Consider the following 220,201-nt stretch of genomic DNA (forward strand, 5'->3'; position numbering starts at 1 on the left):
TATGACCTTTTGTTCTTTTGTCAAAGGTCAGTGGCCTCTTGATGTCACTGCATTTTGGGCCTCTCTCTTCACCCATTCTCTTGCCAATATAAATATTTTTTTCATTACTGTGATTTTACAGTATGTCTTTAGGTCGGGCCATGCCTGCCCTCCTTCAATGTTGCATTGGCCATTGTTGGAATTTTGCCTTTTCATATAAACTCTAAGAGCTGTTTGTTGATACATAAAGTAACTTGCTAAGATATTGATTAGGATTGCACCAAATTGCTAGAGTCAATTGCAAAAAAAAAAAAAATAAAAGACCCATCAAATTCATATCTTGACAATACTGAATCTTCTATCCACGAATGTATGATATCTTACCATTTCTTTTCTTGTTTTCTTTCATCCGTTTTGTAGTTTCCCTCAAATAGACCTTATACATTTCATGTTAGACTTACCTAAGCTTTTCGTTTGGGGTGGGGCAGGATGGATCAATGTGAATATTGTTTTTAACTTCAAATTCTCTCTTGATTATTGCTTGTATGTGCATATATATGAAGCAACCAGCTCCTCTGTATTGACCTTGGATCAGGCAGCCTGACCTTTCTTTCCGGGTTGATAATGGAAGCACTGGGCTTACCTACCCTGCGTCTATCCGCTTGAGTTCCTGCCCAGCATCACAGTGCCCTCTGTTCTGGCTATTCCCCCTCTTGTTCTAGAAAAATCAGCATAGAGTGGAACCTGATTGCACTTAGGAATATTTTAAATGTTATATATTTGAAAGGTGGAGAGGGAGAAACATCTTCCATTCATTGGTTTGCTCCTTTTCAAAAGGCTGCAAGTGCCAGGCTTGGGGCAGACTGGGGCCAGGGCAAATGCGTGGCAAGAGCCAAGTGCTTGGGCCTGCACTGCCTTCCCCGGTGCATCAGTAGGGACCCAGATCCAAAACAGAGTGCCCGGGGCTCCAGCCAGCACTCCAATGAGATGACAACACTGCAGGTGGCAGTTAGACTCAGAACACTACAACACGGGCCCTGGGAGGCATTGTCTGTCCCATGGGGGGTCACTTTCCTTGGCCAGGCCAAAAGGGGTGTAAATGAGATGGGAAAAAAAAAAGTGACTAGAAAATCACTATTATAGAACCATTTCCTTTTGCCCCTCCTCCCAGTGAAAGAAACAATAGGCTGAGAAGCAGAGAAAACAAATTCTTTATTCGAATGATGTGGAAAAATATCCTATATGGGAACCTCTCTTTCCTGAGAAACCAAGGTTTGATCAAAAGAAGGATCTCCTTTGTCTGCAAATCCTGTGGGCGTGTTTGTTTGTTTGCTGCCATGGAAACGCAGTTGACTGCAGCAGATAATCCACGGTAGGGAAGAGACTGGGCAGTGTCCCCACGAGCCACAGGAAAAGAATTGTGATTGGTGCTGGCTATGGAAAACACTGAAATCTTTATACACTTATTCCTACTTTCCCCAAGAGAAGGGAGTTCATAGGTTTTAAGTTACTCCTTATTAACGGACAGACCAGGTCTTTTTTTTTTTTCAGGCATTATTTATTTTGAAAGTGAAAGCCGGGCCCGGCGCGGTGGCGCAAGTGGTTAAGGTCCTTGCCTAGCACGCCCAGGATCCCATACGGGCGCCAGTTCTATCCCGGCAGCCCCGCTTCCCTTCCAGCTCCCTGCTGTGGCCTGGGAAAGCAGTCGAGGACGGCCCAAAGCTTTGGGAACCTGCACCCACGTGGGAGACCCGGAAGAGGCTCCTGGCTTCGAATCGGCATAGTATCGACCGTTGCGCTCACTTGGGGAGTGAATCATCGGACGGAAGATCCTCTCTGTCTCTCCTCTCTGTATATCCGCCTTTCCAATAAAAACATAATAAAAATAAATCTTTAAAAGAAAAAAAGAAAGTGAGAGCCACAGAGAGAGGGCCAGGAGACAAAGAGAGCATGGGGTATCTTCCACCTGATCTCCTGTCTCCCCTCCCACACCCCCAACAGGTGCAATGGTCATGAGTCCCAGCCAGGTCACTGCACATGCGCAGCAGAGGCCCAGGCACCTGGGCCATCCTCTGCCTTCCCTCCCAGGTCGCTAGCAAGCAGCTGGATCTGAAGCACAGCAGACAGGACGTGAAGCAGTACCCATGTAGGATGCCGATACTGCAGGTGGCAGCCGAGCCCACTAAGTCACAACACCAGCCAGTAGGAACAAGGGTATGAGTATCCTCATGTATAAAACATGAACTCCCATGCACAAAGCCCCAGAACCCGTCAAATCTCCCAAAGACAGTCCAGTGGTTTTCAAAGCTAGGCCTTATGGAACTGATAGCAAGCAGCTGGTAAGCCTGGGGTTTCCATTTGATAGGAAACAGCGCGTATTATTAAAAAAAAAAGCCTCCCTATTTCAGAACTTGATTTTTTGAATAATTGTGTCTAAATCAGTTTCATAACAAGATCATCCTTCGACTCACAGAGACTCAGAGAAAAGAGGCCGTGTTCCGGGTAGATCATAGAAGTTCACTCCTGTGTCCGACAGAAGCACACGCGGCCCCATGATGATTCACAAACAGGAAATGATGTGTTTCGTGACTGAATGTAGCAGCTGGTTAACGCACAGAATACAGTGCCCCTACCCAGTGACTCAGCAACAACAGAATGATCCACAGCAGAACGGATGGGCTCCTTCCAGAGGCCACAGGTGCCTGCTAGGCCATCACTGCGGTGCTGTTTGCGGCTTGACTTCAAATGAGTTGAGGACATGCGTAGTGGGTTACTCTGCCACCTGCAGTGTTGGCGTCCCACTCAGGTGTTGGTTTCAGTTCCAACTATCCCACTTTTTAAAAAAGATTTATTTATTTTTATTGGAAAGACAGATATCTGAGAGAAGGAGAGTCAGAAACCAAGATCTTCCGTCTGCTGGTTCACTCCCCAAGCAGCCACAACACCCTGAGCTGCACCGATCCGAAGCCAGGAGCCAGAAGCTCCTTCCGGGTCTCCCACGCAGATGCAGGATCCCAAGGCTGCACGCCATCTTCTACTGCAGCTAGGATATGAACCAGCACCCACATGGGATCCCGGCGTGTGCAAGGTGACGAATTTAGCCACCAGGCTACTGCGCCAGGCTCTAACTATTCCACTTCTAACCCAGCTTCTGCTCATGCACTTGGGATAGCAGCAGAGGGTCGCCCAAGCACCCACCCATGAGGGAGACTCGGAGGGAGATCCTGGCTCCTGGCTGCAGCCTGGCCCAGCTTTGGCTGTTGTGGCCATTTGGGGAGTGAGCCAGTGGCTGGAACACCTTACTCTCCCACTCTTGCTTTAAAATTTTTTTTTTTTTTTTACATTATAAAAATCAAAGTGAGTTGAAGCAGAACCAAGGGAAGGACCCCAATTTCAGAGAATATTTATAAAACATTTCTTGATCTATGCAAGTGATATTTCTCATGCTGTCACGAATCAAAAGATGACAAGAACAAAATCTGCTAAATGAGAAGTCTTGATCCTATAAGTTGGAGATTCTTTTCTAAAGTTCCAGTTAAATAAATCCACTAGTAACACAAAACCATGATACAAAACTGTATAATATCATACAATATCTCTTCCTGGGGTTATATATGAATTACAGTTTTGTCAGGGTTTTGTGTTACTGGGAAGATTAAATATACATTTTTGTGTCGGTTTAGTAACAATTTTCACTGCTGTGGTATAAATGGTTGAACTGCTGCTGTAAATGCCAGCATCCCATAGGGGTACCAGTTTGAATTCTGGCTGCTGAACTTCCAGTCCAGCTCTGCTAATACTCCTGGGAAAGCAGCAGAAGATGGCTCAAGTTCCGGCCTTCTGCATTCAAGGCAGAGACTCAGATGAAGTTTGTGGCTCCTGCCTGCCCAGCCCTGGCTGTTGCGCCCATTTGCAGGAGTGAACCAATGCAACTATGCCTTTCAGATAAAGAAATTAAAAAAAAAAAAAAAAGCAATGGCAGAGGGTATTGGAGAGCCATTTTAGGCAGCAAGTCAGAGCCTGCTCTGGATGCTGGCAAACCATATTGGGGTGCTGGGGTTGGAGCCCCAGCCCCACTCTTTGAGTTTAGCTTCCTGTTACTGGGCACCTGCGAGGCAACAGTGACAGCTCACGGAGTTGTGTCTCTACTCCCCGTGTGGAAGACCTGGACTGAATTCTGGGCTCTTGGCTTCCACGCGGCCCAGCCCTGGCTAGCAAGGGCATTTGAGGATCTCTTTCAAATGAAAAGAAAAATGTGTTTAATGCAATGGTGGCAAGAAAAAAGTTCGATGATGCATTTTTAATAATTCTAGGAAGCATACGTAACACCCAATGACTTCATCTCTTTATTGCATATTGCTATTTAAAAAAAATGTACAGTCTCATAACACATAGAACATATTTTTTTTTTCTTGGTACTATAACAACCATCCTGCACCTATAGACTAGTGGTTCCAACTACTAATAATAAGATACAAGACATACAGGTAAGTTTACAAATTATAATGCTCTTTCTTTTTGGCATTAATTTAGAAAAAAAAAAATCTTTAAAATACACACCCAAGAGAGAAAAGTGGCTACTTATACCAGCACCAATCTAAAAAGTAGTGTTGTTTTTTTTTTCTTTTCCAACAATGGCACATAAATTACCTGCACACAATTTTTGGGGAAAGGAAACTAAAGGTGGGAAATAGCCAAGACGACATCCCAGGATGGCCGCGTGAGAATAAGAATGTTTAAAATGGGAAGAGGGACACGGACACAGAGCTGTTCCTTTAGGCAACTCTCCCTCCCCCTGTCTGCTCCTTAAACCTCAAGACCAAGCCCTCTTCAGAACAGACTTGCAAAGTTGAGCCAGATCAAACTTCTCTTGATAGAAACAGGAAAGAATATACATAGAGGCACTTAAGGGACAGCCGGAGCCATCGTCCTGTCCCGTTCCCTCTCGTCTCCAAGCCTTCGGAGTCACGGTTCCTCTCGCGCATCTATTCAGGTGCACCTGCAGACACCGGTCAGCCGGGGAGCAGGAGAGGGCACCTCTGCTTTGCGCTTGCGACTTTTTATTTGCAAGAGTCGTTTACTCTCATATATGCAGACAGTTGGGAAGTTTGCAATGAGGAAAAAAAAAATCATTTAAAACGACAGCTTTTGACAACTCTGAGAGCACTCTTTCACAGCTTTCACACAGCACAGGTGCCAGCTGCACTGAGCATTAGACTTTCTACAAATTATTTTGAATATAGGATTCCTGTACAGTGTGCACATTGCTATTCCATTCTTTCCCTAGCATCCCCGTCAGAAGACACGTCCCCTGGGGACAACCTTCTCTTCGCCGCAGCCCTGCTATGCCTGGTACACAGCAGGTGCTTAATACAGACTTACGAATGGACTGGAAAACTCCATGTTTACCAAGTCACTAATATTCTAGTGCAACCGGACAAACGACTCCTTCCACAGGAAACTAAACCACAATGGGATTGATGGAAAGAAGAGCGGGCCCCCTCCCCCACTACAAATAAATAAAGCAGAACAGAAAAAGAAAGAAAACAAAACCCCAAAGTATCAAAAAAAAAAAAAAGTAACAGTCCTCTTTCTATGGCATATAATTTAAGGATAGTAAGAGTTGGAAGCTTAACGGTAAAAGCACTGACATCGTATTTTCTGATGCTCATTGTTTTTTGATTTTTTTTTTTTCTCCCTGAGAGCTTTATTTTTTTGGACTGGAATTTTTTTACAGGTAGCTTTATTGACACACACAACTTAAAAGGACAACATGTAAACAAGAAACCACTTCAAACATACTTAGAGATAAATAGAGCTGGGCATCTCTGCCGATGCTGTGCATCCGAGAGGTGTCGCTTAGTTCACGTCTGTATTTACAGGAGCTGTGGTTGGTACTAAAAACAGAAGCTAGAAAATACCCAAAAAAAGGCACCCCTTAAAAATGTGATAATCTTATTACCTTCAGAGAATTCCTCCAAGTCTTGGGTGGGAAATTGCTTTTAGGATGAACTGATGTATCTCTTTTGTTATAATAAGCACATTCTGTCACCCTTGTTCCAAGGGTATGGATTGCATTGTGATAAATAATTTTATTCTTTTTTTTTGTTGTTAAAAAGCAATTTAAAGAATTCATCAAGAGCACTTGGCAGAAAACTCAATGAAGTTGGGGTGGGGGGAAATGAATGTTCAACTTCAAATACATAAAATAATTCTGATATTCTACATAATTGGAATTGTGTGCAAGGCGTCCTTGATAGGCATTGTCACAACCACTATCAGAAACGCTAATGTCATCCGTCTCACTGCCACTAACACACTGTTAACTACCGAAAAGGTTTTAAGTCATATTTTTCCAACTCCAGTACCATCCATGAAAATAATTTGAAACTATACCAAGCCTGAAAACCATGAGATACTCTGTAAGCCTTTTTTTTTTCTTTTCTTTTCTTTTCTTTTCTTTTCTTTTCTTTTCTTTTCTTTTCTTCTTCCTTGTTTTTGTGAAATACCAGGGAATGTCTGTCATCTCATTTAGGAGACAGTATTGTGCTTCTGAAAAGTTATGGTGGTCAAGGCAAGGAGGTCAGCCACTCGACACAAAGGCATCATCACAAAGGGCTCCGAACACATACACGAACAAGGACAGGTCCCCAGACGGCACTCTGGCTTCTATGTACATTTTAAATACACATATGTACACAGGTTTACATACATACACATCCACTCACAGATGAAGAAATTGCCATTGTTCGGACAGCAAGGCCGTGTGATGAAACGTCCTCGCCATTTCCAAGGGCCGCCAACGAGCATTCTAAAACAAAAAAAAAAGTGTTCAAAGGAAACTCAGAAGTTCAGTTTCGTGACCGGTCTTTCTCGGCTGCCGTCAGTCATCTGGCTGGTGAAGCGCTTGCGATTCCGTTTCAGTTTGGAGAGGTCTTTGTCGAACACTTCTCCCGAGCGCAGGGCCGAGACCAGGTCATCAAACTCCCCGCCCTCTTCGCTGTTTTCTTTTGCTTTCCTCATTTTCCGTTCTCGTTCACGTTGTTCTTTGAGCTGTAAAGAGAAGGAAACCTCTTTTGTTCGTTTTTCATTGGAGATGAAGTGTGTAAGGTGGAGAGGAGCTTCGCTCAGCTCCTGCATGGCTGTGGACCCAGCAGGAAAGCGGGCGACAACCCAAAGTGAGCACTTCTCTGTGGCTCGACCCTTCCCAACCAGCTTCACATCCTGGACACGGGAAAAATGGAGGCAACAGGTGTGTCCTCACCGGAAGGAGCGTTATCATGATTAAACAGATGTTAAAGATTGGTTGTATTGATGGCACAGAGATATTAAAGCACGTGGCTGCCAGAATTCTTTCCTTACATAAAACCTTGGCCTGTGCACGCCCGAACGTCTCCGTAACCCCAGATAACACACATCCATCAGAGGAAATGGAGGTGATTCAGGTAAACCAAAATGGGGGCAAAGACAGAATCATCAGAGTTTATTCCATCATGAACACTTTCTATATTAATACCTGCTTTACAAATCAAAGATAAAGCAGATTTCCCACACAGGGTACCAGCTCATGCACCAGGTGCCCCACTGCTGACCCAGCTCCCTGCTAACGTGCCCGGGTGATCAGTGGAGGATGGTTCAGGAGCTTGGCTCCGACTTGGCGTTAGCTTGGCTCAGCTCTGGCTGTCACGGCCACCTGGGCAGTGGACCATTCTCCGTCTCTCTAACTTTCTCTCTCTCCCCCTTTAGCCCTACCTTTCAAAAAAGTAAATACATTTCTAGAAATACATAAATTAAAAATTTTAAAGGATCTACATGTGTTAAGTTTTTCTGAATCATTTGTCTTTTTTAGAAAAAATTTTACTTCTTCTGATTTTATGATACAGTTCCATAGGCCCTGGGATTTCCCTCACCCCCTGTCCAAGCCCCCCCAAGACGAAATCAATGAACAACGCACTGCTAAAATGACAGGACCAAATTATCACTCATTCATATTAGCCCCGGATGTAAATAGCTTAAACTCCTCAATCAAACATCATAGATTAGTAGACTGGATTCAAATAACAAAACCCATCTATCTGTTGCCACCAGGAGGCATATCTCACCAACAAAGATCAGCGGATACTATACCTCATGGCTTTTGAATCATCAGTGTTTAAAGATGTCTTTTAAAACCTCATCAACTCTCTATTCTGTAGCTATTACACCATGTAGAACATATCATGACATTTAGGTTGTTCCCACTAGGAGCACGTAAGAGTGGTTGCTCTCCCTCGTGTAAATGTATGACAATTTAGAATGATTCCTAAGAAATGGAACTTCCAAATCCAAAGATGTGGTTATATTTTGTTAAGGCTTTTTAAACCTTCGTTATCAAATCATCCAAAAGACAGCTGAGACCAACGTCATCCGCAGCGACATTCTGGACAGTGCCGTGATGACACCGTTCTTGCTAGGACATAAAACAAACCTAGAGCAGGCACTTCGCACAGCGGTGACGCCACCAACGAGCACGTGTGAGCTGTGGATGAGGGTGGCTCTGCTCCCACACCCAGCTTCCTGTGAACCCACGCCCAGGGAAGGGCTGGGACCAGGCTCAGGCAAGTTGGGTTCCTACAACCTCAAAAGAGCCCTAGACTGCCTCTCCTCGCTTTAGCCTCAGATCCCACCCAGCTGTCAAGGACTCAGTGAGTTGGAACATCTCTCCGTGTCTGTCATCTCTCTGCTTCACAAAAAATCAACAGCAACAGCAAGACCCCAAACGAATGGAAAAGGAGAACCCAAACCGGACGAACTCTTACCTGAGCTTCTAAGCGAGCCCGGCGTTCTTCCTCCTCTTTCTTCCTTCTCATGTTTTCATTTTCTTGTTTGGCTTCTGACACAGCTTGAAGAAACTGATCGAAAATGCCAAAGAACTCATCTGGCTGTATTTTGCCAGCCTCTTCCCCAAAGTGCTTCACCGCTTTGGTGAACTGGAAAAGAACGTTTAAGGACTTGAGCGTTCTATTCAAATTGAATCAAATATAAGTTGATAGAGTCTCATGAGCCTATGCTTATCTCCAATCATGCTGAACGCAACTATTAATTATTTCTACAGTCAAAATATTTTAGGACTTCTCAACTGTGAGCCATTTATTCCTGTACACCTTATTTCAGTTGCACACCTATGATTACCTCCTATAATTCTTATGAACTATACAACAGTAAAAGTAAGAAAGCAAAATATTGTCGGCTGAACATCTAAGACACAAAAGTAATAGCCAATGCAGTATGGGTAGGGAACACTGCATTTTTAACTCTTAAGTCCTTTAATATCATTTATTGGCACCATATGGTTAATAATGACAGCAAATGACCCAGGACTTCTTAGCTGCTTTTGCTAATGGTAAATATTGTTCTACTGTTAGGTTATTTCCTGGGTCTCAACGAAAAAGCATTAACTGGTTATGGATTCATTAAGGAAATCCGTATTTCTGACCAATACAACTTTTACTTCAAACCCTGTTGTCAAACTCTTCCTAAAGCTGTTCATCTGTTTAAAATAGACAAAAAATAAAATATCAAGGAAAAAATTTAAAAGATTAAATGAATAAGGGTATATCCAGTGATTTTCATCAATACTAGAGATACTAGATGGAGTATGCTTTATTTATTTATTTTTAAAAGATTTATTTATTTTCATTGCCAAGTCAGATATACAGAGAGGAGGAGAGATAGAGAGGAAGATCTTCCATCCGATGATCCACTCCCCAAGTGACTGCGATGGCCGCTATGTGCTGATCGGAGCCAGGAACTCTTCCAGGTATCCCACGTGGGTGCAGGGTCCCAAGGCTTTGGGCCGTCCTCGACTGCTTTCCCAGGCCACAAGCAGGGAGCTGGATGGGAAGTGGGGCTGCTGGGATTTGAATTAGTGCCCATATGGGATCCCAGCGCATTCAAGGCGAGGACTTTAGCCACTAGGCCACGGCACTGGGCCTGAGATAGTATGCTTTGACTAGTTTTATCAGTAATATTATACACATGCAAATGATGTCACTCTAACGCTTAAGCTACCAAAGTGCGTTCCCATCAAATTCCTTTCCTAGTCCCAACCAATTGCGTAATGTTTTCCATTTTTTTAATCTTTATTTTTAGACCGTGAAGGGCTTATGCAGAACCTCCAAGCCCACCAGTTTCTAATTAATTTTTCTTTTTCATCTGCTATTGGCTATAATGCTAAGTTTCTGTGATAGTTTGATAATACTGTGTACCACAGTGAAACCGTTCCATATTTACTTTGTAATAAAACATAGCAGGGTACTTCAAAAAAACGGAAAATGGAATTAAAAGACAAGTTTATGTTGGTGGACAAATCGTTCTGAAATCCATCTATACTTTTTTCCTTATAATGTGCCTTCCCACGAACTTTTGGAAGAACTCTCAGCCGCATGGGTTTGCAAAAGAATGCTGTAGCAAGACATATTCTCTTTCGGAAGAACTGCCTTATGTGTGTGCATATTCCTACTTGTATCTGTGCAGGATGACCAACATTACATGCCTACACAGGCCATGAAGGCTCTGTCTACCTGCTCTCTTTCCGGAAGGGGTGTCAACGTTCTACTGACTTATAACCATTCTGAGAATACAGAGCTCTTTAGGGCAAAAATGCAGCTTCTTCCCTCACCACAGATACTGCTTCAGCTTCTTGCTTCATGGGTTTAAAAGTCAATTTCTAAAAAATCCTGCCACGAACAAAATACCGATAAACACTCTGGAGCTGGTTTCTCAAGCGTTTAAGTCAGTGCACGTCAAGTCATCCTGAATGGGCTTTTTATCTAGGAATTCCAGTGGTGATGAAGTCATGTATATTTTAGTCTAGGACAGCTGAAAAAAAAAAAAAACCCAACTAGGCATGGAATAAAGTTCCCACACTGAAAAAAAAAAAGTAGGCTGTTTGCATGTTGGAGTGAAAATTAAGCACCCGGTGAATTTTTGTAACAAAAATATCTGAGTTCCTTGGTGAAGCAGATGGTAAGTCGGGATGCTGGGTTAGACGGCTGTTTGGTTTAAACGATGCCCGCTCCTGGGAGGGGACCAAACGTTAACGGCACAGGTGTGCGACCAGGCTGTCAGTGCAGCCGAGCCATCGTGACGGGATCTCAGAAGTTAGCTGGGCCTCTGCTGCCGGTCATTTGTCCTGATGTAATAAGGCTGGAGAGTTTGATCAACACTGACATTAGGAGGCTTCTGTTAATACAGTGCATTTCTGAAATTTAGCTGGTGTATATATTCATTTGTGTAACTCAACAGTGATTACCAAACCGACACCAAATACAATTGTTTCACAGGAAAGATTTGAGCAAAAGAAGAATGTGCTGGCAACCGAGAGGCTGTGTGGGAGAACCCACAGGGACAGAAGGGCCTGAAGACCATCTACAAAAATGAGAGGGAGAGAAAAGAATGCAGGTACGTGTGCGTACATGAATGCAAATACATTTTGGAGAGGTGTAGAAAGGGGCCCGGCGCGGTGGCGCAAGTGGTTAAGGTCCTCGCCTTGCACGCCCAGGATCCCATATGGGCGCCGCTTCTATCCCGGCAGCCCCGTTTCCCTTCCAGCTCCCTGCCTGTGGCCTGGGAAGGCAGTCGAGGACTTTGGGACCCTGCACCCGCGTAGGAGACCCAGAAGAGGCTCCTGGCTTCGGATCGGCATAGTATCGGCCGTTGCACTCCCTTCGGGAGTGAATCATCAGACGGAAGATCTTCCTCTCTGCCTCTCCTCTCTGTATATCCGCCTTTCCAATAAAAAGAAATAATAAAAATAAATCTTTAAAAAAATAATAAAAAAAAGAAGTGTAGAAAGAAAGAGATAAGAAAAAGAGAGAAAGGGATGAGGGTGACGGAAGGGAGAGAGAGGTACACATCTTAGTTCTTAATAAGTGAAAACCTTTCCTCAATGAAAAAAAAAATTTGAAATCACAGGAATCATTCACAAAAACTCTTACTTTAAAATACAACCTCTTGCAATGAGGCTGTGACTAAAAGGCATTGGGAAGTTCTGCAGGTCCTCGTAGGGCTCCCGTCAGATGCGCACTGTGACCGAGGGCTTTCAACTACCTGCCCCTGTTATCTTCATTAACTTTTCTCTGACGCCAAGAAAAATACCAGAGCAGCTCACAGAGGACTGCTGAAGAACTTACAGGCTTCATACCATCTCAGGCTGGCAAAGCCTTCCTAACTCACAGCAGGCCAGTTACCAACAAGGGCATGTTTCAGTACTCCCAGGCTTGGAAAGAAATACACACACAGCTCTACATGGGCAATGCACGCACACACAGGCTCTCCATGGACACTGTGCGTGCGCGCGCGTGCACACACACACACACACACACACACACACACACACAGCTCTACATGACACTGCACACACACACAGGCTCTACATGGACAATGCACACACAGGCTCTGCATGGACAATGCACGCACACACACAGGCTCTACTTGGACACTGCACACACACACAGGCTCTACATGGACACTGCACACACACACACACACAGGCTCTACATGGACACTGCACACACACACAGGCTCTACATGGACACTGCACACACACTCTACATGGACACTACGCACACACACACACAGGCTCTACATGGACACTGCACACATACATACATGCATGCATTCCTGCCGGTTCCTAAATGGCATAATATCTGAAAGTATCAACAAAAGCCCACCGCTATGAAACACCGCTCAGGGGGAAATTTACCAGGTCTTTAGCTTCTGCCAGAAGGTCTTCAACATCCGAGAAGCTGAAGCTGGCGACTGTGATGAACTGGCTGACCACAGAGACAAACTTATCTCCAGGCTGCGGGGGCTGAGACTTCTGGTACTCCAGCTCCTGCAACACAGGCAACGAGAAGACGCACCTTGACTCACAGACACCTCTCAGCAGTCATCTAAAACCACTGGGCACCTCTCACCGCTCTGCCCTTGCCCTGTGCCTGAGCCGTGCCTAGAGGCCCGCACACACCTCTGCAAACATGATTGAACCAACTGAGAGAGCCCTTCGTCACTGTGGTTTGGGAAAGTACATTCATACATTAGCATTTGGTCAAAATGAATGGAGGTCAAGCAAGCAATGGGGGCCAAGTGGACTCCAAGAGTTGTTGAGAGGAAGTCTGATGGTGGAGTCTGTGCTCTTCATCCTGGGGCTTTGACTTCTTTCTTTTCTTTAAATCAAGATGCTTTATGTCCTAAGCCTTGGTATTTGGGGCAGCAGAATTTTAACTCTGGCATTTGGAATACTACTCATCCACCATCTTTCTTCTTGTCTGCCTGGGTTTTGTGAACAGGAAGGGAGGAGCATTCATCTCCTGATAATTTCATAAATTCATCAGGTCCACAAAGGAACATGCAGATGATTCAAATGAAATTTTAATAATGAATTCCAACTACGCCCAGGTGCACTTTCTGAATGCCCATAGCACGCATGCCCACGAGGGAGGCAGCAGTACTCCCCAGCCCCTGTACAGACACAAAATTAAGTTGTAGAGGCATTACGTATGTTCCTCAAAGCAGCAGATCAGTATTGGAGCCAGAATTTGAACTCAGACCTGGCTGCGTCTAGGGTCTCGAGGACAACTCTGCTTGGGGTGGATTTTCTCTGGAACCTGCAGAGCTGCTAACAGGCAGCAAAGCAGGAGTCACGGGCTACAGTTTCTGACTCAGCTCTGCAATGGATTGGGTTTTCACCTACGGCAAGAGGCTGTAGGCCTCAGTGTTTCACGTTTAAAATGGGGGTCAGAGGTGGCACTGCAGTACTTTCCTACAATGTTGCATCTTGGCATTTACACTGCTTCGAGTACGCGGCAATAGGCAGATCCTAGGGCATAGATTTTTCTCAACAAACCAAAACTCAAAAGGCATGCTTGGACCTCTTCCCTCACCTGCTCTCAGAGGCTTACACGAATCCACTGTTACCAGTCTCAGGAAAGCCTCCAGGGGCAGCCTCTTTGATGGAATCATTGGGGTGGGGGGGGGGGAGGGGTTTCAGGTGAGAAAGGGAAAGGAGGGGAGGATCTTCATAGCTTTATTGGTAAATGACTTGAGAGATATTTAACAGCAGGGCACCTTTCCAAGCTGCTTGCCTACCTGTGCAGAACCATGCTTATACCTCTGAGTTACGCCAACCATGATCCTGGCTGGTCCTTGTCTCTGGGCCCTTGTCACTGATGGCAGCTATGGTGTATTACCCCACATGGCATGCACTAACAGCCTATTTCATCCCACCCTAGCTTCTCTGTCTCTAGGGGCCTGACTTGCTCCTCTTCCCCTGGGGCTTGTGTTTAGGCTGGCTTGAGACAACCTCCCTCCCAGGCTCCTAAGTACACCCGCCCCTCTTTCTAGGCCATAGCTCCAAGTTCAACTCTTCCAAATACAGGCCATTGTTTCACAGACCTCCAGCTCAGTGTCTAGCAAGCCTATTTTCTCACAGCACCCTTAGGCCAAGTGGAGAAGACGGACTTTCCTTCACCATTTCGCATGTATGGGGTGAGCATTTTGAATCATAATGGCCCAGGCTTTCCGCACACGCTATAAACACAAGCATCTGCTCAGTAAACATTCCCCAAAGACCACAGAGCCGGTCTAGTGCTTTGAGAATGAAAGCAATCTCTTCAAAGGCCTTGGAGACTGAGATGACATGGAGAACAAGGCTGGTCCACTTCTCCTAAGTCCTCCGTCCCACGTACACTGGCAGCACTCTAGGACCAGGGTCCAGTGACACCTGCAACACCCTGCATTGCCCAGTGACTCCTTCATTACCCTGCATTGCCCAGTGACACCCTCATCGCCCAGTGACACCTGCATCCAGTGGCACCTGCATCGCCCTGCTGCTGCCATCGAGTTGCCAGGCTCACCACTGCCAGCTTCTGCTTCCTTGTACTTTTCTAATCCATAAAGGTCTTTCGAGGGCATACTACAGGCCAAGGCAAGGAGTGAGTGTTGCGTCCGTCACCAATCCTTGAGATAGGAAAGACTAGGAGTTGGAACAAGAAAGAAATACTCACTGTCTCCACTGCCTTCAGGCCACTTCTCAGAGTACTTATTTCCTTGTCCAGCTCAGTCATGCTGTGGTAAATAATAATACTTTAGTAATCAAACAATAGCACTTTAGTAATCAACATGCGGCTTTACATGTATTCACTATAGAATATATCTTTTGTACTTTGGAAGTCCATAATAGTTTATTTCAAATATTTAAGATTTCCTTCATAGGGTAGATATTACAGGACTCAAGCACTGAATCATTTTTTGTTTTCCATGGCCAGAAGGTACGTTTTATGGCATTAAAAATAACAGAAATTTCTCCCATTAGTACAAACATACTTCTATAATCTCACAAAAATATTTCTTTGTCAAGTTGTTATGCAAGGGGTAATTAAAAAAATTAATGGAAAATGAAATGAAAAGACATGTGGTTATTTTGGTGTAAAATTTTTTGAAGTCCATTCAGATTTTTCATAATATTTTCCATAATAATTTTGAAAACCTTCCTATGAATGGATTTAAATTTTTTTGCACTAAGAATTTTTTTCCACAAATGTTTTAAAGTACCATAGTTATGTGGAAATAATTTTTTTTTTCATATTTGGGATTCTCTGAGAAAAACAAAGAAACTGGCTTTTCTATAATCTCACACTGCATTCTTTATAATTAGTATGAAGGTTTTGAATCCAGCATTTGGTAATATGAATATTACAAGCAACGGACTAACACTCAAGGCATAAATTACAAAAATATTAGCGTCGTACTAACAAGCTTTCGTTTTTATTGCCTTGATAAATGATTTCTGGACTTCTCCCTTATGCTTTGTATTTTGAAGGTTTTAAACATTAGAAAATAAAAACAATTTCTGCAGTTCATTCACACATATATAAAGAAACCCACCTAAACCTCTTTTACTTTAATACTTTACTTTCATGCTTTGCGCAGTATATTTTGATCAAATTCTACAGAGGGGAAAACAACAGCCAGCTAACCACACTTTTCAAATGCACTGCAAAAAGCAGGCAGCTTAGACAGACATTTAAACAGAGAGAGTCAAACGGGGAGGGAGATCCAGCAGGGAAAATGGTCTGTTATCCAGTCTCTGAAATGTGGTTTGTAGTTTGTATTAGAAATTTGGCAACTTTCCATTTTATTTTTAGTTGCTTTATTTGCAGTAAAGACTGCTTCCCACGAAAGGGCTGCTTTGGCTTCAGGAGTGTGTGCAATTGTGAAACTAGAAACACTAGTCCAGGTAAGTCAACTTTTGACTTTACCCTCAGGTACCTAGCCTCATGTAACCCAGGGTCTCCTACCTGGACTCAATGTAATTGCCTGTTAAGAACACCAGTGAAACCTGTGCTTTTCCTCTTTTCTCAGTAACTCAGAAAATCAGATTTAATCCAAGTTCAAAACCACATGCAACGGTCTTGCAGAGGAACTAAAATAAACATGTCCTTAAGAACTTGTAACAGATTTGAGTGATTTGGACATGATTCAAACACAGGCAAGCGTATGAGTGTCTGAGGACGGATGTGTGTGGAGGGAAGGGGCAGGGCATTTCCCAGCCAACTTCAAGTTCTATTTCAGGGAACACTCAGAGGAGAACAGAAGGACCCACTTGAAGCGAGACTAACCACCTCCCGTACGCCGGCCAAGGTTGACCAAAGCAAGGCACTCACTGTGCGTACTTACTTTACTTTGGCTGCTTGAGGGATGTCCCGCAATTCTTCATTTAGACTGAGCACCTTGGGATATTTGCTTTCCACAATAGTTATGAGATAGTGCAGAAGGGTAATGTTCCTACGATGAAACACAACGACAGAACACAGTTAATCGCTGCATACAACACAGATGGTCACGTGGCAGAATCCACATTTCTTCTTTCACTTAAAAATGTGGAGGTTTTGGTGAGCCCGGCATTCTTCAGAGCAGGGATCATGAACGAGCTTACATGGGCTTAGAAAACAAAGTCAAAAGGAAGGACACATTTGAAGGAGTGGTAGGGGAGAGGGATTACACCTTGGGTCCATAAAGAATCTCCTTCTCAATCTGGCCAATGTGACGAATGATGCGTAACACTGAGCCATGTCAATGAACACAAGCTCAAGTTCACCTTCGCAAATCTATGTCCCACTTGGGTGTGCACTGCAAATTCATACCGAGGAGAACCAGGTTGAGGGTGGTGGTGGGGGAAGCGAGCGATGTTGAACTCCACTGAATAAGGCAGCTACTGTCAAGTACAGAAGTATCTGAAGTATGCGTCTGATCTCAAAGCAACTTACTGTGACAATCATATTAAAGTTTCATCCAAAGTGAAGCCAGAAAGTGAGAACGTCTCCTGTCCGGGTTGTGTGTGCAAGCAGTCCAAAGAGATGCTATCACATACAGGGCATCTCTGTAGTTCTCAGTGCACCTGCTAATTTTAACCGCACTTCAGCTCCTCACTACAGAACCCTTAGTACTTACAAGGGTTGATGGTGCCAGGTCTCTCTCTGGTGGTGACAGGGCTGAACCCTGACTGACCTGGACTGAAAGGGCATGTCTGATAACTTAGGTCTTATGCAAAGCTGTGTTCAGTGGGTCCCAGTTGTCACTCACTGGTCCGACCTGAGTCATGCATCTGGAATGATATAGGGTCACTATGCTTATTTTTTACCACCCCCCCCCCTCCAGCCCCTGGTGATTTTAACAGGATCATGAACAGCGGTCTGTATAAGTTACCATAAGCAGGATGACACAAATGCCTTTTTGAAACTATCTCCATAATTCAGGCAGCTTGTTAATTCACAATGCTAAGTCATATCAGTCCCAGGTCAACCCTAATTAAAATGAATCCAAGTTGTCCAGCAGTTTTCTTTTCCCTAACAATGAACATCATTTCTGGTTATTCTGGCACCTTCATAGAGAAATACAACTTGATGCCTAAGTCAATTGACTCACATCTTACTATTTTTTGGGGGGAGGGGATATTTATTTATTTGAAAGAATGATGAGAGAGGACAAACACACACACAATGAATCTTCCATTCACCAGTTCACTTCTCAAATGACCCTAGCAGTCAGGCCTGAACCAGGCTGTGGCCAGGAACTCCACCTGGGTCTCCCATGAGGGTGGCAGGAGCCCAGGGGGACCGAAGTTGTGTAGCTGTGACCCGGATGAACACTTCACTGTGGAATGCCACCTTCACAAGCAACCGTTTAACCTACTGAGCCACAATGCTGAGCCTAGAGGCAGAGCCACGGAGTTCCTGGCTGCCGGGTTACTGTCCCATGGCCTCCATGGCTGAGGGCATTCCTGCCTCATGACAGAACACCGAACCAGCAAAGAGACACAGCGGCTAACACTGCAAGCAGCTCATTTCCCCAGCGCTCATCGAGTCCTCCTGTGTGTGCTGTGCCCTTCTCCTAAGCCACCTGTGTGCCCACGTACCTCCGACTTCCATGACAGAGAAGGAACACAACGCCAGCTGCTGTCACAAGAGTAATGCTATTTTCTTAGAGAGCTAGAGAAATTTCAATGAAGCTAATTTAAACGCATATGCCTTTCTTACTGTAAAAGGTTTGAAGCCAAGTCAGATATTTCCATATTTGTTTGGTAACCAAGTAACACTTCATTTGACTAGACACAGATTCTTGAGGAACGAACAGCACAACGCAACCACACATGTGACTGGCCCCTGGTTGCTGTCCGTAGCTCGGGCTGTCGGTGCTGAAGGGACTCTTCCTTCTATTAAGGGTTCCTCCATTACAGTGTGCAGTTTAAGCAAAGTTGACCAAACCCCAACTGCTTATTTACTAGCGTGGTACTCTGTTAGGCACTTGGGGACCAAATATTCATAAGCAAAAAAACCTCCCCAAAACAAAAAAACAAACCAGGAAAATGAAAGAGATGAGCAACAGCTTTCATTTATTCTTCTGAAAAGACCTGTGGATGAGGTGATTCTGTCATCCCGACAAACACACAGTCCTGCTAAGTGCCAGGGGCGAGTGACCTGCTTTCAGGGCTGTCTGTGCACTGCCGAAGAGAATGATCTTTCTGACAAAGGTGGCTAAAGGTGGCTGCTCTCTTTGCGTAAGTAACATGAGGCCATCCACTACAACCTCCAAGTAAGGCTCACCTGTAGATAAGAGGAGAGCTGTGGGCATGCACGTGGCACAGGTGCCAGCTCACCGGATGGTGCGACTTCAGGCCAGTCAGTGAGGCATTCAACCCGGACTCAACTTAGTTTCGCTCCCCTCCTCTCCTTTACTTATTATTATTATTTTTAATTTCTTTTTTTTTCAGATTTACTTCTTTGAAAGGCAGAGTGACAGAGTTAGAAGGAGAAAGCCAGAGCTTGCTTTGTTCTCCTCTGGTGATTCATTTCCCGAATGCCTGCAATAGCTGGAGCTGGGCTAGGCTGAAGCCAGGAGCCAGGGACTCTGGTGGGACTCCACCTGAATGGCAGACCTTGAAGTATGTGAACTGTTATCTGCTGCCTCCTGGGCACTCAGCGGGAAGCTAGAAGGAAGTGGAGCAGCCAGGGTTTCAATTTGGAATGTGGGGGACTCTGAGCAGTGGCTTCACTTCCTGCACCCCCACGCCTGCCTCTCTGACAACATGTGATAACAGCACTTGGTTTCTGCACTTTGCAGGCCGCTGTGAAAGTTGCATGAATGCGTTCTGAAAGACATCAAGTCTGCAGAGGAGGAGGAGTTGTAACAAGGCTGTGGCTCTGCATTTTTCTATCTTTATGAGATGCAAAAATAACAACACACTTGTCTTGCCTATTTCTTCTAGGACAGAATCAGGGCTGCATGCCACTAAGCTTCACTAACCTTCTAGAAAACACAGGGTAAAAAGCCTCATTAGTGAAGAACAGCCCTATTTTTAATGCGAATCTGGCACAAAGAAGCTTACTTTAGAAACAACCATGCAAGTTCTTTTGAAGTACTGAGAACCTCCAAGGTCAAAGCTTTCGGGGCAACTGAAGCTCATATGCCTAATCACCCTACTTGTTAATGACATGAGGGCATTTTCCCATTTTGGTGTTTTCCTAACGAGAATCTGTTCACCTAAAACCCCGGTGTGGTAAACTTTTTAGAAAACATTGTCATGAGTTTTGGGAGAAGCAGCTGCATGCCAACAGCCAAATTTTATCCCAGAAGTTTCTCCCCTCACTGGTTTTAGCTCCAAAGAAAGAAGGAAGAGGTAACTGAACATCCCATCGGGGTTCACGTGTTAGCATCAGCTGCCGGTTTCATGTTTTCTTATGGAACACAGTGGAGTGGCTGTGGCTAACAGGAGTCACGAAGAAAATTCTAGAATACTGGTTTTCTCCATGCACGTTAGTTATGGGGGGGGGGCGTTCAAAAATGTAACAGTTCATCAAGCAGTACATCTATGATTAATGACCTCTTTTTGGATATTGTACAAGAGCTGACAAGTTTATGTAAGAGAAAGGCAGGACCAAGGAGAACACTTGGACGGATGACATTCTTGTAGTCTGAAAGTGGTGCCGGCCCAGGGGGGCTGCCGGGATGCCATGGGTATCAGGGAGCCCAGAAACGAGTAAGTATCCAGGAAGGAAAGGGAATCATAAGAAAGAGTTCAAACAAGATTATTCCTGAGTCACAGCGACTATGGAAGACAAATTCAAACCCTGACCTACGCATCAGAGTCTCCAAATATTCAAAGATGCCGCACTTACTTGTCAATACTGGACTTGGTGTCAGCAATCTTGTTCAGGCTGGATATTTTGAAGCCATAGGCATTGCCTCTTTGCCCCTTATTCATATAATTTCCAAATGCCAAAACCACTTCTAACAATTGCTTGAGGGCACCACTCCTAAACACCTCCTCGGAGCCAGAACGGATAGCTGCGAAAGAAAATACATAAAGACACAAGCATGATAACCAAGACTTCACTCTTAGCCATGCTGCATTCACATACCCTCACACATATCAAAGTTGCCAAGCTTCAGAGTACCAGCCAGCATCTTCAGTCCACGCACCCCGGAGGGCAAGAACGAGGGACCAGGGCGCACCAGATACAGCTCTTAGTGCAATCACTCCTGGCTGCAAATTCTGCTTCCTTAGCTGGCTTAGCAACTGTAAGCATTTAAAGGATACATAGCATAGCTTCTCAAGTTCAACATTCATTTGCAAGCACTTTCTTGCCTGGTGCTACAAGAACAAGATTAGTGAGCAGTTCCAAAAGACGTCACAGTTGCTACCTGTTACAGCTTGCAGGTGTTTTAATGGGAACCTTGGCTCAACCAGTTTCCCAATTCCCCCCCGTCATTCTGCAGTTGTGCTCCTTAATGGTCTTGCTCACATTTCAATTTTTTAAAAAATATTTATTTTTATTGAAAAGGTAGATATACAGAGAGGAAGAGAGACAAAGATGATTCACTCCCCAAGCGGCTGCAATGGCCGGAGCTGCGCTGATCTAAAGCCACGAGCCAGGAGCTTCTTCTGGGTCTCCCACGCAGGTGCAGGGTTCCAAGCCTTTGGGCCGTCCTCAACTGCTTTCCCAGGCCACAAGCAGGGAGCTGGATGGGAAGCAGGGCTGCTGGGATTAGAACCAGCGCCCGTATGGGACTGGGAGCATTAAGGTGAAGACTTTAGCTGCTACACTATTGCACTGGGCCCTCACATTTCAAATTTTATGTATTTAGTAGCTTCAAATACAATCAGAAGAAATCTTAGACCCTATTGCAAGAAAGCTAATTACAGGGTAAGCAGTGGTTACCCACAGGGTCAAAAGCCCAAACCTGTGAGAGCCCAGGAGGTGTGCCTGCTACTGACCCTAAACAGTGATCCATCATGATTTCAAAAGATTTTGAACAACAACAACAAAATATTATTACCAAAGTGTACTAGACCCACATGGAAGAAATAGGAATTTCAGATAGGTAGCACTTCTGATTGGGGGCGGGGGGCTTGACTGTACCTTCCACTTTAGGTTTCACTTCTGCCACACGCTCTGCAAACTTCTTTTTGAAGTACAGTGACTGCAACCTTTGCTGATAATGATTAATCCTGTAAGAGCAGGCATGGAATTGTTAGCATTCTCATCATATGTCTATGTTCACATAGTGGACATGGAGGCACAAATAGCTCAGAAGGCCACCCCGCTCACACCCGCACACAAGCCCGGGACATGAGGCCAATTGTGCCTGAAGAATCTGTTCCTGTGTGACCTAAGTGAGGTACCTGGGAAACTGCAGCAGAATTGTTAGTTCCGGTCAAATTAGGCAACTGTTAAGGGACAGAAAGAGCCCGCTGGTGTTAACTGATGCCGAGTCTTGGAGTGCCAGGTGCCCTTCTGAACTTAGAAGAGGTAAAGGATTGAAGACGGACCGTCTCCATCCTATTGCAAAATAAGGTTCCTCCAAGGTTTCTTCACTTTTCACAAAGTTTTGCCTTTGGCAAAAGTATAAAGAGTTGTCTTAAGCACCTTCTCTCCCTTAGAAGTTAATTCCCTGCCTTCTCTCAGGGCGTGCGTGCAAGCTCTGCTTCCCAAGAGAGCCAGCAGAGGTGAGGGAAGTGCACTGATCCCCAAGATAAGCGGCTCTGGCTTCCGCCTGTCCTAATCTCCTTACAGTGGAAAAGATCATCCCCTCCTCCAAACCTTAAAATCACAAAGACCTAGATAACCCAGATCCACCTTCTAATAGGAACCTTCCACAAGTGCTCCAGTTTATCTTTCCAGGGAGGTGGAGAGCACAGTCCTGCCCTGGAAGTCCCCTAGGCTGTGCTGACAGAATTCAGTGGGAAGATGTGTACAAAGAACCAGGTGCTTGCTAAGTGGCATTGATTCAAGTAAGGACCGCTGGGCGCTTCTGTTAAAATCTCCAAGTCCTCCTCTGTCGCAGAGTAGCGTAAAAAAAAAATGGCAAGGTGACATGGGACAACGAAGCAAGTCTGCGTAAGACAGAAATGCAGAGAGCACAAGGCATGCTTACCGCGGCTGCACCTGCAGGCTTGCTGGGAGGAACTCTCCTTGCCTCACCTCTCCTCTCCCCTTCTCTTGTCCCTTCCCTTCTCTCTCTCTCTCTCTCTCTTTCTCTCTATCTATCTCTCTCTCTCTTTAGAAATAGCGCACTCCTCTAGAGCTTCCAGTTATAAGAGCTGGACCAGGTCTTCAACATGGGCGACAGGAATCTAACCATGACAGTATGCATTGGCTGTAGTCAGTAGCTAGGGCAGGGGAATGAGCCGAGGTACCCTGATGTGAGATGTAAATATTTTTTTAAAAGGCTTATTTATTTGAAAGAATGACATAGAGTGGAGGGAGGGAGGCGGGCAGGGAAGAAAGGAAGGAAAAAGGGAGAGAGGAAGGACTGAGGAAAAAATAGAGCTCTTTCAATCTCAGCTGGTTTAATCCCCAGACACCTGCAACAGCCAGGGCAGGGCTGGGAGGAAACCTGGAGCCCTATCCAAGTCTCCCACATAGATGGCTAATGCCGTTACCTATTGCTTCCCATGCACATTAGCAGGGAGGTAGATCAGAAGCCAAGTTGATAGGACTTGGACCATTACTGTGATAAGGGTTGAAGACACCCTAAGTGATGGCTTCATGTGCCCTGTCACCATGGCAACCCTATGACGTAAGTGCTTAAACCAGTCTTCACCATTGAGCTACATGTCCACTCTGCATCTCCATTGCTTAGGTGACTTCAAACTCACCTGCTCATCTCAAAAAGGAACCTGTCAGCTTTGGCCATCCGATCCAACTCATGCTTATGTTCCTCCAACAGGTCAATATCACTTTTCTCAGGAACGAACTTCAAAAGCTAAAAAGTACACACAGAGATGACAATGAGGCTCCAAGTTTGAATCCCTGCAGTGAATTTTCACCCTTTCAGTTCATTTGTCCCAAGATGAAGTTTATTAACTTTGCTCACAGTTGCTTACTGAGATACAAGAGAAGCAATAACATCTTTTCACTTTTACCTGAAAACAGTTAAGATTCAAGACTGGCAACTTCTTCTCCTCTAATACCTTTTAAATCAGAATTGTAAAGATTCTTTTCCAGGACCCACTTTGTATAGGCTATTAATAAGACCTTGGCAATCTAACCATCTCATTAAAAAATTGGAGTTGGGGCTGCAGCTGGGGCTGGGGGCAAGCCATGCCAGATTGGACCACAGTACCTGCTGGAACTCATGACACTAGAGCTGTGGTTTGGCCTGGTGGGAGACCTTTGGGGATACCCCTGCTGGGCCATAGCATCTGTCAGCACATGCAAGAGTTAGGGCACAGGGCAGGCTGGGCTGAGCTAGGGTACAGGACCCACTAGTTTATATGAGAGCCTGAGCTGGAGGTGGGGGACTGACCAGACAGCCACATCCACTGGGTACATGCAATGCTAGTGCAGGGCTGACAGAGCCTACTAAGCCTGTACCAGTTGGCATACATGGGAGCAAGGCCTGAAGGCCTTCCAGGTAAGATTTCTTATTCGGCTCCCCAACTAGACCCCTACACCTGCAACTTCAGAGAAAAATCACATCACAGACATGCAATCTACATGTTGCGGGCCCAGGCCACCTCAGTTGCTGATCTTCATGCAAGAATGGAGAGCATACCCAAATAAACAGGAAGGACAAGACAGACAGCTCATCTAAGCCAACCCAAGACTTCAAGCACCTCACAAAAAGATGGAAAAAGGGACAGACCAGGCCGGGCTCTACAACAAGCACCTAGATTTGTGAGCACACTGAGGTGTGCAGGGACAGCCAACAGGCTTAGGAAGAATTCCTCACCTCCGGTGTAACACAGCCAACAGCCTTTCGGAACAATGAAGAGCACTCGAGTAACACCCTTGGAACATTCTTCCCCATAGTGGGACCTCAAATGACCGCCTCTGTCCCCGGGCACTGGTGTAGTGCGACAGCAAGGAGCAGCCCGCTTCGCCCCTTCCCTCTTTGCAGACACAGGAGAGAAGCCTGAAACATTTGCCTGGCCCACCTCTCCCTACCCCACCACCCTTCCAGCTAAATGGAATCTGAGGCCCACATGGGTCTGTAACCCCCTCACTTCAGTGGTAAATACTAAAACTGAAAACAAAAAGGTGATACCATGGAGGACCTGAGGAAATGAGTAGTCCAACCAGGATGACTTTGTGGCACCGTCACCAGGCCTGGATCCCTGTGACTCTCATCTGAGTGCTTTCCTTTACACTACACTGTAATGAACAGTTCCATGTGCTCGTTCCATTCGATTTGCTTCTTGTCTCGGTTCACCTAATTCCCTCTCAGTTTTTGTTCCATCTTTGATCCACAGAAACATAGATACCGATGCTTTGATTTCATATTAAGTTAAGAGGATGATATGGACACAGAATGTGTTATGGTATGTAAGATTGAAAACAGACATCTGTTGTGTCTGATTTCCTTTCAATGAACCTGTGTACACTGGGGGTCTGCATCTGTACATGGTTTTCTAGATCAATATATTTGGATCCTCTCCTTGATGCTACCATTGGGTGGCCCATTTAGGTTTCCAACATGTTTGCTGGATTTAACTGAGTGAGGGACCTGACAAAAAGCAGTTAATGTGGGTACCACTGGCAGAGAAAAGAGAATCAGAACCACAGGGAAGGATGCGTGAGCAGCTGTAGGGAAACGATGGCAGGTTGGACATGTTGTAGGCAGAGTCATTTGAGGTCCTGGGGTCTGAATGGACAACACAGATTTTATACAGGTGAGATGCTTTATGCGTAATGGGAGAGGACAAGCATAGGCACAGGCCTCGCAAGGATTCTAGTATTTAATGTGGGCGCACTAGATGATCCTTAAACATAGGAGAATGAATTTGCCTTGTAAAAGACCATTGTGCTTACAGAAGGTAGAAGGTATGACGTGGAACTATTAAGGGGCTGTGAGCACATAGTGGGTGCAGTATTCTCTGGGGGAGGATAGCATACCAGAGCTACTTAGTGAGCTGAATAGAACGGGCCTGACTTGCTGACAGATGGACAGTGGTCAATGGCGGAGGAAGACAGACAAGCCTCGGCTTCTGGCTTAGTCAGTAACCTACGAGAAGGACAGGAAGCCTAGCCAGAGGACAGAGGAAGGACACGAAGGAGAATGCAAGGTTTGAAATACTCCCAAAAGAACCCAAGAATGACCAAGTGGTGATTTCTAGCAGTCAGTCGGATGACACATGGGAATGACCCTGAAAAGAGCTCTTTGGAAGGCAAAACACTGGTGCAATAGGCATGCTGCTGAGGGCATGGGTAGAGGGGGAAATGTGTAACCAGAAGGGCAATCAAGATGGAACATAACCAGCCTTCATGGGACCAGGTTAACCAGACGAGCCTACCCAGAAGGTGATGGAGGTGCCACCAGTGAGGCCTCCTTAGCACCGCTGGACCAGGAAAAGCAAGTGGATACTGGGGTCACAAACCACTAAGAAATCAAGAAAGACCAGTTCTGCAAAACCTGCCCTGGCTTTACAACTGTGGATCACTGTGTTTCCTCGGCAAAGCTAGGTCTATGGAAGTTAGAGGACAGATTGTAAGGGCTTTGAGAGTGAACAGCCAGGTGAGCGTGGATAAGCTTTCAAGCAACAGCCACGTCAAAAAGAGAGCAGACAGCAATGATGGCGACGTGGAGAGCTAAGGGGCAGGTGTTCGTACGGCTGAGACTTAAGGAAGTTGAGAACAGCGAAGGGAAGACTGAAGATCTGTGAAGATAACTCGGCCCTTGATAATTAAGGACGGGACCAAAGCAAGGGGCAAAAGAGCCTCTTCGAGGAAGGAAGGGGTGGCTGCTGAGGGCACGGCAGGTGGCAGGGAATGCCAGGAGGGTCCAGGTCTGCAGCCTTGACGGCTCCCAGGCTTTCCTGATCCCGTATTCAAATGTGACATCGGTCAGGATGGGTATGTTCTTGTTTCTCTTCAGGGAAGCTGATAGGACTAGGAGAAGGGAGGAGAGGGAGAAAAAGCACTGTTTTCTCGTGGAGCTGGGATTTTTACCTGAGGTCAAGGTGGCTGATGTCAACCTGCACCTTGGCACTCCCACCCCTATCCAAGTTGAGGATAACACCATGATCATGTCTGTTTTTTTTTGTTACAGGAGCATAGCAAGAGGGACAGGCTAAAAGAGGCAATCCCCCTCAAAGGGAAGCTAAGCATGAGAGAGTGTGTGTACATAATTCTCAAAGAACAAAAAGGAGGCAAGCAGAGCCCAGGGTATCAGCAGAGAGATGGTCCTGAGTGCTGAGGGCTCCGGGCAGCTCGGGTGGAGGAAGGACTGGGGTCCAAACCAAGTCACAGAGAGAGCAGCCAGAGGCTGGCACCCTCAGCTGCTGCTGAGACTGCTGAATGACGGAAAAGGAAGCAGAGGAGGAATATGAAACATGGAAGAACAGAAAGAGCGTAGGAGATGACCAGAGAGCAACGTAAACACAATTATCAGGAAGGATCAGGTCAGAAACACCCTTCTTGGCCGGAGTCTGCGTCAGTGGACTGATTCTCTTGTATTTATTTGAAGTACATTCTATTTGTACTGCAAGTCTTTTTGGCAAGATTTTGAAATCCTGTCCCTCAAGGAAGAATTTTGCTGGATGCAATTTCACAGCACACAGATCTTGTGGAATTTTAAACATATAGCCTTGTCCATAGGGGATTAGACAGAGGGACTAAGGTGGCTCTCCGGAGTTCTTTATTCCAGGTTATAACTGGGAGGCAGGGTCACCGGGGAGCCGGGTGGAGGCAGATGGGAGCTGGCTTCAAACTTCTGGGGCAGCAGCTAACTGGACTGGTTTATGGAAGTGTTTGCAGAAGAGGCAAATACTGCAGAAGATGAACTTGAGGGTGAAGGAGTATTTTTAAACTACCCAGAGCACCCTAGGATACTTGAGCACAATGCCACTAACTATTTTGATAACAAAATCACTCCATCAAAGGACACCAGCAAAAGTATTTTTGTTCCTGTGTGAGAGTTTTCACCCAAGGCAAATCTGATGGCAGGAAAGGTCAACCCTATGGAGGTGTGAGACTACACACGTCACTATCCAGTGCAAAATACCCTTTTGCTCTGCTCTTGGATTTGAGTGTGTTCATATAATGAGTCAAGTTCAATCTAAAATTGTGTGGCTTAGAAGTAGACCTGGTGCCAACAATCACGGCCCTCATGACCAAAATCACTCAAAAGATGATTCTACCCCAACACAAATGGAACAAAAAGAGTCGGTAATCGTCAAACTTTCTGAGACTATTATCAACAAAGACCAAAACATTCAGGTTCAGAGCAAGGGGCAGACACCGTTGACAACTGCTTCAATATCTACTACTTGCACAACATTGTCCTTTAACACACGGTGCAGTCACACTGTCAGACAACACAGGCTTCGCCTCGAGGAATTTACAACCTATTTTGTGATACAAGCAAGTTTTTTAAATACAGATGGTAGACTGTGAGGGAAGTTGAACAGACTTTTGTAGTCATGGGAATGATGACCTAAGACCAGATACGAACTATACTAGGAATTCAGTAATGAATACAGTTACGTAGCATTGCCTGTGGTGATGCCAGTGAGATTATCAATAGTTCTGAGAAACTCAGACCTTTGAATAAAGCCAGTGTATTTATCTGACCCACTGGGACTTAATAAATGCAGCTTGAGGGACGAAATCTGGCACAGTCCATCCCAGGCACTGAGTAAATTTGTGAACGTCCTTCTTAGCCCCTGTTTCTCAAGAACAACGAAGGAATAAAGTGTCTTCCTAGAACAGGTGGAAACATGGTTCAGCTTCCTCAGTGCAGAGATGAGCGCATGGTTCGTTAGCCACGAGCCTGCTCTATGTTGGCAGTCAGGTGCCAGGTATGCCATGAGACGTCTGGTGCTTACCTGCTCCAACATGTCCTTGGGCAGATCTTCCTGTTCGTCCATTGTCAGGATTGCCCGCTTGATTTCATCGTTGGATAATTTCAACCTGGAGACAGGATAGGCCACTTGTTACCACTGTAATCTAACACAAGGCGATCCAGCTACACCAGATGCTGATTTTCTCGTACCATTTTTCACACACACAAAAAAAATTCTCTCTGTGAAAGCTCACTTTTTAACAGTACTGTACCTAAAAATAGGATTTTGAACATGCTTTCAATTCTTCTGTGGTGCTGTAATGCTCTGTTAACACACAGCACAAAGCAGCTATGTTCTGTGGTTTAGTTTCCCCAAGCAAGGGACAGGAAGATGCTAAATACCCCACACTGCTCTTCTCTTTGCAGCTTCTATGAATTGCAGGCAAAAGCGATAATAAACAGAATCCCTGGCCTGGTTTTATGTCAGGTGTGTTAAAGTTCTCTGGCGGGTTAATAGTCAACAACTTTATGCTATTAAAAACTTGACGAGGTAAAATAAAATGTGCTAGCCCTCTAGAGTTAAGGCATTTTCACACAGTTCATTTCATTCCCAAAATAACTGGGATCACTTGTTAAACAGATGAGAAGAACCACGTAACTTACCCAAATCCATAAAGTAACAGAGCTCATAGACCAAAGCTTTCTGGTGGCTAATCTCAAGTTCTGTATAAATAATGCTTATTCCAATACTACTGCACAGGCAAAGACTTATGAAAACGCAAAATCTGTTTTCTATCTACCATGAACTTAAATGGTTTGTGAATTTAATTAGGGATTTGTGTCACGGCCAGAATAACAGTGTTGCCCATATAATACATGTATCATGAAATAGAAACACACTTGCAAGGATTTTTTTTCCCCACAGCAACAGTCTTCAACATCATTAGCTGTGACAACAGAATCATTTTCTTATTCTAGTCATAAGCATTAGACTCCGGCTTGCTTCTAAAATCCTAATTTCCTACAATCTATCACTAATGTGGCAGAGCAACATCATTTGACTCATTCCTTTTGTCAGTGTTCTTTGAGAAAAATCGCAGATGGCAGTAGAGATAAAGATGTGAACACACAAAGTAGTGCTCGATGTCACTTCTGAAGCCGGGCCCTAGTTTTGGTTCTTTCATGCTAGTGTGACCTGAACGAAATTTTACCGAGTCTAGTTTCCTTATCTACAAAATCGGGATGATACCAAAAGGACAAATATCCTATGTTCTCTATGATACAAGGCAACATTCATGCATAATACAAGATCATAGATACATAGGTAAACATTCGTGGACATATAGTCATGTAGAGGAGCTGTATACTAGAAAATATCATATCATACCGAGAAGTAAAGACACACTGCGTATGCATCTCTACTTCTGAATAAAGACGGACCCCCAATGAAACGCTTCCCTGTATCTTGACAATAGGATGCTGGACTTTCTGCCATTGTCTAAACCTACAACGTCAGGATACACTTGAATAGCAGAATGATGTTCTTACAACCTTACTATTACAATAATACAGGGAAATCAGTGGAGGAAGGGGAATTGAAGTATGCATAGGAGGCACTTGAATTAGGTACTCCAATACAAGAGATGGCTCTCCCTAAATGAGAGCTAAATCAGCTGCACCTCAATGCCCTCCCCTCCACGAACTTTTTGAAGCACCCCTCATATGTGTGCACGATGAGGCAAGTTTTTCCATATCAGAAAAAAAAAACCCCCGGTAGCAGTACTTCTGTAACTTTAATATGGGTTTACAGCTAAGCATTAACCAGGGCTTAGCATAATTCCTGTGAATTCTTCCAAATCACTCAGACTCATTATTCCACACACTTCCACTCTGCGACACGCATTAGGTCCCAGGGCATTCTAAAGGAATGAGAAGATGTACTCCTTAGCTGAAAGGTGTTTTGATCCCTGGGCGAAGCAGAGGGTAATGTGGATGCACGGAGTGAGGCATGTCAAGCACACTGCCCTGTGAGTGTGGAATTAAAGCAAGAGTGAATTCAAAGGCCTCAGCACAGAACCCACGGGAAGCTGTGGAAGACATCACTCGTGGAAATATGGGTTTGCCCTTTCCCCTAGATGGCAAAATGATTTTGTTACAGTCCTTCACCCTATTTTTTTTTTCACTCCTATTTAAATGAAATGTTTCTTGTGCAAATAAGAAGAAAGGAAGGGAGAAGCAAATCTGGGAATTTGAAGGCATCAAACACCATTCTCTTCTGTCACATATTACCAAATTCAAATCCAACAACTAGGCAAAATGCCAACTTATCTATGCCAGGAAAAAGAAAACTTTCCATGACTGAATTGAGCTGTTGTGGACTGTGGGACTCATGCTTTGTCCAGCAAATCGAGTCCTGGCAAACCTCTCCAGGTTGTTACGGTCACTGTCTTATGAATATTTCCCTGGAGCATCTTGATGGAAAATCTCCATCCTTAAATGGAACAACTTAGCTAAGCTGGCACGGGCACGGGATACACAGAGCAGGGTTAAAAACGGTGGCATGTTTCATCAAGGTCCCAGTCGTACAGCCCCTGGATTGCCTGAGGTCAGGGATGCTAAAGGTTCTGGAGTTAAGGCAGTACAAATACCACGAAGTGGCCAGGCACAGCCATGAAACAGTGAAACAAGGAAAGATGGAAACTGCCACCGATCAAAGCGCTGGCTACGGAAGCATCCACAAGCAGGATGACAAGTGCTCTGCTTACGAGCAAAAAGAAACAAAATAATAATAATTAATTTTGTCCTTTTTACACCAAGTGGAAGAAAACATGTTATGGTGTGGTTCTGCTGAATCCCCCCTGTTCTGCATATAAAAGAAAAAGAGTTGAAAAAAATCATAGTGAGAACAATACTTGAAGTATCAAATTTGTATTTCGTGAGCTCTCCATACGGAGTGCAGAACTTCTGACTTTTGAAACTGTATATATTTATGCTCTTCAATCCCCAGAGGCTGTCTGGACTAAATACTAAATTCCTAAAAATTCTGGTTTTCCCGTGGCCTAAAAAGTGAATGGAGATTTTAACAGGTAGTACTTAAGAAAATCTCCCTGTTAACATAAGGCCATGCACGTGGCCTACTGCACGGAACAAAGCCCGTCTACTTTACAGGAAAGGAGAGATGCCCCGCCCTCCGGGAGAGCCCCATAGGCTGCAGAGTTCTTAGTGTCATCTGTCATCTACAGAGTGAGTTTCTAATCTCTGTAATTTAAGGAGCCTAGCAAGCCTAGCCGTTTAATTGCTTTTCAAGCTTGGCAGTGTTCTGGTGCGCTGGAGGGTGGCGGCTTTCAAGGCACTTGCTGCAACCTTCATTACAAGGCAGGAAACAAACCAGCCATCTGAAAACAGTATCTACCTCCACCTCACTTTACTCAAGCATTTCAAAAATTTGCCCAGAGTTATTGGAACAGCTAGGCATAATGAAAATGGGCTAAGGATGGGTGGCGACTCAACCTTAGCTCAGCCTCAGTGGGTCTAGGCCAAATCCCCCTGCTTTGAAGTGGCTTTTTGTGGTTTACTACATCCATTGTGCCATGTCCAGGGAGCATCTGGAGAGGAAGATTGGAGACATGTTTCTTACTTCTATATTCAATAGGGGTCAACTGTGCAACCTCACCCTGCTTCCTTTGTTACCTTGGAGGAAGAGGTCTGTTTTAAGCACTAAACTACATGGTTTTCTAAATTGCTACCCATCACTCTTGCACATTCATGGGGAAAAAAAAAAGCTGCTTCTCTCGTCCATAGCCTGAAGACTCAAGAAAACACTCATTTTAAGGGGCATTGTATCCACTCCACTCTTCCCACATGTATGAAACATATGACATGGTGCCCTGGCACTCACCATTCAAACTTGTATCGTGTAGGTGGTCCCCTCCAGCGAGCTCTGGGTGACACTGGCCATCCACACTGTAACATCCTCCTCACCCAGTCAGCCTGCACCTCTTTCCCTGTCTTGATCCCTTGCCAACTGCCTTCTGTCCCGCCTGTGGCAGGTGGTCTGACCAACGAGCCCACTAAGGAAGTGCTCCAGAGCATAACCCAACACTGTGAACACACACACTTAGGAACAAACAAGAAATGTGCATGACACACACACAAACTCTGTATGCATGTCAAAATGTTTTGCACCCAAATAAACGTATCTTTTAGTTCCATTTTCAAAACTATAACTTTTTGAAGTATCCTTGCACAGGCCACAGAATACATCATGTCTTCAGGATGGACTTTGGGGAAACAGCTGCCTTGCTGGGAAATCAGTCCTTTGCTGGCAAGGTAAGCAATGGATAGGCTCACTAGCCTGTCCCAGCTCCTCACATGTTAGTAGTGAGTTGCTGATGAAGAGCAGAGGATGCTAGTTAAATTGGTAACAGTTTTAAAAAGCTGAATGATGGGGCTGGTGTCATGTTATATCCAGAAAAGCCTCTGTGGTGTTGGCCTCCCATAGTGGCGCCGGTTCAAGTCCTAGTTGCTTAATTTCTGATCCAGTTCCCTGGTATTAGACTGGGAGAGCAGCGGGAGGTGTCCCAAGTCATGTATTTGAGACCCCTGGAAGCAGTTATTGGCTCTGTGCTTCAGACAGGCCCAGCTCTGGCAGTTGTACACAAATTGGGCATGAACCAGCAGATGGAAACTTTTTTTAAAATCTCCTCTTCTCCCTCTGTAATGCTAACAAAATAAATAATTTTTTTAAGTAAACGAAATAAATACACACTAACATTTAACATGGGGAGCATGCATTTAGCTCAACGTTCCAGACACCCGTTGCCCCACATTAGTCAGTTCAACTCTCAACTCGGTCTCCTTGTTCAAACGTCCTGCCAACGGGGACTCTGGGAGGCAGAGAGGGCTCACGTCACTGGGTTTCTGTTCCCTGTGTGTGTGAGATGTGCTTCAGCCTGGCCCAGTGCCGCTGCTACAAGCATTTGGCGGGGGAGGGGGGGGAGAGGGGGGGTCAACCAGCAGGAGGGACTCTGTCTCTGTCCCTCTCTCCTCGCCAGAGAGATTCTAAAACCTGATCGATACGAAAAGGCTCCAGAAATGCTCATGGGAAACGCACAGTAGAAAAAGCTGTGCACAAGTGTCAAAATTTTTCTGTAGAAAACTAAAGTTATCTTTCACTTGATTTTTCAGGAAGCGTTTCAAAGCACCCTATGTAACAGACAATGGGAGGGAGAGAAGGGGATGGGAGAGGGGGAGGAAGCCCTATGCTTGCAAAACTGTGAAACAGAAAATAAAAAAGGCTCTATATAACCTCATCAAGAAAAGGTCAGCTAGACTTAAAGTTTGTTGTCCGCAACATGATTTTTCATTATACTATGTATTCATTAAAGTGATTCTTAAAACATAACAGATATGAGGCAAACTGACTTGTAACTGTTGTCTAGATATCGTCTGAACAATTTCTCAGTTAATGTCGGCTCCTGACAGGTTTAAGGTCACAAGAGAATTACATACTACAAATGTGGAACAATTCCTCCAATGATGGTATGGGAAATCTGCCTGGAAGAGTTACGACCTTGTCTAGAGGGGGTAATGACCGTGGCTGGCACTCAGGACGGGGCAGATTCCGTCTTTGAGGAGCCAGCTCGGAGTTCTCACCCCAGAAACACTCCAGCAGCACGGAATTCAGACAGCCCCCCTTTTGTCAAGTTACTCTGAAATGTTCATCCGGTTGGAGAAAACACGCATTCTAGGGAAAATTTTAGATACTTAAAAATACCCATTTAATTTTCCAAGCAAGAAGAGTCCTTGCAAAAGGCATCAAAAGGCATTAAATACACTGCAGAAGAAAAATAAGCATGCCTTCAAATTCTGCTGAATGATGTTTTCCTAAGCAGATGGCGAAGTTACCTAACTTGAGCACAACTGAGGCAGAGAAAAGCCAGACTAAACCAAGAGCCTGGCCATTCACATCGCTTCCTACTCGAGACAGAAACGTACGCAAGCAGACTGGCTCATGTTCCCTTTCAAGCTGCATTAAAATTCACTAAGGTTCCATTTCTGTTTTTGCTAGAAGAAAACATTTGCTCCCTAAAGTAATATATATCTGGCTAACAATCAGGTTTCCACGCTGAAAACCAAGCAGGAGTTCTTTGTGTTAAAAGAAAACTCATCCAAGGCTATCTAAGTTACAGGACCACTTCTTTCCTTCTTCATTCTCCCAGAAGAGAAACACTTTGTTATGCTCGCCTCAATGCACATTCAGCACTCCTTTCACAGTCTCAATATTCAAGATTCTTATTTTCATTAAGTCATAAGAATTAGATGTCCTTGCCTCACATGAAGTCCCTTTTGGAAAAAAACAAAACCAACAAACCTAGATACAGAAAAGCGATTTGAAATGCCAAGAATGCCCTGATAACACTGCCTGAAGCAGCAATCAAATTCCAGCCTCTGAAATTTCCTCTGTCCATTCCTTTTCAAGTGCCAAGGCAGTGACGGTTAGGGGAAAGATTGCAAACAGGGCAGAACTGGACAAATGAACATTTCACTGAGGTCTGAGCTTTACGTATCTTTTAGCCCTTCATAAAAAGCATGTGCTCATGTAACCTTGAGATGTACAAGATGGTATTGGAAAGTCAAAGTGAAACAAACAGCCATGTCGGTCCCCATTTGGTCACGCACAACCCAAAGAGTCCCTAAGACCAACAAGGGTGAAGAAAAGTCGAATGCCTTTCACAGGTTTTTCAGAATGAAAACACTGACTTCTGCTGCTTTGCTTTTAAACTGAGATACCTGAGGACACAGGCATCCACACACACCGCCTTTCACCAGGAAAGTGGGCACCGGGAGTTCTCCCCACCTTGAACAGGAGGGAATTCAAAGACCTCCCTTTGGCAGAGCACTGTTAGAGCAAACCGCAAGCGCGTGGTTTTGATGGCCAAGACAGAAAAGTCGGTACTGGTAGAAATACTTGTTCAACACCATCAGTACCTTGAGAGGAGGATGTTGCAGTTCTGAGCCCTCCGACCATCAATCACTGACAGTTCTTTGACTTTCAGTTTGGAACTCAGCGAGTCATCCGTGGCATCTGCTTCTTTCTGTAAAGAGCAGGAAAGAAACACGTCAAAGCCCGACAGTGACATTCTCAGGAGACTTCACACACACGCGCACACACACACACACACACATGCACACACACACATGCATGCACTACACAGACACACACTACACTACACACACACACACCACACTACACAGACACACACACACTACACAGACACACACACACCACACAGACACACACACACTACACACACACACACACACGCACACTACACAGACACAAACGGGAAGAGCTGAGACGGTAAAACGTGATACAGGGAGAAGGCAAAATTGAGACAAAGGCCACAATCTAGCTGCAAAACAGAAATAACAACGGGGGCCGACCACCCACATTTAAGAAGCATTATTTGGGAAAACAAAGGGTTTCCAAGCTGAAGATGTGAAATGTGCACAAATCCTCAGGGAGTGACACCCTCCCTTTGTCCCCTAGAGCCCTCCGGACAGGAGACAGAAGAACTGTCACCATGAATCAAGCTGCACTGAGCTTTGCCATTGCTGCTGTGGCCATTTGAAGGGCCCATTCAGCCCCTAGCTGCATTTGAGCACTCAAAAACGCTGAACAATAAAACTTCCCAAACATCTTCATGTGCAGCGGGGAGCTCCCAAGGCCAGGTGGTAGCTCTCCTTGCCCTGGAGGCCGATGGACAACGGGGAGGAGGCGGGCAAGGCATTAGCTCAGTTAACCGACTTGGTAATAAGCCCTAGTTGTACATTCTGCTGCTGACCGGAGAGCTGTATGCAGTGGCGGCCAGTCATAAGAGACATGAAGCAGGTCTATACAAAACACTGAGTATAAATACCAGGGACCAGAGGCACTGACAGCAATAAAAAGATCAAGCTCAAAATGGCATTGTGATTTCATTTGCAGCCAGGACTGACTCAACAATGGATTACGGGGGCCAGCCTGGGGACATAAAATTGCTGCCTACAACCCCAGCATGCCATTTAGGCACTGAAATGTGCCTTAGCTGCTCTACTTCTAATCCAGCTCCCTGGACAGCCTGGGCAAAACAATGGATGATGGTCTGCCCATGGGCTAGCCCCAGGTGGAGCTCCTGGCCCTGGCTGTGGCTTGACCCAGCACTGGCTAGTGTAGTCACTGGGGGCATGAACCCCTGCACAGATGAGCTTGATCTAAATTTCTTTCTTTTTTTTTTTAGATTTATTTTTATTGCAAAGTCAGATCAACAGAGAGGAGGAGAGACAGACAGCAGAAATATTTCCATCCACTGATTCACTCCCCGAGGGGGCCACAACGGTGGGAGCTGAGCTGATCCAAAGCCAGGAGCCAGGAGCTTCTTCCGGGTCTCCTGTGCAGGCACAGGGTCCCAAGGCTTCAGGCCATCCTCAACTGCTTTCCCAGGCCACAAGCAGGGAGCTGGATGGGAACAAGGGCCACAGGGGTACAAACTAGTGTCCATATGGGATCCTGGCACATGCAAGGCGAGGACTTTAGCCACTAGGCAACTGCGCCAGGCCCTCAATCTCAATTTCTTTCTCTGTCTCTTTCCCTTTTTATCTTTCAAATCAATAAATAACTATAAAAATGTAACACAACATTTAAAACATATAAGAAAAAAAAGAGCTCTGGAACTGTGCAGTAGTTTAGGAAGCAAAGGCAAAAATGAATTTATTAAATGAAGCACCATGTGACCAAACATCAACTGTCTCTTGATATGCTGAGATTTCAGACGAGCTTCTAGCTATTTAATTGATATTTGAAATCCTGGGAACCACTCAAGCATTACACTATGTAAAAACAAAACAAAAAAAAAACCCAACAATAAGCAATGTCAGGCTCACTGTGAACCAATCACGGTGTAAGACGGCAGCTCACTTACCTGCTTGGAGTTACTGCTCACAAAGAAATCCTACAGCCATGGCAGAGGCATGGAAAAGGCAAACCAGACACATGCAGTTCATAAGTCACAGCCACAAACAGGCGAGGCAGAGGCAGTCAAGGGGAGCAGTGATGTAGGGGGACAGACGACCCATGCGCTGGACCACCAGTGAGAACCAGGAAGGGCAAGAGGCTGGCTGCAAACCACCAAGAGCCAAGCCCCAAATACTCAGGGGAGACAAAGACCATGGCACTGGCTGCTGATCACCTTCCACGGTGAGAGATGAAATTCAGAAAAGTAAAGCTTTAAAGCATCCCACACAGGCGCAAGCTGGGAAAGGAACGCCATCTTTGAAATGGCCACTGGACTACATATTTTTTTCAATATGATAACTTGAGGCATGAGAACATTAAACATGTTTCATCATTTGAGGCCTCTGATGGGCATGGACTATCAGAAAAATACGCATTTTGGTAGAAATAAACCTTTCTGTGTCACAAGGAAAGACTATGATAAATTGAACAAATGAAGCCAGTACTATTAACGTCCAGTTTGCCTGCAGTGTACTAACAATGCCTGCAGGTGCCGGAGATGGGTCTAAGGAAAAACAGAATGTGAAATGGTTCCTGTGGTTGTGCAGCCATTGGTGGCCCTGTGCACAGACTCTTCTTGAGATAGTTTTAAAAAAGACTTGAAGTGCAGAAGGGAAATAAGAGGTAGTTGACATGCTAATGGAAGAAAAAAAAAGTTTCTGTTGCTTAGTTTTATAATGCTGGAACAAATCCAGCTTTGGTGTGCAAAACACAGCTCAGGTTTGGGGCCAACAGTTTGCACAGGCCGCATTTGCTCAGCAGATTCCTTAAGGTTTCGTTGGTCTCGGCAGCCCCGCCAAAGCCAATTTTACACAGATGAGCTGCTGCACATAATTCTTGGAGTGGGAAACAGAATGTGCCGTCCTCTTGCTGTTCTATCCATAAAAGGAGGGACTGCCTTTCTAGAACGGCATTTAAGGAACAAACTGATAATCACACGGATCTTTTCTTCTGCTCTGATTGTTGCACTTTCCTTTTGTCCTCGCTACAACTGTCATTTCAGCTCGGGAGCTCCTGAGTACTATCCCAGTACAAGTAGTTTTTATTGGAATATGGTGAACCCCAGGGAGGTCATTTTAACCTGCCTCCCCCTCTCCAGCCCTCCGCCCGCCACCACTTAGAGAGAGAGAGTTGCTGGTTCAATCCAGATCTTGTCTTTGCAGTCTGACTTTGAAAAAAGCACCGTGAGGCTCCCTAGCAATTCGCTTTACATTTTGGTTTTCCAGTGCCTCGGATTTAAGGTTTCTCACGCATTGGATTGTGGGATAGACGGCTGTCACTAACTGGGTGTCTGAGTCGAAGCTCAGAAGGGCTGTCTTCAGCAAGGAGCAGGTGGAAAGATGAGACAAGCGCCCTCAGCAAGGAGCAGGCAGCAGGAAGACACGCCACTAACCTACTTCTGCTTCAGAACTGACTCTTTAGCAAACTGCTCGTTTTCCTGCTGCTCAGTTGCATGCATAGGAAGAAATAAATTTGTATTATCATTGAATGAAAATCTCCCATAAAAATGAGATGGATAGCCTTTAATTATTATGCAGTGCATACATTAAAGTACATCGCTATGAATGATCTAGAATCATGTATAATGTAGTTTCCATTAGAGGTCCTGAAATTTTAGAAAGTCAACAATTTCATGAACTTTTAGAATGTGGGTTACAGCTTCCTGTCACTAAGTTCCACGTCCTGTGGCTCCTAAGCTTCATACAATCAATTCAATACACCTTTGATATCGCCACTGGGGGGAAAGATTCTGAATTAGGAGTGACTCAGTTCCAAAAAAAAATCATAGTTAAAGAAAACCATCTATGAATTCTGACATTCATGAATAAGCAAAAGCATGGAGCAAAGAAAAAGTGAAACAGAGGATTACACTACATTATTGTCCCAACTGTTGGAACAATGAAAAAACACCAGGTCACATTTTATTCTTTGTAAAATAAGAACTATGTTCATTTCAGAGCCGAGGCTGAGTATCAGACAAGAACACAAGTGTATGTATTATGGGACTATGTGTGCCAGCTTCAGAACCAAAACAGAAAGGATATGAAATATGGATTATCATCTTTAAATCCATATTATGCTTATTTTTTCTTATATCTTCTTTGATACTGTCACTTATACTGTGGACAGAAGCTGAACACATCTGTGCTCCCTGGAGTATTTCATACACAAAGTGGATAATATAGGTAAATATCTGTTCTGACTTTAATAATATGAGGTTTCTCACATCAACTGAACAGATGCTCTGTGTGTGTAAGTGTGCAAGCACATGTACAGATGTGTGTCTCTACATGGGAACGGATTTAGGACAACGTATGCAGAATGGAATCCAAAGATGTTTGTTATTTTGGTGGAAAAATTGTTGAGATTCGTGCTTTCATAATAAATTTTCATAAACATCGTGACGGACCCCTCCTTACATACATATGTGTGTATGTCACACACGTAAGATTAAAGTGTCATTCCTCATTATTCATCTAAATTACACTAAACCCTTACTCCACAATAGGGGCCCCCCAATGGGTTTCTTGGAGAAGGTTATTTAGCCCACCAGTTGGTTGGAATCCACAGAATCTGACCAAGACATCGGAACTGTAGAGGGAGGAAAGTTGGACACAGCATAGAAACCATGCGTTCCCGATATTCGTTTCGGAGTAGAAAGGAGAGCAGTGTAAAATACAAGATTGCTAACACATGAGCCTTTGATGCTACGATTAGCCATTCAACAAAGGGACATTCAATGACAGTAAATTCCATTTTCTTTTTTCTGTCCAATATGTTCGAATTAAAATGTCTGCACCTTTTCAATTTTCTGTCTCCTAACATTAATAATATCTAACAGAATGGCTCAAATTATCCTTATCTGGAACATGTATTCCTCCCCACCCCCCCAAAAAATTATCATCTCAAATTCTTACACCCAAAACGAAAACACCCTTGAAATGCTCAGGCTGGGTAGCTGTATTGGAATCTTTTTTTCCAGAAAGTGTCACTGCAAATATTCTTTGATTTCCTCGTCTTCTTAGTGTTAAGTTCTACTGAATTGTTATGGTCTCTCCTGACTGGAATGACTACTGATTACGTAAACAGTGTTGGTTGCTAGGAGACAATTACCCAACTGCAAGGCTTTCTGTGATCCTGTTTCCCAAGGCTCTTGAGAACTGTCCACATATTTGTCCCAGAGCATTTTGGCAGCGTTCTTCTGTACCTTCTGCTGAAAGCCTGTTAATTATAAGTCTTAGAAACTTGGGCCTTTCAACCACCTGCCTTCACAGTAAATACAACCCACATGCTCAGACTTGAATTTCACCACTCGCAAAAGCTGCTGCTTTCCCTTCCGTAAGACACTGCTCTAAGTTCCCAAATCTTCGCTTTAGACAATCAGCATGGGCTAGCATTAGCAACTGATAACAGGAAACCAACAGGATACTTTACCATGTCAGATTTTGCTGCAATGTCCCATGAGCTCATGTCTAGGTTTGGGGAATAACTTCCAGCGACAGAAGAGGGAGAGGGGAGGTGGAGGGTGGGAGGAGAGAGAGAGAGAGAGAGAAAGAGAGAGAGAGAGGGAGGGAGAGAGAGAAGCAGCAGCAGCAGCAGCAAACTGGAGCCACAGCTGCAGCGCACCTGCCAAATGAAGATTCTAAACACACCCTTTGTCTTTTGAAAAAAGTAACTCGTTTTCTAGTGGACAATGCCTTCTCTTTCTCCTGGACTGGGCATGAGTAATACTGTACAGGTCTGTCTTCCTAATTTGGTGGGGGCCAAGCTGAGGGATGTTGTTGTTGTTGTTGTTGTTGTGTGTGTGTATTATTAAGCTAGCACAAAAAGCACTGCGCAGAAGCTTTCCCTCAGATGATTTGGTTCAATGCTATCATTCTCCCTCCTCCACTGCAAATGTACCAAAAGCCATACTGAAACCAACCAGAAAGTGCCCCCAAATCCTAGGTTCTGTGTGTCACAGCCCTCGTCCATCTTCTCTCTTGGCGCTGAGCACTTCATTTTCCTGGAAGATGCTTTCTGGGGACAAAGCCACGTAGGCTGACTCGTAAGTCTGGGCTTGTCTGAGGATGCTCTCCCCTGGGCTTGATGATGGGGACTCCGAGAAAGCCCAAGGATGCCCTGCGTAGCTGCTCAGGATGTACGACTCCTGTTCAAGACACACGGAGCACTCTTCATCACCTCTGCCTCTCTACCAACCCTGCTACTTTTTAGATTCAGTTTTCCTTTTCTTAGAGCTCTGGTGAACTGCTTGGGAGCCTACTCCATCTTTCCTGCTTCTCTGAAATTCTTTGGTTTGTTCTTAAGAGGCCCTACGGAGATGGCCTCCTGAGGAGGAGTGGTGGACTCTACAGCTGGGATCTGGACTTAACAGCGGGCAGATATACATAACCACCACACTGTGGTCAGCTGGCAAACCTTAAACCCTGTGTGCTTCCAGCATCACAAATCTCTGCGTACTTTCCAGTAGCTTCTCTGGTCCTGTGGTATGCTTGTTCCCTCTAAGCAATCCTAATGCCGAGTGCTGGTGACGGATGTTGAAAGTCTCTAGGTTACTCAATCCTAGTCATTTACCAGCCCTCACACTTCTACAGGTTCCATCAGTTTCAAAGGGCCTTCTGCTCAGAGTGTAACCACTTGGTTCACATTTACACCAAAATGGCTTCCGAAATGAATACTGTGAAGTGACAATATAAATCATAAATAATCTTCCTAAAAAATTTTTTTCTGCTGGCTACGTACCCAGTTTGGCTAGATTATGATAGTAACATAGAGAGCTCTTCGGAGGGAGGAACCCGGTCTGGAGTGCAGACCAGGGCTGTTCACACACATCACGACAGGCACAGGGACACACAGGCACAGGGACACACGGTGCTGCCCTGGGGGAACCACCAGGGTAGATCCCTTGTTGCATCATGGTGACAGCAGGTGGCACAGGGGATCACTCACAAGGAGACACACTTCACAGCATCTGCACAACATACGCCGTTTACCTGCTGTCTCTGGTAGGCAGAGAAAGTTCTTTCCAGGTCTTCAAGGTCTAGAATTTTGAAGACTTTCGTATCATCAATGTCAGTCCACACGGTTCCTTCCAGTTTGTTCTGTAAAAATCAAGTTTCCGGTTTATAGTCATAAAGAAAAAGAACAGGCATGATGTCTCAGCCAGGGGTTCACAGAGAGCTGGCTTGCAACAACGTGTCAGAAGCTTTACCGCTTACTTTCTGGGGCCACACTGGACAAGCACGTAAGAGCAGGGTTTTTTACAATGGGCTGCTCACGCTCTCCTTACAGGACAAAGGGATGGGCTCACTCACCTCAGGCAGCTTGGACCAGTTGAAGGACTTCAGGGCATTCGTGGGCTGAGGAATGTTTTTCTTCTTGAGTGCCAGGCCCACTGGTGCACCAGGGGGTGGCATGATTCCCCCCAGGGGAGGTGGCCCTGGAGGAGGAGGAGGGCCTCCTGGGGGAGGCGGAGGCGGAGGAGGAGGAAGCAGTCCACCAGGCAGAGGTGGAGGCGGTGGGGGAGGAAGGAAAGCCCCAGGTGAGGAGGAGGGGAAGGGTCCCCCAGGAGCTCCAGGGGAGGGTCCGCCGGGGATGGAGGCACAGGCCGCCCTCTGCAAAGACAAACACAGGAAAAGAAAGTCCATTCATTGGGTGATTTTGAGAATTCGGCTTTTTGTCTCCTTCACACTTCTGAGAAGGTGGGTTTAAAAGCGCAGCAAGCACATTGTAAGGTCTCTGAACTCCACTGGGTCACCCCCCGTGTCTGACAGCAAAGTGCCCATCTCCGGAGTGTTCATTTCTCTCCCATTTCTTGCACTAGTGTACACTTTGGGGTTCATGACATCAGCTCTTGTCTCAAGCAGTTAATGTGATCTCAGGGATCGTATGTAAAACTGCACACCCCCTGCACGCCTCCACTGCCTGCCTACGTGACGGCGGAGGTGGGGAGCCTCCCAGCTGGTGCAACCCATCACGACACACGTCGGTCAGAAGACCCGGCTGACAGCTCTCACCCTGCTGAGCTCGTGGAGCTGGGCTGTGAGATCTGCCACCTGCTGCTTCACTTGCTTATGCTCAGTAGTCTCCTTTTCAAGTTTCTCTTTCATTTTATTCAGGGTCTGCATCATCTCTTCCTTCTCCTGGGTCTTGGCGTCGCACTCTCTCTCTTTCTTCTCCAATTTCTGTTGCAGCTCATTGTGCTCTGCACAGGAAAACAATTGGACATGAGAACAGAAGGCTCTTCGGGGCTGAGACGGTTTTTCTACAAAGTAAGTTGAGGTTAAGGGCAGAGCCTGTGAGACTTTCCATGGAGCAAATATAATACCCCTTGCCCATCAAAGGGAGTGACTCAAGGGCCAAGTGATACTCATGCTTGGAAGGGCTTCTGATGAGGAAACCCATTAATTCCATTTGTAAAAGGCTGAAGAAGGAACCGACAGATCTAAACATCAAACAAGAGTGTGAGTGAGTACTTGTGGAGAAGGATGGGACCTAGCTGGCAGTGAACTCAGAATCCTGCCATAGACATGGCCTTTTAGCAACATTAGCATAAATGAATATTCAAAGGCTTCTTTCAAAGCTTAGAAATGGGACTGAGAGAAGCAGAAGGGCTGATGGAAAGGACCTTGCACTGTGTTCTTGGAAGGCTATTAGAAGTAACTCATGCTTCTGGCGAATGACTGTTAAGACCTGTGAAAGCAAATGTTATGACATCAGTATCGCATATCATACGGGCAGAGGCCTTGGCTGGGCATCAGAACCATGGTAATACGGGGAGGAAAACATGAGCTCTCAGCTGCATTTTCCTGACTTTCCCAACTGTGCTAAAGGGAAGAGGGCATCCCGTTTGGCATACGGATTATTCAGATCAACAAACATATGTTTGCTGACAGGAGCGATGAACTCTAGAATAGACTTCATGAAGTTCAGGCTGTAGGTTTTTATTTCAAATATTTGGCCCCAATTCCTACTCTCTTTATATCAATAAATCCACGAGAGACATAATCCACTGGGGCCGAGCTACACCGAGCTAGCCTCTATTTCTGAATTTGGTGACACATTTAAATCCTCACTTTGACCTTTCTTGTACGTCCTCAAAAATATGAGTTTACAGAGAAGGATCTGGGCCACGAGAAGGCTTGGATTTCACCAGCCTTGCAGCGCAGATAACCATAACCCACTTCCACCACTCCTTGAATTCTTCTCTTTTTTTCAGACGCATAACTAAAAACCATTTAATTGCATGTCATTTCCCTTTTCTAACTCCAGTTCATTCATCTTTGCCCACTCTAAGTGCAGGCATTTGGCCTTCGTCTCCCAGGTCATCAACCTTTGACCAATCTGGGCTGGCCCTCAGAATCACGCAGGAAGTACCTGCCAGAACTCCTATGCAAAGAAGTCTTCCTTACAGACTGAAGGAAGGGCTTAGAAACCTGTGGACTTCAAACATTTCTTAGATGATCCTGATAGAGTGCTAAGTTTGGGAACCTTCAGCCTAAAGGACTCTTTGTACAAACGACATCCATTTACGCTGCTTGTACTAAGCATTTCCTGTACCGTGTATACCTGTCTTCAAGCTTCTGCCTTTGGGATTGTTTATTAACATGTGCCTTATTTAATCTACAATTTTGCTAACTGAAGCTTCCAGAAAAGAACTGATTTTCTCTACAGTCTCAACTGTCCCACTCCTTCTACTGATTGGGGATTTTTCTTGCATCACTTCAAGAGCCTACATCCTGTCATGGTTGCTAGCATTTATTGTGCAGCGGGTGCACTCCAGACATGACAGTAAAGTTCTGTTCCTTCATGTTTGGGTCATCACTCCCACCTTGTGGGAGAGCTTAAAGGCTCATGTTGCAGAAGAGGAGGCCGCAGCAGAGAGGACACTCGGCCCAGCCCTGGTCGGAGTGTGCACACAGCCGGTCTCCAGAGGTCCACACTGAGTGATGCCTGGCTGGGCCTACGGGTCACATCAGCTGGCCTACACATCTCATTCGGATCATTTTCAATTAATCACAACCTTCAGCAAATGTCCCTATTATCCCTCTAGCAGCTTCTGCAGCCTCACTCGCTGGAGGGGAATTCAGATCCTACGAGGAACTCATAATGCTTGATGATTCAAAGTTGCTGTTTTCTCGGGTCAGAGGTCAACCTGCTTTTCCACTCAATGGAAAAGGACAGACAGGATGAGAGGAAAGGAAATGTGTAGGCCGCTCTTGGACTCTCTTTGCAGTACCAGGGCGAGAGCTATTCCACTGCCTGCGATGAAAGCAACTTACTTTGAGGAGCAAAATGAAGTCCGTTAACCAGCATGGTAAAAAAGCAGTAGGTGAGAGTATGACTTATCACAAAGGGGGGACTCCTTTGATTTGCTACTATTCTGAAGGAGGGAGAGAAATAGACATATGTTTCTGGGAGTGGCTGGCACAAGTATCTCCTCTGTAAATTAATGCTGAGTGATCCTATCTGAAGATATACTCAAACACTCATGAACAACTAGCTGTTACTGTGTCACTGACTTCCCTGAATTCCCCTTTTTATACCTGGTGCCAACTTCAGTTCACGGAGCGAAGCAGGGTAGTAAAACCTAGTGGCTGGTGCTTCTCTTTAAAATATTTGGGTAGCCCCTAGTGTCCCCTTATTACATTTCTGAAGACCTTGTACACTTTAAGGAGCAGGTAAGTTTTGGATGGTCAGTGTGATGGGGTGCAGCCACTGATGGCTCACCCCTGCTCGCCAGGTTACTTGCCAGTGGACAGGGCATGGAGATGGAGTTTCCTATCTCCTCTTGAGTCATTCAAGCTAATGGAAGGCTCAAGAAGTGCACCCCGCCCCTCCTGCCTTCCACACGATTCAAAACAATTGACAGTGGGGAAATTACGCCAGAGGTTCTGCACACCTGGCCCCTCCTGCCTCCTATTAGGTGAACCACAGGAAAACTTGGGGCTCCAGTAACTTCCTGCCTCCCGCACAAGGAAACTTTGTTTGTACTGCATGGCTCTCAATCTGATTGGAAGATGTGAGTTTAAAAACCCCTATCTTTGGCCACTGAATGTAGTGGCTCCTGGAGTGTAGTGGGAGCTGCTGTCACCAGGCTTGGGCAATAAAGACTGCTCCTAACACCCTACACTTGGATCCAGTGTGATCTCTCACACTCTGCAACATCAGTAATCAAGAAAATTTGAATCCAAGAGCAGTGAACAGTAAATGGTACGTGTGCTTTAAAAAATGTCTATATGGCTATACTGAAGACAAATTATTATGAAATCAACATGACAATTAAAAATTGTAATAGAAAGAAAAGTGAAAAATGACCTCAAGACAAGGAAAGAGAAATGCTTTCCATAACTGAAGCAAATTTCCAAAACAAACAGAACAAGGTCACCCGGGCACGCACGGTGTCCGCTCCTGGCAGGGCTGTACCATTTACCTTTTCTCATTTTTTCTGCTTGTTCCTTCCACTGCTTAACTTCATTTTCATTAACCAACCTGTATAACAACAAGGAACATTCATCACAACATACACAAAAGGCTTAGGGCTAAATAGAACCTCCTTACAAAAAGTCTAGTGCACAGAGAACCCGCAATGTTTGAAATGTGATGGCTACCATGGTAACCGGAGAAGGGCGGAGTTTGCCTCCAACCAGACCCTGAACGGATGGGGGAATTCTGGCAGGCCCCTCAGGCTGTGAGACCACCGTTGCACCAACGAGGGGCCCAGATCCATATCCCCCCAGCAAAATAAGGACTGAGTTGATCCCCATTTTGGCTTCGGTGTCAGGGAGACTTTAAAAAGACCCTTCCCTGTCTCTTTCATGCTCTTCTTCCTCTGCAGCTCACTCCTTCACGTCTGTCTCCTGATCGGGGAAGGGAGGCCCATAACCGTGAGCCCCTGAAGTAAAGGCCATCTAAAGTCTTTTCATATTCGGTTGAGTTATTCTTTCCCCAGTGATTGGCAAATCTAACATTTTGGCAAGTGGTGAATCTAAGAAAACCCATTTACGCTTAGGCTGCATAAGCAGCCACGGGAACTCATCTTTGGGCCCGGCAACATTCCATCTCTCCCAGCTACTGTTCTGAAGTGGGATGTACTTCTTGCCCTGTCATTAATACCACTCAAGTAAGGAAATGAGAAGAGACTTACATCCGGACGACATTCTTAATATTGAAGTTTTCTAATGGCGTGGAGTCAGGGTCCTGTCCTTTGTCATTCTGGATGACTATTTGCTGGATAATTCTGTCAAGTAACAGCCAGTACTGCACAGTGTTGCCACTCCTCTTATCTGTAAAAGAGAGGTGTAAAAGCATCTCTAAGTTACCCCACACTAGGGCAGTCTGCAGCAGCAGTCAGCCTCAATGGCCACAGATCCAGAGGGATGTTCACAGCATCTTCACAAATACTTCAAAGCGTTGGTGGAACCCTGACATGCAGCAATCACTTATTTGATTGACAAGTGACTCTACACCCTTTTAGTCGACATGCTATAATGCACATATTCACTTTTCAAATGAAAGCCAATTAGAATTCATTTCATTTTGAAAATCTGCTACCTTTCTTGAAGCTGGGTGGAGACACACACTGGGCCAGCACAGAACCACGGATTAGAATCCCTGGGGTGCACCCAGCACCCAGTCTCCTCAGCATTCTTCAAAGGACAGAGCTGTGTGGCTGGTGTCCACTCATCACCACCCACGAAGTCCCAACTACACTCACACGGCATTTGGAGGCAGTGGTGCAGGATGGACATGAAGTGAGGGTAAGCTTCGCTATGGGTCAGCCTCTTCCTGGTCAGCTCAAACATCTGTGTCGCACTTTTTGTATCTATATGAACCTGTGGCAGAGGAAAAAAATCAACCTGAGCCCAGCATCTAAGTTCCTTGATTCCCTTATCGCAGGGTGGGTAAATGCGAGGGGAACACAAAGTGCTGCCACTTGAGCAGTGAAACAGAATACTGACTTCATTCACAGACCCCGCCAACCCACGCCCACTGCACATGACACACAACACAGACGGGAAATGCCGGGAGCTGGTGATTCCAACCAGAAGTGTAAGCATACGTACCAGCTCAAATCTTTTGGCAAATTCTAGTTCATCTTCATTTCGAAGCATTTCAAAAAAGTCTAAATGCCTGAAAGATAATCGAGGTAGTTATTAAAAGTAGAACATTCCAGAAACACAGATAGAGAAGTTCAGGCAGGTCGCTTCATCATTCACGTTAACTATGGATTTTGCACACTTATTGACTGTGAAGGGAAATACATCAGGTGAAGGGAATGGAAAATGAGTGGAGCTGAGCTAAGTAACGTACAAATCGTGGTGGAAAAGGGGCCTTTCTGGAGGGAGCAAGCAGCTTGATTATCTCTGGAAGATCCTTTGAAGGTAAAGAAATGTTGAGTCCAAAGACCTTGGTGGGAAGAATTTTCACCATGTTCACAGAAGGAGGAGGAGGAACAAGCTGGAGGGCATGAATGAAGACGAAGACTGGCAGGAGGAAAGATCTGGGCGAGAGATCAAATGATCAAAAACAAGGGCAAATGAAGAAAAAACCCGGAAAACGGCTATCCACACAATGCCGATCACAGGTAGGAAGCGCTTGCGTAGATTTCCAGTCAATTTCATGACAGACCCGGGAGAGAGTTGTCACTATCAACACTAATTTGACAGGTATAAAAACAGTCAAGTTTAGAAAAACTGGGCATTAGGAAGTAAGAGACAGGAACAGGATGGGTTGTGGATACAGGTCTGATGCCAAGACCCACACAGTGAAGGAGCTGCTTGCCAAACTCTTACTATAAAAACATCATTAGTTGAATTACATTTGGGTACAGGCCCCTCGTGTTAGACAGCTAAGGAGCAGTCCACAGGCTGATATTTGCTAAAATGTTGTTTGTACAAAGGCGGTATAAACAATCTCAGGCCATGACCCTCGGACTTACCTATCTAACGTTGAATTTTCATGTTCTCTTAATTTGTCAATTACAGGTTGAATTCCTAACATGAGAAATTCATATCGAAGATGAAGTCTAAAGTCCAAACTGTCCTGGAAGTAAAAGGGTGATAAGATAGATTTGTAGTTTGTACATGACAGATCAGGTCGAACTGATTCATTGACGATGCATTTTCAACATCATAGCATGGAAGGTTCTTACCACTCCTGCGCCTTGGCTGAGCACTGCATTAATGAAGGACATGATGGCTGTCTTGAGGTTCACTTCATCTCGATACCGTCCCGTGCTTTTATCTAGGTCATTGATTAACGTCTATCAAGGATGCAAATACAAAAACAAATGGCTGAATGATGAACTATATGGCTATGTAATGAAATCTTTAATACGCAGAAGCTAATAAGTAAAATTCTACTTTGATTGTTCAGTTAAAATTATACTGACTCACAGAAGGTTATCTCTTTTTTGGAATTATTCAGATACTACTTGGAAAATTTCCACATTACATATATTCACACATATATGTGTGCAAAAGATAAAATAGCTTGCCTCATTAGTTCTGCTTGTTTTATAACATTTGAGTAGACACCTTGCATATCCTCACTCTTCATATTGATTCTGAAGGAACACCTCCATTTCACACACTCAAAAAATGTGCGCTATAAGTAATATAACATGCAGAACAGAGGGCTGTATTTTCAAACTGAGCAAATCTAAACTCCCACGCTGTGCGACCATTCAGTCTATCTTAGGAGTGCAGTGTGTGCGTAGCACAGCAGTGAGACTGCCCATGGTCCACACTGCATCGCCTGGGTTTGACTCCTGGCTCTGGCTTCCTGCCAACGTAGGCTCCTGGCTCTGGCCACAGTCCCAACCAGGGCTATGGCAGAGGTCAAAGAGTGAGCCAGCAGAGGAGAGCATTCTTTCTTTCTCAAATGAAATAAACAAGGACAAACTCTTGTTTTGGAAAAAAAAACAAAACAAACAAATAAAAGTATATTCTATTCTCTGAAACTTAACCTTAAGAGGAAGAGAATGTTTGAAATGACAGCTAAGTAATCAGCACCGGGAAACATCGAGTCATGTACTCCCTGCAAGCCTGCAAAGGTGTTTGTGTAGGCAGAGCTCGAAGCAGCATAAACAAAGAGGCAGCTGCCAGAGCGCCCACCTGAAAGCGGGTCCTTTCGCTGGCATACTTCTGGTAGTGCAGCATGGCCTGCAGAACCTTCTTGTGGCCGCCAGGAACCAAGCACACGGCGCCCAAGATTTCCAGGACAGCCACCTTTGTTTTAATGTTTTCCGTGCTCAGACTCTGAGCAATCACATTAATACTCTCAGAATGTGCTAGGACATGAGCCCGGCCTTGAGAGTTATTCATTAGAGCCTTGATACACCCGATGAGAGAGGTATGTATTCGAGACTCCGAGGTCTCGTAGTCCATAGTCTTCAGGAAGTTGAGAATGCATGACAGACCATCCAAGTCAATGAACCTGGTGACAAACCTGTCGCGAAGAGACACGCATCAGATATTGGGCGCTTTTGCACACAGAGAGAACACCCTTTCCCAAGAAGTACATTTTTGGAGTCTTCTTAATTCTTTGCCTCTTTCTTGACACAGACTCGGGCCAGGTATAACCAGAGTATGAAAAATAAAGTTCGTTTGAGATGAATGCATCTCAACTAGTATAAGCAACCAGTTAGCACGTCCATCAATGACCAGCAACAAGAGCATAGCTGTGAACCCTGTTACTGCAAGCTTCCAGCTCCTAAACACGTGGCTATGTTGGCCACTGACCCTGCCAATGAGAGCCAGGCAGGACCCTCCAACTCCAGGAGGCTTGTTCCCCAACAAATGTTCATCTACATCCACAGCACTTTGTAGTAAAACTTTCTGTACGCCAAGCAGAAACTCAACATATAGAGCAGATAAAAATAATACTTCATTACTGTAGATTTTTATTAATATTTATACAACCGAATGTTAATGAGAAAAGCCCACCATGCACACGTACACATTAAGGCCTCTGAGAGGCTCAGAAGTGATGTAACTTGTTAATCCAAGCACTCCAGAAATTTCCAAACTTAAGCCTGAAGTAGCTATTAATATCTGACAATGCAAAATTAGCTGAAGGAAACTGATCAAGTTAGGATAGGCTGGGAGACCTCGGACATGTAACTGGACAGTATTCTTGTTAAATCAGGTGTTTCTTGTTTACACTTTAAAGCAAAACAAAGGGAATCCTTATTTTCTAGCCATTTCGCCCAACCACATTACCCGGATGTAGCCAAGCTAGATAACCGAATTAGCTGTGTTACTGAGTATCCCTGTGATTATTCCTACGCTCCTGAAAGTACCAACAGAAAAATGAAGCTATGGAAGACATGTAACAATGGCTCAATACCAGAACAGAAATGAATTATTATCAGAAAATTTGCCCACCAATTTTGGAAAGAACTTCATTAAGATATAATTCAAACACCATAACATTTACCCTTTTAGAGTGAACAATTTAGTAGTTTAAAATCTACTAACAAAGCTGTCCAGCTATTTATAGCATCTAATTTTAGAACATTTTAATCATCCTCTACATATTATTTTTCCGTTCCTCCAACCCATGGCAACTGAATATTTTCTCTCTGTGGACTGAACACTTCATATAAACAGGATTATACAGTATGTGGTTCTTTCACTTAGCATGATACTTTAAAGGTTAGCCCGTGTTGTGACTTACTCATAGCCAAATAATAATCCACTCTGTGGATATACTATGTGTCACTGTTGAGGGGCGTCTGGGTTGTTTTTGTACTTTTTTGGCCACTAAGGATGATGTTGAAATACTAAAACATTTGTGTAGAGGTTTCTGTGCGGATACTTCTTTGTTTCTCTGGCTCTGCCGTGGAAGGACTCATGAATCACACCGTTCCCATGGCATACTGTTTAACATTGGGAGTAACTGCCCAGTATTTTCCAGTGTCGGTGCCTCTTTACCACCCCAGCAGCAAAGAATGAGGGTGCAAAATTTTCCAATTTCTTGTCATCACTGTTAATCTCTCTCTTCCTTTGTTTCTTTCTTAAACATTCTAGTGGCTCTCTGCATAGCTTTTAGTTGAGGAAAACGAACCCCCAAAGGCTCAAGGGTGACAAGTATTGACGCTCTGGAATGTTGACCTAGTGGAGTGAGGAGGAGAGAAGGCAGGGAACAGTTACCTCATGGGCTTTGTCCTCAGTGCTGTCTTCAAACTCTCGATGGTTTTGCTCCTCTCTTCTTCTTCTTCCTTTTCTAGAGCCAGCAAAGACTTTCTCTATGTAAATAAAACACAAGTTCCATCTTAAAAGTTTGGTTGTATTCAAAGTGCAAAGCCTACAGGAAGAACAATCCCAGCAGGAGTTTCATAAATGTGTTGTCTTTAGGTCTTTTCAAATTTTAAATGAAGTCTTCAGGGGGTATTTTTGATAATACATTTATTTTATTTTTGATGATATTTACACAGGGAAGAAGGATTCGTACCCATATGAATCACTGATGAGGGTGATTGAAGGTGAAGGTTGAGGACTGGGGGAACAGTGGATAGCTGCCGCCAATCTCACTTTTTCCCCCTGAATCTGGAGAAAGTGGGGGAAAGAAGGGGATATGGCCACTCCCAGCAGCCCAACCGCATCAGTACCAGGGGATGGGGGCTGGCCACCTGACGTCATCCCAAGGCCCTGATGTGAAGCGTGTTCCGAGGGTTTTGATAGTTCTAGGATGCTGTTGATTTTGTTGCTCCAAGGTCGAGGAAATTCTTCCAAGGTCCATTTGTTGACACAGTCCACCTTAGAGTCTCCACTCACCCAGATACTCACTGTCAAAGTTGGACTGTCACAGTTGCCTGGTTTGTTCTGCCCTCCATGGTACCAGACAACTTTTGGGGGCCTCAATGAATTGGTTGTCATGTCCCCCATGTAAATCTGGGCATGTTATTGATGGCACAGGCTTCAATACCTGAGGAGACCCAGCTCTGACACATGCACTCCATGGTCTGACCACAGATCCTGTGATTTTTACTGTGGTTTGAGTTTTGAGTACAGTGGCGTAGTTAAGGGGATCCCCAAAGACCTCACAAGAGGTGACCCCAGACAGGGCTCCTGTGGGAGCCAGCCAGTGCAGTGTCTTGTTCAGTCTGTCACCCACATCAGCTCATACACACACTGGTGGTTGTAGTCACCCAGGCAGTTCTGTCCCTGGCCCCATCTTCTACACAAACCAATGGATGCTGTGGTCCAGCCTAACTCTGCCCACCACAAACTAGGCCCTCACACACAACAGCTGCAACTACAGCCTAGACAGAGCAAGCCCCAGAAACCCCACCAGGGCCACACCAAGCCTCAGTTCCTGCACATACCAGTATGTGCAGCAGACTAGTCCATTCTGTCCCCCATCCCATTCAGCTCTTAGATGCATCAAGGGCACTGGAGCTTACTTTAACCCAACTGACCCCACTGTCCACCCTATACTTCTACTGGCACATGCCACTGCCTATCCAGCCAGGCCTACTCCCAGACCTTGTCTTCATGCTCACCAGTGGGAACAGCAGTCCATCAGAGATACTCACATTTTCCTACTTTTCCAGTGATTCTGTGGTCCAGCCTGGTGGGACTTGCCACCAGTCCCACACCTGCTAGCCAGGGCTGCAGCAAAATCCAAGCAGCCTGCACTTACCAGTGGATATGGTTTCTTAGCCCAGCCTGGCTCTCCCCCTAACCCAGTTCACATGCAGGCCACTGGTGTTGAGCCCTTCCTTGCCTGGTCTGCCCACCCCCCCATCCCAGTTCTCATATTCACCAACCAAGCAGTGGCCCAGCAGGAGAATCTTTGCAGCCCCACTGTCAGACCCTCCCCCCTACCCCATGCCTGAGTTTTATTTGTACTGGTAGATGTTGTGGCCCAGATGAGCATGGCTTGCCTCACCTTGGCATTTGCCGACAGATGCTGTGGCATGGCTCAGCCCAGTCTGTTCCCAGTCATACCTCATGCTGGTGGGTGCTGCAGTCTATCCCAGCTTAGCCAGCCCCTAGTCCTGGCTCTAATGTCAACTGGCTGGTGTTGCAGCCCAACTCAGCCTGTCCTACACCTGGTCCTAGTTCTCATATGCCAGTTAGTGTTATGAACTGGTCCAGTCTGGCCCATTACCAGACCTGACCCACACATCTGCCAGTGGGTACTGTAACCTGGCCTGGTCTGGGCTACTCCCAGTCTTGGTTCTTGCACTCACCTGCAGGGACTGTGTCCTGACAGAGCAATTCCCTAAGTTCCTCTATCAGGTCATCTCCCAGTCGCAGACACCTCCCGGTAGCATACACACCAGTGGGTTCTTGGCTCGGCATGACTTGGATCACCTCCTCTCCTGGCAGGTGCAGTGGACTTTCCCAAGCAGCCCATACTAATCTGGTTCTTACTGTTCAGTGCTAAAGCGCAGTCCTGCCTGGTCCACCCAGAGACCCAGCTCTCATATGGTTCATTGGCTGCCTAGACCTAACCCAGCCTCTTATACCAACCTGGCTCCTGCAAGGGTGTTGGAACCTAGACCAGTCTGGCACACCACAGAACAGTTCACACTCAAGCCAAGGGAAGCTGCAGCCATGTCCAGCTCAGCTCACAGCCCCCATTCCATCCCTTGAGCTTAAGAGTGGGCACCTCAGGGTCATCCCTTTGTTCCCAATCAGACCTGCTCTCAGCCAAAGATCTTGCACATGCTGATGGTTGCTTCTACGTAGCCTGGCATAACCCATCACCCAACCTGGCCTTTGATATAAGATGCTGCAGCCCGGCCTGCCCTGTCTTTAGTCCCAATTTTCACTGGTGGGTGCAGCAGCCACGCCCTGTTCAGCCTGCCTCATCCCCAGCTTTCATGCAAACCAGTTTGATTAGCTTATCCTATCCCATCCTGGCTCCTGCCTGTGCCAGTGTGCTCCTATTTGGCTGAGCCCTGCCAGTCCTAACCTCCAGAGCCAACCTGTACACCTGCCTACAAATGGAACAGCCTTCCCCAGGCTGACCAATATCCAGGCCTGAATCCCATGCTCACCAGATGGAGATGTAGCCCATCAGGGAAGTTCCCCAAGTTCCACAACAAAGCCCACTCCCACACCCAGATCTCATACATTCCAGCATGTGCTAGGCCCTTACTCGGCATAGTCTGCCTGCTAGTCTTGGCCTTTGTGTGAGCTGCTGGATGTTGCAGCCTGGCACCACACCATATTCTTGGGTGCACCTGCACATGCTGCAGCCTGAACCAGTCCAACCTGTTCCCAACCCTAGGACCTATGAATGTTGGTGGGTTCCATGGTCATGCTTAGCCTGGCTTGTCATTACCCCTAGTCCTTGGGCAAACTAGCTGGTTTGGCAGTCCCATAGGAGTGACTAAACCCCCACAGAATCTGCTCCCAGATCTGGTCTTCTCACATGCTGGTTAGTGTCATGGTCCAGGCTTACATGGTCCATCTCCTGTCCCGAAATTCACTGGAGGGTACTATCAGGCAGTCCCCACCCCCCAGCCATGGATTTTTGTGTGTGTGCTGGTCAATAGTATTTGATACCAACAATCCCAGCTCAATTCTCTCAAGTGTGTGGGTGAACTGGTTTGGCCCCGAAAGGTCCTCTAGTTTCCCTCCTCCACACCACCTGATCTCAGCCCCCTCATTTACCTGCAAGTGCAGTAGCCAGGTTGCTAGAACTTCTCTGAAGTTACTCTTCACCTGTCACATTCTCTCTCAGCAGCCCACCCTCGACACCCCTGACCCCCTTCCCCGAGCAAGCTATAGTTCCTCACGCCAATGAACACACAGATCACCAAGCCTGGTACTCTGGTGTTGTGCAGTGCCAGCCTGGGGCCCTGCCTGCTTACCCAGGACCATACACATTATTGCATGGGCCCCCAAATCCTGTCTGGTGGCGTGCTGGCATCTGCTTCCCCCTGCCATGCCCCAACATATCTTAAAACATAACAACAACAACGACAACAAAAAGAACAGGCAACTGTGCTGACACACTGATAGAGTCAACATAAATTTGGCATGAACCTGGCCCAGGACATCCACCAGCTGTTAGCTGCTTTTCTTCCAGCAGTTAACACTTGGCTAGGTACAATACAACAACCTAGGCAATTGCCTACAGTGGGGCATAAGGAATAGTTCAGAGATCTTGGCAGAGATCACACTGACCAAATGTTTGTAAAAAACCCATTCTATAGCTGTAGTCCGATGTAGAAATCTGACAGAAAAATTGGACCTGTAGTGAAATACATTTCAGCAACTAAAGCTAACAGTACTGTAACCCTATCAAATAGAAAAGGTAAAAAGGTGGTTAATTTTCCCATGCCACTCTTCCATCACTGAAGAAAGTGAAAACCAAATAGATTTTGTGACACTGAATTATCTTCCAGAGGAACAATTAAATTGGACTTGGTGGCCAGATGTTTGATCTGTTAAATGGAGATACGGTCAAAAGTCAGGACACGAGCGCATGCGCGATTCCTTCCTATCCGGGGATCTGCCACAGTGGTCGTCCTCAAATGTCACAGTGGGTTTGAAAATCACCAAGGGATTTTTTTTTTTTTAATGAAGGCTTCGATTTGGTGTGTCTGGGGTGAGGCATGAGCAGGTGGCATTTCTAAAAAATCTCCAGGCACCTGCGCCTCAGTCGGCGCTGCAGGAGCAAAACTCCAGGCCAGCAAATCTCAGTTTATCTTATAGACGCACAAATGCCAATGAGATTTCCAGTCTCTTCCATTCCCTTCCGGTCCACAACCACCTGGCTTAAGTCTTTCGTGTTACCAGTCATGGCACTTTTGGTTCCTTTTTGTCATCCTCATTGGAATGCGTGTTTACCGAAACTCAGCTTCTCTTTCTGCTACAAACTCTTGCTGAACACTTGCTTGGGAAACAGATCTGAGGAACAGTGCACGTGTGTACACACACACACACACACACACACACACACACAAAACCCAGTTTCTTCATTTCTTTCAGGACAGTAAATCATAACACTTTTTTTTTTAATCAATAGCATCAACATAAAGCAACTAAACATTAACCAAAACCCAAATCTGTCATTATACTAAGAATGGCAAAGCCAATGGGAAGTGAATAGTCAGTATTTTATGGCTGTTATTAAAAAAGAAAAGCAGAGCTCAGTGCAGTAGCCCAGCAGCTAAAATCCTTGCCTTGTATGCACCGGGATCCCATATGGGTGCCGGTTCTAATCCTAGCAGCCCTGCTTCCCATCCAGCTCCCTGCCTGTGGTCTGGGAAAGCAGTCGAGGACGGCCCAAAGCCTTGGGGCCCTGCACCTGTGTGGGAGGCCCAGAAGACTCTGGGTTGCTGGTTTGGGATCGGCACAGCTCTGGCTGATATGGTCACTTGGGGAGTGAATCATCGGACGGAAGATCTTCCTCTCTGTCTCTTCTCCTTTCTACATATCTGACTTCCCAATAAAAATAAATCTCAAAAAAGAAAAAGGTAAAAGCAGAGTCTTTCATTAAACGTTGTTCTGGTAAAGCTGTCCTCTTGCTCTGATGTACCTAGCCAGCTGTCACTAGCGGATGGTGGCAAAGAAACTGACCGCAGGAACACACGACGAACATCCCAAAGTTCCCTGAGACTGACCGGCTCGTTGAGAGGTTCCACACCAACCCAGTCGGGTATGTGCAAGTCCCATTATGCCAGCTGAACTCACCTGGACTCTCCAGCAATCGGCATCAAGTCACTGATACCATTCCTAGTTCCTGAAAACACTCACAATCCTACCCCACACTTAAAGGTGACACATTCTACTGTGGATCACTAATACTAAGTATAGATGAATGTATTCATCCTGTTGTGGTTCTGGAGATGGAAGAACAACTCCATAAAGGGAGATGACATTAAGTTTGTCCTTACTGTCTGCAGAGCTGGGAGATTCAAGGAATATTTAAGAAAATTGGAACTTTCTTTACCAATATAAGGAACTTTAACTTCCTTTTGAGACAGAGGTGACTTCGAGCTTTTGCCACATCATTAGACTGAGATCTAAGATGGCCCGTGCTGTGCAGAGAAAACGGAGGATACAGAGCCAGATCTGAAATGCTAATGCAAATGTTAAAATAAAATAATCTGTACAAAGGATTGAGTTTGCAAGCATCACGTCAGGAAGAAAGTTTGGCTTGCAATGTGTCACAGACAATGGAGATGCTCTAGCGTTTTGAAGATGAAGGCTATGCCATTCGTCTCATATACACAGGCCTTGTGCTGGCCCCTCTGGAAGGCTATGCACTTAGCCAACATCTGCTCTTTTCAGAAGTGGGCAAAGGACAAAGTGCATGCTGGTTGAGTATCTTCTTGTCAAAGATACAGCCCTGAGATGCGCCAACATGATCCAGGAATCATCCCTGGTTGGGAGGCTATGACTAAGCTCTCATTTGAAAATATATATTTTTTAAGTTTGTTTATGTTTCTAGTGGAAAAGCAGATCAGATTTACAGAGAGAAGCAGACAGAGAGATAAAGTTCTTTCATCTGCTGATTTACCTCCCAAATGCCTGCAACACTTAGCTCCCGGCCAGGAGCCAGGAGCTTCTTCCAGGTCTCCCACGTGAGTGCAGGGTCCCAAGGCTTTGGGCCATCCTTGATTGCTTTTCCAGGCCACAAGTGGGGGCTAAAAGGGAGGAGGAGCAGCCAGGACAGTAATAGGCGCCCAGTGGGATCCTAGTGCAAGGTGAGGATTTAGCCATTGAGCTGTCGTGCTGGGTCCTCATAATGTTTTCTTGAGTGATGCATGTTAAATGAAGACTCCGGTAATAACACCAGTATCCTACACTGGGCTGCCGGGTCTAACACCCATCTCCAGCTTCTTGATGCTGCCTGGCAGGGACTCCAGGGGCTGGGGGCTCCTGTGGCTCACAAGGGAGACTGGATCGAGGTTCTGGCTCCCAGTTTTGGCTCAAGCTCGGGATCCCTGTGGGTTTTTGTGGAGCATGCAAACAGTTGGGGGATCTTTCATTTTCTCTCACTTCCTTTCCAAAAAATTATATTTTCCCCCCTTGGTATGAAATCAGTAAACCAGCTCATTAGTTGACTTAATTTTCTTTCACATCTTTTCTACTTGATAAAGCTATAGAAGCCACACACAAAGAAAATCAGGTCCTCCTAGAACCTATTCGGTTGCACTGCCTTATTATACTGTTGTTATTATTTTTGCTGCTGTTGTTGTTTTTTACTTTTTAGAAGCCAACGATGATCACTCAGGAGGGCTTTAAACAACAGAGCATTTTTGTTAAGAGGCTTACATTAAATAAGTGAACTTGTTCCACAAACAGCCTGTAAGTGCTGCAACTTTCGACCTGGACCATTTATTAGACTCTTGAGACTTTAAACAAAACAGATGTTCCTCCCCCCTGCCCTGCCCCCAGCAGGCCTGCAGGTTCAGGGGGGTGAGACCCTCAGGCCTCTTTCACATGTCACAAGGCCTTGGAAGTCAAGTTACTAAGAGACAAACTAGAATGGAGATTTTGGGTTCATACCAACAGGTTGAAATTCCTAATTAGATGACCTTGGCCAAGGCCTCCTTTCAGAATCACAGATGCCTCATCCCAAAATAGCTTGCACACCATGGAGTGTTGACAGGGATTGCAAACCACCACAGAAGTGCCTGTTACAATGTCTGGCACGTGAGATGCACTCAACAGCAGCCGTCACGATTGATGCTGCAGACAGCGGTTGAGGCCAACACGGACAAATGCCACTTCAACAATTCCCCAAGCAGAGAGCTAAAGAATCAAGGTGTGGGGTCCAGCAAGAATTTGGAGGAATCCTGTGCCTGCGTCGTGGCAGTGTGTTGGGACTTCTCCAACGCAGATGACCAATTAGCTAGAATTATTTATGCATGGCAATCAACGTGGTGAAAACACCACGAAACCCAGCATAGGATATCTAGTTTCATTACATCTTTGGTGTATTAATTATGAAGTTTTAAGACCTCGGTAATTCAGAGACAATTAAAGGCCTTTTCTCTTTGATCCTGAAAATATGTTGGCTCAGTCTTAAAGGGAGTGTTAAAAAGGTCCCTTACAGGGAGGGTGGGTGTGTGACACAGTGGGTTAAGGTGCTGTTTCAGATGCAGAGGGCCAGCCTGGCCTTCGTTAACAAAGGCGCAAATATTTGTGTTTCTGCCACCCTCATGGGAGCTTCGGGCTCCTGGACTCAGCCTGTACTAGCTCTGGCTGTTGTGGCATTTGGGAAGGAACCAGCAGTTGGAAGATCTCTCTTTTTCTCTGACAACTCTATGCCTTTCAAATAGATAAATCAATAATTTTTAAAAACAGAGTGCTCTGTTAGGAAGTGAACATAAGACAACAGCAAGTTCACTGGCAAGCAGGCAAGCTTGAAGAAGGATTTGAAGAAGGGTCACATATTGGCACCAGACAGCACAGGAATGAGCCAGGTCTAGTCTAGGCATGGTAGAAACTGTATCATGAATTTGAAGTGCCCAGATATTTGAACAAAGGAAAATACATAGTACTTAATGCTTCTCCATTTATAGAAGGGAATTCAGTAACAAAGACTCAACTCTGATTAGACAGCAAACAATACTGACTTCATTAGAATGAAAGCTACTGCACAAGACAGTTCTTTTCCTAGCAGCCAGGAGCAGAACTTCAGATTGTTACTGCACAGGCAGATGCAGAGAGAGGTCCCTCGTGCTCATCAGAAATCTCAGATTCTGTTCTCACGAGAAGTCCCAAAGATGCTGAAATCATCCTCTGTCATCCTGGGCATTGTGTGGAAGGAAGAAGAATCGAGTGGTGATTTTCTTTCCTGCCATGCCTTTAGCTTAGAAATTCTCTCAGCATCAGCTAGCTTACGCAGTTTCTTCTATAATTTATACAGCCCCACTCACAGCTCCGCAGTCTGCTTATCATTCTTTGTATAACAGAAGTATCGTCAGAGAAAAGACTAGAAGAGAGAAAGCTTCCAAGAGTTTCAGGAGTGTGATGATTCGTATATTCTGGTTAGATTTTAACTTCTGCAGCAAGCAGCAACAAAGGACAGACGATTTTAAATGTTTGCTTTCACTGATAAGAAGTCAGCCCAACATAAAGGCGCTGGAGAATTCAGGAAAAAGGCAGACAAAGGTAATTAAAGTGCTGTCGGTGTCCACACCAGCTATTGGACATTATAAACTCAAGAATGAATATAACAGGTCTTCGAAAAATCCAAACAAATGCATATTATGAAAAAATACAGCTGGATTTCAATTTTTCTCCACTAAAATAGTCACAATAGTTCATTTTTCTACATGCTTTCTAAGTATTCTCATATAACTGTTTAAATCATGAGTATGCATATTAATGGAAAAAACTGCTTATTGTTGTCGAAATTTTCAAATGTCTATTACAAGTGTTTAATCTGCTAAGCTCAAAGATGATGACTTATTCTTTGCTATTCAATACTAGAAATGCCCATCTCACATTGAGAATGCATTTAAAGTCATTACTAAATAAAAAATCCATGTACCAAGGATCTCCTGTGCCAGGCCCTAACCATACTATTTTAAATATTAACATTTAGAATAGTGTTGCCATTACAAAGCTCCAAGTTGTAAAAGCAATTGTAAAAGCTGAACATAAATCAGATTTTATGTTATGTTTCCTCATTAAACTTCATTGTAATTTGCCATGCACAGATTTTATTTAGAACATAATAGGGGACCAGTGTGGTGGCCTAGTGGCTGAATCCTTGCCTTCCACGAGATAGGATCCCATATGGGCACCGGTTCATATTCTAGCAGCCCCACTTCCCCCCACTCCAGCTCCCTGCTTGTGGCCTGGGAAAGCAGTCGAGGACAGCCCAAAGCCTTGGGACCCTGCACCCATGTGGGAGACCCAGAAGATGCTCCTGAACCCTGGCTTTAGATCTGTCCAGCTCTGGATGCTATGGCCACCTGGACAGTGAAACAGTGGCTGGAAGACCTTCCTCTCTGTATATCTGACTTTCCAAAAAAAGAAAAAAAAAAAACCCTTTAAAAAAAAGAGAGAAATAATCCTGTCCAAGTATTTCTTTTGTTCTTCTAACTCCTCCAACACCGAGCATTTAAAAAGTAATGAGTTAGTAGATCTTATCCAAATTTTTTTTGTGCAATTGCGTGTACTTTGTGCCAGACTTGCATTTTGAACTGTGTGCCATAAAGTATAAAGTATACGTACAGCAGCCATGGAATTGAGCTGGTCGATGTAGAATTCAGGCCAACTTGTGGCTCCCTTGTTTTCCTCCTGGTCCTAAAAAGGAAAGGAGAAACCGAATGATATACCACCAGATGTCTACACATCACAGTACAAAGGTCACATTTGACTTCCAAACCATTCACAGTCACCCAAAGCACGGACTGTTAAAAGACAATGGCGTAAGAGAGACTCATTCTTAAATGTTTGCTTTAAGTTGACTGCTTGACCAGGATTATACCCCCAGGCCCCTCTTTACACAGCGCGGAGGGGCAAGTGAGACCTGACCACCTTGTCATGTCCAACAATTCCTAACTCACCGAACTCGAGAGGAATTGAAATGGGAATTTGGACATGCCAAGGTATAAAAGCCGTGTTTAGTCAGGAGCACACTGCATTGGGAAGGGCACTTAGGACACACGGACAAGAGGTCTTGTGTCACATCTGGATTGCACATCTGGATCGAATCTATGCGAGGAAAGCCGTCTTAAGTGAGATATTTGCTGATCAGACTCTCAGTTGCTTTATTAAAAAAAATAAAAGCAAAACCCAAACACAACAAAACCCTAGAGAGCTCAAGGCATGGAGAAAGCCTACCCTAAACCACCGTAACCAGCTCACACTTCCCTAACCCAGATGACCTGGAGCCAGAGCCTGTGGAGGTCGGATCTGCACCAGCTAAATCGGAATGTCTACAGAGAAAAGGAAAAAGAAAAAGATATTGACTGGCTGTGGTCTCTGCTCCACCAGACCACTCAGCTCATCGGATGTCACTGTGGTCAGGGGATGCCCGTGTGCTTTGGCTTGTTTATGAGACTGGAGGTCAGGTGGTGATGCAACGGTGCTAGAAAGGAAAATTTCAGCTAGCCCCAGCTTCATATTCAGAGCACTTCGTATAATTAATATACCCTGTCCTTCTGAGGATGCATTACCAAGTACAAGAAGCTACCAACGTCTAACAAAACACTATACATTCTGTCTTAACCGCTGAGTCAGAATTCCAATTCTTGAGAATGGTTTCATCATGGGATTTTTCATTTTGTCCTCTACAAACTCAAAAACCAAAAGCCCTTGGTGCAGCCAATGTGGAATAGTGGGTAGTAACTTGTGGTGCAGGTATTTCATATGGATACCAGCGTGACTCCTGACTGCTCTGCTTCCAACCCAGCTCCTTGCTAATGTGCCCGAGAAAGCAGCTGAGGATGGTCCAGGTGCTTGGGCCCTTGCACCCACGTTGGGAGACCCGCAGACGCTCCTTACTCCTGGCTTCAGAGAGGCCCAGCTCTGGCCGATGTGGATATCTGGGGAGTGAATAGGTGGATGGAAGATTTCTCTCTGTCTCTCCCTCTAACCCTGCCTTTCAAAACATAATAATCATCTCAAAAGAAAACAGCATAAACCACTTCCCCTGGGACAATCTTTCTAGCCAGGTCGACTTGGGTTCCTGGGGTAGAATAAAAAGAAAATGCATTTAAACAACTATTTTTCAAGTAGTCACAGCAAATGGACAAAGCACTGCCTACACAGGGCCTTAAAGGCTGCCGGAAACTGACATGTGTACTCAGGCAGCTGAGTTTCCTCTGGAGACGCTGTGAGCCAGCTGACAGGGATACAGGCTACAGCAGTGGCATGGAAATACTTCCATCACTTAAAAACATTTAGGAAGTCGAGTTTTTAGAATAGTCCTTAATTATAATTTAACATATTGGTAAAATAGCTAAAACGTGGTAGTATACATGCTGTATTCCTGCTTCTTCTTAAAATGAAGTATTAAGGGCCCAGCACCTAAAGTCCTTGCTTTGCACATGCTGGGATCCCATATGGGCGCCGGTTCTAGTCCCGGCAGCTCCACTTCCCATCCAGCTCCCTGCTTGTGGCCTGGGAAAGCAGTCCAGGACGGCCACCTTGGGACCCTGCACCTGTGTGGGAGACCTGGAGGAAGCTCCTGGCTCCTGGCTTTGGATCAGTTTGGCTCTGGCCATAGCGCCCACTTGGGGAGTGAATCATTTGATGGAAGATCTTCCTCTCTGCCTCTCCTCCTTTCTGGATATCTGGCTTTCCAATAAAAACAAATAAATCCTTTTTTAAAAAAGGGGGGAGTATTAAAATTAGCCAAGCTCTGTTGTTAGCACTGTATTTAACAAGACAAAACCCACAGTGATATTCAACGGTATTTGAACCTATAAAATGAAATAGAGCTGCCAGATATTTCCATTTCCCAAAACTAGGGAAAAATGCCAAACCTAAAACAAAATCAAGTCCCATCCTTACGGTCCCACAAGAGCCTGACTATTGTAAGCATACAACAGTCACGGTTACACAGCAGAGAGCACTTAAGAAAGTGGACACTCACAAACACAGGGAAATCTTTATAAAGCTTTGGAAGTGCTTTAATAATGCAAACACATTAAGGGCAAATCTAAATACTGTGGCCCAAGTAAGGTGAACACGCTTGATTTTTAGTCATGTGGTTTTGCTGAAGTGTGTGAAAGCTTCTTTCCAGTGTACTAATTGTTACCACTCCGTTACTGGGGACTGGTCCTCACAGCTCTTCATTTTGGCAGTACACCTCCAGTGTGCAGTGCGGTTCCGGTCTTTTTACAAAAGATGTGTGCTGCAGCAGCCAAGCCAAACTCGCCTCTGTGGTCAGCTCTCCCCTCTGGCTCATGCGGCTGCTGGAGCCTGTGCTTCCGCCGAGGCACAGGGCAGAGATGGGCGAACCGCTCTCCCGGGTGGTGGAGATTCCATAAGCAGCGCTGGACACTGAGACACGCTAAGAGGGAGACCCTTTCCCAAGAAGGCCGCCAGTGAAACTCCTCAGCAAAAGTGCAATGTGTAGGATTGTATTTACAAAAAATCCGACAAAAGTTGAATTAAAAGATGTTTATTATGGTGCAAAAAATTCTGAACTCCAAGTGTATGAGAAGTCTCTGAAAAGCTCATGGAAAATGTTTATTATAAGAAAACTATGCATACTTTAAGAAAATGCTGCTTTTCGGGCCCGGCGCAGTGGCGCAGTGGTTAAGGTCCTCGCCTTGCACGCCCAGGACCCCATATGGACACCAGTTCTAATCCCAGCGGCCCCGCTTCCCATACAGCTCCCTGCTTGTGGCCTGGGAAAGCAGTTGAGGACGGCCCAAAGCTTTGGGACCCTGCACCCGCTTCGGAGGCCCGGAAGAGGCTCCTGGCTTCGGATCGGCATAGCATCGGCCGTTGCGCTCACTTGGGGAGTGAATCATCGGACGGAAGATCTTCCTCTCTGTCTCTCCTCTCTGTATATCTGCCTTTCCAATAAAAATAAAATAAATCTCAAAAAAAAAAAAAAGGAAATGCAGCATTTTAAAGCTAACTTGGCTTTTCCTTGTTTTCTTTTTTCCTTTAAAGATTCATTTATTAGCTGACAGAGTTACAGAGAGATGGGGAGGTGGAAAGAGATCTTCTCTTCCCTGGTTCACTCCTCACACGGGCACAGCAGCCACGCCAGCAGCCAGAAGCTTCATCCGGGTCCCACTAATGGGGTGGCAGGTAGTCAAGGACTTGGATTGCCTTCCGCTGCTTTTCCCAGGCCATGAGCAGGGAGCTGGACAGGAAGCAGAGCAGCCACGACGTGAACTGGCACCCACACGGAAGCCAGTGTCGCAGAAGGCAGTTCACATGCTAACCCACTTTGTAGCCCCCCCAAAGTTGGTTTCCAGTCCCACTTCCTGTTTTTGAAGTCCCCTCATATGATCTTCTTGGGGGACAACTGGGTTCTATGTAATACGAGGATTATTTTTTGACCCATGTCTCTCAATTCTGTTTATTCTCAGGAAACAATCAGAAAATTATGTAAGATTGTGCACCTGAATTCTTTGTAATGGACATAAGAGCAACATCTAATACTTAAGTAGCTCATTATATGTCCAGTGGTGTTTCCAGCATGGGACTCTTAAACCACCCCATGAGATAGAAACTGTTACTACACCAATTGTAGCAAAGAAGAACAAGAGTGGAAGAGAAAGGTGACATGCCAAAGTACTGTTAAAATTTCAGAGGCAATGGGAAAGAATGGGTACCTCTTTTGAAAGATTAACCCTCACATTAATGAGCAATATACATCAAATACACAGCTGGATTTCACTTGTAGCTATTTCACTATCAGAGAACTCAAAACACATGGCAAACGGGCAAACCAGAGTTGACCTTTCCTTACACCACTACTACTACTATTTTTTGCCATATTCAGCATCGCTGAGCGTAATTCAAAGGCCTTATGTCTTACCCTGGGGTAGCCCCCTGGACCCCCTCTCTAGACTCCTTCGGTGACAACGCCTCTACTCTTCATCCCTTTAGCAAGGTATTACATCTACTTACAAACAACACTTGCACAAGTTTTGTCCTGGGGGCCAGCAGTGTAGTGCAGAAAGTGAAACCACTGCCCGCAGTGCCAGCATCCTGTGTAGTGATGGGTACAGTCCCAGCTGCTCGCCTTCCATCCAGCTCCCTGCCAACACAACTGGAAAGCAGGAGCAGATGGTCCAAGTGGGCCTACTGGAGAACCCCAGGTGAAGCCCCTGGGTCAACCCAGCAGTTACAGTCTCTTGGGAAGCAAACCAGCAGGTGCAAGATTCATTTTCTCAGCCTCTCTCACTCTCCATGCCTCTGCCTCTCTTGTTGTATAACCCTTTCACACAAAACTTTTTCCTAACCTATCTTCTCCTGCATACCTAAATCACCGTGTACAAGGTCACCTTCATGGGAATTTCTTTCTTTTCTTATAGATTTATTATTTTTATTTAAAAGTAGATTCACGGAGAGAAGGAGAGACAGAGAGAAAGAGCGTCTATCTGCTGGTTCACTCCCCAAGTGGACATATTGTCCAGAGCTGATCTCCAATCCAGAACCAGGAGCCAGGTGTATCTTCTGGGTGTCCCATTTAAGTGCTTTGGGCCATCCTCTACTGCTTTCCCAGGCCACAGCAAGGAGCTGGATGGGAAGTGGAGCAGCTGGGATATGAACCGGTGACGATTTAGCCACTGGGTCATCACACCAGGACCTTAATGGGGATCTCTCAAGAACACCTGATAATTAGCTATTAACATTGAACTGGGGGCCCGGCGGGGTGGCGCAAGTGGTTAAGTCCTCGCCTTGCACGCCCGGGATCCCATATGGGCGCCGGTTCTAATCCCGGCAGCCCCGCTTCCCTTCCAGCTCCCTGCCTGTGGCCCGGGAAGGCAGTTGAGGACGGCCCAAAGCTTTGGGACCCTGCACCCACGTGGGAGACCCGGAAGAGGCTCCTGGCTTCGGATCGGCATAGTATCGACCCGTTGCGGCTCACTTAGGGAGTGAATCATCGGATGGAAGATCTTCCTCTCTGTATCTCCTCTCTGTATATCCGCCTTTCCAATAAAAAATAATAAAAATAAATCTTTAAAAAAAAAAAAAAAAAAAACATTGAACTGTTCTGGATGCTGGAACTGCAAATAAATACCACCTTAATCTACATATCCTTACTTTTACTTTTGACTACCTCATTCACCAATTCCACCGCAATAATCCTAATCTTTAAAAGAACATTTGTCCTTTTTGAAAACAAATGACTAGCAACAGCTAGTGGCACCTGCAGAAGACTGCCCTTTGTAAAGATGAATTACTATCATTCATAATAAAGGTCTACATGCAAAAGGGATAATTCATATACAAATCTTGCCTTGTCTCATCTTAAAGCTGTTATAGGCATTTAAGCTTATGACTCTCTCTTTAGAAGCTCTGTTAGGTAATTAGAATTAGAAACTTTCACATTAAATTTGCCACTGAATATTGGCTTTTGAGAATATTTACAAATGCCATTTATTTCTCAAGAGATGATGTGATGGAAATATGATCAGATCTAGAGATGTTATCTCAAACATACTTTCTGAATTGTTCATGTGACTCCAAGAGTGACCGGCCAAGGAACACAGTATACTCTGTATTTGTTCTGATGGCTCAGCTTCTAAAATCAGTAACTTAACAACCGTGTATTGCTTGCTGACTCTGTTATAGAGCTTCTCAAGTTACTTCTTTTGCGAGGTAACTGGGAGAAGAGGGGATTATAATATTAACTATTTTATGGCTTCGCTAATCCAACTATTCCGGTTTCTTCAGGAGGTGACTGAGCTCTACAAATTTAAGAGATTATTCTAAAAGTTGAACAGATTCTTTATGAACAGGATTTCCAACTGGATGGAACTTGCCTTGGACGCTTTGTCCATTGCTTTAAAGTGCACTAATCACCGTTTCCAATTTTCTAAGATGCTATTTGGTTCTTACTAGCTCAAATTCTGGGGTTGAAAGCTTTGCTAGTAGGAGAAATTTGTCCAGGAGAGAAGACTTTTTTTTTCAGTCACTCAACTCAGTCTGAAGGTATAGAAATACAAAGTCTTTCTGAACTCGCTCTTCAAAACACACTTTCCATTCCAAATCTCTCATCAGCAGCCAATATCAAAATTCCACAGGATTCTCTTCCTTCCCTTTAAATGCACAAAGGTGCATTTATTTTTTTTTTTTTCTCAGTAGCACCTTGCTTTGTTTCTTTGCCTTCATTCTTTCTGAGCTACATCCTGGTCTCAGGTTGCCCCCTGCACTGTCACATCTTTTCACCAACTTCAAGTTAGCTTCAAATCCCGTCGCCATTCACTGAATCCGTAGTCCACTTACTCACTATGTGACTTTTTTGGTGAGCAGGTGAAACAAGCTCATTGCTACCAATTTTGATGTTGCTATCTGTGAAATTGGCTTCTGTCATATGGGGTCATCGCAAGGATGTAGAAAGTTATACAGACAACATTAGCATGAGGAGTGAGATAGCCAGAACATGTTCTGTAAATGGTAAATGTGATGCTGATTATTCTATCCGACTAATTTATGTCCTTTTAATTGGGATTGTAAATATTGCAGCAACCATTTGAAGTAAATTCTGGCAACAATTGTCTGAGTTTAAAAAACAGTATTTTGGTTTTGTAAATCCGCTTTCAGGGAGTTTAGCTTATACTTTCAAATTCACATGGACACACGTGTGTATCACAAACATTTTGCACTTCAGCATTGTTTGAATTAGCAATGATTAAAAAAATGAAACACATAGAGAATGGCGGAATGAATTACTAAATAATATGAGCAAGGATACATAGTGACATAAAACTGGCTAATTCTACTGTGGAGGGGAAAATGCCTCACGGTATTATTTCCTGTTTGTAGGGAAAGCAGGCGTACATCTTACATACCAACATTTCCAGAAATACAAACAGAAAAACTTAGCAGTCACTTTTGAGCAGCAATAGGGAGATTTTTTTACTTAAAAACTTCTGTATAATTCAAATCTTTAATTTAGGGCCCAGAATAACAGCCCAATTGGCTGGCTGATCTGCCTTCAATGCTGGGATCCCAAATGGATGCTGGTTTGTGCCTTGGTTGCCACACTTCTCAATCAGTTCTCTGATGGCAGCCTAGGAAAGCAGTGGAAGATAGCCCAAAATCTTGGGACTACGCACCCACATGGGAGACCAGAAAGAGGCTTCTGGTTCCTGGAAACTTGATTCAGATGGTTCAGTTCCAGCTGTTGTAGTATTTGTGGACTCAGCACATTAGCCTAGTGGCTAAAGTCTTTGCCTTGCATGCGCTGGGATTCTACACGAATGCCAGCTCATGTCCCGGCTGGTCCACTTCCCATCCAGCTCCCTGCTTGTGGCCTGGGAAGGCAGTTGAGGATGCCCCTCAGCCTTGGGACTCTGCACCCGGGTGGGAGGCCTGGAAGTAATGCCTGGTTCTTGGCTTCAGATCTTCAGTTCTGGTTGTTGTTGCCACTTGGGGAGTGAACCAGCGAATGATCTCTCTCTGTCTCTCCTTCTCTCTGTAGATCTGGCTTTCCAATAAAAATAAATCTTAAAGAAAAAAAACCCTTGTAGTATCTGAAAAGAAATACTATCATATAATCCATGTTAACTGACACCAGATACAGGACCTAGTCAATAAGCAAAATATTCATCTTATTGTATTGAACTGTCAGTACTTTCCTGCATTTCACAGGAGTAAACTTTCCCTATCCCTAGAAATTCACAGAAAAGTACTTTTATAGAAAAGGGCACGTGAGCCTAAAGAGTTTATTAAGTACGTCTCCATGATGTCTGGCATCTAAGAGAACACATATAAACTACAAAGAATATGAATATGAAATCAAGTCCAAACAAAACGGAAGCAAGAGCAGATAAGATGAAAAATGAAAAGAAAAATGGGGGGGGGGATTTTGCTAGTAACTTCTGCTAACCTTCCCTTCTTCCTCCATCTAGTATAAACAATGTCTTCTCAAACTCGGTCATGACAAAATGTGGACCAATCATACAGACTGGAGGTTAGCAAATGTTTCCCATGAAGAGGAACGCAAGAAATATTTTAGCTTTTGCAGAGTGCACATAGTCTGTCTTGGCATTGGCTCTGCCATCGTCGAGTGTGACACCCAAATAATTGGGCCTTGCCATGTTTCAGTAATACTTAATTTGCAAAAATAGGTGACTGCTCAAATTTGGCCCACAGCAATCGTTTAGCAAGTCTTAGACTAAGATTGGTTCTGAAGATGGACAGAATACATTTCTAACTATTTTCCATACTCTCTTCCTGAAGCTATCTGCACCTCTAACGGTCCCAGGTTTAAATCAGAATCAGCCCATAGAGTGCTTGGAATTTCCACAATAATCTGCATGGTTTAAGAGCTACCTGGATGTACATGGGTCCATAGTCCACCTTCTTGCTAAGCTCACTGACACAGCAACAGCTAGGAAAGCATCTTTAGGTACTTTACATCCTAAATAATAAATGTCCCCAACAATTTATATCTTATTCTTTCACAGGAAAGGAAGCTAGGTGGTCTATCAATTTAAAGTTCCCCACACTGTGCTGTCCTTCACTGCTTTTAATACCAATCTTTAATCCCTTAGGGTGGGCACAATCTACATCCTAACACCTGAGGTTTACCAAAGGAAGCAGGCTGTCGTGTCTTGATGTAGACATGTTGTCCCTGGGGTTGTCAGTTCTGGTTACATTTTTTTGGCCACTGCCACAGTCATACTTCAACACACATCCGTTGCCCAAATCCAGCTGGGCCCACACAAAGAATGATTACACAACAGTGGCTTCGTCACCTGCCAGGAAATCCAGCATCTGTCTTAAGCCTCAGAACGCCAGTTATTCTTCCAATAAATATTTCAGAATAATTTGCAATATCAATTACTCTTGTATTTAGTCTAGGAAATCACGGAACAATGAGCTTCTTCCCACTTTTCCTAGTGTTATGAGATCTCTCTATTTTTATTTGTCATAGCATTATATGGCTGCTCTGCGATTCCAGAGAACCCTGGCCAGGGTTCCCCTGCCACAGAGACCCCTTAGAAGGTCGCCTTAGGTGACCCAACTCCGCTGAGGGAGGCTCCCAGAGGTCCACTGTCTTCTGAAACCACTGCTCTCATGGACTATTAGAAAATTCTCTTCCTGCTAAATGGGCAGAGGTGTCTCTGTCATTTCAAGCACTTGCTGGCCTGGTTTTGCTCTATGCACACTCCACAAATCATTAAATGATTCAAAGTCACATATTCTCACAGAATCTCTTCCCCAAGTCAAACAAAAACAAAACAAAACAAAACAAAAACCATTTTCCACGGGCTCTACAGCACAAAGTGATCTTCTTCAGGTCACAGGCAAATTGCACACTTCCCATACAATTATCGCATTCTCGTGAACATATTTTTAGAGCTAACACCAACAAACATGTTTAAACTCCCAGGAAAGGGTCCTGCTCACCTGTCTGTGTCCATGACACACAATTCCAGGCATTTCTATCAAGGGCTAAGTGCAAAAATTCTGACCCGCACGTCTCTCCAAGAGGAAACGGATAAACCTTCATTTGTCAAATGGTTCACAAAAAACTCAAAAAACCCTGTTCCTTATTTCAGATTAAAGACACTTTCATACGAAGCACAGGTGCGTGTGGATCAAAGACATATTTCAACAATATTGGTCATACACTGAGTATAAGACTGAGGATAACGGAATGTGAAATCACATAAAGGCAATATGTATTTCAAACTTACTTTATGGAATATCTTTATAAATCTAAACGAAAGGGATTAAAATGGTGGCTAGGATGTAGGCTCTGCATTCATTAAGAAACTGGGAAGTTTATGTTCCCATTAGAGCATTTTCAGATTCCCAGGTTACAGTTTTGCAATCTCGGCTCCTCTCTGCTCTACCCATCCCTCACACACGGCGGGGAGTGAAGGCTGACATGTCTGACTTCTGTCTGTAAAGCCTGGGAGGCCCGACACAGACTGCTACGTCATCGCAAAGAAAGCCTTCCTGATATCACAGTGTGGGACAAAAAAAGATCTCAGGTCATCAACAGCAATACAGATCACCTTCGTCCATTGTCTAAGTTTAAAATCCGATGCAGACGGACGACGCTGTTGTGAAAGATAAAAGTTTGGTACGAACTCGTGTCAAAGGATGTACCGAAGTTGTTCATAAAAATGATGCTTCAGCTGGAACAAAGGGGAAAGAATAAAAGTCGATAAGCATCACGAATGTTGGAAGACATTCACAGAGAGAAACCAAACCGGTCTGGGGGTAGTAACTGCCAGATGCCACTCCCGCTTCCGCAGCCGAGCATCACGGGAAGGGCTGTCAGCTTGCTTTCTATGCATATTTTACGGATGCTGAACTGGCCCAGACAATGAAGAAATGACCCAGCAGACTGCTAGAGAGTGAATGCTAAGTTTTCTCCAAGTCAGCATAACCATGATTGGCAATATACTCTTTAACCTGCAGCTACAATAAGGGAGGACTCTTTGGAAACAAAAAATCAACTGAGAGGAGAATGAGGGGACGCAGTAAGATCAGAGTCATCTTCCATGCCGGGACATATTCTTAGGATCACTTCAAAAAAACGCTAATATGTAGTTAAACTGTCCCAGAGGAGACTCATAATTATATTTCTAATTTGAAGTCACCATTGACTGCATAATAAACCAATGATATAAATTCTGGCAAAGAAGTGAAAAGGAAAAAGCACTCCCTAAATGATGTTGCTGAATCAAAAAGAATCTGAATATAAATCCATGGGACATGCATCTCTGCGGAAACAAAGTGTTTCTTCCCTGCGGGGACAGATCAGTCAGAGTGCTGAAATCTGTTCAAGCCAAATGTCATACTGATGCGCAGTGCAGAGTAAGGGGATGTGGGACACCCGGACTCAAGGTTGGTGTTCTTCAGCGGGCTTTGCACCGGAACTCATTCCTAGAGTTCCGGATGGGCAGGTTCTAAGAGCATCCAATGCTTTGAGAGCTCCCCTGACAAGCCCCAGTGCTTTGGGGTAGGCATTCAGTGCACCCCATAGCAGAGTACCCGAGTCCAAATTACTGCTCCGCTTTCCTCTTTTTTAATAGATTTATTTCATTTTTAGCAGAAAGTCAGATTTTCAGAGAGAAGGAGACACAGACAGAAAGATCTTTTGTCTGCTGGTTCACTTGCCAAGTGGCCGCAACAGCCAGAGCTGAGCTGATCTGAAGCAGGAGCCAGAAGCTTCTTCGGGGTCTCCCGCACGGGTGCAGGGTCCCAAGGCTTGAGGCTGCCTCGACTGCTTTCCCAGGCCACAGGCAGGGAGCTGAATGGGCAGTGTGGAACGGCTGGGACATCAAATGACACCCATATGGGACCCCAGCCATGCAAGGTGAGGTTTAGCTATTGAGCCACCGGGCTGGGCCCTATTATTCCACTTTCTTTTTTTTAAAGATGTATTTTATTTTTATTGGAAAATCAGCTATACAGAGAGAAGGAGAGACAGAGGTGAAGATCTTCTGTCCATTGAGTCAATCCCCAAGTGGTTGCAATGATCCATGCAAGGTGAGGCTTTAGCTGCCAGGCTAATGTGTTGGGCCCACTATTTCACTTTCAATTCCAGCTTTCTATTAATGGGTATCTGAGAGGCAGGAAGCAGATCCCTGCCACCTATCATATGGGAGATAAGAAATAAGCTCCTGGCTCCTGGCTTTGGCCTGGGGCAGCTCTGGCTGATGGAGGCATGTGGGGTGTGTTCCAGCAGGTGGAAGATCTCTGGTTGGCTGTCTGCATCTCAATTAATTAATTAAAAAAAAAAACTTAAAGAAATAAAAAATTATTTCACAAAATTTGTGGCACTCCAACTTCCACTGGAACCTTACAACATTTTCTTTTCAAACAAGGTACAAAATTCATCAAGAATGAAATGAATCCAACAGCATGTGGGTATACCAGAACTTGCCCTCACACACAAGCTGTCTCTCCCATGTATATGTACCCAAGTGTGCACATATATACATCTGGAAAACACAGGAAAAGTGTTCTTTTTGCTATTATTGTTCTTTGTTCCTCTCTTTTGAAAGGGGAATTTCCTTCTGTTGATAGATTTCATAAACCCATCTTCTGGAGCTGGGGACATCTGGCTGACTTGGGGACCAAGAAAGTAGGTGCCATCGTACTTTGAGACCGTGCCGAGTACCAGAGAGATGGCACAGCAAAAGCACTTCAAAATGTGCATCTTAATGCTGACCGTCTTCAGGGACAGAGGGAGTCAAAAGGACACAGGTGCCCAACGTCCGTTACACATGCCTCCCTCCTGCCCTCCTCACGTGCCATGACAGGCAGTGTTGCCCAATCATCAGTCTGGTTCTTGAGACCATTCACAACCTCTTCCTGCTTCCCAAAGTGCTCCAGGCTTTCCACCCTGCAGGAGTGTTCACAGCTATCAAGATAAACCTGGCTGCCAACTCTGCTTGAGGTTATCTGAAGCACACTCAGCTGGCCAGGGCAGGCAGCCAGAATCCAAAAGAAACACTGCAACCAAGAGTGTGCAGCGGTCTGGAGTTTCGCCACACCAGGGTGCTGGTCACCCGAGCCTGCAGGTCCTCAGAAGGGAGATACATTCCTTCCCATCAGACACCTGTCCCTGAGCTCTCTCGGATTCTCTCACGAGGCTCATTCTGGGCACCAGCAGCCCGAGTTCTTGCTCAGTGCAATTCCAGACCTGGGAACAAATGAAAGCTGTACCTATCTGTTTCCACAAGAACAGTCAGTGGGCTCAGCCCTTTGCGACGCAGCCATGCTTAGGAACCTGGTCCTCCGATGCCAACGATGCTGGAGGATCCAGGACACTCACGGCCTCCTCCTTCTGCAAAGGACACACACTGAAACTGGTCCTTTATCCGAGCCGTAAAAGGAACATGCGTCAGACTTCATAATCTGGGGTGGCTCCGAGTCATTGCCTTCCCAGGGTTTCCACTCCAACACAAACCCTCCAACTCTTTCTCGTTGGAGCTAAGGCAGAACTTTCCCCCCACACTGCAGTACCAAGGCACCAAGAAAGAACCACCAAGTGGAAGCCACGGCAAGTTCTTCTTTCCATTGGAAGAGGGGAAAGCAGGGCTCTATAGGACACACAATCTCAGTGTTCCACCTTCACCCTGTAGTAACTGGGCTCATCTGATGAATAGAGTCTGCTTATTTTTTTTCAGCTGTACATTCAGTTACTTATTTTACTTATTACAAAAAAAAAATGGATGGGTGTAAGTGAGCACAAACATAGGGTTATTCTCATCCACTCTTTCCAAACCTGGTGTCCCTTATAGAAATCCTATATGAGTGGTTTACTTATTTTTAAAACCCCAAATATTAGGAGCATAAATGAGAGATACAAAGCAGGTACAGCTTCGTTATTTTACAATGCAACAAACAACAAAGTGCTTACAGATGAAAGAATTCCACAACTCCCAAATTCAAAAACTGACCTGTACACGAAGCAACTAGCTCAGAATTCAGACTTGGGGGACAGACAATGTAAACCTCTCCCATTTGCAAATGCTCAAAGGAACCAGGGGTCCAAGCAGCACAGCCTTTCAACCCACATATAAAAGAGCTCCTTGAGCTGCAGATGCTCCAGTTTCGGGAGGAGGGGGGCCGTGTGACTGGCAGTCTCTGCCTGTGTGTGTTGATGGTCCCACTCTGCACCTGGGCTCTAGTCCCTGGCTAGGGAAGTGGCACATGGCGCAGAGGAACTTCCTGTGCTGGGGATGGCATGCATCAGCCAAGGGCTTGCTAAGGATGGAAGCACACTGCCTGGGCTGGAGCTGAGGCTGCTAAGGAATCCGCAACAGAGGAAGAATACACCCACACTAAACAAACACATGACTCGGGAACTCCCCACTTGTATATTCTTCTGATACTTGGCATTTTCACACAGTTTGGAGGATATTTAATGGAATGCCTTTTCACTTTCTAACCCTTGGGTGTGTGTGTGTGTGTGTCTGTGTGTTGTGTCTGTGTGTTTGACTGAGTACTATCTATTCTACTAATTTTTACTTCCATTTGATTTGTGAGATAAATAGGGAAGAATTTCAGTGACAGCTTCTGGCTCTAGGAACATTCATATTTAAATAAAACTGATCTGAGCAAAAAAGGTTCTAGCCCCTCTCCCTCCGAAGCACCAATTCCCCAGACTGTTACAACGAATTCACTATCTATACACCTTGTCCTAACCTCCCTGAGCAATGAAGGCGACAAGTGGCAAGGCCAAGCAACTCTATAACTACAGGGGTAATGGACCAAACTCCCAAATCCTTGCACATGTGCTCAAGCACGCTCGCTGCAACAGAAAATTGGAAGTGAGCACTGTTCACCTGCTCTGAAAATACCTAAGCTGTGGTATGCTCCTAAAATGGAGCACCTGCAGTATTTAGATATCAAGGAACACCAGCGCCTGCATGAGGATGCACATGCATATATGGAAAAAGAAATGCTACCTTCAGAACCAAGATATCACTACAATATCTGATACGATAAAATATCAGCTCTGCTTTACAGGGGTGCTTACTAGGTACCATACTTTTGCATATTTAAAAAACTAACAACCGAAGACAGATAACTAAGCAGGAAGTCGTATTCTGCAACTCACAGGAAAGTTCTCAGAGTTGATCAGAAACGTAACAGCCTGGCATTGATCCGGATCCAGGGAATCTTCTGGACTTCAGGTTTAGTACCGCTAACAGAAACACTGTCCACAACTGTGCTGGAACTTTCTATCAAGTCCCCAACACTCAAGTTTGATTTTAGTAAATCTAACTTCTGAAATGACACAGTTCAAATAGCCACTAAATGACAATGCTGCAACTTTTACCAGCTTTGTGGTTGGGCAGGGCATTTATAAATCTGGCTCCTTTCCAACTAATAAGTTACTTATTTGTGCAAACTAGCTGAATGATTGAAACCTCTTGGTACTGTGGTAGATGAATGGATTTTTTTTTTTTTTTTGGCCACTGCAAACAATAGCAGAAGCAGTATTTTCCGTCAAAATACTCTCTAATTCTTTTACTTCCTGACCAAGGATAGTCAACATACAGCCCACCTTTTCTAGGCAGTAGTCGGGAGCAGGAACTGTAGTCTCATTGAAAAGCAGCTAGATCCCATCTATGCCCCACTTTCCTGATTTAACTTCCACTGTGGAAAACAGGGCTTGCTGGGCACCTGAGCAGGTGCATTGCAAGGGTGTCCCTACTTAGCAGGACACTGAAGCAGCAAACGGGGCATTTTTCAGGGGAAAAGCAAGCAGTTTGACTTTCTTATGAGACTCGGTTTCCCAACTGAGAACTACAGGTGTTTCTCAAATCAGGTTCACAGCTCTGCTCAGGAGCAAAGGGACCAAATGTTGGGGGATCACAATCTTAGAACTCCATCAGTGGGGGTCGGTGTTGTGGCACAGTGGGTAAACCTGCCACAGGGGGACCTGGCATGGTATGTGCGCACCAGTTTCTGTTCTGCCTCCTACACTTCTGATCCAGTTCCCTGTTAATGGCCTGGAAGGGAGGCCGAGGATCCCCGAGAAGAAAACCTGGATGGAATTCCAGGTTCCTGGTTTGGACCTGCGTCATGGTCAAGTGGGTGTTTCCAAAGATAACTCTGCCATTTGTTTCACCTAAGGCTAGAATGTTAACCAACTGGTGCCTGGCTAGGAAAAGGTTTTCAATAGATGATGCATATCAGTCAGTAGCACATTCCTACCACAATTACTTTACAGCTAGGTCTTGAGACAGTCAAGGAAGGAAGGGACCTAAAAGATTAGCATAGGATCAAAAGGGGGAGTTAACACTCTTGATTAACATATTGCCACAGGACGCAGCCCTAACAGCGATAATAGCTCTTTGGCTGAAAACTAGCCACTAGCAACATTAGCTTCTAAGTTCCTACTGACGTTTAACAGTAACTCCGCAGAGGCAGGCAATGCCTAAATAGATTACAGAATTCTCAGTGGGGTTGTCTGGTGTCCATGCAAAGGGAGGCAGAGCCACATTCAGGTGTTGTAGAGACATCCGCCAGGCCTTGCCACACAGCGGGAAGTTCCTTGCAACCTTGCCTGCAATGGAGCCACGCTCTTCACACCTTCCTGTCTTCCACCCCCATCACACGGACTCCAGCATCTCCCCCTTTCCTATTATTAAGTTGGAGGGTGCGGAGTTCTCTGCGAGTGGCTTGAATTGTGGAGCTTAAACGTTGGAAGATGACTGGGCCAAAAAACAATACAAAAAGGAGAATAATTAGTGTGATCCCCAAATTTATAAAAAATGAGTAGGAGGTCTTATCGGAAATAAAAGATGAAAGAGATTGCAAGAAATGGTTAGTAATGCCTCCTGCAGAGAGAGCCTGAAGGTGAGAGTGAGAAATGGCAGAGATCCGGGCATGTAATTCCTGAATGCTAAGGCTAGTCGATGTGTCATTCCATACACCTTGGAGATGAGTCTTAACATTACTCCAAGGGACATGCGAGTCATTATAAGAAAGAGGAGTGACACAAATCCATTTGTAAATACTATGGCAAGTTGTACCAAACCTGGTTTTTAAATGTTAAGTTTCAGTGCCAATATAAATATCTGCTTCTTCTAATGCACCAATCTTGACCTCTAGATTTATCAATACTTTCTTATGAACCTATTGCACCAGCTGTAAGAGGTCCAGTAAGGGTAACAAATGCAGTGAAGCCCAAAGATAACACACAAAGGATGAACAAAGTTGTTGAAAACAATTCCAAAGCATAAAGATCAGCATCATACCATGGTTCAGTCAAATTTACAGTTAACATTACATATAAGGACCTTCTCAAGACACCAAAAGTACCAGGCATAAGGTTAGAATTAAGACAATTAGTGACAACACACTTAGTACAAGTTACAGTGTATACAGAGCCATCTCAGAAAAGCGAGAGGGAGCTTAAGGCTCCATCTTGTAAGGGAGGAATGTTACTTATCAGCAGTCCTTTTGGAAGTAGCTTGAGTCCTGCGCAGGGATGTCTTCGGTGGCTGAGGGTGGTCAGCAGATGTACATGTGACGTGTCCTCGTGGCAGGTGTTGATCTTCTGCGCATACTTGGCCTTTAAAACAGTTCCAGGTGAAAGTGTCCATTGACCTCAGCAAGGGTAGCACTGAGGCTAGTGGAACTCTTTCTGTTGTTATGGCCAGAGGGAAACAAGAAGGAGAGATAGCACCAGGATTCCTCCTGGGACCTAGGTCACTACTCTTCCTCTGGGCCTCTAGGAAATTGGGCTGTAAAGGCAGTCTTTGGGATGTCAGGTTTATAAGTTAGCCATACCTATATAAATTCTGGAGGTCTACCTGTATATTCTGAGAGGCCTTTTGGAGTTTCAGAGAGGAAGTAGAAGAGAAAGCTAATCACGCTTAGTAACAACATCAGGTGAAAACTATTAAATAATAAATTTAAAATAATGATACAGGCTTAAATAGTACATTGAAAAGGCAGTGAGAATATACCATGAGTAACCTGGTTATTAAGTGAACTTGAGCACAAACATACGGATGACTTAAAACATTTTCAATGACAGTCTGAGGCTTAAATTATGTGAGCCAAAAGCAACCTTAATTTAGGAAAAAGCAATAAAGTAGTTTCAGTAATGATCTAAGATCTTAGCCATTTTGAAATTATAAATTGGTTAGAATAACCGGTTGTTTGTAGTAAATAAGTTTGCATGGTTATTCAGATGGTTTCTCATCTGATCTCAAGGAACATTGAGACCAAACAGTAAAACACACACACATTCACTCCCCCCCCCTTTTTTTTTTTTTTAACTATGAGAAGACTGTAAGAGTAAAATTTCAAACAATTTTAACAAAAAGACATACAGCAAGACAGACATAGGTGGCCACCACACTCATTCAATTTTAAATAGCTAATGAGGGTCTCATATGGACCCTGACTCAAGAAGTTGTGTTGTATCCAGCCCTCTTGAGTCCCAGATGAGGATGAGTACTCAAAACAAGCAAATTTGGATGATGATGTAACTGTATATAGGCAGAGGTCAGTGCAAATCCTGCGAGCCAGGAAGCCAGGACTGGCAGTGGGGCCGTGTAAATCATCACGGTGGCCTCCCCAGATGACCAAGCCAGGCTCCAGAACACAGGATGGCTACTACCCTCTGACTGAGGCCTCCAAAATGTTACAAAATGCACGACAGATCATGTCAGATACATTTAGGATATGCTGAGGTGACTTTATAAACCAAGCTTGGTGATAGCAGTACTTATTAAAAAATTAGTAAGAGAAAAGTCAACAATGATAACTCGGTCTGAATTGAAACCTGAGAGGAAAAAAATTGGTCATTATCGAAGACCCTGATTTTAGTTATCTTAGCAATATAAATTAACTCAAGAGATATGCAGTCAACAGCCTAGACATATTTGCAAAACTGTAAACATTTATCCTTTTCTGACTTTTTGTTGTTAAGCATTACCTGTCCTGAAACTTTTGGAAATACAAAAATTTGAATTAGACTTCTGTAAGTAAAAATTAAAAAAAAAATTTTTTGTAGTATATATTGATGACAAAATTTTACCCCAGTTGGCATCTGACAGTATCTTTAATACAATCCAAATACCTACTCAGTTGTATCTACTAAGTAAAACTTTTGAATTTTTAAAATGCATAAGGGATGTCAAGATTTATAACATCTAGTTGAAATAGAATCTCTTCATAAAACACAATATAGATGAGATGTAATTATTGGCATTAAGTGATCACTTTAAATACCTATAAAATAAGTACATAACTTTTATCAATCTGAAGCAATGTGAACATACTGAAAGGCAGAAAACACAAAGATCACTTCAACATAGAATCTTATATGCTGAGACACTTCAACACAGCCAGGTCTGGAGTTCACTGGAGCTAACTAGAAGGAGGTAATCATTAATTAGATAAAAACAATTAAGAGGAGATGTTATAATAATATGTGCTTTCAAAACTTTGTTGTAATAACAGAGGATCAGACTTTAATTCCATGAAGCAATAATGAACATTTTAGAAAACGCTGCAAACAGTATTTTAAAGTCTATATATCTAAATATAAAGACTAGCACATAAAAGCATGGGCGCATCCCACACCTGGAAAAAATTGAACAGTGGATTAGATGTTACTTTGATTCCAATTTATGTTTGGTGTAAATGTTACACTTTTAAAGAAATGTCTTAAACAATACCTTAAGAGTTATATTCATAAAATTCAAAAATTCAATATAAAGATTCAATAGAGTTAAAAAAGAGATGTTAATTATGAGAAAACATTATTTATAAAGTACAAGATGTTAGATATTTTTCTGTGGACCCAGGTTAGTTTATCTTCTACCCTGCTGCTTTTGGCTAAAAAAGGTTGGAGGTGGTAGGCTTGACAAAGGAAAAAAAAGTAAAAGGTCCTGGAGAAACTGCATCTGTGGGCTGAGTATCCTAACAGAGAGGAGGGGGAGGAGGTCAGGGAGAGATTGTACCTGCTGGAGAGAAGAGAGTTTAACCCTGAAGTTGCTGGGCAGGAGGAGGAACTTCAGTAGAGGATGCTTGCCGCTGCAAAATGTAAATTGGGCAAGGATGCCTAATCAGTCGATCTGGAATCCACATCAGCAAGTCCGTGACCTGTGGAAAAATGAAAGCATTCCCTCCTCCAAATTTTAAGAGGAAATTGGGTTCTTTCCATTGGTCAGTAAGGGTATTTTCAAAATCTATGATTAGAGAAACTATTTTGTTAGATGACCCATCTGTAAAGACTAAAGAAGCAGGTTAAGGAAACAAAAAAGGGATTAAAAACAAAGGAGTCAAGGAACAAATCTTTTGAAATATAACTGAATGACTTTTAACAAGGAGATTTTTAGTTAAATGGTATGAAATTGTACCTACAAGGGTTAAGAATGCTATTTGTCATGTCTCATCCTTGGATATTAGATAACTAAGCTGTTAAGAGCTATAAGGAATAATTATTTAATTTACATCTTTGCAAAAAGGCTCCTATTCCTATATCCCTTAATAATTAAGGTGGGGACCAAAGCACAATAAGGAGTAATAACCTTTTTATACATGGAAAGGAGATGCAGCCACTCTAAAGACCCTTGTTGTCACAAACATCCAGTTGGGGTATGAACAGTCGGTAGTATAATTAATTGCCAAGGAAGATACCAACTTTTAATTAGCATTTCCATAATCAATATCAGGTTTTAAGTCTGTTACTCTTCTATAGGCACAGCGTGGGTAAAATATTGCTGTCTTTTAAACCTCTGATTGTTTAGGGCCCGAGACTGGCCCCCCAGGAGTTTCCTGACCACAGGCGCTGGCCATCATGATCAATTTTAGGTTTACATTTACATACTTTTGCCCAATGTACACCTCTGTGACATTCAGAATTTATCTTAGGGCATTGATCCTTAACAGTATTAGTGCCACATTTTTGAGCTAAAGGAGGTGTTGCTTGGCATTGTTTTGGAAGGTGGCTGGGTTTCCCACAGTTAGAACACTTAGCATTCATTTGCTTCTGAATAGCAGTGGCTTGAAACCTTGCAAGGTGAGTAGGTTGTTTGAAAGTCCCCATGTTACCACAGGCTTTTAGATAACCCATAACCTGTTCACCGAATTTTCGGGTATTTCGTTTCCTACAATCTTTCCACATATGTCCCAATTTGCCACAATTATGACATTTAGATCTATTTTGCTTTAAACCATTGCTTAATGCAGCACTCATCATTTTAGTTTTGTACCTTTCAGAGACAATATCCATACATGTCCTCATTACTTGGGGGGCCCAGGACAGGGCCCATCTCTCGTTTCCCTGCATCTCATCCTGTACAGACTGTTTACTCAATTTAGATCGACTGCGAGGCAATAGAACTGTCCCATTCTTGTGGAATTTAGACTGACAAGCCTTTTGCCAATGAAATCCCTTCTCACACCGTGGACAGACAGTGCGAGGAATATTTAAATTGGACTTAGGAGTGTCCCTATAAGTTTTTTCCTGTTTGAAATTTTGGGATGAGTTTCTGGCAGGACAGCTGTGGCTGAAATGCCCTACTCCACCACAAGAATAGCAATTATTTCTTTTTCTATTTCTTTGATTGCCTCTTATGTTCTTTAAAATCTGAGTAGCAGTTTGACCCTGAAGAGCTGCAGCGATAGTTAACGCTTGCATGTAAGATGGAGTTACTTCAGCACAAGCTCGAACATAGTCTGACAAATCTCCTGTCCTTCTCACTGGCTGAATTAAGGTTTGGCAAGTTGGAGTAGCATTTTCAAAAGCTAGCTGTTTAACTATGAGATCTGTAGCTGTATTGTTAGCTACTGTCCGGCTCACGGCCTCGGTGAGTCTAGCTACAAAATTCTCAAAAGGCTCCTCAGGCTTCTGCTTAACATTTACAAAACCTGGAGACTTTTGATCTGGAGATGGCAGGCATCTCCATGCTCCTAGTGCCAGGGAGGAGATAAGCTGTAAGGTCTCCTTAGGCAGAGTAAGTTGTTCTGAAACACCAAGATGAGTGCCCTGTCCTAAAAGCATGTCTAAGGTAAAAGAAAATTTGCCATGCCTCACAGATCTCTGAGACTTTACTTCTGCTTTAGCTAATTCCTCATATTCCATTTTCCACAAAAGGAAGTTTCCGCCAGTGAGGCAAGCCTTAGCAACCTGAAACCAATCATAAGGAGTCATCCACTTTGCTGCTAGGCTCTCCACTATTGCCATAGTGTACGGGGAGTTTGGCCCGTAGTTAGAGACAGCATGCTTTAGTTCTTTAATAAGCTTATAAGGCAACGGCTCCCATTCAGGTTCATCGCATTCATAGACAACAGGAAAACAGAAAAAATCACCTTCCTTATGTGCCTGCTGCATTGCCCCACTAAAGCCAATCTTCGCTGGATCTGGTCTAGGTGGAAGGGGCTCACAAGGCTTAGCAGAATACCTTGAAGGCTTATCATCAACAGCAGGAGACCTATTATCATGTAACTCAGCCATTTGCCCCTTTTCACAATCTCTAACTCCTGATCTAAATATTTCTGGTTTTAAAAAATCTTCTTCCTCATCTGTTAAACTTCCATGATCAGTTTTACAATATTTTACATTATCTTCAGGACAGACACTTTCCATTGAGCTATAGCTAAGGCCTAAGCTTCCCTTCTGAGGATCAAGAAGGGGAGTATGTTCTCCCTGCTGAGCTGAAGGCGCGGGATAAGGCTCAGGACCCGCATCTAGTGCCTGCCGTAAAACGTTCCAAATGGCATATGCAGAGGATGGCATGCCCACTCGTCCATTACTCCGATACCACCTTCTCATATCATTTCCTACCTGGTCCCACGTGTTTAATTCTAAAGTGCCCTGCTCAATAAACCATGGGCTAACTTTTTGTACAAATTGTAAAAATTCTAATAATTGCTTCTTGCTAACTTTAATGCACTTCCTATGTAAGGTATGTTTAATAATATCAGCATATAAACTTCTTTCACTAGAATCGCTCTGGCCCATTTTTACAGCACAGAGGGTACACAACTTCTCAATATAAGTTCTGACTATTCACCCCTCCTAACCTGACCTTCTGTCAGGGGGCCTGCAGCACCCTGGGTGAAGTCCTATCCACGCCGCAAAGAGAAAGAAAAGACCTACCTTCGTCGAGTCCCTGTTCAGGCGCCACTTGCCGGAGTCCAGCTCCAGCTGAGTTCAGAACTCGCGAAGGGTGCATGGATGAGGCGCAAAGAAAGAGACGGACCACTAGTAACTCTTCATCATCATAATGGACCACGCACAAAAGCTGTCCGCTTTATTTATACAAAATCAGTCAAACTCTGGCTCAGACTTTTTACGTCATGGTCAAGTGGGTGTTTCCAAAGATAACTCTGCCATTTGTTTCACCTAAGGCTAGAATGTTAACCAACTGGTGCCTGGCTAGGAAAAGGTTTTCAATAGATGATGCATATCAGTCAGTAGCACATTCCTACCACAATTACTTTACAGCTAGGTCTTGAGACAGTCAAGGAAGGAAGGGACCTAAAAGATTAGCATAGGATCAAAAGGGGGAGTTAACACTCTTGATTAACATATTGCCACAGGACGCAGCCCTAACAGCGATAATAGCTCTTTGGCTGAAAACTAGCCACTAGCAACATTAGCTTCTAAGTTCCTACTGACGTTTAACAGTAACTCCGCAGAGGCAGGCAATGCCTAAATAGATTACAGAATTCTCAGTGGGGTTGTCTGGTGTCCATGCAAAGGGAGGCAGAGCCACATTCAGGTGTTGTAGAGACATCCGCCAGGCCTTGCCACACAGCGGGAAGTTCCTTGCAACCTTGCCTGCAATGGAGCCATGCTCTTCACACCTTCCTGTCTTCCACCCCCATCACACGGACTCCAGCACCCCAGCACTGGTCTCCGAAGCGGGTGCAGGGTCCCAAAGCTTTGGGCTGCCCTCGACTGCTTTCCCAGGCCACAGGCAGGGAGCTGGAAGGGAAGCGGGGCTGCCGGGATAGAACTGGCGCCCATATGGGATCCCAGGCGTGCAAGGCGAGGACCTTAACCACTGCGCCACCGCGCCGGGCCCCTGGGTGGCTTTTAATAGCAGATCTTCTTCATACGTATGACTTTGAAAAATAGCGTTACATACTTATGATAATGAAGTTAATCAAGTACCAAGAACAAATATAATTTCAGAAACGCACATGCAGATCCCGGATCATCCACCCCCACGGAGGACTTGGAACGTCAGAATGTAACATCCCAACAGGTGTCTCTGAAAGCTGCCCTCAAGATTGCGGGTTTGTTCACTTCTCCAAGCACCGGGGGAGACAGGCAAGAGGTCAGTTTCCCTGCTTGGAGATTACAGCTACAGAAGTGATTTCCCACGCACTCTTTATTTGCGGCAAATAAATCAGCAAAACAACTCTTAGCCACCTTGGAATTCACCAAGCAGTGGGCCCACTGTTACGAGTGGGAAACAGAACCACATCCTTTGCTGTGGGTTCAGGGTAGGGTGAGCCGCAGAAGACCCGCACAGGAAGTATGCAGGGTGGCAGTGACTCTGCTCCTCAATGAAACCTTGGTCACACGTACGGATAGGTAATCGTTGCATTACAGCATCACACTGCACATCAGCCTTACTGGAGTGGACTTTCTGTTTCCCAGGCGCGACAAGCCTAGCCTGTTCCTATAGTCTTTCTCTGCAACATCTTCATTTTTCAAGATGAAGCTCTTGATTTCCTAGACGCTAAAAACTCTTAGCAAAAACTAGACTAGATCAAGAGGGAAAGCAATAGGAGAACGGAGAAGGGACAAAATGCAAATTACAAAGGAAGATGTCGGGTACCTGCGAACCTAGCTCAAGCAGCCACAGGGGAGGAGGGCAGGGAGGCCTGGGGCTTTCCTCCCCAGGATGTGACTGGCAGCCCACGGGCCAAAGCATAAAGGAACAGTGGTTTCAGTTCATCCCCTCTCCCCTACCAAGAGGTTCATGGCTTCTTCCTCGAAGCCCCAGACGCAATCAGCTCATCTTGCTTCACAACTGACCATCCCTGGATTCTGTCTGCTTCTTCCTCCAACACTGTCTATTCCAGGAAACTGGACGCACTCATTCGAGCACTCAGACTAAACAAGAGACTCTCCCAGAGGAGGTCTCCATACCCATACAGCGACAGCTTGCCCTCCAACTGCACTGCTTTACTGACTCAAAACACACAGCTCTGAAGCCTGCTCTTACTGCTTCAACCTGGGACTCGATACAGATCCCTACCTCTCAAGGCCAGGGAACCTACAGCTAAAGCACTGAGTTGTTCCAGATCTTGTTAAGTGAGGGGAGCTTCCCTTACATAATCCTTGGCAAGGTAAAGCGGGAAAGAGAGACTAGCTTCATTTCATTTTTTAAAAGATTTATTTATTTTGGTTTGAAAGTAAGATTAGAGAAGAAGGAGACACAGAGAGATTCTTCCATCAACGATTCACTCCCCAGATGGCTGCAGTGACCAGAGCTGCCCTGGGCCAAAGTCAGAAACCAGGAGCCTCTTCTGGGTCTCCCACGTGGATGCAGGAACCCAAGCACTCGGGCCTTCTTCCAGCTGCCTTCCCAGGCACCTCAGTAAGGAGTTGGGTTGAAAATGGAACAGCTGGAGCTCAAATTGGAGTCTGTATGCCATGCCTGCAAGGCAGGCAGCGGCTTTACCATCTGTGCTGTACCCCTGGTCCCATTATTTCTAATCAATTGCATCTGCCACTGGCAAACGTCCATCGGAACCCATCCCAGAGCTTGAACATTCAATGACAGGAGATGAAATCCTGTCTAAAGAAATCTAGAAACACAGTCACTAACGTCTAGCTTCCTTTCCCTTACTGGCGTCCTCTGCCAATGACTGACACCTAGCAAAAAGAGTGCTGAGTATGCAATGCCTGCTCGCCCGTGTACATAACCATCCTCCGTAAGAAAAGATCTAGCTTCCACGTCCTCTCGATCTTTAGGTTGAGAGCTCAGCTACTGCTTCTTTCAGATCTCTGCAGAGCAGGTTTCACTAGGATACTGCCAACAACCAGCAGTGAGGTCGCATCTCACCTCTTTATTTTCCAACCGGTTTGTCTGACAGCTGTGCAAGAAACTGATGAGTTTGCTTCATTCTCTTTTCTTTTTTGTCTCTGATTCCCCTAGGCTAGCATATATTCCATAGTGTTTTGTTCAAACCACTACCTCCCTCAGTGCAAGTACAGAGGGCCTCGCCTCTCGAGGAATTAAAAGAGTTGCAGTATCATGACCACACACAATACAACTAATCTTTTTCTGCTCGTGTTGAAAGGAGAATTCCCTTTTGTGGGGAAGGCTGGAGAATGAATCCAATTAGGACACATCAGCCAAATGAAAGGAATGAATGAGAAGCATCAGCTGAATGTTCAGCCGTTCCTAACAGGTCTTCGGACTGTGCCTAGCACCAGATCAGCAGTCTGTAGAAATCCCAACACGTAGCCAGGCCAGGCAAAAGTCTGGAATGACCAAGTCAAGCCAGAGGCAACACACGCTTATCAGCAGGGTTTAAAATCCAGCCATTCCAAAGCAGATCTCAAAACACTCAGCAACAAAACACCTTGACTTTAGGGAGAAGAAAGAAAGGACAACTCAGGCACAGCTGTCAAGTCGTGACTTTTGCCTCAAGATGGCTGCTGTCATTACAGCTGCCACAGGTGCCTTTCCAGAGTCCAGCCCTGCCTTTATGGACTCCGCAAATCAGGAGACCAAGAAAGAGGAAAAAACATTTTTCTGGGACTTGACAGCCTGGTTAAGACACGCAGGTAGCACAAACTCTCCTGGGAAGAACAGCAATGAAAAGAGCTTTCTTCCCTCACTGATAAGACTGCTGCCAGCATGGGACAGCGTCTACACCCCTTTGCTTTCTTCTCTGAAGACCTACTCCTTGCTTTTCCCAGGATTTAAAACCCATGTTAACAATAAGCATACACAGCATGCCTTTCGTGGTCAGATGGCTCATTGTTTAAAAAGCTTCAGCTGCAAATCCAAAAGATTGTTACCAGATGCAATTTCTGGCTGGAGACTGGGAAAAACCTCATTTAAACAAAAGAGTATGTTGTGATTGGAACCAAAATGGGAATTACCTTTTAAGATAAGAACCACAAACATTTCCTATTTGAAAATACCCCTGCCAATACACCGAGGGGACCTTTCTTGGGCTTTTCATGAAAGTTGAAAATGTGACAGGGGGATGGCTGCCTGTGACAAAGCACGGCTGACCAACTGGGCCAGCGACTTTTAGACTTGTTTGCATTTTCAACAAGGCCACCACATCCATCACCTACTCTCCCTCAGCTTCCTCAATTAGGCAGACTTCCAATTAATTCCTTTCCAATCATTTTAGCTGCAGAAATACATTTCGTGCTTTCGTTTTGGCTCTAGGAGTGGATTTTTCAACCCAACACTTGGACAAGTTTCACAAGCGAATGCACAGCCCAAGCGACTGCCACTGGTGGATGAAGTCCCAGCCAACGGGGAAGAGCTCCTGAGCTGAGACACGCCTGGCCTGGCCTGCAGAGCCCAGCCTCCTGCGCCTGCGCGGAAAGGCTGCTTTCCACAAGCTTGTGCTGTGTGTTTGTTGGCTCTTAGTGGTCCTTAACCCTCCAGCTTCACTGTGTCAGCGACGCCCTGGGCTCTAATCTTGAAAGATGGAAACTGTGCAGGAGCCTGGGGTGTACTGCTTTCCCTCAACCTGAGAAATGGTTGTGGTGCAGCTGCTGGTGATGAGCGTGACCTGAAAAGGCTACACGAGAGACGTTCCACGGGGAAATTCCATCCTTAACGCCAAGGATGGCCTCCGCGGGGCCCCACTGTGAGAATGGCCAGCCCGTCCCCAGGAGGTGATGTTCTCCAAAGAGCAGAGAGCACTACTGCCTTCCTGGTCTCTACGTTCTCATATTCATTCTCTACCCCCCAACTTGTTGCAGGGTGCAAGCTATCACCCAGAAAGTCTTCAGTAAAGCAACGCTCCCACGCACTTTAAAGTGAAACCAGTCAGTCAGCCTCTGAGATTCACAGAAGGATAAAGGGCTTTCCCACAGAGTCAAGCCATTGCCAAAGTCACAGAAGGAAACCAAGCTGCTGGAAAGAAGCACGGAGCCTCAAACACCTGTGCAATCTGGCACAGTGTAGCAAGCAGGGGTCTTCCGTCAAGAGAAGGAGTTCTAAGGCCAGTGGGCCACATCCATACCCAGCCAGACTCCTGCAATAACGCCGACCCCACCAAGCGTGCTTGGGACACGGGCTGCGGGAATCTGTCCGGGCTGGAAACTGACAAATGCGCAGCAGCTGTGAGCCGCAGGTCATGCCTATCCTCCAGGGTCCGCCTTTTCCAATCCCAGGACAGCAGTTTCTATGATTAACTTGCAATTGCTGTCAAGGGTGTAATCAGGTCTGGGAAAGAGGCAAACTTTTCCCCTCGGTGAGAGGCCCCCTTTCTTCCAACCTCCCCTTTCCCCCAGTGCAAATCCTCAAGCCCCACCGTGTCTCACTTCCTAAGTTTCAGAAAAAGTGCGCTAGCGTGAGCCAGAATCGACAACGCTGTGTACACAGGCACTCTGGAGTGCTTCCTGCTCCTTTCTAGCAGTGGGGTTGGGGTCACTCGGTCTTTAAGATAGCAGCATGACAAGTTGTCTGGTTTGTAAGGACCACACAATAGCATTAGTTTTAGAACCAAATACATTTTCCTTAGAAAATTGTTTCCCAGTGTATTAAATAAATCATCTTGTGTCATCACAATCAATTCAAGGGGGGGGGGAAGACACCGGATTGGCTAGCACTCGAGGAGGAACCCCTCCCTTGGACTCTGCTTCGGGGTCACCTCCCTGAGAGGGTACAACCACACACATTTATCAGAGAAGGCCACTGCAATCAAAGGTGACACACAGTTTTACCAATTACAGCTGCTCAGGTGGAAAAGCAAATGCGCCGTAATGCTTTTGACAGAATTCAATAAAACGCTAATGACAATTCATTGGGCCGGTCACCTTTCATTCATTTCCAAGTAGGTGAGGCCGAAGTTATGAGGATGAACAAGACGAGGGTCCCCACAAAGTCGAATGGGAGAGACGCACAGGGGCTCGCTGCAAATGAAGATGTCCTAGCACACTGCACGCCAACTACACAAGGGAGTTGGGACAGCTCTGTGGACGAAACAGAGCAGCACATCGCATAGGAGTTGTCCCTAGCTCAAAGTGGTACAGGAGAAAGGTACCACACTGCCATGGGTACTGACGCTTTCCGGGCTCAAAGTGAATCACTGTGGGTCGGCTGCCTGTTGGAGGGAGGGAGTTGGCCCTGTTCTTCCTGCAGGCCCATCTTGGTTCCAGGCTCTGCTGGGGTTAAAGGAAGAGAAGCTGTGAGCAGGACTGGTCCCAGAACTTTTTGCAGAGTCTGAGAGTCGGCAGAGTGGACCGCAGGATGTGCAAGCTGAGCGATGAGGCCCAGCGCCATGGATCCTGGAGAACAGGAGCTTTTTGCGTATTTGCTGCCCCTGCATATATTCTCTCCACCCCCAGATCATGGGCGTGACCTCCTAGAACACGCACTTGACTCCCTGTCATAAGCTGCAGTCATGCACCTCGTAGTAGAGTGTGAAGGGAAGTCAGGTAGATAACTTCCGGATCGTGTCCCTAAATGTGAGGCTGAGGACGCTGTGCCTTCTTCCCCTCTTCTCCATTCTCAGCCTGAATTGTGTAATGGCTTCAGAGCCATCCTGGACCACCAAGAGGAGGCACATCTTAGAGATGGCAGAATACAAAGTGGTCGCATGGCCTGGGAACTGCAATACTAGCCCTAACCTTACCAGTGTATGTGAACTTCAGTAAGGAGCCGGGGGAAGCTCGGACCTGTGTTAGCCAAGGTACGCACGAGTACGAACAGGGGTTATGGGGTCAACAGAATCCACTGATGTGTTGAAACAGCATCCAAGGAGTCGGCCCTTTGCTGCATCAGCACCATGGCCACAGCGTGATTCATTCAGTCTGCTTTTCAGATGCCGGAAAGCTGAGTTCCAACGGCAAAGCGCAATGGCTGAGGGAATCCAAAATCATACGATTCTTCCGGTTATCGCAAGGAATGGCTTACCTTTTTTTTGCTACAGTAGATCTGCCATTTTTTCTCAGCTGGAAGTGCAAACATGGCCTCCCTGTGTTTGTCTGTGAGGTCAAGTTCATCCTAAGAGGAAATAAAATAATTAGTATGTCATAGGTTAAATATTCCTATAGGGAACATCATCGGTATTATCAGGGAAGGAAAGTGCTATCAAAGGATGCTTAGATGCAATTAAAACCAATCGGAAAGCCAAATGAAGACACAGCTCACTGCCACTGAGAAGGCACATTGCTGGCACGGGGAGGGCATTGGGGAGTGGGCACTCAAGGCCGCCTCACTGAACCAGTGCTGTGTGGTCTGTAGGAGGGACAAGGGCTCCAACCTCCAAAGTTGAGCAGGGTTAATCACGTGAAGGTGAGTTGGTGGTGGATGCTCTCAGAGGGGGCCCTGAATCACCTGGCGCTGGGGAGGAAAGTGACCGACAGAACCCAGACACAGCCGTGCTGGCTGCCTTGGACCCACGGGCTTCGGGCGATCGTGGGCAACTCAGCCGAAACACCAGCTTTATGCAAAGGCTTGTCAGGTAAGGAGTGCGAGAGGTAGCGACTAACCCACGCGTAGAAAGGCCTGCACGGCACACTAAGGAGCTCCTGAGCTCGAAGACGGAGCCACTAACATCTTGAGCAAGGGAGTGAATCCCACCGAGCACTCGCTCAGGACTTTCTGCGCCGGCATTTCTGAGTCTGCAGCATAACCTTCCCAGGTGTACTCATGGTTCCATTCTGGTTACAACACAGTTGGGAATATTCAGGCTGAACACTGGGTAAAGCCAATGGCTCCAAGCAACATGAGCTCTAAGTGAAGGGTTCGATGCCGGAGCCTAGAAGTCCACCCTCTCTGAGCTTGGAAATAAGATTTTCCAGTGGTGTCCAGTCCAGGCTGGACACCAAAGGACAGCCGACTTACAAATACAACCAATGCTGATAACAGGATAGAAAATACAAAGTGCACATTTGCTCTGGATCTGAGCAAGACCCACTAAAAAACTCCGCATCAGAGCACAGTGAGATTGAGAACCCTGAGGAATAGGAACAAGTCCCCTGGCTTAGAGTATCAGCCTGGCCTCTTCCCTTGCTAACCCCACTTAGGCACCTGCCATTTTACCTCAATAATAATAGTAAGTTTTTCCCTTTGCTTCACTATCAATGAAGTGACTCACAAGTTGTTGTTTGTTTGTTTGTTCAATATGGTATCTTAATGTCTCTCTTAGCATCCGGCTGTAGCCTTTCCCATGCTGCACATGGCCAGGATTTTCTGAAACCATCGTTAGTAATGCAGAAATTCTCAGAGTCAACAGGAGGGCTTCTCACGTCACTGCTGCTCCATGTCTGTAACTGCACAGCGGGAGGAGGTGGAGGCATTGGCGTTACGGATGCTGTTCAGTCTGCAGACCACATTTCAGAACCACTACCTTAAAACACAGTACAGGACCCAGCAGCGTGGCCTAGTGGCTAAAGTCCTCGCCTTGAATGCCCCGGGATCCCATATGGGCGCCGGTTCTAATCCCGGCAGCTCCACTTCCCATCCAGCTCCCTGCCTGTGGCCTGGGAAAGCAGTCGAGGACGGCCCAAAGCTTTGGGACCCTGCACCCATGTGGGAGACCAGGAAGAGGTTCCTGGTTCCCAGCTTTGGATCAGTGCAGCATTGGCCATTGTGCTCATTGGTGGAACGAATCATTGGACCGAAGATCTTCCTCTCTGTCTCTCCTCCTCTCTGTATATCTGACTTTATAATGAAAATAAATAAATCTTTAAAAAAAAAAAAGAATTTCAACAATGAGGGTCTGGTACTGTAGCATAGCAGCAGCGTAAGTACTTGGGTCTCTGCCATCCATGTAGGAGACAGGGCCAAATCTACAGGGAGTAAACCAGCAGATGAAGTGTTTCTCTCTCTCTCTGTCTCTCTCTCTCTCTCTCTCTCTCCTCTCTTTTCTAACTCTGAGAGCTTTTATTGGAAAGGCAGCGTTAGAGAGAGAGAAACAGAGAGAAAAACTTCCATCCACTGGTTCATTCCACAAGGGCCTCTACGGCAGGAGGTGAGCCAATCTGAAGCCAGGAGCTTCTTCTTGGTCTCCCACGTAGGTGCAGGGTCCCAAGGCTCTGGGCCGCCCTCAAATGCTTTCCCAGGCCACAAGCAGGGAGCTGGAAGGGAAATGTAACATTGGGACACTAAGCGGCGGGGCCAATATGAGATCCCAGCGCATGCAAGGTTTAGCCAATAAGCTATCATGCTTGGCCCTAAATACGTCTTTTTAAAAAAAGAATTTAAACAGTCAACAACCAAGAAAGCAATGAACGATCTTAGAAAAAAAAAAAATCATTACCAGAGAACGTGTTAAAATGTTAGAATTTTGGCATGCAGCTATTATACAGATGAAGTAATTATTTTTCTTCCTTTCTTCCTTCCTTTTTAAATTTCCTGTGAGTCACACACCTGCTCTCGCCTATTGATGAACGGCAAAAATAATGGCGACACAAATCACTTTGCAACATTCGGGTCAGTTACTGAAGCAGTACAATAACGTGGGATTTAGTTTGGGGAAAGGCTTTTGAGAGTTCACCTTTTGCTACAAACACACCAGCTTTTGTCACGTAAGCAGGGCTGCGAACCAGTGCACGAGGCCTAGGGTCCCAGTGCAGGATGCTTATAACACCGCCCTGTGCCGTTAGAGGCGGGAGCTTCCGCCTCCAGAAGATGAAAAAATGACTAGCTTTGAACTTAAAAAACTCACAGATGAATTAGGACCCCAGGGACACATGTTTGCACTCGAGACAAATGTTTGGAGATTAAAGAAAAAAATTACAAGGTCTCCGGATGTCATTGGGGATTCCAGTTCGAAAATGGAAAGGAATCAAATGAGATGAACAAAACGTCAGCTAATAATTGTGCCCTTTCCCTGCCTGCCAGGCATTCACTTACTGTAACCCTCAAATAGGATAAACTGCACAGTATTACTATTTCATTTTTCCTGAAGACGGAATCAAAGAGAGATTAAGCGGTTTGCTCACAGGAACACAGCTAACGAATAGTAAAGGAAGGACCTGGATCCCGACTTCCCGAAACGTAACTCACGTTCCTAACATTTCCTTTTGTGCTGCTTGGTCAAACAGTCCCTGAAGCAAGCAGGAAAAGGCATCCATCCACCGAGCGCTGGCTGGCCACGGGGGAGTTTCTTGTCACACACCTCTGTCCTACATCTGGGGTTTAGGAAATGTGACCTTCACCTGCTGTCAGAAGGACAACACACTCTCCATCGTTCTCTCCAGGGTTCATTCATAAAATCAAAAAGAATTTTCCCAGTGACTGCTGGACACCAGGCATTGTCATCGGCAGAGAGGACAAAGAGGTCACATTCCCCTGGGAGTAAAAGGGACATCGGATAATCATACTAACCCCGGGATGACTATATCGGGCTGAGTTTTCAAAGTCCGATAATGTGAAAGGCAGGACGGAAAAGGCAAATGATAACCATGCAGAGGAATGGGAATTACACAGGTACGAAGCATTGCACATACTCATCAACAGCTTGAAAGACACAAAGGGCCCTGGTCTCCATCCTATGAGCAACTGAAGGTCACTGGTGGACTCTTGAGCAGGGCACCTGGGTTAGCTAACATCATCAACGTAGCAGCCCAGGCCCCGCCCCAGCCCCGCCCCACCCAGCTCACCCCAGGCCCCGCCCCAGCCCAGCCCCACCCAGCCCAGGCCCTGCCCAGCCCCCGCCCAGCCCACCCCAGCCCCGCCCCAGCCCCGCCCCACCCAGACCCCGCCCCAGCCCCGCCCTAGCCCCGCCCTAGCCCCGCCCCACCCAGCCCCCAGGCCCCGCCCCAGCCCTGCCCAGCCCCACCAGCCCACCCCAGGCCCCGCCCCCGCCCAGCCCCACCCAGCCCAGGCCCCGCCCCACCCCGCCCGGCCCCCGCCCCGCCCGGACCCTGCCCCGGCCCCGCCCCGCCCGGACCCCGCCCCGGCCCCGCCCCGACTCCAGACACTGTAGGCATTTGGGAAGTGAAGCCATAGATGAAGCCCACTTAGCTCTCTCTTGCTCTCCCTCCCTTTCAGACAAATCAATTCAGAAGAACTCTAAAAGACTGGGAAAAACATTAATGACACTTTAAAAAAGTCAAAACATTCATTTCAAAGAGTTAACAGATGGGGAGAGACAGAAAGGGAAATTCTTCCTCCGTTGGCTCACTTCCAGGAGCCAGGTGCTTCTGCGCGGTCTTACACGCGGGCTGCAGGACCCCAAGCACTTGGGGCCCTTTGTGCTGCTTTCCCCAGGTGCTTCTGCGCGGTCTTGCACGCGGCTGCAGGACCCCAAGCACTTGGGGCCCTTTGTGCTGCTTTCCCCAGGTGCTTCTGCGCGGTCTTGCACGCGGCTGCAGGACCCCAAGCACTTGGGGCCCTTTGTGCTGCTTTCCCCAGGCCATTAGCAGAGAGCTGCCTTGGAGGTGGACGAATCAGGACTTGAACCAGCCCCTATATGGCGTGCTGGTGTGTTTTATGTTAACAAAAATCCACAAAGGTCATAGAAAATGGAATTAAAAGACAAATATATTTCGGCTTTAAAAATTTGAAATCTATGTAAACAAAGATCCGTCAAAGGATTTAGGTGAAAAAAAAATGTATATTGTAAAAACACTATACACTGATTTAAAAATATGTGCTAAAATAACCTCCTCTAACTCCATTTTCCATGAAAATTTGGGAGGACACTTGCATTTTATAATGTCTTAGAGAAACGATAGTTCTTACATATTTATGTAAGAAGAAAGGTCCTCTGAGGCAAACCCAGTTATAGAAACTACAGCCCTGTGCTTTATCTTAAAAATACTTTATTAAGCTCCACTTCCGAAAGATTCTATGCAGAGACCTCAGGAGTCCTACAGCCAGGAACAAGCAGGCAGCTGCAGAGGGAAATCTACCTAATGAGAACATAGCACAGTGCAAATCAACCTGAGGGAACAGACTGATTCGCTAGGAAGAACAAGGGACGGAATTGTGAAGTAATATACAATAAGGGAATTTAATGAAAGATAGACGCTTATTTCTAACAAAAATCTGTTTTCAGAAATTGTGGGATTAGCAAGGAAGCCTCCGAAGCAATATTTAAGCAGATTCACTTTTGAAAAATTTACCAAAGTCAACACATTTCAACCAGTTAACAAGCACAATTTTGGTGAAGAAGAAAGTAAGAAAGAATTCTGCGATGTTATTTATAAGGGGTGGGAGGCTACTTAACTGAAGCGGAGGAAAACAGAAAGAACCACCAGGAGGAGCAGGTGTTTCACCTCACGGTTAGGAAAGCAGTTAGGATGCTCAAACTGGAGCACCTGGCTTGACCTCTGGCCTCCGCCCCCAGCCTCCTGGCAACACAGCTCCTGGAGGCCATGAGATCTTTGGCTATCATGAGAGAGCAGCCTGAGTCCCCAGTACACCAGCTTCTGCCTGGCTCAGCCCAGCCAGTGCAGGCAGCTGGGGAGGGAACCAGGTGACGGGAGGTCTCTCTGTTTCAACCTTCCAATCTTGGGGAGCAGGTAGCTCAAGACAGATCCTAGGTGACAGGTCCTAGGTGACAGGTCCCTGTCACTTCACTGTTTTGCATGCGTGCCTCTGTGTGTGTGTGTGTGTGTGTGTGTGTGTGTGTGTGTGTAGTTTTTAAATGTAATCTAATAAGGTCATCATCCTGACTCAATGTATAGCATCCACAGAATCTCCAACCATGTTATTATTCAATAAGTCTGATCTCTCCCCTTTCCGTTAGATACTGTAGATATCTTCCCAGAGCAGAGAGGCCCAATCCCTTTGGGTCCTAACCCTCCGGGAAGGGTTTCCTCCACTTGACCTCTAGCACATCCCACCGCGCAGGAGAACCTTCTGTGGATTTAACCCTTTCCTCCAAACCCACAACTCATCCGCAAAAGAAACAAGAGAGACCCGGAGAGAGGGAAGGGCCTAGCCCTGAGGTCAGAGATGCCGTGATTAACAAAGCATGGAGGGGAAAGGCCAGGAGAAGCAAACAGAGATTCAGTGAAGACACTGTGGCAGGGAAAGAAAGAGAGGCTTCAACAAGCACTGGTAACTTATTACACTTAGCCTGACCGAAGCAAACAACAGCCACATCCAGAAGCCACCATCTGTCAACACTGCCCTTAAAATTTAACCACAGTGACCCTGGCAACGGTGCTGTATTTTCATGCTGCTAGTTAGAACCTGAAGACTAGGCGAGACTCCTATCAGTTCAAACAGGGGTGTATTTACTGAACGTTCGCTGCCTCTATCCGGTCAGGAGGGCAGGAGGCAACAGGGCGCTCTAAGCTCCAAGGGATGCACACGCACAGGGGACAAAGCTCTCACATCTCAGGTCTCTGCCAGCGCCCTCTTCTTCGCACCCAAAACACCACCCTGGGGCTTGCCACCACCCACCTACACAGTAATACTCTCTGTGCCTGACAGACATGTTTTCATCTGAAATGTAAAAATAAGAAGTGAGAAACTCCCCAACCGAAGGCTGACTATAGGAATCATTTTCAGTTCCTTCCTACCGATAATTAAACGCTTCATACCATTTCTTTCTCTTGACAGCAGGCAGTGCAAATTACATTCAGTTTGCAGACAGTCTGCAGCTAAACTTCCAAGACCCTTTATTCAGTTGATTTTTGTCTTTTTTTGTGATTCAACTGGAGACTCATCAGAGTGACTTTAATTTCTATTTAATCCCCATCACCACCAGAGCTTTCCAGTAGACTAAAATAAGCACCTCTGATTTCAATGCACATAGCACATCTCAACGTCAGTGGGAAAGGTAAAGTCCCCTGGTCTTCAAAAAGTTCATGCCAAATGTGAACTATTACAGACCTACCCATGGATTTCAAAAATGCTTTACACCAAAATAAATTCATCTCTTCAGTCCATTTTCCCCAAACTATTTAAGCGACCTGGTATGTTAGAATCATTTTCCCATACCTATATATCCATCTACATTTTTTCAGATCTGGAATCTAGTATGGCATCAGTGAATAAGACTTCATGGAGAACTTTTAAGCCATGTCTGCCCGACTGCAGGGCTGTCTCTCCTAGGACACGGAGGCAGTTATAAAAGTGACGGCTGAGTAGGACATGCTGAGGCCCTGTGGGCATCTCTGAAGCCACACACTGCACACATCCCCTCCCGCCGTAACAGCTTGCCAGTGCGGTCTCTCCCATGTCCTCCAGAGACTTGTCTGGAAGCGCAACAGCTAATTCAACACATCTCCAATTTAATCATGTCAAAAGACAGCCTAGCACGGTGTGTCTCCTCCCCCAGCAAGGAAAAGGACTTGCCACGTAATACATGGTACAGAGACTTCGAAAGCCAGAAAGCATCATTAACGTCATCATCATTATCCTTTTAACCTGCCTCCCTTCATGCGGAGCACATTTTAATGAGGAGGAGGAGGATGGCAGTAGGTGGGAAACCCATCAGTACCATTTCAAGAATGACTCAACGTACAAACACTATTGCTGGAGCAGCAGGTGGTCATGATTTCATGCCAGCGCACATGATACATCCCAGTCCTCTCATGTGCTGTGCTCCTCTGACCGTGGATCCTTCCACTCGCTCAGGCACAAGCAGTATTTTCAACACCTGCTCTGGTCCAGGCTCTGCTCTAGCCCTAGGAATCCCGAGTGTGACAAAGCCAGATATAACAACTGAGCAATTCTATGAGAACGAGAGGTTTAAGCTCATCATGGGATTGAGCATAGTAAATTATTCAGAGCAGAATAAACAGAACAATCTGATGCTTGAACAGATATTCGGGGCCAACCTCGCGGCTCTGCAGGTTAAGCCAGTACTAACAAACTGTGACAATGGCACTTGTTATGGGTGCTCATCCAAGCCTCAGCTCTTCTGCTTCCAATCCAGCTTCCTGATTCTGCACCTGGGAAAGCAGTGGAAGGTGGCCCAAGTTCCTGGATGGAATTTCAGGCTCCTGACTTCCATCTGGCCCAGCCACGGGCGTGGAGGCCATATGGGGACTGAGCCAGCAGGCAGAAGATGTATTTCTATCTGTACATCTGCCTTTCAAATAAAATAAACAAATCTTGAAAAAAAAAATGGCAAAAATTTTTGACTTTTCCCTCAACATCCACCAAGAGTACCCAAATTCCCCAAAAACAAACCAAGTAAGATCTCCATCATTTGATCGAATTTAGTTCTTAAATATTGCACTGAATAATAGAATAAGTAGCTAGCAGCTTTGGAATATTTCTAATGAATTCTCTTAAAATTGGACAATAGGAAAAACACAACTTGGTTGAGGGATTTTGTCTTTTAGCTTTAAAAAAAAAAAAACCTTTTTAAAGATTTATTTGTATTGAAAAGTCAGACATACAGAGAGGAAGATCCATTTGCTGATTCATTCCCTAAGTGTCCACAACAGCTGGAGCTGAGCCAATCTGAAGCCAGGAGTCAAGAGCTCCTTCTGAGTCTCCCACGCAGGTGGAGGTCCCCAAAGTTGTGAGCCATCCTCTCTTGCTTTCCCAGACTACAATCAGGGAGCTGCATGGGAAGCAGAGCCTGGCGGACACAAACTGGCACCCATATGGGATCCCAGCGCATACAAGGTAAGGACTTCAGCCTCTAGGTCACTGTACTAGGCCCTAGATTTTTTTTTTTTCTAAGAAGAATTGGCCCAACATTTGTAAGAAAAATCACAGCCAAAATACATAGATAATCACTGAGCCATGTACCAGGAAAGTGTGTGGGGATGAATACTCTGTGTCGTGGTTAGGATGCCTAAACCCCTTCAGCATGCTTGCTTCAATCCGACCTCCTCTGCTTCCAATCCAGCTTCCTGCTGTTGCGCACCCAGAAGGCACCAGATGATGGCTCAAGTACAGAGTCCCTGCTACCCATGTGGGAGACCAGGAGATCCTGGCTCCTGATTAGGTCAGGCCCAGCTCAGGCTTTTGTAGACATCTGGGGAGTGAAAGAGCAGCTGGAAGATCTCTCTCCTTATCTGTGTTTCAAATAGAAACAGAAAAAATACAAAACTTTAGAAACAGTTTGGGATTTCGGAGGGATCTTGGAAATTCAGAGTTATGGTGCGGAGAATTCCAAATTCCAAATAGAAATATTTTAGAACAGTTTAGACCAGAAGTACACTCTCAGTGTTTTGAGCATTTCAAACAAGCATGGAGATTAGATGATTTCATGAGTAAAGATACACTCTAACAGGGAGTTACCTGAAAAAAACGATCAGGTCCCTTGTCACCATCATGAACATTTCTAAGTTAAGCTTGAAAGCTGACCGACACCACACCATTCACACAGCAGCCACTTCATACAATGGCTTATAAGGAACATCGGAGAGCAGGCAAGTCAGTACATTAAATTGACTTAGTAATTTATACCTGGTAGCATAAGCACCACAGTTAAATGATGCTGCAGTCTGAAGGTAAGCTGGTACCACTTGGGGAGTCTGCATGACTGACAGTAAGAAGGCTGCGATAAAGGAGTGCCAACAAGGTGTCCAACACTAGTCACAATCCAAACTTAACACCCTCTAGAAAAGGACATTCTGAACATACATGGTGCATTAAACATACAAATTTACCTAAAGAAATACAATGATGCCATGGTCTCCCCATAGGGTTTATGGATGCGCTTAGTTCAGGGCACTGCAAGGAAACTCAAGAAGCCACTTTGCTCATTCTGCCGCCTCACAGCAGAGGTGACCCCCACTTAGAACAGGTGTAACAGCCCCCAGGGTGAACACCCATTGCTGACTGCCTCGCTTCAAAGTGAGGGGGTCTTTGGAAAGCGCATGAAAAAGGGCATGGATTTCCAAACTGCACCAAAATGAACATCTTTTAATTCCAGTTTCAATAAACGTTTTAAGAATGTATTTTTATTTATGTGAGAGTCAGAGTTTCAGAGGTATCTGTGTATCTATCTATATATATATATATATATATATATATATATATATATGTATAGAGAGAGAGACATTGATCTTCTATCCACTGGCTCAATCCCCACATGGCTGGAGCTGGGGTCAGGCCACATGCCATTCAGGTTTCCGACACTTGGTGCAGGGAGAGGCCCAAGGACTTGGTCATCATCCCATTTTTACTCAGGTGTATCAGCAAGGAATGGAATGGGAAGTGGAGTGGCTGGGTGGTACCCATATGAGATGCTACTGTTCCAGATGGTGGCTTAACCTGGTTAGGCCACAACAGTGGCCACCATGAACTTTTTTAAGCTCCCTCATAAAACCAAGTAAAATCGCTGACATTAAGATCAGTTTGTATTAAAAAGCACCAATTATTTTCAGAGCAAAATAATTTGTTTATTAAGTCTGGGTGTTAAGGCAATTTTTTTTTTTTTGCCACCTTTAAGTTGACTGTACTTTGGCAGCAGTTCATAGGCGCTGTACAGGTTTCAGCACTCCACACACTTAAGCCCATATCTGCATCCCCACTTCCCTCTGTGATGTACTGTATATTTTCACAGGGTTCTAATCACCGTTCTATGGACTCATCAAGTTGATTTACCTAAAAATGTCACGGTGTCAAAGAAATTTCTACTCAAGCTTTTCTTTCCTGTCACACAATCATGTCCTTTAGTTAAACAGAAATTTCACTCTTGACCTGATTAGGTTTGTCATTTGAAAAGAACTTTTAACTTCGTGGAGACAGAACGGTTTTTAATATCAATTGCTTCGTTAGAGTCTGACTTTTTGGCTTACAGACATTGAGACTTTTCTAGTCTTTTCTAGACTTTTCTTTGAAGTCTTTCTACATTCTGATTTCCTCTGCTTAATTACTGGGCAATCATTTTAGACCCTAAGAAACAGTAGATAAAACTGTAACTCCTTATAACCAGCTCTTTTCCTCCAATCAGTTTAACATTAAACGTTCCTGGTACCCCATGGTTGCATCTTTCTCAGACACTGGGAATAGAGTCATGGTATTAGTGCAGAAGACAAGTTTGACAAACGAAGACAGAAATCAGCGTTGGGAGTGAACAAAGCTGCCGCCTGTAGCACCAGTTTCTCATACGGGTTTGATTCCCATCAAAGCAAGCTCCCTGCTAACACCCAGGGAGAGCTGATCATGGGCCAAGTGTTGGGATCCCTGTCTCCCAATTGCAAGAGTTGGATGAAGTCCCTGACTCCAGCCTGACCCTGCTCTGGCCACTGCAGCTATCCGGGAAAGCGAACTAGCAGATGGATTCTCAATTTCTCTCTCTCTCTCAATGAAATAAAAAGTATTGAAAGCTTTCATTGGTTACAACGATAACAGAAGAATTCTATTATCAAAGACAATTTAAAATAGCCTTAGTAAAAGAGAAATCGGGTGGACAATTTTACAAAAGGGCTAATAAAAACAGAATTTTTACTCTGGAAAATCTTGAGGACTAACTTGGATTCCTCTAGTTCCTCCCATAGCAAAGGGACTTCCGAGTACCTGGGGAAAGGAAGGCATTCCTGAGGGAGGCTCCAGTGACGTCACAGGCCCAGTGATGTCACCGTGCTGCAATGTAGCACCTCTCATTCCCACCTGCGTTTCTCAAAGTCTGTGCTGGCTGCTCACGCTGAGAATGTCCGCAGTCCTTCATTACTTAAGATCAACCTACAGTAGTTATTTTTATTTATGATTATATTTTGAAGATACAAATCTCCTTATGGTATGGTAATTATGGTTACTATCTTCCCATTGAGATTTTTTTTTTTAAACTTTTCTTGACAATCCTCAGTAGTATAAATGGTGGTTTTAAAACAGTTCATGGGTTACTAAACCAAGAATATTCTTCAGAATAGTTTTCCTTTCTTGGAAGGCATAGCACTCTATATTATCCAAAAAACATGGGCCCGGCACAGTAGCCTAGCGGCTAAGTCCTTGCCTCACACACGCTGGGGATCCCATATGGGTGCCAGTTCTAATTTCAGTGGCCCTGCTTCCCATCCAGCTCCCTGCTTGTGGCCCGGGAAAGCAATGGAGGATGGAACAATGCATTGGGATTCTGCACCAGTGTGGGAGACCCAGAAGAGGTTCCTGGCTCCTGGCTTCAGATTGGCTCAGCTGCAGCCATGTAGCCACTTGGGGATTGAATCAACGAATGGAAGATCTTCCTCTCTGTCTCTCTGCCTCTCTGTATATCTGATTTTCCAATAAAAATTTTAAAAATCTTTTTAAAAAATTAGACCCATCAGCCAAATGAACGGAAGACAACGAATTGAATTTGAAAACAAGCAGATTAATCAGAAAGCAACATAAAATATAATTGGCAAGACTTCAGGCTTAGAAGAACTGGGATTCATCTGCATATTATTTCCAACCAGCTAGACTTCACTAAACAGCCAACTAGCTGAAATTCACACTGCCGTACAGCATTTGAAATGAAAGCATTGCTCTGAAAAGGCTACGAAGCAGATTGCAAACTCACAAATGTGTGCCATGAAAGGTAAAGCTTACTATACAACATGCTTTAAAGATCATAGCCAGGCTTTGCTGCAAACTAAAAATCCAAGCGAGCAAAGGCAGCTGACATTTCACACGCTTCACAGAGTAAAGGAGGGTGTCAAACAGGAAGTGTGAGGGGACCAGCCCATCCAGGATCACTGTGGCAGGGACAGACTCTGTAGGAACCCTCAGCCCTTGGGCTCTGCGGGGGGTCTGCTTCATGGCACAGTGTGGGGGTGGGGGACCTACTACTATTCTATTTCAGAGCTGAAGTTGTCAGAGAAGGGCATGATGTCACCAGAAAGCACCTTACCAACAGAGGACAAAAGCAAAAACACCATTCCAAGGGACTCCCCATCGCTGAACCTAGCACCATACCACAGTGGATAGGGGCTATTGCTGGAGATGCAGCCAGACAGCTACCTGGCTACACTTGGTTTAAGGAAGAATATGAGAGACCCACGTGAACCAACACCCCTTCCCGAGGCTCGCCTTCCACAGTCCCCACCTCTCCCTCGCACCTCTCTACTTCACTGCTCCGTCCAAGTTGAACTTGTTTCCCTGTCTGGAACACTTCATCTCCCAGCCCCTTCATGCTGTTCCTACTTCCGTATCACTTTTTAAGTCTCCTTCCTACCAGAATAATCATCCCTGCTTCACATTCAGTGCTACTTCCTGCACGTAGCCTTTCAAAGTCCTTCCCACCGGGTTCGGGAACTTCAGAAAGCTAAGCGTAAATCAAAACATACTCCTGCCTACTCGTGAAAATGATGTTGGCCAACGCGGCTCCCTTCTGCAGAGGAGGAGGCCTGTGGAGATAGACACGCAGCGTCCCAGGGCAGGGGACTCATTGCTGTGCGATGAGCAGCACGTACTTCCTGAATCGGGTTCAAACAGGAAGAGGGACTGCACTGAGCCTACTGGAAAAAAGAGAGGTGGCAGAAGACAGACGGGATGGGAAGGTGACACGTATGCAGGGGCAGAGGGGACCAAGGGTCTTCTCCGATAAACTGTCCTGCTTGGCACTGGGGACCATCTGCTCCGCTCTGTCACTCTGCTAGATCACAGCGTGATTAGGAGTCGTGCCTTTTTCCCACCAGCGACCTCAGGAGCTCCCATAGATGGGCACTTAATACACACACCTCCAAATCGCCCATCAGTCTGTGATTATTCCTTGTCCTGCCCATCGTAAGGGAGATCTCCACTCTGGCTATCCAGACAGGGAAATCTGTTGAGGCAAGGACATTTTACGAACTGTCCTGCGTAAGGCTCCTCCAGGACACTGCTGGGGATAATCCAGAGACCTTCAGGGTCTGAAGGAAAAAAACAACACAAACAAGTCTCACTGTGAGGGACCCGGGCTTAGTCCCTGACTGGTTACTGCTTTACTTTGAGGCCAGGGGCAAACAGGGAGAAGTGGAGAGCAGAAGAGAGGGTAAAGACTACAAGAGGAAAAAAAAGTTCAATAGGGATAAAATATGTGAGATTAAAGACATACTCAATGTTTCACTACATCTCAAAGAACTTCAACATGGCTGCCAGGAGGATTTTATTTCTATGTGAGAACTCCCAAGAAATAATATCCGTATTGCATGTCCTCAGTTCTTTAACGAGCTACAGAAACGGACTTAAAAGCAGCCAGTTAAGCCGTTGGGAGTGAATGAATGAGAACAAGCATTGACCGAGATGTGGAGGGACCAGAGCCCTCACGCACTGCTGGTGGGATGTAAAATGCCACACCTGCTTTGGGAGCCATCTCACAGTGCCTCTAACCGCCACAGGACCCACAACCCTTGGGATACACCCCCAAGAACTGAAAATGTATTTCTATGCAACAACCTGCAGAGGGATTAATAGCAGTGTGATGTTTAAAAGCCCTAAACTGGAAACACGCCCCCACAGCCATCGGTGACCAAAGGGTGAATAAACCGATTGGACACACCCACACAACAGAATGTGTGCTTTATGTTGCGATTATTCAGCAACAAGAACTGAAACTGATATGCAATGTACCAGGTGAACTTTAAAACCCTGACACTAAATCCGTCACAAAGCTTCCAAAGAGATGAGTGCCCAGAGCAGGCAAATCCCCAGACGGTAAGGCTGCATGGTGAGTGGGGGAATCACAGTTCTTTTTAGGGAAACTAAATATATTTTGAAATTGACTTTGGTGTTGGTTGCATCATTCCATGAATATTAAAAAGTCATTGCATTGCACACTTCAAATAGGTGAATTATGTGGTGTATGAATAAGACTGCTGTTCAGAAACAACCACAGGCCGGCTGTGGGACTGGCACTGCCACAAACCGCCATGTCCTGAGGCTGGAACAGTGCTGGCTCCCCCACCTGTGGCAGGGGTTTGCTGCAGAACAAGGCATGCCTCCTAGATCATCTTTAAAGATCTGTATAACTGACCTCCTGTCTTTGGCTCGCTTTATTAATAAGATGACAAGGTTGCAATGTGCAGTTATGAAAGAAACTCAGTATCACATTTAAAAATGTCACATGAATGAGTTTTTGCACAAGGGAAAGCACACGAGTTTAGAACCACTGGCTCTGGAAGGATGAGATGGTTCCCAACAGATACAAAAGTTAAAAGTTAGGGCCCCACACTGGCTGGCTCACAGCAGGAAAAAAAAGAAAGGAAACCTCTGGAACCTTTGAAGAGAAACACCCAAATGAGTCCTCCTCTTTCCTGCTCCACTACAACACAGTGTCAGTCTTTCAAAAGAAATCGTCTTCCTTAACCCCTTACAAGAGCCCCATCGGAAAGACAACAGGGTCCCCAGTAATAGAGAATTCACTTAATACATGTCTCCCTACACCGTGAGAGCTGGCCAGCAATAGTGGCAATCCCAGCACCTGTTTTGCTGTTACACAAGGACCACACCACAGTTTTCAATCACTCAGGGAACTCAAGGCAAAAGTTTCCCATGATTTTGAGCTCCCTCTCTGGCCCCACCCAGGCCATCCTGGACAGATGGGTGGAATTGCGGTCTCAAGTCCCCGAATCTGGGAGTAGACAAAAACCCATTGTCACTCACCAGGGCAAAGACAAACCTCAAAATCATTTGTTTCCCATTGAGTTTTGGCTTGAAGTTCTGGTTTGGCACAGGCTTTTTTTTTTTTTTTTTTAAACAACTAACATCTGTAGGCAATTTTCACATAGAATAGAGACATCAATATAGATAATATGAAAGTACTGTATATTTCTCTATCTAAAAAAACCTAGAAGATAGGGTTTGGATGCTTTCTCTATAAATGTTGACTGCTTGAGAGGATAAATACATTTACCCAGACTGAATAGTACACAACGCATACCTATAACAAAATCATATAGTATACCACACAAATACATGTAATTTTTATGCCTTAAATTTTTAATTAAAAAATTTTTAAACTTTCTCAAAGCTGAGGGAGTAGCATCTTATGTGCAAGGAACTGCCACCACAAGCCCCTGCATAGGTCTCACATGAGCTGGTAACACAACTGGATGGATGACCATGGGTCCTGGCTCTGCCCACGGGTTCTACTATCACCACCCGCCATCAGCTCTCAGCAGTACCATCTCCTGACACCATCATTGCCCTTCTTGACACCATCAGGGCAGATGAGTCACAGCCTCTCCCCGAGAACACACCAGGTGACCTCAGGCTGGGCCATGCCACCTGAGGTGCCAGTGCCTATGGAAGGATGGCACCTCCTCACCTTGCGAACTCAGTGTGGCCAGGACACAGGTGCTATCAATGTGCTGCCACGGCACGTGTCATTTATAACGGGCTTAGAGCCCGCTCAAGCGTCTGTGTCTGCCTTTCCTCGCCCACCAGGCCTGAGCATTGGAGGGCAGACGATGGAACACTGATGACCCACACTGGACAGGCAGCATTTGCAAGGGAGACAACGCTGCTGTGAAGCCACTGGAGTGTTGCACCATAAAGCAAACCAGATCCAGATGGAGACAGCCCTCAGCACTCCTCCCTTCACCTCCTGCTCCTCCTCCATTCCGATGGACAGCCCACATCCTCCAGCAAGTCTTCCCTGGCCGCCTGCCTCAGGACCTTGCCCTCCACCGGGCAGCACCTCTGTGGGGTGCTAAGTACTTCTCCTCCATCACTGGTTCCCTTCTGCAACTGTAGCTGCCATGACTCAAAGGCCCTTGGGGGCAGCTTCCAGCTTTCTATTCCCAACCTGCTCCTTAACACCTGGAACTGAGCTCTGCACACAGTGAAGATGAGTGAAAGGAGAGCTGCCATAAACACTAAGAACATTCAACAGCACCAACTACAGCACAGGGACAGGAGTCAGCCCTTCTGCCAATCAGTGCTGCGGTGGACGCCTCCCATGACTGCCTCCAGGAGAACAGGGCTCAAGCCTGAGCGTTCAAGGCTGGCTTGTGCTTCTGCTTTTGATCTTGAATCTCTAAGAGCTGGAGTGACATGGTCAGCTAAGATAATACCCATGAAAGGCAGTGACACGGCCTACGTTATTTTCTTGACGTAAGAGTCATGAAAAGGATGGCATTCTCACGGAACTGTTAAGCAACAGAAATGATGTGATGAGAACTAACTCCATCAAAAATGCCAGTAGTGACTGAAGACACAGAATTCATATACTTACTAAGTAATTTTCAGGGCCAGGACAGGGCCACTCCCACCGTGCACTGAAATACTACCTCACACCTACAAAGGTGCTATTCCTTTTTTGTCTGAATTCAAACAAACACAATGGCTGGGCAACTCGGCCCTGGAGACGGGGAGCCCGGCGGGAGCTTGGATGCAGAGCCTAGGCCCTCTCTTGCATGCACAAGGCTGGCCCGCAGCTTGCTCTGGGATTCGAGGTGAGGTGTTAAATGCAGGCACCTGGGGGCTCGCATCCAGGAGAGAAATGACTACGGAGGGAACACCACCAACAAACCCACTGTTCCTGCAGGTAAATGAGGAGTTGAAGCCAAGCAGTCTGGAGGGGAAATGAGAGGCACCAGCACCATGGGAGACTGAGCTGGGGTAGTTAGCATTGACAACCACCGAACACCATTCACTGTGCATGCTAAAGCTAGGACTGGGGCCTAGCTGGCAGGGCTAGAGCACAGTACCCACCAGTGAGAGTCAGAACAGGGGACAGGTAATATTAGGCTGGCCCATGACACTAACCAGAACATGAGAGAATCAGGGATATGGGTAGGATCTGGGGGTGGGTAGTGGAGTATGTGGACTCTCCCTTGTGGAACTGCAACCTCTGCTGCCACAAACAAGATCTGTGGTGGGGAACAGGCTTGCTTAGGGAGCTAAGAGGATGCCGCAGCTGGGTTGGGGTTCCCACGGTTGAGTGTGACAGCTGAAATGGGGGCAGCAGGCTGGGTTGGACATGGCTGCAGTATACCTCAGCCTGGGTGTGGACTAGTCTGGGGGAGCACCAGACCACGCTAGACTCTACTACCCACTGGCTTTCATGAGAGCCAGGAAGGGTACAGAATGGGCTAGGCTAGGTCTAGGCTCCCATGAGCCACGTGAGAGCTATGCCTGGGTGTGGACCAGGTGTGGCTAGGCTGTAACACACAACAGTAAGAACCGGAATGGGTGTGGGCCAACTGGACAAGGACACTGTTCCTGCCAGGACAACAGGTGGACAAAGTCAACCTGGACCAAGACCTACCAGTGGGAGCAAGATCTGCCACTGGGAGGAGACCTTATAGAAGAAGTTGGGAAACTCCTTTGTCAGGATGCAGTCCCTACAGGTGAGTGCAAGAACCAAGGTTGGGAACAGCCCAGAGCAGAACAGGTTACAGCACCCACCGGCATACAGTGACTCAGGTTGGGTGCAGGCCAGGCTGGGGCAATTCATAAATCCACTGAGACTTCCGAGAACCAGGACAGGGTACAGGACAGGCTGGGTTGGGCCGCAACACCAGCTAGTTCACATTGGAGCTGGGTCTAAGGGTTAGCTGGGCCAGGCTAGGCTGTAATATCCACAGCATGAACTGGAAATGGGAGCAGGCTGGACCAAGCCAAGCTGTAGCACCTGCTGGTGGATGCCAAGGTGAGGTGAGCCATATCATTCTGGGGAGTGGGGAGGGGAAATGGGTACAGAGTCTGTGAGCCTCAGGGGTGGCAAGGTCTGTGAGTCCCAGGGGTATGGGGTCCAGTGGGACAGGGGTCACCTGGCCCGGGCCTTTGGGCCCACCCAGAAGAACTGGTCCTCCTCAGTGAAAAGACAGAGCAGTGGAGAGCAGGCCCTGATGCACATGAAGGAAGTGGCAGTCCACTGGGGCCTGCAGACGACATCCGGTGCCACAACAGAGGAAGGAGAACAGAACAAATCGGACAACTACCCCAGCCAGACGATGGCAGCAAAAATCTGGGAGAATGGAGACTGTAAGGTCAACCATGTCAGCCAATGGACCTTGGAGGGATTTCCTCATCCTTGAATCAGCAAGATTGACAGCATTTCAGAATTATCCAACCACCCTGGCAGAACCTTCGGAGCATGTGCCACACTGGGACCCTAGGTCGATACTGGGGGGCCGTTTCTCAGCCCTGGGCACTGGGGCAGTTGGGAAAGTGGGTATGGCTTCTCCCCTCCCCCCCCAACCCACTTTCCAATAAAAAAGAAGAAGAGAAAGAAAAATTGGAGACAATGATCACACCCACCTCCTCTTAACCCTGGGTCCTTCCCACCTGGATCAACTATGTTAACATTATCTAAAAAAAAAACAGGCCCAGTACAGTAATATGATTCTGTGATAATTTAGAGCACGGACTTAGTACCTACGCCAGTATCTTTTACACCGTGTTGTAACATCCTCTGAAATACACAGCGTAAAGAAACACTGCCCCTTGGGCCTGGCGGTGTGGCATAGCGGCTAAAGTCCTCACCTTGAACGCACCAGGATCCTATATGGTCACTGGTTCTAATCCAGGGAGCCCCGCTTCCCATCCAGCTCCCTGCCTGTGGCCTGGGAAAGCAGTCAAGGACGGCCCTAAGCCTGCACTCGTGTGGGAGACCCGGAAGAGGTTCCTGGTTCCCGGCTTCGGATCTACCGGCCGTTGCGGTCACTTGGGGAGTGAATCATAGGACTGAAGATATTCCTCTCTGTCTCTCCTCCTCTCTGCATATCTGACTTTGTAATAAAAATAAATACATCTTAAAAAAAAAAAAGAAAGAAAGAAACACTGCCCTGGAGGTGCCTGAGAAATTAAACTGAAAAGTAACCTTATTTCTCTTGCAGATGTATCCTATACTACATCTCATTCCATCTGAGGATAGTGGATTCTAAACTAACATAGTATCTTTAAAAAATTTCCCACGGCATTTATTATGCCAATCCTATCATTAAGCTAAATAATGATTCCGTACTTAATTAATAATGTCCTTCTTCAAAGCCTCAAAGAGAGGATGCATATTTAAAAACATATATTACGACTAGACATTGGAAACTGCCAGTGGGAAGCCTCTGGACTTCCAAAGGGTGGGAAGCAGAGGAGGGAAGCAGGTTGTCCCTGCTGTAGGGATAGCACTGTGACATGTGGAGTGGCCAGCACCGTGGTACGCCAGGTAAGGCGACCACCTGTGGGGCTGGCATCCTTTACAGGTGCCAGATGCCCGACTTCTAAACCAACTCCCTGCCAATGCTCCCGGGAAACACAAAGACAACGGCACACGCCCTCAGGCCCTGCGCTCACATGGGAGACCCGAAAGCAGGTCCTGGCTCCTGGCTTTGGACTAGTCCAGCTCTGGCGACTTCAGCCACATGGGGAATAAACCAACAGCTGGATGTCACTCCCTCCCTCTCTAACTCTGCCATTCAAATAAACAAATATTTTTTTAAAAAAAAATTTTTAAATGTGTACATGCACAGTTTTTAAAAGTTTGTGCAAGGTGGAATTAAAGGAGAAGTTCAGGAACAAAAAATTTTGAAACCCACAGAGGAGAAATCTTCAAAAAGGGCCAGAAGAGGTAGGCGTCTGGCCTAGACGTTAAAATGCTACATGGGACACCTGTACCCTCTATCGGAGTTCTGGGTTCAAGTGCCAGCTCCACTTCTGCTACAGCTTCCTGATGATGCACAGCATGAGACGCAGAGGTGACTGCTCAAGGAACTGAGGTGCTGCCACACGTGTAGGGGACCCAAGTGGCTTCCCCAGCTTCGAGCTGGCCAGCCTTGGCTATTGCAGGCCATTTAGGAATGAGTCAAGCATGGGAGACATGCCCGGTCCCATCTCTCCTCGTCTCTCCTCGTCTCTCCTCGTCTCTCCTCGTCTCGCCTCTCCTCTCTCCCCCTCTCTTTCCCTCCCTCTCCTCTCCTCTCCTCCCTTTCCTTCCTTCCTTCCTTCCTTCCTTCCTTCCTTCCTTCCTTCCTTCCTTCCTTCCTTCCCCTCTCTCTCTCTGTCTTTTCCTTTCAAACAAACTGAAACCTAAAACGACTGCCTTCACTGCCATAGGAAAAGCATATTAGAAGGATTTCAAAATCTTTCACAGAAAAAAAATGTCTTTGCATTTGAGAGGCGGGGTGGGGGGTGGGGTGGAGTGGACAGAAGGATTCTATCTGCCTCCAACACCCGGGATGGTTGTGAGTGACAGGTACCTATTCCTAACCCACTTCCGCTGCCACTGAGCATCAACACAAGGACGAAGCTGGCACCGAACTCAGGACACAGTCGCATCCAATCAAGGGTATCTTAGCTGCTAAAAGAAACTTGCCCTTCAATTCACTTTCCATGAACTTGATGAGTACAGATCAGGAAAGGCAACTTAGGAGTCTGTCTTTACAGACCTAAAGGTTCCACGATACCCACTTAAAGCCCCAGCAGGGCACTTAGATACACAAACACTCTCTTAACCACAGCCTCAGGGCCGACGGGAGAGAACAGAAAGGAAAAGCGGAGGGAGCTATTTCCTTGAAAAAAGCAAAGTCCATGGCAAACCAGACATAACCCCCCACCCACCACTTTCTCCCACTCTGCTCCCCCATGGGTCCTCTGCCACCAGTGCCAGCACAGAAACCCACGACTCACCACAAGTTCACTGAACATGCCATCCAGCTCCTCCCCGGGGGGCATGGGTAACGCTGGCTCCATGGGCTGGAGCGCAAAGTTGCTGTCGTTGCGCAGCCGGTAAGTGATTTCGGGGTGGTCATTATTCCGGAAACAGCAAAAGATGAACGAAATCCCCCGTCCACCTCTCTTCCTTGGGGCCATGGCCGAACTCTGTCCTGCTGCTTGAAGTAACTAAACTCTGTGGGGGAAAAAAGGAAATGACATATTTAGGAAAGGGGCCGGCAGAGAGGTGTAATGGTTCGAAGCACAGTGTTGGCATCTCACAGGGGAACTGGCGTGAGCTCCAGTTGCTCCGCTTCTAATCCAGCTCTTGACAGTGTGCTTGAGAAAGTGGAAGAAAGTGGAAGACGGCTCAAGAGCTTGGGCCACTTGCACCCACATGTGACACCTGGCTCCTGGCCCCTGACCGTGGCCAGCCTTAGCCCTTGAGGTCATCTGGGAAGTAAACCAGCAGACAGAAGATGTGTCTCACCCTTGTTCACTTTGTAAGCCTTTTCATCCATAAATCAAATGCATTTTCTATCAAAGAATGGATAAAAATCATTTCTGAGGAGTCGGAGCAATTGAGGAAATCCCCACTCCGCTGGCATCATGACTGCCTTACAGGTCTGGCACAGTTAGGCAGAGCGCCGCCTTCTCGTCACTTCTCAGCTGGCTGCTCAGACCTGCTGCTGAGCGATGGGGACAGCCCCAGCTGCCCCTGCAATCCTGTGTGCCCCAACCCTTTCCCGCTCACCTGGTTAGCTGTATTCTTTGCACAACGTCACCTTCTTTTTCTTACCATCAAGGCAAGCTCCTACTTAACCTTTAAAATTCTAGTTTCCCTTCTTTATAAATCATCGATTGGTGGAATTAACACTACATAGGGGCTTAGGCACACATACTCACTACAGACACATCACAATTAAACTTTTCATGAACATGTCCTCCTGTCAGACTTCAGTTACTCGAAAGTGCGTATGCGTCCACGTGTGTGTATGTCCATGGGTGTGTGTGCATCCACATGTGTGTATGTGTGTGTGTCCAGGGGTGTGAGTGTGTCCACATGTGTGTATGTGTGTGTGTCCAGGGGTGTGTGTGCATCCACATGTGTGTGTGTATGTGTGTCCATGGGTCTGTGTGTGCATATGTGTGTGTCCACGGGTGTCTACATGTGTGTATGTATGCATGCATGCATACATGTGTCCCACATGTGTGTGTCATGGAGTGTCTACATGTGTGCTCACATGTGTGTGTATGAGTGCATGCATGTGTCCACGGGGGGTGTGTTGTGCGGCATGAGCTCTGTGGCCCCAGCATCCTCTCCATGCCAGAATGAGAGGAAGCATACAGTGTGTGTTACTGCATTGGATAAATGAAATTCACAATGGAGCAGAGGGACTGAATACAAAAGCTCGATGAATCAGAGATTCTCAAACAAACAAAAAAGAAAAACAAAAAGAAATGAGTTCATCAGTATGAAAATGGCTAAACAAATGATGGTATACTCACACAGAATACTATCTACGCTCTAAAGGAACAGGCACCTCCGCATGCAGACACAGAGAATGTTCAAAACGGAGGGATGGTTCTGCGGCACAGTGGGTACGGGTGCCATCCGCAGCACCGGCACTCCACGAGGGACCGGTTTATGTACCAGCTGCTCCATCTCTAATCCAGCATCCTGCCAATGTGCCTGACTTGCGTCCACTAGGAAGACCCGGAAGAAGCTCCAAGCTTTGGACTGGAGTAGCTGTTGCAGAGTGAACCAGAAGATGCAAAATCTCTCTTTTTCTCCCTCGCTTTGTGTACTCTGCATTTCAAATAAACATGTTTAAATGATGCTATATGACACATGTGCAAGTGTGATTTTAAACGTTCATGGAAAGTTGATCAAAAGATGAGGATTTTGGAAATCCATGTGTAGTTTTAAATGTTTTCCATAAATTTTTAGAAGTCCTCTTATACACAACGTACCGAAGAATCACACATTTTAAAGTGTGCATGTATTATCTGTCAATACTTAAATAACACTTGTGGGTATTTTTTAATATGTACAAGAATCACTAACAGCAGCGACTTCAGAACAAAAACAGGAGTTGGAAAGCTTTCTTTTCACTTTACAGTCTACTGTAAGAGCTGTTTATTCATTTTTATTAAGAGGAAAAGAGCAGGGAGAGAGGGAAAGAAGGAGAGAGGGAGGGGAAGAGAGGAAGAGGGAGAGAGGGAGAGAGGGAGGGGAAGAGAGCGGGGAGAGGGAGAGAGAGAGAGAGGGAGGGGAAGAGAGCGGGGAGAGGGAGAGAGAGAGATTGTTCCCCCATTGGCTCCTTCTCCAAATGGCCACAAAAGCAAGGACCAGGCCAGGCTGCAGCTTGGAGCCTGGAACTTAGCTGCTTGGGCAATCATTGCTGCTCCAATCACAGCACAGGTGCATCAGAGGAAGCTGGATGGGAAGCAGCAATGAGACTCCATCCAATCGGCATTTCAAGGAGCAGCTTAACTCACTGTACTACAGTGCCCACCCCAACCACATTTTTTTTTCAATGTTACAACTGCACGCTAACGATTCATAAGCAATGCTGCCAAGTTAAAAAAAAGAAAGTAAAAAAAAAAAGTAATGTGCACAGGATTATTCAAATCTGTTTCTGTTAAACAGTTTCACAAGAAACGCTAATTTTTTACATGTAACTGCAAGATCAAATGGTTTGGAAAGCTACACAACAAACTTCAGTGACACACTGGACTGGGTAAAGTAAACTTCATACTAGTTTAAAAGTAACGTGCACATACTCACGTATGACTTCACAGATTTTTTTACTCTTTAATGAGATGGAGTTAAAAGGAAGGGGAGAGACAAGATGGGAATTGGCTATGCGAGGCTGGCAGGGAAGGAGCTGGAACAAAGCAAGAACACAGGAGCGACGGGGAGTCAAACACCACAGTGCGGCTGATGCGTCTGGATTCACCCACGAGCAAACAGAAGCGCTGTCTAGAAATACGCTTCTTCAGCTCATTTGCTTAAGGAAGCAGATGCGTCTGGCTCTCAACTGCCATGTTTTACAACCATGAGAGGTGACACTGCTGAACAGGCAACAATGACCACTACACGGCGCATACACTATAGATTGCTGATCACAAGAGACGTAACCAATGTCAGACAGGCAACGACCTTGTCTGTCCTGGCTCTAACCACACACATTTCCTACGAGGTCAGAGGAGGACTGGGAGCGAGCCAGAGCCCTCTCCCTGTCTTTGGTTGATTTCATGGCTGCTACAAAGACACAGAATCACAGCTGTGTCATCCAAGGGGGAGACTGGCAGCTATTAGAGTGATACAGAAGGAACATTTTCTTCTACAATATTTTTCTTTCCATGTTTTTATTTGGAGGTCAGGAGTCAGACCGAGAGAGATCTTGCATCCACCGGCTCCCTCTCCAGCCAGCACTACGGCAAGCTGAAGCCAGAAGCCTGGGACTCAAGCTGGGTTTTCATCATCCTTGAGCATCACCTGTTGCCTGCCAGTGTGCTTAACAGCAGAAGCAGGATTGGAAGCAGGTGCCTGGAACCTGAACCAGGCATTCTGCCACTGGATGGGATGTGGGCATTTCAAGGAGCAACAAAAGTGTGCCAAACACTCATCCCAGGAAGAATTTGCTAATGACTTCAAAGCAAGCGAAGGTGGATGACGTCCCCGGTTCTGTTGTCTTTTAGACCTGATTTGTTACCTGTTAGCAAAGCTAAAGGCAAAAGGCATCCCAACCACCTCCTATAGATGCTGAAAGTAAATAGAGGTTTGAGAGAGATTTCCAGAAACTGGTGGTTTGGGTTTCACATTCCACTCCAGCTATTAATGTCATCAAGTTATCAATCGTACAAATCTGACAAACTTATAAAATCCTTCTCTGGCTACTCACTGCAATGATAAAAGTATGCAAAGGCCATTCCACAACTGCCAAGGCCTCCACCATGCGTTCCTGCTTGCCTCTCCACCTCACCATGTCACACTTTGTATGAGTCACATTGCTTTTTTTTTTTAAAAAAAGATTTATTTTATTTTTATTGGAAAGGCGGATATACAGAGAGGAGAGACAGAGAAGAAGATTTTCCGTCCAATGATTCACTCCCCAAGAGGCCGCAACAGCTGGAGCTGAGCCAATCCGAAGCCCAGGAGCCTCTTCTGGGTCTCCGAAGCGCGTGCAGGGTCCCAAGGCTTTGGGCCATCCTCAACTGCTTTCCCAGGCCACAGGCAGGGAGCTGGATGGGAAGTGGGGCTGCCGGGATAGAACCGGCACCCATATGGGATCCCGGGCATGCAAGGCGAGGACCTTAACCACTGCGCCACCGCGCCGGGCCCGAGTCACATTACTTTTAACCACACCGGTCAGGCTAGCTCCTGTCCCAGGGCGTTTGCACCAACGCATCCATGGCTGGCATGTCCAGGTGCACATCTCCACGTGGTTCAGTGGCTAAATCCTCACCTTGAACATGCCAGGGCCCCATATGGGCGCCGGTTCATATTCCAACTGCTCCACTTTCCATTCAGCTCCCTGCTTGTACCTGGAAAAGCAGTGGAGGATGGCTCAAAACCTTGGGATCCTGCACCTATGTGGGAGACCAGAAGAAACTCCTGGCTCCTGGCTTCGGATTGGCTCAGCTCCAGCTACTGTAGCCATGTAGGGAGTAAACCAGTGGACAGAAGTCTTTTCTGTCTGTCTTTCTCTCTGTAAATCTGCCTTCCAACAATAAATTAAAAAAGAACAATTCCCACTTTTTCAGAGTCCTTTCACAACTATCTTCTCTGCAGAAGTCACCTCTGTATAGCTAATTACCCTCTACCCCTTCACACTGTGTGATATCTTGTATAAAAGTTGTCACCAGTTGAAATTCTCTGATTTTCTCATATTATAAGGGCATATACTGCTTATTGCTTTATCCCTACACAAAATAGCACATGGGACACAGATAACAACACAGTTATTGGATGAATATTGGACTCTGATAAAGTCCGATCTAAACAACGAAATCTATTCCATATATACATTTTTTTTTTAATTCATCTTAGGGGACAGGATACAAGTCTTGGCAGCCTTCAGTGTTGTCAACGAGACTCCAAGCTGTGTACTCACGCCCTCTGCCCTTATCATGGTCTGTAAACATTCTCTCCCCCGCCTGCGTTGCTTGGCCATGCGCTGCTGGTCGGGGGTGGCTAGAATTTGGTTCAGTTTCTCTGACAGCACTAAAGGAGAACCCTTTAACAAGGGCAAAGCCTGGTGCAAGCAGGTCACAGATCACCTAGCGATTCTTTGCATGTAATATTCAGTGGCATGCAGATCCTTATGACATAAAGAACAGGTGCATAATATTCCACTTATGTTAAAAAAAAAAATCCGTACATGATCAGGAAAAAAGGAAAAGAGAAACGCACCAACATATAAACTGGTTAGCCCTGTGACACACTGACAGTATTATCTGCTTGTATCAGAGAGGAATACAAGATAGGCAAATGTCCCTAACAACACAATCTTAGTCGGAACAGGCATTTAGCCGAGCTGTGACCGCTCCTGTGCCCCACGCCTGCGTGCTGCGCTTTGATGCCAACACCAGTTACCGACTTAGCTGCCCAACAGTGCAGACCCGAGAGGCAGTAGTGACTGAGTTCCTCCCACAAGTAAGGAGGGGAGTAAGTCCCAATTCGGCACAGGCCCAGCCTAACCATGGCAGGCACTTGGGGAGTCTAAAAAAAAAAAAAAATCAAGTCATGCTGCTCATCAGCTTCGCGAATCCTAAGCAGATGTCTCAGCAGTGTCAAGGAAGATTGTCTAAGTGCCAAATCTTCAATTCTCCCGCTTAGCAGGAGTGGGCAGCAAAGGCACTGGTGTGCACCAAGCAGCAGGAATTACGACTCATCTCCGGAAAATGCAGCTGTTAACATCTGTCTCCAGTGTGTGTCCTCAGGCAGGAACCACAACCCTCTCAGGAGCAGGCCAGTGTCCCAAACACCCCATTACTAAAGGGAAGAGAGACTGTTCATCTCAAAGCCCCGGAGACCATGTGCACGTGGAGGGCAGGGGCGGAGTGTCCAGTTACTGGGAGATGAGTTTAAGAAGCAAAGTAGATGGGATAAGCGCTGTGGTGCAATGGGTTAAGCCATTGCTTGGGGAGCCTGCAAATCCTGCCTTTGCTTCTGATTGAAGCTCCCACTCACACGCCTGTAAGGCAGCCCATGAACCGCTCAAACACCTGGGTTTCTGACCCCTGCATGGAGCTCCGGTCTCCTGCTATCAGTGTGGCCCAGCCCCCTCCTTTTGGGGTCAGTTGAGAAATGAACAAGTTCAAGGAGGATCTCTCTGTCACTCTGCCTTTCAAATAAATAGCTCTTAAAAAAAAAACAAGGAAAGAAAGTAGGTTAACAAAGACCAGCTGGTCCATGCTCATTCGTCAAGTTCATTTCTGGCCAAGTCCTGTTCATCTCTCCTACTCGATGTGGTCTGGGTCCACTTAGCATCTTTAACCCCTATGATGCGCAGCCAGTGGTAACAAGAGTCTGTGACCTCACCAAGGCTGACAGGTCTTTCCTGTCATTGGGCAGTCAACTCCAGGAGGGGGAGTGCTGGGGAGCCTGTTGCTCAGTGCCTCGCACACAGGACAACCACCAGATTTCAGAGATGAATAGAGAACGCAACAGCTTTACTTGGCACTGTGCAGTTCTCTTGGAAGCCAGTGACACTTTTGGTTGTATGGAGAAGCAGAGAGCTATGTTACTACCAAAAACAAAACAATCAAGCCGAAAGAGTTTTCAAGTTTTCGAAACAAAGTATCCGCACTTCTATAAACAGAAGATTATAAACCTACTGGGTAATTGTTAAGATGGATAATAAGATATAGGACCCATTACATTTCAGAATCTAATTTAAATTTTTTTTTAAAAAAAGACCAAAATAGTGCCTTTCACAGGCGGTTTGTGTTTGAAACCCTTAGAAAAGCCCAAAGGTCACATTTTCTTTTCTTTTTTTAAAAGAAGATTTATTTCTTTTTATTAGAAGCCTGGATATACAGAGAGGAAGAGAGACAGAGAGGAAGATCTTCCATCCACTGGTTCACTCCCGAAGTGACTGTAACGGTGGAAGCTGAGCCAATCTGAAGCCAGGAGCCAGGAGCTTCCTCCAAATCTCCCACGCAGGTGCAGGGTCCCAAGGCTTTGAGGCATCCTCAACTGCTTTCCCAGGCCACAAGCAGGAAGCTGGATGGGAAGTGGGGCCACTGGGATTAGAATCAGTGCCCACATGGGGTCCTGGCACATGTAAGGAGAGGACTTAAGCCTCTAGGCTACTGCACCAGGCTCATTTTCATGCTGGCTGCTCCACAAAGCCTTTGCAAACCAGTCCCTGAGCAAACTCACCCCTCCCCAGTGGAAGATGGTCCAGATATCTAAGAAGCAACCATATTATACATGCTTGAACTCTGCTTCTCAGAACTTAACCTCAGGAAGTAAAAAAGTCTTGCCTCCTGCCCCTCAGGGGCGGCAGACACCTAAACGGCTCCTTAACTGCTCCAGTACTTCTCTGGGCACCAATGCCAGCAACTGCCTTGTGTACAATGAAACAAGCACATGCCCACCCAACATCCACTACTCGCAGAGCGCACACCTAGGAGGGAGGGGCACGAGGAAGAGAGAAGACGTCGAGCCTTGGTTTGTTGGTGAAGCGAGACTGGCGCGAAGCAGCCTGCCCTGGTTGACAGCGGGCAGGAACGCGGCAGAAGCAGGAGCCGGCCCGCCGGTGTCGCTTAGTGAACACGGCCTCCCGCTGCCCGCAGTGTCCCTTAGTGAACGCGGCCTTGCATCTGGAGGAGGACAACAGCTCCTGTTGAGTCCCAAGCTCTGATGCTGACACGCCTTTTCGGTGGAGTCGGGACAGGGACAATCTCAGGCTTTGTAGCTCATTCCTTAGGCTTCTATTACGACTCCCGGGCTCCGTCATTTGATTCGGACGGCAAGCCACAGACATCGGAAACACGGGTGTGCCCATGACTCAACAGAACTTCGTTATGGACACTGAGAAATGGGAATCTCATCTAACTTTCTCAGGTCACTGAATACCACTCTTTTTTTTTTTTTTAAGTCTTATTTATTTATTTTTTTATTACAAAGCCAGATATACAGAGAGGAGGAGAGACAGAGAGGAAGATCTTCCGTCCGACGATTCACTCCCCAAGTGAGCGCAATGGCCGATACTATGCCGATCCGAAGCCAGGATCCAGGAACTTCTTCCGGGTCTCCCACGCGGGTGCAGGGTCCCAAAGCTTTGGGCTGTCCTCAACTACTTTCCCAGGCCACAAGCAGGGAGCTGGATGGGAAGTGGAGCTGCCGGGACTAGAACTGGCGCCCATATGGGATCCCAGGGCATTCAAGGCAAGGACTTCAGGAGCTAGGCCACGGCACCAGGCCCTGAATACCATTCTTGATTTAAAATTCCTAACCAATGACCATAAAAACTAGACAACACAGTCACAGGTCCCACAAACAGGACTGCAGGTCACCAACAACTGTCCGAGTCCAATTCATCTACTTACTTTACTAAGTCTGCTGTGAATTCAGTACCGAATGTGTGTCAGACGTCCTGCTCACTACGGGAAGAGCAGTGAGAGTGGGAACAGGTGCTTTAGGGAGTTTCTGTACCAGGGAATAACAAAGCGGTTAGCTTGGTCAGTGTTACGGGGAATGCAAGCAAGAAAGGCCAGCTAGACAACAGGAACAGGGAAGGCCTCTTCTGGGAGGGGCCCTTGAGCTGAGACGAGATAGATAAAAGCAGACCAGGCTTGCAAAGCAAGGCAAAGATGATCTCAGGAAAAGTGTGCAGGAGACAAAAGCAGATGGGGGAATGGCCCATCCGAGCCCTGGAGCGAACATCAGTGTGCGTTGAGCCTACCAAGTAATAAGAGGCCTGGCAACCTGGGAACAAAGAGGCTGGGAATAACCAGGGCCCCAAAACTTGGGGTGCGCCTTGGAACAAAGCATCAGCCCCGACCTTTGACCTCTATCACTTGATCTTTCAGCCCTCCCAACACCCTGAACAAGGCTCCGCCCTGTGCCCCAGCCCCACTCACATGCAGTTGCAGGTGGTACAGGGGACTTGAGACCTTAAGAGAAGTCGGAGCTGACGTGCCTGTGAGAGTAATCACACCTCTGCACCCACACCCCGCTTCACGTGTTTCTCCTCTGTTCGCCCCTGGCAGCCCACTCAAGACCCTGCTCCACCACTCCTGCCTCGTGGGCCTGAGGCTCCTCAGGATTGAACACGTGCTCCTTTTGTCATTTCTCACCCCATACTGGAAGGTTCGCGGAAAACATGTATTACTCAAAACCCACACTATGCATTTCAACAGCCGTCCATAGCACATTTTTAAGTTCTATTTTGCATAAGCTTCGTGAAGAACCCTCACACATAGTTGTATGCCTTTCTGTTACTATTCTTAAGTTAATGTTAATGTTTCCCCCACCAGTTTGTTTTGTTTTGTTTATTGGAAAGGCAGATATACAGGAAGAAGGTGAGACAAAGTGGAAGATCTTCCGTCCCGCTGGTTCACTCCCCAAGCAGCAGCATCGGCCGGAGCTGCGCCAATTCAAAGCCAGGAGCCCAGAGCGTCTTCCGGGTCTCCCACGCGGGTGCAGGGTCCCAAGACTTTGGGCCGTCCTCGACGGCTTTCTCAGGCCACAAGCAGGGAGCTGGATGGGAAGCCGGGCCACCAGGATGAGAACAGGTGCCCATGTGAAATCCTGGCAAGTGTAAGGCGAGGACTTTAGCTGCTAGGCTACTGTACCAGGTTCTCCTCATTAGTTTTACATGATTCTGAAGGCATGGATTGAGTTTTATTCAATTCCTGGCACAAAGTATGTCCTCAACAGATGCAAAAACGTAACTGCCTAAGTGAGCAGATGGCCACACCTCTGAATTTCAGAGATGTGTGACTGGCTGGTCTTCTTACAGTCATCCGGAAGATCTGTTTTCCACAATCCTTCAAATGGGTGAAGCCACCAAGTCTTCCCCCAGGACACTGACCCCGCATGACACTGACCACGCCCTCACAAACGCATTTCCTTCTCAGCTAGTTCCAGCATCCTTCATGCAAAAGGCTTCTGGCTGACCTAACTAATGCTTGTTTTCTCTACTTGTTCCCAAGGAAGCTCCACTGGAAACAGACCCAATGAAACAATTTTCTGGACGTTCCCCAATGTCTTACACTCAGGGAACACACAGCCTAAGAAAGATCTCATTTACTCAGCTTCCTCTGTCCAGAAAGTCTGCAGTAGGCACGCCCAGCCGGGTGCCAGAGACACACAGGAAGAAATGGGAGAGCCCAGTGGGACAACTAGGAGACCGGTGGGACAACCGGGACACCAAAGAATTGGTCCTTTTCTTGCCAAATAAGCAACAAAAGTGCAGCTCCTAAAGACTGTTTCCAAACTGACTCCCTTTTAATCAGATCAGCCTGAGTGGAAGGACTTAATTCCACCATGACAGCTGGGCCCTCAACCGGAACACATCTTCCAATCTCAACTTCTGGCCCTGTCGCAGAAGAAGAAGTCACCACTGGGACATCCAACAGTCGGTGCATCTGTGACATTACAGAGGACGGTTGCTCTGCTGAGCGCAGGGAAGCAATTCAAATGCTACTCCGGATTCATGAGCAGGTGCATTTTGCTTAGCAAATAAGAAATTCAACCCATCCGTGGTGGCCCAGCCCAAAGTCACAACCATGTGTGCTGCTCGTTAATAAAACAAACAAGGCTCTAAATGTGACAGTATATAAAAAAAAAAAGAAGGAAGCCACAGTTGGGGGAATGTAGATGACTTAGAGGAGAGCTTAAAAGCTCACCCTCGCTGCTTTTCCTTTGACAATGACAAATCATAACACCTGTAACAGGCAAAGTTTGCTTTCCAGGAAGCAAGAGGTAACTGGTATCCAACACATGGGGAAACTGGGAGGCGGTGATGACCGGGGAGATTTGCACCGATACATACTCCCTTTTCATTGGCTCACCAGGGACTTCCATCACACACTTAAAGGACCGCTGGCTAAGGCACCCTAGAGTGGTTACAGAGGAAACAGCAGCCTAGCTGTGTCTGCTGCTGATGGGAGGGTTGACTGGAAAGAGCAAGAGACGCTGAATTCTTGTTAGCCACCAACATGGGTCAATGCTAAAGATTTTAAAGTGTGCTCTGGACGTGTGGCGAGGACTTTATTAGTCCTTTCTACTGACTTACTAGAGAGAGACAGTGTTTCTTTTTAAAAGGGATCTGTTTACATATCTGGAAGGCACAGGTCTTCTGTCTGCTGGCTCACTCCCTCAAAAGGGGGACCAGGGCTGGGCCAGGTGAAAGGCCAGGAGCCAGGAACTTTCTGTGGGTCTCCCGCGATGGGTGACAGGGATATAGGGACTCGACCATCTTTGGTTCCACTTACGGATGCATTCGTAAGGAGCTGGGTGAGACATGGAGCTCTGAGGACATGGACCCATGTCCCACATGGTATGGTAGTGTCGCAAGCAGAGGTTTAACCCACACTGTCACCACACCAGCTCCAACAGACAATATGTCACACGTTAAATTCTTGAGCTATGATCTCAACACTAGATCATAGTCATTGTTTCTGGAATCTAAGTGGTTTCTGGAATCTCTGAAGCAACAGAATTCACGTCTCAGACAAAAGAAAAACAAAAGCACCCAAACCAAAAAAAATGTCATGAGAGCCACTGTAACAGTAGGAGCGAGAGGCCGGCCTTCAGCTGCCACACCCGCGGGTTGCGGAAGTGCAATTTTCCCTTGCATTTTGCAATTTTTTTTCAGAGGGCCCTGAGATCTTCTTTGGATTGCAACAACACACACAATGCTCACCCAAGGTCTCCTTATCAGGAAAAATTGGAAGGGAAACTTGCCTGGTCTCTTTCCTTGGCTATCTCTCTCTCCTCTCACATTCCTCCTGCCTGCTTTCATTTCCTAGGACACCAGATGCCAAATACTATTTGGAGCTTAAAGGGGCGGGGGGGAAAATACATAGGAGGAGTCTAAAGACTGCAGAAATAATGTCAGAAAGGGAAGTGTGTTTTTCCTGCAGATTTCAACGGCCTCTGCATCCGGAAACGGAAAGGGCATCTCTGGGTGTCCAGTGGGGGAGCAGGCGGTCCACACACTTGGTCTTAAAAGGATGTCCTAACGGTTGTAGGACACTTCTTAGCGTGGCTCCTCCAAATCCGCCCAGCGGAGCATCTGATCATTCCAGTCACTTCTCTGGTGTAAGAGGCAGCGTGTGCACCGCCTCGGGCCAGCCCGGCCTCAACCACAGCACAGGATTCAGTCTTTCTCCAAACCCACCGCACACACTCTGGCCAGCAAGCACTACGTCTCAGCCTTGGTGTAAAAAGCACTGTTTTCCAAAAAAAAAAAACTATTCTGCGTCACAACTCCAGTCTTGTGCCATTGAGTTTAGGGTACAAATCCTTGAAGTCAGGGTAACACAGCTGTCGAGTTAGGAAGCTTGTTCACACGCTAGGAAGGGCTGTTCACGTGTCAGACACCGGAGTCCGGAAACGAGGACATCTCGGCTGCATCATCTGGGAAAGGGGCCGGGCCAAGCATGTCACTGGAGCTTCCCACTAGAGAAGTCACAGTCCTGGCCGAGGAGGGTTGCCCTCAGAGAGCTGATCCGTTGCTGATGTGAGCGTAGTCTAGGAGTTAAGTCAATAAACAGATTCAAGCTGAAAGCCAAAAGAAATGCAAATCACCTTGCTCATCCAGGTTCCTACGGGTACACCCTGAAAGGTTATCCAAAGGCAAATTTACATACGGAGCTTAGACACTAGCCATGCCTGGATGGGCGCCTTTGTCGCATCTGAGTGCTCCTGCTCTAGGGACTTGGCTGTGTGCTTGAACAAACACACAAAAGGAGTTTCCTGAATCAGATAGCAGCACCTCTTCCAGAAAGGACCATCTGTCACTGGACAGGAACGTTCCTTGGCTATGAGACACAGGCTGTCACCTGCAGCCCCACACGCCTCTCTCTCCACTGACTAGACCTGAATAAGCCCTGACTCTTTGAAAGCCCCGCTACACTGAGCACAGGACAGGCGCTGGAGGGGTTCCACATCGGTCCAGACAAGGAGCCAGCCCTCTGTAGCAATCTCCACGGGAAATCCAGATGGCATGCAAAGACACTGGCTGAAAACGAAATGAAACAACCTCACAGCTGAAATAATTCAGGCAAATTTGGGGCATGAAGGCATTGGCCAAATACCTACTTAGTTTATTATTTTTTTTTCCACCTACTTAGGCAATCTTATCCACATCTTCAAGCAAAGTCTGCTGGGAGTAAGAGCAGATTAACCAGTGGGGGTGTCTGGAGTGAGTGAGGCAGGAAGGGAGGGCTCTGGGGTGCCAGATCGCAACATTTAGCCTATGCCCCAGGGAAGCCAAAAGATGCGGCCCCAGCGAAGTGGACCCCTAGAGAAGCGAGCGCTACTCCTCCCAGCTTCCCAAGCAGCAGGATGTGACTTCTGCAATGTCACACCTGTATTTTATCAACACAGTTCATTACCCTCCAGCAGGTGTAATCTTTACTGCTCTCGAACCTTCTAGGCAGAACAAGAGCCACTGGCATATTTGGGAGACAACACATCACTGGACTGAAAATACAGAAAAATCTGCTCAAAGAACCTTATATGTTCATGTTTACAGAAAGCATGTCTTAAAAGTCACTGGTTATCTTCCTCTGGTTATGTTCTGTTTTTATGCCAAGTGACTTTCATTGCAACGGCAGAAAATCAAACACCATGCGTAACAACGTTTCTTCGTTAAAAAGCAACAATGGACAAGCCCCACCTCTCAGGAAGAGCTCTGTCTTGTCCAGGAACAGGCCATCATGGGTTCAGGCTCACCAAGGCACCAGTTCACCTTGGGTGTATCTGTGCATATCAACCTTGGAAGACAACTTGGACTCCTCAACAATTTCGGCAATGGCAAAAACAGACGTGGGATAGGGGTGGGAAAAGCTGTGCTTTTTTTTTTTTCTGGTCTTATTTTGTAAGAAGATGAATTGAGACAGTGAATGATTAAAACACAGAGAAACCAAAACGTGCACAAAGACAAGTGTCAAGATGGGGAGACGCCCAGGAGCCTAGAGAAGCCAGATAAAGAAGCTCTGACTCAGAGGAAACCCCTGCAGCTCTCGCCCACTGCTCAGCCCAGGCGGACCTGGGACAGAGTGTCCAACAGGTGCGGCGAGCCGGGTCTCCTCACACTGCCCAGCACTCCAGGACATGACTCCAAGGGGACATTATAAATACAAGGGAGCGCTACAGTAAAGAGTCAGCGGGAGCATTCACATTCAGGAACTACTGTTTGGTGGCTATGTGAGCCAGAGGCCCCTGTGACAGTCCTGGGCGTGGCAGCAGAGCCAGCTCCAGGAATGAGGCTGGTTTAATCTCCAAAGGGCAGTTTAACCACCAAACCAAGAGCTCTGCAGGCTAGCCAGCTTATCTCCAAACCACAGGACATTTGCCGAGGGCTTCTGAGGCAGCAAAAAAAAAAAAATACATCTTTAAAAAAAAAAAAAAAGCTTCCCTTGAAAGAATCTGACAATCTGACAAGCCTTAAATACTGCAATCCAACCACTTAGGCCAAAGCTACAAGATGGAGCAGGTTATTTAGGCAATACACGGACACTCACAACACCAAGCGCTTCCCTTGTGTATTTTCCTCAGCCACTAAGCTCGTCTTTTTTCTCGTCTTTAAGTCTTACAGTACCTTCTCTAGCCAGAGAAGTAACTGAATTGGTCACTAGGCTAGAAAACCGACAAGCACACAGGGTCCATGGCTTTTACACACGTGGCTTCAGCCACCATCTGCCATTACAAATCTAAACAGGTACAGACAGCTAAACGCATGATGACCCAGGCCTGAGATGACAATGTGAGAATCAAGGACTCCCTACAGTAAACTTCTACTATAGTAAACTTCACAAACTGCCATGGGGTACCAACCACACATGATAATGAAACAGAGAAGGGTTCTGCCAATTGTACTGCATTCAACTCTTATCAAGATAAACCCAGTGCGTACTGTCGATTGTTGCCAATGAAGTGTTCAACCGCTTCCTAACGTGCACCCACGACCCTACTGAGCATGCCCCAGGACGCGTGGGAAAGCCAGCAGCCAACAAGTTGCTCTCACCATGGCCGCCCCTCCCTGTTGTCCCCCAAAGATGTCCCACCCACCCGCACCTCCAGAACCAAAGCCCCTTCCTCCTGGGGAGAGACCGCTGGCCGCCCCAGCCCTCTCCCCTGGTGGGCAGAGTCCCTGGGTGCCAGGTGTGGGCCAGGCACCCAGCTCAACTCAGGCAGTGTGGCCAGCCTGTGTACAAGTGCATTTTTCACGGTCCTTGCTTCCCAGGTGGGAGACCGGGTGCTGTGAGGTCCCCAGCGGGAGGAGAGAGACCCTGCAGGTGACAATGTTTTATGAAGATGGGATGAGAAGTTAGACATTTCATAGCCTTGGTCACATTCATTTTTAGATTGGATAATGCACAGTAAACTTCTAAAGCAAAAAGGAGACAAGCCTCAAACATATTCAGACATCTACAACCTGTACCCACCTCTAACCTCATCATGTACGAGCATCTTGCGGCCTCTTGTTTTGGGTTACCTCTGTGGTACCCTGAAAATTTCTGGTTCATCACAGGAGTGTAACTGAAACAGAAAAATAGAATCTCCCATTTTCTCTTTTAACTGGCATTATGAATCATGTGCAGAACTTCCAGCACGATCGCTTCAGTGAACCAGAGATTCCGCACAAACTGCCTCTCGGCTCAGGGAGAATTTTGAACACTAGAAGAGTGATCTGTCTCAGGGGTTTGCACTGTGGTGTAGCTGGCTAAGCTTCGACCTGTGGTGCCAGCACCCCAGGTTCGAGTCCTGCTGGTTTCACTTCTGATCCAACTCCCTGCTGGTGGCCTGGGAGAGCAGCAAAGGACAGCACAAGTTCTTGGGCCACCACGCTAATGTGGGAGAGCTGGAGGAAGCTTGCGGCTCCTGGTTTTTAGACTGGCCCGACTGTGTCCACTGCAGCCATTTAGGGAGTCAATCAGCAGATGGAAGATCTGTGTCTCCCTCTCTGCACCTCTAGCTTTCAAATAAAACATAAAATAAATAGACCTTTTTTTTTTTTTAAAGTGTCTCATCTCTGTGTCTGGTGCTGCCACCTTGGGAAGATTCCACCTTTCTGTCTCACCCATGTTGCACTACATTGGTTTTGAGACTTGTTGGCTCATGTAGAAAAAAACATTAACCGCTTTGCTGGATCTACAAATGAATGTAATATTGACAGTGAAGCTATCTTCATTTATGAGCATGGGTTTCAAGTATCCGGCAAATGGAAGCTGTAATTTTAAATGAGAAAGGTCAATAAAACAACTCATGAGTTTTCAGAGGTTTGCTTGAGTTCAACGAGGACATTGAGAAGACTTGTAAAGGTCTTAGTTTCACTGTAATACCAACGCCTGCGTCATGCACTTCGGAAGCTTATTACCCACTTGACACTCTTCTGGTACGCTCCAGAAACAAACTCAGACACATGTGGAAATAATAGCTACACTTACTGAACATCATCTGTGTGCCAAGAAGTTGGCTAAACGATCAAGCTACATCCCAGTTAATACTTTAAAACCATTTTAGAATGATCTGATCATGACCATCTATAGGGTTTTTGGAGAGCTAACAATCAATAATGCATATTACTTTTTTATAAAACATGGTGACACATCTCTTGCTATGTAGCTTGACTTCTGTTTGTCTCTGGCCTTTCCCTTTGACTAGGCTAACTGCCTAGCACATTCTCTGCATCCTCAGACACGGGGTTCTCCAGGACTACTGCTCAGAGTTGGGTGCATAGTGGAGTCACCTGCAAGGCATGGAAACCCAGCCCGGTGTGGGTCCTTTCACACAGGCTCCAATTTCACAGTGCGAGGCCCAGTCTTGGCACTGGCATAGTTGAGAATACGAACATCACCCAGTTACAAATCACAGCCCCTACTGCCTTTCCATGAAAAGGTTGTAGTAATTATCTCACTCTGTGTCTCTCTGGAGGCTATATTCCTATGCATGGAGTCCAGGAATCCTGAGAAGCCAATCAAGGACTAGTCTCTTAGTACATCAGCTGTCTTCCCCAAAGGAGCAGGCTCGCTTGCCCATTCCCAGGGCATTTGATTGCCCACTGTTGACTCGAGGTTTGTCATCTCCCTGCTCGCTTCACCTCCTTCTTAGAGTCTGCTTCATTTTTGGAGGGCTGTGTGTACATGCTCACGGCAGGGCCCAATGTGAGGGTAGGTGGGCAAATCCCATATCAAGACAGTGCTGTATCTTCGGGAGTAAATTTTATAGACTGCTACGACAAAGGCGTGTCTTCTCTTTGACCATGAGAGGGTCTATGTGTCTCTCATGAAGGATTTAATAATTCTGACTGAAGACCAGTACTGCCCGTGCCAGAGCAGAACGGGAGAATAAACATCCTCTTTGCTGCTGTATTCCAATGCCTCAACTTGCATACAACTTTAATTTTTCTTGTCATCTTTCCATAAACTTCTTTTGAAGATGTATTACATAGAACTTACATGTGAAGTGTTTATGAGAAGCAGGATGCCTCTTTCAAGGGTAGCTCCGGTTTTTATAACATGACTCAATCATCGGACCTGCCAGTTTCTGGGTGACTTCTCCCTTTGTCACTAGGAAAGGCCGGGACATGGGTGTGGTGCCAGCCAAGTGCAGGGTGTGATGTCTGGGGTCCTCAGAATTGCCACACTGCTTTATAGAATGAAAAGATAAACTGTGATCATTTCAGTTTAGAAGGACAGAGAGATGGTTTCTCAGGCTCAACATTGAGTCAGGAGATTTTATACACCTGAGGTCTAGAGGTCGATAACAGTCATTTGAGATAGGATTCTAATTCCTGCCAGTCATACTAGCCATATATTTATGAGTTGAAATCTGACTGCTACACATATTAATGGCACACAATTGAAGAAAAATCAAAGATTTTGAAAACTGTGAAATGAATTAGCAGTGTACATCCAACAGTGTTGATGAAAACAGTTAACTATTATTTTGGAAACAAATGTCCTTGGAAAACAAAAGTTGATTTTTATGAAGTTGTTCAATACTACTACAACTTTACTACTTCTGGTTTATAGGATAATCATAATCAGATCTGAAAAAAAAAAAGGCACAGCAAGAAAGGGATATGGGGAAGTACCAAACACAGCAGTTATGTGTACTGATACTGTGGGGTTAGGCTCCTTTGAAAGCTAAGTGTCAAGTACTCTGCAGAACCATACGAGGTTATTACCTGGGTGAGGATGTCATTTCCATGTATCAAGAAGAAGCCACAAAAACAAACAAAAATCCCAGACTGGAAGAAATACAAATCTAAGGAGTGTGTTCAGTGTGTCTGCTTCATTTTTAATGCAGACAGCAAAACTGCTTCTCCTACATGAAGATAACGCACAGGAAGGGGCAGCGGCTGTGAGAGCTCGTGGGAATGCACCCAGAGCATCAGTACACGGGGCGGATGGAACCAACAGACACGCATCTTCCTTTTCCATTACACAAGGATAACAACCGAAATAGAAACTAACAGCTACAGAAAAAACATGTGTTTTCACATTGGAATTCCTCTCCATGTGCTAAATGTCTTTGGACAATTGTTCACATAAACAAATACTTCTAAACCTGCCGGGGCAGGGAGAGCACTGTGGCATAGTGGATTGTGACACTGACATCTCAGATAGGTTCCAAACAGATCTGCTTCTTTCCCAGCTTCCTGCTAATATTCCTGGGAAGGCAGCCAACACCAGCCCGTGTGTCCACGCTCCGCCGCCCGACCCCTGAATGACGTGCGAGGCTCCCTGGCTCAGTCCTGTCAGGGGAAATGAACCAAGCCAATGAAGATCCTTTTTCTTTCTCTTCTGCTTTGTCTGTCATTTGGTTTTGCAGAAAAACAAATTCAAAATAAACAAGACTCAGAAGCTAATCAATAAGAGAGGTTTTTACTGTTTTAACTCATGGATAACTGGATTACAACACTCTTAATTGTAGGTCCATAAGAAACGAAAACGTAAGACCAAAAAAAATAAAAAGCCAATACCAAAAGCAGAGAATCATCCTGCAGTCATCAAAACAGAATGGGAAGCAAGGTAATCCCACACAGTGAGTCCTCTCCACCCAACTGTCATTTCTAAATAGGTAGGTGTGTGCACTAATTGCTTTATTGGGCAATTGAAAAAGACTACATATTAAGCAGACTGATTCTCTTGCAAAATTTGTTGTGAATGAAGTAACATGAAAGCTGATCTGAATGGTTACTCCTCCTCATTCCCCAAGCCCAGGCATTTGGACAAGGGTACTATTTGAACTTCAGAGTCCAAGGAATAATACTAAACAGCTAAAGTCATCAGAGGTTTTATGATTCAGGGCACTTCGATTTAATGAAATACTCTACAGCCATTAAAGTTAACGAGCTATGCTCACCATAAAATATATACATTTTATTTGTCAACTATTGCCTTGATTTTTAAAATGAAGCACTTTTTTCATATGTTTAGTTTCATAATAAACATGGTATATCATATTAAAAAATGGATATACTTTAAGCACACAAAGAAATTATCTAGCATGTTATAATAAACAAAACTCTTAGAGAATGAAATAGAAGAAAGAAACCCAGGTTTCATCTTACTCTTTCCCTTTCTACAAACAAACAAACAAACAAACAAACAAACATACCTAGGACAGATGAACAAAATGTAATATACACACACACTGGACTATTATTCAGCCTTTAAGAGGAAGGAAATCCTGTCTCAGGCCACCATGCGAGTGAACCTTGGATACTGTGCTGTCCGAACCCAGTCAGTCACAAAGAGACACTGCATCAGGCATCCAAAGCTGCCAACTCCATAGAAACAGAAAGCGGTGTCCTGGTTGGAGGGGGAAGGGAAAGTGTTTGTTTACTGGGTACACAGTTTCATTTTCATTTAACTTTTAAAATTTACAGTCCCTTGCAAATTCACTGTGATGAGACACATCTGGGAAGGAACTCTTTGTTACATACTCATTAGGAAATCTGATCCAACAGAAGTGAATTCACTCGGCATGCTCAAAGTCCTGATTCCTAACAGCCGACTCTAAAGCTACTGCAATGGTGGAGAATCTGACTTGACTTCCACCAGGCCGGCAAACACAGCAGTGGAAAATGTAAACTACCAAAGGGCACCCAGTGGAAACATAACAGGTGGCCATAATGGGTAATGGAAACCTGAGCGGCTATTCTTTGATGAGAACATTAATGCCAAAAGACCTCAGAATCACAAGGTGAGGAAAAGTGTGCGTGGCATTGCGATCAAGCAACTCAATCTACTTGAAGACATAAGAACATGTTTACGTCTTATTCATTCATCATTTCATCCTACCTACAGATGTATTCCCCCAGGTGCACCCACTGCCTCCCTCTCCACATCCTCCCTTCCTATCCACTCCCGATGTCACAGGTTACCTTTAGGCACCAGGCTCCATTCCATGAAGATGTTCAGCCGGATAGCCGGCTTTTACTAGGTGTCTCGCCTGTTCGTTGGCAGTAAGTAGAGCTGTGACAAATGGTCTTGCTCACATGGCTAGCCTTCCTGGTCACTCCTCTTAAACACTGCCCCACCTCATTCGGTAATGGCACCTAAAACCTTGGCCTTCTGTGAAAAAATATGCTGATCAACAGCTATACCTGCTCATACTGGAAAAGCAACAAGGACAGAGGTACTCCCAGATATTGGCTCAAAGCACCAAGGTGTGTCAAACCTCAAAGGCACAATTTTGAGGCAGTCCACAGGCAGCACCTATACACACATTCACACCAACCCCAAATTTGCAATCTTGTGTATGTGCCATCATGTGAATATTTCTATGCATTCATTCATTTATTCAAGGTCCTCATGGGCACTCACTCCCCTGCTCAGTGCTGGACCAATACGGTCTTGGCTCTGCCAGCCACCGGGACTCAACTGCTCCTGGAAGGTGCTGTGTGCAGAGTGTGTGAAAGAAGTGGTCACTTCTCTTCACGTTCAAGACAACAGCAAACACTCCGTTTGCTGCAAACAGCAATTCAGTTCACCAATAACTTTCATGCTCCCCTGGACGCAGAGCGGTGAGGACGGGAAGTAAAAAGTAGGAGGCACTGGGGGCTGTGCTCCGTGGAAACAGAGATGCGTTTCTACAGCAGGGAGGCGGCAGGATGGGGGAACTGGCAGAGGGTGGGTAATGGCTACAGCTTCGAAGAGGACACTCGACTTCTATTTCTATCCGTGGAGCAGCAACTGCTCTGACAATGACCATCCATCATCAATAAGTACAAAAATGGACCAAAATATATGAGCAACTGTATTCAGCCACTGGACAAAGGCAATGAGGACGGCGATGGCGGGAAGGAAGCCAGCGAGCCAAGCCCAGCTCACGGCACGCGGGTGCATAGAAGATGAACTAAACTACATTCAGCAGTTCTACCGAGCTGAGGGATTATTAGAGACAAAAATTCAGAGAGGTCAAGGCAGCTCCCAGTCTGGTCAGAGATGGACCTGGAGCTCACACAGGCCTGGGAAATCACAGTGTTCCCATCAGCCTGCGTGGAAAGATTCCATAGAGCATAGATCATTGAGAAAACTCCATCAGGGGCCTAGACTCAGCTGCTCTAGAAAAAGCTTGCAAGCATCCTCACTATGATCTCAGAGACCCCAGGGAACGATGTGTCAAAGTACAGCCAACGGTCTTTAAAGGAAGGCTTGACACAAGATTGAATCCAGATACAGGCAGAGCAGTGAAGCATGCGGGGAAATCTCTGGGGAAATACATTCCAGGTACTACCTTGAGATTTCACTGGCCACTGACCTGGATGGGTTCCCAAACAGCTAGAACTTGCAGGAATCTGAATCTCAAAGATCAAGAATTCCGAAAAGTCTCCTAAAAGAATAACAATAAACAATAAACTTTTATGAAGTGCCAACTGATTGGCTGTGAACCTGGAACTTTTCATTTCTAGGCAGCAAGATCTCCCTTTGCCATGGTCTCTGACCTCGTCCTCCGCCTCAAGGTTAGGCGGCATTGGCCATCTTTCATCATTACTATTTTTTTTTTCCATGTAGGTAAGTGAGGAAGACAGCAAACGACTTGAGTTCAGAGCAGGAAAACATAAACTGAGGTGCCACGTGATCACTTGCTTGCTTTAATAATTCCGTATTTGGGGCCTGGTGTGGTAGCCTAGAGGCTAAAGTCCTCACCTTGCATGCGCCGGGATCCCATATGGGTGCCGGTTCTAATCCCGGCAGCCCCGCTTCCCATCCAGCTCCCAGCTTGTGGCCTGGGAAAGCAGTTGAGGACGGCCCAAGGACCCTGCATTTGCATGGGAGACCTTGGGGAGACTCTTCGCTCCTGGGTTCAGATTGGCATAGCTCCGGCCATTGAGGCTCCTTGGGGAATGACTCATCAGATGGCAGCTCTTTCTGTTTCTCCTCCTCTCTGTATATCTGACTTTCCAATGAAAATAAATAAATCTTAAAAAAAATATTCTGTAATCATACACACACATACATCAGATAATCAGCATGTACTCCATACATGTAAACCACTGTGGCTTTCACTTTAAGACAGCCAATGTAAGGTAACCATTTTAAAGAAGATTTATGTATTTGAACGGCTGAGTTAGAGTAAGAAAGAGAATCTTCTACTGATTAGTTTACTGTCCAAATGGCTACAGTGGCTGGTGCTGGGCTGAAGGCTGGAGCTCATCCATGTATCCCACATGGGTGCAGGAGCCCACGCACTTGGGGCATTCTCTGCTGCTTTCCCAGGCACGTTAGCAGGGAGCTTGGATAAGAAGTGGAGTAACTAAGACACAGATCGACAACCCTATGTGATGCTGGTGTCACAGGCAGTGACCCCTAACATTTCTGTTTTAAACAAAATACTATACAGTGCAGTTTGGAGAGAAGTACGAGGCCAGTACAATCCTGTCTCTGATATGCAATGTGGGTTAGTGCCTGCCCGTTAGCAACTTTTGACCTTTACTGGCCAAACCTCAGCATCATCTTCACCGATAAAAGACATTTTTGAGAGCAAATATGCAATTGTTCAACAAAGAAAATCTTTAATTTTCACAAGGATGGGAGGAGGACTCATATTTGACATAGAATAATGCTTACTATTATTTTTATTTTTTAAGGTTTTTTTTTTAAATTGGGAAGTCGGATTTACAAAGAGAAGGAGAGATTCCACTCATTCACTCCCCAAGTGGCCACAACAGCTGGAACTGAGCCGATCTGAAGCCAGGAGCCAGGAGCTTCTTCTAGCTCTTCACGCGGGTGCAGGGTCCCAAGTTTGAGGCAGTCCTTGACTGCCTTCCCAGTCCACAAGCAGCCAGCTAAATGGGAAGTGGAGCAGCTGGGACACAAACTGCCCCAAATGGGATCCTGGTGTGCGTGCAAGCCAAGAACTTTAGGTTACCACACGGGGGCCAGAATAATGCTGTTAAAATTGATAGAACTCAAAAGCCTTTAGTGAATTTCACTACTATTTACTTTGTAAGTGTTTAGTTGGCTTGGACAGAAAGAAACCCAGGCACAGCAAGAGGTACCTTGTAACTACTTCCCTGGATGAGGGAGCCCTAACCTGGGAGAAGTACCTCCAAGCTCCACCCCCATTGCTGCGCTGGCTGCACCCAATGGTACCAGCCTGTGCCACAGCAGACTGCTAGCTGACAAGGGCCACCCAGCCACTGGAGGGGACCCGTTGTACCTCGTAACTTGTTCCATCCACATCACAGCTGAAATTCCATCGGCAAGGGTAAGAGAGTTCATGATGGAACTTCAGTGTAAAAGCAACTGTTATTTCTGCTGATATTGTGACAAAGCTAAAAGTCATTACCCTTATCACTGTTCCATTATGTCCAGTGTCCTGATATTAAAACAGGGCGCGGGACAGAAACCTAATTGGAATTGATGTCAACCCAGTGAACTGTTATTATAGGCAGAAAAACAGGAGTGAGTTGGGCTCGCCAGCAGGTGGAAGGCATGGCCCCGGGACTTGCCTCCCTGAAGGGTCTCAGGGGGATTGCCTGGGACAGAAAGTTTTGTTCAATTTCCAACTAGATGTTAAATCCAGCAAATCTTATTTGCTCCTACCAAGTTTTTAGAATTTAGGATTATATGGCAGACTGCTTCTTAGGCAACAGTGGGTAGAAATCTCTTTCTACTCTACTCACTCCAAAAATTAGCGTAGGAAAAACACAGAGAAGGCCAGAAAGATGACAAGTCAATGTGGCTCCTCTTTTTAATCATATTTGCATGTTTTTAATACTCCATCTCGCCTTCCCTTTAAGAGTTATGTGAACCCTGTTTCAAAATCAGGCTTACTACAGGATTTTTAAAGATGTCAGTATGGAGTTGCGATCCATCCCTGTGAGAGACCCAGGCGGAGTTCTAGGCTCCTGTCTTCCACCCACGCTGCTGAAGCCATCTGAGAGTGGACCAGTAGAGACCGTGTTGATCTAGTCCATAGCTGGTTTTGTACTGAATGTGTCCCTCCAAAGTCCCTGGGTGGGAAACCCACTCCCAGTATTTTGGAGGTAGGGTATCTTCAGAAGAACACTCAATGAGGATTCAGTGAAGTAAGGCATCTGAGTTGGCAGGCAAATTAGGTGAATAAATTATCTGTTGAACACTTAATGAAGTTTCCTGCAGCCAAAGGTTAGTTTTATTTTATCCCCATTTTCCAGGGGGAAGAAAACTGATTATTTCTTTTTGCTCCAGGCTGTTCAGGTGTGGCTGTAAACACCCGTGCCTGTCCCTCCCCACAGAGCATGCACCGTGAAGTCCAGGCTTGCAGGTCCAAGCTTCAGGGTACTAGTGAAGAATGGTTGCCTGTCCTATCTCCAGAGTATCTCCTAGCTACTGATTCTTCCTAAATTTAGCCTGTTGACATATAGACATGCTTTTATCAGAACTCCTCTGTCTGTTATCGTTTCCCCAGAATGCCCTGACTTCCTTCCTCCTTGGACTTGACAGTGGAAAGTTGCCTTTACAGGTTCACAAATCTAAAGTTAGGAAAGGGCATCAACGAGGGGGATGGATACGGCAGTTTTCACTAAATTATTGAAATTCTCTGTTCTGAAACTGGACTCCACTTAGTTTGAACTTGGTAAATAAAGCCGAAGGGTGTGTAGGTGCAGACTTCAGAGGAATATGAGCTTCCATGCAGACCAACCAACTGCTTTGAGAAGTAATGGTGGAGCATACGTGCAGCTGGTGCACAGGGGCAGACGGACACCCTCTCACTGAACAAGCAACCCAGCCAATCCAAGAAAACAGGCTTTAACTAGATCTAATCACAGGAAAACTATTTCTTCTTAAAAATCGCATTATGAAATGGCCTCACTATGGTCTTTACAATCAATCAGAAGGCCACTGGCGTTGTTCATCTTTCAGGATCGGGGCTGAGGGGGCTATTGTGTCCTTGGCAGAAATGGTCCCTAATGGAGTGTCCTTTCTCCAGCTGCTGGGCTGCTGGGCACTTGAAGGCTCTGATAATTTTCAGCATATGAAAGGGTAGACGTTGAAATAGAAAGATGATGATCCTGCTCCTGACACACACACGTTCTGCCTCTTGGTAACAAACCCCCTGACCTCTTCTCACGCTCCTCTCCCTGTCCATCACACTGCAGGTGCACCTGCTGCCTTCTGATTCTTGAATGTGTGTGTGACCACCTCTTCCCCGCAAGACTTCCTCTGACTGGCACAATTTCCTCTTAAATGGTTGCACGGCTGGCTTCTTACACAACTCGCATTTGCAACATCCTCAGGACTTTGTATCTTTCGAAATACGCACACACACACACACATATAATATATATACATAGAAAGGAAGGGAGAAAAGGAGAGAGGGAAGAAGAGAGAAAGGGAGGATTTCCCCTCTGTGGGCTTACTTCCCCAAAACGCCCATCACTGCCAAGCTGGGCCAGACTGAAAGCCAGGCATCCCTACCTCTAGGTCTCCCACATGGGTGTGAGGGATGTAAGTATTGAGTCAGTATCTATTGCCCCCCGGGGTACGCATCAGCTGGAAGCTGCAGTCCACAGTAAGCCCAGGCACTCTCAATTAGGATCAAATGTCCCACGGGGTATCTTAACGGCGCATTTAATAAAATGCCTTTTTCAACTGTGTGTCTTCTAATGAATCACAAATCCATCAATACCCCTAGCTACTCTCTGGAAACATCCTGTTTTTTTTTCTTCTGTCTGAAAGTCAACCAGTTCATGTCTGTCTCTTCGCTGGACTCTGACCTTTGTGAACCTAGAGACTGACCTGTTGGATCACTGCTAGATCTTTGGCACCTGAACTGTGCCTGGAGGTGTTCAATGCATGTTTGTTAATACACTACTCTGTAATAGGGATGGTTTTGAAAACTTCTGAAACTTAATTAATGTAGTTAACGTGGAGAAGGAGACAGCATACTGCTTTTTGTTGGTTGTTCAGTTGGTTGGATGGTTGCTCTGTGAGGTGCTAAACAGTGAATGTGTTAGACTTTGGGAGCCAATAGATCATGGTGACAAGTGCCCAGGAAGCAGCCACAGGCAGTATGTGCCCAAGGCCTTGGCTTGGACCCAATCCAATGTCACCAACACTGTGATTTGTAAGGCTTGAATCAGTTCCTGATGGGGACTTTCGTATTCACAGCAGATTATTCACCAGCTGTGGTGCACGACAGTGGAAACACCAGGCAAACAATATATTCACATCATTTTTTCTCTCCTACAGGAGGGGCTCCTCCAGCACACTACCATTTTTCTTCCCAATGATGTAACTGTAGTGAAGAGATAGTGTGTTTCACTGAAGTCAACTCAAATCGTGCAAATGCAAGAGTTTCCTGCTTTCTCTAATCAGATTTGTTTCTCAAAGATCAGAATCAGTCGAGGGGCTTCTGGGGACTCTTCGGATGTTTGATGCTACAATGTCTTTCCGCCAACGCTGGTGGGTCTGTGCACATTTCCCAGCCCTAGGTCCAGTCTGACTGAGGGGTTCCCTTTGCAGATGCAAAGGTGGAAATAACGAGGCTATTGCAGATCTCATTTTTAGAGTGAGAAATCAGGTGCCTTGTTTATAGATTAAGGAATTATGTGCAGACTTTAATCCTGGATCTAGAGACTATTTCTTCTGGTTTTGTTAAGTCACCAAGTTTCTTTCCCCCCAACTCTTCCTCCCCTCACCACCCCCAACAAAATTCACAATCCATTCTCTTCTGTATAGAGATGTGAAGCTGTGGGGGGTTAAATTGCTCAAAGAAAGATAAGAGCAAGGTGCTTGTAAAAATGACCCTCTGTTTCAATTCATCCACTGTGAGAACAGAAAGGGATGGTGAACATTCTCATCCCATTTCTTTAAGAATGAACTGAGGCAGGCCCGGCCCAGCAACTCAAGTCCTCACCTTGAACACGTCCCGGGATCCCATATGGGTGCCGGTTCTGATCCTGGCAACCCCGCTTCCCATCCAGCTCCCTGCTTGTGACCCGGGAAAACAGTCAAGGACGGCCCAAAGCTTTGGGACCCTGCACCTGTGTGGGAGACCCAGAAGAAGCTCCTGGCTCCTGGATTCAGATCAGCTCACTTTTGGCCATTGTGCCCATTTGGGGAGTAAATCAACGGACGAAAGATCTTTCTCTCTGACTTTCCTCCTCTCTGTGTATCTGAATTTCCAACGAAAATAAAACAAATCTTAAAAGAAAAAAAAAAAAAAAACAGGATGACAGAGCTACTTAGGGCTTGGGTTTTGCTTCCCTACCTGCTATTCCATAGATTTGTTTAACCCCCATTAGCCAGTGGGAGGTAAGCTTCTTGATTTGTCAGACTGGTAGGATGCTGGGATTGGTAGAGACCTTAATTTGAGGCAGCTGCTGTTGTTGCTAGTTCTGATTCTGGGCAAAGTTTGAAAATCACTTTCCTCTTGTGTAAAACGAGTGTTAAGATGCTTATCTTGCAGAGGGCTTATGAACATTAAAGGATAAGTACATGAACTCATCCGGTAAAGTGCTACAAACGTAGGCTCTTGGCACTAAAAGTAGCAATAAGCTCCTTTTACGTATTTATGCACTAATGGTTATACGCAATTGAACACTCTTAATCAGATGTCCAAAAAAACTCAAGTCTACGATTTTGTGGCAACTAAGAATTGAAAGGGGTCTAATGCAACATATGCTTTAAGTGGTTTTATTTTCTTACATGTGAATGGTCAGTTTGGTGCCTCTGGTTGTTTTTCAAGTATTTGGACGCTGGCTGGAGCCCAGGACATTTTCCTCGGGGGCGGGGCGGGGGGAGGATGGGAATGTTGCCTGGGTCCCTCCGGGTGGAGGATATTGACCTGCTTGTCCTTCTTGTCCGGCGAGTGTGCTTGCTAAGCTGAACTGGACAGTCAGAGCAGAGAGGAAGCGCCAATTAGCACCAAAGTGGTTATCTGTTTTCCTTTTAACTCATTTCTCATAACCGTTGTGGCAACAAGCAAGAGAAAACAAACTTAAGCAAATGGAAAAATAACAAAAGATTCATTAGACTCATCTAGGGTGGCCTTTGTATCTATAAAGGTGGTTACAAAGATGGCACTGGTGATTTAGGGCCTCCGAGAAAACATCTACTTGGTCCCAAAACAGGTGTGTGCTCAGAAAAGGCACGCTTCTGACAGCATGGAGAGTTCAGTGGGTGTAATACCAAGGGGGTAGGAATGGGTTATCCCCCGTGAAAATCAGAGCGCAAAACCAGTAACAGACTCCTCTAGGATTTGCAGTTCTCTGACCGTGGGAAGGCATGGGAAGCAGCAAAGCAGAGCAGTGACAGAAGTTGTTTAAGGTCAGAGAGCGAAGGGCTATCACTGGATTATGAAGGCATTTGTTCTGAAAATACCATGTGAAGACCTTTCTCTTAGATCTGAGAACTGGGCTGTGGCACTCAGTGGCATCCTGTATTGTTTTAAAGAGCAGGAGGTGGCTACACAAGCTGACACTGCCCAACGCCTGCATCAAGAGCAGCCTGAATGACTCCCTGGAGTTGAACGAAGCTAAGGTTTCCACCTTTCCATATCTCAGTGGCCAGCCGTGCAGAAATGGGCTTACATGTGAGCCAGGAAGGTGGGGTGGATCTTGGTACTTTCTTCCCTCTGTCCCTTCATTCTGCGAATGTGCTGACACAGAACAGAAGCCTCTAGCAATTCCCCAACAAGCAGCCGTGCCTGTAGGTCACCTCCTTGTCAGCAGTGTAACCATGAGGCTCCCATGGAGAGTCCAAGCTCGGTGTCAGTGCGCATGTCCTGAAGGACCTGTTCAGGATGACCAGGTATCCATCTGTTCCGACACCCGGGATTCCTGTAGTGTTGATTCTGTGTTGCATGAAGTGCGTAGGAAAAGGGGAGCAACTTTTGAATCAGGGCCCGGGTTCTCCCTGTTTGTTGTCTTGATTATGTGTGGCCTTACGCTTGTTGCACCTTTCCCAGTGTCCCAGATCAGATCTGGCATCCCTGAGCTGAATGACGAAGGGCAGTTCACACTGCAGGCTTGCTCAGCACCTGATTCTTCCTGCTGGCAGGGACATCAGGGACATCTTGCAGGCCTGATGTACATCAGTGCTGGGCTTATGCACGACGTGTAGTTGGCTTGTGTTTAGATTCAGCAAAGCACAGCAGGTCTAGTGAACGGCTGGTCCTAACTGGTCCAGAGGCAGGCTGTCCTGATGCCAGTTAACCTCTCACTCCAGACATTACCACCAGCTTAACTCCTACTGAGCAGCTGGGTTAGCAGGGCGGTTGCTGGGGACCTAAGCACGGCCCCACGTACCTCCTCTCTGCTCTTTTATGGTGAAGTGGGATCCTGCGCCATGCCAGGGGTGTTCTGTGTTGTTTTGCTTTCTGCATTACCAATACATGATTTTTACAGCGTGGACGAGGAAGCAAGGCTGTCATTTATGCTTGTCCCTGGGAAAAGATTTACCTGAAACTGGAAGAACTCTTGACTTGGAGCTTGATTACTGGTAGCTGTAGTTTCAACCTTTTCAACTACGTATTTATTTATTTAAAAGGTAGAGAAAGATTAGGAAAGAGAGGCGGACAGTGACAGCTTTCCCAGCTATTGTTTCACGTTCCAGATTCCCACCCTGGGCCAGGCTGAAGCCAGCAGATACAGATGCGTGCTGTGTCTCTGACGTGGGCGGCAGGAAACAAAGGACTAAAGCCACAATCTGTTGCCTCCCAGGAAGGTGAACAAAACACTTCAATAACAGAATGGTGGACTTGCGACTGCTCAAGGAGGACTATACTATAGAAATAATATGGGGGAAAGTACTGGGGGCTTGCAGAATGGAGAGGAAGGAAGCGGAAAGGGTGGGGGTCCCTATACCTACAAAGCCATAACATGGCGGAAACAAGTGAAGGAACCAGAACTTGAACCAGGCATTCCACCATGGGATACTGGCATTCCCAGTGTCACCTTAAATGCGATGGCAAATGCCATCCACTCCCAGTGGCACCTTAAGTGCGATGGCGAATGCCATCCAATCTTTTTTGAAGCACTGCTATAATAACATGTCTCAACCTACAAATTGGTATTTCTTATCACATTTTTAAATTTAAGGGAGAGGAAAAAGCAGAATTAATAATTACATCTCCTAAATTAGGGCTGCCGCAGATGCTGTCATCGCCATGTGGGTATTCCGTCTTCCTCTATTCATTTTTCTAATGGGAAACAATAATGACGGTGGTTTTCGCTGAGAAAATGCCAAAGACCTAATGGCTTCCTCTTACATATGCGAAAATTAAGATGTTTTACCCAGAGATAATATCAGCTTCTCATAAAATTTAGAAACGTAACTGCTGCCTTTCCCCAGCCCGTAAGAAAACAACCAAAGGAAGGGGAAATTGTATTTTTACTACTGCTTTAGTTCAGAGCATCACTTTCCTTTTGACAAAATCTGGGAATTCACTTAACTCAGACTGATCATCTTCCCACACATTTTGAGCGAATGTTGAAAAGCAAATACCTAGGCAGAGGCAGGAAGGCTATTTTTAGCCTGCACTCACCTATATTTGGGCTTTATCACTCAGATTTTTTTCCCCCCAGGGGACAGGGTCCTCTCCTGAGTCTTGTGTTTAATTGCTTTTCCTTATTCTTCTCTTTGCCCAGAAGCATCTGGAGGCCAAGGCACTCTGTGCACATGTCAGTTTGCAATCTGAATAAATCATGCTTCTTCCTTGCCTGTCGCTCCCTCCTTTTCCCCAAGTGTTGCAGATCAAAAGGTTACTCTGTTTCGGACTTACCTCCTGTTTCAAGTCATGTATTTCGCCTGGTTATTAGTGACAATTCGGCGGTTGAATAAATACTGTTTCCATATGGCCCCCTTGAGCTCTGAAACACCTTAATTTTCCACTGACTTTTAAAAGATATATTTAGAAAATGTTGGAGAACTGGTCTAATAAATCCCCTTTTATGAAGATTTAATTATGAAGATTTGTAACTAAGCAGCCAGCAATTACTGAAATGAAGAAGTGTCAACAAATTTAATTACAGGCCTCGTGGTTTTTATTCATGATTCAGGAAACCGGGCGGCCTTCATTACACCAGCAGAATGAGGGCTCCCGCTGGGCAAGGGCAGAGTGGATTTTGTAAGGGAGGCTAGGCAGGAAACAGATCAGTAGAAATAAAATAAAACCTTGTTAACCTCAGACTACTCCGGGTGACTTTTTAAGGATAAAAGCGGAAACTCCCAAACAGACGGGAAACCTGTGTGCGCAGGAAGGATTGACCCGTGTCTTCCAGGCGGCTTTGCCTTCTCTACGTGGCATCTGATCATTAGCGCGAGTCCATCAGGGCTCCATCGGCCCAGCGGGACCTGGCACAGCAGCACAGGCTGAGTCTGGAGATTCCTCTCCGGAGAGTCTTTCGTCTCTGCCATTTCACACAACCTGAGGCTCTGCACGGAGTTCCCGATTTCACAGAGTCACTGAGGAAATAAGGCTGCTTCTACTTGTTTGCTGTTTCATCTGGAAGAACTTTCCTCGAGGTGAGCGTGTTCTCTGGCCGCTGCTTTCTTTGGGAGTTGCAACTCTGTAGCGAGCTCTAACTTCATGCAGCCCTAAGCGTCACCCTAAATGGTGCAGCACTGTATGCCAGCGACAGTAGCTTCTCGTTGTGATGTACTAACATCTTTAAGAAAACCTGTGTTTTTATTCGTCTTGAAGGCGCTCTATGCATGTGAAAGAGCGAAAGAGAAAGAGAGATCTTCCATCAGAGGAGAAAGCAAAGACAAAGAAGCAGCCTAAGTCAGACCTTACATTAGAAGGGAGGAAATGGTTTTATCAGCGTTGCCTCACACACCACGTGCATTTTTGGCTATGAGCGCAATTAACAATCATGACGGATTCATACTGAGTTAACATGTCCAGACTGACACAACAAATTACCTGAGTAGCTTCTAAACATAAATGTATTGTTTAAAGTTCTAGAGTATTGATGGCTAGATCAATGTGCCAGTAGATTTGGTGCCTGGAAAGGGATCACTTCCTGCTTCCTGGCATAGTGAATTAATTCTTACTGCGTCCCGCGCGGAGTACACCAGAGGCAAAGGAGCTAGCTGGGGCATGTCTGGTGATGGCACTAATCCATTTCGTGAGGGTGGAACCCTGTGTTTAACCACCTCCCAGACACCTCACCTCCTCATACCAGCACCTCCTAATGCCCAAACATCTCACCTCCTAACACCCAGACACCTCACCTCCTCATACCAGCACCTCCCAATGCCCAAACATCTCACCTCCTAACACCCAGACACCTCACCTCCTCATACCAGCACCTCCCAATGCCCAAACATCTCACCTCCTAACACCCAGACACCTCACCTCCTCACACCAGCACCTTATTCATTAGAACGTAACATTAATTTCAGTGAAAAACATTCAGACCAGAACATTCCATACCTAGCCACCCAAAATTCATATTCTTCTCACCTGAAAACTACATTCTTTCTACCCCAGTTAACCCCAAAAGTCAGAGTTCAGCATCTACTCAGAAATTTGAAGTCCACAGTCTCATTTCAACAATATCTAAGTGAGCTAATGGGTTTTACTCTGAGGCAAATTCCCCTTAACAGACAGGAGACTCCAGAGTACTACTGCGAGGAAACCAAAGTCCTTAGAACTACCTAAGCTCAGGAAAACAGTAAGTGCAAGACAATACCACATCCCTGCAGGCACAGCAGATTAAAGGCACAGCTGATTAGCGCCACAGCCCAGGACTTGAAAGATAGTGGTGAGAATTCCCACCACAATGCCATTCAGTTCTCCTATCTGGCCTAGCAAGTAGATCCCAAGGAACGCCAGGAGATGACTCTAAGCTTATCATGCCGTGACTCCAGTCACATCTGCCCCACTCAATGTGCCTGAGCAGATTAGCAAATCTTCTAGGACCTGGTATGCTGCTAGTTATCTGATAAACTATTTTTTCGTGATACCAAAAGACCCATCAAAACCAGTTGGCTTTGAGCTGCAAAACCAGCAGCACACATTCACTGCCCTACCTGGGGGACCGCGTTGACTCTCTAGCCCAGTGAATGTGCTGCAGTTCGATCTGGACCGTCCACCCTTATGCCACATCACTTTGGTCCATTACATTGAAGACACTGCGCTGCGAGGGCCTAGCGAGATGAGAGCTAAGTAAATATAACTGTAATCCAGGGGCTTTGGAATTTGGAGGCAACACAAGCCCCAGCTGGATGAGTTACTCCGGCCGATCTACATAAGTAATACGAGAAATTGCTACTTTTAAGCGGGGACCAAAAGGCAAAAATAGCTTCTCTTTACACAGATCTTTGCTGCTGTGCAACCTGCTTTGGCACTTGGACAATCTGATCTAGCAGAGCTAACAGTGCTTGAAATGTCAGCGGAGGATGAGATTTGTCTGGAGCCCTCACTGCCATGTCCCCTCCCCAGACATGCACACACAAAACAGCTCCCTTAGTCCACATATCCTTGGACTCAGATCGAATTATATTATCATCTTCCTCATCCTCCAGCTCGTAAATGGCACACTGTGGGTCTTATACCCTCTTATAATGCTGTGTGCTTCCACTTGATTGCTTCTCCAGAGAACTCAGGTTAATAAACATTCACAGTTAGTGAACTCACATGATAAATCAGTTCATGATTCAAAACAAGTCAAAATTCATTTTATTATGGAATATTCAACTTCTAGCACTTTTAACTGTTAACAAAAATAATAAACATTGATCATGTTTGTTCTAGACTTAATCACCAATTATAGATTGAGTATAGATAATAAAGTAAAATATATTGCCCTTGTCTCTCAGGAGCTTAAGATTTAGCTAAGGTCAATGACATCTATAGAACAGAGATGCCAATACTCTGACAGCTCTATCTCTTGTTGGATCATTCCATCTCCTGCCAGAAGCTTCTGGTAAAACAAAAAAAAGATGGGCCTTGAGATTTGAGATGCTTAAAAATAAAGAACGAAACCAAGCCAATACTTTACATGGTGGATTAACAATAGACAATGAGTGTCATTTTGGAAAGAGCTATGTTTTTCAAAACAAAATGCTACAGCTACAGCAGGAACCTATCATGATCCGAAACATTACCTATGGCTGGAACGCACACTAGAGAAACGTAAGCCTTCAGAGCAAGATGTTGGACCAGAGAAATGTAAACTTTGGGACTAACATGGCACAGTTCCCCAGGCAAAGGACTGGACCCTTAAGGGACAACAGCAAAGCATGATCTTACAGTAAAGTCACAGATGAACAAGAAAAGAACACATGGTGGCGAAGTTTAAATCCAAATTAGACATTATTTAGTTGCAAGCTTGTGAGCATACAAGACACTGGCACTAAGTCTTGGCTAGGTCTAAGATTTGGTTCTAGGGAAGAAAAATTCTAATTTTCTAGACATTAATTGACTCCAAGTTTTGTTCTAGCAGGAAGAGTGATGCATACTAGATGGTGTACAGGTGACACCAATGATAAACAACTATAAAACAATAAAACAGTCAAGAATATGAAGGTGAGATTATAGAAGACGCTTCCTGAAGTGCCATGACACAAATAAAATGTGTTCCTTTTTGATTCCAGAAGTCAGGAGGAAAAAGAGAAGGCACTCACCAAAGCAGACCCATGGGTCCACAAGGGGTTACGCCGATCCTCAGCCAACTGCCACGGGAGAAGTATCTCTAACCCTCAGGAAAACACTATTTCAAACTACCTCAAAATCAGACCACCTCACTTCCTAGTCTTCTGATAAGGTGGTGTTGGGGGGTGCAGATGGCAGATACTAAGTTCTCTTTAGCATCACAAACTTGGATATAGAATATGCGAAATTGGAAAGGAATTTAGACAGAACTTCAATGTGAGTTCATCACCACCAAACACCTACATGAGAAGGAATGCGAGTATATATTCCCAAACCAATGAGGATCCTTCAAGCCAATGAAAGTGGAAAACAGACCCACTTGACACTAAGTACTCTTTCTTACAGATGTCACTCTTCCATCCCTCTAGCAGGAACTCCCTGGGGTACCAACACGCTCTGAGTCTGCCTTATGTGGCCTGCGGAATCTCGGGTTTTGAATATCATCATATTAATAACTTGACAGGCATCTGTGGAAAGCTAGAGGAAGGGAATTTTGGAGGCCACCTCTATGTGTAAATTTGCAACTTGTGAATTCAAATTTCAATGGGGGCTTTCAGACTGTAGAAAAATTCCAATGAAATATATAGACAGATATTCACACAGATCTGTGCATACATCAACGCCAAAATGAAATACAACCACAAAACAAGCAGAACACCGATATAAGATAAAATTATACAAACAGCCAGGCCAATGATAACATACTCATATATATCTTATTCTCATATCAGTCTTATACACAGAATTAGAGGATCAGCTCTACTAGAAAGAAATGGCAGAAAAGAACAACTCCTGATGACTAGACATCTCAATAAATTCATCAAAAGTCAAAGACATTGCCAATCAGGGCAAGTGTAGCAAGCAAAGCTACTGCCTGTGGCACTGGCATCCCAAACGGACACAAGTTTCCATCCTGGCTGTTCCATTTCCCATCCAGCTCCCTGCATCCAGCTCCCTGATAACGGCCTGCGAAAGCAGCAGCGGGTGATCCAAAACCCTGGGTGCCCTCTACTCACACAGGAGACCTGGAAGGAGCTCCGGGCTCCTTTTCCTCTGCCTGGCTTAACCCTGCCTACTGCAGCCAGCTGGAGAGTGACCAGTGAACGTGAAATCAACCTCTCTTGTGTGGTGTGTTTGCGTATGTAACTCTTTCAAATAAACAAATCTTATGAAAAATGAAATAAATCAGAAATTCATGTAGTGCCCCAACAAATCCATGTAAGTTTGGAAAAAGTGTCACTCAAGCCACTCTCAGTTGGGACTACGCACCACGTGACTGTGAGCAAGTCTCATTACTGGGTATGTGCAGCACTTGAAAAACAGATGAAACCTGGACAAGGAAGCATTACCCAGAAGAAACGGGAGCAAAGCAGCGTACCCATCGCCTTCTCTCATTCTAACCTAGGAAGAGGCGGCAGTATGCCTGAACCACACACCTGAAGTCACTCAAGAAAAGCCCTGTTTTTCTGGAATGCATGCCTTGCTTGGTCTTTCTGCAGTGGGAGTAAAAAGAAAAAAAGTTTACATTCAACTTTGTCTAACAGAGCTTTCTGTGAAGTGGATCTCTATCCTGGACTATCCGATAGAGTAGCCACTGGCCCACTAGTGCCCAATGGACATCCAGTGCGGTAGAAGAAGTAATTTCAATATAACTTTAATTAATTATAATGGACAGTGGCTGTTGAATTAGATGGACAGCACAGGACATGCTTTTTTTTTTTCCTCTCTCTTGTTCTGTTTTGTTTGGAGAGAATCAAACCTTAAAAGACTTCTACCAACTCTAGTGACAAACCACACTCATCTCAGAAGCCCATCCAACGTGCAGGTGTCAAACAGCAAAGATCTGGGTGGTGGAAGTATAATGCTGATAACCTATTCGCGAGATGTATGAAGTAGCCCAGGGATTGGTGCTCAGTAAGTCCTGAATTCCGCCTGCCCGCAGCAGTCAGTCACACACACAGGGGACCTTGGCAAGACAGAAGTGCTGCCTTTCCGAGTCTACTCTGATCCGTCACAAAATGCGCCCCCTTTCAGATCAGGAAGCTCAGGTACCCGACCTCATCTCCAGTTCCATGAGCACTAACGCTGCAGGCTTTTCTCCCAACACCATGTCAAACACAACGCAAGATGAACAAATACCCGTTTTTAAAAATGAGAAAAAGGACTGGATTTGTAGCCACCACCAACATCCCATATGGGTCCCAGTTGCTGTTTCGGGTCCCAGTTGCTTTACTTTCAACCCAGCTCCGTGCTAATGGCCTGAGAAAAGCAGCAACAGATTGCCCAAGTGTTTGGGCCCCTGCCAATCACATGGGAGAGCCGGAAGAAGCTCCACGCTCCTGCCTTTGGCCCAGTATTTGCGAAGAGAGTGGATCTCTAACTCTGTCTTCCAAAAAAAAAAAAAATTTATTTAAAAATTAGAAGGTGGTGGAGACTCCTATTTTGGAGGGTTTGTGAAGGCACTGTCAACCACCAACCAAGTCTAAACAAAGTGGGGTTATAGACAAGCCAAAGGAAATATATATAAGTTGTATATATTTAAAATTCAATTATTACAGTACCAAGTAGAATCACTAATACAGATGCATTAATTGAATAACATTTCAATTGTTACTCTAATCTTCAAATACACCAGTACTTCATGACATGAACTTACACATTTCCCAGTTAAAATGGCTATTATGCAAAAATCAGGAAACAACAAATATTGGCAAAGATATGAGGGGAAAGGCACCCTAATTTACTGTTGGCAGCATGGAAACTATTGAAGCTATAATGAAAACCAGATGGGGAAACTTCTCCAAGATCTGAAAATAGATCTACCCTATGGCCCAGTCATGCAGCTGTTGGAAATTTATCCAAACAAAATGAAATCAGCATTTGAGAGAGTTAATGCATACCCCAATGTTTTTAGCAACTTAATTCACAATAGCTAAGATATGGAGTCAACTCAGACGCCCATCAATGGATGACTTGGATAAGAAAATATGACATGCACATACTATGGAATACTCCTCAGCCACTAAAAACAGAACGAGATCATGTCTTCTGCAACAAAATGGATGCAACTGAAAATCATCATGCTGAACACAATACGCCAGTCCACAAAAGACAAACGTCGTGTTTTCACTGGTCTGTGATAACTAGTACACAGAGTACAAAACACGGAATCAATATAAGCAAGACTGACATTCTGGCCTTTCTTCATACCCCTGAGGAATATCTTTTTTCGGCTTCATATCCATTGGCATCATTACCTAATGGAGTGTTAATCCTGTGATTGTGAAATGAAATCAAGAACTCCACTGTTTAAAAAAAAAAATGGGGGAGGAATTGAAAGAAATAGGATGGAAATGAAGGCAGGAGGCTAGAAAAGATTATGCTTCTAAATCTGTACTGTGGAATTGTCCACTTTATATAAAAGCAAATTTCAAAGGAAACTGCTGTATTAAAATCTAAATATGGCTTAATAAAGAAAGTAAAACAATTGCAAAGGTAAGCATGCTGTGGTTCAAATATATTACACACCTGCACCCAAACTCACCAGAATGGAAGCAAGACATTGATTTCAGAGACATGGCAGGACACTGGAGGCATGTGTCTCAGATGGACAGCTTTTTATGGGAAGGAGACAGCAAAATGGGATCCAACCAGATTACAGAACAAGGCATTTCGGGCCCGGCCTGTTAGCCTAGCAGCTGGGGTCCTTGCCTTACACACACCAGGATGCCATATGAGCACCAGTTCTAATCCCAGCAGCCCCATTTCCCATCCAGCTCCATGCTTGTGGCCTGAGAAAGTAGTCGAGGATGGCCCAAAGCTTTGGGAAGTTGCACTATGTGGGAGAGCCAGAAGAGGCTCTGGGCTCCTGGCTTCAGATTGGCTCAGCTCTGACCATTGTGGCCACTTGGGGAGTGAATCATCAGATGGAAAGTCCTCCTCTCTGCATATCTGACTTTCCAATGAAAATAAAATCTTAAAAAACAACACACACACACAAAAAGGAAGGCATTTCAGGGAGGGACCCTGGGATGCCTGGAAAGGTAAGACCTACAAGTGCTCGAGGAGAGAGCCAGGGAGGCTCTGAAACAAGATCTACTTTCTAGTCTCTACCTAAGAGCTGTGAGCCCTGCCTCCACGGAGAGTGACAGGCTAGAAACCGGTACAGAACCTATCCTTGTGAACAAACCCTCATTCACAAAGAATCAAAATGGGGGGATGTGAAAGCAGGACTGCTCTAAAAGGCTAGCCTTCTGAGCTGCAGGGCCATTTGAGCAGGCAACACAACCTGATTCCTGCCTAAACAGTAATCCACTGTGCTCAGAAGAACCCTCGCAGCCAAAACGTTGCTCGGTGTCCCTCTCCTGATCTACCCAAGACCCCAGCCTTGTCTAGTCCGCTCACGTGACACAGAGCAAAGGAACCGCGTCTCTGCCTCTGGCTGGGTGCTGGGACACTTGCAGGAGCCCTGGTCCTGCCTATGTAGCTCCATACCGGCTTACGAAAGATCTCGTTGTCCCGAACTCAGGACAAACGCAAACCTTCTGCCTGGTGCAAGCCTTGAACAAGCCTGCTACAGCAGCTGACTACAAAACACGAGTCATGCGGCAGCCCCACCAGCAGCCTGAGCCGGCTGACCCGCATCCAGCACAGGCTCTTTGGCAAACACTGACTACGCAAGCCTTGATTCAGCTCTGCTGTTACACTCCGGTGGGGAGAAGTGCAGAGGCAGCAGCAGGCGCGTGATCTTAGAGAACCTCTCCTGGCCCTAAACCCAGTACACATGCCCATGGACTTGTAACTAACTCAGGGATCTTTCATGTTTATTTGAACCCTCCGTGTCTAGCTGAAGAAAAGACATATTTCTTTTTTTTTTTTTTTCTCTCCTGGGAGAAGAAAAGCAGGAAAGTAGAATTCCTGGTAATGTCATATCCAGTCAAACAGGAAGGTTTGTAGGCTCAGGGCTGAACGGTTTCCAGAGCCACACAGAGCCTATCTGAAAGTAATTTATTGGATGTTCATTTCTTTCATTTCCTGCAAAATGATCATTCGGCTCCATGTTCCCACCCACCAAGACAAGAGGAAATGTTTCATAAACATAATCAGGAGGCAGTGTTCAAAACACACCTGACATGTAAAGAAACTGGAACCTATATTGAGCCTTGGTGGAACATAAACAGATGCAGTAAATGCGAGAAAACTGCGTGGCAGCACCTCCACATGCCAAACACAGAGTTTCCATAGCAGCCAGCAATGCCACACATAGGTATTTACCCAGGAGAATCGGAAACACATGGCTACTGAAAACCTCTATACAAGTGTTGAGGATGCATTATTCATAACAGTCAAGGAGTAGAAATAACCCGAATGTTTACAAGTAAACAAAATACAACACATCCACAAAATGAAATATGATTTCACGTGAAAAGGAAGGAATTACGGTATGACAGGGCTTAGCTTTGGAAAGCATCATACCAAGTAAAACAGCAGCTTACAGAAGATCACACGCGACTCCGTTGCTATCAAATGTTCAGAATGGGCCAATCCACAGAGTGGACGCTGATGTGTGGCTACCTGGGATGGGGTAGGTGAGATCTCTTACACTCTACGCAAAGGAAGGAGAGCATGTGGCTCTGTCCCAGCTAACAGGACAGTGCGCTGACAAGCGACGTGACATTTTCCAGGATCAAGAATAAAGTTGAGAAGAGATCTGCAAGAGCAGCCAGCGTGGCCTTGCCTTCCTCTGCCTACCGCAAGCAGTGCCTCCAGCGAGCCAACACTGAACACGAAAGAGGACGAGGCACCATTGCAGATAAGAAACGAGGTCACTCAGCACCCTCTGCAAACCATTACGAGACACCTGTCACTCTTGTGATCACCTAAGGCCAACTCTTGCCATGTGCTCTGAGATTAAAAGAAAAAGTAGGGGGCCAGCACCGTGGCCTAGCGGCTAAAGTCCTTGCCTTGAACGTGCTGGGATCCCATATGGCACTGGTTCTAATCCCAGCAGCTCCACTTCCCATCCAACTCCCTCTCTGCTCGTGGCCTGGGAAAGCAGTCGAGGACGGCCCAAAGCCTTGGGACCCTGCATCTGCGTGGGAGACCTGGAGGAAGTTCCTGGCTCCTGGCTTTGGATCAACGCAGCACCAGCCGTTGTGCTCACTTGGGGAGTGAATCATCAGACAGAGGATCTTCCTCTTTGCATATCTGACTTCGTAATAAGAATAAATAAATCTTTTTTTTTAAAAAAAGGTGTTGCTTTAAAAATAAATAAAGAAAAAGTGAGAGGAGTTAAGTTAAAATCAAATTTGAATCACATCTGGCATTATGTTGATTCAATAATTGGCAGTGGGTGATCACTACTGAAAAAAAATGAGACCCAGGATCGCTGTCAGATACAAAATTCGGGAAGGCAAAAAGACATTCTGCTTCAAAAACACTTAACATTAACATAAGGTAATGATGCCACTAATACAGGGAGGGTAGGAGTATAGCAACAGGAGAAAAAGCAAACAAACTCTATTCTCCCTTTAGTATCAGCTTTTGTTCATTCAAAATCAAGCAGACAGGCAGCCCTGGGTGTAGCAGACCAAGTTACCACCTGCAGTGCCACCCGGCCTGCCCCCAGACTTAGCTCACACATGTGCCAATGGGTGCTGCAGTCCAGCTTAGTCTAGCCTGTTCCCAGCCCCAGCTCTCTTACTCATCAGTGGTCACTGTGCCTAGCAGGGGAGGTCCCCAAAATCCCATGTGTGCCATTGAGTACTGCTGCCCTGACTCACATGGCAAGCCCCTGGTCCTGGCACTCACCAGTGGGTACTGCAGCCTAGCTCAACTGGCTCATACCCATTCTGGTTACCAACGGATGTTATGGGCTAGCCCAGCCTAACCCACAAGCAGACCCAGCCCTTGTGTGAGCCGGCAGGTGCCACAGACTAGCCTGTCCTGTTTCATACCCATTCTGGCTCTCACAAGCACCATAGGGTGCTGAAGTCCAACTCAGTTTGGCCTGTCCCCAGACCCAGTCCACATGCATGCTGCTGAGTACTGCAGCCTTGCCCAACCTGGTGTGCCTACAGCCTCAGCTCTCACACCCACTAGTGGAAGCTGCAGCCCAGCCAAGCAGGGGAGTCCCCAGAATTCCCTTACAGGTCTCATTCCCATCCCTGGGTCTTATGTATGCTGGCAAGTCTTTGATCCAGCCTGGCATGGCCCATCTGCAATCTCAGCTCTTGCTGGTGGGTGTTGCAGCCCAGCACAGCCCAACACAGCCCAGCTGGGCATGACCCACACTCTGTCCTGGTTCTTATGCATGCCAGCGGGTGCTAAGGCCTGGCCCAGTTAGAGTTCTAGCTGCTCCACTTGCAATCCATCCCCCAACTAATGTATCTGGGAAAGCAGCAGAAGCTGGCCCAAGCCCTTGGGTCCCTACACCCATGTAGGAGACCTGAATGAAGCTCCTGGCTTCTGTATTTGGACCAGCAAAACTCCAGCTGTTGCAGTATCTGGGAGTGAACTGGTGGATGGAAAGTTTGACAGCAAGGAACAGCCCTCTCCCTTCTCCCATGAGGACACAGGAGAAAAACAAAATTGAAACAGGTGTCCCATCCACCCTCCTCCATACCTGACCCTGCCCATGCTAATCAGAATCCCACTTATCCCTCTCAGATACATAAACAAAATTAAAGATAAAATTTTTTAAAATAAAATGTTTTATATATCAAAAATTGATCTATTTAGGATTGACCCTTTTAATAAAACATACATAAACGTTATAAAACATGAATCCATCAGAAACATAATATCTAAAGCTTCCATAGCGAGACTTCAACAAGGAACGGATGTATAAGACAATGACAGGGAATAGTTAATATTTCCTAATTTAATATTTGATAAAGCCATGAAATATTATGGAATTCAGAACCATTATCAAGAAAAATGTTGAATATTTTTAGCCTACAATTTAGCCAGCTATAGAAAAGAAGGCTTTATAATAATTATTCCATTGCATTTTAAAGATATTCCATATGATGCTATTGCAAGTCAAGAAAATACAGAAAAGTAAGATACACCACCTGATGGCTCACTTTACAGCAAAGACGCTTGTTGATAGAATGTGAGTGAAAACAGTTTTATTCTGAAATTATGTTTTATTCCGAAGGCATCTGCTGCAGTCGATTTTCGAGAGGCGTTCAGAGATCTCTCCTGAGAGGTGTTGGGTCTCAGATCAGATGAGCAGAAATGTCCACGTTTGCAGGAAGACAAGGATTCGCTCTGCGGAAGGAGAGTGCTAACCTGTCTCAACAACCAGCCCTTACTCCAGACAACCCCACGGCACTGGGTCAACGCGTGATTCCCCAACCGCAGCACGGGGACCCACCTGTAACCCCTGTCTTTCCCGAGAGCTCTGTGAGGTAGGGGTGTGTCAGTGTGGACAAGTGCCTGTGTTGACTTTCAAAACAGAGACAGAAGCAGCACCTCAAAAGTGGAGTCCCCGAAAATGAAATCTGAACACAACCCTACCACTCAATAAGCTGCCTTCTTCAGGAAATGTTACACTGTATTCCATTACTGGGGTAACCAATGCATCTAGAATGTATTCCAAACATGAACCTCTCCATGTTGGAAGAGGATTTATTTCTATGTTTGAATTAGAACAAATCTAAAGCACCCAAGTAAGAGAAAACCTATTTAACCACACACAGACTTACGGTACTTGGACGGAAGACAACTGCGCTATGATGACTGCAGAATTTTGTAAAATTAGGACCCCAGGCAATGGCCTAACTGAGAAATCCCCCTTTATGTGCTGGGATATCTTATGGGCACCTTCCCATTCTGTCTCTCTTATTACCTGGGAAAACAGCAGAGGATGGCCTAAGCCCATGGGACTCTGCACCCACATGAGAGACCTGGAACAAGCTCCTGGCTTTGGATGGACTCAGCTTTGGCCATTACGGTTACTTGGGGAGTGAACCAGAGGGTGGAAGAACTTTCTCTCTGTGTCTCCTTCTCTCTCAAAATCTGCCTTTTCAATAAAAAGAAATAAATCTTGGAAAACAAGAATGTTGTAAAATTAGGTACTATACAGGTAATGTTATAACCATCTTAGCTAAGCATTGTGGTATCTGTCTTACAGAACCATTTATAAACAAAATGTTCCTAGTGTAACATTTCTTTTATCAAATAAACCACCGTAACGTAAACTTCTCCCTCTCTCCTCATAATATTTGGATTATTTCATTGTTCCACAGCTTACTCTTCCAAGCAGGCTTAGCCCAATGGAAAAACTGCATATCAATTCCTTGTTTTCTACTCTGAGGCCGACTCCACACCACAGAAAACCGCCCAGGCGCACAAAAACTCAAAAGTCATCGCTACCACCAATCGAATTGATTAGCCTGAAAGATTTCTCCTTCTGAACTGTTAACTAGCTGGAACTTTATAGAAAGATTGCCACCTACATTGCTATGTAATTAATCTCAATCCAATGCTGCCTTCTGTCCCAAGATAAAAATACAAAACAGATAAGCCGTTCAGAGATAGTAATATAAAAACACTTCCTTAACATGAGGGAGCATAACAAGACTGTAGGAAAACAGAATTAAAGAAATTAATTTTGTGCCAAAAAAAAAAATCTTAGTGGAGGTAGAGTTTTTTCCTAACACACAATTTCCACAAAGACTTTAGAAAAAGATTTTATTTATTTAAAAGGCATAGTAACTGAACTTTAAAATCATCCTAGAGTTGAAGGAAAGTGGTAACAAGTACAATTGAAAGATTAGTCAAGAACTGATTCACAGTGAAACTGCTGGTACACCAAAGACTCTTAACACTAGACTCCCGCGTGCGCTTGTTTGCATGTGAGAACCTTTCAATAATAAAACTTCTGAAAGAAAGACTCCTCATCTGTACTTCTCTTGACACTGGAAAAGCAGTGGGAAGCAGCGAAGTCATGGAGGTGTGCATTGCTTGGAGGTTGGGGGCATCCAAGAAGCATCTGTGAGGATCTATTATTCTGATGAGTTTTGAATTGGGTGTGCTCATTTGAATCATCACTACAAGGCAAGAGGCATGATTTGTGCTGGGAGCCATGACTGGAAGACACCTCGTTATCTAACTCTTACCCTGGCCTATGGGCAGTGCTTGTGACCAACCATCACCAGGATCATGCTACCCTAAGTAAGGGAGGTTATCCCAGGGGACAGAACTCCAGGGGAGTCCCTCTATGCTACCCTAAGGGAGATTATCCCAGGGTGCCTGAATTCTGCAGGTGAGCCCTCCCAACTAGCCTTTTTCCTTCTGGCTGACTGCAAAAAAGAATGTCATGGAGATTTACCAGAAGCAGCGTGGGATCGAAACCATCTCCTGCACCTCCCCCACCCCCCATCTCCCCATCCCCCCCATCCCCACCACCTCCCCCATCCCCTCCATTTCCCCATTCCTCCCATCCCCACCACCTACAGCCAGCATGGGCCACATGGAGTGCAAGGTGGATCTCCAGAGGCTACAGGCAACCCTGGTCCCAACTAGCAGTCCTCAGGCCTACAGTCTCGAGGGAACAAGCTCTGCCCACCACAAGGAAGCCTGGAGGTTGCTCCTGAGCCCAGACGAGAACAGCTGTCTTGGCTCACATCTGTTAGCCTGCTAAAACTCAGCAGAGAATACACCACAGCACGTCCAGGCTTCTGGTTCTAAGCCATTTTACACTGGTTATTTCTCACTCAATAATACAGCAAATATGCTTGGATAAGCCTCTTAAAAGTGAACAGTACCACAGTAGGTCAAGGCCTTCCTCATATGTGGGCTTATAATCCCATTGGCACCAAGAGAGCTCCTAAACATTCAGCAATTTAGCTTTTCATACAGATTCAGCGGATCCCGAATCCAGATTTGAGAAGCTTTAAACTACATAATTCCTGACAAATATTTCACACCTAGCACACACAGTTAGCTTTACGGGCCAGAGTTTACACTTAGTGGCTTTTATATATTCATAACTCGTGTAAGCATTATCACTATCTTTAGAACATTTTCATCACTCCCAAAAAGAAAACTCATATTATCTTTTTAAACTGTTTTTCTTTGATATCATGTCATGGTAACAGATTTCTCTAGCACTAGAAAACTTCAAACATCTGGGACACAAAACTGGCACGCAGGGAAGAACTGGGGTACAATATTTGAGCACGAATGTTGAGGGGGGGAGAAAATAAGAGGAGATTATAAAGTATTACTTCCTATCACTCGCAGCGTAAACATTCCTTTAAAAAATGGACACGCTCCAGGGAGGCAAGGCGTGGAACCACCTGCCAGGGAAAGAAGAGTCGGTCACTAGAAGATTCTCTGCTACTACTGTGCAAGGGGATGAACTGCTTCCCGCAGTCTGAAGAGGATGGCCTGAGGTGTATCCCAGTGAAACAAGCCTTCTATATTGCAAAGGAAAAATCTGAGGATTTTCAAAGAACACATCACAGCCTTCTGGAATGTTCCTACCCTGACCCAATGCAAATATTTTGACATTAACAAATGAACCAAATACTGGCATTTAAAGGTGTTGCTTCCACAGCTATATATATATATATATATATATATATATTATATATAATATATATAATAATAATATATAATATATATATAATATATAATAATATATATATATTATTATAATATATTATATTATTATTATATATATATCTCCACAGGATAGTCTATAAATTGTTCACTATATTTCCCTCCCACAAAAAGTCATCTTTTTGCCTCTGTTGTGATGACCGTAAGTTGGGTATGAAATCCTATCATTTAAAAAAAGAAAAAAAGGCCAGTGTATTTGATCTACTCGCCCGGGTCTAGCCCTCCTTCCCAGTGTGGAACAGTTCTCTGTCTGGGTCCTCCCAGGGTGTGGTGCTGGCTCAAGCACTCACTCAGGAAGGAAGCTTACACCAAGTTCGCCTACCCACTGCCCAGGAAGCCAGAGGAGTCTGATAGGAAGCCAACAGTGTAACAACCTAGATCACGCCCCTGTGACTTTAGCTTCCATTCTAGAACAGTGAGGAGCACTCACTATCTCCCATTCACTTTTAATCTCAAGGACATGTCTTTTAAAACAAACACAAAAAGAAACAAAAAGTTAAAATGTAAATGAAATGCTCCCAGGGAAGTATCATGAGGACAGAATGACTTCCAGTGGTTTATCTGCCAAAATGGAACAAAGTTTCAAGTCCAAGATAACGTGTCCAGCATGCCATGGGAAACAGTTCCTTTTCAGACATTTAAACTGCTAAAAAGAAATAAATGAAAATAAGGTGCACACCAACACAGACATGAAGATTTTTAAAAAATGTATCTAATGTGTGTGTGTATGTGAGAGAGACACTACCTTGTGTACTGGGTCACCCTCCAACCGCCCACAAAGGCAGAGGGCACTCAAGACAGAGTGCAGGTCTGCCAGCAGGGAGCCAACTACCTTATCCAAGGCTGTTCTCTCTGAGGCTCAGCAGGAAGAGGAAACTGGAATCACGAACCAGAGTTAAGAAGAAAACCCAGGCGGTGTCTTGTGAAGCCAAACTCCCACCCAGGTATATAGATTTTTAAAATACAAAGCCAGTTAACCAGCTCCAGCACACACAGGCAACTATAACCACATTTATCCAACCAAACATTCCTGCTCTTTCAAGTTGCTTTCAATCCTGATTTAAAGTCAAAATGACCTAAGGAGCTTTAAAAATTATACAAATTGCGCCTAACTGCTAATTGCATGAGTGGGCAACTAATGGCATCTATTTTACAAATGCCCCCACGGTGGAGAACTGGAAGACGGAACACAGCAGACCTAGGGCAGGTCGGCAAAGTCTCACCTAGCCAGCCTTCGGAAAAGGGATTCCGGTTCAAGTTTTAGCTGAAACCCTGTTCTTCTTTAAGCATAATTTCTGAATTCCTTGCTCAAGAAAGGAGACGGGATTGGTTCATTGAAACCTTCCAACAGTCTCACATCCACTGCACTGAAACTTTATCAATGTTTTTCTGAGGCAGGGCAAGTCAGAATGTCACCAAAGCCCTGGTTTTAGAAGTCAAGTTAAAAAGACATTCTTGTTGGGAGAGGAGAAAACAAAAACAAACAAGAAACAGAACATCACATCATTAAGACATTTCAGAGCTCTTCCCACATTTGATTTGCAGCAAGCTGTCATTTTTAACGGCTGAAGGCTTAAAAAATAATAACAAACAAGCAAAAAAACTTCTAGCCTTTTATAATAATGCCAGAGCTGGCATTATTATCAAATAATCCACACCCCCTTTGTCCACAAATAACATTACTGACCTACCAACAGGGGCCATGTGCTTCAAAGCTGTTTATCCAATAGCTCTGCTGGCTTACCCTGACCCCAGCATCAGGCTCTCACAGAGTCCCCCATTGTGACCAAGAACATGTCCTTAAAACGTGGCTGGCCTCCCAGGCTGTGGTCATGGAAGAATGGAAAAATGACCCCAAAGGGTCGAAGCTACGGACCTTTACTTTGTTCTAACCAACTGCCCAAATAAATAAAAATAGCAGGGTAGCTCTGCTTCCCAAATGAATTCCAATTTATTCCTGAGAAACCAAGCCTGGTTCCCAGGCCAACCAAAAATCCGTCAACTGTGGGCAGCTTGCCTCCCAGGAGGTGCTGGTCATGTCTGTTAGAACTGGAGGAGGGGATGCTACTGGTTCTCGTGACTAGCCCAGACATGTGATAAAGCAGCCCGAGGCTGCTGGGTCCCAAGTTTCAACAGTACTGAGGTTCTGAAAACCACGGATTCAAGTCTAGAATGGGTCACTGGCCAGTCCACTGCTGGATAAACTCTCAGAGAACTTGATCCCAACTTACTTCAGTTAAAAATAAGCATCATAAATTTAATGCCTTCAAGAATCAAAAAAGGTAAGGAAATACCACATTAACTCAATGGTTATGCATGAGGTACTAGGGTGTGCTGAAGTATTTGACAAATCAGGGCATACGCACTCTCTGAAATCACTCTTTTTTTTTTTTTTAATAACACTGCACTGGCCAAATAAAATATGACCGTTGGCTACATTCATTCTGTGGGTCACGAGGTGTCAAATTCTGATTCATCATTTAAGCAGACAGCAGGATCCCCAAAAGACACCGTCTGCCTTCAAGCCTGACATCCAGTGGGATGTCCGGAGCTGCTCAGTTGAGAAGATGGGATGAAAGACCTGATTCTAGAGATTTTGCTCCTGCAGGAAGGACCTCGGCGACACCGTGCCAAGGCAGGAGCGAAGGCTGATCTCCATTTTAGAGAAACCCGAGGGACATTACATCACGTGATGCAATGCCACAGAGGGGGACCACTATTTTAAGAGCATTTGGAAGTCAGCATTGTGGCAGAGCCAGTTAAGCTTCCACCTGTAACACGGGCTTCCCAAATAGCTCAAGCTGCTCCACTGCAGATCCAGCTCGTCCCAAATGCTCCTGGAGGCAGCAGCGGATGGCCCAAGTCCTGGGCTCCGGCACCCAAGCGGGAGACCCAGAGAGACTTCCATGGTACTGGCTGCAGTCTGGCACAGCCCTGGGAAGTGAACCAGTGGATGGAGGATCTCATTGTCTCTCTCTCTAACTCTCCATGTCTCTAACTCTGCCTTTTAAGTAAAAATAAACCAATCTGTTTCTTCTTCCTCTGTACCCACAACCCCAATGCACCAACAGAGACCGCATTTGAGATACCACTCAGAACTAAAGCCTCTACAAACCCAAGTCTTACGGAGTAAAATTTATCTAAACCTACTCAGCATTCTCCTCTTTCAACATCACAAAAACCAAAAATAGATTTTCCCCAACTTACTGTGTTTTAAGACCTCTTTGCAGCCTAAAAGAAGCACTGGAAATGGGTTCAATAGCTTGAGCACTCCTTTCAGCCAAGGCAGCAAAGGAAAGTCAAGTGGCCAATGAAACTCACGCAGCAGGGCAACGCACAGCCAAAGGTCCCCTGTGTGTACGCGTGCCTTCTGCTGGGAGAACTGCTGGCCTGAGGGATGGGGTACACAAAGGTCAGTGGAAGCCCGGGCTCCCTCCTTCCTCCCCTCTCCTGGCTGCCCTTCTCTGCTACCACCAGCTCCTGTTCCACCTTGGAGGGCCAAGCGGGAAGGTCAGTAATGGTGGCGCCCCGGGCACGGCACCTGGCAGAGGGGTGGACAGCTGCCTCACACTGCCCGCAGGGGAAGCTGAGAACAACACTGGCAAATGACAACGCAAGGGGTGCCATAAGGAAAGGTAAAGTGAGAAAAAGTTAACATCAGTCATAACCTCAAGATAAGCTGAATCAAACTGCAAAGCACACACATGAAGACAGTTCAGAGTTCATGCAAAAACGGAATTGAAAGATGTCCACTTTGGTGTAACACATTTTCAAAATCCACACATATTTTTTTCACAATACGCATCTCTGTAGGAACTTTTTGGAAAATCCCTCATAAGCATGGATTTCGAAAGACTGCACAGTAAACTACCTTCCAATTTTCCAAACTTTGCTCTGCGTGTCCATGCGCATGTGTGCGCGGCCTAGGTGGGTGTTTACATGGTTAATTAACCCCTTAGCAGACAATGCCACAAGCAAGGCAGGAACTTGCTTTATCACCTAAATGGGTCAGTTTTTCTAGCGCAAACTAATCTCTATTTTTTTTTTTTTTAATCACGCAACAGCCGGCCTGTTCTCAACCTCCTGCAGTCAGCGCCAGCCACCGGCTTCAACGCCAAGGATTAAAGTATGCTACACGCTCTCTTTTAGTTCCAATTGTCAGACACTGCTGAGCAATGCAGAGGACAATGTCTTCTACAAATCCAATCGCCAAACAGGACAGATTAAAAAAAAATAACAGTTGACTGCTGTTTCTTCTGTCTCAATTACCCTAAATCAAAGGACAGCCGTTCACACTCGGTTAACTGAAGCAATATTTACGAAATGTGGGCACTGCAGGCGGCTTATCCTTAGACACCTGCATCCAATACCAGGTGCCTGGATCGCAGGTTCCCCCTCCCTGTGAAGTTGAGCCTTCTCTGAAGGTGCCGCAAGCAGCAGATGACGCCCGAGGACTTGGGTCTCCCATGCGGTTCCTGCCTTCTGGTTGCAGCCTGGTCCAGCCTATCCTTGTGCAGGCAACTGAGGATTCGATCTGAGGACAGAAGAGACCTCTCCATCTTTCCCCTTCCCTTCCTCTCTCCAACAACCCTCTACCTCCTCCTGGCCCTTTTTGTTTTTATTCCTTTCAAATAAGTACTTTTAAAATTCCAAGTGGTTGCCCTGAATAGAACTATAAGGCATTTTCTATAACAACAACTTGATCAATTTTTCCTTTAAAAAAAAAGGCGTATGTGTTTATTTGAAAGTCAGAGAGTTCTTCCAATCGGCCGGTTCACTCCCCCAAACGGCTAGAGTGAGCAGGCTGAATGAGCCTAGCCAGACCCAGGAGCTTCATCGGAGTCTCCCGCAGGAACACAGTGACTCGTTCACTTGTGTCATCTTTTGCTGCTTTTCTCACGGACCTGCCATGGACCTGGATCAGAAGTGGAATAGCTGAGACATAAACTGAGCCATGAACCAAATGGAATACGAGAAGGCAGGCGGCAGCTTTACCCATTACACCACAACACTGGTGTCTGAGTCTACCGAGTTTCAAAAGCGGAATGCAGCCAAGGTCCTTCCAAAGGCTTTATTCGTCCTCTTCACTTCATCGAACGTCCTACAAGAACTGCTGGTTCTCACCCCACCTGGCTCAGACACTTCACTGCTTGGTTGAAGATGAGGCACACGAACAGCACATCTAACCCAGCAAGGAACACTGACCATCATCAGATTCTTAGGGACAAACCTGAATAAGCTTTAATGAAGAGCTAAAGCCCAGACCCCGGATGTGGCTGGTAGCAGACTGGTAACATCAGTCACTGTCCAAGAAAAGACAGAGGAAGAGGAGGGGAAGAGGGGAGAGAAGGGAGGAGGAAAGGCAGGCAGGCAGGAAGGAAAGAGGTTGAAGGAAGGAAGGAAAAAGAGGGAGGGAGGGAATGTGAGAGGCAGGGAGGGAGGAGAGCAGCACAGGGCCATGGCCTTAGCAAACTGTGAGGAAGTCAGCACTGGCCCATCTCCACAGCACACGTTAGCACACTGATCACTGGCAAAATGCCGGCAAAGTCTTGTTTCTAGAAACTGAGACACCCACCAGTTAATTTTCTAATACAGTGTCTTCCCTGGCCCCTGCTGGAAACAGCTGTGCACCGAGTTAGTCACCAGGAATTCTTAGGTCTCTGGGTCCGTTGATGCCTAGGGCGACAGGTAGAGCTTGTGGCTTCAAAACAGGACAAAGCTTTCGCCTGGTTTGTGCATCAGTAAGAAGGGCCTTAGTCAAGGAGCCAGAACATAAGGACCTATGTCAAAAAATAAAAGGCAGGAACGCTTGTCGCCCCACAAACACCTGCACTTTGGATCTGCGTTATCCACTGATGCAAGTCTGAGACAATCCAGCGCATGGACACCCTTGTCAGAAATGAAAGGGCAAACACCAGTGTTAACAGATAACCTAACTGCGTGCTGGGTGGAAACACAGCTTTCACCTCAATTTCCGCTTCCATTCACAGAACAGAACGGGCACAGGCTATTCATATAGGTGAGTGACATACTGAAGTATAAGACGAATTTTTTTAAAATAAACTTTCGAAGTCAGTGTCTATTGAGCAAGTCCTATGGAGTGGCCTGAGAACTAACAAGCCACTTGTTTTCTCTCCCTGGTAATCCAGTGTCAGGGCACAGCTTAGCTATTACTTCCCTAAATGGCATGGCTGTGCTTAACCCATTGTCCTTATCAAATACTGTCAGAACAGCACAATGTCCAGTCTTCAGCCAAGAGGGAAAAAAAATGATTCTATGTCAGGAAATCACATCAACTACATTGGAAATTGAATTTGCTTCTCTAGTTTTCCACATTTAACTCACAATGACAGTTGTGAATTACGGTTACTGTTTAGTTGACATCAAATTTCTTGTACTGTAAAAGTAAACAACAGCCTCTCTTCCGTAGGGAAGGAGTACTTGCCCCTTATACCTAGCTTTCCAAGTGTTGGTTACAAGTTTGATGGTTGTTCAAGTTTTCATTATTTTGTTTTCCCACAGAGATTCTGTAATTTATGCTTACAACAACAGAGAATGGAAGCTGGGGGATTAGGAACACTCCAGACTCTCAGTGGAGGTTTCTCTGGCCCTTTCCGGGTTAGTCTTTCATCAGATAAGGAATCCTACTAGTGAATACTTATCTAAGAACCAGGGTCTAAGGCCGGACAAATGAAATATTTAGAGATGGTCTATCACACATCCTTTATTCAAATAACTGGCCCCTTTACACAGAGAGGCCAGAAAAATTGTTCTAAGAGTTGTTGTGGGTTTTTTTTTTAACATTTAAAAATATCTTATTTTGTTCTATGATACAGTTCTGTAGGTTCTGGGGTTGCCCGTGCCCTTCCAGAAGGTTCTCCTCCTCCTTCATTGAATTCCCCTCTAGTGTTACAATGGATGTCCTTCATGAACAAGTCCATCACGCTGTTCTAACGTGTTAGCCTTAACATACTCAAATGCAACATTTTCTGGGCCAGAGAATCACACTGTAAGAGCCCATCTGGCAGCACTTTCCCTCCAGTCACTGGAGCATTCATGGACGCAGAAGCCCTAACCTATAGCCCGGCGTGGGAGGCACTGGCGGGAGGGGAGAGACAGGTGGGTAATGACGGTGGTACACACGCGGGGCCAATCGGGGAACACTTCCTGCGAGCTCTGGTACCTGTGCTGGATCTGAACGCACAGAAATCAGAGAAGCCGAGGGGAGTCCTGGCTGCTGAGTCACACGTGTGAAAACCAGGCACCCTGAAGCCTCGATTAGGAAAACAAGCTCACCAAGGTGAGAGTGCGTGTGGAAAGCCTGGATGAATCGCAGGAGGGTGGCGTGTAGGTACACAGCTGCTACGCTCCTAGAATTTTTACGTTTATCTCAGACATGCTGTTCCCTGTCCTGGAACACCTGGAAAGGATACCAGAAAAAGGAAAAAAAAAAAAAAAAAAAGCCCTTTTTTCCTCTGCAGAATCTGCTTACAGAATGTAAGTTACCAAGATGAGCTTGAATCTCACTTCATCTGTCCCCTCTCAGGTGTATCTCAGGGTGCTGGGCTGCAGTAAGGGAGGCAGGTACCTTAGACCCACGCTTCGAATCTGGTCTCTAGCAGCAGCCTCCGCCAGTCTCAGTAACACCATGTACACAGGGCACTGTGCACTCGCCCTCAGTGCAACCCGACCAGCTGTACCCCGTCGCCTGCTCAGCCACCCACGCACTGCCCACGGCCCCGTCCTCAGGACCAACTCCTGGCCAGCACCGAGATGGGCTGCCTCTCGTCTCTCCAGCAAACCACCGGGACCAGACTCAGTGAGTGTGAAGACAGACTTTCTGCTAACGTCTTCTTCATGATCACGTTAGAAACCACAACCCCAAAAGTTAAGTGGTACGCACGACTCAGGCAGGAGGAGAATCACATTCCGGTGGCCGCGTTCGAGAGAGGGTCCCTCGGCAGTCACACACACACTTCACTACTTCCCGGTTCTGGGGGGGGAAAGGGGGGCGCCACATTTTGTCAAGACAGCACGTTTCCTCTGGTCCAACAGCTGTCGTGTTTGCAGTGTCTTCAGAGGAGACCTCAAGACTCTCAGTTATTCTACAAATATTTACAAAAGGAAACACTTTCCCAGCTTAACTATTCTGTTTGTAAATACACCGTTGTGAGGACCACAGGCTCAGCATTAAAAGCGCTATTTTAAGCAAAGCAGTTCAAATAAAACCACAGGCACATTCTAACCACCCAGACCTTGCTCAAAAGCAGCGAGTCCAGGATCCAAATTCCCCAGCAGCTACTCACCGTGCTCCTGGAGGTACCACCTAGCACTGAGTCACCTCCCGCCCTCGCCACTATCAGATCTCTTAATTCATATTTCCCAAAACCCGCAGAACAATGCCTCAAATACTAGGCAAGCTCTCTCTCACGCTGCAAGCCCGGGACAGTCAACCGCGCTTACAGAGCACGGAGCGCCGCATGAGATGAGTGGACGACCGTCTCCCGGTGCTTCTGGGAGCCACCGGTCCCCTGGCAAAAGCCTCCGGCTAGCTTTGCCTTGGGTCTGTCTCGTCTCCTGCTCTACACTTCCTGGGGAAGTTATCTGGGCCAAGGAGAATGAAGCTCAGAGAAATGAAGATACGCCAAATTTGGGATAACAGGAAACTATACACACACACACACACACACATATGTATAAATAAATGTATGGGGGTGTGTCTATACATATATGAAAAAGGAGAGAGAAAAGCAATTGTTCGGCCACTTGGATGCCTACACCCGCATCACAGGGACTTGCTTTTTGAGTTCTAGTTCCAGATGCCAGTTTCTCACTCACGCACGCCTCGGGAGGCGGGAAATGAGGATTCAGACATGTGGGTCTCGGCCATCCATTAAGAGACTGCGACTGGGTGGTGAGCTCCTGGCCTGAGCCTGGCCCAGCCCCAGCTGTTGCTCTCCTTCAGAGAGGGAACAAGCCGAAATAAGATCTTCCTCCCTTTTTCTCCAAGTCCTCTCTGCCTTTCAAGTAAAGTGAAATTGAATTTTTAAAAGAAAACAGGAAAAAAAAAATTATCTGGGTGAACGTACTCCAAAAGCACCTGATGATGAAATATAAATATATTCCAATTTCAAGTACATGAAAGGTCTTTCAGGCCCCAGAAGTCTGGGTTTACAGCAAGATGAAACTGAGGGAAAGCTGAAAGACATTACAATGGAAACTGGGACTCTCGATAAGAAATAATAGAGATCTCAGTTCTCTAACCACACGAGGAACAATTGCAGTGGCATAAACAACATTAAAAATAGTAATAGCCGCCCCACCCATTCTGAAGGGCAGCTACAAAGAACCTGACTATTCTGCGATGCAAGCAAGGCTCGGGGATCTTAACCTGAGTCCGGAAACTGGTTCGGATAACTTTACAGCAAACATCAGGTGCTTCTTAAAATCCCCAAATTTTACACCAAAAATCAATTTTAGGAAACTCACCCCTCTCTCCAGTTTGCTACTGGTGTTAAGGACCCCAGTGGCAATTAGGACAGACTAGGAAAGCTAGTAATGGCAGGCCACACAGCAGGGCCTAGGACGCGCAGTCCCAGCCAGAGACTACACACACCATCAAGGGCCTACACCCTCCAGGGAGGATTTCAGATACAACCACAGGGGACAGCAGTGACTTGCAAAACTCAGCTGCAGTCTTCAGTTGTCCCCAGTCCACTGCACCTAAGGCAAACTCGGACTCTTACTGGTGACCTACAAATGTGCCTCCTCTTTTATCATTCCGGACCAAATTAGGGAAATTATGCATGAAGGGGAAAGACTTTCAAACTGTTAACTTTCAGAGTTGGCCTCAAGAAAGTTCTAACTTGGGAGGTGGACTGAAGCTATGTCAAAGGCACTGAGCTGACAGAGAAAGGTGTGTTAAAAGAGAACTATGGCCGAGCCATTTACAAGAGAATCCTTAGGCCAAGGCAAGGGGTTGGGGAAGACGGGACAGCAGCTGGGCCCAGGGTTATCATCTGGCCACACCCACTGGCTACGCCCTCCCCGCTGCCTGCAGACCCAGTGAATCCCCAGCAGCCGAGGGAGCAGTTAGGATTCCACAGACAGGGGTCACCATGGCAACGGGATTCCTCTCCAGGCAAACTCCAATCCACTCGGTACTGCTCCAGTCTCAGGAAACCACCAACTCCACTGGAATTTTCAAGGCCCTCATGGGTGTCCTGGCGCCCGCCTGGGGGTGAAGGGGGCGAGGGGGGAGATGGCGTGTAAAATCCTCTTCCTGAGCCCGCTGAGATATTTGACAACGGGCAGAGAACGGAGCACCCGAACTCAGACCCCAACCTGACAAGACACCTTAGCCGAGCGTGATGGATGAGTGAGTCAAAGAACCAGAAGCTATCGGGAACGAGGACGGGACAGCCAGAAGGCCTTCAGAGTTCCCAGGGCCAAAGGGCAGGCAGCTAGCTCATCAGCAGCTGGTTTTCGGCACCTGCTGGGTCAACCCGATTATCCAGCCCTGCTGCCGCACGCGGTGAACCTTGTCACTACATTTCCTGACACCTGAGCCCCAGCCCAGGTGTCCCTGTGCCGCAGGCGCCCTCGGCCTAGGGGGGGGGACAGCAGGCGGCGAGGTCCCCGACACCCCTCGCCGGCTCCGGCAGCGCCCAGGCCCTCTTCCTCGTCCTCCCTCCTAGTTGACACCGAGCTCCGACTCTGGCTGAATTTCGGTCACCCCCGTGCCCGACAACCGGGCTCGCGGTCAGGGTGCCAGTCTCCTCGGACGCAGTCGTGTCCGGGAGCCCCACCCTCCGCGTCTCCAGCTCCGCGTCCACCAAGCCTGCCTGGGGATTGTCCCGGTCGGAGCTGCCGCGCCAACGCCCCGGCGCGCAGCCCGCAGCCCCGGGAGGCCTGCAGCCCCGGGACGGCCGGGACTCCGTGGCTGGTTCCCGCTTAGGGAGAGGGAGGCACCCCTCGTCCTCCAGACCACCTTCCTGCCGGCTCGCCTCGCTTTGCGCCCGCGCTGCAGCCATTTTTCCCATCCCCAACTTGGCAGTCGGGGAGCTGCTCCAGTCCCGTTCCCACCCAAACCCAACCTGAAGGACGGGTTTAATATTTACCTACCGGCCCGGGAGCGCCCGGGAGGCAGCGGGAGGGCGCGCCGCGAAGCAACAGCGCTCGACCCTCGGAAGCACGCCCACCCCCCACGCCACCGCGCGGCGGCCCGCAATGAATGAGTGCGGCGCGCGAGGCGCTGCGTGCCCCTTACCTGAGCAGCCCCTGCATGCTGGAACGGCAGCTCTCCGCTCCGGGTACAATAGGATCGGGTTAAACAGTTTCCTTCACAGCCGCCCTAGGTTACCGACCCGCAGGTGACATCACTCTCGCTTCCTACGATAGGATACAAAGTAGCGCACAGTGCTCATGCGCTCTCAGCCGACCACGGACCTCATGGGATATGTAGTCCCTCTCCGGCCAGGGAGACCGTCGCAAGCCTTTAAGCTGAGACTTGGCGGAAATACACTTCCCGCCGCACCCCTGGGTCCCCCCCTGGCCCGCCCTTGGGCACACCCCCTCCGGTGCCCGTCCCCTCCCCGCCCTCCTGCTTTTGCAGCGCCTGCGGTGGTCGTGCTGGAGCTGAGCTGCAGATCCGGGAGGAAGAGGGGCGTCCTGTGCTCGTGCCCTTTGACTTGTCCTCCTGGCTGCCCGGCGCTGGCCCCGAGGGCTCCTGGCGGCGCACGGGCCAGGCAGCTCCGACCCAGCAGGCTGTCCTGGCCCCCACCTGGAAAGGGGCTCCTGATCCTCTTCACGCCTTCCCCACGCTGTAACCGGGACTCACCGGTATCCAAGTACGGTCCAGGAATTCGCCCCCACGTCCCCAAGGATGGGGCAGCATCGCCCCCAAAGGAGGGAGTCTCCCAGTACCCAACTTGGTACAGCTCGCCTTTTGCACCTTGTCTCTTTCCTTCTCGCCTTTGAACAGAAACCCGAGTGGCCAAGCACAGGGCGAGGGAGAGCCCAGTGGGCAGCCTCATAAAAATGTGGCCGAGTAAACGAGATAGTCGCCGCCGCCTTTTGCCGGGACGCCTGCTGCTGCTGCGATAAGACTATCAGGCAGCCCTGCTTTTGTTCATCCCGCAGCCTCCCCCCGGCAGCTCACACCCCTGTGGGATTCTGTGAACCCACAGGTGTGCCCACACCGTTTGAAATCCACAACACTCTCCCATTATTTCCCATGTCTTAAAATGTTTTCCAAAGACCAGACATGAGGCAGCATTCAAGGACTGTTCTGGGTCGCTCTGGTCTCAGCACACCGTCATGCTTATTTCAAGGAAAGCGTAATCAGAATGCCCTGGCCCTTTAATAACATTTTATTGTTACCAAGGCATTTTTCATTAGCCAATGAATGAATACTAAATACTAGGGGGAAGTGTACAGCTGCGGCTGTCTTTTTAGGTTTAAAAAAAAAATCAATGCCTTTAGTTATTGGAGTTAACATTTTAGAGTAAATTGTAATGCCCTGTGATGTGTGTGGATCGCAGAGAGAGGATCCGCGCCTTCCCCCGTTTCCACCAGTAAAATCCCCAGAAGATCCGCAGGAAGGGTCACGGTTAAGGCTGCCGACAATTTTCCACCCCGTTGTTGGAGGAACTCTTACTACTGCCCTTCTGCTTTGGTCCTACGACGCTCACTTTAGTTCAAGTGAAACACACTCGTGGAGCTGGTTGTGGATCTTGGAGAAGGGAAAGAGAGATGCGTTGCTTCCGATGTTTTTGTGCCGAATTTTGCTATATTAAAAAGTATATTGACCAGATCTATTTTCACCAAGGACAGAACATAGCTTCAAACGCTGTCCTGAGCTATTCTGTTCATCTCAAAGACTACCTCAAGTGGAACCCAAACAACAGAAATCAAAGATGCTCTCTGCGATAATTGCCCATGGGTGGGCTTAATGTGTTGTCTGCGTTGTTTTAAAATATATATACATGACCTGAGCTGATTCCGGAGGCACTCTAAGCTTTACAATTAAACTTGCAGACGGAAGTGTAATTGGTGAGCGTGGAATACATTGAGTTAATAATTTGAATTTGGCCCTCCTACAGAAGATTGGCAGTTTATCGATAAAATATGTCGGTGAGACACACTCAGAGGACTAGTCTTACAGAAGTAACCTCACAGCCAACACTTGGTTGGCTCTTTAGCACTGGAGTGGATGACACTTGCCCAAAGAAGAAAGCCCCTGCGCTGTCACGGTCCTGGAGGGATGTTCCCTGTGCCAAAGCTCTGCTCCCTGTGTGAAGAATACCGCACACCCTGCAGCAGCATAGCCGTGTGTGTGTGCGCATGTGTGAGCTGTGCTTCCCGTCAGCCACAGAAAAACATGGCTGATACAGACTGGGTTTCGAAACAGTTGAACCTGTTGCTGCACCCTAGTTCATTGCTAACCGAGAGAAACAAACATGACACTTTAGTTAACATCAGGGATGCTGTATGTAGAAGTGGGAACAGAGGGACCTTAACCACTTCTACTGAGACACGCACACACACGCACACACACACACGTACACATACAGACACACACGCATACACACGCACACAAGCTTTCACACAAACATCACTTTCCCATACACCCCTTGTGTCTTCTTGCCAGGTAACGGAGTAGTCTTGTTAACCATTGGAAACACCCACTCTGTCTAGCTTATATTCTCCAATGAAAAGGATTTCTTCTCTTTCTTTTTTTTCTTTTCTTTTAAAATGTTGCTATACTGGAATAACCTTATGAAACACTCTTCCTGCCCAGTAATCATGGTCTATTAATTATAAAACTTTGGGGCCCAGCATGGTAGCCTAGCAGTGAAAGTTCTTGCTGTGCATGCCCAGGATCCCATATGGGCACTGGTTCTAATCCCAGCAGTCCCATTTCCCAGCCAGCTCCCTGCTTGTGGCCTGGGAAAGCAGTCAAGGACTGCCCAAAGCCTTGGAACCCTGCGCCTGCATGGGAGACGCGGAAGAGGCTCCTGGCTCCTTGGCTTCCGGTCTCAGCTCCAGCCCTTGCGGCCGCTTGGGCAGTGAACCATCGGACGGAAGATCCTCCTCTCTGTCTCTCCTCCTCTCTGTATATCTGTCTTTCCAACAGTAGTAATACTAAGAATAATAACTTTGTATGGCCTTTGGAAATTGATTTAATCCATCAGGTATGAAAGCAGGGGGAGGGGTAAAGGTTCCCCGTCAGTATTTTGCTGATCTTTCAGAGAAGCCTCGCCCTGTTTTGGTGGCAAGGTTTTACCCTAGATACTGAGTTTCAGATAAAGCAGGAAATGAGATATCAACAGAGAGAAAGAATGTCAAGTTTGTAGCTTTTTGCATGTGTTTCCACACAATAGTTTGATGTCTTGCAACAATTAAGATTGTGTGCTGAGCGGGGCGGGTTTGGACTTTTGCCATTTTATCATTTTCAGTCACATTACCGTGCTTATCTGTCCTGCTTACTTCCCCCGCCCCAGCCTCCGTTTTCTTGTTTATTAAATGTGGTTAGAAATGTTACTGTTTAACAACCTTTTCAAGATTGCATAAGATGAGGCATGTAAAAGCTGTCACACACCGAAGAAACTGTACAAATGCTAGTCCTTTGCCATCTTTCATTGAAGGATATATCAGGAATGCGAGGTGTGATCCCGGGATGAATTAATAAAATCTTACATTAAAAAAATCTTAATGTCTGTATCGTACTCGAACTCATGAGAACCGGAATGTACTTTAAAGATGAGAAATCCAGAGCTAAATGGGGCCGGGTCTCAGTTCATTCTCACATCTGTAACTTGTCCCTCTGCAGGGTCCACGTGTCTTCTGTATCCCCATGAGCCTCTGCCAACTTTCCCAGCATGGAGAGGCACCGCTGGGCAATGGGAGGCAGGAGGAAGGCAGAAGCCAGGGAGTTTGCCCATCTGTACAAAGGTGCACTGGTAGGTGATTCGGGCTGCAACGCCTCCCCTGTGGGAGCTCCGGATGTGTCTGTCCCAGCCTGTTCCAGGTGTCCCTGACCCCCTGTTAACACACCTTCTCCCACGTCCCTCCAGCCAGGAGGCGGAGGTAGCCCCCTGCTGGTACTAATCTCTGGGTGGCACATTTGGCTTCTCGCATTGTCACTGTGCTTCATTATCTGTATTTTAAATACTTAGAACGGCTCTTATTTTCTTGGTGAAACACTGGAAACGATACACTCGTGTCTTAGCTCGATATTTTAGGGCCAGGCAGCAGAGATTTCGTGCCATCACTTTATACAAAACAAAGAAAGCCTGCAGTGGGATTTGCTCAGATGCAAACAAGCAGAGCTCAAGCAAGAACAGAGAGCAGACAGCTCCAGGAACGGAATCAGGGCTCCTTCTCCGAACTCGCATAGCCCTCGGTCTCTGTGCCCCTCTGTTCCGAATTTCACATTCCAGAGTGCCTATCCGAGCTGATCAGCAACGGCTGTGGTGCTGGAGGTGTTCCCCAGGCCGTGAGCTCCAGGAGCACCACAGAACCTGTTGGAAAGGCAAACGCTTGGGCCTCACCCAGAGGAAACTTTAGGCATGGTCTCACGATTTGCGCTTTAAAGCCTGCCCCGCTGATGCTGGCACACGGGGGGAGTTTGGCAAGCCCTCAGTGTGCCCTGAAGTGGCTCCGATAGGCTGCCTGTGAGCTGGGAATCTGGCAGGCATCCCAAGCGGTGTTAGGTAGAGCTGGTAAACCTGCCACAGTGACAATGAAAAGGAAAGGATTCTCTCTGAGGGAGAGAACTTTGTAGCATTCTGAGCCAGCTATTCAACTGAGTCAGTGCAAAGGCACTTTGGAAAAGATTCGTTTTCCTGGGTTTAATAGAGTTCTCAGAACCTCTGAAAAGCCAGGGACAGGGGCGAGCGAGTCAGATGGGAATATAAGAGCAGCAACAATAGCGCAGCAAGAGAGATGGAAATAGCGCCAGCCACTCACGGCTGTCCCAGGTGGCTCCGATCAGAACAATTCCTCCGGGTTCCAAAGATGAACTCCTCTGACGCAGCCTCGCTTCTCCCTGGTGGCAGTGCCTGCCTCACTGGCTGAGGCAACTTAACCTGTGAGACCTGCAGTGTCCGATTCTGTACCCATGCGGCTATCGAAATTGGATGAAAATGAAATAAAGTCTACAAATTCAGATCCTCCGTCACAAGAGCCTCATTTCAAGTGCTCAGTAACTGCAGGAGAGCAGTAGCTACCATCCTGCAAATCAGAGGTGCAAATCCTCCCATCGCTTTCACTGGACAGCTAGCTTTTGCTCATAAGAAAGCTCAGCAGCGGGCCCTGTGGCATAGCGCGATAAGCCGTTGCCTGCAGTACCAGCATCCCATATGAGAACCAGTTCAGGTCCTGGCTGCCACACTTGCCATATAGCTGCTTGCTAATGTGCCTGCGAGAGCAGCAGACAATATCTCAAGTGTTTGGAGCGCTGCCACCTACCTGGAAAACCCAGATCGAGTTCGTGACTCTTGACCTTGGTATAACATATTCCAAGCCATTGTGGGCATTTGGCCAATGTGGGAAATGAACCAGCAGATGGAAGATCTCTCTCTCCATTCTCACCTTTATTTCTCTGAAACTTAACCTTTCCAAAAAAAAATGTTTTAAAAAGAAGTTTAAATGTACTTTTACTTCTTCCTTTTTTCCCAAGTCAAAAGCCAGAAAAAATATGTATGTACCGAGGAAGAGAGAAAGAGAAACATTTTAAGGGAAATGATTCTGTAAACTACTGATTGCAATTAAAAAGAAAGTCAATGGCAAACAGAAAAATGACCAAAAATGGCTCAAAATCTTTAATACAAAGACACAACCAAGGGATCAATAAACGTGTGAGAAGATGCTCAAATTCACAAGTTGTTGTGGGAATCTGAATAAATGCCACACGGGGATACTATCACGCCCCTTCATTAGAATGGTTAAAAATAAAGGAACCAATTCTGTTACACACTGGCAAATAAGCAGTTTCAACACTACCGTCAAGATTGCCAGTTGCTCTAACTGCTTTAGAAAAACCTTTGTTAGCCTCTTAGTGTGAACAAATGCGTTGTTTACAGCTCAGCATCTCACTCTAGGAATGTACCCAACGGAACCATGTACATGTTCATTCTATCAGTGCAGTTGCCATGCAACACTGGGGATGTACTTACAGCAAGAATATTATTTGTTGTTTGCCTGAGATTCAGGCTTAACCAGACACTATGGACTTTTAAAAATTTTTTTTATTTAGTTTTGTGTTTGCTAAATCTGGCCAAATGAACTCAGTTGGTCACCTCCACTAGAGTGGCTTCTTAAGATTGTGGCTTGGGCGTATCAGTATACTATAAAGCAGAAAAGGGCAAATTTTTTCTATAAAGTGGTGGATAACTTAAATGAGGGGTCTTTAAAAAGTGAACAAAAAATGTCCACTTTAAAAAAAAAGCTGAATGGATTTCAATACGTAGCAAAATAAGCTTTTAATTCATTCTCCATGAAGTTTTTGAATTATCCTTGTGGCCGTCTAACTGTTGCAACTACTCAACTCTGCCATCGTAATTTGAAGGCTGTCTCAGACAGGAAGGGATGAGCATGGCTGATGTTCCAATAAAACTTCATTTTCAGTAGCACTGAGTGGGATCCAGGTCACTCCAGGCTATCAGCCATGAGAATGAACGAGTCATGTCTACACGTAAACATGGGTGGACCTCATAAAAATAACCTTGAGTAGAAGCAGTGTATATGATCTGATTACATTCACATAAAACTGCTGAAGGAGGTAAACCCATGATGCTTGGAGAAGACAGAACAGTAACCGCTTCAGGGGAGGGTGATGGGGGAGAGGCCATGGGGGGTCTGGCAGGGGTGTGGTGTGCCACTGTTGCCAAATTACTTACCTGCCTCTTCTATGCACAGATGCTTCAACTTGTGAAAATCCGTCACACAGTACGTTTACGGTTTGTGCTCATTTAAATGTGGGCATTCCATAAAATAGATATTCATGCAGTTTAAAACTGGGCAAAGTTACCTCAAGGTCGGTTCACGAGAAATTTTTTATGATGTATTCTGGAACCCAAATGTGTTGGATCTTCCTACTTCCCTTTCGTCGGTATTCTTTTGGATTCACATTAGCGACATTTTAATCCACTACCGATTACAGAACACCTCATTCCCAATTTGAGGGTACTTTCAGCACCTCTGATACACATCCTGGTTCCACTTTGGTACCCATCCATGATTATGTCTTTAAAAGAAGAAATATAGTGTATGGGGAAATAAGTGCTTTCAGATAGTTTAAATGCATATTGCCCAGACCATCATCTATTATTTCTATAGATATTATGATTAGTTCTTCCTGTTAGCCCACATAAAAAAGAGGTCTGTCCTCTATGAGAAAATGAAATCATGTCCCAAAGGCAACCAAAACTGTGACAAATTGTAATACCATTAATAAGATGATTGAGGGAATTCTGGTGGGGATGGCTGTCGGGAAAAAGAGGCTGTGATAACAGAAGACCACAGAGTTTACCTCCTCAGACTGCTGACACCAAGTTAAAGCCTGTCGGTACTATTTGGTTCCTCTTAATTTTATCAGGAAAGGATAAAAATGTAGAAGACCTCTCAGCTTGACTCATCTGAGTGTACTTTGACGAGTTTATAGGGGAAGTAGAAGTTCGTGGATAATGGGGTTAACAGACACACTTAAGGGCAGCCAACTGGCTGTGCAAAATTAAGATGCTGCTTGTGTGTGGCAAAGCAGGTAAAGTGATGCTGGCAGCCCATATGGTGCCAGTTTATGTTGTGGTCTCTCCACTTCCAATCCAGCTCTCTGCTATTGGCTTGGGCAAAGCGGCAGAAGGTGACTCAGGTCCCTGGCCCTTGCATGCACGTGGGAGACCCGGATGAAGCTCCTAGCTTGCGCCTGGCTCAGCCCTGGATGTTGTGGCCATCTGCAGAATGAATCAACAGATGAATGATCTCTGTCTACGTATGTGTCTGTAACTCAGAATTTCGAAGTAAATAAATATTTTTAAAATGCTATTTGGATGCTTACATCTCATATTGGAGTACCTTGTTCAAGTCTTTGTTCAACTTAATCTCATCTATCTCGCAGTGTGTACCCTGGGGGGCGGCAGTTGTGTGGGTCCCCGCTGCGCATGTGACAGCCGAGGGTGAAGTTCTAGCTCACCAGGCTGTTATGGCTGATGGAGAGTGAGCTGGGACGTGGAAGACGAGTTTGTCTCTGTTTTTCTGCCTTCGGAATAACTCATTAATTGTAAGATCTTTAAATACATTTATTTTGACGTAAAAGAATTTTGAAATCAGTGTATAGAAACAGTCTTGAGAAATTTAACAAAAATGTGTTTCATCAGAAAGCTATGTATAAATACGGGAAATATTTGCACCAAAACAAATAAGATTGATTTATTTTGTTTGGAAATCAGAGTTATAGATAGGGACACACACACACACACACACACACACACACACACACACACACACACACACATCAGGGTTACACAGAAAGAGATAGTCTTCCATCTGCTGGTTGCCAGCAACAGTAAGGGGGGGGAAGAGAGGAGGAGAAAGGAAAGCTGTTGGTGTGTCTCATCCCATCTACTGGTTCACTTCCCAAATAGCTGCAACAGCCAGGGTCTTCCACATGGGTCAGTTCACACATTTCAATCATGTGTCACTGCTTTAACAGGCACGGGAACAGGATGTGGAATATGAACCATGATTTGAGCAGCCAGGATTTGAACCAGGGCCCCTGTATGAGATATCAGTGTTCTAAGCCAAGGCTTAGCTCAGCATCCTTTCATTGCATTGTCCCTGGGGGGACATCTGCTGCCTGTGTGTCATCAGATAACCTATACCTGTGTGGCCCTCTGGCCAGACACCCCCCTTTCATAGTGACATCAGCCATACCGGATTTGAGCTCACCCTAACGAGCTCATTTTTAACTTGACTACTGCTATAAAGATCATGTTTTGAAATAAAACCAAACTCTTAAGATCCCAAGATGAGGACGTTAACAGATGAACCTGGGGGTGGTACGGGAAGAGCTGCATACAGTTCAACCCAGATCACTCAGTGAACCTAACCGCAAGATGGTTTGTTCTGTTGAACTCGGCACCAATGTTTGACACATTCTGGTCACACAGAGGCTAGGACAGCTGAACAAGAAATAAAGACAGAAGCTAAAAATGGAACCTAACAGCCTGAAATGTTTCAAGAGTGACAGGGACAGAAGATGCACAGGGCCTCCTGAGTTATGTGAAAGCCTTAATGTGCCTTGTCAAGGGTTTTGAAGACTCAGATCTCCAAATCTTGCCTCCAGATACACAGTCCTGTCACTTTTCATCAGGGACTCTCAGATGCAGAGTCTACTGACCTTCCACTGGCATAAACTCCCTGCCCATCCCACGTTCATTTTTCTTGTTCTCTGCGTGGGCTCTTTAACCCTAAAATGACAAGTCCACACATGACAAAATCTTGTGTACAAGTAAAAGGGTGGTGTTCAGTGGAGAGAGAGAATTCTCTTTACTCTTCGGGATTTGTAGCTTGCTTTTCTGAGCATTATCCTGGTAGATATATTCTCCACTTATGGCAAAAATATTACCGGGCGGGGGATTTACTGGAGAGCCTTGTCTCACGGCAGGTTCTGCGAGCACTCAGGCCCTGGATTTGATGATGCACTTGAGTCTCGTATGACATGAGAATTTTGTGATGTGGAATTTCTCACGAAAGCCACACTCCAATACAATATGGCACCGCATATTACATTTGTGAGAGAATTTTCTCTTCACCAAAATGTGATTATAGCATCTTCTCTCCTATTGTCTGTGCCTCTTGCTTGTCTCAAGGTCCTAAAATAATATTTTGGATGGTTAGAAGACTAGCCAGCCGGTTAAGGGGATAGACGAGAGGTAACAATGCTTTATTCTGGCTTTGCATTCCTGTAAATGCCACGTTTTTTTTCCTCCTGGATGTATGCTATTGTTTTAGAACAATCATACTTATGTAAAGCTAAACAGGGTTAAAGCAATGAAATGTATCCCGGTTACTTTTCACAAATGTGTAGCAATGGTCCCAAGCAAGGGACTCTTTCCTCTCTCTATGTATGCACGTACATGGATTCTGCTTGAAGCCTCGCCCTTTCTGGTGATAAGCCCACCAGAATGTGCAAACTGAGTGGCTCCGAAGGAACCCGGTTGTTTCAGAGATGAATACAGAATTTCAAGAAGCTTAGATCCTTTCCGCTGTCACCTCAGAAAGTGTTTTCATGATGCACATCCCCAGGTAATGTGCGGGCAAGTGTCCCTGCTCAGGGCAAATCTACAAGAGTAACCTCAGTGCCCCATGGTACTGCCTAACGGGAACCGGCTGTCACATTTCAGGAGATCTGAGCCCAGTGCTACGGCTGAGTGGCTAAATCCTCGCCTTGCAAGCACCAGGATCCCATAAGGGTTTGTGTCCCATCTGCCCCACTTCCCATCCAGCTCCCTGCTTGTGGCCTGGCAAAGCAGTTAAGGACAGCCGAAAGCCCTGGGACCCTGCACCTGTGCAGGAGGCCTGGAGGAAGCTCCTGGATTCCAGCTCCTAGCTTTGGCTCAGCTCCAGCTGTTGCTATTGTGACTATTTGGGGAGTAAACCAGTGGACAGAAGATCTTTCTTTGTCCTTCTTTGTGTAAATCTGCCTTTCCAATAAAAATAAAGAAATCCTTTAAAAATTAAACTAAATCTTTAAAAAAAATTCAGATTTGTGAACCAGCTGCTAAATATAGATGGCATTCGTGATTAGAACAAATTCCAGGGGCTGGTGCTACGATGCAGTGGGCTGCAGCCTGTGACACTGGCATACCATTTGAGCTCCTGCTTCGTTTCCAGCTGAGCCACTGATGATCCATCTGCCAAATGGTGCACCTGGGGAAGCAATGGGGCTGGCCCAGGGCTTTGAGCCCTGTCACCCATGCAGGAGATCTAAATCGTTTCTGGCTCCTGGCTTCATTCTGGTACAGTTCACTAACCATAGCCATTTGATTAGTGAATCAACAGATAGAAGATCTCTTCTCGTCTCTGTCATGCCCTCTTTCTGTAACTCTACCTTTCATATAAATAAATTAACTAATTAACTAACTAAATATTTTCTAAAAATTCTAAGTAAATTTCACATGTTGAAAAGAAAGGTTAAGAAATCAATCACCACTTGTTAATTGTTACTTCAATTTACCATTAGCTATGTTCTTGAGGCTCCGTCTCAATGCCAGAGGTGGAACTCTATTGGCATATAATCATGAAAAAGAAAAGCCACAGGCAGAGTGAGAGTTTGGAAAGAATGTAGTATGAGCAAAGGAAAAATGGGGCAGGTCCCACGGAAGCACACTCTTACTGAATCATTTAATTCTTCTAAATTTATAATCTTCACAGATTTCCTTGAACTGCCCAAAGCTGGATTTTGGTTAATCCTTGTTTTGATAATTGCCCACTGGTACAAGCAGCCCCAGAATAACAAGTGTTTCAAGATTGAACATGACGATCCTCTAAGCTTTTTTCAGATTCATACTTGAAAATCCCCCACATTTCTCACCAGGAGTTCTTAGGAGAACATTCTGAGAAGGTCATTGTCAAGGGAGGGTGGTGAGGTGAACTCCGCGTGCATGGCTGGTGGGTCTCACACACGCGGCAGACCAGCTTGTGGATACGTGATTCAAGCACGCTGCCATGCTCTAACAAGAGCCCACTGTGTAATTAAACACACCAAGAGCTGTGACAGATTCTGGCTCTGCTCAATTTAGGAGACACGTCTTGCTCAACTCTGAAATCCATATTCATGTCTCAAATTCCTTCTGTCTAACTATTCTCATTCCAGAACAAGGCCTTGCTGCCACAACTAATGGACACATATTTACAACTCTGATCTTATACTTGTTTTCTTCCTGGTTAAATACATACTTACTCCCATGTGTTTTCTACAAAACAGGTGTCTTCTGGTGTTTGAATGGCTTTAGAGCTAGCAATTCTGTTGCATTGCTAAATCATTGGGAACAGGTGCTCTTCCTTGAGCTGTTCACCTACCGATATGAGTACTAATGAACAACCATAAACACTGGTGATTGCCATTAAGTATTGCAATAGGAGGAAGTTTGCACGGACGATGATCATGGTGGCTCAACTCTGAAGTCTGTTAGAACTCTATCTCGCATTTGTGGAGGGTGCACAGCCACACAAAACACAAAATCACTGTGCCCCTGACCTTGAATGCCTGAGACAAAATGAAAAAACACGAGTGCCCCTCTCGTTTCATCGTTGGGCGTTCCTCTAAAGAGAAGGGAAGAAATCTCTAGTGATTTAAAGGAAGAAAAAGATACATTCTCAAGATGGAAACTGTGCTTGTGATTGGGCAAGGCTAAGAGACCATAGTGCGGCCACTTGTCACTTTGCGTCTTACTGCGCAGTATCTGCTTAATTTTCTTTCTAGCGCACGGCCGTTGGATGGAAGCACCCAGTGCCGCCAGAGAACGTTTCAGTAGCCACATGAAAATAACTACAGAGAAAAAATAAACTTTAATCACTCATTTTATTCACCCAAATGTACCCAAAATATCATTTGGACATAACACTCAAGTATCACTAATTACACAATGTCTACTTTTTTTCATAGTAATTCTTCCGAATCAGTGTGTATTTTTTACACTTGTAGGGATAACTCAGTTCAGAATGGCCACATTTTAGGGCTTGATATAAAAACCCAGGGCCAGCGGCAGCCAGGGGGACAGTGCAGGTCTAGAACATTCCATCCCCGAGGGTGCAGGTCACACTTGCTGAGGAGGACAAGGGACTTCTTTTCTTGAAAGTTCTGTCTCCACCTCCTAGAGATCGGTTGTCCACGCGAAAAGGAGAGCTTCTTCGAACGCTAGCACACTTCCTCGGGAGTAGTTAAGTGGCACTTGTTATCATCCTGAGGCGCTTAGGGGCAGAGGAGGGTCCTTTGTGAAAAGCGGACTTCCTCCCTGGCGGAGAAGCAGCATTCTCGGCGGAGTTGAACACTCTTGCTCATCTCCCGTCTGAGAGGCCTGGGCCTGACTTTCTGCACAGTCTGTGTTGCTAAACACACATCCCTCCCATCTGGGCCTATCTAAAGATAGGCACCCTGGAAGCGGCTCCTGCTGTCCGCGGTCCTCTTTCAAATGCAAATATTCTGTCTTACTGACAGTGGAACCAACCGCAAAAGTTTCCACTTAGTTGGTGTTTGGACTTTCCAAGCAAGCTCAAGCGCCCTCTAGCCTCTGCACCATCCTCATCCTCGCAGCTGTTTTTATGGACTGGCATTTTGATAAAACATAGAGTCTTCTGGAAAAATGCGGTAATCTGCCGAGGTTTTCTGCCGAGTTGTTAGCGTGCACAAAAATCCACAGGGCATGGCTCACCACAGCAGCCAGACTCCTCTCCTGAGGCCAGAATGGAAGTACAGCTTTCTTTTTGAGGGTGTGTATAAGTGTACGCTTGCATGCTGTTTCTGAAAAGACGATCTTTTAAAAAAAAAAAAATTGAGGGATTGTGACCCTGGCATGGTATGGAGGGGTGAGAGGGTGCAGGGCTGAACCATGCTACCAAGGCCCTTGCCCTGGAACCTGCCCAGCAAGGTGACATGGGGTAGGGGGCTGCAGATTCCCCGGGGAAGGGCTCTGGGGACATCTTGGAGTGGAGGCCACCAAGGGCTTGTTTGACAGAGGTAGAATAACATTGGGGGCTTCAAGGGAACCAGGCCACTATACTCTGAGGTCATGAAGGGAACTGACATCGAGTTGGTCAGAAGGGAAATCAGGAGGTCATATCTGGGTCAGGCTGGGGCACCCACCGACATGGGCAACCCAGTCAGGGGTAGGCAGCATCACTCACCATCCACCTACACATAACAAACTGGGACAGAGGAACAGGCCTGGCAGGACTAAGTGGTAGTACCCACCGCCAAGTGTTGGGGCTGGGGGTGGGACATGACAGGCTGTGCCACAGCACCCACCAGCATGCAAGAGAACTGGATGTGGGGTAAATTCTGTTGGAGATTTGTGGGTTTACTACTGTAGGACTATAGCATCTGCTGGAGCCCCAGCTGGACTAGAGTGCTGGGGTTGGTGGTGGACTAAGCCAGGCAAGAGCATAGAGTTCATTGGAACTCACTAACACTCATAGGAGTTGGGGTACGGAGTAGGTAGGGTCAGGCATCAGCAAAAACCAGGAATGGGGGTGCACCTTGCCAGGCTGGACTGCAGCACCTGCCAGCACATGCGAGATCCAGGGCTGTGAGTGGGCCTGTTGTGGGAACTTTGGGGGCTCCCCTCCCAGGCTGCAGCTTCCGCTGGTGGGCATCAGAGCTAGGGGCTGGTGGTAGTTCAGGTCGTGCCACCTGTTATAGAACCTGTCGGTATGCACAAGGACTGGGTCTGGGGGTGGGCCAGTTTAGACTAAGCTGCAGTGCCTGATAATGAGTGCTGAGATGTGGGGTGGACCATGTTAAACTGGGCCACAGGGCCTGTCTACCGGCAAGTGCAAAATCCAACACTGGAAATGGGCCTGGTGGGAGAACTTGGGGGACTTCCCTGCTAGGCTGCTGTTCCTGGGAGATAACATGAGAGCTGGGCCAGGCAGGGTTTGTGTGTGGACTGGATCTGAGGATGAGGGGAGTGGCCCTGAGCTGGACTAGGCTGCAGCACCCACTGGTGAGGACCATGGAAGGGTGCAATCTCGCTGGGCTAGGTCTCTCAGTGCCTATTGGCAAGCCTGGGGAGAAACAAGTCAGACGAAGCCACAGCACTCACAGGCATGCGTAAGACTTGGGACTGGGAGTAGGCCTGGTAAGGAATCTGTTGGCACTCCCTTGATGATAGTCTGCAGCTCTTGCTGGTGAGCATGAGTGCCAGGGCTGGAGGCAGGCAGAGCTGGACAAACCAGGCTGAGCTAGACCACAGCATCCATGGATGCACATGAGAACTGGATGGGATGTGGGCTAGGTCAGGTTAGGCCACTGGAATTGCCAGTATGTGCCCAAACCCATGGCCATACATGTGTGGTGGGGGGATGAGTTCCTGAGCCCCGGCTACAGGGGAACTGGTGGGGTGTGGGTTCACTTTGCTAGATCTTGGGGCCCGCCTTCTAGGTGGGTGTTGGTTCCGTGATCTCTGTGGAATCTGGTAAGGCTTGGGTCTCCTAGTGCTGAGCCCCCACATCGTCTTCTAAAAATAATATTTTAGCATTCATAATTTCCCTTGTTTTTGAAGTGGCCTAATTTTTCTTGATTACTATTCCAATTTTAGGCCATCGTTGGTGCAAATATCAGCATTTCTTAGTGTCTAAAATGAAATATATAGATGAAATCGTTTCTGTTTAACCCCTTTTTAGTTGCTCACGTTGTCCATATATGTCATTAAAATAAATAACTAAAATGCTTATTTAGATCCAAATAAAAATCATTTTCCCAACTTGTTTTTTTTTTTTTTTCTAAATGCTTAGGTATGAATTCTATCTTATCTTCCTCCTCCCTTCCGTTTTCTTTATTTAGGACTCAACACTTGAAAGAGCACCTGTCCTTCCTTTTCCACAGTCCCAGTACACTCCTTGCCCAAGCAAGGTTGTGGTGAGTTTGTGGCTGGACAGTGTAGAAGCTGACCCGATCTTTGCGCCCGGAGGGGCAGACAGAGCCTGCCTCCACCCAGCACAGCAGCATCCCCGAGCAGCAGCATACAGCACGGGCAGAGGCTGGCTCTTCCCAGCCACACTGGACATCTACAGAGGATTCTTTTGAAACGGGCAGGTGGCACCACTGCAGCCTGTGTCCTAGCTCATCCTTGCCAGCCAGTGCTGTCTGCCCATTCCCAAGCGGTGAGAAGTCCCTGGAGGCTTTGGGGGGGGTGAAATACGATGCAAGAGGAGGAAGGAGAATCTTAGACACAGAACAAAGACATTTGAGAGCTGTCACATTAGCCCGGGACCTTGATTTGGTGCTTGCATCTTAAATGCAGGTTACCATAGTGACAGTGAGCCCAGGCCAACAGGAAGCAGACAGTGGCTTTTCAGGGGAATTGTGAAATGCATTTTCTTTCAGCGCTTTTCTTGCACTGAATGTCAAATCAAGGCTACCTGCTGTAAGGATTAGATTTGAATTGAAAACGAGTCCTGATTAGGACTGTGACAGTTAATCATCCATAACTCAGAATCTGATAGCGGGCACTCAAGTTTTCTGCCAGATTTAAAGAGAACGTGAGATGGAATCCATCAGGAGGAGAGTCTCAGAAACCCATTGGAAGCTTATTAACATGGTTACTTATTCCGTTTTAAATGCCCGATGTCAGTTTTATTTAGTTAATTTGAAGGAGCAATTGGTAGCCTCCATCCTTTTCTCTGCTTCTCTTAAACGATTAGGAGAGCATTTTTCAGATCATCAGACATGGCACAGGTTCAGGAATAGGAACCACGTAGCCTCGCACAGCAGTTACAAAGACTGTCAAACACTAACCTCTTTGCCTTTGTGGTATCTTTCTGTTCTGCCATCTCTTTTCTCCTCACGGTCTGTGCGCAGCCATTACCTGCTCTAACTTCCCTTTTGCTGAAAGTTGGCTTCAGCAATGCCTTTCCTGTGAGTCCAAACAGTCCAGACATAAAAAACAGCAAAAAGCAAAACAGCCTCTTGGCTCATGCTGGAAATTATCTCCAACTCGAGACTTCCCGCATGGAATGCTCTCCCTGCTGCACGCAAAGATTTCCAGGCCATGTTAATAATACGAAACACCTATACATGAATAAATGCCCCCAACAAACCCATAGCTCCCATCACCAGTGGATATCCAGCATGCTGACAGTTCTGTGGGTTTTCCTGTGATCAGAATGTGCAACAGCTACGCACCCAACCTTGGCAATACTGCATTGAAATGTGGAATATTATTATGCTTGTTTGTGCGTAATATTGTGCAGAAAAGAGACACGGCTTGCTAATAGTTGTCTTTCGTAGAGACGTATCTATTAAGACACCTGCAATCCGGTGCTCAGCTAAATGTTTCCTGTCCTATATTCTGTATCTTCCAGGGGATAAACTCCTTTTTGTGAAGCCTTATTATTATTCTTTCCTTATTACTCATTGAGTCTAGCGTAGTGTTCAGAAAATTATTACATTCATGATGTTTTAAAATATATGCAAGTGATGAATATTTATGATAGGAAAAGCCAACTATATTCAAGAACAAAGAAAAAACTACAGTAATTCTATTACTTGCATTTCAGCGCATATCCTTTTAGATATTTTCTTTGGCATATTCATAGTATGCACATGAATAAAACACATACATATTTAGATCTTACATTTTTATGTATTTTAAAGTAGAAATGAGACAGGATAGAAGGAGCTGGCATTTTGACATAAAGGGTTAAGCCAGGGCCTGTGATGCCAGCATCCCATATTGGTGCTGGTTCAAGCCCTGTCTGCCCTACTTTCAACAAGCTCCCTGATGTCTTGGAGAACGCAGTGGGAGATACCAAGTACATGGGCCCCTGCACCCACACTGGAGACCTGGATGGAGGTCCTGGATCCTGGCTTCAGCCTGGCCCAGCCTTGGTCACTGCTGTTGTGGCCATCTGGGGAGTAAAGCAACTGAGGGATAATTTCTCTCTCTCGTTCTCTCTCTCTCCTTCTTCTTCCTCCTCCTCCTCTCTCTGTAACTTTGCCTCTCAGATAAAAATAAATCAATGTCTTGCCAATGTAGCAGCTTAAAAACAAGTAATGCAAAAGTAAGTCAAGCCACCACTGACCCAACACGGATCCACCTCCAGCTCTAAGCCAATCAAGATCGACAGGTGTCCTGACCTAACACAGAGAACTGCCTGTTGTCCTACTTTGCACTGCCCTGGCCTGCACAGATGCTAAGAATAGCCTACTGTGACTGATAGACCTTCCTGGGGTGGTAGCAGTGAGCATCGTTGCCATTGTGAGTGTATTGTGTGCAAAACAAAAAACGATATAACTGCATCGAGCCAGAAGCAAGCCAGAGGTCTGTGCATCGAGGGAAATGGGCCAGCACTTTAGGCTGGCTCAGATGGAAGTGCTGTATGCCAAGCGGGCACTGTCATGCCTCCTCACTGTGTAAAATCCCTGCTGAGTTCCCCTCATGGAGCCAGTCAGTGGAACCTCTTTCTGCATGGCTGCCTCTCTTGTGCCTGAGCATCAGCCCCCAGTAAACCCTGCCTGGGTTGCATATTAGCTTTTTTAAGTCAATTTCTATTTTTCAAGTAAACCAGGGAACCAAGGGTCAGTAGCTGAGACAGAGACAGAGAACTCCTGTCTGCTGTTTTCTATCCAACTATGGCTGGCCAGACTGAATCTGGGAACCAGGGACTCCTTCCAGGTCTTCCATGTGGGTGGAGCGCCGACTACTGGAGCCATCACCTACTGCCTTCCAGTATATACATAAGCAGAAAGCTGGACACAGGAGCAGAGCTGAAACTTGAACTTCAGGCATTCCATTTACCTAATGTGTACTGGTAATGTGTTGCAACCGAACCTGGCCCAACCCACACTCTGTTCTGGTGCTTGGGTTAGCCAGCAGGTGATGTGAACTGGCCCGTCCTGGTCTGCCCTGACCTGCGCCAAATGTATGCCAGTGGGTACCGTTCCCTGGCTTCTTGTGCTCACCTGCAGGAGCTGTTCTGCGAGAGAGTTCCCCAAGCCCCTCTATCAGAACCTCTTCCAATGCCAGATATCCCGCACACTGGTAGGTCCATGGGCCGGCGCTACTTAGTTCATCTCCTGTCCTAGCAGTAGTGATGGCCTTTCTTGACTAGCCTTCAACCCATTCTGGTTTTTATTACTGGGTGTTATAGCAAAGCCTAGCCTGGTCATCACACAGAGACAACTCACACATGGCTCAGCAGGGGCAGAGACCTAGCCCAGCCCATCTTATACCTACTCTGGTCTTCCAGAGCACCAGCTGGTGCTGGAGTCTAACCCAGTCTGGTGTGCCCAGCCCCAGTTCATACTTGTGCCAAGGAACACTGCAACCATACCCAGATCAGTACATAGCTCCTACTCAGGCCCCTGCATTCACTAGTGGGAACCACAACCCAACCAGGGTATTCCCTTAGCTTCCCAACCAGGCCTGTTTCTACCCATGGATTTTGCGCGTGCCAGTGGTTGCTCTGACTCAGCTTGGCATAGCCCCTTACCTGTCATGGCCTTTGCCTTTGGATGCGATAGCCTGACCCAACCTGATCCCAACTCTCGCTAGTGGGTGATAGAACCTGACCCTGCTCTGTCTACTCCCATCCCTGGCTCATGCAAAATGGTAGGTGTAACAGTCTAGCCTGGCATGACCTGTGGTCTAGCCTGGTTTCTGCTCTGGCCAGTGAGCTAAGGTTTGCTTGGCCCTGCCCGGTCCTCCCATTCTAAAACCAACCCACACCTTAGCCAACATTTGGAGCTATTTTGCCCAGCTTGCCTGACCTGCAGGCCTGGACCATGTGATCAACAGTGGGAATTATGACCCACTAGGGGAGTTCCCCAGATTCCCCCATGTGGCCCACTCCTAAATCCAGCTCTCACACATGCCAGCGGGTGTTAGGTATAGTCTGAGCCTTCATCTTGGCCTTGGTGAATGTTGTTGCCTGGCCCACCCCACATCCTATTTTAGAATGCACTTGCGGGTATTGTAGGCTGGATCTGCCCAGACTGTTCTTGGTCCCTCTACCTGTGAGTGATGGCAGATTCCATGGTCACACCTAGCTCAGCCCCTTCCCACCACAGCAGGACTTGTTTTTCCACAGGGTTGGGACCACATATCCCCCACAGAATCTACCCCCAGCCTGGTTCTCCTGTGTGCTGTTTAGTGTCATGGCCCTGCTTAATGTGACCCATCCCCTGTACTGACATTTTGTCAGGAACTAAGATCTAGCCCTGTTAGACAGGTCCTCAGCCCTAGCTTTTGCATGGACTGGTGTGTGGTGGTCAGCAATGTTCTATGATAACAAGCCCTACTCAGTACTCACATGTATGCTGGTACATCAGTCTGACCCATATAGGTCATCCTGTCTCTCCCCTCCAAACCACCAGGTCTCGGTGCTCTCACTTACCTGTAACTACAGTGGCCCTATTGTTGGAAGTCCTTCAGGATCTATTCCTCACCTACATGTACAGTGGCATTGACCATGGATGTCCGTAGGCAGCAATTCCACAACCCCAAGACCCCAGAGCTCGCAGCTGGATGGCCTTCAGGTGGAGTCTGGTACCAGTTGGCACGCTTGCCACCCAAAATCTCAGGACTTGCTCACTGCGTGCAATGGTGGCTGTGGCTTGGGCGCCAAACATTGAGTCCGACCTGGCTCAGGTGCCCCCAGCAACTGCCAGGCTGCTGGAAGCTGCCTAAGGTAAACATTTTTATAGTTGTGGCTTACATATGTTTTTAGTTACATATACATAATTACTGCATCATTAATATTATTTTACCAATGGTTGTAAACTCAGTAACACGTCTGAACATTTTTTATCTCACTTCTTCATGGCATCATACAAAAATCTCTCTGTTGAAAGTAACCTTGAACTTTGCAGTCATTTTTGCCATGACAATCTTAGCAGGCAAGAGTTTAGGAAAGAGGAGAGACGAGTTGAAAGCTCCAGCCAAACAAATAGGACTATTGCTTATTGAAAGAGTTCCTTTCCACTTCACACAGCAAGTATGGAGCAGAAACTTTCTAAATGCAAAAGTGCTTGACAATATCATCCATGCAAAAGGACACATTAGGAGAAATAAACTGTGAAGGTCAGATTATCTTCTAAGAAGTCGCAGGGAGCAGGAAGCCTGAATGACAGAACTGCATCAGCCTTGAAATGTAAACTTCCATGGGATAGCACCATGTTTTCTAGAAACTTCGAACTCCTTGATCTTTCTGTCTGCGTTGTTTCTGAGATGTTTACGGTAAACTGTAAACTAAGACTTGCCTTTCAGGAAAAGAATAACTAGTAATCTGATCCTAGAATGCTTTCTGAGGGAGGCTTTTCTGAATGTACAAGAGAAGGACTTCTCTTCTGCCAGGCGTCAGGTGCAGGGAAAGCCACGGGCGTTGTCTTCTGTGGGGCTGGTCCTGGGGAAAGCAGTCTACCTGCATCACATTGCTTCCTTTCAATGGAAAACGTGTGGCTGCCCCCTTTTACATAAAAGGAAAGCTGAAAGTCAGCTGGATGAAAGCCAAATGACTAGTGGCAATGACCGAGTTTGCGCACAACTCTGCCGAATTACAAATGACCTGTTTCTGATCTATCAGAAAAACCTTGTAAAACATTGCTGAAAGTGAGGATTTTAGCCTCATGTTTTAGATACCAGCATCCCATTTCAGAATATCCGGCTGTGGCACCTGCCTCCAGCTTCCTGCTAATGCACACCCTGGGAGGCAGTGTTGAAGGCTCAAACAGTTGGGTGTTTGCTACCCCTCTGGGGGACATAAATTGAGTTTTCACCATCTGGATTCAGGCCCCACTCATCCTCAGCTATCGAGGGCATTTGGGGAGCAAATAGCAGATGGGAGTTCTTGATGCCAAATAAAAAAATGTTCAAATTAAAATGACCTCACCCTGATCTGGGTCATTTCTCCTTTCCATTAAAGCATTTGTGTTGGCCAGCCAGGCAAATGTGCCTGGGATTCCACCATTCCTTATTGGGGGCAGCCCTCAGAGGATAGGCAAAAGTTACCCCTGCTTTCAATACAGTTTCTCCTCTTCCAGTGGCTCCAAGTTCTGAAGCTATCACAAGCATGTGAGCCATTAGTCTGGAATAACTAAGTCCAGATCCTGTTTTCCAACACAAGCAAAAATTCATGAACGAGACACAGATTTCGGTGAATCTCAGCAGAGAAGCAAGATTTGCTTGCACACAAGGTGGAAGTGTATACTCAAAAATAATGTAGCGTAATCAAGAGAGCGTGCCAACCAATGAAGTTCAGGGTCATCCCTTTGTGTAATCCTCATGATCATATGGGAGGTGGTGTTTGGGAGAAGTTTCACTGAATACACGTAAGGGCAGAACAGACTTGTAGACAGCCTATTTCCTTGTCCTCTCTTGGGAAGCTCAGAAGTGGCATGGCCACAGGTACATGATGGTAGCAGATCCAATAGCTCTAGAAAAGACTTCAAACACAATCTTGAATAGTAGGGGTGGAAGTGAGCAACCTTGTCTAATTCTAGATAGTAGTGGGAAAGCTTCAATCTTTTCCTATTGAGTGTGATGCTAACATTTGTGCTTTGGTTATCGCTTTGATTTTGTTGTGGAACGCTCCTTCTATGCCTATCTTGCTTCAGGTTCTTAGCATGAAGTGATGGATTTTATCAGATGTTTTCCTTGCATTTACTGAGATGATCATATTATTTTTATTGTTCAATTTGTTGATGTATTTTATCATACTTATTGATTTTAGTATATTAAACCCCTCCTGCAGGAATAATTCTTACCTGAGTGATCTGTCTGATGAGTACATTGGATCATGTTGGCTAGCATTTTGTTGAGAATTTTCGCATCTATGTTCCTCAGAGATATTGGCCTGTAGTTCTCTCTCTTTTTTGTTGTATCTCTTACTGGCTTTGTTATCAAGGTGATATTGACTTCAAAGAGTTTGGAAGGTTTGCCTCCTTTTCCATTGTTTTTGAATAACATGTGGAGAATTGCAGTAAGTTCTCTTTTGAAACATCTGGTAGAATTCTGCAGAGAAGCCATCTGGTCCAGGACCTTTCTTGGTGGGGAGGGGTTTAATGAGTAATTCAATCTCAGTCCTTGCTATAGGTCTACTTAGATCATGAATTGCTGCACGATTCACTTTTGTTAGATTGTATGTGTCCAAAAATCTATTCATTGCTTGTAGGTTTTCTGACTTGTTGGCATAGTTACGTGTAACAGGTCCTTATTATTCTATGTGTGTCCAAGGCGTCCATTCTGTTTCCTTTTCCATCTCTGAAACTATTGACTCTTATCTTCTCCCTCCTTTTTTTTTTTAATTATTTGAGCTAATGGGGAATCTATTTTGTTAATTTTCACGAAGAACCAGGTCTTTGGTTTATTGATTATATGTATTATTCTTTTGGATTCTATTTGGTTTATTTCCCTTTTTTACAGATCTTACCCAGAGGGAGCAGCAAATGGGGCCCCTTTACAGAGACTACCATATTATCAATTCCTATTAGCTTTCTTAACTGCTAGTTCTCTACAGTTCCCACTTTCAAGTCTTCCTTTCTTTCCTAAGTCTTGGGTAAACTACTTTTGCAATCAGATTTTATCACACATTTTAACTCAAAAATATTATGTTCTGAGTATGTCCTGTTCTATCTTTCCTGGAGCTCAAGAAACTTTTTTTTTTTTTCCTGATGCTCAAATCTGCCTCCACTATGGGTTTAAGAACCTATCCGAGAACTCAGCAGAGGCTTTTGAAACTACTACTTGATTCTTTGGTTCTTCTTGGAACCTTAGTTATTCTTCTTGGCTTGGGAGTTATTCTCCAGCTTTAATGCTCACTATAAATGATAGCAGGACCAGAGAATAAAAATAAACTAGCTAAAAGGGAAGTTATGAAATATTATTCCACTTAGGTCTGTCTGGATTTTTAACTTCGGCTCTTCTGTTTGCAAAAGGAGGGCTTAGCAAACATTCCATGACCATCAGAGCTTTGTCTCTTTGGACTCACTGCTATCTGGGGCCAGGACTTCAGTGTCAGCTGAAGAGATGTGGATCCCTGGAAGCTGACGGCTGCCATTTCTTTTTAGACTCTGGAGTTGATCAGGTCACAGTAAAGGGTAATTCTTAGGAGTCAGCATGCAGAGGGCCATTGGTGCACAAGCTGGTTTCATTCTATGTGGACACAACCTGTACATTTTCTATTTTTTTAAGGAAAGTGACTTATTTGTTTTTAGTGAAAAAGTAGATTTACAGAGAGAAGTAGAGAAAGAAATGGCTTCCATCCACTGGCTTACTTCCCAATTGGCTGCAAGGGCTGGAGCTGGAGCTGATTTGAAGCCAGAAGCCAGGAGCCTCCTCCTAGACTCCCATGTGGGTAGAGTCCTGATGCTTTCCCAGGCCACAAGAAGGGGCTGGGTGGGAAGTGAAGCAGCTGAAACACAAGCTAGTGCCCATATGGGATGCCAGCAAATGAAGGTAAAGGCTAAGCCAGTTGAGCCATAATGCCGGCCCCATCCTGTAAGCCTTCTAAAGCGAGTATAAATGTGTATATATGTGTTTAAAGTTGGCAATGTATGATTATTTTACTGCCAGGAATAGTCATTATTCCCCCCTGACAATTCTATGCAACTTCATTTTTAGATGAATTCAAATTGAAAACCAGCACGATGTATACCCCCCAAAATTTTTTTCCTCCAAGTTCTATAAAACAATATAAGACACTCATAGAATTTACTTTCCTGGAGTGAAGCTTTCAGCAACTGAAATACTTCCAATTTTATTTTTAGAATTGGCTTCATACATTTACATTGACTTAAACCTAGCTCCCGAAAGGAATGAAGTTGTGTTAAGTCTCAGTCAGTGGAGAAGGAATAGCTGCTTTCTGATCTACGTTTCTGCTTTGAAGAATGATCCGCTTTATTAATATAGCACATGCTGTTTTCACTTCCTTGGGAAGCTGCGTCATGGACAATCTGCTTGACAAGCTGAACCAAAATAAAGTGATAGAAGAGAGCTTACGATACAATAGTCACCTGACATGGGCGCCAGGGCCTTGCCATGAGGAAGACAATTGCATCCTTGAGCTGCAAGGTCTCAGGCACCTGTCATTCTTCTTCTTCTTTTAGTTTTATTTTACTTTTTTTTTTTTTTTTTATCTCAGAGTCAGGTATACAGAGAGGAGGAGAGACAGAGAGGAAGATCTTCCGTCTGATGACTCACTCCCCAAGTGAGCACAACAGCCGGTGCTGAGCCAATCCAAAGCCAGGATCCAGGAACTTCTTCCAGGTCTCCCACATGGGTGCAGAGTCCCAAGGCTTTGGGCCGTCCTCGACTGCTTTCCCAAGCCTCAAGCAGGGAGCTGGATGGGAAGCGGGGCTGCTGGGATTAGAACTGATGCTCATATGGGATCCAGGTGCTTTCAAGGCGAGGACTTTAGCTGCTAGGCCACTGCGCTGGACCTGTACCTGTCATTCTGAACAGAATGAAGAGCCCGGGCAGAGCTACATGTAGCTTTTCAGGATCAACTATACCTCCATTGGTCCCCAAACTTCAAAACGACTGCCTTTGTACAACCATAGTTTAGGAAAGGAAATTCCTAGGGCTGGCCTTGTGGCATAGTGGGTTAAGTTACAGCTTATGACTCTGGCATCCTGTGTTGGACAGAATGCCAGCTAGACTCCCAGCTGCTCTGCCTCTGATCCAGTTTCCTGCCAATGTGCTGAGAAGTGCTTTGGCATTTGGGTCCCACATGAGCGCCTCTTCCTTGCTTGGACCTAACTCAGCCCTTGCTGTTTCAGCCATTTGTGGGGTGAGCCATTAGATAAAAGATCCCTCTCTCTATTTCTTCCTTATCTGTTTGTCACTGGGCCTGTCAAATAAATAAACAGATACATATTTAAAAAAAAGAACAGAGATTTGCATAAGAACACACAGATTCAATATAGGCTAAAAATTGTGTGCGACTGATTTCCTTACGTATCAGTCCTGGTATGTGAAGTGTTGGCTCTGATTAAAGAGATAACAAAGATTCAAAGAATTAAATAACTTTAAAAATGCAAACCGACAGTTGATGATGGATTTTTCATGCCTCACTAAGAAAAAGCAAACGCACTCGCGGATGGAGACAAGATAAACACCGCCCGCTGTGTGAACTGTGTATGTGCAGATCAGATAACAAGCACATCTTTGGTAAGCCTCCTGCAGTCTGCAATCAGCTCAGAAAAAGACAAGAGAGAATTCAGAAGAGCCACCAGGATGCGAGCTGTGGCCTGAGCAATGACAGCCCTGAGCCGGGACTGCTCAGCAGGTGGAAGGGCAGCGCTCAGGCCACCGGTATTAACTGACTGACAAGTGCTTCTCATTGATTGATTTTGTCCTGATCACTATGGTTTTTAGACTTACATTTGTTTTCCTAAACTCCAAATTGTGAGAATTTTCTGATCTACAGAAACACACTTAGGCCCTCTGCCTAACACACGTTATTAACTTCTTAGCACATTTGTAATGAATACGTGTGCTCTTCCCATACATATCCACAACTCTTGCAAGTAAGCTGCGCAGGATTCACTCTCCAGCATTGGGTATTTAGTGTGTGTCTTCCAAGAACAAATCCATTTGTCCCAAGAGCCACAATACCGTTCATTAGGCTAGGGAGAAGAGCAGCGTTGTAACCTTCTCATTTATTACAGAGGCCGTATCTGTATTGACAAGATCGCTTCTCAAATGCCCCTTGACCACAGTGTTTTGTTTCCATCAAACGCATCAGGAATCATAAACTGTGTCGTTGTCCTATGCACTTTGACCTGTTGTCTGGAGCAAGGATGAGCAAACTTCTGTAGAGGATGAGATGTAAATATATAAATGTGACGTTTATGTACACACACACGTTTTAGCAATATTATTTTAGGCTTTGCAAGCCTATTGTGACTACTTAGCTGTGTTGTGGCGTAAAATAAACATTGGTAATACATAAAGAAAAAATGAGACACTTCAATAAACTTATGTGTCTCACGTGTCACAAAGTACTGTTTTTCTTTTCTTTTATTGGAACCGTTAAAAATAGAAGACCATTCGTAGTCCACAAGTCATAAACACATTGGACGGTGGGATTTGGCCCTCAGGGCTGATCTGAGTCTGTATTTGTAACAGTCCTCTGGGCTTTTTTTCTTTTCTTTTCTTTTTTTTGGTGCGGGAAGGGGTATAGGAAACATTGTTTAAAGTATCCGGAAATGCACAATTTATACATGATTGTTCACAAAGTGAACACATTTATGTGTTATGATTCAGACTAAGAAGCAACTCTGACTTTACTTTTTAAAAAAAAAAATTGTATCTGCGCGTATCAGCCCAAATGTTGTTGGCACAAAGACAAAGAGTGTGAATACAGAGTATTTTCAGAATTTTTTTTTTATAGGGTTGATTTGTTTATTTTGAAATCAGGGAAGTGGAGAGTCAGAGCAAAGGAGAGGAGGGAAGGATGGGGAGAGATAGAGAAAAATGTCTTCCATCTTACTCCAGAATGCTTACGTCTCCAGGGTGCTGGAGCTGGGAATGCTATCCTGGGTGGAGAACATCTTCTGCTGCTTTCCCAGGCACAAAAGCAGCAAGCTGGATTAGAACTGCAGTCTAGGGCCAGGCGCAGTAGCCTAGTAGCTAAAGTCCTTGCCTTGTCAGTGTTGGGATCCCATATGGCCATCATTTCTTTTTTTTTTTTAAGATTTATTTTTATTATTTTTTTATTGGAAAGGCGGATATACAGAGAGGAGAGACAGAGAGGAAGATCTTCCGTCCGATGACTCACTCCCCAAGTGAGCACAACGGCCGATGCTATGCCGATCCGAAGCCAGGAGCCTCTTCCGGGTCTCCCACGCTGGTGCAGGGTCCCAAAGCTTTGGGCCGTCCTCGACTGCTTTCCCAGGCCACGGGCAGGGAGCTGGAAGGGAAGCGGGGCTGCCGGGATAGAACCAGCGCCCATATGGGATCCTGGGCGTGCAAGGCGAGGACCTTAACCACTGCGCCACCGCGCCGGGCCCATGGGCATCATTTCTAATCCTGGCAGCCCCTTTTTCCCATCCAGCTCTCTGCTTGTGGCCTGGGAAAGCAGTGGAGGATGGCCCAAAGCTTTGGGACTCTGCACCTGCATGGGAGACATGGAAGAGGCTCCTAGCTCCTGGCTTCAGATTGGTGCAGCTCCAGTCTTTGTGGCTGCTTGGGAAATGAATCAATGGATGGAAGATCTTTCTCACTGTCTCTCCTCCTCTCTGTATATCTGACTTTGAGATAAAAATAAAATAAATCTTAAAAAAAAAAAAAAAAGAACTGGAGTCTAGAACTCAATCTGGCATGCTGGTCAGGGAATGCTGACACAGAAGCAGCAGCTCAACCAGCTAAGCCACAAAGTCAATCCCCCCAAATGGCTTTAGCTGTTACCTTCAGATCCTCATCCTCCTTCTAGCCAGCCAAGAGCTCTGTAGGAATTCGTATATCTGTATGAATGAAATATCCTGTGTGTTGCGCCCATCCGTGCTGCACAACCTCATATAGGGCTAGTTCGGAGGGTGAGTCAGCTCTTGTAGCTTCCTTTGACCCCGCTGCTTCTGATCTAGCTTTCTTCCAGATCTGTGCTTGTCCGGGGCGCTTCAAGCATGAACGGCAGGAAGATGTCATTTAAGAAAGGACTCAGGGAAGGCAGAGGCCGCTAGGGTTCAAAGTCCAGTGCTGGAGGCTAAAAATGCAGTTGATTTTTATTTAGCCTTCTACGACTGTTTGGCTGGCAGGAGAGAAGCCGAAGCCAAAGCCGTGCTTCTTGGCAGATCGTTGGCTAATTCGTAAGGTAGTTCTTATGTGCAGAATTCTTCCTAAAGACAGAATTTGGACGTGAGAATGGTCGCAAGTGACACTTCCTGAAACAGAATGAAATTCCCACACTACGTCCCAGCTTTCCTATTCGCCAAATTCTCCCAGGATTTCTGGAGTTTATCCCAGCTGTGAAGCGGGGCTAATCTTCTGTTTCAGGCCAGATGCAAGTGCATCTCAACTTCTCAGAAAATGGCAGAATTGCCAGGATGGCAGTTGACAGCAACATCTTCACCTGAGAGCTGTGCCATCGAAGAGGTGAGGGTTTTGCCTTGAGCCTTCGTAAGTGGTCTCAGCTGCTGAGTTTTACAGGAGCAATTTCATTTGCAAAATTCCAAGACAGTGTTCCCTGGAGATTTGCAATAACCTCCTTAGGAATTTCATGCTGACTTTCCAGGACACGCCTACATTTGAGAGGCCTCCGTCAGAGCTGAAGAGCTCACGGACTCGGACCAGCGCTCGTCCTGGGCTTGCTTTCCTACGCTCAGACTTGATTTAGTTATAACAATCCAAAAGGCAACCAATAGCTCTTATTTAGTTAATGTAAACTAAATCATTAATTAATTATGAGGAATAGGGCCCGGCGCAGTGGCGCAAGTGGTTAAGGTCCTCGCCTTGCACGCCCCTGATCCCATATGGGTGCCGGTTCTAATCCCGGCAGCCCCACTTCCCTTCCAGCTCCCTGCCTGTGGCCCGGGAAAGCAGTCGAGGACGGCCCAAAGCTTTGGGACCCTGCGCCCGCGTGGGAGACCCGGAAGAGGCTCCTGGCTTCGGATCGGCATAGGATCATCCGTTGCGCTCACTTGGGGAGTGAATCATCGGACGGAAGATCTTCCTCTCTGTCTCTCCTCTCTGTATATCTGCCTTTCCAATAAAAAAATAATAAAAAAAATAAATCTTTTAAAAAATTATGAGGAATAGTTAACCTCCATTTGTTAATTAACCAGTAATATTAACTTAAAGCTAATATTTAACTTTGTATTAATATGTTTCCCTGCCTTAAACTATTTTTATTTGGCCGAAGGCCTTGATCAGTTCTTTGATTTTGTTTAAAGTTTGTGTGTGTGTGTGTGTTTCACATTTCAGATAATGAAATGACACAATTGAACAGCATGGCAGACAATCCCTGGGAATGAGCCGAAAGCCGAGGCCTCACACGCTGGGAATTCTGGGTCGGGAAGGCCTGTGATGGAGTGTATTCCCAGAGCTTTTCCCTTTTCAAGTCTATCACCTCAGAACCTGAAGAGACGGGGGTCTTTGCTCTTCTAATTTACGATGGGGCAAGGTCGCTGGCTGCTAAGCGAGTCCTCTGTTCCGTCGTTCCCACTTACCTCATGTTTCCAGGCTCAAAGCATCATAAATAACCCACGAGGGGAAAGACTGCCGAAACACGAAGAGGCAATTTCCATAAATGATCACATTAAAAATGAATGATGGGTTGGGAGATTTAATCTTAGCTGTAGTGTAGCTTCTCTCTCTTGCTGCGGTCGCATCTCTCTAGCTATGTAACCTTGAAGTCCATGAACGATGACAAACAGGCTTTCATGGAGCGTGTGGCTTAGTTGTTCTGTTATGGTCTCGGCAATGAACTTAACCCAGGGTAGCATTTACAAACCCGGGAGCTGGTGCAGAGAAGAGTGGACAGCTGACATAAGCTGGCCACATCACTTCTTTTTGTCCATCAAGCTAGCAAAAATAAGCTGGCATTCAACCATTTACTCCATGTATTCCTGCTAAAATTTGTGCTAGATGTATTCGCTGAGAATAAGTTCGCTTTCTTTTCCCCCTTTCTTTGTTATAAAGATTTATTTTGTTTGTTTGAACAGCAAAGTCACAAAGAAAGAGGAAGAGAAACAGAAAGATTTTTTTTCCATTCACTGTTTTATTCCCAAAAGGCCACAATGGCCAAGGCTGGCCCAGACCAAAGCCAGGAGCCAGGAGCTTCTTCTTCCAGGGGTCCCATGGGGGCGCAGCGGTCCAAACACTTGAGCCAAACTCCACGGGCATATTAACAACAGACTGGCTTGGAAATAAAGCTTCCGGTACATGAACTGGTTCCCTCTATGGGATGCTTCAACACTGGCCTGTGGATTGATGAACTTTTAAAATTAGAACATTGTAACCTACACACAATGTTCATACAGCAACTTGCATTGAATCGCATCCAAACAAGAACAGCTGTGTGGTCGGAAAAGATCTAAAACCATTTGCAGATTGCCATTATTGTGGACTTCCAGGCTCGCTGGGGAGCCTCACATAATAATCATAACACAATTCCAAGGAGAATTGTATAATAACAATAACATAATCATTATGATGGGAATAGTAAAGAATGGTCACTTTTCTTGCTAAGTATCCTCCCAGGAAGGTTGTCAAACGCTTCAAGTTGTGGGAAATGTCAGCAACACATTTTTCTTCTTTTCTAGAAATTCTTGGTTTACAAGCCTTAAATGAAAGTAGGCTGCTGAGAGGTGTGTTGGCAAACAAGGCCATGGCAGAGTTGCGAAGCTCTGGGTGGGCACTGAACTGTCATCTCCAAGTTTGGAGCTGCTGACCATCTCAGAGGAAGGGTTGAGAAATATCCTCTTTTTCCACCAGGAAGGGGGTTACCCTAAGATTTCTATTCATTGCCTTGCAGCTTTTTAAAAGCATAAAATGTGCAGAGATGTTTCAAATCAAACAAGTGAAATACGGACAAGAATGTGGCCAAGGTAGGTTCAGAATGAATAGAGATCTATGGATTGGAAGGGAGGCAGCTGCGTGTCTAAAAGAAGGAAAAATTCAGAGCATTTAGTGAGATTGGCATCAGAATTCCAAATGACAATTTGATATCTAATGAATGCATTTCCTATTCCCATGTGTTTTGCTAACTGAACTCAGCTCTGATCTCCGTGTCTGCCTCATAGAATTTCCAGTAGGAAGCTTGTGGAGTGTGTTGACCTGTAGGTTTTTTTTTTTAAATAAAGGTTTATATATATATTTTTTGAAAAGCAGAGTTATACAGAGGGAGTCAGTGAGAGAGATCTTAGATCTGATTTTTCACTCCCCAGATGGATGCATTGGGCAGGGTGGGGCAGGTCGAAGCCAGGAGCCAGAAACTCCACCAGGATCCCCCATGTAGGTGCTTGGTACATCTCCCTCTGCTTTCACACTAGATCAGAAGTAGAGCCACTAGGATTGGAACCGGTGCTCATATGGGCTGTTGGCTGTAGCAAGTGCAGGCTTAACCTGTTGCACCGTAGCAACAATCTCCACATTGTACTTTTCAACAAAAACTATGTTAGTGTCTTTTCATTCAAATGTATATTTCTAGAGTTACTGTAATGGTGAATTTTGTAGCAAAGCTGGATACATTCTTTTCTACAGAGAGTAAATATGAGTTAAACTGCAATGAGCAAATAAGTGGTCTACGCTGGTTTCTGATCTCACGCTTCCAAGTCGGTTCTGACCAGTGAGATATCAGAAAGAGCAGCACTGCCACCTTCTGGTGTATCTAAGTATAACACCTTCTGGTGTTAATACTTCTTTGATTCCATCAGAAGCACCCTGACACTTTTAGAATTTGTTTCCATCAATACAGATTTAATTTGATTTGAGCTTTCGTTAACATTATTTCATGATGCAAAATTTGTGATATATCATGAAACATTATTTGATTATATGCTAAGTAACATCAATGGAGATCAAAGTCTGGAAATGAAACAAAGTTTATACCAGGCTTATTGTGATGTTTTGTTTTAGTATAACCTAACATACTCAGCGTGTTTCTTGCGTTAGGATTGGAGATTACGGAAGTGGGTTAAGGGACAGTATGGTGAAAAAATTCCTCAACAAGCATCGTTAGCCACGAGAACCACAAGTCGATCAGACAGCTCAGATGACACACAGAATCCCTCCAGGACGAGGTTGGCTCTGCCACTCTGCTTCCCACATGGCGTTTAACTGCTGGTAGATGTCACTCTTGAACTAGACCAGCAAATGATCTCAGCAGCCAGTGTGTGGTACAGCCACTCCTTTGAGATGCCTCGGGGTGGTAGCGACAAAATCCGCATCTACTTCCCGCTCCTCAACCCATAGTTTCTAGGTAATAAGGAAAGTTGACTCTGAAATTTGCATATTATGGAGAGAGAAAGGAGTTCTGACAGCAGTGGATTAATGCATCTGAATTTTGATTTGAAAAAGTTGTAGATCGTTGTATGTTTGTCAACTTCGTGTTGATGGAAGTTGTCTATTTCCCCGTTGTGGGCGGTGTACACTGGCTCTGCATTTAAGGGGATGCATCGTGGAAGTGTAGTGCAAACTGATGGATGTGGAGACAGAGAACAGTATTTCTCTGTGCATACAGAACAAGGATGGACCTCCAGTGAAATGGCTGAAGATGTCCTGACGGCAAGATGCTGGACTCTCCAACGTTGTCCATGTCTACATTGTCAGGAGAGACACGTCCAGGCAGCAGGATGGACTTAGCTAAGGGAGACAATCCTAGAGGGAAAATCAGTCGGGAGGGGAGGGAACTTGGGGAGAAGGATGGGAAATCCCAGTGCGCATTAAACTGTCATAAAACAAAAGTACAAATTAAAATAAGTTGCAAATGAAGGTTTTGAACTTTATGTACACTGTTCTGTAGTGCTATTGATGTTTCAATATATATATTTAAAGATTTACTTATTTTTATTGGAAAGTCAGATTCACAGAAAGAGAGACAGAGAGGAAGATCTTCCACCCACTGGTTCACTCCCTAAGTGGCCACGATGGCCAGAGCTGAGCCAATTTGAAGCCAAGAGCCAGGAACTTCTTCCAGGTCTCCCATGTGGGTGCACGTCTCCCCTATATTGTAGAAAAGTGAAATAGCTTGCTTCTGGGTATGTATCTAAGGGGAATTAAGTCAGCACATGAGAGAATATCTGCAGTGTCCCCTGTTTATTGCAGCATGGATATTCTTCAAAAAATTAAAATGGATGTACCGTGTGGTTCAACTATTACACTGTAGGAATCCATAAAAAAATGAAGACAGATACCTGCTTTATCATGTTTTTTCACAATGCCAAATTATATGAAATCATCAGTGGGTTAATGGATAAATAAAATTTGGTAATATATGTGTGCATATGTGTGTGGTGTGTGTGTGTGTGTGTGTGGTGTGTGTGTTGTGTGTGTGTTGTGTGTGTGTGTGTGTGTGGTGTGTGTGTTGTGTGTGTGTTGTGTGTGTGGTGTGTGTGTTGTGTGTGTGTGGTGTGTGTGTGTGTGGTGTGTGTGTGTGTGGTGTGTGTGTGTGTGTGTGGTGTGTGTGTGTGGTGTGGTGTGCGTGTGTTGTGTGTGTGTTGTGTGTGTGTGTGGTGTGTGTGTAGTGTGTGGTGTGTGTGTGGTGTGTGGTGTGTGGTGTGTGTGTGTGTGGTGTGTGTGTGTGTGGTATGTGTGTGGTGTGTGTGTGTGGTGTGTGTGTGTGTGTGGTGTGTGTGTGGTGTGTGTGTGTGTGGTGTGTGTGTGGTGTGTGTGGTGTGTGTGGTGTGTGTGTGTGGTGTGTGTGTGTGTGTGTTATATGTGTGTGTGTGTGGTGTGTGTGTGTGGTGTGTGTGTGTGGTGTGTGGTGTGTGTGTGTTATATGTGTGTGTGTTGTGTGTGTTGTGTGTGTGGTGTGTGTGGTGGGTGTGTGTGTGTGTGGTGTGTGTGTGTGTGTGTGCGTGTGTGTGCAGTGGAATATCACTTAACCCACAAAACAGATGGACATCCGGTGTTTGCAATGAAATGGATGAAATTGAAGAATGTTATACTAAGTGAAATAAAGCAGACGCAGAAAGACAAATACCATATTCTTCTTGTCATATGTGGAAGCTAATATATATGCTATATCTTAATATATACAAAAATGTGTGAATGCCATATTATTTGGAATATAGAGATTACAGAGGTTGTCTTCGCTGAATGACACCCTTACATAAAAATACATCTTCTCCCCCCCTTTTATACTCACTTTCATGAATTCCATGTCTTGTGATATCACTGTACCTACCCTTGTCTTCCAAAATTAGTATGTTTATGTATATACACATGCATAATATTAAATATAGAATTAATTTTGCAATTCGTCAAAAACTGTTAACCTTATGAGTCCTATGTCACATACCCGAGTTTGGTACCTGTTTTCAGCTCCTTATTCCAACTTGTAGCTAATATGCACCCTGTCCCTGCCACCCATTTGGGAGATCTGTATTGAGTCTCTAATTTCTGGCTTCAGCTTTGCCTGTTAATAACTATTGTGCGAGTAGAGAAGAGAACAGAAAGATGGAATTTCTGTTTCTCTGTTTCTTAAATAAAGCAAGCAAACAAAGAAAGAGCATAAGCCTGCAAGCCACTTGAATTGGTTGCTTAATACTTTTTATTTGATTTCAGGTTTTATTTCTTACCGGGTGCTGTGCTCATTGACTTAGGTTTAAACAAGACAAATGTATATTGTGGTTTCCAATCACATTAACATTAACACCCAACGAAGGCAATCTGTTAACAGATACCGACTGAGATACAACAAAGACCTTATAGCACATTCCCACATTCCAATGTTACCAACACGCAGCAAGAGATGAGCAATGGGGCTCTTAGTCATTTCTCATACAATAGTCCTAAGATGAAGAACTTAGCACTTAAGGTAGAGCAGACGCTTCCTAGGTCACAGAATTTACTGAACACTGACTATATGGTGTCTTCATTTCACAGGTAGTGTACTTGGCTTGGCTTGAGTCTCCAGAGTTACCATTCCCTTCCTAAGTCCATACCACAATGAGAAGATGTTTTCACTATAGGATTCCTAGGTTGAGCAAGAGTGTAGCTAATTGGGAAAACACAATGAGCAATGCGGTGATCCGTGTTTCTAAGAGGTCTGCATATGCTGCCGGAAGTAGCCAATGAGTCCGCTGCTCAAAAACTGGTGTAAGGAGCAATGGGAAAGACTTCATTGCAGAGTTCCCAGCCTGGTGAAGAGTTGCATGCCCTGGAGAAGCAGAATACATAATAAGTTTCTTAAGGAAGCATACTCTAATTTTTTGATAGGTGTCCAGGTTCTGGTTTTTATTGGAAAAATACACAGAATGCTCAAAACCATCAAGAAAATAATTTCATTGTGGAAACACAATGAATCAATGCATTTTTAATGAAGTATACTCTGAGTATTTGTTTCCACATGTCTCTGGAGTTTCCTTATAACAGGTATAATGGCTGTCATATCCCATGGAAAATCACCTCACAACAGAGTTCCAGATTAATAAAGCACAACTGACTAACAAAACCCAATGCGTAGCACGTCTTTGAAAAAAGACGCTGTGGTGCAATATTCCACCACGCTTCCAGATATTGCTTATAACGGGCTTATATATGTGATGCTCATTAATATTCAAAAAGTGACACGGAGCAATGACTCATTACACAGCTCCCAGATTGGAAACTATGTAACTGGCACGAAGTAACCTTTTATGAACAACGCCGTGATTTATTTGTCATGTTTTCCGGATTCTGCTGCTGATGGATTTGTATGTGCAGTGCTCAGAAATAGCTGAGAAACACCTGCAGAGTCTGCAGCTCTTGCTTGCCCGTGTGCTGCAGGTGAATTCCATGGAAAGCACAGTGCAGCACACACACGGCTCACACATAATTCGACTCATGATCCCGAGGGTTCTCTCTAGGGTGCTTACGCTGGGCGTATGTGCGCATGCTTGGCAATAGTTGAAAAGGAACATGTGAAAAAAAGACTTACTGCTGCGTAAAGAGTTCCATTCATGGGAAAACACACTTTACAATGTGTCTTTTGAGATTCATCCTGTGACCCACGCTTCGGAAGGTGTCTGCATCCTTCTGATCAGTATGTACATGTCACTCTCTTGGAAAATGATCTCATTGCCTTGTGCCCGGATGGAGTGGACTCCAGTGTGCTGGGAAAACAGGATACACAATACAACTTTGAATAAATGGGCACTCATTCATGCCTGCTTGTATCCTCTGGATTCCACTTAGAATGAGCCTGTAGAATGGCTGGAAGGACTTCATCACAGAATTCCCACTTTGCTAAAGAGCTCAAATCACTATGAAAACTCAGTGTACACCACATATCTTAAGCAGCGGTATCTGTATCACCCACGCTTGATGCTGAGAAATGCCTCAAAAGCCCATGGTGCAAACTTGCATTACAGTATTCTCTGCTTCTTAGAGGTCACTGGGAAGAAAACGTGGGAGTAGGCATCTTTTAAGAAGCCTTTTTGATTCGTGTTCCCAAGCCTCTGAATAGGGCTTACAATGGGCATAGATGGACATTATTCAAAATGGCTGAAAAGTACCATGTAATAAGATTTTATCATGGGGCAAGTGTTTATCCAGTGTTTTAGATGCAATTTAGGATGCCTACATCCTACACTGGTGTCTTTGAGGTTGACAGGTGATTGCAGCTTCTTACTGAGATGGACTCTGTGAAGCAGTGGCAATGGCTCAAGTAGCTGGCTCCTGGCTTAAGTTCTTGGCTCCTGGCTTTGCATCTCAGCTGTTACAGGCGTCTGGTCTCTGTCTCAAATGAACAAATAAAACGTGAGATGTTTCATTGCTCTATTATTAGTTTTGAGTTAGAGCTCAGCATGCTAACAGAAAGCAGGATACAATGCATCTTCTAAGAAAACATTTCATGACACTCTGAGGCTGCCAGTGCAAGGCTGTGAAATCGCAGACGAACACCATGGACAAAGATGTAGTTACAGACTTCCTAGGCTGGTTAATCAGGTAGCTCACCAGGAAACACAATGCATCATGTTTTCTCAAGCCCTTTCTGTTGTTTGTTTCCAGGAGATTTCTTTGTAGTGTTCAAAATATGCCTACATGCTCATTGCTTAGGAATGGTTGAAAAACGCTGTGGATAAAAGCTTCATTATAGAGTCCCTAGTTTGAAACTAATTCAAGTCTCTGGAAATGGAGTTTCTTAGGTCTTGGAAATGGCTCATTACCATAACATGTAGAAACAACGTGGACTGGGCTGAGGCGCAGGTACTTGACTCTCGCAGTTGCGTGGCTGCAGCTGAGGGAATCCAAGTTGGGTGGCCCAGGCCCTGGCTGTGTGTTCTGGGAAATATGTGAATCAGCTCTGGGGGTAGAATCTGTGAGGAAGTATGTGGGCTCACCCATGTGGAACAGCAATCTCTGTTGACACATGCATGAACTGTGGCTGGGAATAGGCCTGGTTGGGGAGTTAAGGAGATGCACTGGCTGGTTAGGAATTCCACTGTTTCCACATTCTCATTTTTGTCCTTCCCATATCTGAGGGGAAGGAGAGAGATAAGGGGAGAAGCCACACCCAGCCTCTTAACCATCCCCAGCTGCCCAATGTGGGGCATGCCCCGAGTGGTTTTCATAGTTCAAAAGTTCTGTATTGCTGCCGATCTTACCACTACACCAATCACAATGAAATCTCTCCAAATTCCACCTCAGATTTCCTGTTTGCCCAGGTATCCACTGCCAACACTTGGCTGGGGGTAGCTGATCAATTTGTTCCATCCTCTGTTCTCTGTTATGGTACCGGGTGTCCTCTGCAGGCTCCAGTGTACTGTCATATCCTCCGTGTGCACCTGGGCATGCTATCCTCTGCTCCATCTAAGCCACTGAAGAGGCCCAGCCCCGACACAGGGGCTCCACGGCCATACCAGGGAACCTGCAATTTTCTCCATGGTTGGAGTTCTGAGTCCAGTAGTTCAGTTGCAGGGATTTCCAAAGAAACTTCACTGGAGGTGCTCCCAGACCTGATTCTTGTATGTGCGTGCCAATACACGGTCTGGCGCAGTGTGTCGCTCAAAGCAGCCTATGCACACTCTTAGTTGCAATTGCCCTGTCTTCTATGCAAACCAACGGGTGTTGCAGTCCAACCTGATCCTGCCCACCACACACTTGGTTCCCATGCAAACCGGTGGGAGCTGAAACCTAGTAGGAACGACCCACAATAACCCCCACCATGCCTGCTCCCTGGCCTGGTTCCCGTGCTTGCCAGTATGTACAGCAGACTGGTTCTGTCTATCCCACGTTCCATTCAACTCTCATACATGTCAATGGGCATTGAAGCCTAGTTCAATCCAACCAGCCTGGCTATCAAGCCCAAACAGGTGCCAGCAAGTGCTACTCTCTGTCTAGCCATGCCTGTCCCAGTCCTGCTTCTCATGCTCACCAGTGGGAATGGAAACCCAAGTGGGAGGTGCCCACTGTTTCCCTACTGGATTCACTCCAACTCCTGGATATTGCACTCTCTAGATGGTACTGCAGTTTAGCTTGATAGAGCTTTCCCCCTATGCCAGCCTCTGCCAGCTGATGCTGTGGCAAAGCCCAACCAATCCTTATCCCTTCTTGCTTATGCATGTACCAGTAGGTACAGTCCACTTAGCCTAGCTTTTCCCTGATCCAGCTTACATGTAGGCCAACACCTATTACAGCCTTGCTTAATCTGGTCTGCCCCCCTAATCCCAGCTCTCACACTCACCAGTGGGAATGGAGACCCAACGAGGAAGCTCCCTGTAGCTCCCGCTACCGGGTTTGTCCACTCTCCCCTGGGTCTCATGTGTGCTGGTTGGATGTTGAGGCCCAGTCTGGCATGGCCTGCCTCAACTTGGCATTTGCCAGTGGGTACCGCAGCCTGGCCCAGCCTGGCCCGCCCCCGTTTCAGTTCATGCTGGTTGGTACTACAGCCTAACCAACCCAGTCTGCTCTAGTCCCAGCCCTAATGTGAACTGGCTGGTACTGTGGCCCAACCCAGCATGACCCACACACCATTCTGGCTCTTGGATTTGCCAACAGGTGATATGAACTGGCCAGCCTAGCTCACCTCAGATCTGAACCAAAGGCAAGCCCATGGATACTGTAACCTGGCCTGGTCTGGTCTGCTCCCTTTCTTGCTTCTTGCACTCACCTGCAGGGACTGTGTCCTGACAGAGGAGTTGCCTAGTTCCTCCATCAGAACCTCTTCCAGTGCCAGATCTTCCACACACCGGTGGGTCCATAGGCCAGTTTTACTTAGTCCACCTTCTGACCTAGCAGGAACAGTGGACTTTCCTGACCGGCCCTCATCCATTGTGGTTTTTACTTTTGGGTGGTACAGCTCAGCCAAGCCTGGTTCACCCAGACACAGCTCATGCATGACTCAGCAGGGACATAGACCTAGCCCAGCCCATCCTACACCCACCCTGGTTCTCATGAGCACCAGTGGGTGCTGGCATCTAGCCTAGTTTTCCATGCTCTAGACCCAGTCTACATCCATGCCCAGGGAGATTGTAGCCATGTCCAGACCAGATAGCAGCCCCTACTTTGGCTGCTGAGCTTACCAGGGGGACCCACAACCCAGCCAGTGTGTCCTTTTTAGCTCCCCAAACAGGCCTGATCCCAGCCACAGATCTTGCACGTGTGCCAGTGGTTGTTCTGACTCGGCTTGGTGTAGCCCCTCCCCTGACTTGGCCTTTGCCTTTGGATGCTGCAGCCTGGCCTGGTCCAGCCAGCCTTCAATCCCAGCTCTTGCTGGTGGGTGCTGCAAGCTGGTGCTGCAAGCTGGTTCTGCTCAGTCTGCTCTCATCCCTGGTTCATGTAAATCAGTGGATATGGCAGTCTAGTCCAGCATGACCTGCGCTCCATCCTGGTTTCTGCACTTGCCAGTGGGCAATGGTTTACTTGATCCCACCTGGTCTGCCACCTTCCAAAACCAACTCACATACCTGCCAATAGATGGAGCTACATTGCCCAGCCTGCCCAACACCCAGGCCTGGACCTCGTGCTCATCAGTGGGAACTATGACCCACTAGGGGAATTTCCCAGGATCCCCCACTTGGATTACTCTCAGACCCAGAGCTCACGCATGCCAGCAGGTGTTTGGCCCCTTACATGGCATGCCCTGTACCATCCATCCTAGGCTTTGTATAACTCATGTGGCCAGGCCAGCCCCACACTCTGTTTTAGGGTGCTGATATGGGCGCTGCAGCCTGGATCTTCCCTGCTTGTTCCCAGCCCCAGTTCTGGTGAGAGTTGTTGAGCTCCATGGTCACACCGGGCTCAGCTCATCACCATCCCAACTCTCAAGCTAACCAGTAGGACTTGTAATTGCCATAGCTTACGTGTGCACTGATGTGTGGCGGTCAACCATGTTCCATGCTGAGAAACCCAACCCAGGACTCACATGTGGGCCGGTCTATCAGGTTGACCCATAAAGATCTTCAAGTCTCTCCCTTCCAAACCACCAGGTCTCAGCCCCCTAGCTTACCTGTCAGTACAGTGGCCCCGTCATTGGGTGACCTGGGGGAGTCATTTCTCAACTACATAGACAGTGGCCTTATCCATGGATGTCTCTAGGCAGTAATTCCATACCCCAAGACCCCAGAACTCACCACTGAATGGCCAGTGGGCAGAGCCTGGCATCAGTTGGCACTCTGGCCCACAAGTCCAGGACCCTCTCCATGCCTAGCAGTGGTGGATGGGGAGCTAGGATCCCTAGCAGGAAACCTGGGCCAGCATGGGTTCCACACCTGCACCACTGCTCAGACTTACCTGGACTCTGCTTGAACACTTAGACAGTTTTTAACTCCTGCTTTGTTCTTGATGCCATTTTCCCATTGCCCCCTAGATATTCCTATAATGTAAATAAATCTCTGCCTTCTTGATGGTATCCTATATATCTCAAGGGATTTCTTAATTTAAATTTTTTTTTTCTGTTTTTCTAATTGCAATATTTCAGAAGTCCTTATCTCCAAGATCAGAAATTCATTTTTTCTCAGCTGGTTTCTTCTGTTTATTGAAGCTTTCAACTTCTGTGTTTATTTGAAAGGGAGGGAGAGAGGAGAGAGAGAGATAGAGAGAGAGATACTCCATTCACTGTCTCACTCTCCCAAATCCACAAAGACCAGAATTGGATCAGGACAAAATCAGGTGGCATGGATTTCTTTTCATTTACTGATTTTTTTCTGCTCTATAATGTTTGAGTGGTTCATTTCAATTATCTTTTTCTCTTGATCGAATTTCTCATATCATGCATTTTTATTTGATTTCACTGAATTATTTGCATTCTGTTGACTCTCAATGAGTTATTTTAGGATGTTTTTAAATTCTGATTTTATTTTTAATATTGTCTACATAGTTGCGAAAGATGCATTCCCATGCTGGCCTTTGGTTAGGGTGGGGGAGGATCAACATATGGAGGAAGGTGGATGGGACAAATGTTTCAGTTCTTTTTTTTTTTCCTTCTTTCTTCTGTGTCTGCCTGGGGTGACGGGAAAGGCTGGTGGAGGGCCACTTGATGGCACCTTTGAGCTTCTCATGTGGCAGGAATAACCCTAAGTTGTTACTTGAGTGGTTTTGATAATTCTGAGATGTTGTTGGCTTTGTTGCTCTGGGGTTGAGCAAATCTTTCAAACAACTTACTGATTAACACATCCACAAACCTAGACATTTGCTACAAAGCTTGGCCAAGAGTTATCCAATCTGTTTTGTTTAGCATCTTCTGATGTGGCAGTCAACATCCTCTGAAATGACATGGTTGTCACGTCTTCCATGTGCATATGGGTATGCTGTCCATTGCTTGGGCATCAGCAACTGAACTGGGCCAGTCCCAATGCATGAACTCCAAGGTAGGACTACATAGTTTGTGATGTTCTCCATGACCACAGTTTGAGTCCAGTGGTCTAGTTGGGGAGCACCCGATCAACTTCACCTGACCTCAGACCTCAGACCTGACAGTTCTGTGTGCCAGTTAGTGTATGGTCCAGTTCAGCCTGCCTCACCTGTGGATGCAGTTGCCTGGTCAGTTCCACCCTAGCCCCATCTCCCACGCAAACCAAGGGAGCTATGGCCAGTTCATGGCCAGTCCTCATGAACATCGCAGGTAACTTAGCTGAGTCAAGGTGACCCCTGATAACTCCCACTAGGTCCACCCCAACCCTAGTGTTTTTTGTATGCTAGCATGTGCAGCAGACTAGCCCAGCCTGGCTCACATCCCATCCAGCTCTCATACATACCCATGATTGTTGCAACTTAGCTTAACATGACCTACCCCCAGACTTGGCACAAACACATGCCAGATGGCTGCTGCCACCTTGTGCAGTCTGGACTTCCCCCAGTCCTGGTTCATGGACTCACCAGCTGAAGCCTACCAGCCGAGTGCCCACAGTTCCCCTACCAAGCCCATTCCCAGTCCCACGTGGGCAGGTGCCTTGGTCTGACCCAGACAAGCCCTCTGGTTTCCCCTTTCTATCATCCTTTCCTTGTTCCTTCTTTTACATTAGCAGAAAGCTGGATTTGGAGAGGAGTAATTGGGACTGAAGTCAGTACTTCAAGACGGGATGTGGGAATCCCAAGCGGCAGATTACTGCAGCACTCTATAATGCGTGCCCCTTTTATCTGTACCATCTGGAGCAGATGAAAGTTTACTGGGGCCACTTTAATCCCATAATATGTTTTAACGTTGTCATACATAGTCCCATTAGTTACTTGTCATGAAGATTTGTAGCTCTTACTTCTCGAAGCATTTCTTTGTAATTTTTACCTGTACATGAGAACTGGAAGTTCTGGAAATGTTATTACTTACCATTTTCAAACTAAGCAATAAAAACGCAAATGAGAAAAAGTTTTGAGCTTTTCTTTATTACACAACTTCAGAGTTCCATTTCATTCTTGATTTCAAACTGGATATTTTTTCCCACTTCCATAAAGTACTTTATTAAATTCATTGAGGTATGCTACTTTTATTTATAACCACGTAGCTGAGATTTATTTCTGAGAAGCTCTTTTCCTAAATGTTCAAATTCATGACTCCATTTTATAACTTAAGTCTATGTACATTTCATAGTTAGAGTTCTCATAAGGAATATCACATTAGCAACTGTTACGTTAAATAAACCTGCTAGTCGGTTGCAACACATACCAGTACACAACAAGTAATGCCAAGGTGAGATGAGCCGTACCAGATGTGGCTGCAGCACACAACCAGCACATGAGACAATCAGGGAGGAGGCAAAGCCAACAGGGGAACGTGGGCACCCCTGCTGGATAACTACTTCCATTGGAAAGTGTGAATACAGATGGGGGCAGTTCAGACTAGGCAGGGCTATAGCACCTGTGGGCCTCACGGTGAGCTGACTGTTCTGACTGGTGCAAGTTAAAATTAGAGTGGGTTGAGGGGTGTTTGGGCTTAGCCACAGCATTAGCTGGCAGAGGCTGGTACTAGGAGCCAATTCTGACAAGTCAAATGCCAAAACTACCTGGACACTGCATACTCTAGGAGTGGGTGTGGCCTAGCAGGGAAATAGTGGGCACCTCCCTCAGGGTTACCACCCTCACTGGACAGCACGAAACCCAGGCTAGGAGCAGGGGTGGCTTGACAGAAAGGCACCTGCCAGTGGGTGTATGGGCTGGATAATAGGTTGGTTGGGTTGAACCAGGCTTCAATGTCCATTGACGTGTGCGAGAGCTACTTGGGATGTGGGACAGACTGGACAAGCCTGCAGTGCATACTGGCAAGCATGGGAACCAGGTTAGGGGGCAGAACTGATAGGGGTTTTAGGGAGTCGCCTCAACTAGGCTGCAGCTCCAACTGGTTTGCATGAAGACCGAGTATGAAGTGGGTAGAATCGAGCTGGACTACAACACCCATTGGTTCACAAGGAAGACAGGGCTGGAAGCCGAACGGACCCAGTAATCGCAACGACCAGCATATGCATAGGCTGATTGGTGTGACGAACAGTGTTGGAGTCTGTACTAGCAAACTCACTCAAGAATCAGATCTGGGATCAACTCAGATGAAGTTTCTTTGGATATTTCTCCAACTGAACTGCTGATCTTGGAACCCCAACCATCAAGAGACTGTCAGCCAGTGGACTCTGAATAGGTTTCATTACGGTTGGGAAGGAGAGATTGGCAGCAATCCAGAACTGATGAACTATCAAAACTGTATGAGCAGGACCCTTGGAGCGCGCCTCATGTTTGGGATGGGGGATGGGTGGGAGGTAGGGTGGGGCTTTCCCCTTTGTTACTCCCCTAACCCTACATACAGGGCAAAATGATTATATTAGTGTGGAAACAATGATATTACCCACTTTCACCCTGTAGCCCGTGACCCTTTGTACCCTAATAAACTAAGATTATTAAAAAAAAAATAATAAAATAAATAAATAAATAAACCTGCTAGTTAGTATTTAGATACTTAGCCCAATTTTAATTATTTAGTGTTTCCATTGATTTTAGAAGTTATTTTGTTTTAGTTATTTAGTATTGAGTAATAATTATTATCTTTGTTCTGTTTTTTTTTTTACTGTTACTTATTCATTCACCAGGTAGATCAGCAGCAAAACTTTCTGTAAGATATGTCCAAAACCACAAAATGAATACATAATTTTTAAAGTTTTTGGGAAAATGTAATTAAGTTGTGAAAAATTGAAATCCATGATAATTGCTCATTAATACGTATTTTTCACAAAAGCATTAAAGACCCCTCATAAGACCCAAATAAGATTTATCTAAATGGTTGCGTTGCCGAGGAAGTGGGGAGACAAAAAGAAAGCTCTTGCATCTGCTGGTTTGCTCCCCATATTGCTACACTAGGAGCCAGGAGCTTGTTCTGGGACTCCCATTAGGATTCAGTGGTCCAAGCACTTGGGCAATCTTCCTCCATTTCCCATGAATCATAACCCACTGTGCTACAACCCCACGGAGGCTTCTTTCCGATGTGTGTGTCTGTCCATCAAGGGTAAGCTTTGCTTTTTCCTTCCCGTTTCTCTCAGTCCCTCTTGGCAGACAAGGTGGCAATTTGCACACTTCTCTTGCTGCTTTTACTTCCATGTGATATATGTCATTCCCATTCATATGTCATCAATCAGAACAGGGGTTATAAGTCTGTCTATATGCTTTTTATTGTAGCCAGATACGTACTTCCGCTGCAGAAAAAAAAAAACACCATGCATAATGCTAAGGGATAATTACGTATGCACCATCACCCCCATCACCAATTTGTATTTAGAATCCTAATCCTAACCTCCATGCGACTGTATTTGGAGACAGGGTTTCTAGGTAATAATTATGATTAAACAAGCCAAAGTGCAGGGTGTTAACATCGTGGGATCAAGGCCTTTAGAACAAAGGGAGAGACCCTCGCTTCATCAAGTAAGGACAGAATAAGAAAGCTGCAATCTGTAAGCAGGAAGAGACATCAGCACCGAACCAGCTGGCTCATTCCCGTGTTCTTCATCCTGAATCACTGAGACACAACACTCCTTAGTCCACCCAGTCTATGGTGTTTATTTATTATGGCTGCCAGGGCGATAATCCAACTTTAGAAAAGCTCTTTTTGTTGTTGTGGCTGAGTGTATTTGGGGTCTTTTGAGCTTTCTGTATCTGTTTTGCCTCTCTTTCAAGACTTGGATAGTTTTCAACTAATTTTTTTACTTTACTTCTTTATATGTTTGCCTGACTGGGTTATATCAAAAGTCTAGTCTCATAGACATTCTAACTTAAGCTTTATTGAAACTCACAGTTGCCATCTCCCCGAGTTTCCTAATTATTTTTTGTTGTTGTTCTTTGTTTTTGCGTTTCCTAGATTTCCTTGGGTTCAGGCCTACCTCTGGATGCATGATGCTGGGGTTTGTGAGCTTGTCACTAAGCATCCTGGGCCAAGAGCTGCTCTAAGGGAATCTCTGCTGCCTGGCCCTTTAGAACTGTGCACTAGCTGCTCCAGGCATTGGCTGAAAGGAGCTGGGGAGACTTTCTCCAGGTCATGCAGTGAGCAAGCCCAACTACAAGGTTCCAGAGTTCACGTAACTCTGGTGTTCAGAATGGCCGGCTCTTTCCTGGGAAGTACCTTGATCTGGTAGAGATGGGATGATGTGTTCTTCCCAGTGACAGATGGCATTTAGCTGTATAGCATCGTTTCAGTTCTGATGCTATGGGAGCAGAAGGAGGCAGTGTGAATTCTTTTTTTTTTTTTTTTTTTCAGAGCTTAGTTAGCTTTCTGGAGTGAACTTAACATCAGTGAAGGCTGTGTAATTCTCCTGCAGCCGGGGTTCTTAGACTGGTGGAGGTGGACTAACAGCCCTCTGTCTGCTTTTTCCCAGAAAGATGCTATCCTCCAGATCACAGAGTCAGGGAAGGGGCTGTGGCAAGCTGTGTTCCTCTGTCTCTGCTGGCTTTCAGAACTTATGTTCCATTTGCAGTTTTTTTTAAAGTTGTTAGCTAAATTTTTTTTTTCTGAATTTCCTGGAAGTCAGATTCTTCTTTTGTTGTATAGGAGCTTTTCTGTAGCTCAGTGAATGCAGATTCTTTCTGGTCAGTCATCTTGATCTGCTTACAATGCATGAAGACGTGCGTTGCTTGAGCAAGGAGGGTTCCCTGCTCCCCCTTCTCTAGATCCTGGACACTTGTCAATTTCTTGTCAGAAAAGTCCTTGCCAGGGCTGGAAACAGAACTGACCCAGCAATTGCAAGCACCAGCATGTGTATAAGATGCTTGGGGCGACGGACTGTGCCGGACCCTGTGCTAGCAAACTCACACAAGAATTAGGTCTGGGATCATCTCAGATGAAGTTTCTTTGGAGATCCCTCCAACTGAACTGCTCATCTCAGAACCCTAATCATGAAGAGACTATGTCAGCCAGTGGATTCTGAAGAGATTTCATCGTGATTGGAATGGCGAGATTGGCAGCAATTCAGACCTGTTGATCTATCAAAACTGCTTGAGCAGGACCCTCGGAGCGTGCCTCACATCGGGAACCTGGGATGGGTAGGAGGTTGGGTGGTGCTTTTCCCTTTGTTTCTCCCCTGACCGCAAATACAGGGAAAAAATGATGATATTAATGTGGAAACAATGGTATTACCCACTTTCCTGTAGCCCTTGACCCTTTGTACCCTAATCAAAAAAATAAATGGTCAAATGATTAAAAAAAAAAGTCCTTGCAAACTGCTTCTCAAGGAAGGGGTTTCGTTTTGAAATATACCAACCCCTTTATCCTTTACTGGTCACAGTAAATTATGCTGTCCTTTAACCAAATCAGACTAAGTTCCCAGACAGATGGGCCTCTTAATCTCCAACACCATTTTCCTCATTTTAAAACATGTATTTTATTTTTGTGTCAATGTTGGGAAGTAGGAAGACTATCTTTCCTAGAAGTTTTCAAATGATAAAAACATCCAATCGAGTAGGAATGT

General features: G+C 45.9%; 1 protein-coding gene across 2 annotated transcripts; it reads right to left on the reverse strand.

Annotated features, from left to right (window-relative positions):
• Positions 1-6,445: 6,445 nt before the first annotated feature.
• Positions 6,446-172,889, reverse strand: DAAM1 (dishevelled associated activator of morphogenesis 1). Of its 2 annotated transcripts, XM_040975497.1 has the most exons (28): positions 129,421-129,431; positions 122,075-122,084; positions 115,316-115,324; positions 114,507-114,726; positions 93,021-93,110; positions 63,028-63,099; positions 53,020-53,114; positions 50,980-51,313; positions 50,016-50,126; positions 49,803-49,906; positions 48,928-48,994; positions 48,579-48,696; positions 48,009-48,147; positions 47,295-47,353; positions 43,879-44,066; positions 43,177-43,476; positions 42,856-42,963; positions 37,770-37,799; positions 35,797-35,903; positions 28,850-28,934; positions 23,681-23,787; positions 21,942-22,030; positions 20,697-20,865; positions 16,699-16,806; positions 15,027-15,087; positions 12,725-12,856; positions 8,778-8,948; positions 6,446-7,032 (listed from the first exon to the last, which is right to left on the reverse strand). In XM_040975497.1, the coding sequence occupies exons 4-28, from the start codon at positions 114,687-114,689 to the stop codon at positions 6,823-6,825; spliced, it is 3,237 nt and encodes a 1,078-aa protein (XP_040831431.1). In that variant the 5' UTR covers positions 114,690-114,726; positions 115,316-115,324; positions 122,075-122,084; positions 129,421-129,431; the 3' UTR covers positions 6,446-6,822. The 2 variants fall into 2 exon arrangements, with proteins under 2 accessions (XP_040831431.1, XP_040831432.1); XM_040975498.1 differs by lacking the exons at positions 37,770-37,799; positions 115,316-115,324; positions 122,075-122,084; positions 129,421-129,431 and adding an exon at positions 172,736-172,889.
• Positions 172,890-220,201: the final 47,312 nt, after the last annotated feature.

The sequence above is a fragment of the Ochotona curzoniae genome, unplaced genomic scaffold (genome assembly GCF_017591425.1).
Source record: "Ochotona curzoniae isolate NIBS_2020 unplaced genomic scaffold, NIBS_Ocur_1.0 contig_2688, whole genome shotgun sequence".
NCBI classification, from domain to species: domain Eukaryota; kingdom Metazoa; phylum Chordata; class Mammalia; order Lagomorpha; family Ochotonidae; genus Ochotona; species Ochotona curzoniae.

Excerpts from the sequence above, each read along its gene's own strand:
- DAAM1 (XM_040975497.1), bottom strand. The coding sequence starts at position 114,689 with ATGGCCCCAAGGAAGAGAGGTGGACGGGGGATTTCGTTCATCTTTTGC. Across the intron at positions 35,904-37,769 it reads TGAGCAGTAACTCCAAGCAG|AAAGAAGCAGATGCCACGGA; the intron begins GTAAGTGAGCTG and ends TGCTCTTTACAG. Across the intron at positions 22,031-23,680 it reads TTCCTTTTTGAGATGAGCAG|GATTAATCATTATCAGCAAA; the intron begins GTGAGTTTGAAG and ends CTGCTCTTACAG.